This window comes from Vulpes lagopus, chromosome 9 (genome assembly GCF_018345385.1).
Source record: "Vulpes lagopus strain Blue_001 chromosome 9, ASM1834538v1, whole genome shotgun sequence".
NCBI lineage: Eukaryota > Metazoa > Chordata > Mammalia > Carnivora > Canidae > Vulpes > Vulpes lagopus.
In genome coordinates, this window is record NC_054832.1 from 76,731,450 (window position 1) to 77,019,807 (window position 288,358).

The 288,358-nt window shown below is 36.4% G+C and overlaps 1 protein-coding gene across 1 annotated transcript; it reads left to right on the forward strand.

Moving 5' to 3' along the window:
• The first annotated feature begins 15,836 nt into the window (after positions 1-15,836).
• On the forward strand, positions 15,837-181,842 carry PXDNL (peroxidasin like). The gene is given in 24 exon segments (XM_041768612.1): positions 15,837-15,857; positions 16,955-17,010; positions 17,581-17,652; positions 74,210-74,281; positions 78,901-78,972; positions 84,926-85,028; positions 85,030-85,099; positions 87,672-87,789; positions 94,673-94,842; positions 98,677-98,943; positions 102,849-102,965; positions 105,296-105,454; positions 125,115-125,227; positions 127,769-127,925; positions 137,163-137,271; positions 138,927-139,069; positions 140,995-141,145; positions 141,147-141,341; positions 141,343-141,389; positions 141,392-142,037; positions 142,039-142,332; positions 178,998-179,132; positions 181,362-181,570; positions 181,661-181,842. Coding segments are annotated over 24 exon segments (3,678 nt in total).
• The last annotated feature ends 106,516 nt before the right edge of the window (positions 181,843-288,358 follow it).

Genomic DNA, 288,358 nt, shown 5'->3' on the forward strand with positions numbered 1-288,358 from the left:
TTCTGAATCTTTGGATGGATTACTCATAGGATTTAATGTAATTTAACATTTAATTGTACTTAGTGTTTATTTCCACTTCTTTCCCTACGTATATGTGTGTTGAGTTCTCAATGGCCACATACTTGAGAATCGGGGTCTTGCTTGTATTTCTGTCCAATTCATACAAAGTTCCAGACAGACTTCTATGCTTCCCCAAACTTGTGTGCTCTTCCAGCACACAGCTGTTTTCTTTTCAGTAAATAGCACCCTTATTCTTGAGCTGCTTGGCATCATGCTTAGGTTCTTCCTTTCTCGTATGCTACTTCGGCACACTCTGTTCATTCCAATCCTAAAAACATTTCTAATTTGGTCATTTTCTCCATCTCTCCTTCATCTACTCTAGTGTAAGCAGTCATTATTTTCCTGCTTCATATTTCATTTTAATAAAAGCAACACTCCTTATTTTGGCCTGTAAGTCCTAGCATTTTTAAAGATTTTATTTATTCATGAGAGACAGAGAGAGAGAGAGGCAGAGACACAGGCAGAGGGAGAAGCAGGCTCCATGTAGGGAGCCCGATGTGGGACTCCATCCCAGGACTCCAGGATCACACTCTGGGCTGAAGGTGGCGCTAAACTGCTGAGCCAACCAGGCTGCACCCTTATCATGGTTTTTGATCCATACATACATGTAAATCCATCTCATGTATTTCTTTCTTTTGCTTTTTATATTTGATCCATTGCTCTTTATTTTTCCAAACACAATAAGCACTTAGCTCCTATGCCATGGGCTGTCACACATGCTGCTTGTTGGTTTTTCCTTGTGATCTTCTGTCTTGTTTAATGTTATTTCCCTAGGACTCACTCTAGGTCAATCAACCCTCTCTTTTTTTCCCTATCAGGGCACCCTGTTTATTTCATTTATCATGTCTACCATAACAGTTAACGTTTCTCCCCCTATTTTTTTAAACCTATTTTCTGACTTCCCACTGGATTTTATGAAGGCAAGTGGCCATAGTCCTCTTATTTATCATATTTATCATCTAGAACATAGTAAATGCTCATTAAATATTTGTTGACTAAATAGGAGAAAATAAGGTGATCAATAAATGCTTGATATTTGACTAATACTTTTAATTATGCTAAGTTCATTATTTCTTAGAAAGGGAGATACACCATTAAATGCATTAGCTTTTTCAGCAATGTATATCAATCAGTTATTTATATTGTGCCTTTTCCAAGGATTTCAGGTGTTTATATTACATGAAGTAGTTCTAGTACATGTATATTCAGGAGGCTAATTTTTTTTAAGATTTTATTTATTTACTTATTCATTCATGAAAGACACAGAGAGAGAGAGAGAGAGAGAGAGAGAGAGAGAGAGAGAGAGGCAGAGACACAGGCAGAGGGAGAAGCAGGCTCCATGCAGGGAGCCCCATGTGAGACTTGATCCTGGGACTCCAGGATCATGCCCTGGGCCGAAGGCAGGCACTAAACCGCTGAGCCACCCAGGGATCTCCAGTATTGGGCAATTTATAAATGTTGAGTTCTTGGGTAAGCGAGTGCTACTGAAGAATTTCACCTTTAATACTGTGAACTTGAAGGACACAACTCACCACTTCTGGCCCCTGTGAATATTCCCTGAGCATTAATGACAATCTAACAAAATAAATGAAATTTCCATGGGGTTTCTTGTTCACTGTATTAGTTAGCTTTTGCTGTGTACCAAATCACTTGAGAACTTAGTGACTTAAGAATTACTATTTCTTATGATTGACTTATGGGTTTATTGCACAGATCTTCTGGTGTAGACTGGGTCAGCTGAGGCTGGAAGCTTTATTTTATAATGGCTTTACTTACATATGTGGCAACTGCACAGTGTCAACTGAGATGGCTTCTTCCTCCATGTGGTTTCTCTTTCTCTAGCCAACTAGACTGTGCTTGTTTATGGTGATCTTACCTTAAGTGCCATCAGAGATGAGCTTTTCATGCCTCTCTTATGTCATATTTGCTAGTGTCTCATTTCCCAAGTCCAATCACATGGTCGGGACCCGATTCAAGCACTGGATTCCACCTCTTGATGGGCAAAGCAACAGAACCATCTGGCAAAAGGGTTGAATCCAGGGATGGGGAAAAACTTATGGCAATTTCTTCAATCCATCACATTGACATTGAGCTTCCTAGAGTGAGGCCCAAGTTGCAATCACAACCAGGCATGTCCTGGTTTAGTCACCAGAATAGAGTTATGCAATGGGTACTATGTTCACAAAGGGAGAAGAGGTCATATCCACTTGGGCACATAGGGCTGGAAGAAGGTTAAACTTGATGAAAGGAATAGTCCTTTAGCTTAATCTTGAAAGGAGGACTTATGAGAAAAGACAAGGCATAGTTTGGTATGTTTGGGAAATGGCAACTATCTTTTAATGATTAGACTGTAGAGCCCAAATAGAGTATGATAAGAGATAAACTTGGCAAGTTCGACAAAAAAATAATGGGAGAGGGGAAGTTTGTATGCCTCTCTGTCTCACTTGGTGTTACCTCTTACTGACTTCTACTCACTCCAAACCAGCCTCTGTTCCTACCGCACTACTAGAAGTTCTCTGACAAAGGCCACTCATGTTGTTAAATATATTGCAAATTTTCCATTATATACTATGTTTAATTATATCTAATAGTTTCCTTTCGTTGACCATTCATGCTCTTGACAATATCTTTGGTGTTAGTGACATCTCTCGTGTCCCTCGTCTTCCCTTCACTCTTCTGTCTGCTTTGTCTCAGACTGCACCTAGAGTTCCATCCCAGGCTCTGTTCTTTATCATACTATGGTTGAAAACGTCCGCTTCCATTGTATCAGTTATTATCTAGATGCTGCTGGCTCACAAGTCTTTATTCCGAGCCTAAATTGTCTTAATGTTTTCAAATACACATGCATGTACACACTTGACATGTCCCATTGGAGCGTCAGACTCAGCATGATTTAAGTTTGACTAAATTATCTTTTGCTCTTCAAACTTGCTACCTATTTCCTGTTCAAACATGCTTCTTGTTTTGGGAAATGATGACAGACTCATAGAGTAATCTAAACTAAATACCCATGCATCATACTGGCCTTCTCCCAATTCCTCTCCTACTAAATCTAGTTAGTTGTCAGGTTCTGTTTTGCTTTAGTACTGTTTGTATCTTCCCTATCTATGCCCACTGTGCTGACTTAACATTTAGTCCATGTTACCCATCACTCTTTGAGAAAAACTCATTTTTTTTGTTTAAGCTGCTCCTCTTCTGACTCTGAAGGACGACCAGTCATCTTTTTAAAACACAAATTCCCGATCATGCTATTCTTCTGCAGGTCCTTCAGTGACTCCTCATTGTTGTTTGGTTGGAGTAAAATATACAAGGCTTGACTTCACTTACATCTTCAGCTTCCTCAATGACCTCCTCAAACCATGTTCTGTGAAGTTCCTGATGTGTGGTATTGGATGGCCTACATATTAGATGCCTATCGGTCATCTGTGAGTTACTGGATTATACTGGTGTTGTGCCTTCCTGTGATTCCTTCCTGCTCCTTCACTCTGATATTGAGATCACATCACAGATCTATTATTTATTATCACCTGTATGTGTGAGCAGTACACAGTATCACTAGTCTGTGCATCAACCCTGTATAGTTTTATGATTGGAAAAATCGACAGAGTAATTAATTTTATCAGGGATATGAATGTGGGAATACTATACCTAATGAAGAATAAAAGGGGAAAGAGAAGGGAAATAAGCAACGTGGGTAGTGGTACAGAGTGTGGCAGCTTTGCACTTTTGGGTGGATATAACCGTGGCCTGAGTGTTCTCTTTCTCTGTCAGTTGATCTTAGGAAAACTCCCCATGAGACTATAGCTGCAGGCTGGGAGAGAGAGGGTGGTGTAGCATGAGTAGGACCATGGGCATTTGGCCACTTCTATATGTCATTTATTTTTGGCTTTAGGGACTGCTTGGGGCTGATCATGTATATACCACCTCCATTTGAAGATGGAAGGTTTGCTCTGCGTATCAAACTTTAGGGCTTTGTGGGTCAGACCACACACAGCTCACGATGGACAGCTCAGATCATATGGTAACTTGGCGGCCTAGGGGTAAGCAACAGTCTCTGTTAAGGCCCAGCAACAGGCCAAGAACTGTCTCTCAAAAGGGAAAATAGTTGTTGTTTTTTTCAATTTTAGTCATATATGTATTTTTATATGCTAAAGTTTTTACTTGGGTTCTTTTTATATTTTCTGTTTGTTAGCTGATATTTTATTTTTTTTGTTTCCAGTTTGTAATTGCTTATTGAAAATTTTTATGACTCTTAAAATCTCTATCATGGAATTCTAGCCTCACTGTTGTATTGTTGTAGGTATCTGTATTAGTCAGCTAAGGCTGCCATAACACAAAATTATAGACTGGGTGGCTTACACAGTAGAAATGTGTTTTCCCAGAGTTTTATTTATTTATTTATTTTTTATTTATTTATGATAGTCACAGAGAGAGAGAGAGAGAGGCAGAGACATAGGCAGAGGGAGAAGCAGGCTCCATGCACCGGGAGCCCGATGTGGGATTCGATCCCGGGTCTCCAGGATCACGCCCTGGGCCAAAAGCAGGCGCCAAACCGCTGCGCCACCCAGGGATCCCTTTTCCCAGAGTTTTAGAGGCCCAAAGTCGAAGATCAAAAGGGTGACAGAGTTGCTTTTTTTTTTTTTTTTAGAATTCCCTCTCCTTGGCATGTAGATGGTCATCATCTCTCTGTCCATAGATATATATAATATATAATAATCTCCTTTTCCTATAAGGATGATAGTTGTGTGGGATTAGGGCCCACCCTAATGACTTTATTTTACCTTAATTAGTTCTTTAGAAAGGCCTTATCTTCAAATATTCTGAGGTACTGAAAGTTGATATTTCAACTTATGAATGGGGTGGGGAGTGGGGCACACTTTAACCCATAACAGCATTTATTTATTATCTTTTTTCATTACATTTGGTATCTCTCTGGTTCTCATTATGGTGAGTGGTTTTTGGTTAAACCCTGGACCTTTTTGGGTATTATGTTGAGACTCTGAGTCTTATTTAAATCTGTTTTAGCTGACTTCTTCTTTGTTAGGGAAGGGGCTGTCTTTCTACTCTCAGGTGGGGGTAGAAGCCCAGGTTCCCCAGTTTGCCTTCATGGATATCCATGTGCTAGTGGGACTCCTTGTTATTTTTAGGCAGAGTTGGGAACTCTGGTTTTCCACTAGGCCTCCACTGTTCCTAGCTGGGAGGATTATAAATACTTCACTATTGCTTCCCACAAGGCCTACACTGACACCAGGTAGAGGGAGTGGCTTCATTCCTGCCTCAGGATGGTAAAACTACGACTGTCCACTAAGCCTCCCCTGATGCCACCCCAACCAGGAGCAAAAGGGACGGCTCTTTATTGCTACTTTGGATTAGAGGTCTAGGCTTCTTAGGTGGTCTATACTGTCACCTTGGGGTGGTTTCATTATTTTTATTGTTTGGGTAGGAACGTCCTAGCTCCTGTAACAATACTGCTATGGGGGTATTGGGTACCTCATTTGGCTTCACGAGGTTGGAGATCTAGCTCCTTGCTTGGCTTTTACTGGCATGGGTGGGGATGGGGCCACAGATTTTCTGTGGTGTTTGGCTGGAGTAGAGTGGTTCTTTTCCAAAAGTTTTCTGTCTTGTTAGACTTTCCCATTCCCTTGTTTATTGTGACTTTTTATTGTCTGCACTCATTGACATTTCCTGGTTTTTGGCTGTTCAGCTTCACATCTGGAATAACTGACCAAACAGAAAACCCAGAGACTGTTGTGTTATTTCTGGAGTCTTGAGATTCTTAGCAATTTTGCCTTCTCTCTGCCTTTCAGTCTTTTTATGTTTGCCTTATTTATAATATCTATGTTTTTAAATTATGCTTACCAAGAAAACTATGAAAAGGATTTCTACTTTACCTTCCCAGAGATAGAAATCTTTATAAACACTTTTGAGTGTGTCTTTTTCAGTATATATATATATATATTCTTTTCTTTTCCTTCTAAAATTTAACCCATGTGTCCCAGCAAGAGCCCTCTGTGGCTCAAACTATCTGTAACCCTGCCCCCTTTCATTGGGAGCTTCTGCTTCAGATCACCCAACCAAGTACTCTTCCACCCCTGTGCACCTTGTGCCCTCAGGCCTCCCTGCCTTCTAGGTCTGTGTGTTCAGGAGAAGCCCCAGTCCAGCAGGCCATCCTCCTGGAGCTGGGAGTTCCTCACATTGTACTTGAGGTTCCTCAGTGGGGGTGGGGTCATTTGTTTGAGTCAGACCCCTGTGGCTCTCTGCTGGGAAGAGGCTCAGGACATCTGCAGGAGTCAGGCCTACCTGCTGTCTCTCATCAGCAGGCTTCCTGGTCCTGCCCAGAATCAAGGGTAAGGAGTTCCATGACATCTGGCTTTAGTGGAACAAAGAATATGTTTTGGAGTAGGGTGGACCTTGGTATCACTATGAGTCCCCCAGAAGTAATCACTGGGATCCCAGTCTATCCTCCAAGTCCCAACTCAGGGACCCATCCCAGGGTACCTGGATGCTGAGTCCCAGTGGCTTACACAAGTGCACTTTCTCCCACCATCTTCTCTCTAAGCATCGGGCCCTCAGGTCCTGTTGGATAAGTCATGCCTTTGCCAACCAGGACATGTTAGGGCAGTTTTTCTCCTCTCTGTGCCCTTGATGTGGAAGTTTGAGTGCTGGTTACCATTAGACCCTGCATGTTGGAATAGAGGCTGGTATGTTGTTTTGGGAGTTTTTTTGACCCCCCCCCCCAAAAAAAAATAGCTAATAACCATCATTCTCCAATATATGCATGAAATTTCTTTGTTTTTATTGTAGTAAAATATATATAACATAAAATTTACCATTGTAACCATTTTAAGTGTACAATTCAGTGGCATTATGTACATATGCACATACATATGCACAATGTTGTACACTCATAAGTAGTTTTCCATTTCTAGAACTTTTTCATCATCCCATATAGAAACTCTATACCCATTAAATAATAACTTCCCATGTTTCCCTCTTCTCAGGCACTGGTAATCTAATCTATTTTATGTCTCTATAAATTGGCCTATTCTAGGTATCTCAAATAGAGTAAGTCAATATTTAGACTTTTGCATCTGGCTTATTTCACTTAGCATGATTTTTCAAGTTTCATCCATGTTGTACCATGTATCAGAATTTGATTCATTTTTAAAGGCTCAATAATATTCCATTGTATGGATATGCCCATCTGTTGATGGGAATTTGGGTTATTTCCAACTTTTAGCTATTATGAATAATGTCACTGTGAGTACTGCTATAAATGTACCTACCTGAATTCCTGCTTTCAAATCTTTTGGGTATATAACAGAAGCAGGCTTGCAGATTTCTTTTTATGAAATTATTTACTGATAGAATACTTTCATTAGTTTATATATTCATTCATTTATTCAATGCGTCTCTTGATTGTCCCCACTTGCCAAACTCTGTACTGATATTAATGTTCAATATCACATGTTTGCAGTGTCTTATAGAGTTTTTATAAATCTTTCATTGGCTCCTTGCAATAGACTTATGATTTGATATATTAATATCCTAACTACATATGTAATGAAATGTATCTTTATAAGCTTAATTTTCTGAGAATTCCACCACTGAGTCCAGACTCACATTTCTGCCTTCTAATTTTGAGCCAATATTCTTTCAGTTGACAATCTTGAAGTATTTAAGCAAAGATTAGGTTAGCATTTGAGGAAAATGCTCTAAAACATGTTCTGTAACTCAAACTCCAGAAAATTTTCCATTATAATGGATCTATTATAATGATGATATGTAGGTGATTTTTTAAAGTTTCAAATATTGTTTTAAGTTTTCTTATTTTTACAGTAGGAAACAATATCTCTGGAAATGGCATTATCAGCAGTGTATTTTGTTTGATGTGTAAACATACAATTAATCATATCAATATAAATTTTATCAATGTATTAATTTTGCATATATATCTGTTATCTAAAAATTTTTTTTGAATCTGTAAAGATGTCTCTGAGTTGATGATTGTATTTTTGGAGTTTATCTTTGGCAACATTATAATAGTTTATTTCCAAAGTGAATAAATATTGATCAGAAATTATAATTAAGCTCTTGGCTCCAGTGGTAGAATTGAAATGAATTTGTTATTGAATAGCAAGATTTAAATTTCAAATGAAAGTATTTCTGGAATACTTAATACATGTTAATAAATAGAGTTTTACTTTCAGTACTTTAAATTATTTGGCAGATTTTCAAAAAAAGACAGAGATAAATGATGATAAAATTTTTAATTGTCATTTTTCTATTGCTGTTTAAGATCTTTGGAAAATTATGGATTATTACCTCTGAAATAATTCAGAATACAGTTTTAGGGTATAGAAGAAACTTTTCCCCCATGTAGTAAGAATAGATGTATTTTCTACGTGAACTTTGCCCATAAAGACTATTGCATATTCATATAGTTATGAAACAGTGTTGTAATCAAAAAATATATACTATGTGATAGTATAAACAATATAACTATGTTTGAGTTATGAAACAAAGCTAATGCTTGACCTTCACTAAGTCTAGTTTGGATAGTAGAATGACTTAGGGAGTCAAATGTGATGTAGTGTGAATACACACTACTGTTAGAAAACATTTGAAAAGCAGGGGAAATGATAGAAGATGGCTACTTATGGTGGTCATTTTTAAAAATAAAAAGCTTCAGGTTTGTCAGTTTTCACGTTGCTGAAGATGTTATCGTAAGGAATTTCAGAGACATGGAGGATGAAGAGATAGAAAAATAAATAGAGGTTTTTCTTTTTCTCGTCCTTCTCTCTTTTTAAAAATATAATATTAGTTTAGATATTCTTGGTTGCAGTAGAACAAAATAAAACAGTAAAACTACTCAGATAGCCATAAATATTGTAGAGATAATGAGGGAGGTGACTCCAGAGCCAGAGAGCTGGCCACCACCAGTGGTATTTTTCCTCCTGGTGTCACCATGTGCCTGGGAGAGGTGGGGCTGCCAGGGAACGGGGGCCTCATGGGGTAAACAGCTCCCACTGAGCCTGGTACCTGGCGGGGGATGGAGCATCCCCCCAGGAGCACACACCTGAGAATAAGCAGAGCAGACCCTCCCCCAGAAGGCCAGCTGGAAGGACAGGGGAAGACCAAGTTCTTGACTGACCAGCACTGGAAAGCTACAGTATATAGAACCAGAGGGTACCCCTCCTTTTCTTTCCTTCCTTTTTCCAGTACAACTCGTTTTTATATCAGACTGTAAATTTCCAATTTTTTTTCTGTTTTCCCACCTTCACTACAGTATTTTACCACTTCTTCATTTTTAAGATTCTTCCTTTTTGACTTTCATATTTCTACAATTACAAGTCCTAGATATATTTTCCACTTCTAGATTCCCTTCAACATACTCAACTTAATTTTGGGAGATATAAAACGTATGTTTTTTTTGTTTTGTGTCTTTTGTTTTCTCTGCCTCGTTTTGTTCTATGGTGGCGGAAGTTGATACCGCCTAAAACATGACCAGCACGCACCCAGAACCAAGTGGTATACCATGCTGGTTCATCCTGTGAGATTCCTCATTCCCATTCTGCCCCCCTATTTTATCTCATTTATGTTTTGGTGGTCAGTGTTGGGGCTTTCTACAAGTATTTCTGTGTTATATAAATTTGGAACTGAGCATCTTCTAACATAAAGAACTTAATATACTCAGAAACAAGAGGATCACCCTCTAGGAGCCCTCAGGTAGACTACATTCTCCCTCCACTAGTAGTTTGTCACCACCACCATCTCCCAGTCCCCCCATTTTTGCTCTTCTTCTAATTTATATTCCTTTTCCCTTTTTCTTTTCTATTCTTTTTTCCCCCTCTCTTCTTCTTTAGGATTCCTAACCTTTCATTTTTTACTACTTTGTTATAAAATTTGTTTTTCACTTTAGTGGTCCTTTTGGTTTATTTCATTCAGATCTTTGTTTTCAACTTCTGGTCTCTGACCTCGGCAGAATCACCTAGGGTGAAATTTACTTAGGTCGTGGTTGATATTCTTGACTCAGGCCACTCACAGCCACTCTGCACAGAGCAAAATTACTAGAAATAAGAACTCATCACAAAAGAAAATCAGAAACAGTACTCTCTGCCACAGAGTTAAGAATTTGGATTACAATTCAATGTCAGAAAGCCAATTCCGAAGCATAATTATAAAGCTACTAGTGGCTCTGGAAAAAAAGCATAAAGGATTCAAGAGACTTCATGACTGCAGAATTTAGATCTAATCAGGCTGAAATTAAAAATCAATTAAATGAGATGCAATCCAAACTGGAGGTCCTAATGACGAGGGTTAATGAGGTAGAAGAACAAGTGAGTGACATAGAAGACAAGTTGATGACAAGGGAGGAAGCTGAAGACAAAATAGAAAAACAATTAAAGACCATGAGGAAAGGTTAAGGTAAATAAATGATTTTTCCCAGAAGGAAAAATCTACATATAATTGAGGTTCCAGAGGGTGCCAAGAGAGCCAGAGGACCAGAAAGCATATTTGAACAAATCGTAGCTGAGAACTTCCCTAACGAGGGGAGGGAAACAGGCATTCAGATCCAGAAGATAGAGAGGTCTAAAATCAATAAAAATGAGTCAACACCTCAACATTTAATAATGAAACTCGCAAATTCCAAAGATAAAGAGAAAAATCCTTAAAGCACCAAGAGACAAGAGATCCCTAACTTATATGGGGAGAAATATTAGATTAATAGCAGACCTCTCCACAGAAGCCTGGCAGGCCAGAAAGGGCTGGCAGGATATATCAAGGTCCTAAATGAGAAAACATGCATCCAAGTATACTTTAGCCAGCAAGGCTCTCATTCAGAATAGAAGGAGAGATAAAAAGCCTCCAAGATAGGCAGAAACTGAAAGAATATGTGACCACCAACCAGCTCTGCAAGAAATATTAAGGGAGACTCTGTAAAAGAAAGAGGATGCCCAAAGAAATAATCCACAAAAAACAGAGACTGAATAGGTATTATGATGACACTAAATTCATATCTTTCCATAGTAACTCTGAACATGAATGGGCTTAATGATCCCATCAAACGACACAGGGTTTCAGACTGGATAAAAAAAACAAGACCCATCTATTTGCTGTCTACGGGAGACTCATTTTAGACCTAAGGACATCTACAGCCTGAAAATAAAAGGCTGGAGAACCATTTACCATTCAAAGGTCCTCAAAAGAAAGCTGGGGTAGCAATCCTCATATCAGAAATATTAAACTTTATCCCAAAGACTGTAGTAAGAGATGAAGAGGGACACCATATCATACTTAAAGGATCTATCCAACAAGGGGACCTAACAATCATGAATATTTATGCACCTAATGGGGGAGCTGCCAAGTATATCAATCAATTAATAACCAAAGTTAAGGCATACTTAGATAATAATACACTTATACTGGGAGACTTTAACACAGGGCTTTCTGCAAATAACAGATCTTGTAAGCACAACACCTCCAAAGAAACAAGAGCTTTAAATGATACACTGGGCCAGATGGATTTCACAGATATTTACAGAACTTTACATCCAAACGCAGCTGACTACACATTCTTCTCAAGTGCACATGGAACTTTCTCCGGAATAGACCACATACTGGGTCACAAATCAGGTCTTAACCAATACCAAAAGATTGGGATTGTCCCCTGCATATTTTCAGACCATAATGCTTTGAAACTAGAACTAAATCCCAAGAAGAAATTTGGAAGAAACTCAAACACGTGGAGGTTAAGGACCATCCTGCTAAAAGATGAAAGGGTCAACCAGGAAATTAGAGAAGAATTAAAAAGATTCAAGGAAACTAATGAGAATGAAGATACAACAGTTCAAAATCTTTGGGATGCAGCCAAAGCAGGCCTGAGAGGAAACTGCATCACAATACTAGCATCCTTCAAAAAACTGGAAAGCACTCAAATACACAAGCTAACCTCGCACCTAAAGGAACTTGTGAAAGAACAGCAAATAAAACAAGAGTTAATAAATATTTGAGCAGAACTCAATGAAATAGAGACCAGAAGAACTGTAGAACAGATCAACAAAACCAGGAGTTGGTTCTTTGAAAGAATTAATAAGATAGATAAACCATTAGCCAGCCTTATTAAAAACAAAAGGAAAAGACTCAAATTAATAAAATCATGAATGAAAAAGGAAAGATCACCACCAATACCAAGGAAATACAAATGATTTTAAAACCTTATTATGAGCAGCTATACGCCAATAAATTAGGCAATCTAGAAGAAATGGACACATTTCTGGAAAACCACAAACTACCAAAACTGGAACAGGAAGAAATAGAAAACCCATACAGGCTGATAACCGGGGAGAGAATTGAAGCAGTCATCAAAAACCTCTCAAGACACAAAAGTCCGGGGCCAGATGGCTTCCCAGGGGAATTCTATCAAACGTTTAAAGAAGAAACCATACCTATTCTACTAAAGCTGTTCCGAAAGATAGAAAGAGATGGAGTACTTCCAAATTCGTTCTATGAGGCCAGCATCACCTTAGTTCCAAAGCCAGACAAAGACCCCACCAAAAAGGAGAATTACAGACCAATATCCCTGATGAACATGGATGCAAAAATTCTCAACAAGATACTAGCCAATAGGATCCAACAGTACATTAAGAAAATTATTCACCATGACCAAGTAGGATTTATCCCCAGGACACAGGCTGGTTCAACACTTAAAGCAATCAACGTGATAGATCATATCAACAAGAGAAAAAGCAAGAACCATATGATCCTCTCAATAGATGCAGAGAAAGCATTTGACAACATACAGCATCCATTCCTGACCAAAACTCTTCAGATGTAGGGATAGAGGGAACATTCCTCAGCATCTTAAAAGCCATCTACGAAAAGCTCACAGCAAATATCATTCTCAATGGGGAAGCACTGGAGCCTTTCCCCTAAGATCAGGAACAAGACAGGGATGTCCACTCTCACCACTGCTGTTCAACATAGTTCTGGAAGTCCTCGCCTCAGCAATCAGACAACAAAAAGACATTAAAGGCATTCAAATTGGCAAAGAAGAAGTCAAACTCTCCCTCTTCGCCGATGACATGATACTCTACATAGAAAACCCAAAAGCCTCCACCCCAAGATTGCTAGAACTCATACAGCAATTTGGTAGCGTGGCAGGATACAAAATCAATGCCCAGAAATCAATGGCATTTCTATACACTAACAATGAGACTGAAGAAAGATCTTATATGAGTGTAATTTCTTTTCACGTTTTGGGTCATTTTTATATATTTTAAATGTTCACTCTAATGGCTCTTGTCCATTTTATGATTGAATTTTCTTTTTCTTCTCAAATTTTATTCTTTCTGTGATACTAAATCTCAAAATTTTCTTTCTTTTTTGACTTGGATACACAATATTTTGCTATGTAAAGTTTTATTATTTTTGAATTATTTCTGGATTTTGAGTCATAGTTAGAAAAGCTTCCCCATTTCCATTAATAAAAGAATTCATTGTTTTCTCAACACCAACGCTTTGAGAATGAATCTGCTTACATACTAAATTTACATGCATAATTAGTTCTACAGCTAGACCTTTTATTTTGTTTTCCCCATTGGACTATTCATGTGCCGTCACCGCACTGGTTTAATTATAGAATCTTTATTGAGTTTTAAAGTATATGCTATAGTTTGTCTCCTCATTACTTTTCTTTATTAGCGTGCATCTAGCTATTCTTATTTGTTTACTTTTCCACAGGAACATTATCTTTAGATTCTATGATGTTATGTCTCTAAGACCCTTTGGCTTTTTTCTTCCATCTTTACCTTTAACTCTACTTCTCCAGAAGACAACTCACACTTGGGAGGTGCCTCCCCCATTCACTTTCTCAGTCCCTTTCTGTCAGTTCCCAGGAGGGAGGGCTCAGATTTTCATCATGCTGGTACTCTCTCAGCTTTCCTGTTTCACCACCTCCTCCCAGCCCCCCTGTCTGGAAAATCCTGCCTGATTCCTTTGTTGCAAAGCAGCCTCTGGAACTGATTTTGCTCTTGTTAGTATTTCCCCTACTTAAATGTAAATTGAAGTTACTAATTTTCTCTTTCTCCCAGTCATAGCATTGGTTGTATTCTGGCTGACTTTTTTTTTTCCTCTTAGTTCGTTTCCAGGATGTGTGGAGAAATTTGAATTCAGGTGGCTACTGTTATCCCACAGGAAACTGGAAGTTCTCTTGCTAAGTAGCAGCATATCTTGAATGCATACTTTATTATTTTAGTCAACATGTGCAGATCTAACTATAGAATTTCTTTTGCATCTTTTTTTCACTACTATTTGGTCACTTTTTCAGTATCATTTTCTATAAAATATAAGTCTAAAATGAATCTGTATATATGGCCAGTTTTCAGTTTTGAGATTCCTCAATGAATATTTGATAATTTAGTTTAATTTTTATGAAGCAGTTCATCATTATGTAAATACGATAATAATGAAAAAGCTATTAAAGCTTTTATACACATCTCTACAGAAATTGGGTCAATTTTTTTTTATGCCTAAAGATATGATACCTGAAAAATAATGTGGTTCCTTGACATTCTCATGGCCTGAGGGTACTTACAGGGAGGTGTATCTGAATCCTCTGGAATAAATTTACAAAATACTTTTTATGTGGTCTCTAGCCCTGGAAGAGAAGTTTTAAACTTTTCTGCATATTAGTATCATTTGTGGAGTTTTGAAGAATCCCAATGTTTATTCCACATGCCAGACCCATTATTAAATTAGAGTTTGCAGAAGCAGTGTCCCAGTACGAGTATAAGCCCTGAGATAGAGTTCAAAATGATATCTTAGAAATATTATTGATTCGTATACCTATACACGGATTCACATACAACTGATACAGCAAAGATATTAGGGTTTGAAGTGTTGCGCGTGCTGCGGCAACACGATCAGGGTCCTGAGGATAAGGGGATGAGGAAAATAAAAGAAAAGTAAAGAGATGGGGACAGGAGGGACACAGTGGATGATGTCCAAGCAGTGCCAGCTTTATTCAAGGTTTTACAACATTTTATAGCATGAGCAAAAGAAAGCCAAGAAGGTGTTTATTTTTAGCAGGTTTGTGAAACCCCCCAAAGTTCCCCTTTCTCAGCATGCAAGACAGACTCACAGGTGCCAGAAGACCTTGGTAAATAGATAAGCTTGTTGCTCCAGACGTGCATACTTCAAAGGAATATTAGATATGGTAAACAGACCAGCAAGGACAGCACAGACCCTTAGTTACATTTATGACCAGGTCAAAATAAGTTGTACCTATTGTGTCATGTGGGCGATCACGTACAAGCCAGCCCTGAGAACCATTACTCAAGCCCTTTCTCAAGCGTCTACCAACTATTCACCCTTTAGGCTCCCGAGTCTTTTGAGTGAATGAGGGACCCAAGTCCGGGCCTGGTTTCGTTCAGTTACTCCAGCTAGTCCGTGGTCGCTCACATTGAAGCCAACTGCCAAGAAAAAAATCTTGAGACATGGTTGGTGCAAAAAGGTGGTTTTATTAAAGCACAGGCTAGGACCCTTGGGTAGAAAGAGCTATACTGGGTCATGGGGAGTGGTCCATCATATGCTTTCAAGTTGAGAGGGGGGTTAGGGATGGCATAACCCTCCATGTACTTTAGAAACAAAGTTTCCAGGATCCTGAGGGGGCTAGCTATTGTTAGGAAAAGGTTATTAGTATTTAGTAAAAACTCAGTAATGAGACTCTTCAGATGTATATCAGAGGGCCATATGCTTGGAGGATGATTGCCAACATGTATCTTGGGAGGGTAGAGGTAAAGGAAGTTTCCAAAGGAATTTTTACATGTTAAAGTAGACTTAAAGGATTGTGGGGGTCAGGCTAAGATTGCCTTTTGCCCTTAGCAAGGTATTAACGTTGAGGCAGCTGAGTTCCTAGAGGAATGTCACTGCCTCTTTCAAGGACTTGTCAATGGGCTGTAGGTAGTAAGGAAATTTAATAATTTTTCTTCTGCCTTTGTTTCCCACATCACAGCCACAGTTGAGAACCAGTAGTGGTTTCTGAGACCACAGATCAATACTCCTCATAAGCTAGTTGAAGAAACATGGTTCCAGAAAAATCTTTTTTTTTTTTTTTGCCATCCTAACATGTAGCTATATTTTTCAAATTTTAGGTCAAAGAAAGATCTTCCATAGTATCAAATAATGCTAAAGAAGTATCTCCAGTTACACATAAATCTCTATCAGTCACTACTGGTCTGAAAAACTTACAGAAGTTCTAATCTGTGGGAAGAGAAAGTAATTTGGAACTTCCAAAGCTTTACTAATTAAGCACATTTTGGAAAAGCAATCTCTTTTTCATTTTCAACTAGAATTGTGATTTCTATGGCTTTTAAGTCATCTGCAGAGAGACTGCCTCAGAATCAGCTGGGAAACTTGTTAAACATGCAATTTCCTAGACCCCAAGAGAATTGGATTGAGTAGTTTTGGGGGCAAGCTCAGGAGTCAGTGTTTTTAACAAACAACCAGGTGATTCTGATACATTCAAAATCAGTGTGAGCTCCAGCTTATGCAAAGGTACATTCCAGAGGAACTTGGTAGAAAGTTTCAGGAATTCTGATAGCCTCAGATCCCCAGAGGCACAAGTAGAAAAGACTCAGGTTTCACTTTCATGACATTCACAAAATATTCACATAGAGACTTAAAAATGAAATGACTTTGCCATCTCATAGTTGAAGAAAATAGTGCTCATATTTACCTAAATTGTCTTCATCAAATCTTTTGGCCAGATTAGTTGCATCATCATATTTGTAAATCCATTAAGGGTATCCTTTCCTGTAGGTTTGCAGCAGCAGCCATGGGAGAACCAAAATACATCTTGTAGATCTGTTAATATGTGTTTATCCCCCTTCAGATGAGTCTAATGATATTTGCTGGTTTTGCAAATGTAACTCCTAGCTCAAATATTCTGTATGACAGAATGGATTTGAAAAAAATTGTGGTCAAACTTTTTTTTTTTTCGGGGTAGCCTGGGTGGCTCAGCGGTTTAGCGCCACCTTGAGCCCAGGGGCATGATTTTGGGGACCCGGGATGGAGTCCCAAGTCGGGCTCCCTGCATGAAGCCTGCTTCTGCCCCTGCCTGTGTCTCTGCTTCTCTCTCTCTGTGTCTCATAAATAAATAAATAAAATCTTAAAAACACACACACACACACACACACACTTTCTTAGAGAAGTTGCTACCCAGTACATGTGACCTCATTAATCAGAATTTTTCTACAATCACTCTACGTTTTAGAGGCTAAGGCAGTGGTTCTTAATATTTTGAATCAAGGATTTCTTTGAGAATCAGATGAGAGCCTTGGAATTGTCTTACTCAGATACTTGAACAGATATACATGAAATCAAAGTCTCCATAGATTTTAAGAGAATCCATTAACATCCTAAGCTCTTTAAAGCCACACTGCAGTTTAAAAATCCTAATATAAGAAATGTAGTATCTATACAAATTTATAATTTAATAGAATTTTATGTGTTTTTCAGATATCTGTACAAGAATGAAATTCGTGCCCTAGATAAGCAAACATTTAAAGGACTCATATCCTTGGAACAGCTGTAAGTAATAAAAACTTCTTTATTGAATCACTGATGGTTATAGTTCAAATAGAAGCTTTTTAAATGCCATTATATGATAGTTTGGCAATTATTTTAAGTTTTGTCATACAGCTTGAAGGATTGAATATTCTGTGATCAGCTGGATAAAAATCAGATGTATGATCGAGTTGGCATGAGGGCAGGAAGACAGAGAGAGCTCAGATGAATCCCAATTCCTGCATTTATTAGTTGTATGCTATTGGGCAAGTTGCCTTGCCTGAGCCTGTTTCCAAATCTCTGAAATGAAGATATTTCTACTGTGAAGATTAAGATATTCCATGCAAAGAGTTTATTTTATCAATTGACACAAAAATAGGAATTTCATAGAAGGTAATTGAGAGCGGTGACTATTATTAATTTATCAAGTTTATAGACATTTAACCGATATGGGAACTCCCAGAGCTTGAGACCTAGCCTCTTATTTGACAAATTAATAACCAAATCCAATGTTAATTAAATGACTTGTCTAAGGTTAAAAGTCTGTGGAATTATTATTATAACCTAAATCTCCTGACTGCTATCCTATTACACTTTTCAGCACTTGACATTTTACTGCTGGTTTCAAGAAAAGTTTGAAATCTCATAGACTTTAGGTTCACTCTTCAGAATTTCAGGATGAAATATGAATTCTTCAGCAGGAAAAGTTATGTGGTTACACTGCTACTGAATGACAATTTGATGTTTTATTCACATATTTCACTGAATTATTAGTGTCTGTGATGCAAATACTAATTAGATATTTGAAGAAATTTTACTTCATTCATGACAAGCTATGGGATATTTATCAGCTTAGCAATATAGAATGCTCTTTGGTCTTTAATTAATAGAACTTTTAAATACCAGTCTTTTGACTCCCAGCTTTGTTTCCATCTTCAATGTGGCTTCTTATTTTGAAAAGGACATTTACAATCATTTCTGTGATAACCATGATCGTATAACAATCTTTAAAAAAAATCTAGATTTCTTTTTCCTAGAAGGCCACGTGTTAGATTATAGTATTAAAATATGATCAAATACATTTTTAAAAATTATTGTTTTTGTTTATTTCTCCCCTTATTAATTTTCTTTTACATAACTAATGAGCCACCCTATGACAAAGTGTGTTTCTTCATCTTTAGGTAATTTTTACTGTATTATAGAACCACCACAAAAACAATTAACTATAACTTTTTTAATGACAACAGCAAAGCCTTATCACTGTGATATATTTTTCATGAAATATATTTACAGATGTTAAACCATCTGAAAAGTCAAAAATTAACATCTGAAAAGTTCTAATTCTTGTTTAAAGTGTACATAATTCTCATCAGTAAATGCTTTATATTCTGATACTAATTGTTGGTCTTACTAATATTGAGTAATACTATTATTTAAAGCCATGGAAATAGGCATTTCTGCTTGCTAATTTTAAAGCATGATTCCATGCTCTTGTGAATCACTATTCAAAGAGGGCTTTTGGAATCCAAAAATGTAATCTCTAACCTTTTTTTTTTTTATTGGAGTTCACTTTGCCTACATATAGCATAACACCCAGTGCTCATCCAGTCAAGTGGCCCCATCAGTGCCCATTACCCAATCACCCCCACCTCCTGCCCACCTCCCTTCCACCACCCCTTGTTCGTTTCCCAGAGTTAGGAGTCTCTCATGTTCTGTCATCCTCACTGATATTTTCACTCCTTTCCCCTTTATTCCCTTTCACTATTTTTTATATTCCCCAAATGAATGAGACCATGTAATGTTTGTCCTTCTCCGATTGACTTACTTCACTCAGCATAATACCCTCCAGTTCCATCCACGTTGAAGCAAATGGTGGGTATTTGTCATTTCTAATGGCTGAGGAATATTCCATTGTATACATAGACCACATCTTCTTTATCCATCATCTTTCGATGGACACCGAAGCTCCTTCCACAGTTTGGCTATTGTGGACATTGCTGCTAGAAACATCGGGGTGCAGGTGTCCCGGCGTTTCATTGCATCTGCATCTTTGGGGTAAATCCCCAAAAGTGCAATTGCTGGGTCGTAGGGCAGGTCTATTTTTAACTCTTTGAGGAACCTCCACACAGTTTTCCAGAGTGGCTGCACCAGTTCACATTCCCACCAACAGTGCAAGAGGGTTCCCCTTTCTCCACATCCTCTCCAACATTTTTGGTTTCCTGCCTTGTTAATTTCCCCCCTTCTCACTGGTGTGAGGTGGGATCTCATTGTGGTTTTGATTTGTATTTCCCTGATGGCAAGTGATGCAGAGCATTTTCTCATGTGCATGTGGGCCATGTCCGTGTCTTCCTCTGTGAGATTTCTGTTCATGTCTTTTGCCCAGTTCATGATTGGATTGTTTGTTTCTTTGCTGTTGAGTTTAATAAGTTCTTTATAGGTCTTGGAAACTAGCCCTTTATCTGGTACGTCATTTGCAAATCTCTTCTCCCATTCTGTAGGTTGTCTTTTAGTTTTCTTGACTGTTTCTTTTGCTGTGCAGAAGCTTTTTATCTTGATTAAGTCCCAATAATTCATTTGTGCTTTTCTTTCCCTTGCCTTCGTGGATGTATCTTACAAGAAGTTACTGTGGCCAAGTTCAAAAAGGGTGTTGCCTGTGTTCTCCTCTAGGATTTGGATGGAATCTTGTCTCACATTTAGATCTTTAATCCATTTTGAGCTTATCTTTGTGTATGGTGCAAGAGAGTGGTCTAGTTTCATTCTTCTGCATGTGGATGTCCAATTTTCCCAGCACCATTTATTGAAGAGACTGTCTTTTTTTCCAGTGGATAGTCTTTTCTGCTTTGTCGAATATTAGTTGACCATACCGTTGAGGGGCCATTTCTGGATTCTCAATTCTATTCCATTGATCTATGTGTCTGTTTTTGTGCCAGTACCACACTGTCTTGATGACCACAGCTCTGTAGTACAACCTGAAATCTGGCATTGTGATGCCCCCAGCTATGGTTTTCTTTTCTAATATTCCCCTGACTATTCGGGGTCTTTTATGATTCCACACAAATCTTTAGATTATTTGTTCCAACTTTCTGAAGAAAGTCCATGGTATTTTGATAGGGATTGCATTAAACGTGTAAATTGCCCTGGGTAGCATTGACATTTTCACAATATTAATTCTTCCAATCCATGAGCATGGAATATTTTTCCATCTCTTTGTGTCTTCCTCAATTTTTTTCAGAAGTTTTCTGTAGTTTTTTTTTTTTTTTTTTTTTTTTAGTTTTCTGTAGTTTTTAGGGTATAGATGCTTTACCACTTTGGTTAGGTTTATTCCTAGGTATCTTATGCTTTTGGGTGCAATTGTAAATGGGATTGATTCCTTAATTTCTCCTTCTTTAGTCTCATTGTTCGTGTATAGAAATGCCACTGACTTCTGAGCATTGATTTTATATCCTGCCACACTGCCAAATTGCTGTATGAGTTCTAGCAATCTTGGGGTGGAGTCCTTTGGGTTTTCTAGGTACAGGATCATGTCATCTGCAAAGAAAGAATGTTTGACTTCTTCTTTGCCAATTTGAATGGCTTTTATGCCATTTTTGTTGTCTGATTGCTGAAGCTAGGACTTCCAGTACTATGTTGAATAACAGTGGTGAGAGTGGACATCCCTGTCTTGTTCCTGATCTTAGGGGAAAGGCTCCCAGTGCTTCCCCATTGAGAATGATATTTGCTGTGGGCTTTTCGTAGATGGCTTTTAAGAGGCTGAGGAATGTTCCCTCTATCCCTACATCTGAAGAGTTCTGATCAGGAATGGATGCTGTATTTTGTCAAATGCTTTCTCTGCATTTATTGAGAGGATCATATGGTTATTGCTTTTTCTCTTGCTGATATGATGAATCACATTGATGGTTTTATGAGTGTTGAACCAGCCTTGCATCCCGGGGATAAATCCGACTTGGTCATGGTGAATAATCTTAGTGTACTGTTGGATCCTACTGGCTAGCATCTTGTTGAGAATTTTTGCATCCATGTTCATCAGGGATATTGGTCTGTAATTCTCTTTTTTGGTGGGGTCTTTGGTTTTGGAATTAAGGTGATGCTGGCCTCATAGAACGAATTTGGAAGTACTCCATCTCTTTCTATCTTTCCAAACAGCTTTAGTAGAATAGGTATGGTTTCTTCATTAAACGTTTGATAGAATTGCCCTGGGAAGCCATCTGGCCCTGGACTTTTGTGTCTTGGGAGATTTTTGATGACTGCTTCAATTTTCTCAATTTTCAATTTTCTCCCCGATTATGTCTGTTAAGCCTGTTCAGGTTTTCTATTTCTTCCTGTTCCAGTTTTGGTAGTTTGTGTTTTCCAGAAATGTGTCCATTTCTTCTAGATTGCCTAATTTATTGGCGTATAGCTGCTCATAATAAGGTTGTAAAATCGTTTGTATTTCCTTGGTATTGGTGGTGATCTTTCCTTTTTCATTCATGATTTTATTAATTTGAGTCTTTTCCTTTTGTTTTTAATAAGGCTGGCTAATGGTTTATCTATCTTATTAATTCTTTCAAAGAACCAACTCCTGGTTTTGTTGATCTGTTCTACAGTTCTTCTGGTCTCTATTTCATTGAGTTCTGCTCAAATCTTTATTAACTCTTGTTTTATTTGCTGTTCTTTCACAAGTTCCTTTAGGTGCGAGGTTAGCTTGTGTATTTGAGTGCTTTCCAGTTTTTTGAGGGTTGCTTGTATTGTGATGCAGTTTCCTCTCAGGCCTGCTTTGGCTGTATCCCAAAGATTTTGAACTGTTGTATCTTCATTCTCATTAGTTTTCTTGAATCCTTTTAATTCTTCTCTAATTTCCTGGTTGACTCTTTCATCTTTTAGCAGGATGCTCTTTAACCTCCACGTGTTTGAGTTTCTTCCAAATTTCTTCTTGGGATTTAGTTCTAGTTTCAAAGCATTATGGTCTGAAAATATGCAGGGGACAATCCCAATCTTTTGGTATTGGTTAAGACCTGATTTGTGACCCAGTATGTGGTCTATTCCGGAGAAAGTTCCATGTGCACTTGAGAAGAATGTGTAGTCAACTGAGTTTGGATGTAAAGTTCTGTAGATATCTGTGAAATCCATCTGGCCCAGTGTATCATTTAAAGCTCTTGTTTCTTTGGAGGTGTTGTGCTTACAAGATCTGTTATTTGCAGAAAGTGCTGTGTTAAAGTCTCCCAGTATAAGTGTATTATTATCTAAGTATACCTTAACTTTGGTTATTAATTGATTGATATACTTGGCAGCTCCCCCATTAGGTGCATAAATATTCATGATTGTTAGGTCCCCTTGTTGGATAGATCCTTTAAGTATGATATGGTGTCCCTCTTCATCTCTTACTACAGTCTTTGGGATAAAGTTTAATATTTCTGATATGAGGATTGCTACCCCAACTTTCTTTTGAGGACCTTTGAATGGTAAATGTTTCTCTAGCCTTTTATTTTCAGGCTGTAGATGTCCTTAGGTCTAAAATGAGTCTCTTGTAGACAGCAAATAGATGGGTCTTGTTTTTTTTATCCAGTCTGAAACCCTGTGTCGTTTGATGGGATCATTAAACCCGTTCATGTTCAGAGTTACTATGGAAAGATATGAATTTAGTGTCATCATAATACCTATTCAGTCCCTCTTTTTGTGGATTGTTTCCTTGGACTTCCTCTTTCTTTTACAGAGTCTCCCTTAATATTTCTTGCAGAGCTGGTTGGTGGTCACATACTCTTTCAGTTTCTGCCTATCTTGGAGGCTTTTTATTTCTCCTTCTATTCTGAATGAGAGCCTTGCTGGCTAAAGTATTCTTGGATGCATGTTTTCTCATTTAGGACCTTGATATATCCTGCCAGCCCTTTCTGGCCTGCCAGGCTTCTGTGGAGAGGTCTGCTATTAATCTAATATTTCTCCCCATATAAGTTAGGGATCTCTTGTCTCTTGGTGCTTTAAGGATTTTTCTCTTTATCTTTGGAATTTGCGAGTTTCATTATTAAATGTTGAGGTGTTGAATGGTTTTTATTGATTTTAGACCTCTCTATCTTCTGGATCTGAATGCCTGTTTCCCTCCCCTCGTTAGGGAAGTTCTCAGCTACGATTTGTTCAAATATGCTTTCTGGCCCTCTGGTTCTCTTGGCATCCTCTGGAACCCCAATTATACGTGGATTTTTCCTTCTGAGGCTATCATTTATTTACCTTAACCCTTCCTCATGGTCTTTTAATTGTTTTTCTCTTTTGTCCTCAGCTTCCTTCCTTGCCATCAACTTGTCTTCTTTGTCACTCACTTGTTCTTCTACCTCATTAACCCTTGTCATTAGGACCTCCAGTTTGGATTGCATCTCATTGATTTGATTTTTAATTTCAGCCTGATTAGATCTAAATTCTGCAGTCATGAAGTCTCTTGAATCCTTTATGCTTTTTTTCCAGAGCCACTAGTAGCTTTATCATTGTGCTTCAGAATTGGCTTTCTGACATCAAATTGTAATCCAAATTCTTAACTCTGTGGGAGAGAGGACTGTTTCTGATTCTTTCTTTTGTGATGAGTTCTTCCTTCTAGTCATCTTGCTTAGTGCAGAGTGGCTAAAAACAAATTGTACTCGAAAAAATAAATGAAAAAAAAAGGGAAAAAAATGGGGGAAAACAACAAAAAACAAAAAGTAAAACACAAAACAAAACAAACAAAAACAAAAACAAAGGAGAGTTATCCTCTGATTTTATATACTGTAAGTCCTTCAACTTCCCCTGGAGCTTTACAGTGCTGCTTTGTCAAGAACTTGCTCTTCCCTTGTCCTACCAGCTGGTCTTCTGGGGGAGGGACTTGCTGTGCTGATTGCACCTGGGGGAGCTGCCCCGCCCCCTGCCAGGTGCACGGCTCTGTGGTATCTGTTTATCCTGTGAGGTCCCTATTCCCTGGCGGCCTGCTCTGTCCCAGGCACAAGTTGATACAGGGAGAAACACCACCACTGGCGGCGGCCACCTCTCCAGTCCTAGAGTCAGCTCCCGCAGTAACTACCACAGCTCCCAGTCCACAGGGGCCTAGATATTCCGGGGGTGTGGGGCAGTGATCTGCACAGCTCGGGGGCGCCCCGGGGCAGGAGCATCTTCGCTGTCCTGTGTCTTCCCGGCCTCCGCCTGTCCCAAGAGGAGTGCTGGATCCTGGGCTGTGTCCCCCGGTGCCCTGGGCCCCAGGGCCTGTGCCGCTGGAATCGTGCTCCTGGGGCCCCGCAGCCCCCTCGTTCGGAGCCGCTGCCTGAGCCCCCAAGGCCCCGCAGCTAGTGCTCCAGCCCTTTATGGAGCTCGGCTCGCAGTCTGTGGCATGCCCCATCCCCGGGTGCAGTTCCTCTGTTAGTGACCCCGGGAACCTGGCGGCTCCACTGTCCCTCCTGTGATCCTGCTAAAGTTCCCTGCAAGCGCCTTTCTCTCTGGGTAGCTTGTTAAAGTTCCTGCTTCTCCAAGACTGGGCTCTCCTGTCCTGGAGGCACCTGCGCCTGGCCTTAGCCTGGCTCCTCACAGGGGCCCCTCCCCCACTTGATACTTGCTTGCTTGCTTTGCTTGCTTTCTTGCTTTCTTTTTCCATCTTCCTACCTTGATAGAAATGCGAACTCTTCTGAGTGTAGCATTCCAGCTTGTCTCTCTTTAAATCTCAGGCCAAATTCATAGGTTTTCAGGATGATTTGAAAGTTATCTAGGTAAGTTGGTGGGGACAGGTGACTTGGGGACCCTACTCTTCCGCCATTCTTGCCCCGACCCCTCTGTAATCTCTAATCTTTGGAATTTTTCATAATTTTAATTACAGCTCTGAAAGCCAAATCATTTCAGTATATCTCTATAAAACTAAATAAGAGCTTGAGGTCCCTGAAATACTTGTTCCTTAACATTTATATCCATGGTCTTTTAATGATTCTTATTGTACATAATCCTTTTTGAGGAAGGGATGGGCACATGATAAACGTTTGCTTAGCCTTGCAAATGTAGTAGGGCATTGTAATGATTGCTTATATTCAGTATGAAAATATACTTTTTGATTTTCCCATAGTCTTTAAGACATAGTCTGTGAAAACATGGGAATAAGAAGTAAGGAAAGGATATTGGAGAAGGATTTTTTAGTCTAATCCTTTTTTTGTCAATTGAAAATTTGGTATAAACTACATTCTTTTGTTTTGTTTTGTTTTTAGATTTCATTTATTTATTTGAGAGAGAGGGAGCATGAGTGGTGGGGAGGGGCAGAGGGAGATAGGGAAAGAGAATCTCAAGCTGACTCTGTGCTGAGCATAGAGCTGATGGGGGGGGGGGGGCTTGATCTCAAGACCCTGAGATCATGGCCTGAGCTGAAATTAAGAGTCAGAGGCTTAGCCAACTAAGCCACTCTGGTGCCCCAAGCTATGTTCTTTTTAAAAAATACTTTATTGCGGTACTATTGACATACAAAAGGCTGTGCATACTTAATGTAGACAACTTGATGAATTTGGAGATAAGTATACACCTATGAAACCATTGCCACAATCTATGCCCTAAACATATCCATCACTTCCAAAAATTTCCTCCCATTCCCCTAGTTATTATTATTTTTTATAAGAACACATAACATACCCTCTTAGCAAAATTTTAAACATACAATTCAGCCTTCAGTCCTAAAACTATAACATAGCCAGAAGAATACATAGAGAAAATCTTCTTGACTTTGGTCTTCAGTGATTTCTTGGATATGAAAGCAAAAGCACAGGCAAGAAAAGCAAAAATAGACAGAGTTACATCAAACTACAAAGCCAATGAGTGGCCAATGAGTACATGAAAATATGCTCAATGTCACTAATTATCAGGGAAATGCAAATTAAAACCATGATGTGACGTGACCTCACACTTGTTAGGATGGCTATTACAAAAAAAAAAAAAGTGTTCGTGAGGATGGTGTAAAGGAAAGAGAGTTCCTTGAACAGTGTTGGTAGGAATATAAATTGGTACAGTCACTATGGAAAAAATATGGGGGTTTCTCAAAAAATTAAAAATAGAATTACCATTTGATCTACCAATCCCACTTCTGAGTATTTATTCAAAGAAGTTGAAATCAGAATCTCAGAGATACCTGTACTCCCATGTTCAATGCAGCATTATTTACAATTGCCATCTGTCCAGTGACAGATGAATGGATAAGGAAAATGTGGTATATACATACAATGGAATATTATTAAGGCTTAAAAAATAAAGAAATCCTGCCATTTGTGATAACATGGACGAATTTGGAGGACATTATGCTAAGTGAAGTAAGGCTAACAGATAAGGACAAATACTATGCAATACCACCTATAAGAGAAATCTAAATAGTCCAACTCACAGAAGAAGAGAGTAGAATAGTGGCACCGGGGAGTGAGGGAGAGAGAAATGAGGAGGTATTAATCAAAGGGTACAAACTTTTAGTATGCAAGATGAATAAAACCTAGAGATCTACTGTACAAAATAGTGACACACATTTGGCTTTAAGGACAAACATGTTGCTCTAAGGATAAAAGCATTCTACTTTAAGGATAAATGTTTTCTTTATATTCCACTAGATTATCTTCTATGTATTGATGACATGAAGAGAAATTTTGTGATTAAACACAACAAAGTTATAAATTAAAGCATAAATGTTGTTTTAAGCATTTATAAGGCATAGTTATTTCTGAGGAATAATTTATATTCTTATATTTATTGTGACTGAACAGTAGATAGAATAAGGAGTAATTATCTTTATAGGAATTTTATAGTAAAAGTAATATAATAGTATTTATAATATAATAGTATTATAGTAATATAATAATATACTATATAATATAATATATATGGGAATATATATTAATATACTATATAATATAATATAATAAAATATATAATAATATATTATATATAATTATAATAACATAATAATATATAAGTAATATAGTAATTATATTTATAGGAATTAGAATTATTTATGTAGGAAAATATAATGATTACATATTAAGAAAGTATTAAATGAATAAATTTGTGAGGATTCAATTAATTTTACCAAAGGTAAAGACCATTTCCTTGGGCATAATTTTCCATTTTATATATATTTTAACACCACTATTTAAGGAGGATAGTATCTCCAAGGCATGTTTTTATCCTTACAAATGACACAGAAGACTTTAATGCTTCTACCTTTCAGAACAAGAGTAATGACTGTATTCTTAGAAAGCACAGTTTAATATTTCTTGTATTTTTAGTCAGTCATATTGCTTTCAATTACTCTTCTTCATCCAAGATTTCTGCCTTTATTCTGCTGACACAATGGACATATTTTTGTTATTTATATATTTTTGTTAATAAATTTCCCATCCTCTCTCCTTAATAGGCATAAAATATCTCCTGTGAAAATAGTAGCTTCCAGTAATGGTCCTCATGTGACCACTGAACTAAAAGTGATATTATCCATTTTAGCTAGTCAGTATTGTTTAACTTACATTTCCTTTTCAATATATGACTTCATATTCCTTACTTTTCCTTTCTTTGGATTTTACTTATTGCTAAATGGTGTATTTTATCTAGAGCATTTCTATTAGGTAACAACAGGCGTTCATACTTGTGTTAAACTGTTATATTTTGCTCCATGCTTTAAATATTAACATCTTATTCCATTGTCTACTGAAATTATGGAAAGAGGCAGAACAGTGTTTCTGAGAACATAAGATTTTAGAAATTAAGCTATATTAAGTTTGATTTGACTAAACATGTGTTGCACTTACTGTTTAATCTTGAGCATTTCACTTTACAATTCTAAACCTTATTTTCCTTTTATTGTTTTTTAAATGAGGATAATAGTAGCTATTTGCCAGGCTGACTCTGAGATCTAGGGATAATATATATGAAACACTTGGCAAGAGTTGAAATAACAACTATGATTTAAAAAAAAAAAACTATGATTTTTATAACTATATTTATTATTATTTTGTGATTATTATTTCACTAATTATTTTCTGCACAACTTTTAAAAAGAAATAGCTTATTTATTTAAGAAACAGCTGATATTAATAGTGTATTCTTTTTTTTTTTAATTTGTTTATTTATCTGAGAGAGAGATTGAGGGAGGGCAGAGGGAGATGGAAAGAGAAACTCACGCAAACTGTGCTGAGCGTGGAGCCTGAAGAAGCCTGATCTCATGACCGTAAGATCCAGACCTGAGCCGAAACCAAGAGCTGAATGCTTAACTGACTATGCTGTCCAGGTGTATTTTTAAATACAAAATTAAATTTAGCTAGTGATAGGAAGTATTATTGACTTAATGTCTTTGACCTTTCTTGATCTGTTTAGTTTATTTTAAAGGACTCTCCATTTCATTACTTAATATAAGCCATATGACTGTAAGTGCTAACAAGATGCAATCGTTTTAAACATGTAAATATATCAAATCACAAAGTTAATATTTCAAAGCTTTTTAAAAGCTTCTTATTTTTTAAAGATGCCTCAAGCCTAATTACAATTTTTTAAGTCTAAAATTACAAGGAATGGCATAGTTATTGGATTCCATAGGAATGGAATAACTAGCATAATGCTTTTGGATTTATAGATACTTGGAAAATACAAAAATTCTGACTGGAACAAAAGAATATGTGGGTAAAGCTTTAGCTCATTCGTTGCTTGAAAGCCCTGCATTAGAGCCACTTTGGGCTTATGCACATTGTCAATGCCATTCATACAAAGACCACTAGGAAAAGCGCCATAGTTTATAAACAAGTTGAGTTTGTCACTCATTACATGAGTGGGACAATGAATGAGAACACAATGCTGTGGGAGTCATGGGGAGTATCAGTAAGAGGATGTTAGAAAAAAACATAAACTTAAACTTTGGCTAGATGATTTTGGAGAGAGAAAGAAGGCAGACATTTGCTCTAAATTGAATAGTGCCAGAAAATGTGCATCAATTCCATGACTCTGTATCTTAATAAATCTTGTCTATAGAGAGGGAATATTATAATGAGTATAAAGCTATAATTAGTATGGGTATAGCATTTACTCAATCTTGCCAAAAGAAGAGGGCGCTTGGTATTTTTGTGAGTGGCAAAGTAACCTTGTTTTTTTTTGTTGTTGTTTTTTGGGTTTGTTTTTTTTTTTTTTTTGTCCTTAGACAAAATTAGGAAGTAGCCTTGTTTTGTCCCATTTTATGAAGGTCTCAGGGTAACCTTGTCTTAGCTTGGATACTGTGAGATTATGTTCAGTAGACTACCATGGCCTATCCGTGAGTTACAGGCCAGCTTCTGAATGTCAAAGATAATCTTTCTTTTTTTGTTTTTCCTTTCTCAAGATAAACTAGAGCCCAGAATTCAGAATAGAATATAGATCATTATGGTGGTAAAGATTCATAAAAAACTTTCTTCAAAATGATCCTTCCATCATGATGCCTAGTAACTTATTCTCAGTGTAAAGAGCATCTTTGATGTATAATATACGAAAAAGTTGCATTGATTTATAAACACAGACAAATTTCTCCTTTTGACTATGATATTTTAGGAGAGAGCAGATTTACATTCTGCTTTTAAAAACTGGAAAACCAGACAAAATATATAAGCCAGCAGCTTTCAGGCATTGGACAATAGGCAGCAAAGAGCTGTGATCCATTACACAGGGACACGTGATGCAATCTCTGTGATTGTCATAGAGGCAGTTTCCAGGTTGAAGCACAGGGAGGGTTACACAGCCAGAGACTGGTTGAGTTGAGAAGACAAAGATTGGAGTTTTGGGATCCTGGCATGGTGAAAACTGGTGACATGGGGCACCAAAAAACACAAAACTGCAGAGGGGGCCCTGGATATTTATAGGGGCCTCTCCTACTCTTTAGCTGATCAGTACATTTTACAAGAAACTACCTGTGTACAGAACAGAACTACTGGAAAGCTCTAGGTCAAAAATTCCCAGAAATTCCTACATGGGGCTGAGAATAGTTTGTGGTACTAGCAGATGGTATGGAAGGACCTGATGTTACATAGCACTGGGTAAAGTCCTCAGTAGAGTGTCACCTTAATAGAAGGGCTAAATGAGTCCTAATATGAAGACTACTTGACCTCTCCAGTACAGGTTAAAACAAACCAGAGGGAATCAAACTGCTCTCAGATAATATAACTGTATCAGAATGAAGTCCACTATTCATCAAGAAAATGCAACAAAATCCAGCACCCTATAACCGAACATTTACAATTCTTATGATTCAATAAAAAATTGCCAAGCAAGCACATCAAGCCAGGGTTATAAAACCAAGAAACCAAAACCTTATTGTACTAAAAGATGAAATAAGCAAATAGAACACTCTTATGTCAATAATTGATAGAAAAATAGACAGAAAAATCACTAAGCATATAGGAGACCAGAATAACCGTATCAACCAACTTGACCTAACTGAAAGTCATAAGGCACTCCACCTTAAGCCTGAAAAATATACAACATGTACAACATTTGCAAGTACACAAGGAACATTTACCAAGATAGATCATATTCTAAGCTATAAAATAATTCTAAATAATTTTCTTTTTTACAACAAATGGATTTATATGAATAGGGAGAATTGCAATTTGGAACAAGAGAGCTATAGTAAACCATAGGCAAGTCCAACAAACAAAGGAGAAAATGTTATTTCATGGGGAAAGAGGGGGTTGGAACAGTTGTTTTGGACAAAAGTCTATTGGAGAAAAGGAAGAGCTCAGGGTAATGATGGTTCTCATTGGCTGAGTTGCTGGGGTAGTTGATTTCTTATAGGAGATGCAATTTGTATCTTTTCCTGTTGTGGCCTATAAATTGATGATTCTTTCTTGTTGATGATTCTTCTTTTGTGGTCTGTAACCCACACTTCTTCCTGTAATTAAAGCAAAGTAATAACATGTGAAAGAAAGCTCCTCCTTCTGGCCTCCTGAATCCATTTTAATGAGGTTTCTCTTTACAACGTTTCACATTTCCTTCTTTTGATCAAGATCTTTACAAACACCAGTGATCAAGAGTCAGTTCTTTTAAAATTCAGTTGCCTTTTGTTCCTTGGTACCAGAAAGAACTTTCCCTGGGTGTCATATCCCATATCAGAAAGAAACTGTATAGCCTGGAAACCTACTGAGGTCACATGCAAGTTACAAGGGGGTAGGAGGGAGAACTCTCAGGTACTTTCATCTATAGTCCATATTTATGGGTATATTGTTTTTACAAAGGTTTGACAGGCAACAAATACAGAATCAAAAGTAACATGACAATTTCCAGTTGTACAATGGTTCTAAATCAGCATCCTAAGTTTGAAAGTAGCCTACTGAAAATATTTATTGGCATATATTCTGACTTAGGGGAGAAAATTCTCCCTATGGAGGCAAACCTGGAGTCATATTTGCCTCCTGAAAGTCCCTATTTAAAGTGGCTCTGAAAGCAGAATAGTGGATACTGAAAGATCACACTGAAAGAACTAACTGAGTGCATTTGGGAAGATGCAGTGTAGGTATAAACAAGAAGCATATAGCTGGATAAACTTTTTGCAAGACAGCAAAACTTCAAAAAAATTTTTTTTTCAAAAACATTTTAAAACAATATTATTATCTCAAAAGAACTATTTGGAACTAAATGTGTTGCCAATAGTATAGTCTGTAAAGTTATAAATTCACAAATCGTGAATTTGGATAAGAATGCAGAGTCCGTTGCATAAAGATGTGGTATATAAAAATAATGGAGTATTACTCAGCAAATAAAAGAAATCTTGTCATTTGCAACAACATGGAGGGACCTAGAGGGTACTATGCTAAGTGATAGAACTCAGAGAAAGACAAATACTGTATAATTTTACTTATATGTGGAATCTAAGCAAACAACAGAAACAGACTCATAGATAAGAGAAATAGATTATTGGTCAGAGAGGAGGGGATGTGGCACAGATGAAACAAATGAGATTATAAAGTATAAACTTCCAGCTATAAAAATGATTAAGTCATGGTGATGGATTCAACATAGAGACTATAGTCAGTAATACAATAATAATGACTTTGTATGGTGATGGTAACTAAACTTATGGTGGAGATCATTCTGTAATGTGTAAAAGTATCAAATTGTTATGATGTACACCTGAAACTAACAGGACATTATGGTAATTACATATCAATAAAAAGTGAAAAGAAAAAAGTAAAATTTGAATATTGTGAAAACAATAAAAATAATCATCCTTTGGTAGAGTAATCTTTTCACAGTGTACTCCTGGAAGAGAAAGCCCTTAAGCATCATGCCTTTAACTTGGAAATTTTTTCTGTTGGAAATGACACTTCCAGAAAGACTCTCCTCAGCCTTGCTGAAAAGGTCCCTATCATGTACTGCTGACCAACTCTTGTGCCACCAAACTCCCAGGAGTAGACTTGGATTCCTGTGACACGTCTAAAGACAGCACCAAACCCTAACTGGACCTACACACCATTGGGTGACCTGAAAATATATTTCCTGGAAATGAAGTAGATGACATCTGATGAGACAGCATTCCCAAAATGTCTGGACCAGACTGGTTAGAAGGTTCAGGAAATTTCCGAGGATGGAAATCATGCAAATATCTTTTTCTGATAAAACAGAATTAAACTAGAAGACAATAATACAAAGGTATTAAATCAATTTCAAATAGCTAAATCTACCAAGGAATTCAAAGAAGAAATTACAAGAAAAATTAGGAAATCTTTTGAATAAAATAAAAATAAAATGACAACATACTAAAATTTTGAGAATGTAACTAAAGTTGTGGCTAGATTGAAAGTCACAAAATTAAATACTTATATTTGAAAATAATGAAGGTATTGGTGACCCTACTTTCTACCTTAAGAATCTAGATGATCAGAGCAAATTATATCCAGAGTAAGCAGAAAGAAGAAAATAATGAAGATGAGTTAAAATCAAAGAAATTGAAAATAGAACCACAATAGAGAAAAATGAATACACAAAAATCTGATTCACTGAAAAAGCAACAACACTGATAGACCGTCAGCCAAATTATCAGATAAAAAGGAGAAAGTACAATTTACCAATACCAAGAATGGGGTGCATCAATACAAATACTATAAAAACACTAAATGGATAATAAGGATTTATCAGGAACAATTTTCTTCCAATAAACTAGACAACTTAATGAAATGAAAAAAATATTTTTGAAAGATATAACTTAGAAAGTTTACTCAAAAACAAAGAAATAATATTTAACCATATATATTATTAATGCATAGGTAATAAATCACATATATAATTAAAACATTTTCAAATAAAAATAAATTCCACATCCAGGTATCTTCATTGGTGAATTGTTACATTCAAGGAAGAAATAAATCTAATTCAATACAATTTTTTAAAAAAGTAAAAGAGGAATACTTCCCACCTCATTTTGAGTTGCAGTCATTTTATGACACCAGAGTCAGACAAAAGCATTACAAGAAAAAAAAAAGAAAAGAAAAGAAAAGAAAAAAGAAAAGAAAAAAGAAAAGAAAAGAAAAGGCCTGTATCCCTCATTAATGTAGATGCAAATTCCTTAACCAAATATTAAAAAAATCAAGTCTAGCAAATTTTCTGAAATGCACAATAAATAAATCATGCACAAGTACGTTTAAGGAATATAGGTTGGTTTAACATTTGAAAACCAAAAATACATTCTGCCACATTGATAGATTAAAGAAGAAAAGATCTATGATCATCTCAATATATGCATAAAAATATTTGGCAAAATTCGACACCCATTCATGATAAAAATCTTCAGCAAATTTAGAATGTGTGGGAATTTTCTCAATCTGATAAGCAACATCTAAGAAAGGTCCTTGTCTAACTTTGTATTCAATGGTAAAAAATACTCAAGTACTTTACTCTTAAGGTTGGGAACAAAGCAAGGATGAAAGGAAATAATGAAAGATGTTCATCATTCTGAGTCACTAGGGAAATACAGAATGAAACTCCATGAGGTACCAATATACACCTTTGGGAACGGCTAACATTAAACACACGGAAAGCACCAAGGGGGAGTGCCTGGAACTCTCTCACACGTTTGCTTCTGGGAATGCAAAACTATAGCCACTTTGAAACTCTACTTGACAATTAAGAGTTTGGACACCGCAATTTCACTTTTCAGTGAAAATATTTATCCCAAAGAAATAAAATATATTTCCACACCAAGACTAGTACTTGAATGATTATAGCATATTTATTAAAATAGTCCTGGATTAAAAACAATGCAAATGTCCATCAACTGCTGAATGGATCAACAAATTAAGATATATTCATACAGCGAGAAAACACTCAGTAATAAACAAGGACAAACTACTGATATAACATCATGGATGAATTTCAAACGCATACGCTAAGTGAAAGGAGCTAGATAAGTAAGACTTTATACTGTCTGGTTACATTGACATTTCATTCTAGGAAATGCACAACTATAGTGGCAAAAAGCAGGTTTGTGGTTTCCTGGAGCCAGGGGTGAGTGGGAAGTAGGACTGGCTGCAAAGTATATGAGAACGTTTTGAAGGGTCATGGAAATATTAAAATATTATATCTGTGATGCTAGTTAAATGGTGTATAAATTTATCATAACTAATTTGCATACTTCAAATTGGTGAATTGTTATCATATGTAACTTATACCTCAGTAAATATGACTTAAAAATAAACAAAGACAAATATATATCTCATTATTATTTACCAGATGTTTCCATGCATTTACCCTCATTCCCATTTTTATTTGCCAAATCTGTGATTTCTTATACTGGCTTATAGTTAAGTCTTGAAGTCAGAAAACAAAATACCTCCAATTTTTATTTTCTTTTTAAATACTGTCTGTGCTCGCATATATGTTTTAGAATTAGCTTGTTCATTTATATCCTCTGGCCACCACTCCACTACCACCAAGTAAAAGCCCCTGAAGAGATTCTGATTGGAATTACATTAAATCTGTAGATCTAGCTTCTCAGAATGTCTGTCACCAAACATACCATATGTAGATTCAGACCAGACATAATAAAATGCATTATTTTGGGTAGAATTATATCCAAAGCAAAAATTTGTCACCTAAGTACTTGGGTAAAATCAAAGCATATCTTTGGCCGGTAACAGCATCACCTATATCTTGGGCGAACTTTCCTGGAACTGAGCAACTTGAGGCTGGATGTGCAGTTACAAGGGACTGCAATTAAAAAAAAAAAAAAAAAAAAAAACCCAAGGGACTGTAATTTGATGCTATTTTCTGAGCATCACTAAAATTCAATTTTGAAGCCCCTTTCTAGGAACAGTTCTGTTCTTGTCTCAATTAATTTTGTCTTTCCAACTGGCTTTGTGACTATGTTTGAGATATATTTGATGAGAAAATAACAATACAATATTCTCTGTTGTTTATACTCCACAACATCCCACTCTGGGTCTGGGATTGGCTTTCCCAATCCAGTCCATAGCACCATCCTATTTCCTCACCGATGTACCCTGACATGAAGCTAAGTCTGGCAAACTCTTTTTTGGGCACTGCATGAAAAGAAAGCTTTGAGGACCTTTCCCTTTTCTGCACAATTCTAGATAAAATCTGTAAGACAAAGAAAAACCCTGACTTTGAAATGTCCAAGTTTGTTCTTCAATAGCAAGTAGATACTAAAAACAGAGAAGTTCTCTGATTTGGGGGAGCTCTCCAAGGTTTCCTAGGGAAAGGCCCAGACACTCACACTGAGAAATAGGTCGATGGGGGTGGGGTTGAGTATTTCTGATCTCTCCTGTCACCCTGTGCTTACACATAGGCTATTTCTGATGGGCTGGGATCAGAGGGAAGGAAGGCACTTGTGACAGACTTCAAGCACTGCTGTTGCTAAAATGTCTGGAGAGGAGAACAAGACTTGTGGGTTTGAGTATGTTTTGCGGGCATTCTGTAAACAATTGCTGCCAATTAATCTGTGTTTGGGTTTTTGATTGAATTTCCTTTTCTAGCTTATGCTTTAAGAGGACAGTTTGTGGATTAGTGTTTCTAAAGTTAAAACTTTCATCTGCCTTGCAACGTGCTCAGTAGTGTTCCTGAACCAGAGAATATCCAGCCTGGCAGCATTGTGAGAACCACCCAGGGAGCTCGTAAAAATAGCACTGTCTGCCCGCCCTTGCAATAAATCAGAATCCCAGGAGGAGGGTGCTGGCATTGAGAGTTTCTTTTCAAGTCCCCTGGGAGATTCTAATGTGCAGTCAGGATTAAGAATTATTATCTTTGCCTTAAAGGTATTATATATCCTCAAGATACTATCCAAGTCCTTACCTAGGGTTTGTGTCCTATTTTGCCTGCAACTCTCTCCTAACAACCATCTACCAAGAGCTTATAGACCCTGTTATTCAGAGTCCACCTTTAACTGGCATTAAAGATGTGCCATGTACCAACCAAATGAACACATTAGATTTTGGTATTAAATGAATTATTATAAATATTTGGGTTCAAGTACTTAAATAGAAATCATCTCAACCTGTTTTTCCATACTGCAGAGCACTTGTGTCACTGAAGTCACTTTCTCTCCTCCTGTCCATTCCTGATGTAATTGCATGAAAGCACTGGTGTGTGTGTGTGTGTGTGTGTGTGTGTGTGTGTGTGTGCGCGCGCACGTGCAGTGGGGGCAGGCAAGGGCAGGCTTCTTCAGTTCTGTTTAATGTTACAGCAAATATTGTGTTTGGCTAGCATATACTTTTGAAAATTGGTATCATAAAATTTGTGAAAGAAGAATCCAAAAACTTAACAAAATAAATGCAGTTATGTTTACTAAAAAGAAGATTTGGATTATTTAGCAAACAAGATACCTTTATTGGCCAATAGACTAGAATACTTGGCTCCGTCACCTCTCTGTGCTCTGGTCTGTATCCTATACTCTTCTGGACCTTTCCTATTTCTCATTTGCCTTTTACTTACCCTCCTTCATGATACCTTTCCTTTAAGGATATGCTCCAGTTTATCTCACAAAGCCCATTCTTGAGCCTACATGACCATGTAAGTACTATTCTCTTTCCTCTCTGTTTGTATATCAAATATACATTGCACTGTGACAGAAAACTCAGCTTAAATTTGCCTAAGCAAAAAAGGGAACGTGTAATCTAATGATTTCCCAAAAGAGAGGGTAAAACAAACCAAAAAACCCCTCAGAAACAAAACAAAACAAAATAAAATCAAGATGCTATCTATGCTCCACTCCTGCTCAGATGGCAAAAATGGTAAACAATACCACACATGTTATCAGGCTTCTTATCAGGCTTCGTCATTAACACAGTGGTTTTGTAACCATTATGGTACCTAATTCTCTGGTAACTGTGAAGCAAATGTTTCTATCATAAAAGTCAAAGAAAAAGAGAAAAGTCTCCAAAAAGAATTGGAGAATATGAAGTCAAACGCCCTGCGCATTGTTGCACACTTATAGCCTGTAGTAGAGTAAGATAAATATTAAGGTTCTTTGATTCTGATTCTTTTGAGTCTTTATGAGAATATCACTCTCTAATACTGTAAAAATAACAGGGTTTCTACTTTAGAAATATTTTACCCTTTTTTTATTCTGATTATTTCTCAAGTGGAAATAATAAACGTTTATGGAGTCGATGTTTCTAGGGGATCTCTATGGCCCTTAAGAGAAGTATGTCTTCTCAACAATAGGTAGAGCCTGTGGCTCATCTGCATATTCTGCACAGTAGACAGACCAGGCCCATGGCCTCAATTATTATAACAACTTCATCTTCACACAAATCTATAGCAAAGACTTGCAGACTGTGATGCCAAGGTTCAGTCAACAACAGATTATACATTAAACAGCATTTAGGGCATGTTCTTGCTAATTGGGACATCTTCAACTGAGTGTGGCTGGTGACAGAGGAAGACACTTCACCATTACTTTATGATTGGAGTTTGGCGGTGACTGACTCCTGTTTCTGTACTCAAACTTGTGTGCCATCCACTGAGATATCGATGAGAGTCACCATGTATTTCTTGAATGCATCCTTCTCTCAAGTCTGAATCTTTGCAGATGCTCTTTGCTATTCCTAGAATCCCTTCCCTGTCTTCTTTGCTTGACTCAGTGACTTGTTCAGTCATCCTTATAAGTCAGGGCTGTGTCTGACAAGTAATACAGTGTCTCCTGCTCCACCGTTCTGCTCACCTAAAAGATCTTTGTTTTTATATCGTATTTGCTATTGAATACACTTGCTTTTCTCCCAGAGACGAGCCTCTGGGTCCCATGTGGTTCCTGCCACCAGGCAGGGGTCTGAGATCTCTGCACTGTGCTAGCCTCCCAGCTGCTTCAGATGTGACCCTCAGAATCTGATGGCTGGCAGGTATGTTATCTACTCCCCTTCAGTATATACTGGACAAGAAGACAGGGCAACAAACAAGATAATAAATATCTTAGAGAAAGTAGAGGCTTTGTAGCCCACAGTTATACGTGGTCTATGTGGATACAGCATCTTGCTGGGCAAAGATATCGAGGACTCCCTTCTCTGGTTATAAATAAGTTGGTAGCCCTACACGGACTCTGGCTAAACCCTTTCTTGGGATGTGTTGGGAGATAGTCTTGCCTGTGGGCTGGACTATTTCAGCAGCCTAGTCCATTGGTGTCAGTCCAGAGGCTTAGGGATTACGTTAATGATTTAACAGTCACAGGCTATAGACTTCCCCTTCTGGGCTTTCCTATGATTACAATTGGTTGATTGATTGATTGATTCATTCATTCATTCATTCATGTGCACATTCAAACTATTTAAGTGACTCCTATGTGCTAGATATTTTTGTAGACATTGGAAATCAGTGAATAAAACAGAAAATACTAGCCTTAGGGTGCATGCTCTTCTTGGGAGGAGAGACCAAATACAGAAGTTTCATGTGTGGAATGGCAGGGAGATAGTTGTGGTGCTACTGTACAAGGATGTGAGGGTGAGTTGTGGTGTTAAACAGGATGGGTGGGGGCTCACAGTGAGGGGTGTTTGAACAGAGATCATAAGGGAGACAAGGAACCATCTAGGGACAGAGCATCCCATGCAGAGGATAGGTGCAAAGGCTCTGAGGTAGAAACTAAGTTGGTGAGTTGTGTTTAAGGAATACCAGGGAGCTAGTTGGGCTGAATTTCAGGGTGAGTGGGGTGCAGCAGAGAGATGTGGGCTGCGGTGGGTAGTTGGTAGAAGCATTGTAGTAACTGGCTTCTTTCAGAGTGAAAGAAGAAAGATACTGGGAATTTTGAGCTGAGGACTGACAGACCTGAATTATGTGTAAAATAATCATTCTAGCTTCTTGGAATTATTCAGTAGGGAGAAGGGAAGAATCCTAAAGGTCAGGGTGGTGGAAGTGGGGAGAAGTATTTCTATTCTGGGTGTTTGTTGAAGATTGGATTTCCCGAAGAACTAATTTATAAGGTGGGAGAAAGAAGAGAATGTCTCCCAAATTCTTGGCCTAGATGAATGGTTCTTCATAGAGGATTTTGTAATTTCGCCTCCCCTGGGCATCACTTGGCAACATGTGGAGGCATTTCAATTGCATAGCTACAGGAATCTACTGGGTAGAAGCCTGGGATGCTGCTAAACATCCTGTAACACATGGTACCCCCCCAACCCTCAGTCGTTAGCCAGCCCCAAATGTCAACAGTCAGGATTGGAAAACCCTGGCCCAGAACAGGTTTCATTTACTGCAATGTGGAAAATGCAGGAGATGTGGTTAGGGTTAAGACTGACACTCACACTTACACTCACACTCCACTCACACTCATGCTCCCCTCCACTCACAATCACACTCAATCTCCATTTGGACATGTGACACTAGAGGTGCCAGTTGGATGTTTCAGGAGAGATGGAGGCAGGCCACTGGGCATGTGTATTTGGAGTTGAGCAGAGGCCCAGACTGGAGATCAGTTTGGGGTCTCTTCATTGTATGGATAAGATTTAAGCCCACCAGGTGGATGAGATGAATTATGGAGGTGTGGCTAGAACAAAGAAGAGATCTAAATAAAAGAGTTTTCCTTACTCTGAACTTATTTTACGGTTTCTTAAGATTTTTTGGTAGTTAGACCAATTTTTAAAAGATATTTTTTATTTAAATTGAGCATTTGGAAGATGGCGGAAGAGTAGGGTCCCCAAGTCACCTGTCCCCACCAAATTACCTAGATAACCTTCAAATCATCCTGAAAATCTACGAATTCGGCCTGAGATTTTTTTTTAAGGTTATTTATTTATTTATTCATAGAGATGCAGAGAGAGAGAGAGAGAGAGGCAGAGACATAGGCAGAGGGAGAAGCAGGCTCCATGCAGAGAGCCTGACGTGGGACTCGATCCCGGGTCTCCAGGATCATGCCCTGGGCTGCAGGCAGGCGCTAAACCGCTGGGCCACTGGGGCTGCCCCCGGCCTGAGATTTAAAGAGAGACCAGCTGGAACGCTGCAGTGAGAAGAGTTCGCGCTTCTATCAAGGCAGGAAGACGGGGAAAAAGAAATAAAGACACAAAAGGCCTCCAAGGGGGAGGGGCCCCGCGAGGAGCCGGGCTGAGGCCGGGGCGAGTGTCCCCAGGACAGGAGAGCCCCGTCCCGGAGGAGCAGGAGCTGCACCAACCTTCCCGGGCGGAAAGGGGCCCGCAGGGAGGTGGAGCAGGACCCAGGAGGGCGGGGATGCCCTCGGGCTCCCGGGGACACTAACAGGCACCTGTGCCCCGGGACAGGCAGAGGCCGGGAGGGCCCAGGACAGCGAGGACACTCCTGCCCCGAGCTGAGCAGATCAGTGGCCCCGCCGGAGCCCCCAGGCCCTGCAGACGGAGAGCCCCGGAGCTACTGCGGGAGCTGACTCCAGGGCTGCAGAGCTGCCCCCGCCACTGTGGCTTCCTCCCGGGGCCTCACGGGGTGAACAACCCCCACTGAGCCCTGCACCAGGCAGGGGCAGAGCAGCTCCCCCAAGTGCTAACACCTGAGAATCAGCACAGCAGGCCCCTCCCCCAGAAGACCAGCGAGACGGACCAGTTCCAGGGGAAGTCAAGGGACTTAAAGTATACAGAATCAGAAGATACTGCCCCGTGGTTTTTTGTTTGGTTTTGTTTTGTTTTTTCTTTTTGATTTCTGTTTGCTTCCCCCACCCTTTTTTTTTCTTTCTCTTTTTCTTCTCTCTTTTTTTCTTTTTTTCTACCTTTTTTCTTTTTCTCTTTTCTTTCCTTCTTTCTCTCCTCTCTTTTTCTCCTTTTCCCAATACAACTTGTTTTTGGCCACTCTGCATTGAGCAAAATGACGAGAAGGAAAACCTCACCTCAAAAGAAAGAATCAGAAACAGCCCTCTCTCCCACAGAGTTACAAAATCTGGATTACAATTCAATGTCAGAAAGCCAATTCAGAAGCACTATTATACAGCTACTGGTGGCTCTAGAAAAAAGCATAAAGGACTCAAGAGACTTCATGACTGCAGAATTTAGATCCAATCAGGCAGAAATTAAAAATCAATTGAATGACATGCAATCCAAACTAGAAGTCCTAATGACGAGGGATAACGAGGTGGAAGAATGAGTGAGTGACATAGCAGACAAGTTGATGGCAAAGAGGGAAACTGAGGAAAAAAGAGACAGACAATTAAAAGACCATGAAGATAGATTAAGGGAAATAAACGACAGCCTGAGGAAAAAAAACCTACATTTAATTGGGGTTCCCGAGGGCGCTGAAAGGGACAGAAGGCCAGAATATGTATTTGAACAAATCATAGCTGAAAATTCTCCTAATCTGGGAAGGGAAACAGGCATTCAGATCCAGGAAATAGAGAGATCCACCCCTAAAATCAATAAAAATCGCTCAACACCTCGACATGTAATAGTGAAGCTTGCAAATTCCAGAGATAAAGAGAAGATCCTTAAAGCAGCAAGAGACAAGAAATCCCTGACTTTCATGGGGAGGAATATTAAGGTAACAGCCGACCTCTCCACAGAGACCTGGCAGGCCAGAAAGGGCTGGCAGGATATATCCAGGGTCCTAAATGAGAAGAACATGCAGCCAAGAATACTTTATCCAGCAAGGCTCTCATTCAGAATGGAAGGAGAGATAAAGAGCTTCCAAGACAGGCCGGAACTGAAAGAATATGTGACCTCCAAACCAGCTCTGCAAGAAATTTTAAGGGGGACTCTTAAAATTCCCCTTTAAGAAGAAGTTCAGTGGAACAATCCACAAAAACAAGGACTGAATAGATATCATGATGGCACTAAACTCATATCTTTCAATAGTAACTCTGAAAGTGAACGGGCTTAATGACCCCATCAAAAGGCACAGGGGTTCAGACTGGATAAAAAAGCAGGACCCATCTATTTGCTGTCTACAAAGGACTCCTTTTAGACAAAAGGACACCTGCAGCCTGAAAATAAAAGGTTGGAGAATCATTTACCATTCAAATGGTCCTCAAAAGAAAGCAGGGGTAGTCATCCTTATATCAGATAAACTAAAATTTACCCGGAAGACTGTAGTGAGAGATAAAGAGAGACACTATATCATACTTAAAGGATCTATCCAAAAAGAGGACTTAACAATCATCAATATATATGCCCTGAATGTGGGAGCTGCCAAATATATCAATCATTAATAATCAAAGTTAAGGCATACTTAGATAATAATACACTTATACTCGGTGACTTGAATCTAGCACTTTCTACACGCGATAGGTCTTCTAAGCACAACATCTCCAAAGAAACAAGAGCTTTAAATGATACACTGGACCAGATGGATTTCAAAGATATCTATAGAACTTTACATCCAAACGTCGCTGACTACACATTCTTCTCAAGTGCACATGGAACTTTCTCCAGAATAGACCACATACTGGGTCACAAATCAGGTCTGAACCGATACCAAAAGATTGGTATCGTCCCCTGCATATTCTCAGACCATAATGCCTTGAAATTAGAACTAAATCACAACAAGAAGCTTGGAAGGACCTCAAACAGGTGGAGGTTAAGGACCGTCCTGCTAAAAAATGAAATAGTCAAACAGGACATTAAAAGAATTAAAAAGATTCATGGAAACTAATGAGAATGAAGATACAACCGTTCAAAATCTTTGGGATGCCTCAAAAGCAGTCCTGAGGGGGAAATACATCACAATACAAGCCTCCATTCAAAAACTGGAAAGAACTCAAATACAAAAGCTTACCTTACACCGAAAGGAGCTAGAGGAAAAACAGCAAATAGATCCTACACCCAGCATAAGAAGAGAGTTAATAAAGATTTGAGCAGGACTCAATGAAATAGAGACCAGAAGAACTGTGGAACAGATCAACAAAACCAGGAGTTGGTTCTTTGAAAGAATTAATAAGATAGATAAACCATTAGGCAGCCTTATTAAAAAGAAGAGAGAAAAGACTCAAATTAATAAAATCATGAATGAGAAAGGAGAGCTCACTACCAACACCAAAGAAGTACAAACATTTTAAAAACATACTATGAACAGCTCTACGCCAATAAATTAGGCAATCTAGAAGAAATGGACACATTTATGGAAGGCCACAAACTACCAAAACTGGAAAAGGAAGAAATAGAAAACCTGAACAGGCGAATAACCATGGAGGAAATTGAAGCAGTCATCAAAACCTCCCAAGACACAAAAGTCCAGCGCCAGATGGCTTCCCAGGGGAATTCTATCAAACGTTTAAAGAAGAAACCATACCTATTCTACTAAAGCTGTTTGGAAAGATAGAAAGAGATGGAGTACTTCCAAATTCGTTCTATGAGGCCAGCATCACCTTAATTCCAAAACCAGACAAAGACCCCACCAAAAAGGAGAATTACAGACCAATATCCCTGATGAACACGGATGCAAAAATTCTCAACAAGATGCTAGCCAATAGGATCCAGCAGTACATTAAGAAAATTATTCACCGTGACCAAGTGGGATTTATCCCCGGGATGCAAGGCTGGTTCAACACTCGTAAAACAATCAATGTGATTCATCATATCAGCAAGAGAAAAGCCAAGAACCATATGATCCTCTCATTAGATGCAGAGAAAGCATTTGACAAAATACAGCATCCATTCCTGATCAAAACTCTTCAGAGTGTTGGGATAGAGGGAACACTCGTCAGCATCCTAAAAGCCATCTACGAAAAGCCCACAGCAAATATCATTCTCAATGGGGAAGCACTGGAAGCCTTTCCCCTAAGATCAGGAACAAGACAGGGATGTCCACTCTCACCACTGCTATTCAACATAGTACTGGAAGCCCTCGCCTCAGCAATCAGACAACAAAAAGACATTAAAGGCATTCAAATTGGCAAAGAAGAAGTCAAACTCTCCCTCTTTGCTGATGACATGATACTGTACCTAGAAAACCCAAAAGCCTCCACCCCAAGATTGCTAGAACTCATACAGCAATTTGGTAGCGTGGCAGGATACAAAATCAATGCCCAGAAGTCAGTGGCATTTCTATACAGTAATAATGAGACTGAAGAAAGAGAAATCCAGGAGTCAATCCCATTTACAATTGCACCGAAAAGCATAAGATACCTAGGAATAAACCTAACCAAAGAGGTCAAGGATCTATATCTTAAAAACTACAGAACACTTCTGAAAGAAATTGAGAAATACATAAAGAGATAGAAAAATATTCCATGCTCATGGATTGGAAGAATTAATATTGTGAAAATGTCAATGTTACCCAGGGCAATGTACATGTTTAATGCAATCCCTATCAAAATACCATGGACTTTCTTCAGAGAGTTAGAACAAATTTTTTTAAGATTTGTGTGGAGTCAGAAAAGACCCCAAATAGCCAGGGAATATTAAAAAAGAAAACCATAGCTGGGGGCATCACAATGCCAGATTTCAGGTTGTACTACAAAGCTGTGGTCATCAAGACAGTGTGGTACTGGCACAAAAACAGACACATAGATCAATGGAACAGAATAGAGAACCCAGTAGTGGACCCTCAACTTTATGGTCAACTAATATTCGATAAAGGAGGAAAGACTATCCACTGGAAGAAAGACAGTCTCTTCAATAAATGGTGCTGGGAAAATTGGACATCCACATGCAGAAGAATGAAACTGGACCACTCTCTTGCACCAGACACAAAGATGAACTCAAAATGGTTGAAAGATCTAAATGTGAGACAAGATTCCTTCAAAATCCTAGAGGAGAACACAGGCAACACCCTTTTTGACCTCAGCCACAGTAACTTCTTACAAGATACATCCACTGAGGGAAAAGAAACAAAAGCAAAAATGAACTATTGGGACTTCATCAAGATAAGAAGGTTCACACAGCAAAGGATACAGTCAACAAAACTAAAAGACAACCTACAGAATGGGAGAGGATGTTTGCAAATGATGTATCAGATAAAGGGCTAGTTTCCAAGATCTATGAAGAACTTATTAACTCAACACCAAAGAAACAAACAATCCAGTCATGAAATGGGCAAAAGACATGAAGAGAAATCTCACAGAGGAAGACATGGACATGGCCAACATGTACATGAGAAAATGCTCTGCATCACTGTCCAAAGGGAAATACAAATCAAAACCACAATGAGATCCCACCTCACACCAGTGAGAATGGGGAAAATTAACAAGGCAGGAAACCACAAATGTTGGAGAGGATGCGGAGAAAAGGGAACCCTCCTGCACTGTTGGTGGGAATGTGACCTGGTGTAGCCACTCTGGAAAACTGTGTGGAGGTTCCTCAAAGAGCTAAAAATAGACCTGCCCTACGACCCAGCAATTGCACTGTTGGGGATTTACCCCAAAGATTCAGTGCAATGAAACGCCGGGACACCTGCACCCCGATGTTTCTAGCAGCAATGTCCACAATAGCCAAACTGTGGAAGGAGCCTCGGTGTCCATTGAAAGATGATGGATAAAGAAGATGTGGTCTCTGTATACAATGGAATATTCCTCAGCAATTAGAAACGACAAATACCCACCATTTGCTTCAACGTGGATGGAACTTGAGGGTATTATGCTGAGTGAAGTAAGTCAATCAGAGATGGGCAAACATTATATGATCTCATTCATTTGGGGAATATAAAAAATAGTGAAAGGGAATAAAGGGGAAGGGAGAAGAAATGGGTAGGAAATATCAGAAAGGGAGACAGAACATGAAGACTCCTGACTCTGGGAAACGGACTAGGGGTGGTGGAAGGGGAGGGGGTGGGGGATGGGGGTCACTGGGTAATGGGCGCTGAGGGGGGCACTTGATGGGATGAACACTGGGTGTTTTTCTGTATGTTGGTAAATTGAACACCAATAAAGTAAATTTATAAGAAAATAAATAAATAAATTGATTTTTGAAATAAAATAGATATTTTAAAAACAATGTTTCATTTATATACAAGTAAAATAGAGGTTTTTTTCTTCAAGGTGAGCAAATGTTAACTAATATATTGAAAAAAATATTAATTTTTAAAAAGTCTACCCCCAGGGTAGCCCTGATGGCTCAGAGGTTTAGCGCTGCCTTCAGTCCAGGGCGTGATCCTGGAGATCTGCAATCGAGTCCCACATCAGGCTCCCGGCATGGAGCCTGCTTCTCCCTCTGCCTCTGTCTCTGCCTCTCTCTTTCTCTGTGTCTCTCATGAATAAATAAATGAAATCTGTAGAAAAAAATTCTACTCCCATTTCATCAATTAAGTGCGGGCAAATGAATTAACGTGTATGTAATAAAATTAACAATCTTGGTAACAACAACAACAAAAAAGAAGAGATATAGCGCTTGATGCCTAACTTATTCGGACATCAAGAGCTTTCTAGATGAGAAGGAAACTGAAAAGAGCCTCATAAATGGCAAGTGACTGACAGGAACCCAGAGAAAGTGGTCCAGAAGCCCAAGAGCAGCTTTAGGTCCTCAGGAGTGACCTTACGTGTCGTGCTGTTTGAGAAGCCAAGTGAGATAAGGAAGCAAACTGAACCTTAGACTTTGTAAACTAGTCATCAGTGACCCTTTTGGCAAGTTACTCCATTTACAAATAGGAGCAAAAGCCTATGTGTATCAGCATCAAGGGAGATTGTGTGAGAAGAGTTAGATGGTGACACACAGTAACATCTAAAGAAGGCAAAAAAAAAAAAAAAACAAAACAAAACACAAAACAAACAAACAGCTCAAGTCCCAAACTCTGAGCACGTATTTTCATGCAGTTGTCGACCTTGCCTGTGCATATGTGCACGGACAACGGGATGTGACATTAGCACATACACAGTTTTAGTTGCACTTCTATTTTTTTTTTACCCAATTTTTATCTTTCTGACTGTATTATTTTCACCACACACTTAACAGTTTAAACCACACGACTTAGTTGCTTTATGGTCCCAAGGGTCAGAATTGTAATATGGCTAAATCAAGGTGTTGGTAGGGCCGTTTCTTTTCTGGATGCTTGAGGGGAGAATCCACTTTCTGCTCCTCTGAGTTGTTGACAGGGTGCAGGCCCCCGTGAGTGTGAGACTGTAAGCTCGGGGCTAGCCCCAGCTTCTAGAGGTGGCCTACATTACTGGGCTCATGGCTCCCTCCCTCCCTTCGTCGTCATAACCAGCACCAGTGCTGCACCGTCATAACCAGTGCAGCGAGTCCATCCCTTAGTCTGGGTCTTTGCTCTTTCTTTTTCTGTTACAGCTCCCTGATGGGCTCTTTTGCTTTTTCCATTTTCAAGGGCTCATGTGATTATATCCCACCCATGTAATCTACCAAGCTCATGTCCCCATTTCAAAGTCCTTAACCTTAATAATATCTGCAAAAGTTCCCTTTGCTATTCACTGTAACATACTCACTCGCAGGTTCTGGGGATTAGTGCGTGGATGTCTTCGGTGGCCACTATTCTGCCTACACATTAACGTCACACATCCTTTGATAACATAATGTAATGGGTGTATGTTATTAACTATGTGAATGTAGTAGAATCAATTTAAACATTGCTTTCATTTTTGGATATTTTTGCATTTTTGAAATTTGTTATCTTAACGGTTACATCGTTTTGCCTTCATTTTTTGTCATATTCTTTTTTTAAAAGATTTTATTTGTTCATGAGAGACGCAGAGAGAGAGAGAGAAAAAGAGAGAGAGAGAGAGAGGGGCAGAGACATAGGCAGAGGGAGAGGCAGGCTCCATGCAGGACCCCAGAATCACAACCTGAGCCAAAGGCAGACGTCTGCTCAGCCACCCAGGTGCTCCTTTTTGTTATATTCTTAAGTGACATTATTTACAACTTTTGACATTAGCTGGCAGAACTTATTTCCTCCCCATTTTCTCCCTTCCAAATCATTTTCTCAGTTGCAAGGGACACGGGACACCTGTCATTTTCAGTCCTAAGACAAGTGTCTAAATAACTTATGGATGAGTCAAGTCACCTTTTTAAATTAATATTTTAATCCACTCATGGTTGTTAATATTGCAGTAATCTTTGGCCTCTCCCTTTTCCCGATCATCTTGCACACAGCCACCAGATCAGACAGATAAGGAAACTGGGGCACAGAGAGGTTAAGCTACTTGGTTAAGATCAACCAGCACATAAATGGAGAAACCAGGATGAGACCCAGGAATCTGGAGCCAGAGAGTACACCCAGTTTCTGCACATGCTTCCTTTTATGCATTCCTTCCCTGACTGCTCCTTTTTCCGAAACCCAGGAGAAGTAACCTCTGTCCACCCTCTAGGTTTCCACTGTGTGCACCCAGTAATTTTGTCACATCTCTGTGGATGGTTCTCTCTACTACATCTAGTTTGTAAGGATCATGAAGAACCTGTGTTTACTACTAACAACACTATGACCAATAGCTCACTTTAAGTATTTACACGCTTAGAAAAGTAGTGGCCATTTAGACAACTGTCCTAAGGCCTGGGCCAGAGAATCTCTTGAGGATAATACCCCGCAGAGTTGTAAAGTGTACATGGGGTGATTTATATAAAGCAGCTAGATCAGTGCCTGGCAAGCATTAAATGCTGCAGAAGTGTTTGCTGTTATTGTTTGGGCAATAGTCTTTTTTTTTTTTAATTTTATTTATTCATGAGAGACACAGAGAGAGACAGAGAGAGAGAGAATGAGAAAGAGAGGCAGAGGGAGAAGCAGGCTCCATGCAGGGAGCCCGACGTGGGACTCCATCCCGGGTCTCCAGGATCACACCCTGGGCTGAAGGCGGCGCTAACCACTGAGCCACCCGGGCTGCTGTTTGTGCAATAGTCTTGAAGGAGGAGGGAATATCACCAGGTTCAGATGGGAATTTGAGGGTAGAAGGCAGATGAGGAGAATGTACCAGGGAGGTGGAAATATGAGGGGCTTATTGGTAAAGGTGCTTAGGTGTGAAATTTATGCAGCCGCCCCTCTGCAGGCGAGAAGGGGGCGTGAAGGTAAGAAATTACATAAGTCCCACTTCACAGTGGGCCTTATATGGTGTGCTGCGAAGGTGTCTTGTTGATAAGGAGGCACTAGGGAGGGATTTAATCAGAGTTATGCTTTAGAAAGATTTCCTGGTGGCTGTTTAAAAAATGGACTGCATGCATTCAGACTGAGAGGCAGCTAAAGAAATCAGCTAAAAAGTCAGTATGAACACAAGTGCATTGAGGATGGCAAGGGAGGTATATGAAGAAGGTAGAAGTTATGCCAACGGAGGTCTTGAGTGGGCAGGAGGGTGAAAGCAGCCACTGGATCAACTAAGGGAATAATGAAGTTATTCCCTGGACAAGGAACCCAGAAGGGGCAGGCTGGAGGGAATATGATGTCATGCTGAGTTCAGACACCCCCAGGATATCCAGGTGGAGATGTCTAGCAGGCAGCTGGAAATGCAGGTCTGCTCTGGCTCAATCAATTGGAATGTCATAAGCATGGATAGGTAGATAGTGGTCAAAGTGGTGGGTGAGGTTTTATAGTAATTATCGGCAGCATTTTCTTTGAATGGCAACTAAATTGCAAGCACAGTTAACATTCATTGGGAAAAAGTGTAATTAGAAGGATATGCTGTGTGTTTGGAAATGCAGAACTTTAGTGACAGAATAGCTATTTAGTGACAGAAATAGAAGAAGCAGGAGGAGGTGCACTGGAGAAGCATTAAAATAGATATCCTTGGTGTTTATCCCAGAGATGGAAATTTTCCATAACTGCTGGGGCATTTTTCCTCACATCCCTTTTAGATGTACCTATAACCTCAGCTGCTATCTGCCACCTTAAGTTTTAGACACTATTGGCTTAACAGGTTGAATATTAATATGGACACTAACCCATAGGCTGTCTTACACAATAAGATTTTAAAAACCAAAAAAAAAAAATTTTTTTTTAAAAACCCCTAAGATTCTGTTAGTCAGTAATACCAGTACACGACTCATTCTGAAAGCTTATGGCTATTCCAATGCCCCTTTTGCCCTGCAGGTGTCACCATTAACTCACAGCCCTGGTGCCAGCCAGCGCCTCAGGCTGCGGGAGGCCAAGCATTCGTCCACACAGGCCCTGCCTGTGGACAGATTATATAGTTAAATGAGGGAGACATTTATAGTTTAGTGACATTTTTATTTTGGTGAAGGGAAAACTATAGAATAGAATTTCAGATGGAGAAATATCTGGATATATGATATCCTCCCTCCCCCTTCCCAGTTATAGAAACTAGCAGGTTGTTTTACAGACAGCAAAATATCTGGGGTGGGTTTCCAGTTTCTCCTTTGTCACAACTTTATTTAATCAGGGTTTGTTTTTAGGGCAAATCTGTAGGTAGGCTCAAAATCAAGTGTGAGTGTGCATGCCAGGTAATGGGGTTGTCTGAGGCCCTGTTTCTGCTTATTGTCATAGTAGAGACCATTGAACATGGACACTTACTGCTTTTTTTTTTTTTAGCAGTTGCCCAATGCTCTGCTGAGAGGAGACACAGGCTGCCAGAATTTTCCCTGAGCCAGAAATCGTGGATTTTATGGTAGTGTCTCTGATTGGCTATCATTTGAACCTGGATGATGCTTATAGCACCATCTTGATTTTCCTTCTGTTGAAGGGAAAGTGCCTACTGAAATGTTTGGGCGAAAAGAAATATTAAGTGGGATACATATTTCTGACTGTATATAATTCTAGATATACATACAAATAGGCAGAAGAATGGGGAGCAAAGAAATGTTACAGGTGGTAATTACTGGGTGGTGGGGTTTCTAAAGTTTTTTTTAAGGCACTTTTTTATATTATTTGAATTTTCCTCAGCTAATATGATATTTTTTTAAACAGGTTTATTGAAGTATAATTTATATACCATAAAACTCACCCATTTACAAGCAATATGTAACTTTTAAGAAAGCTGTCACACCTTTAAAAATCATGAGCAGGTCAGACCAAAGACAAAATGGGCTTCACAGAGCATGACTTTCCTGTACTTTTTTTGTAGGAAAAGTGAGATGTGTGGAGACTTTTAAAAGATTTTTTTTGTATGAGGGGGACATATAAGCCCAACTAACAATTTTTAAAAACAAAAGCAATGTTTGCTTTAAAATTGTTCTTTCTTCTTTTCAGCTCTCAGTCCCCTGGCATTGTGCCTCACCAGGAACAGCGGCATATGTCTTTGTTTCAATAAAGTGAGGTGTGCAATTCAACAATTTTGCTGTTTTCTGGGACAGTTCGGAACTTTTGCATCTCTAACCTTAAACTTTTTCAAAGATTCTAAAAGTTTCAAGATTGCAGTCTTGGGCTGGAAAACTTCCAAGAGCAATTTCCTGTAAAATTGTGCCATTTCTATTTCAGGAGAGAAACAGTGATCACATAATAGAATTTGATTTATAGAATTTCCCATTCTGTAACTAGACATAAACTAAAAGTAAAAGAAGCATTTCACTAACACAACTGAACTATTCAAATGATATTTATGAAAGACAAAGAATTGAGGAAAACTTATTTTATATTAATGGTTTTTATTTTTTTTTTTCAGTTAATCGTGGCATCATGAGAAAAATTATATCCAAGATAAAAATCTAGTGTAACACATTATAGGATCTCTTTGACTTCATATTAAGTGAGATTTGCCCAAATGTTCAAAGTTGTGATGATCTTTCAAAAAGTCCAGAGAAAAAAATTTAAGGAGGATTTTTGAAAAGCGAGTATTGTAACAGTTTAATTACATGGATAATGATATGTCAAATAAGAAGTTTATAAGGATGTATAATAATATGATTATATTTAAAACAAGGTCCTACATGAAAGGGTGTAACTTGGGAGTCATGAGAAGCTAGGTGATGTATGTTTCAGAAATGGGCGCTCACTGTAGTTGGCACCACAGATGCATTTGAGTGCGACCTCATCCTTCTGCAAAAGCCCCTGTTTCAGTTACAGGCTGAAAGGATTTATCCAAGGATCTGAGCTTGGTGGGGTTTCTAACATGAGGTCAGCTGTTTTTCCTCCATTGTTCCCTTTAAATATTATTATTTTTTTTAAACTTATTCATTTATTTATTTGAGAGAGAGAGAGAGAGAGAGAGAGAGAGAGAGAAGGAAAGGGCAGAGGGGGAGAGAGAGAAAATCTCAAGCAGACTCCCAGCTGAGCAGAGCCCCAATGTGGGGCTTGATTTCTCGACCCTGAGATCATGACCAGAGCTGAAATCAAGAGTCAGATGCTTCACTGACTGAGCTACGCAGGTGCCCCCTCATTAAATATTCTTGGACATTTTCCTTTGCCGGCCTTTATTATCATCTTTGGAAGATCAGAGAATTTTCATATTTCTTCCAGGGATTAAAAAAAATCTAGTCTGATCTAGTTCACTCTTTTATTCTTTCAGTTTAAAATTCTTCTTCTATTGCTCAGGCTCACCTCTAGGCTTCAGGGACCTGCATATAGAGAGGAAAAGGTTGTATTTATCCACCTTAGAATATGGATATGAAAGTCTCCTTGGGAACATTTGACTGAAGATGTACAAATGGGTAGTAGGGGTTGCCATTTATTTTATTTTATTTTATTTATTTATTTATTTATTTATTTTTTTTTTTAAAGATTTTATTTATTTATTCTTGAGAGATAGAAGGAGAGACAGAGCCAAAGACACAGGCAGAGACAGAGCCAGAGACACAGGCAGAGGGAGAAGCAGGCTCCATGCACCGGGAGCCCGACGTGGGATTCGATCCCGGGTCTCCAGGATCGCGCCCTGGGCCAAAGGCAGGCGCCAAACCGCTGCGCCACCCAGGGATCCCAGGGGTTGCCATTTATAATAACATTTCTAGGACAAAGTCAACTTGTGTTTTCATAAGGGCATGGCATATTAATCTTAAAGGGTCTTGGGTCATTAAGTTAAGCACTTACCATTTGTGTTTTGCCTTGTTTTGTTTTTTAGTTGATAAAATTAAGAGCTGGATTAATTAACTGATTTTCTCAACATCACAAGGCAAATTAATATCAGACCAAAATTGGATCTTAGGATTTTAGACCAGTAGTAAATTATTTTCCAGTTTGCCATGACTGCTGGGCCATGTTGACTGCATATACAACTTGATAATTTCATTTTAAAAATACAGTTTTACAATTGTTATTAAGAAAAAGTAGTAGTGGGCAGCCCTGGGGGCTCAGTGGTTTAGCGCCACCTTCAGCCCAGGGCCAGATCCCGGAGACCATCCCTGCATGGAGCCTGCTTCTCCCTCTGCCTGTGTCTCTGCCTCTCTCTCTCTCTGTCTCTCATGAATAAATAAATAAAAATCTTTTTTAAAAAAGTAATAGAGAATAGAAATGGATAAATATTGCAGATGATTCACAACTTTCTTCTATTATGTATGAGAATATTTTTAAAAGTATGTCATTCATAAATCCTAATGTCTGATCATTTTTTACTTAACATTTCTTTATGCACACTATAGATATTTAATTGTACTCCTTTTATACTATGTTTCTCCCATATGCAGAATGCACAACTGGCTGTTCATAAATATGTAGTTTTAAATTATTACTAAAATAGTTATCATTTTCTTATGGTGAAGCTTGATTTCTTTTTTTTTTAAAGATTTTACTTATTATTCATGAGTGACCCAGAGAGAGAGAGAGAGGCAGAGACACAGGCAGAGGGAGGAGCAGGCTCCATACAGGGAGCCCGATGTGGGACTCCATCCCAGGACTCCAGGATCACACCCTGGGCCAAAGGCAGGTGCTAAACCTCTGAGCCACCCAGGGATCCCTCTTTTTAAAAATTTTTATTGAGGTATAATTGACACCAAAAAAACTACATTAGTTCCAGCTGTACAACATAGTGATTCAACAACTCTATATGTTACGCTGTACTCACCCTGAGTGGAGCTACCGTCTGTCACCACACAACACTATTACAATAGCATTGACTATATTCCTTTTGCTGTGCCTTTTATCCCCATGTCTTCAAAGAATTTTTCATTGCTCTTGGCTTAAGTATCACTTTTATGTTAGCCTACATTCTGCATATTCAGTCTAGATTTTTATACTTTATTTTTTTTATACAAAAATCTCAAGATTAAATGACCAATGACATTTTTACTTGTATTTCTTTTCATTCACTCAACATAAGAATAATCAAATCATATTTCTAATATGATTTCCTAATAGTCATATCAGCCTCTTATTCCAAAGTTTCTGCTTATAAAAATTTCTCACACTAAAATCTTGGAATCACCTTTTATTTCCTATCTTTTTTATCTTTTGTATCACCCTTTAATCCTTTTCTTCCTCTTTACTCCTTCTTTCCCCATCTGCACTTTTCCTCATTATGTGCCACTTGCAGTTGCCACCTACCAGGCTTTTCTGCCACCATTATTTCTCCTATCTCTTCATTTGTTGTATCTCTGTCAGATTTACCACTTTCTATCTCATTAATATGTACTTGCCCTATACCACCTGCAAGGGTGAAACCAGATTTTCATCTCCCTCATTCTCAGGGTACTGTGTAATCTAACCTGTCAGTCATCTTTTACTTCTATACTGAATGTAGGTAGTCCTTTAGTGAGGTTAGTGTTTTTCTGCTATGATTTATGCTGTTTTCCCATCACTCACCCCTTTCTCTTGTTCTTCTCTCTAATAAGAGCTCCTCCAGATACAAATCAAGGTTATTCGAATATGTTCCCTGACAGCTTCAATCCATAGTGATCTCTGTCACCTTCAACCAACCTAAGCACTCAGCTACATCCCACAGTCTAGAAGACATTATATATAGTCTTGTGCTGTGGTTGTTGAACAAGCTTAGGTCTTGATCCCCACAATCATTGTACACTCATTGAGAGTAGGGACTCTGACAGTCTCTGACATGGCATAAGCGATATATACCCAGCTAGAGCTCCAGGAGCACTCCTACACCAATTAAAATTTCAGGGTGGGCATCCTGTGTTTGTGGTTACTATAACCCTACAGGAATTCTTATTCATTTGATATGGGAGCTGACCATTATTTCCTATTTGTGCTTAAAAAAGATTAACATGTTGGGATCCCTGGGTGGCACTGAGGTTTGGCGCCTGCCTTTGGCCCAGGGCGCGATCCTGGAGACCCGGGATCGAGTCCCACGTCGGGCTCCCGGTGCATGGAGCCTGTTTCTCCCTCTGCCTGTGTCTCTGCCTCTCTCTCTCTCACTCACTGTGTGCCTATCATAAATAAATATTTTTTAAAAAAGTTAAAAAAAAGATTAACATGTTAAAGAAGCCTATGATAAAAAGCAAAATAAGATAGGCTGACTGTAAAGTCAAAGAATAGCACTGTTAAAAAACTGTAGCCTTAAAGAGGTTTCTTGGGGATATAACCTTGCCATTATATGAAGATAAATTAAGGAACTAACTACACTAAACAGAAACAACCTGTTAATGCTAACATTAATCAGAACCCAGATTATGTTTCTTTTGATTTAGCACCCAACTTTGAAGGCACAGAATGGAGAACAAAAACAGCTCTTTGCCTTTACCTGTTAATTTACAAGGACTCAAAAGAATACAGTCATTAATATATTATTGATTAGATGCTGATCTTCTTAAAATGGAAGCAACAGTTATAATGTACTAGACTGCAATTAATCTCAGTTTTTCCTCTGAAGCTAGTTGAAAGCTTGTCACCAGTTAGGAAAAAGAACAAGTTCATATAAAACTGTCCATGGATAAAACATATAAAGAACAATTACACATATAATAATATTATCACTCATCTTTGATGTGCCATACAAAGTGAGTATGATGGATTTTATTTTTCAATACCATTTCAGAGATAGCAAATCTTCTGTTCTGGCAAAGAAGCCAGACTATGTCCTAGAAACCATGAGCAAGACATAGTTAAATCTATCTAAAATGGATAGAAAAGAGTTTTATTAACTGTTTTATGTTATATATATAACTGTTTTATAACTGTTTATATTATATATATATATCAAATCTGTGCATTGTTGGTTTTAAGCTTGTTTACAATAAAAGCACTTCGTACATTATATAATTAACATTGACTTCTTATATTTCAGCAAATTGCAGCTGTAGTATAGGGTCATATTTTATTGTTGCACATCAGTGGTTCTCCACTAGAGCTTCTTATAAGAATAACCTGGAGAATTTGTAAAAAATAACAATGACTGTGTCTCACTCACCTCAATTAAATCATAACCTATGAGTGGGGGCTTCATATCCATGTTTAAAAAAAGTTCCAGCGGTTATAATGGATAATAATGATCAACTGGGTTTGAGAATTAGTAGTGAGAGGTTACATTGAATTGAAATGATTGCTGATACAGTTCTATTTATTGTTGTATTTTTTTTTTCTTCAAAGAAGGAAGAGGGCAGAATATACTAAAACAAAATGAAAACTGGGTAATTAGAACTTTCTGATAATCAGAATAAATGATAAATAGGATTTAATAGTATCAAGCTCTATGGCTTTGATACCTTCTAATTCTTTTCTCTGTGGGCTTTAGTATTAAAGTACGGTCTGAGGCATTTTAACTCTTTTAGGGCACTGAATGTCTGTTTAATACATAATTCATACAACTTGATCTATTCCTAGAGTCATGAAACAGTTAAAGCAGCCCTGGGAGCATGTTACTACCAAAGAGTGACTAATGATATAGCCAATGTCAAGAATAGAGGTGACTATATGACTTAAGGCTAGTTATATAATGTCTTTGTATTTAGCATCTCATTGTGGGAAATAAGAATAATAGTGTATACTTTAAGGAGTTCTGATATTTTAAAACTAATTTTACATAGAAATGTACAGGGATTGGATGTCAATTTAAAGTGAAATGAAAAGCCATGAAAAAATTTCAATCTTTTTATCATCATAGATTTTCTGACTCTCAATCCTTTAACATTAAGAGGGAAATATAAATAAAAGTATATTCTTGGAAAGACTGTAACTTGTGTCTGCCAAAAGCCAACATTCTCACAGAGACTCAGGATTAAATACCAGCTTATTTGCTCAATGGGCCAAGTGAAAATCAACTTTCTAGAGTTGAATTTACATTTCTAATGAAAAGTAGCTACACAGTATTTCACAATCAGAACTCCACTTTACACCTTGCATGTTTTACATTAATTGAATAGAGAAATATGACTTGATTCTTTGATTAAATTGTGTGATTCTATTATTCATCTCAGAAGGATTTTTATAAATATAAAATTTGCTTTTTCGAATTGCATAATTTTGTTTCAGAGAAAGATGTAATAATATCTTTTCTGAATCAGAAACATAAGGAAATTCTACCCAAAGCTGAATCTTTATTTTTTCAATTATTTCATTATTGGAAAGACTACATCTTATTCCTCAGTGATGATTCTAAATTGAAGTTTTACATCCAATTGTTTTAAAAATTTACTGAGAGGGTTTCAAAAACTATTATACATCTTTATTAATATAAAAACTTGAACCAGGTGAGCACTTTAAAGTTTCATAAAATTTGAAGTAAGGAAAATAGGAGGACTAAAAGAAATATGATATCAAGATAGTCACAATTGTTCAGTGTCAGTGTGTACTATGTACTTATATGTCTATATATGTCTATGTGTGAATAATGTTATATTCACCGTCATCAAATCTCCAAGATATTGTTATTTTTACTTGTGACAAATAAGGATACCAAGTCTCAGGGAGTTTAGGTTATGTGCCAGAAATCACAGATTATGCCAAAAGCATACTTTCTTCCCCTGTCAAAGGAGGAATGTACTATGCCTAAGCCTTGTGCTGAATTCATTGTGAACGGAAAGAGGGACAAAATAAAGGTGAAGACTGATATTTTCCTCATGACCCTCAAAGACTTTAGCCATGGACAGGGAAGATGAAAATCTAACGAAACATCTGTAATGCAATTGGATAAATGTTTAATGAATATGTCATGAGAACATTGACGCTGGGAATTTAATTTCTGAATCCGCTTTCCAGAATCACTGGTATGTGTGCAGAACACTGTTTACCTCACCCTCTTTTTCTCCATGCTCTGGCTTTACAGGCAGCCTGCAATTCTTAGAATGCAGTCCGAATTGATGGACAGGTGTCTCCTACCTGTAATGGCCTTTTCCTTATGTCTATCTACTTACCTAGAGGCAAAGTTCTTACTATCTGTCAAAATACTAATCAAACATTTTAGACTCTACAAAATACTGTGTAATTCCCCACTGCTAATTAGTTGCTCCATAATCCCATATCTCTAGTGATATTCCCCTCATTAAGTTTTAAAATTCACATTATTTTTTTCAGTACCAGATTATAAACCCCTAAAGGATGGAGGCATAGTTCGTTTATTTGCGAATTACCACCTTCCAGTTTCATATCAGGCATTCAGTTAGTGCCCAATAAATGTATTTTGAATATACAGCAATGATTGAATAAAAGCACAAATTATGCCTGGGACAGTGAGGAAAGTCTACAGAAATCATGCACTTTTAACTGGGTCTTAAACATTGTGGGTAAATGTTCCAGGTAAAAAAGTGGCAAGGCGTCTTGCACGAGGTGATAACAATAAGAAAATCATGGGAGAGGTTAGTCTGGTAGGTAAGTCCAATAGAATAATTAGGAATGGTGGTGGCTGAGGCCATTTTCAATATGTATCCAAGAGTTATGTTATCAAACTCATCATAGTGCAGAGCCTTAAGCATTTGTCTGCAGACTGAACTTAAGAAACTCTGAGTGAGTGCCATGCTTTGGAGAATCCCGTATGAGAATTTTATCTTCGGTCTGTGGAGGAGAAGAATGGGAGCAGGAGAAGACTGAAAACTGGGAGCCCAGGTGGGAGGTTAGGTGTGTGTGTGTGTGTGTGTGTCCTGAGGCAAGATGGGACTGAACCATCTTGCCACCATACAGGTGGTTTCTAGAAGTAATTTCACCATTAGAATCCAGCAAATCAGCTACATTCAATTTCTGTCTAGTTCTGAGAAGACTCGCCAAGAAACTGAAAGAACTTCAGTCATTCAACCAACACTGAGGACTTAATATATGCCAAACATTGGTTTGAGATCTACAATACTGAGTTTCTCTGGGGAATACAGTAATGAGCAAAAACAAAGTCCTGGTCTCATGCTGCCAATATCTTGACTGGAGAAACAGACAAAAACGAACACATAGGTAAAGGATTTAAAATGGAAGCTACACTTGAAGAATACTCTCAAGTGAGGTGCCAGCCCAAATGCAAACATTTCAAAGGCAATAAGAAACATTTTCCACATTAGGAATAAAATATTTCAGTGTGGGTATATAATTTTTCTCCATTTTCCCAGGACTGTACTTACTAGATCTTCAGTTTCTCCACAGAAACATGGAGGGTCTTACCCAGTTGCTTGGGCTCAACTTGGGATGACACAATGCATGTGGGCAATGGACATATTTAAGATGATGTCATTTGTTTGAATTATTGCATCTTTGGAGGTTTAGCAACCCAAATTGATTTGTGTTATCTTCCTTTATCAATCCTATGTATGAGAAGGAATTTAGGTTGTGTTTTCCAATAGTGGAAAGTGGTTGCACTTTTCTATTGGAAAGTACAACCTAAAGATTGGTGTATTACAATTATATTATAAATGTTTCAATGACAAAGTCACATGAATTTTCATAATATAGCATTAAATCTACCTAATAGGGTCTCAATTTTTGCATTTGCAAAGCTTTATCCAGTGATGTTACTTACATTTGTAGAAATCTGACATTTTGTACTAAATATGAAATTAATGGCTTAAAAAGAAAGGAACAAAGATTATAATTTGGAAGTATGTCACATTTGCTGACTGAACAATTGAGTCTTCTTTGCAATTTTACTATTTCATACAACTGTACAATCATACAACTATACAATCATACAACTATACAATCATACAACTATGACTTTTTCTTCTTATCTAAAATGTAGAATGAAACCATAACTATGGGCATAGAGAAAACAATATTCATTTATGGGAAGCTTTGGTCAACACATTTCTAGTTCTCTCTGAGGTGTAAATCCCCAGGGGGCAATCAACCATGTCTGGAGATTGAATTTATGGGTTCAATTGAGATTGTATTCCAGCCCAGAATATTTAGAGAATTATGCATTTTAGAGTTGAAAAGAATCTTGTGGAGCAAACTTAAGTCTGATTTTTACAATGAATGCATTTAAAAAGTGAATTTGAGCTTCTGAAGCCAATTTATTTTTTTTATTTTTATTTTTTTTGAAGCCAATTTAAAGCAAAAAGGAAGCAGACATATATGCATACAAGTAAAAATATTCTTCTCCCAGAAGTTTGTGAACAAATACATTTATAGTAAATTTTTAAACATACCACATCTAGTAACCTTTATTGGCTTTTGATTAACACTGATTATAGCTTCATTTGGTCTCTTTTGGAAAAGTTTTATTATTGATATAGTAGTTGATGGAGAACAGAGGGCCAGTTGAAGACAAAGCACATTGACAAGTCCTTGAAATGAGCAGAGGGACATTCCTCTACAAAATCAACCACTTTGATGTTCATACTTTGCTAAGGGCAAAAGGCAACTTTAGCCCAACCCTCAGGATCCTGTAAGTCTACTTTAACATATAAAAATCACTGTAGAAATTTCCTTTATCTCTAAACCCCCCAGGATATGTGTTGGCAATCATCCTCCAAGCACATGGCCCACTGATGTCCATCTGAAGGGTCTCATGACTAATATTTTATTAAATGGTAATAAGTGGCCTATCCCCCAAAATAGCTAACCCCCCCTCAAGGTCCTGGAAACCTTGCTTCCAAAATTCCTTAGAGAGTAGGATATCCCCAAACCCCTCCCAATTTCCAGATATATAATCAGCCACCCCTCACAGGCCTAGGGCAGCAGCTCTTCCTGCCCACAGGTCCTGTCCCTGTGCTTTAATAAAACCACCATTTTGCACCAAAGATGTCTCAAGAATTGTTTCTTGGCTTTGGACCTCACCCCACCAAACTTCACCTATATTCCAAAATTTCATCAGTAGTCAAATGCCATACTTGTCTCTAGTGATAAAAAGAAATCAGTAAAGTCATATTGTGAAGTGTAAGGGCCAAGGGAAGGCCGCCCCAAGATGAGTACATTGGCACAAACATATTATTTTGGGTTAAAAGCATTTTAAAGATTCAGAAAAGGCTCTTTCCCTACCCCTCAACTGCCTGCTTGTACCAGGAAGAGAGCTATTGATAGAGATTCCTCTTTACCTAAGAAACTTACCAACATAATAAGGCAACCTTTGATGTTCTTGCTAATAGTCTTTCTCCCCTTTGTAGCCTCAGACCCCTACTCCTCTCTTTAGCTCATATTAAGCATCATGTCACCTGGCTGTCTTTGGAATTTCCATGCCTGTGTGGATTCCCTGACAGACACTATTATATTTAATTTTCTTCTGTTAATCTATCTCGTGTCAATTGGATTCTTAGTCAAGCTGGAAGGATCTTGCAGACTAAATGAAATTCTTTCTCCCCAACAGAACTAAGGATTTTTTTCTGGTTCTTTGCCCAGATACTCAGATGTGCACCATTCACTTTCTCCCTCAGGTTCATCCCAGTTCAGTTTCTGAAGTGACTTCTACTGAGGAAGAAGGCATAAGCCCCAGGCTCAGGCACATGGAAGGTTGGCCTCTTGTGCTTTCCTTACTGATTCCCATCTTCAGTCTTTTCAACTAACCTGACCCTTTATGCCAAGGACTAGCCTGGAAGAACACACTTGGCTGGGAGCTCACTTTAGACTTTAGCTTGCATTAATCTCCCTTTTACCTCACTTATCACCGGGTCCTTAGCACTCTGTTAGCTACAGACCACTGTTTGAACAAGTCCCAGATTCCTAATGCTTCTTTGAAATTGATTTCATTTGAATGAAAGCTCTGGAGGCTGGGGGAAAGGTGGGTCTTGTGTGAGGTCATGTAGGCAACCCTCCCAAGATGCCCTTTATATCCTTAGAATCTATCTCATACGTCTCCCTCTTTACTTACTACTCTCACAAACAAATCTACACTTTATGGCCAAGACAGGCACATACTGGAATATTTCCTCCTTTTTGATTTCAGTCGTTCCAGTGACTTATGTCTATACCGTCTTACTTAGAAATCTCATGGTACACATTGTATCAGGTTTATTTCTTACTTTTGTCTTCACACTCAGGTGGTTTAGTTTTTGCCCCTCTCTTCAGCATATTTCTTTCTTCTACTGGATCTTTCTTTCTTTATTCACAGCATGAGCTCTGAAATTTGTATATTATGCAGCTTTTATCTGAAATACTGTAAACTTTTTTCCACTTTCAAAGTTTTAGTAGCTGTGTAAATTGTGTGTAACATTCCATTTAGGAGATTTTATGGAAGTGATCTCAGAAGGAGCCATTTGACCTGATGAATATTGTCCACTGTGGCAATGTCATAAAAATATGGTAGAAGGAAATGTAAGATCATGTCATTAGTACTTTGGCTTTAAATTCACTAAATATTTTAGCAAGTAACTTGGCTAGGTGATGGGACATTAGAATTCAGAACTTGGAAGAAATATGATAAGTGCGGCATGCTGGGGGAAGTGACATTTACTTTTTCCCCTTCTTATGTTTTTCCAACATTTCTCCTCAAGCTTATTGTATCCGTGAGAAAAGAGTATTGCATGCTCCGTTATAGGCATTTATCCCCTTTCCCTTGTGCCTTCCCACAGAAAAGGGGGAAGAAAGAAAATTTAGAGAAAATTTAATGGGTTGGTGATTGATATCCTTGGAACAAAGTCACCCTGTGGTGATTCACAGTGACAGCTGGGCAAGCCATGTTCTTTCTGTCTTGTGTGCAGCTGGTCTGAAACTGGGTTGCTAAGTGGCTTTGGAGTGTGGTTGTCACCAGTCTTGGGGATATCTGAAAATAAGCTTGAGAAGGAGGACCCTATGATTCAGATTTCAAAGCAGGCAGTAAGAGGCCCTGCTTTGGCCTCAGCAGTAACCAAGTTGTCCATTCCAGTTTTTCAAAAAAACTCTGCATTGGAAGTCACAGAATGCTGGTACATGCTCATAATAGCTTCTCAATAGGCTCTTGACCCTCATCTATGTTGTATGAAGGACAGGATGGTAGACTTTGGCCAAAAAGTCCCTATCCCAAGCCTCTGCCAGAAGTTCTAAATCTTATGGATTTTCTCTTCTTCCTTTGCCTTCTACTTCTAATCATATACCATGGGCATCCACACATGCCAGGGAAGTGCTGGGTGATTTTTGTATATGATCTGCAGTCCTCAACCAACTTGAAACAAGGCATCATTAGCTCCATCTTGCAGGCAGGTGAGTGATTTTCCCAATGTCAAAGAGTAAGGGGTCAAGTAGGGAGGTGAGTATAGGCTCCTGTGCCCAAAGCTTGTAGTCTTCCATTGCACCATCTTGTCCCTGTAGAAGGCCTGTGGTGACTGGTGTGTTTTCTCTTGGGTTGTCCCTATATCACATTACACTTGCTGCCAGTTCATACCAAGACCCTCATTTCTTTATTTCTACACCATTATGAAAGCCTCAAGTGTCATCTCTTGTTCTGTTCCATTGTACTCCCTTTGGCCAGATTGTGCCACTAAATTGCAGCACTCATAATATCAACTCTCTACCTTTGAATCTTTTAATTATTACCTAAAACAAGTACAAATCTATCAGGGACAACCATCTATCAGGAAAGACAAGCAATAAAAATAAGAAATAATATTTTTTATGGAATTATGTAAGTCTATGGCAAAGGTTTAAAAATATGTTTGTGTATATGAGCAAAAACAGGGAAGGGGGGTGCTTAGGAATGCTAGGCAAGTGGGAATGTGAATTTGAAATTCAATTTGAAATAGGAGGCCTCGCTGAGAAGGGACTTTTGAATCAATACTTGAACTAAGGAGGGAAATAGGCTTGTGTATGCCTGGGGGAGGCACAAACAGGCAAAGGGCAGCCCTTACAAACACCATAGACTAAGAGTGTGCCTGGAATGTCTGAGAAGTAGCTTGGATGGTGATGTGGCTAGAGCAAGGAGACAGACTTAGCACGGGATGTTGCAGATCAAAGGAGAAGATTTCCTTTGTGTTGTGAGTGATTTGCCTTTTGCTCTGAGTGAACACTGCAGGGGTTTGAAGGAGGTGGCAGGATTTATCTGACAGCTTTTAAAATGATTCCTGTGATTTCTGCATTTTTTGCCTTCTTCTGACTTCTCTTTTGACAACAGACTGAGGCCAGGGAGGGTTGGACAGAGGAGTAATCAGGAGGCCCATGGTATAAACCAGCCCAGAGAGGGTGATGCCTCAGCTATACTCTGTGGCAGTCCAGGTTTTACATGGGTACACATTCTAGGTCTATTGAAGGAAAACACTTGGAAATAGGATTTGGAGAAAGAAAGGAGTCAAAGATGCTATCAAGATTTTGGTCTAAAGCAACTAGAAGAAAGAGCCATCAGCTGAGGTGGAGGACGTTGTGGGTGGGATGGGTTATGGAGGGATAATCAGGATTGAAGATTTGCACATATGTTCCAGAAGTCTACTGGACAGCCAAAGGAGTGTGTGAGGTAGGAGTGGGGCTTGGAGGCAGAAGTGTGAGAGAGAAATCTGCCCTGGTTGTGCAGCTGGGGTGTCACTGACTTACAGAAAGTATTCACAGCCACAAGACTGGATAGCACTGAGTGTGGATGCAAAAGGGGGAGACCTTGGGACCTAGCCCTGTGCATCCCACATAGGAGGCTGGGTGAAGGAGGAGGAAACAGCAAAGGGATTGAGAAGGAGCAGCCGTTCAGCAGAAGAGAAACCAATGTGGAAAGTATTATTGAGGAAGAGAGAGCCACAAAGAGGCTCATGTGTTGAAACTGTGGGAATTTAACAAAAATCCCCTACCCCTGGACAAGCAGAGCAGATCTAACTCCATTTTGTGCTACACCCATCTACGCCATCTCATGTATAACCCCCACATGACCTGCTTATTGCTTAAGGCACTCCCCCACCCTAGTCAAACCACTGAGCACACCCTTACCGGAAACCGGCTCATATAGCAATGGGGAGCCCCTAGCTGCCAAAGAATGTAAACCCCACCTTTTGCCCACCAAATGTGCACGCCAATTCTGACCAGAGTGATAGGCTAGTTCAAAAGGTCACTATACGGTAAATTGTAATTCAATGGGCCACCTGCGTGTGGACCGACATGACTGTGCAACTTTCTGTGTGTGTTACAATCTCATTGGCCACTGGCCCCTATGAAACTGCTACGTCTCTTAACCTCGGGGTCCAAGTCCCTGCTCCGCTGTGACGGGTATACTTGGACCCAAGCTCGAGCCTGCAAATAAACCCTCCTGTGCTTGCATCGGTGTAGGCTCCTTGGTGGTTTCTCGGATTTGCAATCTTGGGCACAACAGAAACATCAAATTTCAACACCAGCTCTAGCAGCAACAATAAAAATGTGCTAAGCCTCCTCGCTTGCTGTAGTAATAATTCAAAATGTGCTTCTCTGTCTTTATTTCATACGTTTAACTGACATTCCAGAGTTAACTTTGCCTTTTATTTTAAGGAGAAAAATTGAGGGTTAACGTTAAAGCCATCTCACAAGCTCTCTTGGCTACCAAAAGAGTGTCATGAATTGGTCCCAACCGGTTTCATTGAGTCACTGTCTCACCTCCTGTTTGAAGTGATTTCTTCCAGTCGTGCACTGGTACCATCCAATCTCTTCCCTCCTCTGCAAGATCTTTCTTAACTTGCTTCAGTTAATTTTTTCCTTTCCTTTTAATTGCTTCCCACCACTTTGTTTTTCCCTGGGCTCCAGAGTAGCTCTTCCATTCTTCAGCCCTCCATATACACCCAAAGTCACTACCATTCTTCCCTGCTTAAAAAAATCAAACCTGGCTTATATCACTATATTGTATACCTGAAACCAATATAACAGTGTAAACAAATTATATATATAATTTGGGCCACCAAATTATATATATAATATATATTATTATATATAATATAATATAATATATTATTATTATTATATTATTATATATAATAAATATATATATATTAACCAGGCTCTAGCTCAGCATTTTGTAACCTCAGCAATATTTTTTTAAAGATTTTATTTATTTATTCATGAGACACACACACACACACAGAGAGAGAGAGAGGCTGAGACACAGTGAGAGGGAGAAGCAGGCTCCATGCAGGGAGCCCGACGTGGGACTCGATCGCAACCTCGGCAATATTGACAGAAAGGGACAGGTAATGCTGTGGGGACTGTCCTGTGTTGTAGGATGTGGAGCAATGATCCTGTCCTGTGTTGTAGGATGTGGAGCAATGATCCTGGTCTCTTCCCATGGATGCCTATAGCAGCAGTGTGACAAACAAATATATCTTCATAGATTGCCAAATATCCCCCAGTGTGGGCAAAAACACCTGAGTTGGAAATCACTGATCTAGCTCATCTCTCTCTCTCTCTAGCTAACTTCCAATCTTTTGTTCACATCACTACCAGAATAATGCTTCTAGAATAAAGTTTTCAGTAAGGAATTCTATTTCTTTAAATCCTGTAATGTGTCCTGATCACTTTCAGGATAAAGTTCAAACTTCCTTGATGAGCTTCTAGGCTTCTGCAGGCACAGATACCTCTGCCCAACTACTTCTGTTCTGTAACAAAGCCATGTGCTTTTATGCCTCTGCACTTCCACATGTACTTGTCTGTCTACTTTCTAAACTGCCTTGCTTCTTTTGTATCTAGGTAAGTACAGTTGTCCATAAAACTTAGCTAAAGAATCCTATTTTCTGCACAACCTTTATCTTTAAATCTGATTTAGATCCTTCATATTCTCATGGCGTTCTTTGCATACATTATCATAATATATAGCCTATTAGACTGTGGTCATTGATTTCTTATCTCTTACCTCTAACCAGACTCAAATTTCTAAGAAGGTCAAAGATCTTGTCTTCCACTACAAAGGAACTCAATAAAGCTTATTAATGTTTTAATATGCTGAAGGATCACAGAGGAATAAAGTTACTTTTGACATGAGCAATCATGAAGTCCTTAGTAGAGAAAGTACTATTTGAATTGCACCTAAATGCATGAGAAGATATTTTAAACACAGACACCAGTTTAAGACAAAAGGAGATTCAGAGGTAGGGAAATTGAAATTTGGTTCGAGGGTCATTAGATTCATGTGAGAGAGGAGGGAGTCACAAGTTGGCACTAGATCTTGGGAAACCTTGAATTCCAGCAGAAGACAGTGGGGAGATATTAAGGATCCTAGTAAGGGGCCAGTTTAATTTTTTCTGCAAGAGCTATCAGACAATTCGATATGGTAGATTGAAAAGAAAAAGTTTGGTTTAGATGGGCCATTGATACTATTAGTTCAGGCCAAAAGAAATAAAGACTGGAATCAGATTATACCTAAACTATTTTAGAAACATGACTTTTTAAATAAATATTCTAATTTAGGATTGAAACAACTTTTTGAGGAGTCAAGCTTGTACATTATAAATTTACCTGATTTTAACTGTTTAATAGTAAATATAATCCTTTGTGTAATAGATTGTGGTAGCATACACTACTATTGACTTCAGCACAGCATACAAATAAGATACTAGAAAGTTTTTCTCTTGAACCTAATGGATTATGGTAATTCAGTCATTTTTCCTTTAAAATCAGTTAAAATAGTTTATTGTGCTCCGAAATAAAGATCTCCATTCAAATGCTTAATTAACTCCTAAACTGTATGAATAATTTATTGTTCTAGCAGATCATTCTCACTTGCTATTGTGCAATGAAGCTAGAGAATGCATATTTTAATCTCATCTGATTCTTATGGAAAGTTGGAGTCACAATGGTGCATCCAGCATGCAAATATTCTTTGGTGAATATGGAGGCAGAGCAGATCTCCAAGTCAGCTGTCACCTCAGTGTGCCTTCTCTGTCTTCCATGTAGGATTGTTGAGAGCTTATTTTAAACATCTCCTCAGCTGCATGCTCCCAATTTATATTTCCTTAGCTTATGTTTCACATACACACACGCAAAATTATATACGCAGACACACACAGACTCACACACACATGTAATTTCTCCTACTGGCAGCACTCTTTTTTTTTTCTTTCTGAACTCAAGTCTTTTGAGGAAATAAACAGTAGCTATTTTTTACAAAAGGGTTGGATGCATTGAACTTATATTCTTTTTTGATTGTGCAGTTAGATACAGCTAAATATAGTGTTCTTCTCTCCATCTCTGCTCTTACGTTAGAGTGGGGTTGCCAAGGTGATGGTACAGTGCAGTGGATTTGTTTTTTTGTGGCTCAGTGAGTTCATGCTAAAAGCTAAATCAATACCAGCAACTTGTCTCCCTGAGAACCATTCTTTCTCTATTATTTTTGTTGTCATTCTCTGGCCATATGTTCTTCCTCTGCATGTTTTATAAAATTTGGGAAGATTTTTGTCCTCATTTGGGTAGGCTAATACCTGGGGCTGGCTGTGTAAGTTAGTATTTACTCAGGTAAGAGCTGTCAAATATATTGTTCATGCTCAAAAAGAAACTGTGATTGTAAAACATCTCTTTGGAATGAGATTGATTCAGAAAGCCCCAGGAATTTGCTAGATGTTCCGGTTTTATCAGTGCCTAATGATTCTATAAAGTTTTAAGAAATACAATTAAACATACACATTATTACAGATTTCATAAAAGTCAGTGTTGTGTCAAAATCTGCTGTGGCTCTTCCTCAAGAGAATTCACTGCCCTTTTGGATGCTCAGGCAATATTAACAAAGAAAGTTTTAATTAAGGTTCATAAGCCTATCTTTTGTTTTGTATACTGCAGAATGTGCTAAGAGTACAATGTTTTAGCCTTTTCTTTGCAAAGGCAATGACTATGTAAAAATACTGGCTGGTCATTTATTCTTTCAGTGATTAACTATATATTGAGTGTCTGTCTATCTGCTAAGCCTGTGCTAGGAAAATGGGGAATGCTGGAAATGAGCTTAAACCTAGTATGGTCTCTGTTTTCATGGAAATTAGGATCTAGTTAGGAAAGATAGACTAGGATCAAACAATCACTCAAACTAGTATCAAATTGCAACTATGCAGTGGAATGAAAGCCTGTAATAGGGGATTAGACAAGGAGCTCAGGGAAGGATTCCTGTAGGAAATAACACATTAAGATCCAAAAACTGAGTAAGAATTCAAGTAAAATGAGTAAAGAAATGTTATCAAGCTGAGAAGACAACTGCATGAAGACCCCTGTGGGCAGGAGCATGGCAAATATAAGAGCCAGGGAGAAGGCAAGTTGAGGTGGTGAAGGAGATCAAGATAAAAGGGGAGGCCGGAAAAACATTTTTGGGCAAGATCATGAAGGGACTTAGCTTTGTTAGAGAACTTTAGCTCCATTCCTATACAAATGGAAAGCATATAAGGGTTTTAACAAATATTTCTAGAGGGAGAACAGAAAGATGAGGGTGGACTAGTTGAATATTTCTTATATTACAGTACCTAAGGGCATGCCTTGGTCCAGTGTGGAAGTAGTGGGAAAAGGAGGGCAGAATAAATTCAAGAGGTATTTAGAAGGTAAAGTCAAAAGACTTTGGAGTTGGATAGGATATAAGGAGTGAGGTAGGAAGGGTCAGTGCTGGTTTTCTGACTTCACACATTGATATGTGGTGGTTCCACTGAGACAGGCAACAGCATACAAGAACAGGTATAGTGGAGGGAGATTATGAGCTGGGCCTCAGGCATGCTGGGTTTGAGATACATTTGAGACATCTAGAGGATATTTAAGAAGCTATATGTGCAAATCTAAATCTTGGAAGTACATCTGGAGATTAAATTTGTAAGCCTTCTATGTAGAGGTGATTGGAGCCATGGGTGTAGATGAAATTATCTAGGGAGGTTGTATTTCAATAAATGTGATATGATAGCAGTGGCAATTTCCTTCCTTCAACATATGAAGAGACAGCTACTGATTTATTTGTGTCTAGATTTCTTGAAATGATTCAAAACAGAATTTGAGTCTTTTCAAGTGATCATTCACATTTATCTACTTTGTAATAGGTACCTGAAAATGTCAGAATTTTCAAGAGCCCAGTAAAAAAGTAAGGTTCCAGGAGAGGATCGACTTGCCGTGTTATCAAGTTGAGAAGGGAGTAAAAATCAAACCTAAATCCCTCTTTATTTGACTCAGCATGAATCAAATCAGCCCAACAAAATATTATACTGCTTTGAATTAGGCTAAAGTAAAAAATTGTTTAATATTTGTGAAATCATATGGATAGAAAGCTGCAATCAAACAATTCTCTGGGTTGTTTTATTTTCCTGCTACGAACAAAATCTGCACATTTTGTGCATTTTTCACATTTATTAGTAGTAAATTCAAATACTAGCTGCTTATCCATGTAGTGTATTAGATTGAAGTTCAGTAGAAAATATTTAACCTATAAAACTCACTCTGGATGAGTCAAGAATTTGGGAGATTTATTCTAGGGAGGTGTTCCTCAAAGTTGGAATGAACAGGTCTGTGATTAGTAGGTTCTCAGTATGTGCATGTTGGAAGACATTATGCATTTCTGATGCATTAGTAAGCATAAATTGCAAAGTATAGAATAATTAATGCAAAAATCAGTATTTTAAAAATTCTTAATTACTGTGAAGTGCAAATCACAGAATTTATTGACAAAAACTGTAATTGTAGATTAGTCCTTAACATCATAATAGCTATGATATGTAACAAAATGTTGCATGTTATCTTAACCCTTCGATTGTCTCCTGGTCCTGATTTTAGTTGGCTCGGTGATTAGAAGCCCTCTCAACAGAAAGCTCTGCTCATTCTCATTACCTTCTTCGTAGTTACCCGGATACCAGTGAAAGCTCTACAGGATGCATGTTTGACTAATGATGCTGATGGAAAGTATTTCTGCTAAACTCCAGGTTTTATATGGTGAAAATCCTAATAAAGAAATTGCTCACAAGAAGTTTAAAAAGTAGGAAGGAGGAAAAACAAGGGCCTAGCTCATTCATAAACTACAGTACTCATGTTTTTAAATCTGAAATTTTGCATTCAAGTGGCTAAACGACAGACCTTAGTTTGTGACCTCTTTTCTTGTGGTTTGTTAGGATGTTCCAGAAACTGGAATGTGAGCGTTTCCCTCAGTTAAGGACACCTTCCAGTAGAGGAAGACACTAATGTAGTGGGAATGGCTGCCAGGAATGATGAGAAGTAGCCAGCAGTGGAGTTTTTGAGTCTGGGTTTCACTTGATGGGTAGCTTGGATTTATTACTGATTAGCTCTTGAGTTCTCCATATGGAGCAGATGTTTCCCTACCTGAGAAAGGTGTGCTCCTGCTATTGGAGGGTCAGGTCTCACTAGGTCGTCAATGTGTGCTCTGCCTGTCTGCTAATCTGTGTGCAACTGCTCCCTTTGCCACCAGACAGGCTGCTAGGCTTAGGTGATAAGAGAAACGTATGCCTGAACTGAATCTTGGTCCTGGCAATTCCAAGTTGTGCAAAATTGAGCAAATAACTTTAACCTCCCCATACCGCAGTTTTCCAATTTAAACAATGGCGGTATTCACAGAACTCATCTCACAGTGTAGTTGTGAGGACTAAAAATGTTGTGAAGATTAAAAATGACTAAATGCATGGAAAGTACGCAAAACAATAGTGTTTGGTGCTGTTATTATTATTTAGTTCATACTAAATTTAAAGTCCTAATCTGCATTTTTTCATATTCATCATGAAGGGTCCATTTGCACTCTATGTTAAGTGAGTATGGAATCCCAACCATGCAATACATTTCACTTGGAAAGAAAACTCCTGTAATAGATCTCTTTCTAAATCTTTCTTCACTATATTTGTTGAAGCTCCTTCCTCACGTACTTGATCTTACCCCAAATACTCCATCCTAATCCCTTCTTTCTTGAACTTTTCCAAGCTCTACCTCTCCACTCTGTGCTAGACCAATTATAGAAGTGATGATTTTCAGAGGGCAATGTATGGTATGTGTGAGTGTGTGTGTAATACAAAGGAACAAAGACAAGGTAGTTTTATGCAAATATTAAGGCAATTATGTCTTACACCGTATCATTATTGTAGCTTTTATAATTAGTGGAATCTTTGGAAGGAATGTTGTGACCACCGGCCAGGATGCCAAATTTCAGAGAGTGGTAAGGTACAGCACTGCCTCCAGGATCCAACCTAATGCAGTAGGAAATTATCATTCCTTTCCAACTACACCCTTTTCATTCTATTGTATTATTATGCTTTTGCATTAGTGTCTGAAGTGCTCATCCTGAAATAATGATTTTATAAGAAAGGAGCCTATGAATGAAGTAGAGGTGGTTTTTTCCTTAGAGTGTTTTTATTTTCTTCTTTCAAAAGTAGCTCTAATAGTGGTTAAATAACTTAATGTAAATATATAAAATATAACACTTCTCTTCTTGTGTACTCACTTCAAGTCAAACAACTTTCTGTTGATTAAGCCAAGTGCAATTTATTATGTTTGGACATAATTCAGTGTGAGATGTGGTCTGTTCTTTCTTATGGTGAATTTTGTGTTTGAGGTGCTTTCTGCAGTCAGTTCACTATAGACTGATGGATGTGGCTGTTGGTTTCATTTTAATGATTTTGAAAAAGTTGTGTTTAGAAGTCAGGTGCAAGGTGGATATTTAAATTTTTGAAGAGAAGTATGCAGCCTTTGCAGTGGATCTAAGATTTGCTGTGCTCAGCCCTCTGTTTTGAAGGCATGTTTCTCCATTTCCATCACAGAATTTCTGAGAGAGAAGCCTTTATGAAATGGCAGCTTTGGAAATATTCCCTGGATCGATTGGATAAAGGGATACCATGGACTGCAAAGGTCCAGTTCTAAATGGATTAAAACAAGATGCATTACTTTTAAATATATCCTCAGGCATAATTAATTCACTTCAAATATTCATCATATTACATAAATAAATATTCATCATAAAACATAAAATATGTTATTTTTCTGCCTTCTCTAGATGGGAACATTCCCTCTATCCTGAAATGTAATAAGCATGTGGTCATTTGTAATGTGTCTTATTATTATTCCAGTTTTAATTATTATTCTAGCTTCACTTTAAACATTTTAATGAGTAGAACAGTAATTTCACCAGCTGCTTAGCATCGTTCTACTCAAGAGTGCTACCTAAGAGAAGAGGTGACGTCAAGTTACTGCTACTGGAAGCACTTTCTGTTGGTTGCCTGTTGGAACATCAACTGTAAAGAGCAGCTGCATTTCAGCTGAAGCTATTGTTAATTCCTCAAATATTTTATTTTGCTCCCCAGCACAAGAAATAACCAACTTGTTTTGTGCCTTCCAGGTATGTTCATTTCAACCAAATAGAGATGCTACAGCCAGAGACCTTTGGAGACCTTCTGAAATTAGAGCGACTGTAAGTGTTGACTCCTTAGACGTCCTTTGTTCTGCTTTACTACTTCTGTTTATACAACGTACTGACTGCCCTGGAGATCAGGACATTTTATTCTAAGCCTAAGAAGCAGAGCCTGTACTTTTGTACTATTAGAGTTACTGTAAAACATTCTATAGTTTTAAATCAATGAAGAAAAGATGAATAACCCAATTAAAAACAGGGCAAAAGCAATGAACAACACTTCACGCAGGAAGCAAAACCACTTTGAAAACTTACAGTAGACTCCACCACAATTAATCATACACATCTCCTATGAGCTATCAATCAGTTCCACTTGTAGTTATAGACACAACAGACATGTACGTGTATGCATGTGCACTAGAAGCGTGTTCTAGAGTGTTTATGGCACCATCACTTCTAACAGCTCTACACTAGAGCTACCTAAATATCCAACAACAAAAGAAGGGAAATAAGTTGCTGCATTTTCACAAAATAGAAGACTGTACAGCACATATGAGTCTCAAACATTTTGAGCAGGAAAAAGTCCAAACACTGAAAATTGCATAGTTTGATTTGTTTTTTGAAGAAATTCAGAAATAGCAGGAACATGTGTAATAGCTAAAAGTTAGACAGTGGTTCCCTTTGGAGAGAAGGAGGTGACGGGCAGCAGTAGGAGGGAGCTTTTGCAGTCCTAGCAGTTTTGTCTTGTTCTTTTTTCCCAGCTGCATTCACTTTCAGGAAAGTCATCATGCTTCTAGTATGATATGTGTACTTTTCTAGATGAATGTGATATTTAATAAAGCTTTATTAAATAATAATGACAAACCAAAGGAGCTTGGAGAGCCTCCTTTTGTGTTGTGTTTTATTGGATGAATACATTTTACCCCTTAATTTCCTCTAATACCTTATATTAATAAATTAATTATGATTTTAGCAGAAGAAATGGATTTTTTATGAACAGAAAGAAAATACAGAATGATGTAGCTAAACTTAATCAGGACTCTGTTTGAATTAAAATATATCTGAAAAAAATTGGCATTAGGAGTCTGTAGGTTGTGAAATAGATGTGCTTTCATATTGATACCTGAAATAGACAAGTAAAGTTAAAAGATAAAAAGAGCTAATCAACCACTTTTCCGTGCCATCCCTCCAACCTTATTTGCATATAGAAATATGGGAATTGTAATGCATAAAATTGCATTGTTTGGATTTGTGCTTGTTTTGCTGAAGGTATTTAATGGAGTAGATGTAACTGTACCACTTCCTGCTCCACCAGCTCTCAGCCCTGAGTTCCACCTCAGCAAATTCAAGGTTTAGCATCATGATGACTAATAACCTCAAAAAAATCTAAGCCACCAACTTTAATGTTGGAAAAAGTTTTGCTGATGAATAAGCATTACTTTCCTCCATTGAAAACTGGGAAGGGGAGATTCCTGCTCCCCAAAGGAGATCTGGAAACCTATAAAGGAAACCTGGAAACCTTTATAGGCCCTATGGCAGTGACGGCACCTTGTGCCTTTCAGAGGGGACTATTATCTTAGGATCTATGAGTGATCTTGAAGGAGTAGGGAATGACCAAGAAAAAATGCTTTAACTTTTACTTTCCCCTCTACTATGTAAATAAAAACTGTATATACTCATTTCTTGAAAAATCTCTGATTATATTAATCACAGTGTGTTTTGTTATATTTCTCTTTTTTTAGTTCTTTGAATTCTCCTGCTTCTTCTGGTGTTGGTTTTTCTTTGTTTTGTCTTGGTCATTACCTGCCATTTTTTTGGTTCTGATTAAGCTCCTATACTTTGTGATGATCATTGGTATTTATATTTGAAAATATGGGGTTGGGGGTCTAAGTTTCTCCTTTTCCCTTGTAGGTATGTCTGTTCTCTTCCAAAATTTCCCACTAGAGGGAATTTTAGTCTGGACAGTTGGGTGGGAAAACTGCAGATTTCTCTGTCTAAAATCCTAGAATGCGGAAGGAAAGGCTTCCTTATAAAGAACATTCATGGTTACTAAGAATACCTTTGGTTTTATTGGTTTGCGGAGAATACCAGCTTGGAACAGCATCACACTGGATGCTTTATGGAGCTTCAGGGACTGACATTGAGTCAACCAGCCTGGAAACTGTCTTCTTTACCAGGCATAAATCTCACTGTAGCCAAGGTTCTTCAAGAAGCTTTTTCAAAGTATAGGACCTGAATATGAAGTTTTCTCTACTTCTTAGAAGTCTCTTGGATTTCCAGTGGATATATCTTGAAATACTAATCTAAGTTTCAGGCAGAAGATACACTTTTATCTCCTCAGAACATTGATGTTGAAAAAACTCATTCATGGCTTGGCTTGTTTGATAACATGTGTATTTCTGTCACAGGAAGGAGATCAGTCTTTGTATAAATCTCAGTGCAATGGATACTGTTATTTTTTTTAACCAAGTTTGACATAAAATATTAGCAGCAAATAATTATTATATGAACTTTCCAATACAGGAAGAAGTGTTTTTGAGGTCTTATTGGGAGTAAAGCAATCAAAGTGGTACTTCTGTAAGCAGAACTCAACAAATAGTCTGCAGAAGCACTTTGAAGATCAACTTCAGGGAAGTTAGAAAGAAGAAAGAAAAAAGAAAGCACAGGCACACATTTTTGCACCCCTGCTGAACAGTACTGCTGAAATACTACTACTGTTTTAATACTCTCACTGACATAGTAATCTAAGAGAGAAATAATAATAATTATTATCATAATAAGTTCATTTAATAGATAAGGGAACTGAGGTTTAGAGAGAGTAATCTACTTGAAAACAAATAGTTATAGAAATAGCAAGTAGCAATCGAATCTGATTTGGGAACCCCAATAATATGTATGGCATAAACTAATGTTAAAATAACATTAATTTGGACATTTTGTCATTGCACAAAATAAAGGAAAATTTTTGATATTTACATACCTTCGAAATCTGTGATGATGAATATGTTATTATGCTTTTTTCTTGATTTGTTTTGCCTGTTAATTAATTCTGGTCTACTTGGCTTGGAAAATAGGTATATCTTTCAATATCTGATTATTGATGCCATTTCCAGCCTTTTAAATATGTTAAGAGAATGATCAGCAGCCCTTTTACTGTTGCTATCACACTAGACTCTACTAGTTGTAAAATAGTGAAATGAGCTTGTAGTCCAACAAAAAAAACACAGAAGTTGTCTAAATTATGTGGCTTTCCTGAGGTTCAGCTGCAATGGACTACAAGTTACTTCTCCATTAAATTCTATTCCAGTATCTCCTGAGATATGGATACGAGTCAGAGCTTGTGAGAAATGAGAATTACTGTGTGACTCCTATCTCCACACCCATCTTAACCTAACTGTTCGCTGTTTCTTCTCTAGTCATTGCTTCTGAGTTTGGTGAATTGGGTCGGGTAAGGGAAGATGAGAATAAGGAACTAAAAGAGTGAGGATCAGGAAAAAAATTTTTATCTACTCAAGATGTGCATAAAATTCCAAAGCCATAAAACTATTTCGACTCCTGCTGACATGACACCCTGTTACTTTAATCCCTAATAGATAAAATACTTAAAATTAAGCCAAAGACATACACTGCTAGGAAAACATGGTCAGATGATCTTATTTAATTTTGAGACGGGGCACTGTTCATGAAGTAGGATTCAGAGGGAGGCTGGAAGTAGCTAATTGTCAACGTGTTCTATACAGCATTCGATTATTTATGCCCATTTCTCTGTCTCTAGAAAGAAATGGCGTGGCGCTTTCCTCTGTTTTGTAGACTGCTGTTTCATCCTCTCTTCATACACAGGCTCTTTGTTGAATGTGCTTTCAGTGGTGCTAGTGAGCAGGTGGACCCTTGCTGGTGATTTGCTAGTCAGCGGGAAGAAGTAGTATGGGCAGGCCAGCATTCAGGGAACCCCAACCAGGGCAGGACAGTCAAGGTGGAAGGAGGGGTGGAAATACTGGGGCCTGGGCCTCCTCCCTTGCCTCCGGTGGTGGAAGCCGGGGGAACATTTGAAAGGGAACAGGCAAATGGCTGGCTGATCCAGGGACCCCCGCAGCACCAAATGGAACTGTAGTTTAGCAAACTGCTGCTGGCCCGTAAGTGGAAGTAGACAAAGGGCTGCCAAGCCCGGGATCCAGTTAATCATGGTTCTCTTGCAAGCTGCTGCAGTCATACATTATTTTGCCATTCTTCTGATTTCCTATGTGTTTAAAGGCTTATTTTTGTGATTTCCCTCTTTAGTATTTGTAATCTCTAACTAAATAAAACAAAAAAATTCAAGAACCATGGATAAGAAAATACATGCAGGTGAGTCTTTAAAACTGTACTTGCACAAATGACAATTTTGTGTTTGCCCTTTCTCACTGAAATATTTTTAAAAATGTAGGTGGCTCAACTGGTTAAGCATCTGCCTTAATTAGGCTCAGGTCACGATCGCAGGGTCCTGGGATTGAGTCTTACATGGGGCCCTCTGTTCAGCAGGGATTCTGCTTCTCCCTCTTACTCTCTCTCTCTATGTTTTTCCTATCAAACAATAATAAAATCATAAAAATCCATATTTGGATTCACAATTCGATTTTTTAAAAAGTCTCCCCAAAGCATCATTACTGTGTTTTGACTCAAAGTTATCCTTTGTTTTTCAGGTTTTTGCATAACAACAAATTATCTAAAATCCCTGCTGGGAGCTTTTCTCATCTGGATTCATTAAAGAGACTGTAAGTGAAAGCAAGTGCCCAAACACAAAACCTTATAATTTCCCCCCAAATCAATAAATCCCAAGCAATGATTTGCCTTTGTCTCCTTTGGCCATGAAAGATCATTGCAATTCCAGCGTGTAAGGGAGAAAACAGTTTCGTTAACTGCAGAGTGATAGAGGACGCAGCCTACTGAGCTTTTATGTATTCTCTTAGAAGTAGCATTCAAAAGGAATTTTGAAGATAGAAGTTTCCTCGGTTCTCAGTAATTTCCTTGCTGGTCAAATCTAAAGACTCCCAAGACTTCCTTTTCCTTTAGCTTTTATGAGAGATGTGAGAAGTTCCAAAGAAAGTCTAACTCCCCTGTCCAGGCTTCAGAAGTCCTCCCTCATTGCACATATGGTTGGTTACTGGTACTGTTCATTCTTCCTACACTAATCAGCTCAGAGCGAACCTCCCAATCCTGTTTGAGCCTCCAGCCACCTTGCTTTTCTTTCTGCCTGTGTGAATCACTCTCCTTTACCCTGATCTGTCTCTTCACCTCGATCTCTGGGTATGCTTCTGCATTGTTGATGGATTTAGGGTTGTTTTTTTTTTTTTTTTTTTTTTCCCTCAGTTAGTTCCAGTTATCAGATAAAAGCCCAATGCCCTGCTTCCTAGTGCTAGTTGGAGGGTACAGAGTGGAAAAATCACAAAGGTCTATCTCTCAGTTGCCTTTGAAGGCTCGTTGTTGCTGATGTCTTTCTGGTGTGATATGCCCAGGTCCAGGTCAATGGGCTAGGAGATGTGAAGCTTAGATAGATTTTGAACACTGGGGGAAATGATTTTGTGTTTCACTCGTGCTGGAAATAATGCTTGGAATCATTGCATTTCAAAGATCATGAATAATCAGGAGGACTGTTTATCCAGCTGCAGTCCATTTTGTCAAGTGTATCTTGTCTGTCTGCTTTCATGGCACTTCACACAGAAGACACTGCATTCCTGCCTTTTCTCCTTGGGTTGGGCTCTTTATGCTTGGACCCACAATTGTTTGATGATTCTCTTTTTCTGTCAAAATTTTCTGGCTTCTCAGAACTGGTTTCACTACAGCCATTTGGAATGGTAGGCACACTGATTCCTGTTTGTTGTAATAATAGACTATCTTTTAGGGGATCCCTGGGTGGCTCAGTGGTTTAGCACCTGCCTTCGGCCCAGGGTGTGATCCTGGAGTCTTGGGGATTGAGTCCCACATTGGGCTCCCTGCATGGAGCCTGCTTCACCCTCTCCCTCTGTCTCTGCCTTTCTCTCTCTCTCTCTCTGTCTCTCATGAATAAATAAGTAAATAATAAAAAAAAATAGACTTTTAGAGCAGTTTTGGGTTCACAGAAAGGAACCCAAAGGAATTTGTACATTTGTTTAAATTCATACCCTATAATCACCCAAAGTCCACAGTTTATCTTAGGGTTCACTTTTGGTATCGTACATTGTATAGGTTCAGACCAATGTATAATGACATATATCATCACTCTAATGTAACATGGAATATTCTCACTGCCCTTAAAGTCCTCTGTGTTCCACCTATTCATCCCGTCCTGCCCTTAAGGCCCGTCTTTTATCAACTCCATAGTTTTGTCTTTTCTCTAGAGTCGTACAGTTGGAATCATAGAGTTTGTACCCTTTTCAGATTAGCTTCTTTCATTTAGTAATAGGCATTTAAGATTCTTCCATGCCTTTTCATGGCTAACTAGCTAATTTCTTTTTAGTGTTGAATAATATTCCATTGTCTGCACATATCACAGTTTCTTTATCCATTCACCTACTGAAGGACATTTGCTTGCTTCCGAATTTTGGCAATTATAAAGCTGCTATAAGCATCCATGTGTAGGTTTTTGAATGGACATAAGTTGCACTTCCTTTGGGTAAATACAAAAAAGCATGATTGCTGGGTGTCACGGCTAAAGTGTATTTAGTAAGTTTTGTAAGAAATTGCCAAACTGTCCTTCAAATTGCTGCACCATTTTGTGGTTCTACCAGCAATGAATGAGAGCTCTGTTGCTCCACGCCCTCACTGACATTTAGTGTTGTCAGTGTCCTGCATTTTGGCCATTCCAACAGATGGGTAGTTGTATCTTATTATTGTCTTAACATTCTTAAGTCATTTTTGGAAAATTAAAAATATCAGTGTATTCTGTAACCAGGTCATAGGATGCTTCATTTTGGTAGTAGGAGGAATAGTATTTTACTTACCCTCTTTCTCTTTTGTTGGATTTGTTTTATCAGGTGTGGTTAGAGTCACTGTATATTTGCAATTATAATTTCCATTAAATGTTTCTTTTCTACATAAATTTCTATCTGGGTATCATTCTTGACTTCTAGGACTCTCAGAAAGTCTTAAAATGCTAAATCTCTTGTTTGTTTTTCTTTTTTTTTTCTTCAAGATTTTTATTTATCTATTCATGAGAGACACACAGAGAGAGAGGCAGAGACACAGGCAGAGGGAGAAGCAGGCTCCATGCAGGAGCCCGGTGCAGGCCCCGATCCCGGGACTCCAGGATCACACCCTGGGCGGAAGGCACGCGCCAAACTGCAAGGCTATCCAGGGATCCCCTGTTTGTTTTTCTAATCTCTTTCTATTATTCTTTCTTGTTAAATTTTAGTAGCAGCTTTTTTTCCTAACCTCTTACATTTAATGAAACAGCATTCACTCCATTGCTGGAACACACACAGAGAATTGACACTAATAAAGAAGCAGAGGGAGATCCTACTTACAGTGATATGCCAGTATGTATCTTATATGCATGTGCTATATAGACTTCAAATGTTTTAAGCCACTTTTAAGATGATGTTGTGTGTTGTGTTGATGGAGTGTCTGTTCTCATAGATGGTACACTGATCACTTATGGCCATGATAAACTGATACATAGATGATTTCAGTAAACTCTTCCAAGATTCATGAGATCTTGGTCAGTCTCAGATGGCGAGCACTGGCACCTAGTTATTCCAAATCCTGAAACATGTGCCTGACCAGGCTGTAATTTAGACATGAAAATCAGAATATAGGAAAGTGACTGAGGGCTAGTAAATGAGCTGCACCTATCATCAAATAAATTCCATCTTCCACAATGAAGTCTCTCAACAACTAGGGGAGGGTCACTTTGCTGGTTGCACCTAGATGTTCAAGAAACCCGTGTGAATCACATCTGCCCCATCACCTTGGGAGCTGCGTGTGACCCCTGAAAGTAGTTTCCCCACCTGGACCATATCATTTCTAACTCATGACAACCATACTCCCTCCAAGAGTTCTGAAACAATTGATGAAATGCTTTTGGGTCTTTAGGTGAAAGGGATTCTACAGGTACAAGTGATATATTACTGTATTTTCAAATAGAAAGATTTGAATATGAATTTACCCCATGCTTTTTCCCCCCTTTGAAATTGTAAACTGAGCAGTGGGCAGGACAAAGTGGATAATTATTTGAGGGTTGTGATTCTTGACTGAATACTATCAAAAGGCAGTTGTCTTTTATTTAGGGTATCTGGTGTCACATTTGATGTAAGAGAACTTTCAAAATAGAGAACAGTAAAATAGCAATGATTTTAAGCACAGTGTATTACTAATACGTATGGTCTAGTAAAAGCCACCTTTATTATTGCTTTACTGGATAGCTTTTTATTTCTCAAAATTTATGGCTTTAAATTATAGGCAATGTTTCAAAGAATGCTTTCCCAGTACGAATTTGGAAGCACTCTATTTATAAAGGCTCCCCAAATAGATTTTTGTGAAAAAAAATATAGTTCTAGTACTATATATTATTCCAAACATAAAGGAGGTTTTTAAGTGGCAAGTGAAAAAAAAATCCTGTAGTTGTTTTATTCATGTTTTGTATCCCTGCTATGGATGAACATTTTAATTGAAGTCAATGGTCATATAAAGAAGAAATTAAATCTTATGCTTAAATGTTGCTAAAACACATAAGCATGAGGATACATAGGGGAAAGTATGGAGCACTGATTAATGGAGAACTGATATGTAAGCAATGGTGATGTCAGGGAAGTGGAATTTCCAGACTGTTAGGGTCTCATGACTATGATGTTCCCAAGGGAGTTATGTTGGTGCCCTGGCTTTTGTTCACTTAGAGTCTCATGGTGATACTAATGGGAGAATCTATACCTTCATATTTAACAACAAACTGCTTTTGATAAAATTACCAGGCAATAAACTCAAAACATAAATCAGAATGAACTTTGGACTCCTTAATTTTGAGATAGATGTTTTTTTAGCAAAGTAGCTGATACAGTGAATCAGTCAGTCACAAGGAACAGCCAGGATACGGAAACCAGTACCTTGCTGAACAAGCACTAGTTAACGGTAACCTCTTATACATCACTCCAGACAAGGCTGAAAATAGTCTCCATTTCAGTTATGGTTTTATTTTCTCAGTTTCATGTGAAGTCTTGATGGAAGCATTAAACAAATAAAATCCATATCATTCAGCAACTTTTTAATGAGTATGAGATTTCCCCCCTTAATTTAACAGTTTAATGCTGCTAAATAGAGCTACTGTTTTTAGTGTAATGCAATTTAAGCACATTATAGCAATCTCATGCACTAAACATCTACAGTATACTTTGCAAAATTATCAGACTTAATTTTTTTAAACTTATTTTAAAAATTACAGTTTTCTGGAATTATTATGTAAGTCTAGAGAAAACATGATTTTTTTGTTTACTTTTAGATTTTTACTTGTTTACTTTCACTTTTAAAAACTGTTCCAGTAACTTGATATTAATATGGGCTTCTAAGCTAAAGCAGCTAAGATTTTTTAATTTGTTTTCCGAATGATTTTTAAAGACATTTCATACAATCATTAAAAAATTGCAGCATTTTTAACTTCTGTTTAAAAATCATATTAGGCATTACTTATTACAATAAAATGTGAACAATGTAACCCTTGTCACTATCATAAATATATTCATATTATCATTTCATCCCTGGAATTCCCTTGTGTAGAGTGTGACCTGATTACTGCTGTAGACAGACTTGCAGATTTCATTTAGCTAATGCTGCCCTTTAACCTTTGGGATGGATAAAAGAGATAATTTATCATTTCTGTGCCCTTTTGCTATGCATCTTTTGGCAAGAATGGAGGTATACACTATAATCTCTTTGGCTATCTATTAATTTTATTTTGTGAGAAAAAAGTGCTAGAGAGGATTAGGAAAATGTAGTAGAACTTAGCAAAAGTGAGGAACTCCCGGTCATAGATTAGGAAATATCACAAAAAAATATGAAGGGCCTACCCATCACAGCCTCTAAGAGCCACTTCCAGATGTGGACCTTTTTAAAATGGCATCATTTCCAGTGATAGCCAGGCCTTTTAGCACACACAAGAAAGAAACTTCAAAAAACCCTGCCTCTAATTTCTAGGGAAAATTGAAAACACAAAGGAACACATACCTATCTATACTGATGTCAAGGAGGTTTATAAGAGAAAAGAGCAAGTCATCTTGGGCAGCTGCCCAAATTATACACAGTGCATTTATAGGCCTCCTTTGGGTAATAAAGCCTCTAGTAAGTAATATCGATGAAAAAGTTTAAAAAGAACACCACCAAATATAAATACTTTGTTCTTAACATGTAAAAGAACTATAATATTTCAGTATGTATAGTTTTAATTCTTAGTCTTCTCTAAAACAATACTCATTTTATCTTACAGTTATTTAAATCAAATAATATGCACGTTGAGTAAAAATCACTTTTTGAATCTCAAAGTGCTTTCCAAAACTATTGCTAATATGAAAATATATCTATTTTTGTTCAAGAAATGCAAGCAGGTAAGCATGTGTTTTAACCTGTTAATTTGTAACTAGAAATCTTCGAGTCAAAAATGTGACTGAGAAGGTACATTGGAGGAAGTTAAAAATTTTAATTCAGAAGATTTTTAAAAAACTAACAGTCACTTTCAACAGTTGTAATTCTTGCCTACATGCCTAGGCGTCTGGATTCCAATGCTCTAGTTTGTGACTGTGATTTAATGTGGCTGGGGGAACTTATGCAAGGCTATGCCCGAAATGGCCAAACTCAGGCTGCTGCTTCGGGGATGCGAGTATCCCCGAAGGCTCCAAGGACGCTCCATCGCTTCGTTAACAGTAGAAGAATTCAACTGTGGTATGCAATTTTCTCTCTGTGTGTAAAATGGAATGTCTTGCCTTTGTTCCCTTTCTATAAATGTTTGTTATATGATGTTGCATTTGGAAGAGCGTAATATCAGAAAATGTTATCAGGGGTTCTAGTTAAAAGTATGGCCAATTTCCTTTTCATCATCTGCATTTTTATTTAAGGAAGTTTTTATCATCATCATAACCAGAGCTGGGATGGTCCTTGAGGATCCTTTAATCCAACTTCCAAATTTCAAAGGAGAAACATTAAGGAAAACTATTTTTCAACAAGATCACAGGACACTGTTACCAGCATTAAAGGTTCCACTTATACCAGTATTACTTAAGTGCTAATAATCAGTAATTGAAGTTTTTCAACTTTAGATCATATAATTAATAATATTCATAATAGTAATGCAAACTTTCAATTTGACAAGCATAGTTCATATTCTGACAGCTTTAATAGTTCTATCAGGCTTTAATTGAAAATCCAATCATCACTTCTTAGAAATTATTTGGTTCTCACTGCAAGCTTTCAATATAAATAAAAGAATATCTACCTTTATATCTATCTAATCTATTTTTATATATAGCTTTAAATACAAAAAAATGAATATACATACATACATGTGCATGTGTGTGATAATTGGGCTCCTTGAAAATTTACTCAGGTGATAGCTTACAGCAGAAATTTGCTCTCTAATGTCTCATTCACTCGAGGCCAATTTTTTAATTCCTTTAAGCAGTCCATTTGGAAAATTATATTAATATAATTTAATTCCATCCAGATTAAGACAAAGTGCCTTGGTCTTTATTTCCAAATAAGTTGGATTTGTCCATCCATACCTTCCATTCTCACTACCAACTTGCAATTTATGTCATAGTCAAGTTTGCCAGGAACACAGAACATAACTGCTGTCCCAGCTTTCATTTTCTTCACCTCTAATCTGTTATATTTGGGGAGATATTTTAAAACACAGATCTGATTACATTATTCTTATTGCTATAACTCTTTTATAGCTTCTCACACCTTAAAATGAAACACCAAATCATTTACAAAGTCACACTTCCTCTGTGTTATAATTCCTGGCTACTCTGTAACCTTGATTCATTCTGCCCGTGCATCTGCTCAGTGATGTTTAGCCATCTCTATGTTCTTTCAGTTCCTAGAAATTCTTAAGCTTTTTTCCAACTCAAGGACTGACTACATGCTATTTACTACAATATCCTTCTTGCAACTCTTCTTTTAAGAGCCCTCCTCTTAAATATTAATTACTTGGAAAGGTTTTATTTAATTTCACTCTCTACCCACCTTCTCCCTACTACACACTCAGCATCAAGTCCCTTTTACAATCTGTCAAATCATCATTTATTTTTCTTGGCATTTATTATATTATTATACATTTTTGTGTTTGTTTAATTTCAGTTGCTTCAATGAAACTGTAAGCCCATGAGTATAGAGACTTTGTTTTGATCACTGTTTCATCACTGTCTCAGCACTGTGCTGGACACTCTGTAATGCTGCATTATTTTTTAAAAAATATATAAATGAATCAAACCATTTTTTGAAAAAAAGAGTAAGGCCAAGATGTTGTCCATATGGACTTTCAATGAGGTGGTTAATATTGATAGAGATCCATGTAACATTCCCCAGACATGTTAAACTTGTTAATGATTGGAAGTCTCACCTGATACATTTATAAAAAGAAGAGTTTTTGTCATTTAGAAAGATATTTAAAAATTATATTAAGTTTGCTATAGACAGGCAAAATTCCCCTTTTTACATTGTTCTCTATAAATTCAATATTATCTGATTAAAAATAAATCATCCACTCCCATATTAAAATAATTTAAATGTTTCTGTGTTTTACCACTAATTATTATTTGAGAATGGAAACATTCACTTATATTAATACATAATTTGCTCAACCAGGTTTGAGGCCTAGACATACAAATTCTTATAAATTGCATAAAGTAGGTAGTTAGATGGCTAATTGTCTAGAAGAGTGCCTGCAAAATTGCAAGCTCAGCTAAAGTACTTGGCTTGAAGTATTGACCCATAATATCAAACTCCTTCCATAAATATGGTTGTATTGAAATACTAGAAATAAAATCACAGGGAAATGTGTTTAACTTACTTCATTGGAGATTTCTTTATGCAGTGAATCTTTCAAACTTCTTCTTTTTTTTTTAAGATTTTATTTATTTATTAGAGACACCTAGAGAGAGAGAGAGAGAGAGAAAGAAAGAGAGAGAGAGAGAGAGGAGGGGGCAGAGGGAGAAGCGGCTCCATGCAGGAAGCCCAACGTGGGACTCGATCTTGGGTCTCCAGGATGAGGCCTGGGCTGAAGGTGGTGCTAAACCGCTAAGGCACCGGGGCTGCCCAATCTTTCAAACTTCTAAACTTTTGTTAAGTATATGTCTAACATCTAAACTGGTATATTACTGGGAAAATGCAGTAGAATCTGTAAAACTTTAATGTAGAAGGAAATTAAAATTATCTGTAGTCCTTTGCCAATAGTATCCTAGAATACCATAAATTTTGGATCTTTAAAAGCATACCAATAATTCTTCTATTACAGAGAGTCCTCGAATTACTTCTGAGCCCCAGGAAGTGGAGGTAACATCAGGGAATACTATCTACTTTACCTGCGGGGCTGAAGGAAATCCCAAACCAGAGATTATTTGGATACATAACAAGTAAATACTGAGCATGAGCATGTGTTGGATTCTCTTCCAATTTCATTAATCCATTTATCTTTCTTCAACTAGTTTATTTAGAGATGAAATTTCCAAAATTGCCAGTATTTCTGGACATTTCATAAAAATGTCTTTTAAATTTCATCTTTTGACTTGTCCAAAGTATCTGGAAGACTTCTTAAAATTGTATATTTCCAGATATCAATGATTGTGAAATTGAATAAAGGAATCTTGTATTATTTCTAGAAGGAGATAGTTAGATAATAACAAAATAGTATGTTTTAAAATCTGAACATAATTAGATATAACCTCATCTTAATTATTTTAGTTTCAAACTGGTTTTTACATTTGATGTTGCAAATTTACATAGTAAATCAGTATAACATTATGTAAGTGAATTGACAATAAAAGATATGCAAGATTATTTAAAATACTAGTCATTTATTTTATTCTTATTGAAATATTTGATAAAACATGGTATCTATGAGTCTAAAAGCCTGTGAACATAAAGTTGAATAGTAATAAGAAACATAAAAAGGTAAAGTCAAAGTAAAAAAAAAAGGAGTTGGAAAGTAATATGAAATAGATACATAGAATGAATTATATACTTAACACAATTCAATTATAGCACTTGGACAATTATATTATCATTAATTACATTATTGGTACCTCGTATGGTTTGCATGTGTCTCTTCCATGCTTGAACAAAATATCACTGATTGTTTTCTGTCATGTGTATAATTAAATGTTTATGCTTTTCTTGATAAAATATTCTGATATAGTTTGTGTCTTTTTGTATATAATTTATATTTGTAATTATAGTAAGAAACCCAGACATGTCTGTAAAATGTGTTTTTAATTCTAGTAAAAAACTAATAAGTACAGGTTAAAAATAGCTTGGAAAGAAGGCAATTATGAATACTATTAAATCTGGAATCTGGCCCAGGAGAAAGACTTCAATTGATAGAAGACTTCAATTTATTTCCATCTGGAGATTGTTCAAGGGTACTTGAGAAATAGAAATTACTGCTTGTAATGTCTTCAAACTGCTTGCTCTGCCTTCCTAACAGTTTGAATTCAGACATTATGTGTTCAGGGTGATAAAGGTACTGACTAGTATTCAGAAAGGGATAAATAAAAAATCATATTGCCTGATGGAATGTATGACATAAGGGTTTTAAATATGGTGACTAAAGAAGTTAAGATTCATTTAAAGGAAACAAATAAATTGAAAAAGAAGGAATAAAATGAAGGAAAGGTGAATTATAGGTAGAAATTTCTGTTATAGTATTAACATTTTCATATGGAAAAAATAGAGATGAAAGGGAAGAATTTATGCAAAGAAATGCTTAATATTAACAAATCTTAGCTTACTGATTATCAAGTATTTTTTAATAAAAAGATCATATATGTACTGAAAGTACATGAAACGTATGGTACAGCACATAATTTGAAACACACATCTATTTAACTAAACTAGGCTAAGAAAATAATACTACCAATTCATTAAAAGCTAGCTAGGTGTTCTTTCCTTAACACTATCCTGATTTCCTCCCCTGGAAATAACCTCTATCCTGACTTTAGAGTCCATAGAGCAGTGGGTTAAGAACTGATTAGACACAAGCAATGGTAGAATTAGAGAATTAGAAGGTATGTTCATTGAAATCAATTAGCTGTCAGGATGGTTAAGAAGCATGGAAATGATAATCCACAGGTCCAGGACATATCCACTGGGAATTCCAGGAAGAAAAGTTAAAAATAGTGAGCTGGAGAGAATGTTTAGAGAAGTAATAAGGAAAAAGAGAGAGAGAGAGAGAGAGAGAGAGAGAGAGAAGTAATTATGAGAACTCTTCCAAAAATTAAAAAAAAAATCATGAAATTTCAGATTAAGAATTGTACTGATTTCCAACCAGAGCTTAAAAAAGAAATCTATACTTGGTGCATTATGATCAGAAAATTGGAAGAGATAAAATCTTTCATTCCAAGATAATTTTCAGATTACCCTCAAATGCATAGAATTTACAAGGACAATTAACTTTACACACTAGAAGGTAATGGCATATATTTAGCTTATTAAAGGGAAAAAAAATATCTAGTTTCCTTCAATCTTAGTCAGCTAAATTATCTGACAAGCATATTAAAGACATTTTCAAAGAGTTGAGCCTTACTTAGGAATATTTGCCAAAAGTAATACAAATAAGGAAGATATGATATGCAAGAAACAAAAGTGAAAACAAAGTATTTTTAAATATGTTGATAAATAAGAATAAACAGATTATTAAAGTATTGACCAACTGTAAGAGAGAAGTAAGAGAAGAAGTAAGAGAGAAGTTAGGTGATACTAACAAAAATATTGTATGGAGAGAGGACATAATTAAATCATTTTCCATGTCTCAGCTTTGAAGTGTAGAACGATAATGACTTTTTTGAGATTTTGAGAAGTCAACAAGACTTGTTAAAAATTATGGTAAAATACTAAGAAACAGGAAGAGAATACAACTTTCATACTAAGAGAAGAGAAAGAGGGATTAAAGAAAACTAGACCAACCAACAAAAGGAAAGGAGAGGTAGAATTAAGGTAAAGGAAAGGCAAAGGTCAGAGAAAATGAACAACATTTCTCATAAGAAATAAGCTTAAATACATTAATAAAAATAATAAATGTACAGACTTAAATAGCCTTTTTAAAGACCTTATGATTGGATTAAAAATTTCAGCTATGTGCTACTTACATTTATCTAAAACATTATGATACTGGGAGGTAAAAACTAGATGGTAAACAGATAATAGCAAAGTTGGACTAATCAAAATAAAGGTCTATATCAAGATTAATATCAACCAAAATAAATTTGAGAAAAGTATAATTGCATATCATTAGATCATAGATAAAACAACAATTCACCTGGATATGAGTTCATAAACCTTTGTATACCTAACAAAACAGCTACCCAAAAAATAAAACAAAATTAAGAGGATTACCAGGATTAATTGGCATAAAGTCAATTATGGGGAGAAATTTTAGTACTCTTTTCTTAGAATAAGAACAAAAATTAATAGGAACAACATAGGAAGACTGATTTTATATGTAATATATATGTCTGCTACGTGAAAAGCTACACTCTGCTATGGTTTCAAGTAACTATGGAATATTTATCAAAATTGATGACATATAAAGAAAGAAAAATCTCAACTCATAGCAAAGAACCAACTTCAAAAAGACCCCTTTTTTTGACCATAATTTAATAAAATTAGATATCAACCATTTGTCAATGTTTGCAGATTCTTTAGGCTTATCAGAAGGAAAGTAAAGTGAATACCAGTACCTAGAAATAACAATCAAAATAATTTTTTAATAAATGATTGATTGGATTCAAAAAGGAGGAAAAGCATACCAGCTGGAAAAAGAATGAGAAAAGTACAGGACGGGAATCATGATTGGATTTAGGAAAAAGAATAGATCATATTTGTTAGAATAAGGATTTTACGTATGAGTGTAATAGGAAAAGATTGCAAAACGACTGGAAGGCTAATGACTTCGGCTTTTAATTTATAATCTTTGAGTGCCGCTGGATATCGAGCAAGATAATCACATGACTATAAACCATTCATGCCTTTCTTAATGTTGAGGTTCTAGACTGTGGGAATTTTGGCCATTAAAAAAAAATGGAAACTGTGGCAAATATTAGTAAAATATTTACAGTAGATTATAAGCAAGTTTTGCAATTATATCCTAACCTATAGTTTTTCACTATATGCCTTCTCTCTCTCTCTCTCTCTTTTTAAGATTTTAGTCATTTACACACACAGAGACAGGCAGAGACATAGGCAGAGGTAGAAGCAGGCTCCCTGTGGGGAGCCTGATGCAGGACTTGATCCCAGGACCCTGGTATCATGTCCTGAGCCAAAGGCAGGCACTCAACCACTGAGCCACTCAGGCATCCCTCACTATATGCTTTCTTATGTGGAAGATATTTTAAAAATGTGGGCAGAGATGATAACTTATTCATCTTTATATTTCTGGTATCTAGCCATAGGGCCTAGTTCTTAGAAAACCCTTAAGAAGTGTTTGCTGCAATGAATTGCCTTTAATAATCAAATGTGTTTATTGGCATATTTCCAAGGAAAGAAAAACAGGTAAATTCAACTTAAGAAAACCTTTGTGTTTTTACATATGATTACTATTGGTTTGCATCAAATTGACAATGCAATACGTATATTGAATCATGAAGACTTGCTTTGAATTTTTGAAGGAACATCATGATTCATGAGCAGACAACTTTTATCAGCATAGTGAAGAAGATAGGAAAAAGAAGGAAATAACTAGGAAAGGAAATGGTGTATTTTAAATTTATGGTGTGTTTTGCTGCTGTTAGATTTAAATCATTTAGAGTGAAAATTGGTGAATTCCATTGCATTGTCTAACCAGAAGATAGATCTCATGTACACATTTGGTAACTTTTTATATTTTATTTTATTTATTTACTTTTTAAAAATTGTATTTATTCGTGAAAGACAGAGAGAGAGAGAGAGAGGCAGAGACACAGGCAGAGGTAGAAGCAGGCTCCATGCAGGGAGCCCAAGTGGGACTCGATCTGGAACTCCGGGATCATGCCCTGAGCTGAAGGCAGACGCTCAACTGCTGAGCCAACCCAGGCGTCCCAACCTTTGATATTTTAGAACAAATTTTTTGCCATGTTTGCTTTATTTCTCTGTGTGTAATATATGTACACAACTATTTATCTCCTCTTCCTCTCTCTTCTCCCTCCTTTTTCTTTTGCAAGAATTCGGCATCACATGGAGGCTGAGATGTTGTTACTAGTCTGTCCTTTGACGAGACTCTACCTCCATGAAGGAAGGGAGTGTGTCTATCATATCATTCCAAGGAGTTGGGAAGGGTTAAATTGTAGTTTATTATAAAAGGACATAACTCAGGGACAGCCAGATGGAAGAGATGCATAGGGCAAGGTATGTGGGAAGAGGTGCAGAGCTTCTATGCTTTCTGAGCATGACACTATTCAAATCACTATTCAAATCTCTATGACACTATTACCAGCTCAGAAGTTGCTAGAACAAATTTTAAGGAAACTAAATCATCTTTGGAAAAGGTGAAATTCCATTATCGCTGGCATATTCCTTTGAAAGTAGGTTTAATTGGGTTCAAGGTTAGATGATTTTAGAATTGTGTTTAAAATAATTAGTTTAATACTAAATAAGACTTTTGAATTTGTACAGTTTTAAAAAAAAATGTTTTCTGATGTTCATTGTGTGTTACTGACATTGAGTAGTTGTTGCAGTTTATAGTCATGGGAATATCCAGCATCTAGTTTCTTATGCCTTGCATTGCTGGCCATTGAAAAACAATATTGTTTTTCCTGAAGCTAATCTCTTCAAAAATAGTAACTTGAAGTTCTCATTGAGTAATTGGTTGTTCTTAAAATTGACATTTTTAGTGGGTGAAAAAGAACAGATCGCTCCACTCTGAAAGAATGAAACATTCTTTTAGAATGTGGAATATAGCCCTTGTGTGCTTCTTTATCCTTTGTGATGAAAATTGCTGAATAAGGGGATGGTTTCTCCATCTCTTTAACATGCTTTAGTTTTTACATATATGAAAATAAGAGGAGTTATTATTCTTCAGTGTTGACACATTTTTAAATTAGTAGACAGATGTTTACTTGGAAGCCATTAGCTTTGTAAAACAAACAAATTAAAAAAGAGAGAAATGAAACCCTCTCAATGGACTTTTTCCTCTATAAAGGGTGTTATTGGTGGGTGACATATAGTTAGTGTTTCATAAATGCTTATTAAGTGATGAATATGTGTTGGGGGATTTTTTTTTTATTTTGAATACATTCATAGTAGTAAGCATACATCTATATTCCTTCTCACACATGATTATTCAGTATTTTTAAAGGGGAAAAAGTACCCTGGTGAGACAAAAACATTCTGTAGAAACTTCGGACATATGTTTATGTGTCAATAGCTTTGCATTTATTGCTAAAGATAAATCACCCCAAAAATCACCAGTATCTGAATCTTCTGGATGATAGTCTTCACTACTGTGCTTTTCCATTTAAATTGATAACAGCAAAAAAAAAAAAAAAATTGATAACAACATTTTCCTAGTATTTCCAAAATGGTCCAGTTCAGGTAAAAGAGCCTAATATCCAGCAACTGGGTAAATGGTTTTTGCTTACTTAATGCCACGTTGTGTAATTATCCTTAGGCTTTGAGTTATGTTGCCTTGACTTGAAATATTTTCCTACTCTTTAACAAAATATAAATGCATAATGAATGACTCACAGAGAAGAGATACAAAACTCACATATCACCATTTGATGATTTCTCTCTCTCTTTTTTTTTAATAGGAATTCAGAGATAAAACAATGTGCTGAAGTGTCTGTCACACTGGAGACAATGGCTTCAGTGTCTACATTCACGCTGTCCTGGAAAGCAGGACACTTAAACCTCTTTCCTTTCTATCATGTCTTGACTTGAAACCTGTGTGTAGGCTACAACCTCAGAAATAGGAAGGGACAACTAAGATTTAAATTAAAATTATCTGGGGACACCTGGGTGGCTCAGTGTTTGAGTGTCTCCCTTTGGTTTACAGCGTAATCCTGGGGTGCTGGAATCGAGTCCCACATTGGACTCCCAGCAGGGAGCCTGCTTCTCCCTCTATCTATGTCTCTGCCTCTCTCTATGAACAAATAAATAAAATCTTTAAAAATATATAAATTAAAATGATCTGAATTATGAAGACAATTTTAAAAATCAAGTCAATATACATGGAAGATATTTTTAAGGTCCTATATTTTCAGTCTTGCTAAGTGTTTTAAATAGGACTGGGATTAAATAATGTGTATGTAAAATGTGTGTTTCCAGCCACTCATTGGATTTGAAAGATGATCATCGACTTAATTTGTTTGATGATGGGACACTCATGATTCGAAACACTCGAGAGTCAGACCAAGGTGAATATCAGTGTATGGCCAGAAACTCAGCTGGGGAAGTTAAGACACAGAATGCTATGCTTAGATACTCCAGTCCTCCAGGTACAACTTTTTTTTTTTTAAATTTTACTGATTGAACTTAATGTAAATGCATTAGTTCTCCATCAGTTATTTGCACTAGAAAATGACTTTATATTGCTTCTTTGGAATGCTTAAAAGTAAAACAATTGCTGTTGTCTATCACTTCCTAATCTTTTACAGAAACTTGAGGTTTTCTTCTCTTGAATTTTAGTTTAATTTCCTGCCTTAGTTCTATTCTTTTCTAATCACAATAGGTGCTGTCCCAAGACTGCTATCCTCCTTTTGATTACTCATCCAGCTTCTTCAGAACATGATCCAGCATCCTCAAATGGATTCCATCCTCAAATGGAATCAGTGATACCTAGGCAGGACTATCATCCTTTTTAGCAAATCATTGAATTATTCATTCATAATCAATTCACTCACTAATATTTATTGAATGCCCACTGAGCTAACTGTTGAAGATTATATAGTTAATAACTTGTGCTCCTTTAACCTACCAGGAGCTTTGCTTTATTTAGCATAATTTCAGTGGTTTATATAAACCAGACACAGTAGCTGTGACAAACTTTTAGTAATATCATTTTCAGGAAGGTGATGGAAATAGTGAGAAATAGAGAAATATGTCTCACCTTACCAGGTCTATAATCTATTAGGTGATAGCCATAATTCAATAAAATGATAAATTTTATGATGGGTAAGGAAAGGGGATAGAAGCATAAAGGATAATTGTGTGCTGGTAAATATTTATTTTTATTTTTTAAGAAATATTTATTAGAGAGAGTATGTGTGTGTGTGCACAGGAGGTGGGTGGAATGGACAGAGGAAGAGGGAGTGAGAGAATTCTCAAGTAAACTCCCCCCCCCCAAGTATAGATCAAGTCACCATGGGGTCTGATCATAACTGAGCCAAAATCAAGAGTTGGATGCCACCCAGGAGCCACCCAGGAGCCCTGCTGGTAAATGTTTAAAAACCGTCTCTGGGGCATGAAAGCAAAACCCTAATCCACAGTATTTGTTAACGACTGACATGCCATCACTGAATTTGGAGTTAAGAAAAGTTGTGTTGTAGCACACCATTGCATAGAATTTCCACCAGGGAGATACAATAGATGCTAATGATCTCAAGACCCTGGATAATAGTAAAATGCAAACTAATTAGAAGTGGTAAATGTCAGAATTTATCTTTGATATTAATGAGATTTATTTAATTGTAAGTTCATGTAATTTAATTTTTAGCAATGGCTATGCTTAACAACCAGCTTGAAAAATTCCAAAAATCTGATAACTGACTCTCTAGAGCCAGCTCCAACGTAACTTTGACAGAGGAGGAGCACTTAGATCAGACTTGGAGATCTGTGTTCATTCAAGAAAGGATTTTCCATGACCAGTGACATCTAAGCTGAAAGCAAGAAGTACAAAAAAGCCAGATAAATAGGATTGGAACCTTATCAGAGTGGAAAGGCAGTAAAGGTAGACAGAGCAGGGCACACTCAAGACAGAAGTTCTGGCTGCCTGGAGGATGCAGATGAAGGGCCATTGGGAATTACATGAGATTTGGTGAGCTCTAAGTTGAATCATTCATGACTGTACTCTAAGTGTGATCAAAATGAGATTTTTTCTTTTACAAAGATCTCTCAGGCAGCAGTTTAGAGGACAAGCAGGAGGACAGAGTAAGGTGAGGAGGTCAACGGCCTGTAGTGATAATGCAGAGGAGAGTAGTGACATTGGATAGGGCAGTGACAGAGGGAACAGAGAAGACAGCCCTGAACTAAAAGTTACTCCAGCAGAAATAATGCACTTGACTGAATATGGGAATTCCTTACAGAGTTCTTCAGCAACTTCTGATTGGCAAACCCACTAGCTCCTTTTACAGCATTATTCACTTTGCCCCCTGGGTCAAGCTGGACACTGCATGCAGGAATACGCCTACATTGACTTGGGAGCATCACTTTCTCCTGATCCTTTCCTAAGGTCCTCTCCTCCTTTCCCAAGGTCTTCAGTCGGCTTCAACTGTGCCTTCCTCACACCCTCCCCACCTGGTCTTCATCCAGTAGGCCTGCCCTAATCACATTGCTTCCTCTTCTGTTGAGCGCTCCTTGAGTTTTAAAGCAATTCCCAAATATTTAACTTGAATAATTAATGTATATTTCATAGATTTTACTGCTTTAACTTTCCAGAGGCTTCTCTGAGATTTGGATTGATCTCACTACTGCCTTCTTCCTCGTTTTCATGTGTAATTTTTTTATGTCTGTCAAGCACATTCACCTGCACTTCATCTTGTGTTTGCCATCACTACTGATATTATTAATATTATTAATATCTTCCTAAAATTTCAGATTCAGCCTTTTACTGTGATCTTGTCTTCATCAAGTGTCTAGATACTTGGTTCCAAGATGTTTCAATTATCTTCCTTTTCATTTCCACTGCCATTGATTAACTTCCACTGCCTTTTGTACCTCAATTATTATAATAGTTCTTTCCATTTTTTTCTAGCACTTTACACCTTCCTGTAATATAATGATTTCCAAGGTATATTGTAGTTCTTCAGACTATGTGGTATGTCTTCTGTCCTCATAGCTAAAACATAAGCTTAGGAGGAAAGGAGTATCTTGTGCATCTTTATATCTTTTTAGCATTTAACATTTTATCAAGCTTGAGGCATTCAGTATTGTTAAAATTAAGTTAAATCTTGATTGTTGGGCACCTGGGTGGCTCAGTGGTTGAGCATCTGCCTTTGGCTCAGGTTGTGATTCTGGGGTCCTGGGATCGAGTTCCACATCGGGTTCCCCACAGAGAACCTGCTTATCCCTCTGCCTATGTCTCTGCCTCTCTCTGTGTGTCTCTCATGAATAAAGAAATACAACTAAAAATATAAATCTTGATTGTTGAATCAGATTAAATAAATTTGTTTCTACTCTTAATGGTATATTCATCTTAGAAATTAAGGAGCCCCCCAAATTAAACTCAATAATTAGACATTTTTAACACCCTAGAAAGTCTTTAATTTCTGTTGGAGATTTCCAAGAAAGATGATACTTATATGAATCAATGATTGGAACACCTAATATGGAAGTCTAAATTTTGTATTTACAAGGAAACTTAATGGGTCAGTTTGTATTATATTTGCCTGAAAATGACAGAAAATTTGATGATAAATGGCTTAAAAACTGTGTGTGTGTGTGCATGTGTATGTGCCTGTGTGTGCCCAGGCACAATTTGTTCATATGCCACAAGCAGTTCAGTAATCTGGACAGAGCACCCACCTTAGCCCAAAGCTCTAATATCTAATGATATCTTTCTATTCCTCAGTCCTTCTCTTTTAGACCTTTTTCTCCCCTTCATAACTTTCACCTCATGGTCCCAAGTCAGCTCTTGTAACGCAAACTCATGCCCAAAAGCCAAGTAGCAAACAGGAAGAAGAGCAATGACTAGTGGGACTGTTCTTTTCCAGTGACAGGTGCCTTCATGCCATTGGCAGAATGGTGTCCCATGACACACTCAACTGCAAGGGAACCTGAGAAGGGGATATTTTTCAATGGGAACATTTGAACAGTTAGCTCCCAAAATTAAAAAAAAAAAAAAAATAGGTGGGGACTAGCAGTGTCTGTGATATATCGTGGCTTCAAGGGAAGCAGTCTGTTAAAAAAAATTACATGTTTATTGTCAAATCTAAATTTAAGATCCCGATGTTTTAGATTTTATTATTTGAGAATTTAATGTATGTGCATCACATTTTAGTATAAAGACATTTTGAAATTAACAAATACTTAAAAACCACAATGTAAAAAAAAATAATAATAAACTTTCTTAACTGCTACTGGTTGCATTTTGTTTGTTTTTCTCTTTAGTTTAGCCAAGCCTAGTTTTATAATCCAGCCCCAGGACACAGAAGTTTTAATTGGCACCAGCACAACTTTGGAATGTATGGCCACAGGCCACCCACACCCCCATGTTACTTGGACTCGGGGCAGTGGTGAGGCCTTGGATGGATCCAGGCACCTGGCTACTTCTGGAGGACTATACTTGAAAAATGTCACCCTGCAGGATCACGGTCAATTTACCTGTCATGCCAACAATAATCAAGGCACTGTTCAAGCTACAGCAAACATAATTGTACAAGGTATGGGAGCAGGAGGTCATGATTGAAATGTTCATGCTGCCACCCTTAGAAAATTATTTTTCAACATAAAAATAGTAAAGACATGTAAATTAGCGAAGAGATTTTTGTATTTGCCATTTTTTTTTTTACATAATAGAAATTTCAAAACTAATCTGCTTCACATTAAAACTTGATTTTTTTTTTTCACTTCAGGCTTTATCCAAATGCTATAATCAACCATGAGTAACAAAGAGATGAAATCATTTGGCGGCAAACTGTCAAAAGATATTTGTGCTTCCATATACTTTACAGACGTAGGAGAGACACTTCAGATATGAAAGTGAAAATGCTGCGCCCTATGTTCATAGTCACTTACCAAGCTGTCTACTGACATAGCTTGGGGACATGCTGATGGCTCTTATGGGCCTGGGCTGCCTAACAAAAGCAGTAATAAAATTATTCTGAACACCACAACTAATTACATGCATGGGCCTGTAATCCTGTTGTAAAGAACTCGTGCTTTTCTGCTATGCAGTTATTCTTAACTGGGCTGTCCCTCCCTTTCTGTTGTGGTGGTTGTGAGTGTGGGTTCAGGTATGTGTGCATGTGTTCTTGCACAGCACTCAACACTCCTCGTGGGCTCAGAGGTGTAGTAAACACGCAATGTAAGTCTTATTGGAGCAATGCCAAAAGTCCTGTTGCATCCCAAGCCATTTTTCATCAGCTGACAAGAGTACAATATTTTGCAGTGATAGATTTTAAGAGCTTCCTGGAGCCATGAACATTATAATTTACTTAAGAAGTTATATTATTTTACTTAACATATTTGTATGTTATCTAGCAAAAAAAAAAAAAACATACCCTTGGAAATAGAACAAAAACAGGTTAGAAACATGGATTTGGGGCGACTTTGGGGCTGTGAATGTGAACTTCTGGAAAGCAGTGGAATTGGCCTCCTGGAAGTCGCAGTACTTTATCCATCCTGGGTTTTCAACATTCAATAAATGTTTTCTGAATTGCTTTTGCTTAACACCAACTCTTTAATAGAAATAGATCAATAATTCCCTGTTTCCATTCATACGTCTGAGGAAAAACTTGAGTTTCCCCTAGAAATGTTAATACCATGAAAAACATTTTCTATACTCTAAAAAGGTGTAGAAATGAAATTTTTTCTTGAAGATTTGGTAACACCTGGGGGAAATTACTTTTAAGGGACCCAAACCTTACTTTTACACTTTCTTTGTGTCAGGGTTGAGAAATGCTTGCAAAGAAATAGTATTTGAGGCCTTTTTTGCTTGCATTATTTTATATTTAATGTCTGGCATTAAGAAGCATAAGGCCCAATCACAAATGTACACTCTGACAGGTTCCTTTATTTCATGCCGTTCTAGACTTTTGTGTCTTGGCTTCTTGTGTTTAGTTTGCATTTCTGTTTTCTTCATCTGCATCAGTTCATGCCTAACCAAACTCTGACATTGATGGTGCTGTTCATTTCTCATACCACAATATGCTAACGATTTCTTTTTACCAGGCAGTTTCCACTGAAATTGCCATCTGCTTATCTTTTGTCCCTTGTGACCGTGTAGTTGGATTACTTGTAGGTCTGTATGTCGAGATTTTTAATTGGTCTTGAAATGGTCCATTAATCATTCAATACACTTACAAAAGAGGCTTCTTTTATTTACTTAGTGCATAGACTAAATATTTTAAGATGTACCCTTTTTCTGTCATCTTAACAGATGTCCTATCAATTTTCTTTAGTTCCTTTAATGTCCATTTAAGCCAAGAACACAATTGCCCACAAATTATCTTCCTTCCTAGACCGGCTGAACAAATGATAAAATGGAAAAGAAACAGTTTCAACAAAAGGTGTGAATCACAGGATGGGGCACTTAGATGAAAGGGCCATAGTTACCAATGATGTAAATAAAAATGCTTTTTTGTATGAGGCATCATGGTTTTGTAAAATCCACCAGAACACTTCATCTAAGCACATGGGACTTTAGTATCAGAGGTGACACGATGGCCACCATTGTAAGTAGAAGGTCCAGAAATGTCAGCTTATTATTCCTGTTGAATTCCTCCTGCTTTTGTGATATTTAGCTCTTCTGGGTTTTCTCTCCATTAGATCAAAATTTCTTCACTGAGCTAGCAAACAGGTCATTTTACTGTTAGGAAAAAATGTAAAATGATCATTTACTTTTACATATTTCCTATTTTTTTGGTAAGATTGGTAGTCTTGAATTAAAAATATCATTTTCTATGAGAACCTATGAAATATAACAATGCCGGACTTGGATAGTTGTGAGTTTTAGTTATTATTAAAAAGTTAAAGTCAGATTTCCCAGCATTTGTGCCTTGACTAAATGACTTGCTGTAATTACTACCTTTTGCTCTTCTACTGTGTTATGAATCCATTTTTTAACATAGAAATATTTTTGGCCATTTCAGGTCATTTTAGCAATTTAAAAATTTCGTGTAATATTCTGGAAAGAAACATCAGGCCGCGTGAGTGGCCTAAATTCTCACTGAGTCTTTGAGAGTTATTCAGCTCAACCTTCCCCAGCCCGAATTTCTTCATCTGTGCAACATGGAACCTGAGACTGCTGATCTGTGGCCTATTTTCCACCTTGACTTTTCTAAGACATCTAAGATATCTTGCGGACATTCCTGAGGGATTTCATGAATTTGCATGACCTTATAATTTTTCTTTTTTTTTTAAGATTTTATTTATTTATTCATGATAGAGGGAGAGAGAGAGAGAGAGAGAGAGAGGCAGAGACACAGGCAAAGGGAGAAGCAGGCTCCAGGCCAGAAGCCTGATGTGGGACTTGATCCTGGGACTCCAGGATCACGCCCTGGGCCAAAGGCAGGTGCCAAACTGCTGAGCCACCCAGAGATCCCAAATTTATCTTTTACCATTGTTTATCCTAGTGCCTTACTTAGAATTGAAGATTTTTAAAAGTCTTTATTACTTGCATACAATATGAAAGCTGAAACAAATACAGTTTGCCAAATATTATTTGTTTTATCATGATCTATCTTTTTCTAAAGATTTATTTATTTATTCATGAGAGACACAGAGAAAAGGCAGAGACATAGACAGAGGGAGAAGCAGGCTCCTCACAGGAAGCCCGATATGGGACTTGATCCTGGATCCCAGATCACAACCCCAGCCAAAGGCCAGCGCCCAACCACTGAGCCACTCAGGCATCCCTATCATGATTTATCATGATTATAAATCCAGATGGTGAGAAAAGCAAAGAGAGGGTTAGTACAAAGATCGAACAGCAAGGAGAAGGGGTCAGGTTATCTCAGAAAGTTGTTTTGAAAATGTCATCACTTAGGAATTATTGGAGATTACCATGCCCTTAAATGGTCATATAGATTTGTTTTTCACTCTAATGAAAGAGTCATGAATAGATTATATAACTGTATATGCAGCTATTTGCTATTTAAACAAATTCAATTGTAAAATATCTGAATGTTTGGAACTCTTGGAATTTTGACTTAAATGTGACTTTTTAAAAGGTATCTTATCACTTGTTATAGAAAGCATTTTTTTCCCTGAAATTAATGGAGCAAATTGTTTCAAATTGTATACTGTATCTGAAAGTTTGGAGGCAACAATTTTGTTAATGGCTCAAATAAAATTTGTAGTTTTATTTAAACTCTGAAGAAGATTCCATAAGGTTTAGAAATAATTCCTTCTTACTATCGCTTTTCTGCTTTGCAAAACAGATATATATTTTTTTGTTTTTCTTGCAAGCAGGCACAAGCACCTACACATTCTAAATAGCTTGTGGGTAAATAATTGGAAACAGTCTCTAATTAAGCAACATATTTAAACATATTTCCTTGTTTCTTTACTATGAACAATTTATAGAGTAATTTTTAATATTGATATAATTTTTCATTCTATTTAGCTCCTCCACTATTCACAGTAATCCCCAAGGATCAAGTGGTGCTAGAAGAACATACTGTAGAGTTTCTCTGTGAAGCTGAAGGCAACCCACCTCCAATAATCGCCTGGACCAAAGCAGGTATTAGCATTTCCACCAGTGACTGTGGGAAGAGATAAATACCTTCTTTATTATGAGATATAAAAAACAGTTCAAACTAATTATCATAGGTATATTGTGGACATGAAAGCATCACACAAAACATAATCTTTGAATTAAATATGTCATCATAATTTCTGTTATGTGTTAAGTTTCAACATTTGAATATGTGGCCTTCCTCAGATAATCTGTCTGCAACTCAGTTTCCTGATTTTGTTTTTTTTTTTTTTAGTTCAGTCATCCCCCCACCCACCTTCTCTCTGGCAACCACCAGTTTGTTCAGTTTCTTGATTTCTAAAATAAAATTATTGGATAGTTAGTGGTTTTAAAGATTTTTAAAGTGGCAGAACTCTCTCTTAATACAAAGTAAAATTGTAATTGCAGTGAAATCAGTAAGACCCCAGCATGTTAGGTGGGTAAAGACAGCTGCTGTCTTGGATGCTTTTTTGGGGGGCACCTGGGGGCCTCTGTCGGTGAAGCATCTGCTGCTGGCTCAGGTTATGGTCTCAGGGTCCTGAGATCAACTCCGCATCAGGCTCCCTGCTCAGTGGGGGGAAGCATTCCCCTCTCCCTCTGCCCCTCCGCCCACCTGTGCTTGCTCTCAAATAAATAAAATCTTTTTTTTAAAAAAAATGAGGAATGCTTTTTTAAAAAGATTTATTTGCTTTAAAGATGTATTTATTTATTTATTTATTTGAGAATGATACAGCACAGAGGAAAAGAGAGAAGCAGACTGAGCAGGAAGCCCAATGTGGGGCTCGACCCCAGCACCCCAAGATCATGACCTGAGCCAAAGGGAGATGACGAGCTCAGTGAGCCACCCAGGCGCCCCTAAAAGATATATTTATTTGAGAGAAAGAGAAGGCTAGAGGGTGTGAGTGGAGGGAAGACAGAAGGTGGGAATCTTCAAACTGACTTCCTGCTGAGCATGGAGCATTAAAAGGCTGGGCTCCATCTCAGGATTCTTGAGATCATGACCTGAGCCAAAACTAAGAGTTGCTGGATTAACCAACTGAGTCACCCAGGTGCCAAGAGAACTGCTGTCTTTTAAGTGTGGTGTGGTGCAGGGTGCATGCGAGGGGCCAGCACTTTCCAGTGATCCCTGGGGTATAAGAGAATAAGGTCCACACTATGCGATGAGAGCTCCTCTGAGATTTCTATGGTCTTGGAATTGCTAACTTTTATATTAATTCAGGTAACTAGGTTAAATTCTAAACACATCAACATTTATGATTTTCTTTTGGCTAAAATCTTTGCTCTCATCTTTATAAGAGTAGAGTGGGTAGGAGATGAACTTTGAAGCCAGAAATCCAAGATTCACATCTCCCTCCGACATTTACTAGTTGTATGACCTTGGGCAAGTAAGTTAACTGTGGTTTTACCAGAGTTGCCTTATCTATATGCCAGGAATGACAATAATGGTTGTGGGGATTGTTTTGAATGTATTTATACTATAAACATTTAGAAGAATATTTGTTTCATTTGTGTACATAGTTATTAAAGGTTAACTATTTGTCTTTGACGTAGATTGTCACTGAAATAGTTGAGAATGACAATCCATCAACTTGTTAATGGCCACAAGGAGTGAAAACTCAGCATAAGCTCAGATGGGTTCAAGTGCAAGGTTGCCTGGGGGGGGTATGTATGGCTGTGAGGATCAGCAGCCTGAGTGTCACAAAAATGACCATTTTTAAGATGCTGTCTCAGCACCTTAAATGTTGTAATTCCATAATTTTTTATATTCTGAATATTTTATACATATGATAAATGTTATGAAGGTATTTGAAAATCGTATTTAGTAATCATTTGGAGAGGTAATCTAGGAATAAAAACTGTTATTTAAAAAAATGAACAAATGCAAAAACAATTCCTCTCCTAGCCAAATTTTGCCTTGTTTGCACTCTATTAAGTAAAGAAATGGGGTGATGAAGCTATATAAGTAAGTGTGGTCGGTTAGCCTGTGCAATACCTCACATGCTCCCTTAGGCAGTTTAGCTTATTCTAACAGTAAAAAGAAGCCACCATAAGCAAGGGTAGTGTTGGATAAGGTTAGTTTTGAAATTTGGACTCTAACTGTGGAAAATAAAACTGAGGGGGCAAATATGAAGTTGGAGGAATTCATTAAGGGGGCTGACCAGTTCTGCTGGGGGCTGGTCAATATAGCATTAGGAGCAGCTGTCACAGTATTGTGGCATGGAGGATTTCCAGAGAGTTCCCAGCCTTTACCCAGCACCAGAAGATAACACAGTTCTAGCGGTCAGTTCCTGAGCCATAACAATGCCATACAGAGTATTTTCTTTCCCTCTTTACAGGTGGGAAGCTCCCTCAGGAAGGTCTACATATAATTCTCTCCTCTGGCACTTTGAGAATTGACCAAGTGGCACATCATGACCAAGGCCAATATGAATGTCAGGCAGTCAGTCCATTGGGAGTGAGAAAAGCGTCTGTCCAGCTGACTGTAAAACCCAAAGGTAATGTGTGCTGTGATTGGGTTTACACACCTGAAGAGTGCCTCTTCATGTGCTGGGGGGACTTTATTACTTAGGTATTTTTTATTTTATAGGACCTAAGAAATTGCAAATTCGATAACCTTTAAATCAGTCTTTTTTTATAAACTTGAGGATTATATTTCTATTAATGTTAATTATTAATATAATGTTTTCTTTCAAAAAATATCATTTTGTGTTTTCTTACATTTTTTGGAAAGCTAGCTAATTAGCCCTACCTGCAGAGATTAGCTCTCAGATACATTCTCACACTTGATGGTCTGAGTTTTGGTCTTATATTGATGTATTTTTTATGCTCAGGGTTATTGGGAATATACTACAGGCCTTTTCTTCAGACTCATCATGAAATACAATGCTTTGGTTTATTATAGTAGTAACATTCTGGTATGAGGTTGGGTTTTTTGTTCATAATTTATTATTAACTGACATGTAAAAAAAAGAAAATTCAAGGCTTAAATTTTGAAAGATAGTTCCAATATAAGAATGAAAAGTGGTTGTTATTAGGTACTCTTGAAATTTCTTCTTAGTTACTGGCTTATGTTGAAATGGAGTAACTTAGTTACAATACATAGAAAGTGCCTAAACTTCATTTTTAACATTGTTTTACATTAAATATAATTTCCTGTATTTCTCCATAAATTTTCTATAATTTATTTTGGTGTAGTAAAACACATATTTAAATAAAAGCATATAGAACAGAGACAAAGGTTAGCCAGATGTAGCAATATAAATGTAAAAAGAAATGTTAGTAATGTTTTAAGTGTTCAGTGATGCTGAGACATAGACATAAGATTACATTGCACTAATATCTATGTGCAATCTAGTATTGGCCCCTTTCTCACTATATTTTCAATATATCAAATGCTTATTATTATTTATTTGATGGAAGTTGATGTTCTATGAAGAGGAAAAAAGATACTAGGGAAAGTATTCAAATAGCAAGTGAAATACATGGGAAGATTTGAAAACACTATTGAAAGATGAAGGGAACTGTCATGCCCTTGGAAAATCCCATTTCTTTGGTTCATCCTTTCTAAGAGGAAATGTTGAAATCTGCTCTGCAGAATGTTTAAAACTTTTTAATTGGTTCTCAACTAATTCAACTAAAATTAAAAATGCTAATATAAAGACCTCCTGATTTTTAAATTATTTTAAAGATTTATTTATTTGAGAGAGAGAGAGAGAGAGAGAGAGCACTCATGGTGAGGAGGAGAAACGGAGAAGCAGAGAGAACTCAAGCAGATTCTGCATTCAGCAAAGCCTGACTTGGGGCTTGATTTCATTACCCTGAAATCAGAGTCAGATGCTCAACCAACTGCACCACCCAGGCACCCCTACATTAATATATTTTTTTAAAAGGAGTTTATATTAAATCAATACATTATGGTCAAATAAAATATAGCATTAAGATGCTGAAGTTAATGGTCTTAGCTTTGTCCTCTTTTTGCCCCATTGTTACATCCTTCCACCTGAGTAGACTTGCTCCCATTGACCTTCTAGATCTCAACTTAGAAGCATGCTCCTTCTCCAAGGATTTCTCCACTCTCTAAGATATTTTAAGGTGCCACTATTGAAATTAATATTAGAATATATAATTTAATCTAGTAGTTGACATATATGGAGGAATTTGATAAATTTATAAAATATCCATAACTAAGAAAATATGATTAGCAATAGACACAAATGTAGAAACAAACAAAAATTTTAATGAACAGAGAGCCTAATGAACAGAGAGCCTAATGAACAGAGAGCCTAATGAACAGAGAGTTGAATGTACACTATGTGAATGGAGTGGGAGAGAGGGCCATAGAGAGGAAGTGATTAGGATGGTTGGTTGAGTTAGAATGTATCAGAGCTTGACTATACTATGGAACTTTCCAATTGTTGGCCAGATCAATTATGTAGAATATTAATCAGCCCAAAATGAATAGGTAAATGTTAGAGTAAAAAAACACTAAAAATAAGAAACCATTAGATCTATGACTTGCCAAGTGATGTGTTAGGTGACCTGAACGTCCATGACAGTGGGATTGGAAGAGTTAATGAATTCAAGTAAACATATAACAAGTGGAACCATTTTATCTCTGAAATTATTAACAATTTTTTACCAATAACTACCCCTACAGTATTTTGCAGAACCCATTTTGTGTGTATTGAAGTGTTTCTCAAAGTGTTCTCTGGATTGTCAGTGGAGGAAATTTCCAATTTCATGGGAGGAGCTTTAGGTTAAACTATCTCATAATAATAACAAGATCTTATTAGCCTTTTCTAATAGGTTGACATTCGCATTGATAGTATCACAATAATAGTGGGTAAAAGTGCTAGAGCCTCAGCATAAACCAAAGCAGTGGCACCAAAGTGTACTAGTAATTTGTATATTCTTCTTTTGCAGTGGGGAAAAGAAAGTAATTTTATTTACAATGTTATTGATAAAACAGGGGGAAATACTACTTTTATTAAATCTTATCCCTTTAGTAGATGCATCATGAAAGAAATTGGCAAAAGAGGCTATCAGTTGTCAAACTATGATGTAGTATCAAAGATTTTTAACAATTATCTGAAAAAGCTTTTAAAATATCCCTACATTTTACAAATACTTACCTTTGTGAGGCCATATTTTACTCATATACTTCAACTAAAATGACTAATTGCAGGAGATTGAAACTCAAAGCAGTTATTCAATTATTGAGATTTGCAAAAGTGTAAAATAATATGCCACTCCACTCACTACTTTTATTTTTGGAAAATTAATTAATGTTCATAAAAATTTTTTATTTATCTGAAAATTGTACGAATATATAATTGTAATTTTTGAATAAGTAAATACATTTTAAAGTTCTTTGATTTAATTTATAATATGGTGAACATAGTTACATATAGCAAACATAAACAAAAGCTCTTTGAGCTTCTCAATAATTTAAGCATAATGTTCCTAAGATTAATGTGATTGATTAACATTCATTTGTTGGATCTTCTTTTCCTGATTTCTAGATCTTTCATTTTTCTTTCTAATCCCTTTAAACTTTTTGTTGCCACATCATTTTACTTGCCTTTCTCATGTCTACCCTTTATGTACCTTGCTGTATTTTCAACAATGTGTATTCATTCACTCCGGAGACGCTTCTCACCTTTAGCTATGTGATAGTTTTGTTTTTTTTCCACTAATATTTTGCTCAAGTATATGCAAATATATATAAAAATTGGATGAAACTCATAATTTTATAGAAACATATAATTAATGAAAACTAATTCCAGAAGAGATAGAAATATAAATAGAATATAGTAGGAGAGAAAAAAAGTTGTCAAAGATCACAGCAGTGCAGATACCCAGCTGTTACTCTCTGGCATAGCTGAATAGATTGTTAATTATCCTGAATATTACACTTGCAAAAGAGCACCCTCTGATAAGAGAATGTGGCCATGTGGTTTCCCAAGGAAAATCATCACATCTACAAATAACAAAAATTCTAACACCATTTAGGTTGTTTCAGGAATTAGAAAATAATAAGTACTCCAAAAATATTTTTATTTTTATTTTTTTTTATTTTTATTTTTTTAATTTTTATTTATTTATGATAGTCACACACACAGAGAGAGAGAGGCAGAGACACAGGCAGAGGGAGAAGCAGGCTCCATGCACTGGGAGCCCGACGTGGGATTCGATCCCGGGTCTCCGGGATCGCGCCCTGCGTCAAAGGCAGGTGCCAAACCGCTGTGCCACCCAGGGGTCCCTAAAAATATTTTTAGTAAAACAAACCTAAGCTTCATAATAAATTCTAAGAATTCATTAAAATATATAAGGGAAAAACTATCTTGTGTATCTATGCAAAAAATTCTAGTAATGTAAATAAATAAATATAATTATAAATCATAAAGAATCCAGTGGCATATGAAAACATATTTGTCCATAATTAAGTGGTTTTCATTCCAGAAAGTCAAAGACAGTGCAATAATAGGAAAGCTATTAATATACTTTATCATATTAATGGATTTTAGAAGAAAAATCAGGATTCTTGCCATAGATGCTAAAAAAGGCATTTGATAAAATTCAATATTTATTATAATTAAAAACTCTCAGTTAATATAGATCTGAATAGACATTTCTTCAACATGATAAAATAGATTTATATACCTGGATTTTTTGCATAGATATACAATAAAGTTTTCCTTTTTTTTAAAAAAAAGATTTTACTTATTTATTCATGACAGACACAGAAAGAGAGAGAGACAGACAGAGGGAAAAGCAGGCTCCACGCAGGGAGCCCAATGTGGGACTCGATCCGGGGTCTCCAGGATCATACCCCAGACTGAAGGTGGTGCTAAACCGCTGAGCCATTGGGGCTGCCCGACAGTTTTCCTTTTATATACTTTAATGAATTTTTAGGATTTGTTATCAAATTATGCTTGCTTTACTGAATTAATTAGCCAGAATCCTGCTTAATAGAGACATGGTATAAATATTTTCACTAAGGAAAGGTTTCTGCTGTCGATACTGTCAATTAATAGATATTTGGAGAGACAAATCATTTCAATAAGCCAAGAGACACAAGAAAGAATAACCAAGAAAATTCTGAAAAAGAATTATAATTAAGGAGGACTTATTATACTAAATTATAAAACATATAATAAAGCTACATAAATTAAAATAGTAACAGATAGTACATTAAAACAAAACATCTAATCTACAAATTGATTCCCTTTCATATGGGAATGTCATGGTGAAAAAGATGCCATTTCCTTTGAGTGAAGAAGAAATAACAATTCAGTAAAATTTTGGGGAATTACTGAGTAGACACATACAAATTAACACTGGGTACATATGATGCAGATTTTGTTCTGGAGAGTAAGGAAGTTTATGTGCCTGGCCCTTCTTGAGATCTGTGTCATAGCCTCTTCCACACACATCTCTACTAGATTTTCTCTGCTTTATGTAGCCCCGCTCCAGCTTTTTTTTTTTTTTTTTTTTTGGTTGAGTGGGCTTTAGTTCTTTCCTAATGTTACTGAAAATGAATGGTAGTTTTATGAACAAAACTGTAGTACATTTCTGTTTCTCATCCTCCCTGTTGCCAGTGGACCATTTTTTAATAAAAAATGGAAATGTCACCCTTATGTCCCCAAACCACAAGGCTCCACCTCTTTCTTTCAATACTTAAATCTCACAATGTATAATGCCCACAGTTCTTTTCCTGGCCTTCTCTCAGTATAGGCTGGAGCAGGTGACTCCAGTAGGTTGGGGTGTCCATATGAGTGTAGGGAGTGGGAAAAGACAAGGTTTAGTTTTTTGTATACTTACTTCTTTTTAATTCAATTCTTCCTGCCTAGAGATGGCCAAGAAGGAACAGAGAGAAAGAGACAGGTTCACTGATGGGAAGCCAATGGCAAGATGGCTCTCTCCTTTTTGTTGCTGCGAGGTCTTGTCTCATCCTCAAGGTCCTCTGCATGGCTAGTTCTCCAGCATCATATGAATATTATTCAGAGATCATATCAAGATTCCCCTACTGCTTATTTCCCTGGACCCAGCTTCAGCATGTGGACTTTTACTTTATTTTTTTAAAGATTTTATTTATTTATTTATGAGAGAGAGAAAGAGAGAGGCAGAGACACAGGCAGAGGGAGAAGCAGGCTCCATGCAGGGAGCCCGATGTGGGACTCGATCCCAGGTCTCCAGGATCACACCCTGGGGTGAAGGCGGGTGCTAAACTGCTGAGCTACCCGGGCTGCCCAGCATGTGGCCTTTTAACCTTAATTGTTTTCTCTCACAGCTGATTATTCCAAAGCCCCTGCTGATATGGTTTCCTCATTCAATGGGTAGTTCACAGTAGTGGTATTATTGTTAGAGAGGAAAGGCAAATCACCTATATCAATTAAATTAACAACAGGTTTTGGGACATGTAGGTGAGCATCTGCTTTCAGCTCAGGGTGTGATCCTGCAGTTCCAGAATGAAGTCCCACATAGGGCTCCTTGCATGGAGCCTGCTTCCTCTCTGCCTGTGTCTCTGCCTCTCTCTCTCTCATGAATAAATAAATAAGATCTTAAACAATTAACAATAGGTTTCATATCAGGAGTAACAGAAGAAACAAGATGTTGGAATCAAACCTTCAAAGTATCTAAGAAAACATAACAGTAAATCTGGTTTTATATAACTATCAATCTTTCAAGAACAAGGGCTCAATAGAGATATTTTCAGTAAACTGAGAATGTTTGGCAACTATAATACTACTTAATGGAAATTTCTCAAGGAAATTCATAAAGAAAAGAAAGATCTTAAAAGAATGATATTCAAAAAAGAATCAAAGGTGAACAAAGAAACAGCTGAATATATAGGTAATATTATAATATTTTCTGTATCAAATAATAATAATAATTGTTATGATGTGGCACTAAATAAAAACCACATAATTAAATACTACCTAACAATGGAATATCAGTTAGGAAAGTGATTATTGGAATAAAGATAGTTATAATATTCTTATATATCTCGCAAAATATCAAGGGTAAGTGGCAAAAAAAAAAAAAAAAGATCTGGCAATAAGTTTCAAATCAGGAAGGTGAAAAAGGTGGAGTTAGAAAATCAACTAATTATTTAAATAAAAATAAAAGATAAGAAAAGAATAAAAAAATTCTGGCAGTTATTTTGCAGACAAATTCTCTAAATACTCTAAGATCAATTCAGCCTTATAAAAACTATTACAGAAAATAGAACAGGGAGTAGTTCTCAACTTCAACTAATAAAGAATATTATGAGAAAAAATTCAAAATAATCTCTATAGAAAATAATGACCAGGGATCCCTGGGTGGCGCAGCGGTTTGGCGCCTGCCTTTGGCCCGGGGCGCGATCCTGGAGACCCGGGATCGAATCCCACGTCGGGCTCCCGGTGCATGGAGCCTGCTTCTCCCTCTGCCTGTGTCTCTGCTTCTCTCTCTCTCACTGTGTGCCTATCATAAATAAATAAAATTTAAAAAAAAAAAAAAAAAAAAAAAAAAAAAGAAAATAATGACCAACTGAATCCAATGACATGAATAGATTAATGGAGGACAAATTATGATATTAATAAATAGATAAGGACAAAACTTTTCATTAAATTTATCACCTATTCATTATTAAGAAATAATCTTAGCCATATGGAAATAAACAACTAAACTGTTTCCTACTAAAAAAGCTTTTTATAGATAATGTAGATAACATTTTTTAAAATGATGCTTTTCAAGATAAAATATTACAAATATTTCCTTTGGGAATAGAAAGAAGATTGCATTTACTCAACACTGTAATGGATGGTCCCTGCCTGTGCAAAAAGAAAAGAAATATAAACAAATGTTATGAATTTAGAAAGAATAAATATGATTTTATTATTTCTTTGTAATAGAATTTTCCTCATACATAATTCAGAAATATTTACAAATATACTATCAGAAACAATAAAAGTTTACCAAGATCATTAGTTGACATTAATAAATAAAAATATTTTTCTTTCTACAAGTCAGTAATGAAGAGAATACCTAATCTTATTTTTAAAATATACCTGTAATATACCTATAATAAGATATACATACATATAATATTTAAAAAAAATAATACCTCTTAAAATAGCAAGAAAGTATAAATTAGTTAAAAATAAGTCTAACATTTTTTTGACTATACATACAATATTGTACTGCATATGTGTAGAACTTCATCTTGCTTAACTGAAACTTTATGGCCTTTGATTAGTAAATCAAATCGTCTTGATTTTTAAGACGGTGGATAAATGTTGAGTGTCTTTACCACAATAAAATGAAATTTAAAACAAATAAATAAATCTAACAAAACATGTGCAACAGCTTGTAGGAAAAAAAAATGCTGTTGGAAGAAATTGAGAAGATAAATCCCCCTGTAAAGACGTTAGTCCTTCCAATGTCCAATTTTTAGTCAATGCAATTCCCGTGTAAATCTTGGAAGGGTTTTGGTAGAAAATGAAAGATTAATTAAAATGAGTAAAGATTTAAGAATAACTAAGATAATCTAACCTAATAGCAAGATGTTATCAATCTGTCATAATTAACATATTGTGTTTTTGGCATAGAGATTGACAAATTGACCTATGGAACAGAAGGAAAGACGTTATTCATTACAGTGGTGGCACTGGTCCCCTATGGAAAGTAGATCTCAATAAATAGTGTTAGGCAACTGGTCACAGGGAAAACATGAAATGATATCTTCACTTTATACTCCAAAATCAATTCCGGATTAAAAATTAATATTAAAAAACAAATATTTAAATATTTCTGAATTAAAAAATAAGACTTTTATAATAGTAGCACAGGAGGATTTTTTTTAAAGATTTTATTTATTTATTCATGAGAGACATGGAGAGAGAGAGAGGGGCAGAGGGAGAAGCAGGCTCCATGTAGGGAGCCCGATGTGGGACTCAATCCTGGGTCTCCAGGATCACACCCTGGGCTGAAGGCAGTGCTCAACTGCTGAGCCACCCGCGCTGCCCACAGGAGGATTTTTGGAGCAAAATATAAAAACCACTATCTTATAAGAAAAGATTGATAAGTCATCTACGTTAAAATTCGTATCTTCCATTCACTTTTACAAAGAGACACAAAAGATATTTGCAACATTTGTAACTGACAAGTTTTTAAAAATTATTTGTAATATATGAAGAAATTCCTAGTTCAATAGCAAAAAAGGCAGATAAATTAGCAAATGGAGAGAGGTAATGAGTACAGTTTAGAAAAAGTTGCATTTAGTATACTTGTTGGGATTGAAAGTAGATGTCTCTAAGGTGGTTGCTTTATGAGCATGAAGCTAAATTGTATAGTCTATGATTATGAATTAGAACCAGGGGGGAACTTTGAGTGAGAAGATGAGAAGGCCAAGGATGGACTTTCCTTATAATGTAGAAGAAATAAAGGTGTGAATTGTACCGTAACAAATGCCCAGTATGACGCAGAAACTCAGAGGAGAAAGGAATCCCAACAGCTAAGAATCACCTCCAAGAGGAAAGAGTGATCAAATGGGTCAAAAGCTATGCAAAGGTACTTTTAATAAAGACATTTTTTTCCAGATTCTGAATTTAAGGGCCTGAAGAATAATTTTCTTGCAATCAAGGGAAAGTAAGCTTCAGAGAAAAGGGGCTGGGGGGCAGATAGGCAGAGACTATTTTTTTCCAAGAAATTTCTTTGGGAAGGCAAGCACTAAGAAGGTAACAGTGAAGAGGAGTCAGAGATATCGTCAAATAAGGGGAAGAGCCTATTTTTCTGAGGTATTTTCTGATGAGAAGGCAGAAAGAAGGAATAGAGTGAGTGATGGCTGTTTCCAGATCTCTCAGGTGGGAAGATGGGATGGGATTTGCAAAATCAATGATGCAATTTGCCTTAACGTTAAGAGGAGAGGCATTTCCTCACTTTTGATGAGGAGAGAAGGTCAGTTCGGAATGGGTGTATAGAGAAGTACCTCTATGAAAGAAGAGTGTAGGAAATAAAAGGATTTATAGTCTAATGGCTTGTTTTGGCTTGTTTTTTTCCATGCATCTGTGTAATGGAAAATGCTGATGTTTTGTAGGAGAAGGTTGTGATGAGAGATGGATTTTTTATTGTAGATAGGATCTGAAAGGACAAAGGCAGTTTGTCTCTAATAAACCAGGGCACATGATCATTCCAGATATTTTTGAAGGACAGGCATGAAGAACACAGTGCAGATGTGTTGTACAGAAAGACAATGGATAAAGGAGGTGAGAGTTTGGGAACGTAACTGGTAGAAATGATGAAACTTAGGATCTTGACTGAAAAGGGAAGAAAATGACACTAGACAGGGTTGATCAACAGGAATGAAGAGGAAAGTTCCTAGCAATCTAGATAGTGTCAAAATGATATGTTGGAGCAGGAGTGAGAGGCCTTTGCTGTAGGGTGTGGTATTAGATATTTTCAGAAAATTGTAAGTGATGGCATTTACGTGGTAGTAATGAGTAGCTGTTGGGACAGGAGGTGAACATGGTTGGAGATACAGAATGTCAGATAATGGAGGCCACGATGCCAAGTGTTAGTTAGAGATCCCTTGGGTGAATCAGGAAGGTCACTGCCTTCTAGAGTCACTAGCCCTCCTGAGGTGTCCACTATTCATTGTCTATAAGCCATAGATTTACCAAACCCAAATATAATGTAAGATTTGATTATAACGAAATACAATTATCACTTCAAGAACAGTATCTTTTGGGGCTCCTGGGTGGCTCTGTTGGTTGAGCATATGCCTTCAGCTCAGGATGATCTCAGGGTCCTGGGATGGAGCCCCTGTTGGGGCTCCCTCTCCATCTGCTGCCACAACCTCTGCGTGCATGTGCTATCTCTTTCTGTCAAATAAATAAATAAATAAAATATTTAAAAAAAATTTTTAAATAACAGTATTTTTAAAAAAATATTTTATGTATTCTTGAGAGACACAGAGTGAGAGAGAGAGAGGCAGAGACACAGGTAGAGGGAGAAGCAGGCTCCATGCAGGGAGCTCGATGTGGGACTTGATCCCAGGTCTCCAGAATCACAACCTGGGCCGGAGGTGGCGCTAAACCACTGAGCTACCTGGGCTGCCCAAGAACAGTATTTTTCATCTTCATAATAAATCTCTGATGTTACTGTATATTTTTATTTTAGTCATATAAAAAGCCATCAAGAAAGATATGATGAAAAGCCCTTATGACCACTACTCAAATGAAAAAATAAACATTACAAATATACTTAAAGATTGCTTGTTTTTTTCTGTTCTCAACTCCAATCTGCTCATCACTAACCTGAATTTGGTGTGTATTACTCCTTTGCATGTCCACATTGTTGACTTATTTTATCTTATTTTTATTTTTTTAAAAAGATTTTATTTATTCATTCATGAGAGAAACAGAGAGAGAGAGAGAGGCAGAGACATAGGCAGAGGGAGAAGCAGGCTCCATGCAGGAGCCCGATGTGGGACTCGATCCTGGTCTTCCAGGATCATGCCCTGAGCCCAAGGCAGACGCTCAACTGCTGCGCCACCCAGCCATCACTGTTGATTTATTTTAATTAAAGTTTTTATTTTGAGATAATTGTAGATTCACATTTAACTGTAGGAAATAACACAAAGAGATCCAGACTCGTCAAACTGCAGACAACTCCTACTAAAACCCTGGCAACTACTAATCTGTTCTCTATTTCTTTAGTTCTATTGTCTCAACAATGTTATGTAAGTACAATCAAATAGTATGTAACCTTTTGGGACCTTTTTTTCATTCAGCATAATTATTTGGAGGTTCATCCAGATTTTATGTGATAGCAATTGTTCTTTTGATTATCAAATCATTTAATAATTTATCAAATATTCTTTTTATTGCTGAGAGGTAGGCCATGATCTGAATTGACCACAGTTAGCTGAATCATTCACTTATGGAAGGACATCTGGGTTTTAATATGTGGTTACTACTAGTAAAGCTCCTGTACAGACTTCTGTGTAAATTTTGATTTCTCTGGGATAAATGTCCAAGAGTGTAACTGACAGATTAAATGGTTAGTGTCATCTTTAAATTAAGGAAATTCCTATATTCTTCTTGATCGAATTCAGTTTATCATTTTTTTCCTTTGGTGGATTATACTTTCAATACAAGATCTAAGAACTTTTTGCCCTGCTCTACATTCCAAAGATTTTTTTCCTATTTTTTTTTAAGTATAATAGTTTTAAATTTTATACTTGTTTGTTGTCTATTTTGAGTTAGTTTTTGAATAAAGTGTGAGACTTAGGTTGTGGGTTTTTTTGTTTGTTTTCTTATTTGCTTGCCTGTGGGTACCCTAACACCTAGCACCATTTGTTGGAAGGGCCTCCATTGAATTGTTTTGCAATTTTGTTGTCAAGATCAGTTGGACGTATTTATGTAATTATTGGATTCATTATTCTGTTCTGTTGATGAAGTTGTCTGTGTCAATACCACACAATATTGATTACTATAGCTATATAATCAGTCTTAAAATCTAGTGGATGGATTCCTCTCACTTTATTCTTTTTGGTGAAAATCGCTTAGCTGTTTCAGTTCCTTTGAATTTTCATATACATTTTAGAATAATCTTCTCTATATTGCAAAAAAAATTCTGAAATTTTGATAAGAATTGCATTAAATCTAGTCTCAATTCCTGGAAAATTCTTTACTATTTGAGACTTCCAATCCATGGGTATAATGTGTCTCTTCATTTATTTATATCTCATTTGGTTCCCTACATCAACATTTTGTAGTATTTAGCATACAAGTACCACACATGTCATGTTAAATTTAAAAAATTTTAACGTTCTTAAAAAATTGTAAAAGGTATTCTTTTTAAAATTTTTGTGTCCATATGTTCATTGCTTGGAATTATAAAACAGTTGATTTTTTTTTTTTTACATTTATCTTCTATACTCCAGTCTTGCTGAGCTCACTTGGAAGTATTTTTGTAGATTTCTAGAATTATCTGTATAGACATTAATGTCATCTGAAAATGGAGAAAGTTTATTTCTTATTTTCTGATTCATATTGTCTTCTATGTTCTTTTCCTGCCATATTATACTGGCTAGAACTTCCAGCACTATGTTGAGTCAGAATTCTGAGAGCAGACATCCTGGCCTTCTTCCCTATCTCAGGGGAAAACACTCTTACCACTAAGTAAATGTTTATCACAGGTTTTTGTTTATGTTCATTTTCTTTACTTTTTTAAAAATTAAATTAAAATTTTTAAAAAATTCAATTAATTAAGATATAGTGTCTTATTAGTTTCTGAGGTAGAGTTCAGTGATTCATCAGTTGTACATAACACCCACTGCTCATTACACCAGATGTCCTCCTTGATGCCCATCACTCAGTTACCTCATCCCCCATGCTCTACCTCCAGCCACCCTCAGCTTATTTTCTGTAATTAAGAGTCTCTTATGGTCTATCTCACTCTCTAATTTCATTTTGTTTTATTTTCATCCCTTTCCCAATGATCCTCTGTTTTGTTTCTTAACATCTGAGTGTTTCCACATCTGAGTGAAATCATATGATAATTGTCTTTCCCTGATTGACTTATTTCACTTAGCATGATGCCCTCTAGTTCCATCCACATCATTGCAAATGGTAAGATTTCATTTTTGATGACTTAGTAGTATATAAATGCCTCATCTTCCATTGAATATTGTATGCACATGCCACATCTTTTTTATCCATTCATCTGTAAATTTTCTATTGTATATGTATGCTGTACCTTCTTTATCCATTCATACATCAATGAATAACTTGGCTTCCTCCACAGTTTGGCTATTGTCAATATTGCTACCTGTGTTCTCCTCTAGGGTTTTGATGGGTTCCTGTCTTGCAATTAGATCTTTTATCCATTTTGAGTATGTTTTTGTGTATGGTATAAAAAAGGGGTCCAGTTTCATTCTTCTGCCTGTGGCTGTCCAATTTGCCAACACCAATGTGAAGAGATTTTTTTTTCCATTGGATATTCTTTTCTGCTTTGTTGAAGATTAGTTGACCATAGATTTGAGGGTCCATTTTTTGGGTTCTCTATTCTGTTCCATTGATCTATGTGTCTGGTTTTGTGCCAGTACCATACTGTCTTGAATATAGCTTTGTAATACAGCTTGAATCCGGAATTATGATGACATCTGCACTGGTTTTCTTTTTCAAAATTCCTTTGGCTATTCAGGGTCCTGATTCCATACAAATTTTAGGATTATTTGTTCCAGCTCTGTGAAAAAAAAATTGATGGTATTTTGATAGGGATTGCATTGAATGTATATTTTGATCTAGGTAGCATAGACATTTTAACAATATTTGTTCTTCTAATCCATAAGCATGGTATGTGTTTCCATTTCTTTGTGTCTTCCTCAATTTCTTTCATAAGTATTCTATAGTTTTCAGAATATAGATCCTTTGACTCTTTGGTTAGGTTTATTCCTAGGTGTCTTATGGTTTCTGGTGTAATTGTAAATGGGATCGATTCCTTAATTTCTTTTTCTTTTGTCTCATTGTTAGTATAATAATGCAACTGATTTCTGTGCACTGATTTTATATCCTGCCACTTTGCTGAATTCCTGTATGAGTTCTAGCAATTTTGGGGTAGAGTCTTTTGGTTTTCCACATCGAATATCAAGTCATCTGTGAAGAGTGAAATTTTGACTTCTTTGCTGATTTGGATGCCTTTTATTGTTTTGTTGTTGTTGTTGTTGTTGTTGTTGTCTGATTGCTGAGGTTAGGATGTCTAGTACTATATTGAATAGCAGCGGTGAGAGTGGACCTTAGGCGGAAAGCCCTCATTTTTTCCTCATTGAAAGTGATATTCACAGTGGGTTTTTTGGTATATGGCTTTTATCATATTGAGATATGTTCCCTCTATCCTTACACTGTGAAGAGTTTTCACCAAGAATAGATGCTGTACTTTGTCAAATACTTTTTCTGCATCTATTGAAAGGATCATATGGTTCTAATATGATACAGATCATACTAATGTACTGTATCACATAGATTTGCACAAGTTGAACCACCCTTGCAGCCCAGGAATAAATCCCACTTCATTGTGGTGAATAATCCTTTTAATGTACAGTTGGATCCTATTGGCCAGTATTTTGTAAGAATGTTTGCATGCATGTTCATCAGGAAAATTGGTCTATATTCTCCTTTTTGGTGTTGTCTTTGTTGGTTTTGGAACCAAGGTAATACTGGCCTTATAAAAAGAGTTCTGAAGTTTTCCTTCCATTTCTATTTTTTGAAACAGCTTCTTCTGAAGAATAGGTATTAATTCTTCTTTAAATGTTTGGTAGAATTCCTCTGGGAAGCCATCAGCCCTGGACTGTTGTTTGTTGGGAGATTTTTGACTCCTGCTTCAATTTTCTTACTGGTTATGGGTCTATTCAGGTTTTCTATTTCTTCATGGTAATTTAAATGTCTCTTGGACTGCATCCATTTCTTCCAGATTACCTAATTTGTTGGTATATAGTTGCTCATAATATGATCTTATAATTGTTTGCATTTCCTTTGTGTTGGTCATGATCTTTCCTCTTTCATCATGATTTTATTTATTTGTGTCCTTTCTCTTTTCTTTTTGATAAGCCTGGCCAGAGGGCTCATTGATCTTATTAATTCCTTCAAAGAACCAGCTCCAAGTTTTGATCATTTGTTTTACTGTTCTTTTAGTTTCTATTTCATTGATTTCTGCCTTAATCCTATTAATTCTTTTCTCCTGCTGCATTTAAGCTTTTTATGCTGTTCTTTCTCCAGCTCCTCTAGATGTAAGGTTAGGTTGTGTATTTAAGACTTTTCTTGTTTCTCTAAGGCTTGTATTATTATATACTTCGTTCTTTGGACCACCTTTGCTGCATCCCAAGGATTTTAAATAGGTATATTTCATTTTCATTGTTTCATTTGTTTCCATGAATTTTTTAAATTGTTCTTCAATCATTCTTTAGTAGGATGCTTTTTAACCTCCATGCATTTGTTCCTTCCAACTTTGATTGATTTCAAGTTTCAAAGCATTATGATCTGAAAATATGCAAGGAATGATCTCAGTCTTTTGGTACTGGTTGAGTCCTGATTTTTGATTCAGTATGTGATCTATTCTGGAGAATGCTCCATATGCACTTGAGAAGAATGTGTATTCTGTTGCTTTAGGATGGAATACACTGAATATATCTGTGACATCTATCTGGTCCAGTGTGCATCAGCCTTCGTTTCCTTCTTGAAATTCTGCTTACATGATCTGTCCGTTGAAGTGAGGGACTTTAACAAAAGTCCCCTACTATTATTGTAATACTATTGTGTTTCTTTAATTTTGTTATTAATTGGTCTATGTAATTGGCTGCTCCCATGTTAGAAGCATAAATATTTAAAATTGTTAGAACTTCTTGTTGGATAGACCTTTTGATTATGATATAGTGTCCTTCCTCATCTTTTAGAATGGTCTTTAGTTTTATTTTTTTTATTTTTTTTTAAATTGAAAGTAATTTCTTCTTTTTTTTTTTAATTTTTATTTATTTATGATAGTCACAGAGAGAGAGAGAGAGAGAGAGAGAGAGAGGCAGAGACATAGGCAGAGGGAGAAGCAGGCTCCATGCACCGGGAGCCTGACGTGGGATTTGATCCCGGGTCTCCAGGACCGCGCCCTGGGCCAAAGGCAGGCGCCAAACCGCTGTGCCACCCAGGGATCCCCTGGTCTTTAGTTTTAAATCTAATGTGTCTGATATAAGGATTGCCACCTCAGCTTTCTTTTGATGCCCAGTAGCATATGAATGGTTTTCCAACCCCCTCACTTTATTTTATTTTTTTAAAGGTTTTATTTATTTATTCATGAGAGACCCAGAGATTGGGGGGGTGGGCAGAGACACCGGCAGAGGGAGAAGCAGGCTCCACGTAGGGAGCCCAATGCAGGACTCCATCCCGGAACTCCAGGATCATGCCCTGGGCTGAAGGCAGGCGCTAATCTGCTGAACCACTCAGGGATCCTCAATCCCCCTCACTTTAAATCCAGAGGTGTCTTTGGGTCTATAATAACTCTTTTTTAGACAGCATATCAATTGGTCTTGCTTTTTTTATCCAATCTGATAGCTTGTCTTTTGATAGTAATAGCCTATTTACATTTAGAGTAACTACTGAAAGATATGAATTTAGTGCCATTGTATTACCTGTAAAGTCCCTGTCTGTATATTGTCTCTGTTTCCTTCTGGTCTCTGTTACTTTTGGCTCTCTCTTTCCCTTTAATTTTTCTTGCAGGGCTGGTTTAGTGATAACAAAGTCTTAGTTTCTATTTGTCCTGGATGCTCTTTATCTCTCCTTCTATTCTGAATGAGAACCTTGATGGATAAAGTATTCTTGTCTGTTTTTTTTTTTTTTCTCATTTAGCACCCTGAATATATCATGCTAGTCCTTTCTGGCCTGCCAGGTCTGCTGCCAGCCTTATGTTTCCACCCTTGTAGTTAAAGGACTTCTTGTCCTGCACTGCTTTCAGAATTTTCTCTTTGTCTCAGATTTGCAAGCTTTACTGTCATATGTTGAGGTGTTGATCTATTTTTATTGATTTTGAGGAGGGCCCTCTATGCCTCCTGGACTTGAAAGCCTGTTTCTTTCCCCATATTAGGGAGATTCTCAGCTGTAATATCTCAGGTATATATACCTTCTGCCCCTGTTCTCTTTTTTCTCCTTCTGGGAATCCGATTATTCTAATATTGTTTCACTTTATGGTATCATTTATCTCTTAAACTCTCCCCTTATGGTCCAGTAGTTGTTTATCTCTTTTTCTCAGTTTCTTTCTTTGCCACCATTTTGTTTTTGTTTTCTATATCACTAATTCTCTCTTCTGCCTCATTTATCCTAGCAGTTGGTGCCTCCATTTTTGATTGCATCTCATTAATAACCTTTTTTATATCAACCTTATATAAATATAATTTTTGATTGTTAAGAAGTAATTAGATCCCAAAATTATAAAGAAAGAAAAACCTATGTATATACAAAAATACAATTGAATACAATGAAAGGGGGCCAAAAGTGAAGAATGTAAAAATTAAAATTAAAAAAAAAAAAAGTCTTAAAAAAAGATTTGACAAAATAATTAGCTGGAAAGGAAAGAAAAAAAATTAAAACTGGAAGACTTAAGAATCATGAGAAAAAAACATAAATTTTATATACTATTTTCCCCTAGTGCTGGAGTGTTGCAGTTCTATATGATCAGAAAACTTGGTATTAGCCAGATGATCCTGCTGGTCTTCTGGAGGGGGGGTGCTGTTGCACTGATTCTCAGATGTCTGTGCCTGGGCATAGTTGCACCTCTTCTGCCATTGTGCCCGGCTCAGCATAAGTGGCTCTGGATTACTCTATGAGGTTTTTATTCCCTAAAGGCTTTCAGCACTTCTTTGGGGGATGGAAATAAATAATGGTGGTACCCAATCTCCAGCCCTGGAGCCTTCAGTGAGCCTTCACAGAAGAGCAGTCAATCACTCCTGTCTCCCTGGTTTCCCCCCACACTCTGTGTTCACCCATCCTGTGCCTGAGCATTTTTATCTCAGGAAGGAGACCCCATTTCGAGTTCTCTGAACTTTGCAGAGTCCTGCAGCATGCAACCACAGTGCTCCTCCACAGAGGGAGAGGTCTCCCTGCGGTTCTGCTTCTTAATGGGCCCCTTGCTCAGAGAGTGGTCACCCAGCCATGCAGTGGTTGTGCGGTTTATGACAATACCAAGCTGAAAACCTATTCCTGAGCTTGGGTTTGCAGCTGGCTTCCCCATTCTGATGTTTGGGAGCCCTGCCACACTCAGGCACCCTTGTTCTTTCAGGATCACCCCGGAGATCCTGAGACCATACTGTCCCATCCAAGGTTCTGCCCCACTTCACTACCTGAGCACCTTTGACGCAGGGACTTCCCCCACCAGTGTAGACTTATAAACATTCCAATTTTGCACCCTGCTGCTTATATCACTGGCCCCCCTCCCCAGGGTTTATCTTTTGATATATCTCATCGGATTCGTGTCTCCACACCTCCTACTTTGCAAAAATTGGCTGCTTTTCTGCATGTAGAATTGGTTGAGTCTTCAGGTGTTCAGAATGATTTGATAGCTATCTAGCTGAATTCCAGAGACCAAATAGGACTAGGATTCCCTTTCCTCCACCATCTTCCCATCTATGTTCATTTTCAAGTTGTGTAAACTATCTATTGCTATTTTTCTGAGAGATTTTATTTACTCATAAGTAAATGTTAAGTTTAGTCAAAGACGTTTGCACTAGTTGAAATTATGAGGACTTTTCTTCTTTAGTTGTTAGTATAGTAGATTCCTTTGATTGATTTTCAAATACTGAATCAGGCTTCTATCTGTGGAGTAAACTTTCTTTGGTCACGGTGTATAAACCTTTTTGTATTGATGAATTCTATTTGCCAATATTTTATGAATGATTTTTGAGTCTATATTCATGAGAGGTACTGGTCTATAGGGTTTCTTTTTTTTTTTTCTTTTTGATTTTGGTACTATCTTTATCTGGTTTTGATTTTAAGGTAAACCTCCTAAAAAGAGTCAGAAACATACTCTTTTAGTTTCTATAAGACATTGTATATTGGATAGAATTCTTTAGTAAAAAGATTTTATTTCTTTCCTAAAAATTTATGTTTTGGATTGAAAATATATTTTGAATTTAATTTCCCTAGTAGTTTTAAGTTTATTTCAATGACCTATTTCATATTAGATGAGTCATAATACTATGCTTTTTGAAGAAATAAAGTAAGATTGAATCTCTTTATTTTAGCCAGCAATAAACTTTTGATGTTACCATGTATCTTTATTTCAGACTTTGGAAAAGATATTGAAAAAGATTAGTAAAAATCCTTATATATACTACTCAGCTGAAGAAATAAATATTATAAATACTTAAGGTTAAAGGTTAGGGTTAAAGTATTAAGATTAAAGGCTTTGTATATTTCTTTTTCTCTTTTATTTTCTGTTCTCATATCTATCCTAATTATCAGTACCCTGCCTTTGATATTTATTACACTCTCTGGTGTTCAAGTAATTGCTTTTTAAAACACTAGTGTGGTTAACCAGTATCATCTCCAGATTTATGCCATTTGGTTTAGATGTGGCTGGTTGACAAAAATGGTATCGACATGACATCATTTTGATTTGTTTCCACAGCTCTCCCAGTGCTTACTCAACTACCTCAGGATACGAGTGTAGAGGTTGGAAAGAATATAAACATTTCGTGTCATGCTGAAGGAGAACCACAGCCCATAATTACCTGGAACAAGGTAAGATCTCAACTAAAGGTACAGTAATATTAAAAACACTGACAAATGTATTGACCCACTGAAAAGAAGTAGTGATTCTCACATTGATTTATTACTCTTGTAAACAAGTTTTTTTTCTGTTTCTTCTTTGTTCATTATTTTTAAGTGACTAGATCTGGTTTTGGCTCAGGGCTTTGATAAAATTTATCCTTTCTCATTTGCTTAGTGATGAAAGCTTCATAAGCATAATTAAATTCTTCTAAGGAAAAACTTATTTTGTCTTATATAAATTAAGAGTTTTAGTGGCTAACAAGAAATAATTTTGAATTAATAACTCAAAGTTGATTAAAAGTAGGGCATTAGCTGAAACAAGAATTAAAAACTTGGTATTAAAACAAAGTGACATGAAAAAAGTCCTGTAAGTTCAAAAGTTGAGTGACTTTAAAGAAATAAAGCTTCTTATTTACATATTTTACTTCCTTTGGTCTTTAAGCTATATATTCTCTCAAAGTAATTACTTCTTTCATTTTAATTTTTTATCAAAAATGCAATGATTGATCTTAGATTCTGATATTCTTTTAATTTAAATTAATTTAATTTATTTATTTGAGAGAGAGAGAGAGAGCAAGAGAGGGGGGTGGTGCAGAAGGAGAGGGAGAAGTAGAGTCTCCATTGAGCAGGAGGCCCAGTGCAAGGTTCAATCCCCAGACAATAAGCTGAGCCAAAGGCAGATGCTTAACGGATTGAGCCACCCAGGAGCCCCTCAGATTCTGATGTTTTTAAAAAATAAATGAAATTGCATACATCAGAATGACAGTTTTTGTAGAAAATTTTGACAAAAAGTAAAATTTGTGAAAATTTACAAAGTTATTTTACAAAAGCACTTGGTATATTTTTGTTCTTGCCATGTAGTAACAAAGGCCTTAATTTTGGTGGTTCATTTTTTTTTTTTTGTGCCGTAGCAGAGCATCATATTCAGTTCTTTATAAAAAATAAATTTAGTGGTCTCAAAGTTGAAACCTTAGGCTCATGTACTCTCAAATAGTCTGGCTAGTTTTTGTAATTTCTTTCAAGTGTAATATTATATAATTCAAATATTTTATACTAAAAATAAGAAGTGTGAAAACTACACATTTTGGTCAGTCTCTAGGCCTTATTTGACATTATATTAAATAATGTATCATATAATCGTATAAGAAAAATAGCTCAGTCTAATTTCTAAAAGGTAGCTTTTAGTCCCAAATGAATTGATTGAGGGATGACTATATGCCAGACATTTTGTATACAGCACCATTTTTTTTAAATATTTTTATTTATTTATGATAGTCACACAGAGAGTACAGTACCATTTTTAATCTTTATAATAATCTTCTTCTATTCACAAGGTGAAAATGGATGTGAGTTAGGCTACTCCCAAAATAAACAGATAGGAATTTATTGGAAAACTATCTGATAGCTTGGAGACTCTAAGCAGAAACTATAGAACTATAGGTTTAGCCTGAGAGTTCTGGCAGTACATAGGAGAGCAGATAGGGAGTTTATCTGCAAAGAAGATGTAATGACGGTCCAGCAAGAGGAAGTGAAAAGAGGTGCTCCTAAAGGGAAGACTCCATGGCCTACTGCCTGTGCACCAGGTCACTTATCACTTCTTTATGTTTGGTATTTTTCCATTTGCTCTCCACTTGGTAGGTTCTGTTACTTGCTCTCATCTCTTACCCTGAGTTACCAGCCACCCATTACCTTAGACTTATTTTCCAGAAGTGGTCAAAGGCTACTGTGAAAAAATGAAGCATTTTTTCACTATGAACCTTTCTGGTTACATTCTGGCCTACTAGTCATCACGGGGGTATGAGTTCTTTTGAAACAGCAGTTCCCATCCTCGGTTTCCTATGAGCCTCTTGGGGAGGGGTAGGAGAGAAGCCTCTCTACCCCTACTCCACTCTAATGCACTCTTAGAAATCCAATTTCATTTTCTTTTTAAAAATTAACAGCATAATAGTGAAGAACATAAATCCATACTAATTATAACTGAATACATTTTAATAATATTTCATATGAAACGTGGTCATTTTATCTTCTTAAGATATTTAATTGAGAAACACTGATATATAAAGCTTTGCAGTACTTATAAAAAATAAATAGAAAGCAAAAATATTAAAATATTTTGATGCTTTAGGTGGTAGATTTATGAAAATTTTCCTTCCTTTCAAATTTTATTTTTATTGTTGTCCGAATTCTTTTCTGGAAATAAGAAAAATATGAATAAACTATATAGTCATCCATTGGAAAGATGATTTTAAAATGATCATAATATTAAATAATTGCATAATTGAATTTTGAGTATCATATTTATTATAATTACAAAGAAAGATAAACCATACTTCTCTCTCACTCTCTTTTCTTCTCTTCATTAGATTCATAAAATACCTCATCTAATGATTGATATGTAGATGCTCAGTAGATATTTGTTGAACAAATGAAGTTATAGCCAACAAAATGTAAGATGTCATTTTTTTTTAGGGAATCACATTTTCTTCCAGTAATAATCCTTTCACTCCCTAGGCAGGTGTTCAGATTACTGAAAGTGGTAAATTCCACGTCAGTGGGGAAGGCTTGCTAACCATCTATGATGCAGGGCAAGCTGACCAAGGAAGATATGAATGTGTGGCTCAGAATTCATTTGGCCTTGTTGTAGCCAACATGTTTCTCACAGTTGTAGGTAAGTATGGCTCCTCATGCAATTCAAATAAATGTCTTTGACAGAATCTACTTCCAATCCTGATTCACCTCACCCAAGTTCCCCTATATGTTTTTTCTGTTTTAACATGTTGATACTAAATCAAAGTTATTTTAATCGTTTAAATCGAAGTTCTTAAGTGTAAGCTACGTTACAGGGTATCAAACACCAAAACTAACAATGCCAAAAGCAAACATAAATAGGAAGGGTTTGCAAATGTATATCACATTTTCTTAGGAATTGAAAATTATAGAATGTAAGATACATTCATATCTAAATATAAGTGAAGTCAGAGATTTAAAGATAAATGGAATTTAACATGTAGGAGTTACTCTGACCTGGTATATTTAGTTCTATAGTAAAATTAAAAATCAATCAATTGGTCAAACTTCTAGGTAAAATTTGCCACTATAAGAGCAAATACCTCAATATTTGGAGCATTTATAATTGGTCAACATACTTTCCATTGTCTTATGTTTTGTCATCTGTCTGGTTCTTTAGCTGTAACCTTCTGCCAGTTTATAAATAGTGACTGCTTAAAAGATTGTCATAGTTTTACAAAAAACAAAATCCCTTTTTTTTCCTTCAATCAATCAGTTTGTATTGGAATCGAGAGAGTCTATTTGTAGGTAGACTTGAGTGAAAACCTCAGCTGTGGGTATGGGAATGGGGACTGGCCATGATGATGGACTGGCATGTTCTCCACGTGGGGAAAGCATTCAAGAAAAGTACAGCATGCAGGGACATGTGAATTGACATCAGGGTTGCTTTTTTTGTGGATGGGTTTAGGAGCTTCTGCCTTATTGACAATCAGCAGTTGAAATAAATGAGTTCAGCTACAAGCATATGGAGTACTATTTTGGGCTTTGCCTGTTTTTTGGTTTCCTTAGAAATGGGCAGATTTCATAAATAGGGTTTTACAGATTAATTTTTTTCCCTTTTAGTTTTTCTAGCTCTTATGGGTCTCTAAAACTATTGGGTAACTCTTCTCATTATAAATACAGGCCTGGATAAAAAATAGATTTATTTAATTAAATCATCCTTAAAGATGTCACTATCACCCTATCATATAATACAATAGTTTCATAGTCTTACACTTGCAAATTTTCCCCAGAAATCAAATTTCCAACTATCCGTTTGTTTGGGTATTCTATACAAAGTATATATTTTCATTAATGGTGCACGGATCTTTACATATTTATTATACTGTATGGTAAAAAAGTATTCTCTGTAGAATATTACTCTTAAAATTATAACAATGTAGCTAGTAACCAGTGAATATTTATTCCATGAGGGTCAAAAATTATCATATAGAATTTCTTAAAGTTACATAGTCTTAGCCTTCCTTGCCATTTACTATGAGTTCATGTTTTTCTTGATTTAAAATCCATGATAGTTGTGTTTCTCTTTCTGCTGCTTAATTATTAACGAGATCTATGAAAAAATATTCTTAAGCATTTTGCAAAAAACTTATTATAAAATTTAAATTACTATCTTTTATGTACTAGAGATGCTAGAAATCTTTAGCACTAAACAAACACACACACACAAAAAAACATAATTCTCTCTCTGCCTCTTATTCTCTCCCTGTCTCTGTTTTGCTCAGCCACATGCACACAAACACTAGTCATGGTGGTCAACATTTTAGAACCTCCAGCATAAGAATTTCATTGTGGTAGACTGAAATTTAACTAATCATTTTATATATACACATTAAAAGTAAAACATTTAGATCAAAGTGTATTGGTCACTCTATTTACTAGATTTTAAAACAGTGATAAGTAGCATTTACCAATATTCTGCTCTATTGTATAGAAAGCAGAAAGTCAGGCTATAGGGATAAAATAGTACAAAAAATAAGTTATTCAGTCAAGAAAACAAATATGTTTTTTGCTCTTGAAACCTTTTTTTATATCAATATAAGGGGAAGTTAATTTATGTTTGTATCTCATACCAAGTAAATTCTATGATGTTAGAAATATTTTTATAGAGAGAAGAAAGTATGAAGATATAAATTTTAAAGTTTTGAATAAAATTAAGATTTAAGTGTGTGTGTGTTCTACAAATTAGTTGAATAAGAGGAAATGTGTCAATATAAAATATCACTTATGGGACATTTTATGACTTTGACCCTTTCATTCACCAATTATCCCTAATTAAAAGGAAAAGACCATGCATTATAGGAGGACTTTCCAAACTTAATGCCCCAATCAAGCAGTTATGGAATGTTGTAACTCCACACATTGTGTAAGAAGTGATGAAAAGAGGATCATGCCTTTTGAGTTTCTATTCTGTATTGGGAATACAACCATAGAAAGTAATCTAAAATAATAAAAATACACAATAACAATTTAAGCAAAATCTGGGCATTATATATATATATATATATATATATATATATATATATATATATATATAAAGCATGCATTTGAATGAGTGTTGTTGAAAGTAAGGCATTTATAATAGCAAAAGAAAAAAAGGAGTCCCTAAAGTTATGATTTTTTAAGGAGCTTTTTTCATAGATGTAATAAATTTTTAATAGTTTTAATACATTTTTAAAAACTTGTAAGGTTGATAATAGTATTTACTGGGAGCCTATGCTTTGGTTTAGGATGTCCCCAAAGTATTTCGTATTGGCAAATATTACTTATATCTGCATACTTCCTTCTCTGCGTGATAGTTTGCATATGAAAGCTACACCTATTACTTTACACCAAATAAAACCTCACAATTTTTGTTCAAAACATAATTTACTTTAATACTGCCTACATGTATTGATGTGCTCTTAAGTGCTATGAAGTTCATAATTCACAGCATATCCTTATGACTCATTTCTTGCTTGTGAAAATGATTCAGTCTAACGACATAAAACATTTATATTGAATATTAACAGTGTGAGATAGTGGGGAAATCCCTGGGTTAGGTCATTAAACCTACCTTTATTGATCTCAGCAACTTTGGATACCTTTCTCATAATTGGAATTAATTTTCTCATTTCTTAAAAATGTGGGACTGGACACTCTCAAGAGTCTTTGGCATAAAAATTCTTTTTCTACCATAGAATTCAAATGTGCAGCAGTAGTGAGGAAGTACTTTAGAGCATGTTGACATGTCTACTACTGAGATGTTAAAATAATATGTGGACCAGGCTAAAAGTGAAATAGTGACACAGCATTGATTAAATGAAAATTTTGGAGCACAAATATCATGTATATACTATTTGTAATGATAAATAAATCTAAACAATATTTTCCTCTCTGAAATTCTGAGTTGAGTATTGTGTGTTGAACATTTCATTTTGGATGATCCACAGGCCTTGCAATTCCACATGTTGAAAACTGATCTTGAATGTATTTTAAATTGAACTCTTCATTTTCACCTCAGACCTTGTACTCTCCTGGCAGTCCTTTAATACGATCCATATTCTAAAAGGAGGAAACCAGAATCTCTTCTGATTTTTTCTGTTCCCTTCTCCTTCTTTACTCTAAATGCATGTCTCACCAGTTTTTTTCTTCAAATATTACCTCTTCTTTCATAGTTCATTCTTTGGTCATTTAGACTTTTGCAATCGCTTTTCTAAATGATATTTCCACTTAGAATACTCTCTACTTTGACTATGTACACAACCCAGTAAGTTATAAATGAGAATTAAGATTGCATTGGTTGACTTTAAATTAGTGAGACCTTTCTTTCCTATACAGGTAAATAACCTGTATTATTCTGATAATAATGCTACTAGTAAAATAAGTTAATATTTATAGGCCATTTACCCAAGTGTTATTTATCAATTAATTCCTGTGGGAACTAGTTATTTTTGGAAATTCTGAAAGAATAACTCACTGATTTTTTGACATTCTAATCCAGATATTTGTCATTGTCTAGATAGAACATCTGTTTCAAAACCACTGCAGTTGTTGGACAATGAGTGAACTATGAAGTATCAGAAAATGTTAATTACATTTACTCAGCTATATCAATGAAATGAAATTGATATTAAATCATTTTCAATTGCTATTTAGTATATTTATTTACTGTGATTATGATATAATTTACATAATAATAGATACACAACAATTGTTTACCTCAACAATCTTGAATAATATAATAAATGGTGAAATATTTCTATAAACAACAGCATATACCTAACATATGTGTACGTATATTCATAATACTTTTAACCATATTGAACACATTCCCCTCCATTTACACATAAAATCTATACTGAACACATATGTCTATCTGGAGATAAGCCACATGTTTAAAAAAAAATTAGCATTAAGTTTCAAGAACAGATTTGTAGTATAGTAGTGTTGGGATAGTCAATAAATTTTAAGGAAAGCAAATAATCAAAATAAAGGACATATCTCAAGTATAATAAACAAAGGAAAAACCAAAAGAAACCGCAAGATGATGAACCCATTCATATGCCTAATGACACAAAATGATGAGTAAAGCAGAGTTGATGCCATTCAAAGAAAATTATCTCACAAAGGCAGTCGTTAATACCCATTCGTATGTTGTGGGAGTGTACCTTTTCCTAGGACAGCCTTTTCCAGTGTCAGTGGTTGCTTGTTCTCTTTAGGGGAAGATTTCATGTGGTAAGGCCTGTTCAGTTAGGATGGTTACATTATCTGGTTCTTTTCTACAGGAGGGAGGGTGAGATTAAGAATATTGAGTTGTGAAAGAAACTTGTTTTTTTTTTAAAGACGTATTTATTTATTCATGTGAGACACAGAGAGAGAGACAGGAGACACACAGGCAGAGGGAGAAGCAGGCTCCCCATAGGGAGCCCGGAGCGGAATCGATCCAGGATCCTGGGATCACGTCTTGAGCCAAAGGCAAATGTTCAACTACTGAGCCACCCAGGTGTTCCAGGAGACTTGGTTTTTATTGAGGTCTAGATATTTTGTGGTGAGATTGATGGTAATGGTTCAGGTGTCCTGCCTCAATGTCCCTCCTCAAGGCCTTGCTTCTCGCACCCCATCCTCCCCATGTCAGCCATGCGATGACAGGGTGAGCACACAGCAGCTGGTGGACCATTATACCTAAACTCCCCCTTCCTGAAAGGACTCAAATTTATCTTTCGAATTTATGTTCCTTGGAGGTGTAGAGTCTCAGAGATACATGGACAGAACTGAAAGGAGATGCTCATCATACAACTCTAAAAATGCTTAATTTTGTAACCCTACTGAGGATTTTTCTCCTTTTTTAACTCCCAAGACTTAACAAAAGAAGATGATCTAGTTCTTCCTTCCCCTCTGCAAAATTTTGCACTAAAAGATGGAATATATACTCAATGTTCTGATCATTCTATCCCTACAACATTTCTTGAGGTAGTTTTTAAGACAAATAAAATATTAACAGTGTTGTTTGATTCTAATGTGCCCCAGTAAACTGAATTCATTTTGCATAACACAGTGCTCTTCTGGAAACATTTATGGAAATCTTTTTTGCAATTTGTACCACACCAAAGAAAACAGTACTGAGACTAAATGAATAATAAAAAGGTTAGTTTTATTTTATCATAAAACCATGAGACCTTAAAAAATTCATAATTTAAATGACATAAGTGAGAAAGAGTTATTGTTACCACAAATATTTTCTGTGTGAACATGCTACATATTTAATGTACTTTTAATAATCTGTGAACAAACAGCTTTTATATGTTTTCTATTTGTGCACATCAGAATTTAATTATTTTAGACAATTTTTACATATTGTGTTACTTTTCTTGTTATTTTCCTCTCCATCTCACATCTCCACACTTGTTGGTCTCTTATTAATAAAGTAAAAGGAGGTCGAGTTGAAGAAATGACAGGACAACACAGTCGCAATGGATAATTAGTGAGGATATATATGGATTACTTAGGGGTTTAGAACATAATAGTCACTGAAAGGCATCTTATATTTGCATTGTGACATGTCATTTTCAAAGAACTTTGCATGCCTGTTTTATTTAATAATCATATTTGGGGATCCCTGGGTGGCGCAGCGGTTTGGTGCCTGCCTTTGGCCCAGGGCGCGATCCTGGAGAACTGGGATCGAATCCCACATCGGGCTCCCAGTGAATGGAGCCTGCTTCTCCCTCTGCCTATGTTTCTGCCTCTCTCTCTCTCTCTCTCTCTCTCTCTGTGACTATCATGAATAAATAAAAATTAAAAAAAATTAAAAAATAATAATAATAATCATATTTGGCCCAACTATATGTTTTGTTAAACCATATGTTGAACAAGTCTTAACCATTTCCATTTTATGAATGAGTCAAAAGATGAAGAATAGGTGTTTAAAACTCCTTGTGCTTGTAAGTTCTATACAACCATAATAGATAAAACTATTTTATAAACAGAACAAAAGCAAAATTATCAAACATATAAAATCAGATTAACATGTTAATTGATACTTTTCCAAAATTTAAATATTCCTTCCAAGTTCTGTCTGCCACAGTGAATAGCCTTTTGAGTTTTGGCTAGCATTGTCTGCCGTGTGATAACTCAGTCCTACACACAACCTTTGACAGACCCTTGATTGCATATTATGCACACAGGTACAAGGATCCGATGGCAGTGATTGTCATGAATAAGAACACATCATTGATGCCACTCTCTACACTTGAAGTTCACAAGTGAAGGACTGAAAGGAGAACAATAGAGAAAAGGCTAACATCTCGTGAGCCTACAGGCTGGCACACATTGATTTGATTGATCTTGGCTTTTTTATTTCCAAGTAAAAGTAACAAATTCAGTAGGTTCTTTCTTACTGACTTACCTTTGAATTATTGCAAAGTATATCATGTCCGGTGTACTGAGAATATTAGGATTTCTCATAATCATGGCAGTTATACTGATTGATTGCTTAACTGATCGATTAATCCATCTCCTTATAAGCCAATACCCCACTCCCATCATGCTATGTTATGTAACAACTATAATGCATTTATTACGTATTTAATTAAATCATTCTATGGCAATCTCTTTCAACTTTCTGATTTTTACATTAGGCACTCTTTTTTAGCATCCATGCATGTGTCCATCTGGCTGATTCTAACGTTGCATTTTATTTCATACCGTACATCCACCACATTTTTCTTACCCACACTTCCATTGCTGACAATTTTCCCTAATTCCTTCCAAAGTTGCATTGAACATTCTCGTTTATACTCCTTATGGATTTGCATAAGAATTTCTCTAGATATATATACGGGAATGAGATTGCTAAGTGGTGGTGGTGGGTGCACATATGTCATTTTACTAAGTAAAAACAAAATAAAAAATACTTAATCCTGGACAGCCCGGGTGGCTCAGCAGTTTGGTGCTGCCTTCAGCCCAGGGCCTGATCCTGGAGACCTGGGATTGAGTCCCACATTGGGCTCCCTGCGTGAAGCTTCTCCCTCTGCCTGTGTCTCTGCCTCTCTCTCTCTCTCTCTCTCTGTGTCTCTCATGAATAAATAAATAAAAATCTTTATATATATATACAAAATCTTGGAAATAGGAGCATCAATTATACGTTCTCACCAGCCTACTGGTGTCCACTCACCCCTGCCAAAACTTGGCAGTAATCGGCTTTTTTATTTTTGCCAGAATAAGCACAAAATGGTACTTCATTGATATCTTAAATTTTATTTCTAGGTTTTAAGTGGTTTTCAACATCTGTCATATACTTACTAACTTAATAACTTTCCTCTTTTATAACTTGCCTATATGCATTTTTTTCTTAATGCATTCAAGAATCTCTTGAATAAAATAGAATATTAACTCTGTATCAGTTTAGAAATTATAGATATTTTACCTATTATGTTATTTGTCTATGACTTTTTTACTTTTTTATTTATGTCTTTCCTTGAATGGAAATTGTTAATTTTCATATAATCAAATTAATCACTTTGTCTTTGTTTTCTCTCAATTATCTTTCGCTAATGTATAGTTAATCCGGTGTGATTTTTGAACTGTGAGAGGTAAAACTGACCTTCTGGAGCTTTAATATTGTGGTCATGATAAAGACTGAATTGAATTGACAATTCATAACTACTCCAACTCATAACTACTCCAACTCCTAACTACTGCTCATAATCTAATTTATCAAGAATGTCTTTCACAGAAACCTTGATTTTACTGGCTTTCTAATAATATGTAAATCACTGGTATTTTTTTCTTGAAATTTTTTATGTTAGTGATCTTTTTAGGACAATGAACCAATCTAGTATATATACATTGTCTTAAAATAAAGGAATTTTTAAATAAAAACCAAACGTGGAATACTATTTGTGTTCCTCTATTGCAAAATATGTAAACATACATATATACTTATAGACATATAAATATACATATATAATCTTTTAATATTACACTGTATTATATAATATATGATATATATTCTATATGGTACTATGTAATCCATACAATTTCCTATTTTTATTTAAACTTTTCATTATATCTCCTTAATGACATTATTTTAAAATTCAATTTTTGGGGCTATACTTACTCTTGCATTCAAAATTCAACAGTGCTAAGAAGTTATTACTTTAATTATGTCATATAAATTCTTATTATACTTTTAATATTCTCAAAAATGAACTAAATAATATGGACATGATTATTTTTCTAATATGAGTTTTTAATATCCATAATCATTTTTATTAGCATTTTTCCCCTCTACCATAAATTTCCTAAACCATGATCTGGAGATGATTTAATATGTTGAACTTAAAAGCTTCTTTCATCTATAATATTCAACTTCATAGAATTCTCCCACACTGAAGAGCTATAGAAACAACATGAATTAATTTTCACAGAAATCTTACTGAGAGTTCAATTCTTGCTTTGAGAAATCTCCATAGGGATGTGGTAATATTTATTAGTTTTAATGTTTAATGTTTAACATTAAAGCAAGCAAGGTGGCTGGAAAAATAGGCCTTTCATACCTTTCTGAAGATGACAAATTACTAACACAGTTAAATCCCATTTGAATCAGTGTTGTAAAAAAAGAAATATTTCACATAGTTATACTAGATTTTGGAATGCTTTAGTTCCCTAAATAATGCTGTTATTGTTGCTGGAAGCTTTGCTTCAGGATAAATATCTACTCTTCTGCAATGGACAGTATCATGTGGACACTGTATTACATTTTTATTGTCTTGGAAGTTTCTGTAATGCCATTTATATGAGATCATTCCTAACTTCAAGGTTTGTTTGATACTTTTAATCATGGAATTGATTTTCAAAGCAATACAGGGTAGACAAGCTGGCGATGACTTTGTTGAATCATCCATTCTTGATGCTGTACAGAGGGTTGACAGTGCAATTAACTCCACACGAAGACATTTGTTTTCACAGTAAGGATTTTATTTTGATTACAAAATTGTTTTCACTTCAGTCCTACTTGGTTTTTATAATCTCCGTAAATCACAGTAGGCATAGTGCGTAAGATTGCCAAAGCGGGTATTTTCTTTAGTCTGTGTGCCTGTTATCACCCTCTGGGCTAGCCACCATTGCCAGCTCAGTCTCAAAGAGAATGCAACTTGTTTCCCATAGCATCTAAATGGCATAAATTTACATTACAGACCCACTCTCTATGGTCCCACAATAGGTACCAGGTAATGGGTTCTGCTAGGTCATCACCCACCAGTGTCAGACTCAGTGCTTCTGCCAATCCAGGAATTGAAAGTAATTGTCAAGTTGAACACATCTGGTCATAAGCTGATAGCTCACAGGTGAAAGCTTTGTTTAGGACATGTAATATTTTGATATATTTTAATTTGAATCAGAACATCTTTAGAGTAGTGAAGTGTTCTGGTTCTATGAAGTTCCCATCAGTCCTGATGGAGGTATATGGGATGCTTTGCATCACCTGAACCTATCAGAGAAAACATGACTGTTTTCTTTGAAGTCAAATAAAATATACATACAGTCTTTGCAGCTGTTGGTCTAAAAGGAAGACCTTATAATGCCACAGTCTAGTATAACACTTCCCTGCATACTTTCCGATCATGGACTTGTGTTCTGGAGCCATGAAGCTTATTTATATTCTTACTGTGATTCCTCACTTCATCACTTTCTATCTGAGTGACCTTGGGCAAGTGACTAAACATCTTAGTACTCCACACTTCTCGACTGTGAAACGGGGATAACGATAAGATCTCTTTCACGGACATACTTGCTGGAAGATTGAATAAGTTAGTACAGATAAAGTGCTTCAATAGTGTCTGTCACATAGAAGGGGCTTAATTAAAGTGAACTGTTAATATCATTACTATTATTCTATGATCTAAAGTTATTATGATTCCAGACATCGAGGACCAGACTTGCCTTAGCTGACCAAAATCTGTAAAACAGTTTCATTTTCTGGATGACTAATAGTCTTTTAACTTATTTAGTTCAATTCTTCAATGTGTATAAACCACCACTGTGCGCTAGTCGGTAGGCTTGGTATGTGGAATATAAAGATGAATAAGGCACCATCTTGCCCCTGACACAGTCTCTCTGCAGTAGAAGACACAATATGTCAACAATTTAAATACATCCTGTTGGGTATGTAATAGATGTTTGTGAGCATCACAAAGTCATTGTCAAGAGCAGGAATTTCCAGGCAGTTACATTTGAGCAAAGAGAAGACAGACAAGGCCAACAACCAGAAACTGAGTGTATAGCACCTGGGTCAGAGGGTTTACTGAGCCCCCTAAGAACTATGTGTGGACTCCACAAGTTTATAACTTTCACCATAGATACTACCTTTTATAGAAAACTATTCTTTAAATCACCGATTCATTAAAAATATATCTTTTGAGTTTAGCACTGTCACTGGCATTTTAGGAATCCCTCATTAACAAAATAGGAGAAGAGCTCTCAGCTCCCTCTTTGAAGCTTATTTTCTGGTAGTGAAGCTTTTCTTTTTCCTGATTGCTCGGGAAATGTATTCTTAAATGCACACTGAGATTCACGGATTCTGCAGTTTTGCCTTGTGAACAGTAATGTCTTTTGTCATTTGCAGAAAACCTCGCACCCCTAGTGATCTGCTGGCTCAGTTTCGTTACCCGCATGACCCATTTACTGTGGAGACGGAGAGAGCTGGGGGGATTTTTGAGCACACACTTCTGCTGATCCAGGGGCTTACTGTTGATTTGGAGGGTAGAGGTCAGCTTCGGAGGGGGCTGTTCTCAGCCTACTGTCATTAGCAAAACTGATCCAAAACACCATGTAATTTAGAAATGAATTTACCACTTTACCAAATGAATGCAGATGTTTCTCGTAAGAACTGTAATTCAAAAGAAAGGTTGATAAATATATATTCAAACCTGTCAGCTTCTATCAGCTACGTATGTCTAGCAAATCTAGGGGGCCCACTTTACTTTTTTAATCCAGAAGATGTTCCCACTTCCATGAAAAAGACTTGATTCCCAGGGTAATGTTCCTCTGCTTATTATTGGAATCATCTAAATCATTCAGTGAACTTATTGGAACACCTTCCTCTCCTTATATGTATCCTTCCCAGTCTTTGTTGTTGTTGTTGCTATACCGACATTCTCATGTATTTTTTTCCCCAAAACCAGACTTTACTTACTAAATGCCAAATGAGAATGATACAGAAATCTTTCTGATTTTCTAATCTTTCTCTTTAAAGTAAAAAATGTGATCCTTTGCTATACATTATTTGTTCTGTGAGCACAACAGCAACTTCTAGAGGTTTACCCTTTCTTTATTCCCCATCAGAAAATAAACCAAGATACAGTGCACAAGGCACCTTCTGTGCTTGGCTCACCCCTTAGGTGCCCTATGCAATTACTACAAACCTCTATTTATTAGCTTCTAGTGATCCATTATACTATGTCTTGGGTTTCAGAGTTTCCTAAACTAGAATATCCAAGTGAAATTTCCATATAGTCCATATTAGCACTTGAATCCAATTTCTGTCTAATTCTGAGTCTCACTCAGGATGAGTTAGCCATGGTCAGCTCTGCAAAAAGCTCAGTTCTACAATATTCCTCAGCTCCAGGTCAGGACAATGGGCCTTTGAGTTCTCTTCTCATACATATCTATTAGAAGAAATAACTTTCAAGAATAACTTAGTCTAAATTCAAACTAGAAAATAAACAATCAATATAAAGAGATTTAGCTTTGTTAAAATGTGCATCCATTGTTCATGATGTTCATTACCAAACTGTTCATGTTCTAATCTAAAATATTCAAGGACTTTAACAAAATTTTCTCAAGGAAAAAAAAAAACACTATGTTGTTCTACCTCTCTCTTATTATTTGTAAAGTTAAAGGCCTTTTTTTCCCCTCCAGGATAATTTGAACCCAGTGAACCCAGGACCCATGTCTTTATATATAGGAAGACTATTGTATCTATCCAAGGCTAAGCTATCTCAGGGTCCAGCCAGAGACCAACTTACAGGACTTACAGGACAAACAGTCCTGGTATCATTAGCCAGTTTCTGATGATTAAGTAGAGATAATAACTCTTAGCAAGCAGGACTTCGTGAATAGTCTTTGCAGATTTAGGATTATGCTGCAATTTTAAGCTCCGTCAAAGGAGCGGCTCCCAAATACCTCCAGGTTGTATTGAAGTTCCCTGGAGAATGAGGGCCTATGGTAGTTTAAAAGCTACTGCCTAATCCCTTCATATCAACTATCACACAGGCTAATATCACACCATCCACACTAGCCCATTATAGACCCTGTCTTCTAGGAGCGTAAAGCCTGGAAGAAAGAATTCTGAAATGGAAAATGTGCATATTACAACCTCGTGCTGAGGACTTAACAGATCCTTACGAAATTATATTGGCAAAGGCACAGAACTAAGAGTTTGACGGGGACTGGGACACGTCTGTCCATTTCTGTTTGTTCTAGCAGTTAATCATGGCTCACGAGCGAGACATCACTAGACATCACCCCTTTTTATTGGAACTTTCTGTTTTATCCTAATGAAATGTTGAAGCATCTGGGAGAGATTTCTGCCCACTTGGAGTGGCCCGTCCCCCTGCACCTGGGCTCCAGGCCCTGCCTCACTGCAGCTCCAGGACCGCTCTCCTCACTGCTGTTGCTGCTCTGCCTTGCAGAATTCCGGTGCCATGACCCGGTGTCCCCACGCGACCTCGGCCTCATCGCCAGCGTCTCTGGATGTGCAGCCCGCAGGCCAGGCCCCAACTGCTGCGACGTGTGTTTGCATCAGGAGTACCGGGCCCAGGACAACCTGCAGCGCCCCACGTGGGAGCATCCCTGAGGCCTTCCAGAGCATCCTGAAGCCTGCGCGGGGGTCGGCCGGCCCAGTCCGTCGGGTCCCCACCCCCTGCCGCCACCCAGGCTGGTCTCACACACACATGCTCGTGCCCTGGGGCCAGTTTCTCGCCCACGACCTGGCCCGCACGGTGCCTGCGCTGAGCATCTCTCGCTTCTCCGACGCGCGGCACCAACCACCCTCCCTGCTTCCCCATCCTCATCCCGGACGCTGAGCCCCGGGCGCCCGGGCACGGTGCATGGGCATGTTCTTTGCACGCTCCAGCCCCGTTTGCAGCAGCGGCGTGACCTCCTTGGTGATGGATCGCGTCTACGCCAGGGAGCAGATTCACCAGCTCAGGCCTGCCTCGATGCCCCTAATGCGTACGGGAGCCCCGGGGACTCCTGAGAGCCGGCTTGGCCCGGGCGCCCTCCGGGGAGGGCCCCCCCACCTGCACGAGGCCTGCACCAGGCCTGGGCGGGGCAGCCGCAGCCCCTGCTTCCTAGCGGGGGACCGCGGGGCCAAGGAGCAGGTGGCCCTTACAGCCATGCACACCTTGTGGCTCCGGGGGCACAACAGGGTGGCCGCGGAGCTGTCCGCCCTGAACCCCCCCTGGGACGGGGACACCCTTTACCATGAAGCCAGGAAGATCGTGGGTGCTCAGCTGCAGCACATCACCTACAGCCACTGGCTGCCCAAGGTCCTGGGGCAGCCGGGCATGAGGATGCTGCGGGGCTACCAGGGCTGCGACCCCAGAGTGAACGCGGGGCCCATCAACTCCTTTGCTACTGCAGCCCTCAGATCTGGTCACACCTTGATCAATCCTATTCTTTACCGACTGAACCACACTTTCGGGGAAATCCCCAAAAGCCATCTTCCCTTCCATGTCCAGAATAATCGAGGAAGGTGGCATAGATCCCCTCCTTCGGGGCCTGTTTGGCGTGGCCACTAAATTGCAGGAACCCCCCCCAAATGCTCAGTTTAGAGCTGACCGAGGAGCTTTTCTGCAGGCCCACTCTGTGGCCCTGGACTTGGCTGCCACCAACATTCAAAGGGGGCGAGACCACGGGCTCCCTCCCTGTGCTGACTTCAGAGTTTTCTGCAATCTGACTAACGCTGGAAATTTTGAGGATCTTCGAAATGAGATTAAAGACTCAGAGATTCGACGCAAACTGAAGAAGTAAGTGTGCAAATGTCGCTCGGATTTTTTTTATATTTCTGAGAGGGAGAAGTGATAAAGGACATTTTGTGTGGTTGGATTCTCTTGCCTGGTGATGTCACTGCAGAGCCTTTAGTAATCGTTGTTGCAGAAGTCAAATATTAAAGGAAGGATTTCCAGAGGCGTGTAAACCCCTTTGTCTACCCACCTCCTTTGCAAATGTGAATATTAATGCCTCCTTACTAGCAGTCGCTCATACAGCTCAATGAGGAGCGGTGTCTCCTGCATTCCTGTTCTGGCATAATCCAATCGAGGCTTTCTATTGACATGAGGTCCCAAGTTCTAATATAAAGCCTTAAAATAAAACGGTCCATCACATTGGTTCTTAGGTAGAGCAAAGTAGTGAAATGAAAACAGAAATTAGTTTTTGTCAAAAGAATAAATAATTCGGAATTTGTCATCGGAACGTAAGTCGAGGCTTATTCACTACATCAGTAATGCCTTTCAGTAAAGTATTAATGTTATATTCTCTATATGTGAGATTCAAATCTCCTTTTAACTTATAAGTATGAGACATTTCCAGGAAACAGCTCTAACTGCTCCTCATGCTCATCACCCTTCATTGCCCCCAAAATATTTTTGAAAAACTAAAGAAACGCTTTGTTGAGTTTTGTTTGTAGTTGGCTAAATATAGAAGACTGACATGCTTGTTGATAGCTTATGGTATTAATGTGAAATCTTTCAAAGGGGCTTAGAATCGCAAATTATGGAGCTAATTGTCAACAATAGGCCCTTTTTTGTACTTCTAAGGATGTGAGTGTTTTTATGCCACTAGAAATTGTCTCATACTTAGGTAGAAAGTTAAACAAAGAAAACGTATAATACGTGTAGAACAAATCAGAGTATCATGCAGGTTGAATTTGCAAGAACACTGACTTTGGATGCATAGAGACCTGGTTTAAATCTCTACTCCAGGGATCCCTGGGTGGCGCAGCAGTTTGGCGCCTGCCTTTGGCCCAGGGTGCAATCCTGGAGACCCGGGATCGAATCCCATGTCGGGCTCCCGGTGCATGGAGCCTGCTTCTCCCTCTGCCTATGTCTCTGCCTCTCTCTCTCTGACTATCATAAATAAATAAAAAAATTTAAAAAAAAATAAAGCCTTAAAAAAATAAATAAATCTCTACTCCAACACCTATTAGAGCTGAGAGCGTGTGAACAGTACTTAGATAGTTTTAAATCTCAGGATACGTATAAAATGAGAAGGTGCTGCTTCCTTCTCAGAGTTGTTCGAAGATGAAATTATACAGACACTAGGTCGGTTCTGGCACGTCCCAGGTAATCCATATGTGTTACCTGTGGACAGACTTATTATGTGCAGCATTATCGTGTCTGTTGTTAGTATCATTATTAGATTGCACATCTGCTCTGATCCAGCCCTGTGCTAGGCACTGAGACCCGAGATGAAGGAAATAGCGTGCTCCGAAGAGCCTGCCAGGACGCGGGAGGGCAGGGAGCTGGCTGGAATCCAGCGGGAAGGGCTGTTATAGAGATGGAAATTGAATGTTACAGGAGCGCGGAGCTGAGAAATGGAAGGTACAGGTGAGATCCACAGCAGGCTACTGATAAAAGATGTCATTTGATCTGTTCTTGGAATTTTCTGAGTGTGATCAGTTGAATGAAATGGGACTAGTGGGCACTCTCCCAGGGTGAGGGAAGGAGGCAGGAAGGTGTGGGGCTGCGTGGAGGAGGGAGTAGAAAGGTGATGGGGGGGAGCTGTTCAAGGGCCCTGCGTGCCACGCAAGGGAGTTTGATCTTCATTCGGCATTTAAAGCAGGAGAGTGACTCGAGGACTTTTCTGTGAAATGCTGACCTGCACAGGATGTCCTGGAAGGAGGAGAGGCTGGAAGCAAGGAATTTCATAGTTTCTGGAGTAATTCAGGTGAAGCAAGAAGACAGGGTCGATGGGCTCTTGGCAGTATGTGCAACACTATTTTCAGCATTTTAAATGTTTCCCGTAACACATTGTCTGCATTGAACAAACCTGGGAGCAAGTCTTGCTTTACAATTCATTGGGGTCCCACTTCTCAATTTGCAGCTAACTTGTAAATTCACCACCATTCAGAGTAGCAGAAATGTGTCCTTTTAAAGTGCTCCGGCCCTCTACTGTAGGCCACATCCTCCAGTGACTGCCGCCAAGATGGACAGTGGCCCGCGCACCGCACACTGAGTCCTCCTACCCCCGGCTTTCTGTGTGCACTCGGGGACATTAACACTGAGTCTTCTGGAACCTAAATGAGGCGTCTTTATCCTGGCTCTAGGGGAGTTTGAACTGTGGGAACTGTGCAGCCTGGTACATGGCCTCAGCCAGAGGAGCCCAGGACTGCCCAGCACCAGTAGGTGCCAGAGGCCGGGAAGCTGAGCTCCGCCACTTTGCTCTGACTCTGCCCTAGCATTTGGAGTGACTCTTAAAACAGCACAGACTCACTCAGCGGTGACGTGAGCACAAAATGGTAAGTTGGGTTGTGTTTACAGTCTCCGTCTTCACCCAGTATGTGTTACTTCTTTTCCTCTTTGTTTTAATTTGCGACTGGTTTTAGGTTCGTTTCTGAACCACTCCAGTCAAATCTGGAACATCCACAAAATAAATGCTGCTCCACAATATTAAAAAGTCCACACTTCAGAGGATAGGACAGCTTCAGAACTGGCTAAAGCAGAGAATCAATAAAATAATGCATTCGCATGTCTTCGGTATTTTAACTTCACACACCTGAGGCCACATTAAGTCCTGTAACCTGCACTTTGGGCAGCAAGCGAGGGTGCAAAGTCTGTGCTCTGGTTTCGTCATTTCTGCTTTGTTACAGATCCGCTAATTAGAATTCTCAGTCGCCTGGTTTGGGCATAAGCTTATGCCCAGGCTGAATCTCTTGTGTGTGTGTATCAGTTTGTTCTGAACAGGGGATGGGAATTTTCCAGGGAAGTGATGGTATGAATACAGACTCCCACGTCTTTCCATCATCCCCCCATAGCTTATTGTCGTGTAACACTAATTGGTATAAATGTTTGACTCTCCTTTTGACAAATCCTTCCCCAAAAACCAAATTTGTTTTTCACAGGAATACATATTCTCCTCTTTCACACAGAGACTTCATTGTTTTATGTAAACATTTAATTAAATTATGTAATCTGAATCACAAATCTGACTGCTTGTGAACTCCAGTGATGCCCAGCTGATGGGCTGCAGCTGCAGCAGGAACCCCCAGCCCCAGGGCCATTAGCCCACCTGTGTGGGCAGGAGTGGGGAGCACTACAAAGTGAGGACTCTGAGGGAAGAAGAGGTTGTTTAAAATAGGTGATTTTAAACAACTCTAGACATTTTGTGATAGTTAAAAATATTTGGGATGTAGAGAAGGGCTACATATGATAGTGTAAAACTAAGAGAAAACCCAGAGGGTAATGGGGGGATAGAGAGGTGGTGTCAGGTGGCCCAGGTTCTTTTTCTCTGTTTGGACAAATTGAGTTGCGCTACCTTGGTTGACTTTAGATTAGTTTTGTTTTCTCAACTATAAAGTGAAGATGTTTCACTAAAATTCCTTGAAGTCCTTCTAGATCTAAGATCATAACTTTTTTTTTTCAGTTAACAACTATGTGATATAATATAATGGTAATTCAGAAGATGTTCTTTAGTTGTCTTTTTTTTTTTTTTAAGATTCTATTTATTTATTCATGAGAGACACAGAGAGAGAGAAAGGCAGAGACACAGGCAGAGGGAGAAGCAGGCTCCATGCAGGGATCCTGATGTGGGTTCGATCCCGGGAACCCAAGATCACGCCCTGGGCCAAAGGCAGGTGCTAAACCGCTGAGCCACCCAGGGATCCCCTAATTAATAGTCTTAATCCACATATAATATCTTCATGTTTCAGAATGTATCTCCTCACCTTTCTATGCCATCAGGTCTACAAAGCTAATGATCTTTTTTCACTTCATTTAATTTTGAAGGCTTGTACCAGTTTACCCCCCAGAAGGAAAATCTGATTTTCCTGGTTGCGTCTATTAGTACTTTCACACTGGATCTTTTAGGTGGCTCTTAAAAAGGCAGAAGGACACATGGAAAACATGCTACCACGTTCCTCTCGAATGACGATTTTGCCCTGAGCCCTACTCGGTCTGTTACAGGAAAGCCACACTAGGACTTCTCTTCAGTTCAGTAAGATGCGGGACATACTTTGGATTCTCCTTAAGGAACTCAGGGCCTGGGGTGTGGGGGATTCATAAGCCACATAACCCTGTCATGTGACCTGTGGAGCAGTGGGAACCAGGAAATCAGGAAGGATTTCTTCAAGAAGGTGGTACCAAAACTGAGTCTTCCGTATCGTTTTCCGCAGTGGCTGCATCAGTTTTCATTCCCCTCAACAGTGCACCAGGGTTCCTTTTTCTCCACATCCTCACCAACACTTACTATTTCTTGTCTTTTTGATGCTACCCATTCTGACAGGTGTGAGGTGATATCTCATGGTGGGTTTTTTTTTTTTTTCAAGATTTATTTATTTATTTGAGTGAGAGAGAGTGAGCATAAGCTGGGGGCTGGAGGGCAGGGGAGAGGGAGAAGTGAGAGCCTGACTCATGGGGCTCAGTCCCAGGCCACCGAGATCATGACCTGAGCTGAAAGTAGCACTTAAGTGATCGAACCACGCAGCCACCCCTCTCATTGTGGTTTTGATTTGCATTTCACTACAGAACAGCAATGTTCAGCATACAGACAAACCACTCTTAAACGGAGGAAAAAGGGAAGCCAAGAGGAGGGGGCTGGCAAAATGGGTGAAATAAATAAAGGGGACTAAGAAGTACAAACTGCCAGTCATGAAATAAATAAGTCATGGAGGATGAAAAGGACAGCCTGGGGACTGGAGTCAATAGTACTGTAATAACGTTGTTTGGTGACTACCCTTAGGGTGAGCACTGAGGAATGTGCAGAATTGTTAGATCACTACGGTGTACACCTGACATGAATATAACGTTGCATTTAACTATACTTCAGAACAAAACAGAACAGGGCACCTGCGTGGCTCGGTCAGTTAAGCATCTGCCTTTGGCTTAGGTCATGAACCTGGAGTCCCAGGTTCGAGCCCTGCATTGGGCTCCCTGCTCAGCAAAGTGTCTGCTTCTCTCTCTGCCTCTGCTTGTGCTCTCTCTCTCGCTCACTCTGTCTCTCAAATAAATAAGTAAATAAGTAAGTAAGTAAATAAATAAATAAATAAATAAATAAATAAAATCTTAAAAAAAAAAAACAGAAGGACAAAAACAACTCAGCTTTAACAGAGGAGTGGCAGTTATCTGCAAGAAACTCTTGTCTGAGAAGGCAGACAGAGGTCATTCAAGATATAAGAAATACGGAGGAAAGATCTGGCAGGCACCAGAGCTAGGGTGATAAGTGTATGAGGAACTAGAAGCCTTGCTGGCTTGTAGAGTACCCCGCGTGGAAGCATCTAATCCTAGAATTAGCATCTGATTCATCCCACTCCAAAGGTATTAGGATTTATGGGTGAAATGGGCACTTTTTTCTAAGTGAAATTGTAGGTGGAGCCCTGATAGGTAGAAAGGAAATCAAGGAGTTTGGAAGAAGCAGACGTGAGCAGTGTCCAACCCGTTGGCTCCTGTTGTGCTCACTTCACTTCTCTTGGGCCCAAAGACCCACAGCCCTTGCTAGGACTGTGAAATGCACAGGCTCTTCCTTCAGTACCAAGAGCTGTAGGAATTCCCTCCTTCCCTCCCTCCTTCCTCCCTCCCTCCCTCCTTCCTTCCTTCCCCTTCCTTCCTTCCTTCCTTCCTTCCTTCCTTCCTTCCTTCCTTCCCTCCCTCCCTCCCTCCCTCCCTCCCTCCTTCCTTCCTTCCTTCCCTCCCTCCCTCCCTCCCTCCCTCCCTCCTTCCTTCCTTCCTTCCTCCCTCCCTCCCTCCCTCCTTCCTTCCTTCCTTCCTTCCTTCCCTCCCTCCCTCCCTCCCTCCCTCCCTCCTTCCTTCCTTCCTTCCTTCCTTCCTTCCTCCCTCCCTCCCTCCCTCCTTCCTTCCTTCCTTCCTTCCTTCCTTCCTTCCTTCCTTCCCTCCCTCCCTCCCTCCTTCCTCCCTCCCTCCTTCCTCCCTCCCTCTCTCCTTCCTTCCTTCCTTCCTTCCTTCCCTCCCTCCCTCCCTCCCTCCCTCCCTCCTTCCTTCCTTCCTTCCTTCCTTCCTTCCTTCCTTCCTTCCTTCCCTCCCTCCCTCCCTCCTTCCTCCCTCCCTCCTTCCTCCCTCCCTCTCTCCTTCCTTCCTTCCTTCCTTCCTTCCTTCCTTCCTTCCTTCCTTCCTTCCCTCCCTCCCTCCCTCCCTCCTTCCTTCCTTCCTTCCTTCCTTCCTCCCTTCCTCCTTCCTTACCTCTCTCTCTCTCTCGCTCTCTCTTGTCAAAATATTTTTTAGTTTTCAAGGAGTTGTTTAGTTGAAGACCATAAGAAAATGAATTATTTCTTTTTCATAGATTATTTTGGCCCTAAAAAATCATGCCATTTCTTTTCATTCTTTGCAAAACATATAATAGAAGAATGTAGGAATTAATTATCCAGTGGGTGGTGAACATAGGTTCTCAAACTCAGAGGGGCCATTTTAAAAGCTATTTTTGAAACCTCTTTTGAAAATATAATGTGTGAATTTTTTGGTGGATATGGTTACTTTTGTTCTTTAATAAATACAAGGTTATTTGTCTCCTATTATCACAGGGATGTGCAACTGCCTCAGCTTTTTTAAAGAATAGCTTACAATCCAGCAATTAAGTAATTTATATTCAGTACAGGTATTAAATGTACCTATCTTATGGCTGCTTGATTTGATACTACTAAAGAAACAAAAACATTTCGTTTCTCCTCTTTTCCCACCTGGAGGTATCACAAGGTCAGACAATGCAATGATGCCTTTTCAACAGCTGGCATTGTCTGTCTCTGTCTTCCTGACACCTGAGGGAGGTCGCTCACCTTACTCATGGCTTGGCCTTCTTTCCTCAAGATTCCTGGCTCTCACTCTTCTAGATGTCTCTCAAGTTCCATATTCATCCCTACCTTAAAGGACCTTTCCTCAACATCATCCCTTTACCTGTATCAAACGGTCGGCATGCTAGTAACTCCAGATGCTGTGAAACAATGATGCTTAACCATTTCATGTTAGAACACCTTAAAAATCCACTAGAAGCTATGAAGCTTCTTTTGCGGGGAAATACAGCAAAACTCCACACTCCAAAGTCTGCATGTAGTTTTACAGGACTCAGCTTCCTAAAGCGACCCATGGACGCTCTTCTCCCACTGATTTAACAAACTTTTATTTGGCCCCCATATTTACTTCGCGTGCCCCTTTCCCCCTAGGGCTTACCACATGTATGCAATGGGTGCTCTTTCACCTCATATCTCAGAATGGTTGTTCGCTTGGCCAAAAACAGCCTCAAATTTGAAACCATCCTCTGTTCTTCGTTCTTGCTCAAGTGTCCTCGCCCCCTATCCCTTTTGGAGGGAGTGACTTTGTTCTTTCATTAACAGAAGGATACTAGACTGTTTAAATATAGCCAGGCCTCCGGAGGCCCAGCATTTTCTCTCCACCTCTTATCCCTGCTTCTTTCTGTTCAGGATTTATTTTTCATTCTCCCTCAGCTCTCTTATGTCCTGTTTTATACATATGGTGCACCGCGGATGGCTCACTCTTAGCTCCCAAGGTCGCATGCAGCATTTCATGGCATAGCTAGCACAAGATTCCTGAGTATCGTATTTTCTCTAAACAATGATTTTAGGAGTACGCTGTCTTATACAATCACGTCGCTGAGTCACATCGCTTGACTCAAAAGGCCATTTTTGGAGCCTTCCTTCTCCTGGTCATTTTCATTCCATCACACTTCTGCCTTTCTAGAGAACATATTAATTTAACCATGGAGTTCCAGGAGCGTATCTTTCTTGGTTGCAGATAAATTGTATAATTTGTCTTCGTGTCCTCAGAGCTGAGCGAATGGCCTAGCACAGAGCAGCAGCTCAGAAGATACTGGATAGTCCATTAAGGGAAGTTAAGGGAAGTGTGGCAGCCTGGCGAGGCTCATTTTAGTTCCCCAAGGGCCCTGGATTGGAAAACTCTTCTCAGTTTGAACCCCCTAACTGGATAAAGTTTTCCTAGGTATAAACTAGGTTTTTACACTTTGGTCCATCCATACCAAATCATTTTTCCCATCAAATATTTAGACGGCTCAATTAACTATGATGTATACTGATTTTAAATACAAAGGAATGAAAAGTTAAGTGCAGCAAACCACATAGGTGTCTGATTCTTGCATTGCCTTAACCCCAGTTTCAAAAAATTAAAAACTCATTCAATCAACCCTGTAGCCCCGAAACAAGGAAAACACATGACTGAGCAAATAAAAAGTGACAAGAGGCCAATTAAAAGTCAAGTTGTCAGTCAGTTATACCCAGAGATCCAGTTCTTAGAAGGCACTCAAGACCATTCTTTTAGCAGAAATGGAATGCAAAATAATTCAACACTTTAAACATGACATTCAATGACATTTAATTTAGCATCAGTTTTGTGGATTTTAGAGTGGTGAGTCTTAGTAATTGTGTTTTAGAAATGAATTTCTTTCAGAATCTGCTTTCATTCCTACCTTTGAAAATTGGTGCTATTTAGAATATTTTACAATGATAATCATTCAACTGAAGAAATTTATCCTATATTGTACTATATATTATACTAATGCATACCGATACAATCCCATAATTGTTCCTGATATATACAAGATGAAATTATAATAAATATAGAAAACTTTATAATGAACAAAATATATGCTTCACTTTATTTTTAAATTCAGAATTTGCCAAAAAATATATATCTGGATGCAATTTACTGTATTTTGTCTAAATTCCCCAAATCTGAATAAATTAAAATTACATTTTTAATCATACGGTGACTATAACACACAATAAAATGCACATTTTAAGTGTGCAATGTGATGATTTTGAACAGTATTCCTACCTGTGTAATCATCCTCCAGTAAAGACAAAGAACATTTCCCTGCGTCAGAAACTTACCTCCCTCTTTCTACAGTTGATTTTCCCACTCAGCCCTCCCCGGCAGCCACAGATCAGATTTCTCTCACTGTCAGTTTGGCTGTTCTAGGACTTCATATAGATAGAATCATACTGTATGTACTTTTTTAAGTACCTGAAAATCCATCTAGGTGTCAGATGTATCAATAGATGGTATATTTAGTTGTTAATGTGAGTAACATTGTTTTTGTGAATGTACAAGTCTTTATTTATTCATTCACCTGAGGTAGCCATTGGGCTTTCCAGTTTTTATCAATTCTCAAGACGCTGCCATGAAGACTCATACGCAAATCTTCTTGTGGACTTATGTATCCATTTGTCTTGAATGGAAGTCCAACAGGGTAATTCCTAGATCACTTGCAAACTGTATGTTTGTTTCTTCTTCAAGTTGGATATTTTCTACTAATTTCCCTTTCAGGTTCACTGACTCTTCTGCCACCTTCAATCTCTTCAATCTTCTTCTTACATACCTTCAATCTCTTCTTACATACAAGTCACATTTTTGTTTTGGTTACACTGGTTCTAAAATTTACATATTTCGTGGCTCCTAATTCTCTATTGAAATTTATCTAAATGTTGTCAAAAGAACACATTTAATTTTTTGAATACATTGATAGTAACTGCCTTAATGTCCTGTCCTGATGAATTTAACATCATGGCCATACATCCACAGTTGATTACTATTGACCACTTACCTTCTTATATATGGACCACATTTTTTGTTTCTTTGCCTGTATTATAACTTTTAAATGCAAACCAACTACTGTGATTCCACCTTTGATTGGATAAGTTTTGCTTTATGCTTTGTCTGATTGGAAATGTGGAAAGCTTTAGGCTTTCCAGGAAACTTCACTGACTTGGGAGATGCAATCTTCAGGCTTTGTCTCCCATGCAGATGCGCTAGCCTTTAGGGTTTCTTAAAGCAGGTTTTATCCTTGTAGGATTAGAACTTGTCCTAACACTTGGTGTCTGTACCTTGACTGTTTGTTGGGGGCGTTATTCAGATGTTAAAGGAATCTTCATGTTCTTTTTTTTTTATTATTATAAATTTATTTTTTATTGGTGTTCAATTTGCCAACATACAGAATAACACCCAGTGCTCATCCCATCAAGTGCCCCCCTCAGCGCCTGTCACCCATTCACCCCCAGCCCCCACCCCCCTCCCCTTCCACCACCCCTAGTTCCTTTCCCAGAGTTAGGAGTCTTCATGTTCTGTCTCCCTTTCTGATATTTCCTACCCATTTCTTCTCCCTTCCCCTCTATTCCCTTTCACTATTATTTATAGTCCCCAAATGAATGGGACCATATAATGTTTGTCCTTCTCCAATTGACTTACTTCACTCAGCATCATACCCTCCAGGTCCATCCACGTTGAAGCAAATGGTGGGTATTTGTCGTTTCTAATGGCTGAGGAATATTCCATTGTATACAGAGACCACATCTTCTTTATCCATCATCTTTCGATGGACACCGAGGCTCCTTCCACAGTTTGGCTATTGTGGACATTGCTGCTAGAAACATTGGGGTGCAGGTGTCCTGGTGTTTCACTGTATCTGTATCTTTGGGGTAAATCCCCAGCAGTGCAATTGCTGGGTCGTAGGGCAGGTCTATTTTTAACTCTTTGAGGAACCTCCACACAGTTTTCCAGAGTGGCTGCACCAGTTCACATTCCCACCAACAGTGTAAGAGGGTTCCCCTTTCTCTACATCCTCTCCAACATTTGTGGTTTCCTGCCTTGTTAATTTTCCCCATTCTCACTGGTGTGAGGTGGTATCTCATTGTGGTTTTGATTTGTATTTCCCTGATGGCAAGTGATGCAGAGCATTTTCTCATGTGCATGTGGGCCATGTCCATGTCTTCCTCTGTGAGATTTCTCTTCATGTCTTTTGCCCATTTCATGATTGGATTGTTTGTTTCTTTGGTGTTGAGTTGAATAAGTTCTTTATAGATCTTGGATACTAGCCCTTTATCTGATATGTCGTTTGCAAATATCTTCTCCCATTCTGTAGGTTGTCTTTTAGTTTTGTTGACTGTATCCTTTGCTGTGCAAAAGCTTCTTATCTTGATGAAGTCCCAATAGTTCATTTTTGCTTTTGTTTCTTTTGCCTTCGTGGATGTATCTTGGAAGAAGTTGCTGTGGCCGAGTTCAAAAAGGATGTTGCCTGTGTTCTCCTCTAGGATTTTGATGGAATCTTGTCTCACATTGAGATCTCTCATCCATTTTGAGTTTATCTTTGTGTCTGGTGAAAGAGAGTGGTCTAGTTTCATTCTTCTGCATGTGGATGTCCAATTGTCCCAGCACCATTTATTGAAGAGACTGTCTTTCTTCCAGTGGATGGTCTTTCCTCCTTTATCGAATATTAGTTGACCATAGAGTTGAGGATCCACTTCTGGGTTCTCTATTCTGTTCCATTGATCTATGTGTCTGTTTTTGTGCCAGTAGCACACTGTCTTGATGACCACAGCTTTGTAGTACAACCTGAAATCTGGCATTGTGATGCCCCCAGCTATGGTTTTCTTTCTTAAAATTCCCCTGGCTATTCGGGGTCTTTTCTGATTCCACACAAATCTTAAAATAATTTGTTCCAACTCTCTGAAGAAAGTCCATGGTATTTTGATAGGGATTGCATTAAAAATGTACATTCACTGGGTCAAGTTTTGACATTTTCACAATATTAATTCTTCCAATCCATGAGCATGAAATATTTTTCCATCTCTTTGTGTCTTCCTCAATTTCTTTCAGAAGTGTTCTATAGTTTTTAGGATATAGATCCTTGACCTCTGTGGTTAGGTTTATTCCTAGGTATCTTATGCTTTTGGGGGCAATTGTAAATAGGATTGACTCCTGAATTTCTCTTTCTTCAGTCTCATTGTTAGTGATTAGAAATGCCACTGATTTCTGGGCACTGATTTTGTATCCTGCCACACTAGGAATCTTGGGGTGGAGGCTTTTGGGTTTTCTATGTAGAGTATCATGTCATTGGCGAAGAGGGAGAGTTTGACTTCTTCTTTGCCAATTTGAATGCCTTTAATGTCTTTTTGTTGTCTGATTGCTGAGGCGAGGACTTCCAGTACTATGTTGAATAGCAGTGGTGAGAGTGGACATCCCTGTCTTGTTCCTGATCTTAGGGGAAAGGCTCCCAGTTCTTCCCCATTGAGAATGATATTTGCTCTGGGCTTTTCGTAGATGGCTTTTAAGATGTCGAAGAAAGTTCCCTCTATCCCTACACTCTGAAGAGTTTTGATCAGGAATGGATGCTGCATTTTGTCAAATGCTTTCTCTGCATCTAATGAGAGGATCATATGGTTCTTGGTTTTTCTCTTGCTGATGTGATGAATCACATTGATTGTTTTACGAGTGTTGAACCAGCCTTGTGTCCCGGGGATAAATCCTACTTGGTCATGGTGAATAATTTTCTTAATATGTTGTTGGATCCTATTGGCTAGCATCTTGTTGAGAATTTTTGCATCCATGTTCATCAGGGATATTGGTCTGTAATTCTCCTTTTTGGTGGGGTCTTTGTCTGTTTTTGGAATTAAGGTGATGCTGGCCTCATAGAATGAATTTGGAAGTACTCCATCTCTTTCTATCTTTCCAAACAGCTTTAGTAGAATAGGTATGGTTTCTTCTTTAAACGTTCGATAGAATGGACCTGGGAAGTCATCTGGCCCTGGACTTTTGTGTCTTGGGAGGTTTTGATGACTGCTTCAATTTCCTCCCTGGTTATTGGCCTGTTCAGGTTTTCTATTTCTTCCTGATCCAGTTTTAGTAGTTTGTGGGTTTCCAGGAATGTGTCCATTTCTTCTAGATTGCCTAGTTTATTGGCGTAGAGCTGTTCATAATATGTCTTTAAAATCGTATGTATTTCCTTGGTGTTGGTAGTGATCTCTCCTTTCTCATTCATGATTTTATTAATTTGAGTCTTCTCTCTCTTCTTTTTAATAAGGCTGGCTAATGGTTTATCTATCTTATTAATTCTTTCAAAGAACCAACTCCTGGTTCTGTTGATGTGTTCCACAGTTCTTCTGGTCTTGATTCCGTTGAGTTCTGCTCGAATCTTTATTAACTCTCTTCTTCTACTGTGTGTAGGATCTATTTGCCATTTTTTCTCTAGCTTCTTTAGGTGTAAGGTTAGCTTTTGTATTTGCGTTCTTTCCAGTTTTTGGAGGGATGCTTGTATTGCGATGTATTTCCCCCTCAGGACTGCTTTTGCTGTATCCCAAAGATTATGAGCAGTTGTATCTTCATTCTCATTAGTTTCCACGAATCTTTTCAATTCTTCCTTAATTTCCTGGTTGACCCTTTCATCTTTTACCAAGATGGTCCTTAACCTCCACATGTTTGAGGTCCTTCCAAACTTCTTGTTGTGATTTAGTTCTAATATCAAGGCATTATGATCTGAAAAGAATGTGTATTGAGTTGAGTTTGGATGTAAAGTTCTGTAGATATCTGTGAAATCCATCTGGTCCAGTGTATCATTTAAAGCTCCCGTTTCTTTGGAGATGTTGTGTTTAGAAAACCTATCGAGTGTAGAAAGCGCTAGATTGAAGTCACCAAGTATAAGTGTGTTATTATCTAAGTATGTTTTAATTTTGGTTATTAATTGATTGATATACTTGGCAGCTCCCACATTCGGGGCATATATATTGAGGATTGTTAAGTCCTCTTCTTGGATAGATCCTTGCAGTATGATATAGTGTCCCTCTTCATCTCTCACTACAATCTTCGGGGTAAATTTTAGTTTATGTGATATAAGGATGGCTACCCCTGCTTTCTTTTGAGGACCATTTGAATGGTAAATTGTTCTCCAACCTTTTATTTTCAGGCTGTAGGTGTCCTTCTGTCTAAAATGAGTCTCTTGTAGACAGCAAATAGTTGGGTCCTTCTTTTTTTATCCAGTCTGAAACCCTGTGACTTTTGATGGGGTCATTAAGCCCGTTCACGTTCAGAGTTACTATTGAAATGTATGAGTTTAGTGTCATCATGATATCTATTCAGTCCTTGTTTTTCTGGATTGTTCCACTGAACTTCTTCTTAAAGGGGAATTTTGAGAGTCCCCCTTAAAATTTCTTGCAGAGCTGGTTTGGAGGTTACATATTCTTTCAGTTCCTGCCTGTCTTGGAAGCTCTTTATCTCTCCTTCGTTCTGAATGAGAGCCTTGCTGGATAAAGTATTTTTGGCTGCATGTTCTTCTCATTTAGGACCCTGAATATATCCTGCCAGCCCTTTCTGGCCTGCCAGGTCTGTGGAGAGGTCTGCTGTTACCCTAATATTCCTCCCATAAAAGTCAGGGATTTCTTGTCTCTTGCTGCTTTAAGGATCTTCTCTTCATCTTTGGAATTTGCAAGCTTCACTATAAATATTGAGGTGTTGAACAGTGTTTATTGATTTTAGGGGGGGATCTCTCTATTTCCTGGTTCTGAATGCCTGTTTCCCTTCCCAGATTAGGAAAGTTTTCAGCTATGATTTGTTCAAATACATATTCTGGCCCTCTGTCCCTTTTGGCACCCTTGGGAACCCCAATTAAACATAGGTTTTTCTTCCTCAGGCTGTCATTTATTTCCCTTAATCTATCTTCATGGTCTTTCTATTGTTTGTCTCTTTTTTCCTCAGTTTCCCTCTTTGCCATCAACTTGTATTCTATGTCACTCACTCGTTCTTCCACCTCGTTAAGCCTCGTCGTTAGGACTTCTAGCTTGGATTGCATCTCATTCAATTGATTTTTAATTTCTGCTTGATTGGATCTAAATTCTGTAGTCATGAAGTCTCTTGGGTCCTTTATGCCTTTTTCTAGAGCCACCAGTAGCTGTATAATAGTGCTTCTGAATTGGCTTTGTGACCCTGAATTGTAATTCAGATTTTGTAACTCTGTGGGAGAGTGGGCTGTTTCTGATTCTTTCTTTTGAGGTGAGGTTTTCCTTCTCTTCATTTTGCTCAGTGCAGAGTGGCCAAAAGCAAGTTGTATGGGAAAAGGAAAAAAAGAGAGAAGAAAAAGAAGGAAAGAAAATAAAAAAAAAAAGAAAAACGAAAGAAGGAAGAAAAAAAAGGAAGAAAAAGAGAAAAAAATAGAAAGAAAGTGGGAAAAAGGGTGTGGAAGCAAACAGAAATCAAAAAGCAAAAAAAAAAACAAAAAACAAAAAACGAAAGGGGAGTATCTTCCGATTCTGTATACTGTAAGTCCCTTGACTTCCCCTGGAACTGGTCCGTCTCGCTGGTCTTCTGGGGGAGGGGCCTGCTGTGCTGATTCTCAGGTGTTAGCACTTGGGGGAGCTGCTCCGCCCCTGCCTGGTGCAGGGCTCAGTGGGGGTTGTTCACCCCGTGAGGCCCCAGGAGGAACAACCGCAGTGGCGGGGCAGCTCTGCAGCCCTGGAGTCAGCTCCCGCAGTAGCTCCGGGGCTCTCCGTCTGCAGGGCCTGGGGGCTCCGGGCGGGGCCGCTGATCTGCTCAGCTGGGGCAGGAGCGTCCTCGCTGTCCTGGGCCCTCCCGGCCTCTGCCTGTCCCGGGGCGCAGGTGCCTGTTAGTGTCCCCAGGAGCCCGAGGGCATCCCCGCCCTCCTGGGTCCTGCTCTAACTCCCTGCCAGCCCCTTTCCGCGGGGAAGGTCGGTGCAGCTCCTGCCCCTCGGGACGGGGCTCTCCTGTCCTGGGGACACTCGCCCCGGCCTCAGCCCGGCTCCTCGCGGGGCCCCTCCCCCTTGGAGGCCTTTTGTTCCTTTATTTCTTTTTCCCCGTCTTCCTACCTGGATAGAGGCGCGAACTCTTCTCACTGTAGCATTCCAGCTGGTCTCTCTTTAAATCTCAGGCTGAATTCGTAGATTTTCAGGATGATTTGAAGGTTATCTAGGTCATTCGGTGGGGACAGGTGACTTGGGGACCCTGCTCTTCTCCCATCTTTGCTTTTATTCCGGATTCTTCCTGTTCTGATTCAATTCCCTGTGGTAGATGCTCTCGGTGAGGCCCAGGCAATCCCTCCTGTTGGGGTGCTGGCCCCTGCCCAGGACTGTGGGTTCCTCACGTCAGCATCTGCCCTGCTCTTCCCTCTGTTTCCGCAGATTCAGCTGCTCTGAATTCTGTCGGGGACACCTCTGCACCGCCCCACTGTGGATTCTAGCTCTGCTCTGCTTGAATTCCTGCAACCTATGTGGTGTTGGGGAAATTTCCCCCAGGCGGAAAGCTGGGCCCCTGTTCCAAGTTTCCCTACCCTCATATTTCTTACTTTTTGTTGCCTATTGTCCAATGTCTGAAAACTAGGCCCTCTTATGTCTGAAACTCCTTAATGGTTGTTTGTGAGAGAAAGACTAATCTCCTTCCAATTACAATGCCATTGCCAGAAACAGAATCTAAGATTCATTTTAACTTATGGAAATTCCCACCCCCCCAAAAAAAAAATTTAGCCTTGGTGCAATTGTTTAAACAAGATTTTACCTTCCTTAATTAAATCTATATTTTAGGCTTCTTTTTACTTCCACCTGAATTTTTATAGCCGTTCTCTATATGTTTTCCCGCACTACGTTGCTGTTTTCTTACAATGTAAGAATTATCACCTCTCTGCTTAAAAACATCATGGGATTTTCTCTTTCCAGTAGGTTAAGAAAAATATTGTACTTGGGGAAGCATCCCTTTAGATTCTGTTACTAATAAAAAATTTCAGCCATGTTTCTTGTTGTCTTCCAAACCAAACCTTGCATTCTATGCTTTGACTATATTGCTATTCACTTTTTCCCTTTCCCTGAGATTGCCACGATCTTTCTGGCATTTATGCCTTCACATAAGCTATTCCTTCTGCCTAGAAAACACGGATCTCCTTTACCTACTTGGTTAAGGCCGCTTCAGTCATCTAGACTCAAATCAAAGTTTTTGAATTTTGTTACTCCTGCAGAGCTAACTTTTTCCCTCTTTCTCTAAGCTTTTCTTCAGTGCTCTGTTAGCACTTTGTCCTTATTTATTCTACAATACTTCTTATTGTAGCTGTTTACATGCCTAACTTTTTCATTAAACTGTGAACAGTCTGTTCTCAAGAGCAGCATATCCCTTAGGGTGCCTGGATGGTTCAGTCAGTTAAGTGTCTGACTCTTCGTTTTGACCCAGGTCATGATCGCAGTGTCATGGGGTTCGAGCCCCACTCAGAGCGGAGTCTGCCTGAGATTCTGCATCTCCCTCTGCCCTTTCCCTACTTTCTCTTTCTCTCCCTAAAATAAATAAAGAAATCTTAAAAAAAAAGAAAGAAAAAGAAAAAGAGCATATCTCCTTAAACTTTCTATTCTTCATGTCTAACAATGTCCAGTTCTTAGTAAATATTTGTTAAATAGGCAGAAGATTAATGAATAGATTACATAATGTTTTTGTTTTATTTTGTTTGATTTTGAGGTATTTTAATCTTGTTCCTTTAGATTTTAGAGATTGGACCATGTAAACCTTAATAAATATATTTAAATTGAAATAAATTTTAATATATGATGTAAATGAATTCAAACATATCTTAACTTAAAACAAAACTACAAAAAACCCTGTATAAAGAAGTATAATTCATTTTGATTTTAATATGAACATGAACATTGGACTTTTTTGAAACTCACTTCCAGTTAAGGAACTAAAATCTGAAGTTTAAAATTATTTTTTAATAAGTTTATTTTTTCTTATTTCATAAGGACTTATTATTTATTTTTTTCTTAAGAACTTCTGACCATGAACCGTCCCCAGTAGATAATTACTTTAAAGACAGTAGTAGACTAAAATGTTTTATCAGCTTTTTATCTATTAGCCAATCCTAAATAAAATATTTTGGGTAAGTATCAGACCTGATGTGTGTGGGTTCGTACACAGCCTTTCTGTGAAGACTGCTTTAGAATCGCTATGGCAAAAACATTCATTAAAATATTAAAAAATAAAATGTAACAAATAGGTTCTTTCTCAGCTTTCAAATGGAAAAGTTACTTCTTAGAAGCTAAAAATATGATCAGGTCCTTGTATTTTCTGTTAGCTAAAGATAGAAAATTGGGGGCACTTGGGTGGCTCAGTGGTTGAACATCTGCCTTTGGCTCAGGTTGTGATCCCAGGGTCCTGAGATCGAGTCCCTTATCTGCCTCCCTGCTCAGCAGGGAGCCTGCTTCTCCCTCTGCCTACGTCTCTGCCTCTCTCTCTGTGTCTCTCATGAATAGATAAAAATCTTAAAATAAATAAAATAAAAAAACAAATTGCTTTATTACAAGCTCTTGAAGAAAAAGCAGGGCTTATTGGAACTAATATTTTGACTAACATATACATTGTTTATTTATTTATTGTTTTCTTCCAGATTCATGTTCACATGTATGTAGACCTCTTAGGACTCAGTTATCACTGAATTATGTGGAAATACAGGCAGCGTACAGTCTCCTGGGGAAGGTCTTTGGGAGCAGAAGGTCTTCCCAGGTGCCCGTGTCACACTGTCCCAGACCACACACACACAATCATGCTGCCGATCGGTGATGCAGTGGTGCTATCAATGGGGCATCTTGACACACAGTATCTGCCTTGACGTGTGCAAAGGGAAAAAAACTGCAGCTTAGCCATTTTGATCACAAATCAAACATAAATGAGGTCTATATTTATATTCCCCATCAAGTCTATCCCTTTTTTCTCAGAACTGTGGGTGGTCTGCTGAAGCCGATTTCCCTGACTGTGGGCCTGTTTATTGCGAATCTATAGAACAGATTTATTTTTCAGCCAAGTGGAGCTAAGATCCATTAGTGTCAGTACCTGTAGCAAGAGAGGCATATGTAGCCATAATTTGTTATAATCTTATATAATCTTCCCTTAGAAAATGAAGAAAGGAGCAGTGGGGTAGCTATGGAATTATATTGTGACAGTCCCATTATCCAATGACATTATGCTGGTGATTTAGAGGCAGGCAGGCTAACTGCCCTGAAAGTCAATTGAAGTAAGTATGGGTCTCATTAGGCAGTAATAGATTTTTTTTTAGGTTTTCCAAAGCTATTTTTTTCTCTGCTAAAAAAAGGAAAAAAGAAAGAAGGCAATAACATAGCCATGTGTTGCCTGTTTTCCAATATATCTTGTCCTATTGTGATGTCTTCTAACATTCATGTCTGTTCAGTTACTCTAGGGCATTATTTTCTTCCCTTGGAAACCAAATTATAAATGTTTGTTAATCCTTCAATGTCCTCTCTTCCATAATTTCACCTTTCTTTTTTTAATTAAACATATGCCTCTTTGAGAAAAATTTTGGTAGTTTCTTTTGTCATATAATTGTTTTGTTTCCTTGTTTCTAATCTCTTTAGTAAATCCTTGTCTTTGAAAAACTTCCTTTTTCAATGACTTGGCTTTTCTCTTTGCATGAAGAGCATTGGTCCTTTCAGTATCACATCAGTTCAGTTATCACAACAGACAGTTGTTAGGTTATTGTTATTTATCAACCAGGATTGGGAAGAGGAGGCGGCACAGGTAAATTAAATGGCATTCTCACATTTGGTGATCTCTAACGTGTGATTTCAGAGAACCTTCTAAGTGCCATTTCAGTCATCATGAGGGCTGTTTTGTGATTTGCCCAGTATCTGCAACAGTGTTTACAAAGTCAGGAGATGGTCCAGGATTGCAAGGCTTACTGTGTATCCATATACACATCTTAACACATGTGACCACGTGAACACATCACAGTCCTTTTCTCAGGGCTTGGGAGGGGACCCTGGTGGTTCTAGCTCTGAACAGTTATTTTTATTTGCTTCGTGGTAAATCTGGCTCTGAGTAGTCAGTTACTCAATAACTGGACATACTCACCACAGATATTTTTCCTTGTCTGAGCACATATCTCCTAGAGTTAGCATCTTTGCAGCATGCAAGGCAGACATATAATTACCATTGTGCCTGTTTAGGTCAGTCCCAAGTTGTGCTTGGGGGTTTTCCAATGACTATATATGAGTGGTCCTGAGATAGAGGCCCCAATCCCTTGGGGAACTCCTGGGCAGGCCAAGGACTTCCAGGCATTTGTGACCATAGGACCTGGGCCATATACCCCCAGTCACTTGAAGTGAGAGACTGCCCTATGAATGCTAAAACATCAGAGTAAATGTGAATACTCCTAACGCCAGACTCTAACACGGGGTTTGGCAAACTACAGCTTAGAGGCTGGCCACCTGTTCTTATAAATAGTTTTATTGTTACACAGCAGTACCCATTCATTTGCATAATATCTGTGATCAGTTTCCCACTATAATGGCAGGGTTGAGTAGTTGCAGTAAAGATTGTGTGGCCTGAAAACCCAAAAATATTTATTACCCTCTATTTAATTTAATATCAAAATTTAGTAGAATAAAAACACAATAAAAGAATGATAGTCTTTGAATGAATTATTCTAATTTACCTCAAGACTTGGGAATAATATTTTTCATTTTAGACATAATTTTCTCATATAAAAATGAGACATTGACATACCAAAATATTCCTAAATGGAAGTTAGTCTTTCCTGTTAATCTTTTAAATATTATAGATTTTATAAGGCAACGATTTAATATATGAGATTCTATTTTTGTTTACATAATTCTTCATGTTTCAAAATGAATAGAATAGTTCAGATGGATCTTTTCTATATATGCCATGAAGCCTTATACACTTTCCAGGCCATTATCCTGTGAACTAGTGTTAACTTTCCCAAGGACACAGAGTTGACAAGTAGAGAATGCAAATTTTAATGTTAATTTATCTGATTCCAAAGTCTAGGCTTTATCCACAGCCAAACTAGAGTAATATACAGTTATGTATTCATTTCCTGTGACTGCTGCAACAAATTACAACCAACACAGTGGCTTAAAATGACATAAATTAATTATCTTACAGTTCTAGAGGTAAGAAGTCTGAAATTTGTATTGTTGGCCTAAATCATGATGCTCTTTCTGCAGGCTCCAGGAGAGAGAATCCATTTGCTTACCTTTCCAGCTTGTGGAGACAGCCTGCCTGGATTGCTTGGCCTGTGCTCCTTCTTCCACCAAGAGGGCCAGCAATGCTGGTTGAGTTTCTCACATCATATCATTCTGACACTATTCTGCAGTCAACTCTCCCTGACCAACTCTTCAGCTTCTTGTCTATTGTGAAGGACATGTGTGATCACACAGGTAGTCAGTCCACGGTCATCTCCCATCTCAACATCCTCAATTTATTCACATTTTCAATGGCTCTTTTGCTATGATAGTGAACATATTCCCAGTTGCCAGAGATTAGGACATGCTTATCTTTGTGGGGGGAGAAGAGGTGAAAGTTGCATAGTCATCATGCAAAACTTATCATCGCCAATAATTTCTTTTCTTTACTTTTTAAAAATTGTTAGTGGTGGTGTTTTGCATTTGGTGGAACAAAAGAGGTTGTGAGAAACAACACAGCACATAGAAACAAAGGCTTTGATGTCAGACCACAAGGGTTCTGGCTCTCTCTGATTTCTTCTTATTGCGTAGCTTTTGGTATTCTTTCCTGGTCTCATATTTCTCCTCTCTAAAGGGACAATAATAGTAAAAATCTCATACGTTTATTGAGAAGATTAAATTATGTAAGGCATGTCAAAGTCAAACTCAGCAGTGCCTGGCAACTAAGAAGCCCCCAGTGAATGCTAGCTGTAAGGACACATTAGGATGCCATGTTTGAATGAATCTGCTTTAGCTTCTGGTTGTCAGTAGTGTTAATTCAAGAAAATTAAAGAAAAATATTCTGTAAGTAAAGCTGGAAAGAATGTGTATCCATGGTAGCCAGTCTTCCCTCTCCTGCTTGTGATAGCACGACATTCACATGAAAGGTACAGTTCAGATTGGAAGCAAAGGACATTGACTCTATATTTTGCAAGTCATTACATGTTATGTATAACCCAAAGTTGTTTTCTCAAAAAATAGATATCAAAATGAAATCAGAATAATCTGTTACATAATCTCTACTCTTTGTATTAAAATTATTGAGGAACTTGATATTACTAATTTATATGACTATCAAACAGTTTCTTCTAACCTCATAATATAAAGCACACTATTGTCACTGTGCTTTGGGGATGCCTGGGTAGCTCAATAGTTGAGCATCTCCCTTCAGCTCAGGTCGTAATCCTGGGGTTCTCTCTCTCCCTATGTCTCTATCTCTCTCTCTCATGTCTCTCATGAATAAATAAATAAAATCTTAAAAAAAAAAAATCTGTGCTTTGTACTATTCAATTAGATTGGCTGGTTGCCTCACTAGGCAAATAAAAATCCCAGGAAACCTTGAATCTACATCTTCACTTGTTAGCTTGAATTAGGGAGAGTAATAGATGTGATTTTCTGCTTTAGTGGATGAGAAAAATGTTTAACATGCAAAGTTAGTAGAATACACAGAAAACATTTTTTAAGTGCTTGGTAAGTTAGGAAAGGAATGTGCCAATTAATATTCATATTTATTTGATTCATAATCAATGTGAAGAAAGCAAGAGTATTAGAAAAGGTATAGGACTAGTGATACAATCTGGATTTTATTCTAGGGTCATAGTAATCAACTTTGAGAATTTGGGGTAATTACATAACCTGTGTAGGGTTCAGTTCCGTAAGCATGTTATTCTTTGGCTAAGACATAGGAAATTCATAGAACATTCTAAAATATTCCCTTTTGATAACACTTGAGTTTAAGGAAGACATAAATGAATGGGAATCAGTTTAGAATGTTTTTAAACTTTGGATTAACTCAGGGATGCTGGGTGGCTCAGTGGTTGAGTGTCTGCCCTTGGCTCAAGGCATGATCCTAGGGTCCTGGGATCGAGTCCCACATCGGGATCCCCACAGAGAGCCTGCTTCTCCCTCTGCCTATGTCTCTGCCTCTCTCTCTGTGTCTCTCATGAATAAATAAATAAAATCTTTAAAAAATGATATTGGATTAAGTTAATAATTTTTTTTTCATTCTGTGTAACACCAGATGCTCTTTGCAAATTTTGGATAGTTTGGTCTATATCTCCATTATTGCATTAGCTCTGAATGGTACTTTATAACCTTTTTTAGATAAGGTAGATTTTTTTTAAAAATATGAATTCTATAGTCAGTGAATTAGCTAGCTCCATTTCTGTTTTTAACTACCTGAAGTAACATTTGAAAATAAAATTAAAATATGCAAACATATTGTACTGAATATAATATTAAAATTTTTCTTTGTTGTTCTTACCTATCCCACTATTGGAAAATGGCAGAAAGGCAACCTTACAAAGAGTATGACATGTTCTATAAGGAATTTGACTGATAGCCTCCTTTCAGTGACAGTCTGACTTCAAAAGAATTTCTTGGGAAATAACCAATTCAGTAAAGTAAGCTTCTTTTTGTTGAGCCTTTTCTTAGAATTATTGAAAAAAAAAATATAAAGAAGGATTTTATACATTAAAACTCAAAATAAAGGACAATTTTATATGCCATAAAAGACAAAGAAACTAAAAGCCAAGGAGAAATCAGTGGTGAATGCAGTCTTGGCCCAGGAGTTATGATACATGACCAGTGTTTCTAGGAATCAGAGGTGGGGGTTTTAATACCACCCAGGGCAAGGACATGGCCTTCAGCCTACTGTAGGTAGAGGGCTGAAGCAGAGCTCCCTGCGTAAAGGCTGCTTCATCTATTCAAAGGAAGAAGAGAATCAGAAAAACACTTCCCATTAGGAAAGAGGAAGCAGCAAGATAGTTTCTTGACTAAACATCAGGGACTGATGCTGGAATAAAACAGAAAGCTTTGTGAAATTTTTATCTAAGCCTATGTTACACAGGAGAGAAATTTGAGTTTACTCAGACACCATGATGCTGGAGAGACCAGCTGACACATTAGCACAGAAACTGCTCTGGAAGGCAAGAAACCACTAAGATCTTGGCAAAATCTTGGGTGAAATCACCGTGTGAGTCTTCCACAAGCCTGCACATATGGACAATCACAGAAACGAAAACAGACTCCCCAGAAGTTCCCTCTGTCACATATGCACACCAATTAAAAACTGATTGGGTGGATACATAGCCATAAGATAACCAGCAATGAGAATAAATGTAAAGCAATAAACAAAACAAAACAAAGAAGGTATTGGGATCCCAAATCAAGGGAGAACAGATCAATTTGAAAAATACTGTGAAAGTTTAACATAAATAAGTGAAAGAATCTATAGACAGCATGTTAAAATAAAAGGAAAATATAAGAAATACAGATATTTGAAAAGTAAATAGAATTTTAAAACATGATGGACAGAATTGAAATTAATATCTTAATAGATATCTCAAACAATCAATTAGAATAAAGAATTAGTGAACTGGAAACTTGCAGGAATCACTCAACATGTAGTACTAACAGATAAAAAAGTAAATCATAAGAAAGATTAAGAGACGTGCAGAAAGATTGAAAATGCCAAATATTTATAGATGTTCCGAAAGATAGAAAAAGGAATCTAGGGAAGATACAGTGAAAAAATTAATGCAAAGAGTTAAAGAGTGGAAGAAAGGCTTGAGTCTTCAGATTTAATGAGCAATGTACCCATCTACTGCCTACCTAACCTAGGAAATAGAACAAACCTGTATCTTTGAAGCCTGCACCCTTAAGGTAGGCTAGGTTATGGTAATCAACAACTACAAATCCCACAGGCTGGGCTTCGCAGACATTTATTTCTTAGTTATTTTAAGTGTCTAACTGAAGTTGGAAAGAATGAAAGCAAAAATTCACGAAGTGGAAAGGTGAAAAATAAGAGTAATTAATTAATATAGCCAGGGGCTGGAAATAATAAAAACATAAAATAAGCAGAATTTCTTAAAAATTGCTATTTTTATTTCTATGAAAATAATTTTGAAAACTTCATAATTTTCTAATTGATCTTAGGAGAATGAAAGATACATTGTCAAATTCGAGCCTTTAGAAATTTGAAATAGCCCAAGGCTCTGGGCTCTAAATAGGCAAAATCTTTCAAATTGTAAAGAACACATTGTATGATGGAATATATAAAGAGATGAAACTCTACTCAATTAATTAGATGAAACTAGCCTAGTTCTGGTAATAAACCTTAGGACAGCATCAATAAAGTCATATCTTAATATCTTTTTTTGATAAGGAATGAAAAATCTTTGAAGTGTCTCTCAGTCAAATAATGAATAGTGGTAGAATAATTCAGTGTGATTAAGGAGAGATAATTTCAGGAATATAAGACTGAGTCAGTATCAGTATAATGACCACAGTAGAATGTCCAATTATAAAACCCACACAATCATCTCAGAGTATGACAAAATGACATTTGGTAAAATTGAACACGCATTCAAGATGAAAGTAATAATAACAGTCACAACAACAGCCGTATAATTCTTAGTATTCTGGGGATAGAAACATTTTTTTTATCATTATATTCACCTATTCATTCAATTATTAGTTAAGTTACTTAATAAGTATTTATGAAACGTCTGCCATGTTCCTGCTATTTGCTTAATAAAAGACACACAGTCAACTTGGTAATGAATATTGAAACATTAGCTGGGAATAGGCAAATAACTAGCAGTTGCCTGACCAGTCACCTTCTATTATGTCTGCTTCAAACACTGCTAAACTCTTGGTTCTTTCTCACTGAACCTGGATGTGATCTCAGAATTCTTCTAAACCATGATTCTCATGGCAACCAGCAGTTCCTATTTTATTGGACTTGGCATCCCAAATACAATGTACTCATGGCCCCTCAACAGCTATTCCCATCTGGAAACCTAGGAAGGATCTATTACCAGTAGTTAACGTGCCTTTTTATTTTCAATGCGATATGCCATATTAGGACAAGTGAGTAATAGGAGATACAAAAGCGAGACCGCTTTTGAGAATAATTTGAGAATTTTCACCACTTTAGAATATTGTCTTGAAGGGAGAATTGTAAGGGAGAAGATGAAGATGATGAGATGTTAGCAGTGTCAGAGTTTGTGTGGATGGTTGAGGAAGTCCTGGCCGTGGGTTTTATTTGCTCTGTGAAGAAGGAACATAGTTCATCTGTGAATGTGCAAAGGTAAAGAGTGGGAAATTGGATTTGGATGGAGAACTTCTGAAATAGTCATGGATCAGAATGGAAGAGGTTCAGATGGTACTAAATCAAAATTGTTTTGCAGTTTGGGAGACACAAATGAAATTTATAAATCAAATGTTTACAGTTAACATCAAATAGGACAATAAAAATAAAATGCTGATCACTTACGCTTGCATACAGAAAAGACTCTCTTATCTATCTATCATCTATTATCATCTATCACCACTCTTTTTCATTTATTATCTTTTTCTCATCTCAATATCATATTATTATTTCTCTTACAACTACTATGATATATAGAGCATGACTTCAGAGGTGTAGAATAAATCTCTGTTTTTGTCAACATACTTTTACGTATTATTTTATATACTACAGTCTGTTTTAAATATCTGTTTATGCCTCCTGATTGGCCTGCACCTTTTTAGAGCAGAGTCTGTCAATTAGTTCAATTCTTAATCCCAGACTCATGTCTAGAAAACTCTAAAAGTCATTAAGAATCTGTGGACTGAATGAAATAGTTAATTGTGTATGTCATAATCAGAAATTAAAACCAAGGCTTTTACTGTATTTCCTTAAGTGTGGGATGCTTACCACAAGATGTGGATCAGATCATTTTATGTGGTTTATAGACATGACATTCGATACTATTGTCTCACACAGTGAAAAATACGTTTCCTTTCCTCTTTCAGTTATTTTCCTGCCTTTTTGGTTATTATATTATGAGAAGTCTCTTTTGGGGGATTACACGTCTTTAACATCCAATACTTACTTGTTAAGGAATCTTTTAAGCAAAAAGGGAACACTTCCGAGAGCCAGAGATTTCAAATGGTTACTATATGTGAGTAGAACTTAATAAAAATTTTTTTCAGTATTTTATACTGACAATGGAGAATATACCAAAAGTCAAATTCCTCATCTATGTCTACCGCTGGGCTAAAAAAGTTGAGGGGGGTGGGATTTAATTGTTACTATTTTTCATGCTGTAAACATCCAAATATTATTATCATGAAAGATTTTCTCTCTGTTTTTCAAATATGTTGGTGCTCCATGACATGAATTTCTGATGGATATGAACCTGTCCCTTTTTCTGTGAGGAAGTTTACCCAGTCTCTATGATGCTTGGTTGTATCTCTTGCTCTTAATTCTCTGCCTTGACTTTATGTTTTTTTTCTTCTTGTTCTTTTTGTTTATTTTTTCTTTTTGGACCCTTTTCTTTTCTTTTTCCTCTAACTGACCATAAGATAGAATTTCCATGATTTTTTTTATTATTATATATAATCACAGAGTTCTATGTACTGTACTCTGCTCCTGAAAATGTGATGACTATTAGCATTTTTAGTTCTCTATAAAATGTTATGTAAAGTAGCCTAGATTATTTTCCTCCTGTGAAGTTGTAGTAGAGAGTAAAGTTTCTCCTCTTGTAAAAGCAAAAAATTGATTGCATTATATATTTGTTCAAAAAGAAAAAAGTGACAATTTATTTCCCCTATTTGCTTAATTTTTCTGTGCCATTTCAGTTGCAGAGGTAATGTTTCTTAAAGATACAGCTTTATGGTTTTCCAAAATGCATAAAATTTTAATTGTAGAAGAATTTTAAAGGAAAAACAGTATGGTGTCATTAAAATCTTTCAGAAAACATTTAGAATTCTGAGATAAGCTTCCAGTCAAAAGTATTTTCAGGAATTTTTCTTCAAGGTTAAAGGAACTAATTTTTCTTTCTGGTGTTTTAGTGACTTTGAATCAACCATAAAGTTATATCGTACAATGTTTCTGGTCTGACTAATCACACTGTTAAGGTAGTATGTTCTCATTCTTTTAATTTCTTTGATAGTTTATGTCATTCATTTCTCACAAATTGAAGCAATCATCCTGAGGCAGAAGAAATGTTATCTTGTGTGAGAGTACACAAGGCCATTTTGCTTTTCTGAAGGACATGTTTCATATTTTCTCTCTAAAAGCTACTAAATGATCACATTTATTCTAAAAATTCAGAGTGTCGGAGAGCTTTTCCACAAGGTCACTTTCTTACCCAGCACCTTTCCTCCGTGTTTGTTGTGAAGGCTTTTATTTGTTTCATTGAAATCATACCTTGCTGCATTATCTGTTTTTCACTCTGAATCAGGAAGCACGGAGAGCCCTTAAAAAAGTTCCATATAGGACATTCTACCCTGGTGTCTCTTAGGATGATCCAGTTGAAAGTTCTTATGATAATTCTTCTTTCTAGAGCCACCTTTAAGTCAAAATATTGTTACAAAATTAGATGTGGATTATATCATTGTCTTTCTGGCATGCAATAGCTTATTCCAAAGTTTGCAAATCTTTTCTTCCAATTCTGTACATCCGAATCGTAACAAAAATACCACTTTAAACATAGCTAGACTTTGTTTACTCTTATTGGTCTACCTGCGGTTTGTTTTGCAGTCATAAAAAAGATTAGAAACTAAATTTAATGAAACACAGTTAAATGTTACATTTATCAAAGATGGAAGACTATTTCTGAAGAGAGTTTTCACACTCGCTTTGGGCAGTGCACACTAATGCAGTACTTAGGCCATTGTTATGGTCAAAAGTACCTGGAACCTTCTAGTTTACTCCTGCCCTCAACAGAAAGAAGGTTGTACACTGCTGTTGTCACACTCAGGAACAGTGCTGATCAGATGCCATCTCAGGTTATATAACTTTTTTTTTTAAGATTTTATTTATTTATTTGAGAGAGAAAGAGCACACAAGTGGGAGGAGGGACAGAGGGAAAGGGTGAAACAGACTCCCCATTTGTTGAGCAGGGAGCCAGATCTGGGGATCCTGGGACCTGGGGATCCTGGGATCCTAGGATCATGACCTGAGCCGAAGGCAGCTGCTTAACCAACTGAGCCACCCAGGTGCCCCGGGATTATATAACTCTCTACAGTAGTCCCTGCTGTGGGATTGTTGAGCCCAATGGTCAAGAAAGAAGTCTTGAGACACTTTATGGTGCAAAAAAATTATTTTATTATAGTGCAGGGACAGGACCCACGGCCAGAAAGAGCGACACTGAGATGGTGAGCAGTGACTGATTACATACATTTTAGTTAGCAGGGGTTAGAGTGAGCATAAGTCTCTAAGGATTTGCAAGCAAGGCTTTCAGGACCTTGAGGGGCCGGCTGCTGTTAACATAAAGTTACTTTTAGTCTTTAATAAAACATTAAGGGTTAAGGCATTAAGGCAGTCAAGGGTTTTTTGAAGCAGGTCCCACTCTGAATGTTTCAGGTATCTATCAGTGGGGGGCAATCTAAGTAGATTTAATTTAAGCCACATTTTTCTTGACTTTGTTTTCCTCATCAATAACCATGCCACCTTTATGACGGATTGGTATTTTTGAGTATGGAATCAACGTTTACTATTAGCTTTGGGGAGGAAATCTAAAGAAGTGAACTGACATACCAAAGGAGTCAAACATCGAAGCTGCTTTGTATTCCTCCTAGTTACTAGTTACAACCACGAAAGAAATGTACATCTTATAATTTTAAAATTAAAAAAAAAAAAAAGAAGAGCTGATGTTCTCCTGAGTAAATGCAGATGAATCAGTAGAAAATGTTTTGAGAACTCATTGATTTCAGACTTGCCTCTGATGAGGCTGGAGTTCATTACTGTTACTGTTTCAAACCTAAGCCATATATGATTAATAAGTCACTCAATATGACATCTGTACTAAGTAACTTTAAAAGGCTCTTAAATATTTCTTGGAGCTGTGTGGTAAGCCACAATAAAAGCAGTTAGTTACGATAAGGATAGGCGTGGTTGAGCCGAGTTGGCTAAGAGATGAAACACAAATCATCAGTATTACAGGACTGAAATGAACAAAACCAAGATGACCTTATCTGGGAAAGTTCAATGTTCTAATTTCTATAACCTCAAACTATCATTTCTTGTATGAGCTCTTAACAATTCCCAGACACTAACTTCATCTTTTTTTAACCTTATGATTTGCACTAACCATTATTCATCGTATATGTTTTAAGATTTATTTATTTATTCCTGAGAGATACAGAGAGGGAGGCAGGGACATAGGCAGAGGGAGAAGAGGCTCCCCGCGAGGAGCCTGACCGTTATTTGTCATATGCTGTATAATTTCATTTTAACCATTCAGAATGCAACATCTTTACTACTGAATCTAAGAAATTAATTCAGTGATACCTTCAAAGGCGATCAAAATCACATTACATTTATAAAAAAGTATGGGAACAGGACAATGAACATTTTAGCAGGAAAACTATTTCAGAAACTGGCAATGGCTTTTGTGTGGAATTATGGGAGCTAATAATTGTCTTGGTTTCCTAGCGCTGCCATAACAAAGTACCACAAACTGGGTGCCTGAAGATAACTGAAATTTATTGTCTCACAGTTCTGGAGGTGAGAAGTCTGAATTTAAAGCCTCAGCAGGATCATGATGCCTCTAAAACTTGTATTAGAGGGGCACATTGTTTGCCTCTTCTTAGCTCCTGGTGATTTGCCAGCAATCCTTGGCATTCCTTGGCCTGCTACTGTGAAGTATCATCTTTGCCTCTGTCATCTCATGGTGTTCTCACTAGTATCTGTGTTCAGATTTTCCTCTTCTTATAAGGACATCAGTCATATAGATACTGGATTCAAGCCCACCCTCCTAACCTCATCTTAACTGATTGCATCCTTAACGAACCTACTTTCAAATTGTAAGAGCACATTCACAGGTGCTCAGGGCTCAACATATCTTTCAGGACATCACCCAACTCACAACAATAATTAAAATTTACTTTTAAGTTACAATTTTTTAACTTATTTTCTTGAAAATATAGGGCAGGGGGATGCCTGGGTGGCTCAGCCATTTAGCCCCTGCCTTCTGCCCAGGGTGTGATCCTGGAGTCCCAGGATTGAGTCTCACATCAGCCTCCCCACATGGAGCCTGCTTCTCCTCTGTCTGTGTCTCTACCTCTCTCTCTCTCTCTCTCTCTCTCAAATAAATAAAAATTTTAAAAAAAGAAAAAAAAATGTAAGGCAGAGGACACAGCAATAAAGAGAAACCAAATGCTGTGGCAAAATATGCTAGATGTTACGACTTTAAATGGGAAAGAAGCTTTCAAAATAAATTTGGACACTTGTTCTTGAAATCAATATAATATTCAATTTAGTCCTAAAGTCCTAAGGCCTTTGGAGTTTTAATGAAAATATACAAACAGGGGACACAGTACATTAACTTACTTTTAGGGGCTAGTACTATTTTAACATTTAAAAAACATAAAAGCAGGACGCCTGGGTGGCTCAGCGGTTAAGCGCCTGTCTTCTGCCCAGGGCATGATCCTAGAGTCCGCGGATCGAGTCCCACATCAGGCTCCCTGCATGGAGCCTGCTTCTCCCTCTGCCTGTGTCTCTGCCTCTCTCTCGCTTTCTCTCTCCCTCCCTGTCTTTCATGAATAAATATATAAAACCTTTAAAAAAATAAAGACAGTATCATATAAATTTAGATAAAAACTTATTCTTTTTAAATTTATTTATTTTAGAGAGAGAGGGAGAAAGCATGGGGAGGGGGAAGAGCAAGACTCCCCACTGAAAGAGAAGCCTGATGGATGCAGGGCTGGATGTGGGGCTGGATGGGGAGCTGGATGGGGAGCTGGATGTGGGACTAGATCCCAGCACCCTGAGATCATGATGGGAGCTGAGGCAGACACCTAACCAACTGAGCCACTCAGGCAACCCTAGATAAAAACTTCTGTTTGAAGTCAAGCAATGTATATATAAAACATGATGAAAAAGAGGTTTATTCTGCTAATATAATTGATCTGACATTTTTAAAGTGCTGATAGAATTTATGTCATGAATATTAAAAAGGAAAATGGTAATTTCAGTGTTTGTAGAAAAAAATATCTCAGGTAAAATGTAGCATCTCTCTTAAATTTAAGAAAAGCTCTTAGTATTTTAAGAAAATGGAACATCCTGACTTAATAAAGAGCAGCTCAAAAAAATCTACTGCAATTGATTAAATGTTAAAAGCATTTCATTTAAACACATGAATAAGACAAGGATGGCAACTACTGTGATTAATATTCAAAATTGTATTGAAAACCATAGGGAGGCAGTAAAATAAGAAAGAGATAAATACTGGAAAGGATAAAATAAAACTATCATAACTATTTCTTGCAAATTCTGTACATAGTAAACTAAGAGGAATATAAGAAAAATCAAATTGCAATACCGACTGAGAAGAAAAGATTAACAAAAGCCATGCAATGTGTTAGGAAGAAATTTTTTGTATATGTTTTTATTGTAGTTTGATTTGCAACATAGAGCATAACACCAAGTGCTCATCCGGTCGAGTGCCCCCCTCAGTGCCCATCACCCAGTCACCCCATCCACCCCATCCACCCACCCACCTCCCCTTCCAGTACCCCCTGTTTGTTTCCCAGACTTAGGAGTCTCTCATGTTTGTCACCCTCTCTGATATCAAAGAACTCTCAGGGTAGTTACTAAAGAGTACTTAAGAAACGGAGACGTGGATTTTGCTCAGGAGGACTGAGATTCAGTAATTCTACTGAACAAAAATGAAAGAAGACTTACAGAAAAAGACCATTTCCATTTCTTTGCCTTGAAGCTTAATACTGACTGTAAATGTTCCTAAATAATCAGAGGTAAGCAGAAAACATAATGAAATTAAGAGCTGACATTTTTCATGAATATGGACTTCATGGTAAGCCATACACAACACAAGGTAGAGAAGAAAGGGAGGTTCTGCCTTTCTTACAACTATCTGGATAATTTTTTTAAATGAAAAATTTTGCTAAGATCTATGTGGATAGCTATGACTATGTAGGCTTATAAAAATGTCCCACACAAAATGTGATGAATTTCTGCTTTGCTTTTATATGTGCATATTTTATGGCAGATACAAAATTTCTTTGGTAACAGCTGGTCTTTTAATGTCCTCATCATGACCAGTGAATTTGCAAAAGCAGATGAAATCCTTCTGTAAGCACAAGTAAATTAGAAATTAAAAAAAAAAAAAAAATGCTTGGGCAAATCCCTGAAATCAAAATGTTTTGTTAAATTTTCCTGTATTTTAGTTTTTAATAAAGACCACATGATATAAAGCTTAAAAAAAGATTAAGTAATTCAAATGTGTCAGTATTCACCTAAAATAATGCATTCATTGTAATTTTAATTAAGATCTTAATAGTTCTTTGTTGTGGCACCAACAGGCTGATTTTAAAATTAGCTTGATAGAGAAAATGGCCAGGAAGAATCTAATTGAGTGATTTGATGTTCCACTTAGCAACACTTATTATACAGCTTTTAGTAATTAATGTAGTGTGATATTGATTCAAGAATAGACAGATGGATTGATAGAGTAGAATAGAAAGCCACACACAAAAATATGTGTTTCTGTGTGGAACCATGATATTTGAAAGTAGTGCAAGACAAATTAGTGAGAAATGAGAACATTCTCAATAAGTGGTGCTGTAACAATTGGCTATCCATGGATAAAAATGAATATGGATTCCTATCTCACATCACATTTGAAAATCAATTTCAAATAGATGAGGGACTTAAATCCGAGAGACAAAAGTTTAAAACTTTTAAAAATATAAAGGAGAATATCTTTATGGCATTGGGTAAGAAAAGCGTTTTCTATTTTAAGTTAAAAAAATTATAATTAATTGATAAAGTTAGCCTTAAAATTTAGACAATATTTTCATCAAAGTCTAACATAATGAAAGTAATTAATACAAAAAGTCCTGTTGGGTCACCTGGGTGCCTCAGTCAGTTAAGCATCTGACTTGACTTTGGCTTCAGGTCATGATCTCAGGGTCCTGGGATGGAGGACTCCCCACATTGGACCCTATGCTTAGTGGGGAGTCTACTTGGGATTCTCTCTCTCTCTCTCTCTCTCTCTCTCTCTGCCCTTCCCCCCCTCAAATAAATAAATAAATCTTCAAAAAAATCCCAAACTTGAGAAATCCATTTGAACATAGATAATAATGCATTAGCTTACAGAATATATTCAGAACTCCTGAAGTAAGACAGAAAAACATAGTCCAATAGGAAAATGAGAAAAAGACATGGTATAAATAGGCATTTTATGTAAAAATAAGATGCCCAATCAAAATATAGCAGATGCCCAACTAAATAATTAATCAGGATAATGAAAAATGATAATGAAATACCATTTCATACCCATCAAGTTAGTCTTAGAAAAATAATGGACATTTGATTTTAAATCTTAATGTGGCCTCCTACAAACTATCAGACTGACAAAGAGCACACACCAAATAACACATGACTCATACATTCAGAATTAGTAGGAGGCAAGAATGGCATGAATTTCAAATTTCTTTAAGTTTGAATATAATCACCAAGTTCCAACAGAGCTGCCATTGAAGCTCCACTTCCACGGTAAGTCTGTGGGCATGGAGAGAAGGTTGGAGAATTTAAAAATCTTTGTGGACAAAAGAAAGGGGATCAGGGCATGGATGAACTATGAGAAAAAAGAAATCTCTCTAGAAGGGCAAAGTTCAGCAGTAAGGGCTGACTCACCAAATGTAGCTCTGGAAATTTCCAGAGTCTACACCACCAGTCACAGGGCCGAAAGTGACCAGAAGTAGCAATGTTTCGGTGACAGAAGTTAAGGAAAGAAATGATAGCACCCTTGCAGATCTAATAGGAAGCTAATGCAGAATGAAATGAAAGGAAGATGGCTGTAGGAATGAAAGAGAAATACAACCCACCAGTGCCTGCTGTCTCCCACTGCAATCAAGGATGCTGTACTTTACGGCAGTGACAGAAGAGTATGCTGCCGAACTAGAAATCCATTTCATGAAATGCCTAGAATAAAGGAGAGAGAGGGAGAAAGCTTATTTCAAATAAAGCTATGTAGCAAGAAAACAAAAATGCAAATCAAAACATTTCAGAGAAAAATTCTCCCAGGGGAAAAAAAAAATTGAAACAGAAGGACTCTATAATACAACACTTGAATCTGAATTAAACAAGCACTCAGACACTCAAGCAAGTACTTGGAGATATAAAAAGCCCAGCTATCATGAGAAATTAAGAAAAGAAATGCAGGAGGACGAGGAAGAACAGGAGAGGGAGGATGGAGAGGGGCCAAAGGGGGAGGGGAAGGAAGGAGGAGTGGGGAAAGGAGAAGAAGGGGAGTAGCCATGAGATTAAACTAAACAGAAAATTTGAAAAATAAGTTCACTGTGCAAGGGCCCTGTCTATTAATATTGAAGATATGCATGTGGATATGTATCACAGAGGACTTCTATTTGCTCATTATGAGAATATGAACTGCATATATATTTTGGACAGCATTTTGGCATTATCTACTAAAATAAAAAACATCATGCTCCACACTTGGTATTTGAAGCTTTCGCATGAGCATGTTCTAGAGCAGGGATCTGCAAATCACAGCCCATTGACCAAATCTAACCCACTACCTGATTTTGTAAATAAAGGTTTATTGGAACAAATCTGTGTCCATTTTTTATGTTCTGTCTTTGGCGGCTTTTTTGGAAAAGGGAAAAAAATTGAGTAATTGCAAAATGTGGCCCACAATGCTGAAAATATTTACGGTCTCATCCTTTGTCGTAAGAATTTACAGATGCCTGGTCTAGTGAGACCTTTGTCCATATGAAGAGGCATGTATGACAATGTTCATAGTAAAAGAGCTGAAAACACTGCAAATACTCAGCACCTGTAGAATAGACAGCTAAATTGGAAGAATATCCAATGGGCTACTATAGACTAGAGAAAAGGAAGCAAATTAGTCCAACAGTACAAATGAATCTCCAAATAAACTGTTGAGTGAAAAAAAAGGATGTATGAACATTAGTTTTTTATCTGTGTCAAGGTTAAAACATATGAAGCTGAACTATATGGTGTCTGTGGAATCACATATGAAATAAATGGTTAAAGTATGGAACATGTCAAGTTTTTCCTAAGTTTATCCTTGAGGACAGAGAGAAAACAGTCTCAGCCACTCTCACAAGGAGTTTCATGGGTACTTATTGGTCTTATTTTCTGTCTTCAAATTGATGGTGTGTCCAAAGCTGTTTGCTTAAATTGTCACTTGCATTACAACTTTTTAGAATTTTGAAAAATCACTTCAGATCGCAAATCAAATGTCATTGTCTTTTTAACAAGAGAAAATTTCCGTAACACATTATATTATTTCCACAAATTATTTTTTTACTCTGTTTAACACACTTATCATATACTGACATGGAAAAATTTTAATATTTAGCTAATTAGCTTATTTGTTACATGTTCCTGAAAGAATTAGTTGGATAGAGACATATACACACACAGAATTATATTCCATATACTTATAGGATAATTATAAAGAAGAACACAGTAGATGTTACATGACTGATGTTAAATGTTCTTGGTTAGGTCACTGCTTTGTTCCCTGGCCAGCGGGGTGATCCCATCATCTCAAAGTTTTTACCTGTGGAATGGGAATCATAAAAATCTCTGCCTTTCTTTTTAGTGTGTATAAATTTAAGAAAATGCTTTATAGTCATTCGTGTAAGTAATACTGTCATAGTCTCTTTAACGTTCCAGCATGTGATATCTGTATGTCTTTGTTTCGGGTTGTACGGTAACCCAGGCAACATGGACTTCTGGCCCGCCCTCATGGTTGAAGACCTGATCCCTGGTACAAGAGCGGGACCAACACTTATGTGCCCGTTTGTTACCCAGTTTCAGTGGCTAAGAGATGGAGATAGGTGAGGAATCATCTGTTATAGTTATCAAAGATAACAAAATATAGGTGTACAATAACAGTATAAGTGTGATTCCATACTTTCTGAGATTCAAAATATTTTGAATATGAGAAATAACAAATAGTAACTGGTCACAGAATTTTTCTGACTATTGATAATACCAGATAGCTTTCATATTTGTAAATTCTTATAAATCTTTGTAAGAAAAAAAGAAACAGACTGTCTAGGAAAAGCATAGAAGTCAGTGGTTATAAGGATGCACTAGAGTCACTACCATGCATTTAAATCTGAGCATCTTTACTCGCAGCTCTTTAACTTCATGAAGCGTGACACCTGGAACCTGTTCCTCATCTGTAAAGTCTGACTAATAGTAGTATCTTAGGTTCAGAGATTGTGGCAACTGGAAATGATGTTGGCAGTGCAGGAGCTGACATCAGGCCTGCAGCTCCATCCCTTCATCCTCATGGAAGACCAATTGACCAGACCTCCCTGCAAAACTATGAGTTAAGGGCATTTACTAGTGGAAAGATAACTGGGAATTCTTCCTAAAAACCTCTTGGTTTGTCCTAAAGTGTTGATTGTAAATCAACTTGAATTCATGAAATTATAAAAGACAGCTGGCAGAAGATGTAAGTTCATGGAATCTCTCCATTGCAAGGCTAACTAAGTATAAAAACTAAGAAAACTGAAAAACTAAGCAACCCTCCCAGGATTGGCATGGGACACACTATTAGTTCTCTTCTATTACTTGAACCAAATGTGTTCCAGGGCATTTGCTGTATCATCCAAATCACTAGTATGATCTTGGGTAAGAGCTAGGATTCTTGTGAACCTGTTTGACAATTCAACCGTTTGTATTATTGCAGAGATTAATCATGTATAAAGGACTTAAAACACTGCTTACAACTTAGGTTTTAGTTAAAGTTTTACTAAAAAATTATTCTTTACTTAAATTTTTTCTCCCCAATCTCTTCTATTTATGAATTATAAAGAAAGTAGTAAAAAAAAATAAATGAATAAATAAATAAATAAATAAATAAATAAATAAATAAATAAAAAGAAAGTAGTAACATTTAATTCCTTTTATTGCACATTGGCAAACATTCATAGTGTAATATTTCCTTTTAATTTTTATAAATTAGTTTTAGCACTCCGAATTTATTGCAATACATCATTGGGCTAATATGTTTGAGTGATAATAACAAGAATATATGTAGTCAAAAACTAAACAAATTGGGAAGAGCTTTGGTTTTTTGGTGTAAGCTGTCTTCCTCTTTTGAATGTTTACTAGGGCTACCATAACAAAGTCCAAAAGGTGGGGTACCTGAAATAATAAATGTATCGTCTCATAGTTCCTGAGTCTAGATCCAGGTTGGGAGGGTTGGCCCCTACTGAGGCCTCTCTCCTTGAGTTGTGGATGACCAACTTCTCCTTTTCTCTTCACATAATCTTCCTTCTGTGTGCCTGTCTGTGGCCGTATTTCCTTTTCTTATAAGGACACTAGTCACATTGGGTTATGAACTTAACTCCCCCATGACACCCTAATGACCTTATTTTTACTTAACTGCCTCTTTAATGGACCTGTCTCCAAATAAAGTCATGTTCTGAAGTACTGGGGGCCGGATTTCAACATATGAATTTTGAGAGGACACAACTTAGCCCATATACATGTGAGGGGCAACAGTCTTTTGCTTCCTACCTTACGTTGTATGCCTAGCATGAGAAAAGTGCTTGGTGTATGGTACTGAAATACTTCCTGAAGGAATGAACAAGGGGTCATTTTAAGAGTGTCTTAAAACTGAATGGTTTCATTTGAAATCAGATGTATTTATTCTAATTAGCCAATAGATATTGTGAACGAGTGTGTATGAATAATTAACCAACATTTCCCTTTTAGGCAAATATGTCAATATCAAATTGTTCAAGTAAGTTCTAAAGTTAGTTTATGGGATTTTAAGTTAAAAAACACATTTTAAAAAAAATCTTTAAAAGCTTTACTTTGAATCATTTTGTAAAACTTGAATAGAAAGTGATAGTTCAAAAGCATGGGATTTAAGAACTTTTTGTAAAATATTGGAGGCAATTCAAAGCACGCTTAGTTGGAGAACACACATAATCCTTTCCTTATGTTTCTCCTTCACTGAGCTCTTTGCTGTTCTCACTGCCCGGCATGTAGCTCAGTGCAGTGCTGCCTCAGCCCCTCGCTCTGCGCCTCTCCTTGCTGACCACCAGATTCTGGTACGAGAATCCTTGCGTGTTCACTCCCGCACAGCTCACTCAGCTGAGGCAGGCGTCCCTGGGCCGTGTGCTCTGTGACAATGGTGACAACATCCAGCAAGTCCAGGCCGATGTCTTCGTGAAGGCAAAATACCCACAGGATTACCTGAGCTGCGATGAGATACCGCAGGTGGATCTTCGAATGTGGCAAGACTGCTGCGAAGGTCAGGGGGTGTGTAGTCAGCCTCTCTGGACTTGCATATGTGCACACTTGTGTGATTTGTAGCGTTGAAGTCTCTGCTTCTTAAACAAAGGTGCACAGAGGAAAACACTCGAGAGAGGGTCTTCTTCCTTTAGGAATCAGACAGATGTTGGAGAGGGCAAAGGGAAAGCCAGAGGTTTCACCTCCCAACCTCCTCCATTTGGATCTAGCCTCGTTACAGTGGGGAGGGCCCAGCAGAATGGGGTGGAACTTGGTGATCAACCTGGTGTCTAGTCCTCACTGCCCTTCAGATGCCTGTGCCAAGCATCAAACTACAATCATTTGGGACTGGATATATCTACTTCCTGGGGGTCAGCTGACCACAGAGAGGAGAAACGAATCATAGTAGCTCAGATAATTTAGACTAGTCTCTATAAGGTGTTGCACCCATGTTCATTGGAAATTTGGGGATGTCTTGATAGAACTAGAGAAATTTCTCTAGTGGCACAACATAATTTGCCATGTCTACTGTGTCACCTTTACGAGCCAAACTCTACCTAAGGTGCATTATAAGCATCTATTTTGTCATCACGATACCTCTTAAGAAATGTGGCTCTATTCTCCTTTAATAAATAAGAAGAATATGGCTCAAGAGTGTCAGATAACTTGGAGTAAGTGGTGACCTGGGGCTAGGGAAAGGAGGTACGTCTGCTGACACCTAGAAATGCACTAAGACTTGATGGTTCTGAGCAGAACATGTGAGCTTCCACACGTGAGCACATATCTATCACGTGATACCACACCTGCGTCTCTTCCTGCCTCTACCAACACCTAGGCCACAGAGGCCTCGCACCTGCCATGGTTAGAGACTATGGCCCTGGGGGAGCTCTGATATTCCCTGAGGAGGAAATGGCAGATCCCGTCAAAGGAGTGGTGCTTGCCATTCACAGGGGAAGAGAAGAGAGGAGATGTCATCAGCCCCAAACATTCCAGAGTGGGGAAAACAGGTACTAGAGATATGAGAGGATGCTGAGCCAAAACCCAATGACGCCCGAGGTGCAGTTTCCTTTTCCTGTACCGTGGGTTCTATGGGACAGAGAAGAAAGTCATTCAGGGCTGTGAGGAGGAGGTATACTTTTCCTCACCTCAAATTCTTGGCGATTATGGCCAGGAATAATGAAGCGTGAAACATGGGACACCAGTAAGGGATGTGCAACACAGATGAGTGGCAGGTAGTAACACGCCTCTTGCTTTTTCTGGACATCGAGCCCATTGGGCAGAGGGAAAAATAGGTGGCGTGGAAGGATGAGCCCCAATGGAAAGAGCTGGGCTCTGCATGGAAGCGCTGACTCAAGCCCAGGAAGCCAAAGCTGCGGTCCCCTTATGCCCACGGACGCCCTCTCTAGGTGCTCACGCTGCCAGGCCTGTGGCAGGGGTCATGCTCCTACCTAGTGCCTACCGACCTCAAAATCTTTCTGAGTCTTTCAAGGTGGCCATCCTTGTCCCTGACTCACATTGGAGGAAAATGAGGCTCCTGGATGCTAAATACATATTCTGAGTTCCCCAAGCCAGGATTTAAACCTCCGGCCAACCCGCAAGCCCCAGCCGTTTCCCCTGTGTGCCCGGTCTCCTTGGAGGACAGGTGCAGGGCACAGCCCGGGAGCCGGCACCCAGCAGGACGCGCCGTCTCTTCCACTCTCCTTCTCCTTCAGTCCTGTGGCTCCAATGTACTACCCGATTCAGGCATCTCCGGACCCAGAAGAGAGATTCTTTCTTACTTAAATGCTAACACATGTGTTATTGGTGGTATCTGTTATGGAAAATGCCTTGCAAAAACCTAACAGGCAAGGGAGGGAGGGGGTCTTGCATAGGTGAAGCCTTCTGACCACTGAGAGCCTGACTTGTGGCTTGAGCACCAGTAGGAACGCTCTGTCTTTGATAGTGTCTGGAAAAAAAAAAAAAAAAACAACAACACCTGGAAATTAATTAACCAATAGTAAACATTTACCAAGAAGATGGAAAGAAAAATACATTGGCTTGTTTTATGGCACTGTCGCTCTTAGAACCATGCTGGGCCACACGGCAGCGTATCCCTTCCCTACACGGTGCCCAGAGGTCAATTCAGGACCAGAATCACCCAAGGATATCAATGCACCTCAAGATACAAATAAATCATAACGTAAGGAAGCGGGACGTGTTTATAACGAGAACCATTGTAAGTAGACGCAGATTTTGTGTTTCCTTGTACTTTTTGACCAACAGGCTTAATTTTTCAGAAAAGAAAAAACAAAACTAAACTAAAAGACATTCTTTAAAATGAGACATTTTAAATAAAGATGCTTGGTAACTGCTCAAAGGCAGATGCTTATCTACAGCACCGGCCTCTTAGACCTCCCAACTAACAGCAGCAGGCAGGCATGTAGGGGCAGATAGAATTATTCAATCCACGGCGGGATTACTTTGTAGATTGTTGCTCTGTAGTTTTCCTAGTTTTCCTAGGTCATACGTTATAGTGGCCTGAATTAACTGGAGCCGGAAATGCTTGTATCAGCCACATCGTATCCACCACTCAGACCTGAGCTTGTACCTTTCCTAAAGCCTTAGTGGACGGAGCGAATGGACGTCTTGGTGGAGGTACTCAAGGATCTAGAATTCAGTATCTTCACTGATCATTATACTTGTCTTACTCATGGTCTCATGCCTGTTGAAGGATCCTTCATTAGCCTCTTATTCTCGGGTTAAGAGAAATACAATAATGATGCTTAAATGGTTAATTGTTTTAACTGACATTGTCCTAGAGAAAGCAGAGAGCTCAGTTTCAGATTTAAACAGCCACTCGGCCCCTGTATATTCTCAGACCATAATGCCTTGAAATTAGAACTTAATCACAACAAGAAATATGGAAGGACCACAAACACGTGGAGGTTAAGGACCATCCTGCTAAAAGATGAAAAGGTCAACCAGGAAATTAAGGAAGAATTAAAAAGATTCATGGAAACTAATGAAAATGAAGATACAACCGTTCAAAATCTTTGGGATGCAGCAAAAGCAGTCCTGAGGGGGAAATACATCGCAATACAAGCATACATTCAAAAACTGGAAAGATCTCAAATTCAAAAGCTCACCTTACACATAAAGGAACTAGAGAAAAAGCAACAAATAGACCCCACCCCCAGCAGAAGAAGAGAGTTAATTAAAATTCGAGCAGAACTCAATGATATCGAGACCAAAAGAACTGTGGAACAGATCAACAGAACCAGGAGTTGGTTCTTTGAAAGAATTAATAAGATAGATAAACCATTAGCCAACCTTATTAAAAAGAAGAGAGAGAAGACTCAAATTAATAAAATCATGAATGAGAAAGGGGACATCACTACCAACACCAAGGAAATACAAACGATTTTAAAAACATATTATGAACAGCTGTATGCCAATAAATTAGGAAATCTAGAAGAAATGGACGCATTCCTGGAAAGCCACAAACTACCAAAACTGGAGCAGGAAGAAATAGAAAACCTGAACAGGCCAATAACCAGGGAGGAAATTGAAGCAGTCATCAAAAACCTCCCAAGACACAAGAGTCCAGGGCCAGATGGCTTCCCAGGGGAATTCTATCAAACGTTTAAAGAAGAAATCATACCTATTCTACTAAAGCTGTTTGGAAAGATAGAAAGAGATGGAGTACTTCCAAATTCGTTCTATGAGGCCAGCATCACCTTAATTCCGAAACCAGACAAAGACCCCACCAAAAAGGAGAATTACAGACCAATATCCCTGATGAACATGGATGCAAAAATTCTCAACAAGATACTAGCCAATAGGATCCAACAACACATTAAGAAAATTATTCACCATGACCAAGTAGGATTTATCCCTGGGACACAAGGCTGGTTCAACACTCGTAAAACCATCAATGTGATTCATCATATCAGCAAGAGAAAAACCAAGAACCATATGATACTCTCATTAGATGCAGAGAAAGCATTTGACAAAATACAGCATCCATTCCTGATCAAAACCCTTCAGAGTGTTGGGATAGAGGGAACTTTCCTCGACATCTTAAAAGCCATCTACGAAAAGCCCACAGCAAATATCATTCTCAATGGGGAAGCACTGGGAGCCTTTCCCCTAAGATCAGGAACAAGACAGGGATGTCCACTCTCACCACTGCTGTTCAACATAGTTCTGGAAGTCCTCGCCTCAGCAATCAGACAACAAAAAGACATTAAAGGCATTCAAATTGGCAAAGAAGAAGTCAAACTCTCCCTCTTCGCCGATGACATGATACTCTACATAGAAAACCCAAAAGCCTCCACCCCCAGATTGCTAGAACTCATACAGCAATTTGGTAGCGTGGCAGGATACAAAATCAATGCCCAGAAATCAATGGCATTTCTATACACTAACAATGAGACTGAAGAAAGAGAAATTAAGGAGTCAATCCCATTTACAATTGCACCCAAAAGCATAAGATACCTAGGAATAAACCTAACCAAAGAGGTAAAAGATCTATACCCTAAAAACTATAGGACACTTCTGAAAGAAATTGAGGAAGACACAAAGAGATGGAAAAATATTCCATGCTCATGGATTGGCAGAATTAATATTGTAAAAATGTCAATGTTACCCAGGGCAATTTATACGTTTAATGCAATCCCTATCAAAATACCATGGACTTTCTTCAGAGAGTTAGAACAAATTATTTTTAGATTTGTGTGGAATCAGAAAAGACCCCGAATAGCCAGGGGAATTTTAAAAAAGAAAACCTTAGCTGGGGGCATCACAATGCCAGATTTCAGGTTGTATTACAAAGCTGTGGTCATCAAGACAGTGTGGTACTGGCACAAAAACAGACACATAGATCAATGGAACAGAATAGAGAACCCAGAAGTGGACCCTGAAATGTACGGCCATCTAATATTCGATAAAGGAGGAAAGACTATCCATTGGAAGAAAGACAGTCTCTTCGATAAATGGTGCTGGGAAAATTGGACATCCACATGCAGAAGAATGAAACTGGACCACTCTCTTTCACCATACACAAAGATAAACTCAAAATGGATGAGAGATCTAAATGTGAGACAAGATTCCATCAAAATCCTAGAGGAGAACACAGGCAACACCCTTTTTGAACTTGGCCACAGTAACTTCTTGCAAGATACATCCACGAAGGCAAAAGAAACAAAAGCAAAAATGAACTATTGGGACTTCATCAAGATAAGAAGCTTTTGCACAGCAAAGGATACAGTCAACAAAACTAAAAGACAACCTACAGAATGGGAGAAGATATTTGCAAATGACATATCAGATAAAGGGCTAGTTTCCAAAATCTATAAAGAACTTATTAAACTCAACACCAAAGAAACAAACAATCCAATCATGAAATGGGCAAAAGACATGAAGAGAAATCTCACAGAGGAAGACATGGACATGGCCAACATGCACATGAGAAAATGCTCTGCATCACTTGCCATCAGGGAAATACAAATCAAAACCACAATGAGATACCACCTCACACCAGTGAGAATGGGGAAAATTAACAAGGCAGGAAACAACAAATGTTGGAGAGGATGCGGAGAAAAGGGAACCCTCTTACACTGTTGGTGGGAATGTGAACTGGTGCAGCCACTCTGGAAAACTGTGTGGAGGTTCCTCAAAGAGTTAAAAATAGACCTGCCCTAAGACCCAGCAATTGCACTGTTGGGGATTTACCCCAAAGATTCAGATGCAATGAAACGTCGGGACACCTGCACCCCGATGTTTCTATCAGCAATGGCCACAATAGCCAAACTGTGGAAGGAGCCTCGGTGTCCATCGAAAGATGAATGGATAAAGAAGATGTGGTTTATGTATACAATGGAATATTACTCAGCAATTAGAAACGACAAATACCCACCATTTGCTTCAACGTGGATGGAACTGGAGGGTATTATGCTGAGTGAAATAAGTCAATCGGAGAAGGACAAACAGTGTATGTTCTCATTCATTTGGGGAATATGAATAATAGTGAAAGGGAATATAAAGGAAGGGAAAAGAAATGTTGGGAAATATCAGGAAGGGAGACAGAACATAAAGACTCCTAACTCTGGGAAACGAACTAGGGGTGGTGGAAGGGGAGGAGGGCGGGTGTTGGAGGGGAATGGGTGACGGGCACTGAGGTGGACACTTGACGGGATGAGCACTGGGTGTTTTTCTGTATGTTGGTAAATTAAACACCAATAAAAGTTAAAAAAAAAAATAAATAAATAAATAAATAAAAAAATCCAACAAACTTAAGATGAAATGGGCATTTTATCTGTATAAAAATCCCCCCCCCCAAAAAAAATCCTCCAAATTCCAAGATATTCATTGGAATTTAAATGCATTATTAATGCTATGTTCTAAAAAGCACAATGCTTATTCTATGAATATAGGAAATTATTTAGTTATAGTAATAAGTAACTGAGCAAAGGTTCAAAATGATTACATAGTATCTGCTTTTCAAAAATGTGGTGATTATATTATAATTTCTAGAAAGATTAATGTAAGACAATAATAGCATATATCATCCAAAAGAAAACATAATCCCCAAATAATTTCTTTTCTCCTTTGAACAGGTTTCTATTCCCTGATTATATTTATTTTTTACATTATTGCTAAAGCATGTAATATTATTTTTATTATTAGCTTTATTGAGCTATAATTCATATATTATAAAATTTCCCCATTTTAAAGCATACAATTTATTGGATTTTAGTGCATCCATAATAACAATATAACTTTAGAATATTTTCAGCACCCCCAAAAGAAGACTCAAGAATCTCATTCTATCCTGTACCCCCAGCTCTAAGCAACAACTGACCTGCTTTCTGTCTCTATATATTTACCTTCTCTGAACATTTCATGAGTGGGGATCATACAATGTGTATGACTTATCATGACTGATTTATTCCACTTAGTACAATGTTTTTAATACATGCTGTGGCATATATTAGTACTTTATTCCTTTTTATGATGTAGCTAGATTACATTTCACTCTTTCTTTCATCAGTTGATGACACTGGAATTGTTTCCATTTTGGGACTATTATTAATAATACTGCTACGAACATTCAGGTACAAATTTTGTGTAGACATGTTATCATTTCTCCTGGATATGCTCTAAGGAATTGATGGATCATAAACAAAATCTACGTTTAGGATTTAAGGAGTTGCTGAAGTGCTTTGCAAGTAACTACACCATTTTACTGATGTAAAATGTGATCAGCACACACATTTTTAATTTTGATGAGTAGAATTTATGAATTTTTTCTTTTGGTGCATGTGCTTTTTGATATCATGCTAAAATATCTCTGTTTAAGTCAAGGTCATGAAGATTCAACCTGTGTTTTCTACTAAGAATTGCATAGTGTTAGCTGTTACACTTAGGCTTGTGGTCCATTTTGAGTTAGTTTTTGTAGATGGTGTGAGGTAGATGTTCCAACTTCATTCTACTGTAAATGGATATCCTCTTGTCCCAGCAGCATTTGGGGGAAAGGACTATTTTCTACTCATTGAATTATCTTGATGACCTTGTTAAAATCGATCAGTAATAAATGTAAGGGTAAATTTCTGCGTTCTTCAATATATTCCACTAACCTATATCATATTCCGTAGATCTACTACCCTATCTTGCTTACCATAGTGACATTAAAATTGGGAAATGTGAATCCTCTTCTTTTTAACATTGTTTTTTGCTATTCTGGGCAATTTGAATTTTCATATGAATTTTAGTATCAGCTGTCAATCTCTGTGAAAACCAGACTGCAATTTTGACAAGGACTGTACTGAATCTGCAAAACAATTTGTGGAGTATTGCCATCTTAACAATATTAAATCTTCTGATTCATAACATAATAGATGTCTTTCCATTTCTTAAGACCTCCTTTCATTTTTTTTGACAGTTTTGTAGTTTTCAGTATACAATTCTTACACTTCTTATGCTCAATGTATTTCTCAGTATGTTGTTCTTTTTGATATTGTAAGTGGAGATTTTATTAAATTTATTGTTCATTGTTACTTTATAGAAATATAATTTTTTATAATAATCTTTATCTTGATACCTTGTTGAACCGGACTATTGGTTCTAATGGCTATTTTTTAGTGAATTACTTAGGATTTTCTGTGTATATGATTATGACACCTGCTTTAGAAACAGTTTTACTACTTTTTCTTTCCCCTAACCCAAAAGTCATCTTTTTTCCCTACTTATTTGCCCTGGCTAAAACCTTCAGCACAAAATTGAATAGAAATGGCCAGAACAAACATACTTCTTTTGTTCCCTATCTGTCACCATTAAGTATGATGTTTATTTTGTGGTTTTCCTAGATGTCTAGGATACTTTTCACCTTCTTTTAGATGGAGATTTTTTATTAAACTGTAAATAAACAGTAAGTACTAACTGCAGGCATTCAAACTCAGTGCTGTTTTAGCAAGGAAGATATTTGAAGGCATTTGTATCTTCCTGTGTCATTAATTATACCACCTGAGGGAAAACCTTCAGAAAAATTCGAGCAGATCTCTTAAGTATCTCACCCTCCCAAACAAACATTCATACATCACTTGCAAGTCCCAGAAGAATTATGGGTTGGCTATGATTTAAAAGCCAGACTAGTAGCTAAACAGTAATCCCAGATACTAAACTGACAGAGATTAGACGTTGCTATTATTTAATTTGGTTATAAAATTATCTGCTTACCTTTTTAGAGTTTAAGCACTAAATCTAAAACCGTTTGTTTTTTATTTCTTTTGTTCTGTTCTCACTTCTACTACCAACATCAAAAGTATTGAATAAAGCATAATATACCAGGGACATTGATGTTTGTTTTTTTGTTTTGTTTTGTTTTGTTTTTACTACTGCCACCTGCCACTACATTTCTTCTATCAGATGAATTTGTGCATCAAGCAACATAGTAAAAACAAAAAAATTTAACTAACTTCTTTACTTTCACTCCCTCATTTATTTTTTTCTTGTTTTGCTCCTCAAGTGACATATTAGAAGTACTACTTCAAGACTAATAGTCAAGAAGGATCTTTAAATCAAAACTCAAGTTATAATCAAACCTCATTATTTTTCACAAAAGGGAGGAATGCAGCCATCAATGCAATGTTTCCTTGAAAATTATGAGCAATTTGTCATTCATTCCTTCAACTTTAATATGCACATGCACATGTATTTTTTTTTTAAATTACCTAACTTAAAATATATCTTCCAAGGAACATATTTGCATAGGAGAAAATCATAAAATACAAGTTTTCCTGCTGATTGAAACACAATAAGATCCCCTGCTACATTTCTGTGATTTTCATGAATCTTTCAGAGGGGCCTGAGGAAATTATATTTCACCTGGGTTCACTGTTTAAGCAGGGGTAGTTGAGAGAAAATCAGGTTATCGTTATTCATTCTTCCATGGATTAAGAAAATAGTCACTCTGTTTGTTCTATCAGTACAGGTATAATTTCAGCAGGTGGTTCATTAAAGAGTATATAATATGACTATCATTAGATCATATAATATCTCAAGTGATTTCATACAGAGAAAGTCCTTCAATATATATTGTTTGCTTTCTAAATATTCCATTTTCATTGTGTGGAAACCTAAGGGTACATGGGCTACATAGCACAGTATGTACAAAGTAGAATGAAATATAATAAGTCTTTGTTAGATAGGGGCTCATTAAATTGACTAGACAATAAGAATTACATATAAGTGTTAACTGTGTTTTTAATATCTTAGACGTCGCATTTTACTAAATCAACCCAGACAAGTCTAAAGGCAGGTGTCCCAGCTGTCTTTCAGATGCTGCTGCTTATTAGTCAGCACAGACTATTTATTAGGCCATTTTTCTCATTTGTCCGAAAAGGGGAATGCTTTGTTGTGGTAGTTGATGGTTGAAAAATAAAGCCATTTGCTATGTGAGCCAATAAAATGTGTATGGAATCTGTACTGTTTCATAATCTTTGGATTCTCCCTAAGAAAGCTCCATCTTGGTTTCAAACCCAGGAATAAGATATGGAAATTCTGGAAGTTGACTTCTCAACATCCATTTCACTCTCAAAATAAGCCATTCTTCATAACCCCTTTGTCCTCCAGAGTGATTGGTTTTAAAAAAAAATTACATGACTTGAAACCATAAAGGAAACTCTTGAGGGGTGAATATTTCCTAGTTGCCTTGAATCCTGTGCTGCCAATGGATTGGATGCTTGGAACTGCAATGTTCTTGACTTAAGATGAAGTCACATACCAAGGAGGACAGAGTCAAAAATGCAGAGAAGTGATTCTAGAGCTCTACCGTGTCATTTTGGAGCAGTCCCATATCCAGACTTCTTGTTTGTGAGATAGCAAATGTTCTCACTGTTCAAATCAAAAGGAATTGAGGGTTTCTTTTCCTTATAGTAGAAGACATCTCATCCAAGGCATTAGTTAAATATTTTATTGCAACTAACATTGTATGATTTTTAATTTGAAAAAAATAAGTGGCTTTGTTACGGGATTATTTTTCAGGGATGGGCTTTATTTCTCAATATATAAAATACACAATTTGAACAAAACTAAATTGTACAATCTATAGTTACAGTACTACATTATCTCTGTTAAAAAAGCAAAACTCAACCAAGTAAATTTAAAGATCTAATTGTTAAAGGATTCATGAATCAGACAGCATCTTATCTAGCAAGTAGAGGTGATACAGGAGAGCTTGGTTCTTGTCTCTCAGAGTTGAAGAATGAAATCTCACTGTCACGGGAGAGTGGGTAAAGGGACAAAAGTTTATTAAGTAAAAATACGGAGAGAGCTCTCAGAAGTGAGGGGTACCAACAGGGTTGCCACTGAGGGCTTGTAGGATTGGTCTTTTATTGGAAGCCAACCAGGGAACCTAAATCCTTTTAACATTATATGTTGACATTACCATTGAGTAGGGACTATTGATAACATCTTTAATGGCTTACTTCTTCTTTGGGGTCTGGTTATTCTTTGTTGGTCACAGATGACGGTCATAAAAAGACACCCTCCCTGCCCATACCTGGGGCAAGGTGGTCTGGCTTGTTCCTTTATCTCTGGTTTCCTAATATCTCAGCATTTTTGGGATTTTTGTGAGCCTGATTCCATGGACCCCTACCTAGCCCTGCCTAGCCCTGTTTGTCCCTAACTCAGAGAGAAGCTCCAAGGAGCTGTACAATATGGAAGCTGATGATAGGAAGGAGGGTGGAACAAAAAAGTTGTAAGCAAAAGAAAAGAAAGGATTGTTCCAGGGAGTCATTATCTCTTAGGGGAAAGTACCCAGGGTCTTACCATGCAGATTACTTCATCTTCCTTTGGGGAATGGAGAGGGTCATGTGACAGACTCAGTGGCCATTAAAAATTCAGGCAGGTGAAAGATTACACTTGAGGGAGTTGAAACTGCAATTTATGTATTAAGTCTTGGTTTACTGACTTGGGGCCTAACCTAAGTGACACCATTTCACGCCTGGGATTTTCTTTTTATCACTGCTAAAATGTACAAGGAGCTTGTGTTTTTTTAAAAAATTTATTTAATTTAAAATAAATCTTCTGAAGAGTATATTTGCATAAGAGAAAGTCATAAAATACAGGATACTCCTGCTGGTTGAAACACACTTAATACAGTCCCCTGCTGAATTTATATAAGTTTTGCAGATCTTTTATAGGGATCTGAGAGTAGTTATATTTTCAGCTGTGTTTGTTGTTTATGGAGAGGGCCTTGGGGAAAGCTCAGGTCATCATTAATCTTTTTCCTGTGAATTAAAAAAAATAAGTTATTTTGCGTTTGCTCCACTTTGGACACAGGTGGAATCTCACTAGCTATGTTTGTAACTTTTACCCTATTCCCTAAAATTTAGAAATAAAATGTACAGTTTATAAAATATACATCATTGAATAAAAATATGTTTTTTTAACATATACATTTTTAATATACTGAAAGCTACTTATTATGTCTTAGTGGTGAAGCTTTCTATCTGCACTACTAAAGACAACATCAGCGCCCATACTGTCAGCATACTCACTACAATTTTGACAGCTGGAGAGTTGATGATGGGGCCATGATGTTTCAGTGTGTGAATAACAGACATCACCATTATATTATAATCATAATTTTACCACCATTTGTCATTTTCCAGAGCATTTTAGGAATTATTTTCTGGAAAAAAAAATAGCATCATTTTCTTTTCTTTAAATATTTAATTTTTGTATTCAAAATTTTTTTCAGGACATTTTTTCCTATTAATTTACATAATGTGGATATTAATATTTGTTCTCCTGGTATTTAACCCAACTGCAGAATTATAAAACCTTAATAAAATTATTGACACCCAGGTTATAGAAAAAGTATAGTCTCATGTAAATTTTTTCACATACTTGAAAAGAGGAAAAACACCACATGGTAAGTAGTCTTGCTTGATAGTTTCATTTCCTTTGCAGGTGTGCTGATCTTAAAATTATAATTAAACTGTTCTTACATAAATCTAATTTAGAGCTTCTGTTATTTTCAAAGATTCTGCTTCAATTTTCAAACTCTTATACATACACTTTGTATTTCCTCCAAATATTTTGTTTCATAAGTAGTCAATCCCCAAGCATCAGGTATATTATTCATACCCTGACTCCCCAGTTATTAATCCACTATCAGTGAGAAAGCCTCCAAGCTGTAGGAACTGTGGCTGGTGGAAGAAAGAAGTCAATGTTGCAATTAGTTTTGCAGATAGAATGTCACACTACGAAGTCAAAAAAATCCACTTTGAAAACTATATAAGTGTGTATGTTTAAACACTCCATCATTTTTAGCATTCAAACCTGAATTACTGGAAAGAATGGTATTGTAAGACATATAAAATTATATTAAAATTCTCCCTTCAAGCAAACTGATTTATATAACAGCTATTTTATTTTAAATGAGAATATATAAAAATAAGTTGTGTGTCTTCTTTCAGAAGTTGATATGAAATATCTAAAAACATTTTGGCTTTTGTTTTCTTAGAGATGGCAGGTTGCCCACTTTAAACTTCTTCCATAGAAAAAGGTCTTGCATATACATTTTTTTCTTTGTTTTTCTTCACATCAAGTGGAGAAAATTGGTTGAAAATCATCTTGTGTTTTAGGACATAGAAAATGGGCTGAGGATGGGGGTGACCTGCACACAGTGTGCATGCCTCTGACTCTCATTGTCCACAATTTCTTTCACCAAGCTGCACATCCTGTCTGAGTATGTGAAGTCCTACCTATTGCCTTCCTATTGTAGAGATTATTCTTTCAATTATCCAAAGAATGTGCCTCTAGAACTTTTTATTTAATGCATATGATCTGTCAAATGCATACTGATCAACAATTTCTTTTATTTTTTATTTATTTATTTATTTATTTATGATAGTCACAGAGAGAGAGAGAGAGGCAGAGACACAGGCGGAGGGAGAAGCAGGCTCCATGCACCGGGAGCCTGATGTGGGATTCGATCCCGGGTCTCCAGGATCGCGCCCTGGGCCAAAGGCAGGCGCCAAACCACTGCGCCACCCAGGGATCCCCTGATCAACAATTTCTATTACAATTTAGGAGACTTGTATGCTGAATTTTGGTTTGTTGTACAGCAACTTAGAATTTGCAAATAATTATCAAGCTAATCTGTTTGCCTAAACAACATTTTGAAATTTATTTATTTATTTTTATTTATTTTTTTTAACAGTTTGAAATTTAAAACATGGGGCACATTGTTTCTTTTTTGTTCAATATTTATTAGGGTTTAAACAAATACCCCAAATTTACACCAGATTCCTCATCTCTATGGCTGAAATATCAAAATTCCATCTTTTTTTTCTCTACAATATATTCTTTTCTTGGTTTATAGTGAGGATGTATGAAAGTACAATGACTTTGACCCCATATCATTCTTAATGCATGTCATCTTCAGCAGCTATCCATTCTCCAGCATAGGCACTAAAGGGATCACTTATCTAAGTTAAAATTGGATAATCTTAAAGCAAATTTATTCATCACATTCCTCAGAAGTCACAAGTGGTCAATCAGATATTTACAATAAATTATTTTTATATAAGAAATGTGAATCATAATTTATAAAGGACTATTTTGTGTTTTCCCAGGATTTTTTGAAAAGATTTGGAAAATGAAACCCACACAGTCAAAATTAATAAATAACAACAAAAAACGTGAGAGTCCTATTTGCAAAGCAATCTATCATAAAAATAGACACAAATGAAACATTTTTGATATTAAAAAGATAACTATACTCTACATGATCATTATAAAAATCATGGCCTGAACTAATGGCACTGTAATAATAGATAACAGAGAGAGTCAGAAAGTTTGAAATTTTTAGTGTTTATTCAGCTCAGTTGGAAAGTAGAAAAGTATCTTATGTTCTGCCCTCAGACATAAAAAATTATCACGATCATATATTTAACATGTAGTTGAAAATGTTAAGTTCTAGTTTAAAAAATATTAAAGGAGAACTGAAATATTTGAAATTAATAATATCACCTAAAATCGAGACAAATGCTAGCCCCAGGAACATGTATATGTAACATGGTATCAGAAGGAATGGAATTCACATGCTTCGAATTACTTAGTAACCATTTTTTGAAACTGAAATGCTAATAGGTAGTCTGTGCCACCTAAAAGGAAACCAGTTTAAGAGGCAATGGGTATATTTGAGATCAAAGAATTGCAATTCAGAGTATGCAGATTTAGGTTAAAAAAAAAAAAAAAAGTGTCCCAATTACAGGAAGTGGATTTAGGGCTTTTACAGAAGAAAAGATTAGTTGTTTGTTTTCTGTTCTATTTTTTTTAAGATTCATTTCAGGGAGAGAGAGTGGGAAGGAGGAGCAGAGAGAGAGAGAGGGAGAGAGAAACTCAAGCAGACTCTACCTTGAGCATGGAGCCCAATGTAGGGCTTGATTTCACTACCCTGAGAACAGACCTGAGCTGAAAACAAGAGACATTGTGCCACCCAGATACCCCTAGTAAGTTGTTTTTAAGAAGAGTTCATTGGTAAAATGACAGTCAGAGAAAGACAAATGCCATACGATTTCACTCATATGTGGAATTTAAGAAACAAAACAGATGAACATAGTGAGGAGAAAAGAGAGAGAACGGCAAACCAGGAAACAAACTCTTAACTATAAAGAACAAACTGATGCTACTCAGGGGAGGTGGGTGGGAAAATGAGGGAACTGGTGATGGAAATTAAGAAGTATCCTCGTGATGAGCACTGGGTGTTGTGCAGAAGTGTTGAATCACTACATTGTGTACCTGAATGTAATATAACACTGTATTTTAGCTAATTGGAATTTAAATAAAAATTTGAAGAAAAAAAAAAGGAGTTCATCGGTGTTGACAAGCATAGCTAGATTTGTACTTCATTCAGTGTTCAAGCTTAGAGGTCACTAGGCAAAAGGTGACCTTTTGGGGGCGGGGGTTGGGGGGAGAGTGCAGAGAGCTGAAGGTGAAGGTGCAAAAAGAGAGAGAAAGAATCCGAAGCAGGCTCCATGCCCAGCACAGGGCTGGACACGGGGCTCAGAGATCATGACCTAAGCCAAAATCAAGTCTGATGCTCAACTGACTGAGCCAACCAGGCCCCACAAAAGTTCACTTATATCAGTTTTTTCAAACAGGATTTTCTCATTCTCGATGACTTTTTGGGATGTTGGCTGTTTGGCCCAGTTCACAGGTTCAGAAAATGGGATGTGCAAGGCAGTTCCTCTGAAGTGGCTGCTCTGGCTCTGCTTAAAAAAAAAATCACTCTACTTATGACATTTTTCATACATAGAAGAATTAGAAATGTGATTTTTCTTCAAATAAGATATTATCCTCTTTTTTACATGTAAGAAATGTTAAAGCTCAGAGAAGTTTAATCATTTGGGAACACATCTGGAAAGTAAGAGAGTTAGTTGGGATTTTAAATTGATACTGTTTCTATGATGTCATAAATTCCTTTTATAACAAGGATGGAATTTTGATGTGTACAGTTTCTTAACTGGTAAAAAAATATGTAGGTTTATATTTCTTTTTATATTTTGTTTGTTTTCCTCATTCATTTTGTTTGTTTTGTTTGTTTTCCTCATTCATTTTGTTTGTTTTGTTTTCCTCATTTCCAAATCCTTCGAGCAGAGTGAATTGATCCTTCTTCTTCTTCTTCTTCTTTTTTTTTTTAATTTATTTATTCATGAGAGACCCAGAGAGAGGCAGAGACACAGGTTGAAAGAGAAGCAGGCTCCATGCAAAGATCCCAATGTGGGACTCCATCCTGGGACTCCAGGATCATGCTCTGAGCCAAAGACAGATGCTCAACCGCTGAGCCACCCAGGCATCCCTGAATTGCTTCTTCTTCTATCATTTTGTTTATCTTGCTATGATGGTCATTGCTTAATTGTCATTTTGCTTATTGTTCATTATTCTGTAAATAGACTTCCTGCATGCAAATTCTACATCAATAGTGATTGTTTAATATAGGTCCTTAATCTCTATGTCTCAGCTTCTTCATCTAAGAATGGTGGTAAGAATTGTACAACTACCCCATCAGATTCTGTAATGATGAAAGTTAATGTATATAAGGCACTTAACACTGTCTACACATATGAAAAATACTTTTATTAATTACATTATCAGTATATTACAGATTTTTATTAATAATTATATTTTAACATGTAAGGCAGTATATTAATACTATTTATATTGCAAACAAAGTCATAATCTCCTTGGAAGCATCAAAAATGCTTTATTTTTTTGTGTGTGTGTCTCCTGTACCTAGTAGTGTACCTACTACATTGTAGGCATTTTGTGCCTACACAAAATTCACAAATGGGAAGTAATTTCCCAGAAGATGATTACATTTGATTTGGCGGATTTGTTTTTCATTACAAAACTGAGTTCTGGTCAACAGTAGCATGCTAGAATGCTGTATCTTCAGGGAAAGTACTGAGTTTGTTCACATTTTTATTCCTTGTACCTGTCAAAATGACACCTTGATGTCAAGGGTTCTTTCCTTGAATTCTGTTAAACAACAGTAATAATCAATAAAAGAATTAATGAAAAAGATTAATATTTTATTTGTAGGGAGTCTGATAGCTTTCTGGAAGCATATATAACAATATATAATTTAATATTATTATATAATTATATATTATCATATCACATTTCTATTATTTTTATATTCTTCTTATTGACTACTGCTATTAATGAATTCAAACTAAAAAAATATTTAGAGCTGTTCCCTTGATCCTCAAGGCATAATGCAAAATCATTTTTCCTTAATTACCTGGCTTTTAAAAATTTCCTTAAAATAAGGGCACCTGGGTGGCTCAGTCAGTTAAGTACCTGCCTTTTGTTCCAGTCGTCTGGAGGTGCTGGGGTCCAATCCCGCATGGGCCTCCCTGCTCAACAAGGAGTCTGTCTCTCTCTTTCCTTTTGCCTTTCCTCCCCTATTAGTGCTTTCTCACTCTCTCAAATAAATAAATAAAATCTTTTAAAAAATAAAGCTTCCTTAAGACAAACAAAAAAAAAATAGTGGCACCTCGGTGGGTCAGTTGATTAAGTGATTGAGTGTTTTCCTTTGCTCAAATCATGATCCCAGGGACCCAGGATCACCCTTGCATTCTGTTCCCTGTTCAGTGGAGTCTGCTTCTCCGTCTACCCATCCCCCTGCTCATGCTCTCTCTCCCTCTCTTTTGCTCTCTCTCTCAAAGAAATAAATGAAATCTTAAAAACAAAACAAAACAAAACAAATCAGAATGAAAAGATTACCACCATGCCATTTAATACAAGGTGTCATAGATTGTAAGATTTATAATTATTTTAAGGGCTGCTAAGAAAAGCTATAGAATAAATTACATTTATACTATTTGGTCATTTGTATTTTTTATCCTTAAGAATTTTCAGTAATTCTGTACCTATTTAAACATAGATTTTTTTCATGTCATCATGTATATAACTTAAAAATATATATAGTGTTTCTTAAAAAAACTTTATTAGAGTCCAACTCATTTCTATAACTTTTTAATTCATTTTTAAACTTGATGTCCATGTTTTCCTACAAATTATTCTCTTTTTGTGCTATAAAGAGATGAGGTGATGGAGGTTTTCTGAAAAGAAAGCTCCTCTCTGACATTTTCTTCCACATCACTGACCTCTGTAATACAGGTTTTGATGCTGGTGCTTTCTTGATTATACCAAAACATGTTATTGGAATGTTTTCAGAAAATAGTCTGCAATTATATCCTTTCCTCAAGGGATTTTTAAGATGCTCATTTACTAACAGGTTGAGGGGCTGTAGCTGACTATATGTCACCAATAATAGAACCAATCTGCCACATTTTTCATGTCACTCATTTGTCACATTTTCAAATACCCAACCATGAACTGCATTAAAAATCAAAATACTTGGTAGCTTAGTATCAGACTCTAGCATCTTCATTCCATATAACTTCCAGCTAATTCTCAGTCAGCTCACCTAACCTCCATTTAGGTTTCTGTGCATGTACAAAAAAAAATCACTCGGGAAGATTTCATTCTTAAGAATTATTTTTCGGGTGAAAATTAAATATGGAAGCAAGTTTTAGTGACCAGCAGTAATTTATAGCAGCACAGTGACATGACATGGTACTTTTCATCAGTATTCACAACTTTGACTTTTGTAGCATTGACATTATAGTTTTCAAGCATGTCAAAAACTGTGGATAAACCACTATATATATATAATAAAATAGAAAGTATATGTATATATGTATATTTAGAAGTTAATTAAATTCTGATCTATGAAAGTAGACAGGAAGTTTCTATCACATTAAGTTCAATGCTTTTAAAATAATACTATATTATGCATGAGTCAGACATTCCAGAGTTTTCTTGCGGGGGATTTCTTCTATCTATTATAAAGAATTTGGCAATTTTTTTGCCCTAATTCACATCGCATGCCATTTGATAAAGCAATCTTTTTGTGATATATTATTAACAAAACATAGCACAGTCACCTGAAAGCATCTTAGATAAAGTTGGGTTTTTAATTGAGGCCAACATACGAATGTGCTCACTCCTCCATGTGATGAATATTTATCAAATTTATTGATTATAAACTTTGTTGAGATTCTGCTTTTCTTTCCATATGTTCTTTACTGCAATGTTGACATTTAGTATAATTTTAAGAACATATTAAACACCAATTAAGCTGAACACATGTGCAACTAGTAACTCACATTTCTCAATATAAATGAAAATGTGGACATCTATGTCCAAATTTGTACTTGGACATGCATTGAGATATTTCTCAATTATAGTTGCCTCACTGATGGTGATTTTCAAACACATTGATTGTAAGATATGCTCAATTACAAAGATATTAAAATGTGGAAGGTTACATCTTAAAATAGATAAACATAACCTTTTGTAAGAGTATATTTTAAGACCAAGTCATCTTTTATCTATTTCTATTTTGATGGAAGACCCCAGTGGTGATTCACTCCTGAATTCACTTCTGATTCAGAAACAGATCATAAATTTATTATGACTATATGAGGGAAAATCATAATGGATATTATAACAATATAGACTACAACTTTTATTTTATTATTTTATTATTATTATTTTTTAGACTACAACTTTTTTTTTTATTTTTATGAATTTATTTTTTGTCGGTTGTTGTGCCCAAGATTGCAAATCTGAGAAACCACCAAGGAGCCGACACCGATGGAAACACACGAGGGTTTATTTACAAGCTCTAGCTTGGGTCCAAGTGTACCTGACTTGGACCCCCGAGGTGGGATTTAGTTTAGTTTTAAGGGCTGGTCTCAGGGACCTCCAGAAGGGCTGGAGCAATTCCTCAAGTATGGGGCCTTCAAGGGCACTGAGCTCTGTTCTAATTCTAAGGCTTCCTGCCCTTGGCTTGGGCTCTGTTTTTATTCTAATATGGGGCTTTCTAGGACGTTAAGCTGTAAGCTGTTTTCCTCCTGTAACTGAAGTAAGGTAAAGTTCAGCTCTCATTCACAGGGGCCTGGGATGGCTGTACTTGTGAAAACGCTGAACTTAAAGTGGAATGGCCTTAATTTTCTCTGCCTTCACATTGGTGTTCAATTTGCCAACATATAGAATAACACCCAGTGCTCATCCCATCAAGTGCCCCCCTCCGTGCCCGTCACCCAGTCACCCCCACCCCCTGCCCACCTCCCCTTCCACCACCCCTTGTTCGTTTCCCAGAGTTAGGAGTCTCTCGTGTTCTGTCTCCCCTTCTGATATTTCCCACTCATTTTTTCTCCTTTCTAGATTAGAACTTTTAAAGTTCAGTATAATATTGGAACTGTAGACATGGCTTTGTTAATTCAAAAATTTCCTACCAACACTAAAATATTAATCAGAAAATTCATAGTGGTTAGATATCATCACTGAAAAATACCCATTACAATAATATGAAACCCCTTTTGTATACTATGGTTATGCACCCAAAACAAAAACTTGTGGTTTTTCTTTTCATTGAGGCAAGATGAAATTGAACCCACAAAGAATTTTTGTTAAAGAAAGGTCATCAAAAATTCATGAATAATAGAACCCTTTCTGAAGTATCTAAAAGCAGAGGCAGCTGTCAATAAGAATTGTCATAACTATACCATCAGTTCATTCTTTAATGTAATTAACTCTTAAAAAGAGTAAATTTCAATGTCAAGATTAGCTTCCCAAGTAAAGTAATACTATAGGATATATACTTACTGTTCTTTATCTGTGACAAATACCTGCAAACATTTGTTCTAAGAAGGTAAGCTTGATAGCTAAACTAAATCCTTTTAGATGATCATAAGATGTCAGCTACAAGAACATAAACTATTAACAAAAGTAGTTATAGTTTTCTTTTTATCGATTAGGTGAAGGGGATTAAGAATACACTTAATATGATGAGCACTGAGTAATAATGTATATAATTGTTGAATCACTATATTGTACACCTGAAACTAATATAACACTGTATGTTAACTATACTGGAATTAAAATTAAAAACTTAATAAAAATAAGAAAATGAGAAAACAAAAAGTGACAACGAAAAATAAAGATTAGGTATTTATAGCAATTAGAATGAAACTCAGTTTAACAATATATTACAGAATAATGTTATGGCAACTTGATTAGGGCATTGAGTTGCACATATTTGACAGTATTAAGTAATCAGGAACTAGATTACCTAAGTGTTTTAGTATTTTGTTCTATCCGAGTGTGAGTGCATGCATATATGTTTTCCTTTTTTCAGAGAACATTTGAAACATTTTTTTCTTGAAGAATCTAAAAAAATTTCATTTTGATGTGAATAGTCTAGAGATAATTATCTTATTAAACTGATTCTAGCTATATTCACTAGTACTCCAGTAGAAATAGAGATGCATTGAAAATAAAGCCACATAAAAGTGGAACAAGTTCTTTTAACAGTATTTTGTGACTTATGGTACAAAAGCGATTTACTTACTGATCATTTTTCAAACTGGAATGAACACTGTTGGATTATTTGATATGATCCATGATACCCACCAAATCACTTAGTGATTTTAATTTAACTTCTAAGGTTTATTATTAATAATTTTTGGATACTATTAATAATTAGAGCAAATTTGCAAGTTTGAGAAAACTAATATATCAATGTTGTTGAAAGGAAGGCTGTGAGGATAGCAGATATGCCATCCCTAACTGTGCCATTTTGGCATATTGGTTGTAATTAATTGTAATTAATTAAAGTTACTTAAAAAATAGCTGGTGAGAGAACATTCTTGTAAGCAGAAAGAGTTACCAGTCTCAGAAAAAGAAAGAGGAGACAGAGCTGTCATGACCTAAGAAAAGTCATTTTAGGTCCCTAGCCATTTTGTGATCTTTGCCTGACCAACACTACTTGCCCAAGCACATTTCTTTTGCAGAACTTCCTAGCAGGTGTTGGAATTGCAAAAGAATGCAAAAACCAAAGTAGTTAAAGGTTTTATGGAAACAAAAAGAATGTAAAAACTAACAATCTCTACTGGGCCAAGAGGTAGTATAACTTTATCAGAGACAATGAGTCAATGGTAAAATTTCCAAGGCTGTTTCAAAAAGTAAGATTGACTTGATGCACTTTCTTAAATCATTTTCTGCAGATTTAAACCCCTCTGAGCAAACTTTGGACAAACTGGATGCAGAGAACTGTTGATGCTGACCCTTGTGGGAACTGTGACTTCAGTCAACCAGGATCTGATTTTGCTGAACTAGGATGACTTTTGCTCCAATTCTACAATGAACTTCCCCTTGCTAAGAGCCTCTATGGATATGCATCACCCACTGCTTAAAACTTCCCAATTTTGTTGTTTGGGAGGTGGGGAACACTGCTTTGGGAAATGTCCTTGGTTTTTTTCTCTACTCGTTGCAAATAAAATTCTTCCTTTTTCTACTCTTTGGCTTGGTTATGCATTTTGGCTCTACACTCACCAAGAGGTGAACCCAGTTTCAAGTAACACTCTAACTCTTCTTTGTACCCTTGAAAACAGGAAATACAACTCCTACCGGAAAGGTACTCTCCATGCACAGGAGGATACAAAGCATCCTTATCACCAAAAAGGGAGTTTAAGGCCAAGAAATCTGTATTTAAAAATAACAACAACAAAAAACAAGCAAAAAAACTTTGTTACTTTTTCATTAATTTACAACCCCAACCCCAGCCCCCTTTTCTTGTCAATTCTTCACAAATTTATTGTTTCTTTATCTAAAACATATAAAAGCTTCCTACTTTGGTTACTTTTTTGAGACTCATATTTTTTATGGGTCTTCCATATGTATAAAATTATTTTTTTTTCTCCTATTAATCTGTTGTACGTCAATTTAACTATTAGACCAACCCAAGAACCTAGAAGGGAAAAAAAGGAAAATTTTTCTGCCCCTAGAGCTGTCACAGTGGGGAAAAAGGAGACAGAAACATAAAATGGAAGGCAGAAAGTCTACAATGACAAAAAATACTCTAGAGGGTGTTAAATAAAATATAATGATAATCAAATAACATGACCAAGTGGATTATATCCTATGAATAGAAGGTTGATGTAACATTTTAAAAGAATTCAGTAAAATTCACCTATTAATACAACAGATTCAAAGGAAAAAAATATAATAACCTTTTAGTTGGGCTGGCCAACTAAAATGAGGGCTAAATTCAGCTCAACCGTTTCTTTTGTAAATAAACTTACCCACAGCACATTCATTTACTATTGTCTATGCTGCTTTTGTACTGTAGTAGAAGTGCTGAATTGTTACAAAGAGACTGTACAACCTAGAAATACTAAAATATTTTCTATCTGGTCTTTTACAGAAAAATTTTGCTGACTTCTTACCTAATTAATATATATGGAACAAATTTTTTTGGCAAAAGCTAATGACCACCAGTAATAAAAATGAAACTAAGCAAACCAGGTATAATAAGAATTGCTAAAAGAGAAAATGAGGCATATTTCAAGTTTTATGTTTACCTAAGTAAAAATTTATTCCAACTGGGAAGCATACTGGCAGTGATTAGAAGCCCTCTACCCGCAGGAGCATGGGAAGGACTTTTATAGAGAAGATGTGGAAGCAAATCAAGGAAATTATTTGATTGGCTCCATGTAGTTGTCTTATTTCTGAAAGCCTCGTTGGCTGTTTGTGATTGGTTGACCTTCAGTTTTGAAATCTCAATCTTGAGGCATTTCAGGCTTAGGTTTTGGTATGTTTAAGTAGACTGCTAAGGCAGTAGAGCCACCTCAGTCTAATGGCCTCCTTGTTTAATTGACTTAACAAAAAGATCTTTATTAACTTGATAAACAGCAATTATGAAAAACTACAGCTAGCAACATACTTAATGGTCAATGGCTTAATGCCTTCTTCCTAAAATTGGGAAAAAGGCAATGATATTTTCTCTTATGACCTTCATTCAACACTGTACTGGAGGTCCTAACCATTGTAATAGTGCAAAACAGAGATATCAAGGATTACAGATTAGAGAGAAAAAAGTATTAAGTGTCATTAGTTGCAGATGAAATGATCATCAATATAGAGAATGCTAAGAAAACGACAAAACAGCTATTAAAAGTGACAATGAATTTAGAACACAGAATACAAAATCAATATAAAAATCAATTTGTTCTCAAATGTCAGTGAAAATGGCATGGTAATGACTTTGAAAATACTCTCTCCTCCATAAAAGTAACAGCAGGAACAAAAAAAGTGGGAAAAAATGTCAGAATCAACATTTTAAGAATCTGAAAATTAACCCCAGATTGTTGAGCATTTATTTAAGAAAAACACCTGAATCTTGGTGAGAACAGCAAGCTTTGTGGCTTTTTAACTTGATAATTTAACAAATACCTCCAGATTTGAAAACCAATGTCCTAGAGAAAAGGAGCCATCCCACAATACGCCTCTTTGGCATACAGATTAACTTGAGCTAATTACTTTGAGAAACTGCAGACAGAAGAGACACTCTGAAAACAGTTGACTTTTCCCTATTTTCAGTGAAATTTGCATTCGAAAGGGGGCATATAGGAAGAGAGCTATTATGAGAGATCACCTTTTCACCTGAGAGGCTTTTCTTTTCTTTTTTTTTTTTAAGGTTTTATTTATTTATTCATAGACAGAGAGAGAGAGAGAGGAGAGAGGGAGAGAGAGGCAGAGACACAGGCAGAGGGAGAAGCAGGCTCCATGCAGGGAGCCCGATGTGGGACTCGATCCCTGGTCTCCAGGATCACACCCTGGGCTGCAGGCAGCTGCCCTCCCCTGAGAGACTTATCTGCATGACAGCAACTGACATTTAATCTTCTCATTTTCCCAAGAATTGCCTTCCAAGTCCCAGACCCCTATCCTTTTCCTTAGTTCAGGATGATATATGAACTTTAATGTTCTGGCCACCTTTTAAGCTTCATATTTTTGTGAGGTCCCCAGTATATGTAAATAATTAAAATAATTTTTCTTCTGTTAATCTTCATTAAGTCAATTTAATTCTTATGCCAGCTACAGAACCTACAAGAGTAGAAGAGAAAAATTTTCTCCCCCTACAGTTCTGTGTTAATGCCAGCAGCCTGGCAGTGAAAACTAGCCCCCTGGCAGCCACCCCAGGGGGCAGGATATAGTTGATGCTCCTTAAAAACCTCATTCTCAAATGACTATAGTCATTTTCCTGTCAGATGGTTCCCTGGAAGACCTCATGTGCAAAGCTGTCTTTACTTCACCTGACTAGACATTTGCTCATTGTGAAAAGCCTTTTCCTCATTTATTTATTTATTTATTTTATTGTTTTCCTAAAAATAATTATGGGCACTGTATTTAAATACAGGTAACTCCAAGAATATTTTTCATAATATCATTTCAAGTAGGAGAACATAAGAACCAACATAAGTGTTATCAATAGAGAACTAGATGTATAGTATGTGATCTATCCACAAATGGGGACTTTAAAAGATATTGAGGAAAATGTCACAATTAAGTTTTAAAATGTACTTAGGTTAAAAAGGTGGATTGGCTGACATTCTTAGAGATTATTGTCACTGAGAAATGTATTCAATATTATAATAATTTATATTTTGAAAACCAATGACATGTTAATATATTAAAATGCATTATATAGGAATAAGAACAATCCTATAGAATGACTGGATATTTTATTTTCTAAAGATTAGAATGAAATCTCTATTTAATAAGATTTCTGAGCCTTGACATTTATTTAGGCCATTTAGTTGTATTCAATACAATACCATTTTAATTGAATGGAAAAAAATGGAGCATATATTAGTTTACTGTAACTGGATTTAAATAAACATCTTAAAAGAAGAGCTTATTTAGGAGTCTACATTACAATGGATAAAGCATGATATTGCATGGGGATTTAGGGATTATCAAGACAAAATGCAAAACCCAGTTTTGAACTTTTATTATTGCAAAAGAAAATAAAGAAGTGGGCAAAATGAGAACATGGTGAAATAAAACCTCAACCTCTTACACGGTCACATTTGTATGTTGGAAAATTTGACATATTTTTGTTAATTGACAAATTAACCTCCAGGCCCCAGGCCTAGGCAACCAGTAATCTTCCATGTCTCCAAAGATTTGCTTACTCTGGACATTTTATATAAATGGCATCAAATGTTATGCATTGTTTTGTAACTAACTTCTTTCACTTAGTATGATTGCAGAGGTCACCCATGTTGTAGCAGGTATCAGTACATCACTTATTTTTATTGCTGATGGTGACCATGATGAAGGGTTTGTCAAATTCTCTATAGTAAAACCACTATTTTTTATCTTTGGAAGGAAGTCAACGTCTGTAGCCTACACATAAGGAATGAGAAGGATCAAGGAACGACTCCATGGTCTTGGAGCAGGTAACCAATTATTTGGAAGTCTTTTGCCCAGATTTATCTTCTTTGCCCCACTTACTTATCCCATCATTTATTTGAATCAATATGGAGCAATGGAGATGAATAAGCAGAATTGGAAGACTCAAAATTGTTTTTTTAGGAGATTTTGGGGCAGTGAAAGTAGTCTGTGTCATATTATAATGATAGATTTATATCATTATACTTTTGTCCAAACTATGGAATGTAAATATTAAGAGCGGGCCCAAAGGTAAACTGAAGGTTTTGGTGACTCTGATGTACCTATGTAGGCTTGTCAATCTTAACAAATGTACCCTCTTGGTGGGGGATGCATGTTGGCGGGGTGGGGGCAGCAGGCAGTGGGTATACGGGAAATCTCTGGATCTTCTGCTCAGTTTTGTTGTAAACCTAAAACTGCTCTACAAAAAATTAAGTCAGTTGTGTGTGCGTTTGCATGTGTATGTGTATTTTCCTTTTTATTTCTTTTCATCTATCATGGACTATGCAATTAGTGTTTTATCTAAGAACTCATTGTAAAACCCGAACCTCATAGATTTTCTCTTCTGTTGTTTTCTGGGAGTTTTATATTTTACATTTTGCGTTAAGGTCTATGTTCCATTTTGAGTCGACTTTTCTAAAAGATGTAAGCTCTGTGTCTCAGTTCATTTTAGAGGAGGGATAATATAGACATCCATTGAATGGCCTTTGTTTCTTTTTCTAAGATCAGTTGAATGTATTTGTGTGGGTTTAATTCTAATTGTCTCTTCTCTTTCATCTGTGTTATTCTCTCCCAGACACCACGTTGCCTTGATAACTATAGCTTTATGATAAATATGGAAATCAGGTTGTATTGGTCCTTGAACTTTTTTTTTCTTTAGTCTTGTGTTGACTATTCTAGATCTTTGCCTTTCCATAAATTTGGAATCAGTTTATTCATATCTAAAAATGTCTTGTGGAGACAGTGGTATTGCATTGAATATATAGATCAAATGTTTAAGAAAATTTGACATTTAACAATGTTGAGTCTTCCAATCCATGGACATAGAATCACTCAATTTGTTTAGATCATTTTCAATTTCTTTCCTCAGAGTTTTGTACTTTTCTACATATACCTCATGTACATATTTTGTTAGATTTAAACATTTAACAGTTTTTTGTTAATAGTTTGAGATTTTCTATATAGACAAAAATGTTGTCAGCTTGTAAGGACTGATTCATATCTTCCTTCTCAATTTAAATACAATTGCTTTACTTTTCTTGTGTATTGCCCTAGTAAAGGCTTTTGGCATAATGTTGAATTAAAGAGAACGTTTTTTAAAAAGATTGTATGTATTTATGGGAGACACACACAGAGAGAGGAAGAAACATAGGCAGAGGGAGAGGCAGGCTATGAAAGATCCCAGGACCCTGGGATCAGGGCCTGAGCCAAAGGCAGATGCTCAGCCACTGTGCCACCCAGGCATCCCAAGAGAGTACATTTTTGCTCCCAATCTTCCTCCCAGTTTCAGACCGTTAAGATGTTAGCTCTAGGATTTTTCTGAGTTGAGAAAAATCCAATCTATATATTCATGCATTTGAAATATACAATTCAGTAGCTTTTAGTATTTGCATAGAATTTGCAGCTACGATCACATCAATTTTAGGACTTTTCCATCATCTCTTCAAGAAAACCTACACTCTTTAGTTATTACTGCTCATGCTCCTTTTGCCCCAGCCTTAAGAAACCAGTAATTTATTTTCTTTTTTGCATATATTTACCGAATATCAGCATTTCATACGCGTGGAATCATATAACATGTGGTATTTTGTGACTTGCTTGCTCACCTAATATTAAGTTTAAAACTTCATACATGTAACATCACATATATGATTTATTCATTTTGGGGGCCAAATAGTCTTCCATTGCATGGATATACCACATTTGTTTATTGATTCATCATTTCATAAACATGTAGAGTTATTTTCCACATATTAGCCATTATAATACTGTAATGAACATTTGTGTACAAGTTTTCATTGGACATTTATTTTTATTTTTATTGAGTATATCCCTAGAGTTGAATTTCCAGGGAAAATTGTACCTATTTTTAATTTTCTGGAAAACCTATAATCCGGCTTTTTTTTTTTTTAAGTGACTGCACTCTTTTACAGTACCACTGTATGAGGGTTCCAATTTCACCACCTATTCATCATCAGTGATCTAGTTTTTATGATTACATACCCTACTGGATGTGAAGAGGTGTCTCATTGTGATATTGATTGCATTTCCCCTAAACAATGATGTTGCTTATCTTTTTATGTACTTATTGGCCATATTCATTATCTTCTTTAGAGAAATGTCTATTTAAGTCATCTGTCCATTTTAAATTTTTTTGCCTGATTTTTTGGGTTTACAACTATTGGGTTTTAAGAATTATTCTGCACACACATTACTTATCAAATATATGATTTACAAATATTTTCTCCCATTCTGTGGGTTGTCTTTTCACTTTCTTGATAGTATATTTTTAAGCACAATAGTTTTCAATTTTGATGAAGTTAACTAATCCAATTTTCTTGTATGGGTTGTGCTTTTGGTGTCACATCTACAACTCTGTTGACAAATGCAAGGTCCTGAAGATTTACCCTTAAGATTTTTATAGTTTTGGCTCTTATATTTCCATTGCTGTATCTACAGTTATGTTTTAGTTTTAAAGTCTATTTTGGGGGAATCCCTAGTGGCTCAGTGGTTTAGCTCCAGCCTTTGGCCCAGGGCGTGATGCTGGAGTCCCGGGATCGAGGCCCACATCGGGTTCCCTGCATGGAGCCTGCTTCTCCCTCTGCCTGTGTCTCTACCTCTGTCTGTGTCTTTCATAAATAAATAAATAAATAAATAAATAAATAAATAAATCTTTAAAAAAACGTCTATTTGTCTAACATTGGTATAGCCACTCCAGCTTTTTTGTTGTTATTATTTGCATAATCTATACTTTATTCCATCATTTTAAATGGATTTTGTTTTGTTTTGTTTTTTTTCAGCCTGACAATCTCTGGATTTATTTGATTCTTTAACCCATTTGTATTTAACATTACTAACATAGTAATACCTATCATTTATCCTTTTGTTTTCTTTATGTGCCATTTCTTTATTTTTTTTTAAATTTCTTTTACAACTTTCTTTTGCATTAAGTGAAAATTAATGTAACATTTTCTAATTTCTTATTCTTCTCTTCAGTGGCTATTCTTAGGCTTGTCATATATACTTTAACTTAGCAAAGTTTACTTTATATTTTACTATATATTAATTCCTTGAGATTCAGAAATGTTTTTCTTATATAGCTCAATTTCTCTTTCCTTACTTTGGGAAGAGATAATATGTATTATTATTATTATATATGTTATGTCCTACATATGTCACAAACTCAACAATACATTGTTAAATTATTTCTTTATGATTTTATGTCTTTGGAAAGCTGAGAGAAAGGATAGCAAGTATATATTTAATAACTTTTCTCATATTAGCCTTCATAGTTTTATTCTTGTTTCATTTGTTCTTCCTGTGGTTTCAAGTTAGTATTAGAGCTATTTTCTTAGCCCCATAGATCTTTGCTCTCACCTTAGTCCCTGGTGCTGTTATTGGGAAATATGTTAGATTTTTAAAAGTTATAGGCTTAACAATATAATTTTATATGTGTTGCTTTATATAATTGCTTTCAAAATCACTTAAGAGGACAAAAGCAAAGAAATATGCATTCATACTCTTTTTAAGATTACAAAGTTATCTTCACCAGTGCTCTTTTTCTTCCTGTAATTACTAGTTACTGTCTGGGTTACTCATTTTCAGCCTGAAGAACTTCCTGTGTTATTTCTTGAAAACTGGTTCTTCTTGCAACAAATCTTTTGTTCTTATTATCTGGAAATGTCTTTATTTTACTTTTATTTTTAAGGTATAGCTTGCTGAATATAGGATTTGCTATGGAGGTAATTGTATCTCCTCAAAATTTATATGTTAAAGCCCTAACTTCCAAGGTGACTATTTCTGGAGATTAAGTCTTTAAGAGGTAATTAAGTTTAAATGAGGTCATAAGGGTGGGGCCCTAATTCCATAGGACTCCCAACCTTGTAAGAAGAGGAATAATTCTTTCTTGCTTTTTTTTCTTTTTTCTTTTCATTCATGGACTGATGAAAATATATGTGACAACCTATTGAGAAGGGGACCATCTGCAAGTCAAAAAGTAAAAGTTCTCCAGAAACTGAATCTGCCAGAACCTTGATCTTGCACTTCTGGCCTCTAGAACTGTGGATAATTAAATAAATCTCTGTTGTTTAAGCCAATGCAGTACATTGTTAAGGCAGCCCTAGAAGACTAATACAGACTTTTTGGCTCCAGGTTTGTTTTCTTTTTCTTTTTTTCTTTTTTTCCTTTGAGCCCTTTGAATATGTTATCACACTGTTTTCTCCATCTACTATTTATGAGAAGCCATAAACTGTTTAGTGTTTTTGAAACTTCCTTCTAAGTGATGACTGATTTTTCTTTTTGCTTTTTTGAGATATTCTCATCATTGGCTTTCATTATTTCCATTATGCCACAAATTTTGGATCTTTTTCGGTTTCTCCTACTCAGTTTTTCAAGCTTCTTCAAATGTGTAAAGTTTTTCTTCAAATCTGGTGTGGAGAAAATTAAGGCCATTCCACTTTAAGTTCAGCTTTAGCACAAGAACAACCATCCCAGGCCCCTGTGAAGAAGAGCTGAAATTTACATTACTTCAGTTACAGTTTACAGCTTAATGTCCTAGAAAGCCCCATATGAGAATGAGAACAGAGCCCAAGCCAGGGGCAGGAAGCCCCTATTAGAATGAGAACAGAGCTCAATGCCCTTGAAAGACCCATATCAGAATGTAAACAGAACTTGGGAAATTCCTCCACCCCTTCTGGAGGTCCCCTAGACCAGCCCTTAAAACTAACCTAAAACCCACTTCAGGGTCCAAGTCCCTGCTCCACAGTGTCAGGTATGCTTGGACCCAAGCTCGAGCTTGTAAATAAACCCTCTTGTGTTTGCATTGGTGTCAGCTCCTTGGTGGTTTCTCGGATTTACAATCTTGGGCACAACAATCCCCAAACAGCCTGACAGGTAAAAAATGAATCTTTCCACTGGTTTGAAGCCACTAAGTGGCGTGTGTGACATGGCTCCATTTCTTTTCTTTTTTTTTTTTAATTTTTTTAAATAAATTTTTTATTGGTGTTCAATTTACCAACATACAGAAAAACACCCAGTGCTCATCCCGTCAAGTGTCCCCCTCTGTGCCCGTCACCTATTCCCCCCCACCCCCCGCCCTCCTCCCTCTCCACCACCCCTAGTTCTTTTCCCAGAGTTAGGAGTCTTTATGTTCTGTCTCCCTTTCTGATATTTCCTACCCATTTCTTCTCCCTTCCCTTCTATTCCCTTTCACTATTATTTATATTCCCCAAATGAACGAGAACATACACTGTTTGTCCTTCTCCGATTGACTTACTTCACTCAGCATAATACCCTCCAGTTCCATCCACGTCAAAGCAAATGGTGGGTATTTGTCAATTCTAATGGCTGAGGAATATTCCATTGTATACAGAGACCACATCTTCTTTATCCATCATCTTTCGATGGACACCGAGGCTCCTTCCACAGTTTGGCTATTGTGGACATTGCTGCTAGAGACATCGGGGTGCAGGTGTCCCGACGTTTCACTGCATCTGTATCTTTGGGGTAAATCCCCAGCAGGGGTATTGCTGGGTCTAGGGCAGGTCTATTTTTAACTCTTTGAGGAACCTCCACACAGTTTTCCAGAGTGGCTGCACCAGTTCACATTCCCACCAACAGTGCAAGAGGGTTCCCTTTTCTCCGCATCCTCTCCAACATTTGTGGTTTCCTGCCTTGTTAATGTTCCCCATTCTCACTGGTGTGAGGTGGGATCTCATTGTGGTTTTGATTTGTATTTCCCTGAAGGCAAGTGATGCAGAGCATTTTCTCATGTGCATGTTGGCCACGTCCATGTCTTCCTCTGTGAGATTTCTCTTCATGTCTTTTGCCCATTTCATGATTGGATTGTTTGTTTCTTTGGTGTTGAGTTTAATAAGTTCTTTATAGATCTTGGACACTAGCCCTTTATCTGATACGTCATTTGCAAATATCTTCTCCCATTCTGTAGGTTGTCTTTTAGTTTTGTTGACTGTATCCTTTGCTGTGCAAAAGCTTCTTATGTTGATGAAGTCCCAATAGTTCATTTTTGCTTTTGTTTCTTTTGACTTCATGGATGTATCTTGCAAGAAGTTACTATGCCCAAGTTCAAAAAGGGTGTTGCCTGTGTTCTCCTCTAGGATTTTGATTGAATCTTGTCTCACATTTAGATCTTTCATCCATTTTGAGTTTATCTTTGTGTCTGGTGCAAGAGAGTGGTCCAGTTTCGTTCTTCTGCATGTGGATGTCCAATTTTCCCAACACCATTTATTGAAGAGACTGTCTTCCTTCCAGTCTTTCCTCCTTTATCGAATATTAGTTGACCATAAAGTTCAGGGTCCACTTCTGGATTCTCTATTCTGTTCCATTGATCTATGTGTCTGTTTTTGTGCCAGTACCACACTGTCTTGATGACCACAGCTTTGTAGAACAACCTGAAATCTGGCATTGTGATGCCCCCAGATATGGTTTTCTTTTTTAAAATTCCCCTGGCTATTCAGGGTCTTTTCTGATTCCACACAAATCTTAAAATAATTTGTTCTAACTCTCTGAAGAAAGTCCATGGTATTTTGATAGGGATTGCATTAAACGTGTACATTGCCCTGGGTAACATTGACATTTTCACAATATTAATTCTGCCAATCCATGAGCATGGAATATTTTTCCATCTCTTTGTGTCTTCCTCAATTTCTTTCAGAAGTGTTTTGTAGTTTTTTAGGGTACAGATCCTTCACCTCTTTGGTTAGGTTTATTCCTACGTATCTTATGCTTTTGGGTGCAATTGTAAATAGGATTGACTCCTATATTTCTCTTTCTTCAGTCTCATTGTTAGTGTATAGAAATGCCACTGATTTCTGGGCATTGATTTTGTATCCTGCCACGCTGCCAAGTTGCTGTATGAGTTCTAGCAATCTTGGGGTGGAGGCTTTTGGGTTTTCTATGTAGAGTATCATGTCATCGGCGAAGAGGGAGAGTTTGACTTCTTCTTTGCCAATTTGAATGCCTTTAATGTCGTTTTGTTGTCTGATTGCTGAGGCTAGGACTTCCAGTACTATGTTGAACAGCAGTGGTGAGAGTGGACATCCCTGTCTTGTTCCTGATCTTAGGGGAAAGGCTCCCAGTGCTTCCCCACTGAGAATGATATTTGCTGTGGGCTTTCCGTAGATGGCTTTTAAGATGTCGAGGAATGTTCCCTCTATCCCAACACTCTGAAGAGTTTTGATCAGGAATGGATGCTGTATTTTGTCAAATGCTTTCTCTGCATCTAATGAGAGGATCATATGGTTCTTGGTTTTTCTCTTGCTGATATGATGAATCACATTGATTGTTTTACGAGTGTTGAACCAGCCTTGTGTCCCGGGGATAAATCCTACTTGGTCATGGTGAATAATTTTCTTAATATGTTGTTGGATCCTATTGGCTAGTATCTTGTTGGGAATTTTTACATCCATGTTCATCAGGGATATTGGTCTATAATTCTCCTTTTTGGTGGGGTCTTTGTCTGGTTTCGGAATTAAGGTGATGCTGGCCTCATAGAACGAATTTGGAAGTACTCCATCTCTTTCTATCTTTCCAAACAGCTTTAGTAGAATAGGTATGATTTCTTCTTTAAACGTTTGATAGAATTCCCCTGGGAAGCCATCTGGCCCTGGACTCTTGTGTCTTGGGAGGTTTTTGATGACTGCTTCAATTTCCTCCCTGGTTATTGGCCTGTTCAGGTTTTCTATTGCTTCCTGCTCCAGTTTTGGTAGTTTGTGGCTTTCCAGGAATGCGTCCATTTCTTCTAGATTTCCTAATTTATTGGCATAGAGCTGTTCATAATATGTTTTTAAAATCGTTTGTATTTCCTTGGTGTTAGTAGTGATCTCTCCTTTCTCATTCATGATTTTGTTAATTTGAGTCTTCTCTCTCTTCTTTTTGATAACGTTGGCTAATGGTTTATCTATCTTATTCTTTCTTTCAAAGAACCAACTCCTGGTTCTGTTGATCTGTTCCACAGTTCTTCTGGTCTCGATTTCGTTGAGTTCTGCTCGAATCTTTATTAACTCACTTCTTCTGCTGTGCATGGGTCCATTTGCTGCTTTTTCTCTAGCTCCTTTATGTGTATGGTGAGCTTTTGTATTTGAGTTCTTTCCAGTTTTTGAATGGATGCTTGTATTGCGATGTATTTCCCCCTGAGGACTGCTTTTGCTGCATCCCAAAGATTTTGAACGGTTGTATCTTCATTCTCTTTAGTTTCCATGATTCTTTTCAATTCTTCCTTAATTTCCTGGTTGACCTTTTCATCTTTTCGTAGGATGGTCCTTAACTTCCACGTGTTTGAGGTCCTTCCAAACTTCTTGTTGTGATTAAGTTCTAATTTCAAGGCATTATGGTCTGAGAATATAAAGGGGAGTATCCCGATCTTTTGGTATCGGTTCAGACCCGATTTGTGACCCAGTATGTGGTCTATTCTGGAGAAAGTTCCATGTGCACTCGAGAAGAATGTGTATTCAGTTGAGTTTGGATGTAAAGTTCTGTAGATATCTGTGAAATCCATCGGGTCCAGTGTATCATTTAAAGCTCTCGTTTCTTTGGAGATGTTGTGCTTAGAAGACCTATCGAGTATAGAAAGAGCTAGATTGAAGTCACCAAGTATAAGTGTATTATTATCTAAGTATGCCTTAACTTTGGTTATTATGATTTGATATATTTGGCAGCTCCCACATTTGGGGCATATATATTGAGGATTGTTAAGTCCTCTTGTTGGAAAGATCCTTTAAGTATGAGATTGTGGCCCTCTTCACCTCTCACTACACTCTTCAGGGTAAATTTTAGTTTATCTGCTATAAGGATGGCTACCCCTGCTTTCTTTTGAGGACCATTTGAATGGTAAATGGTTCTCCAACCTTTTATTTTCAGGCTGTAGGTGTCCTTCTACCTAAAATGAGTCTCTTGTAGACAGCAAATAGATGGGTCCTGCTTTTTTATCCAGTCTGAAACCCTGTGCCTTTTGATGGGGTCTTTAAGCCCATTCACGTTCAGAGTTACTATTGACAGATATGAGTTTAGTGTCATCATGATATCTATTCAGTCTTTGTTTTTGTGGGTTGTTCCACTGGACTTCTTCTTAAAGGGGAATTTTAAGAATCCCCCTTAAAATTTCTTGCCGAGCTGGTTTGGAGGTCACATATTATTTCAGTTCCTGCCTGTCTTGGAAGCTCTTTATCTCTCCTTCCATTCTGAATGAGAGCCTTGCTGGATCAAGTATTCTTGGTTGCATGTTCTTCTCATTTAGGAGCCTGAATATATCCTGCCAGCCCTTTCTGGCCTGCCAGGTTTCTGTGGAGAGGTCTGCTGTTACCCTAATACTCCTCTCCATAAAAGTCAGGGAATCTTGTCTCTTGCTGCTTTAAGGATCTTCTCTTTATCTTTGGAATTTGCAAGCTTAACTATTAAATGTGGAGGTGTTGAACAGTTTTTATTGAATTTGGGGGTGGATTTCTCTATTTCCTGGATCTGAATGCCTGTTTCCCTTCCCAGATTAGGAAAGTTTTCAGCAATTATTTGTTCAAATACATATTCTGGCCGTCTGGCCCTTTCAGCGCCCTCGGGAACCCCAATTAAACAGAGGCTTTTCTTCCTCAGGCTGTCGTTTATTTCCCTTAATCTATCTTCATGGTTCTTTAATTGTTTGTCTCTTTTTTCCTCAGTTTCTCTCTTTGCCATCAACTTGTCTTCTATGTCACTCACTCATTCTTTCACCCCTTAACCCCCATCGTTAGGACTTCTAGTTTGGATTGCATCTCATTCAATTGATTTTTAATTTCTGCCTGATTAGATCTAAATTCTGCAGTCATGAAATCTCTTGGGTCCTTTATGCTTTTTTCTAGAGCCACCAGGAGCTGTATAATAGTGCTTCTGAATTGGCTTTCTGACATTGAGTTGTAATCCAGATTTTGTAACTCTGTGGGAGAGAGGACTGCTTCTGATTCTTTATTTTGAGGTGAAGTTTTCCTTCTAGTCATTTTGCTCAGTGCAGAGTGGCGAAAAACAAGTTGTATTGGGAAAAGGAGAAAAAGAGAGGCGAGAAGGAAGGAAAGAAAAGAGAAAAAGAAAAAAGAAAAAAGGAAGACAAAAAGAATAAAAGAGAGAAGAAAAAGAGAAAGAAAAAGAAAGGAAGGAAGAAAAAAGCAAACAGCAATCAAAAAGCACAAAAAACAAAAACAAAAAACAAAAAACAAAAACACAGGGGAGTACCCTCTGATTCCCTATACTGTAAGTCTCTCGATTTCCCCTGGAACTTTCCAGTGTTGCTTGGTCAATAATTTGTTTTTCCCTTGTCCGTCCAGCTGGTCTTCTGGGGGAGGGGCCTGCTGTGCTGATTCTCAGGTGTCAGCACTTGGGGGAGCTGCTCCGCCCCTGCCTGGTGCAGGGCTCAGTGGGGGTTGTTCACCCCGTGAGGCCCCAGGAGGAACAACCGCAGTGGCGGGGCCAGCTCTGTAGCCCTGGAGTCAGCTTCCGCAGTAGCTCCGGGGCTCTCTGTCTGCAGGGCCTGGGGGCTCCGGGAGGGGCCGCTGATCTGCTCAGCTGGGGCAGGAGCGTCCTCACTGTCCTGGGCCCTCCCGGCCTCTGCCTGTCCCTGGGGCGCAGGTGCCTGTTAGTGTCCCCGGGAGCCCGAGGGCATCCCCGCCCTCCTGGGTCCTGCTCCAGCTCCCTGCGGGCCCCTTTCCACCCGGGAAGGTTGGTGCAGCTCCTGCTCCTCCGGGACGGGGCTCTCCTGTCCTGGGGACACTCGCCCCGGCCTCAGCCCGGCTCCTCGCGGGCCCCTCCCCCTTGGAGGCCTTTTGTGTCTTTATTTCTTTTTCCCCGTCTTCCTACCTTGATAGAAGCGTGAACTCTTCTCACTGTAGCGTTTCAGCTGGTCTCTCTTTAAATCTCAGGCCGAATTCGTAGATTTTCAGGATGATTTGAAGGTTATCTAGGTAATTTGGTGGGGACAGGTGCCTTGGGGACCCTACTCTTCCCCCGTCTTGCCCCTCCCTCCTGACTGAACGTTCTAACACTACCTGTTTCAGGATCCTCTCAGGAGATTCTTACATTTGGATCTCTCTTTAAAGTGGAAAACATAGGAGGTGGTTATAGAATGTCATTTTAGCTGGGAGAAATGAAACTTAGGGGAACCTAATTGGAATTTTATTTCGGTATTTACAGTTGACAATATCTGATAAGGTCCTTTCAAAGTTCAGAAACAGACTTATTTTTGTGTCATTTCCATTAAACCAAATGTCTGGGATGAAGATTATGCATAGGTTCTTGTAGATTTTCATTCTGAACAGTGTATATATATAGATATTGATCATAAACTTGGGCACATTGTTTTAAAACTCTACAGCATTAGCCGTATTGATCTTTACATGATGGAGTCAAGGATGGGGTGAGATTCTCACTTATGTGAAATCCAGTTTCTAGTTTTATTGGGAGAATCTATGATTTCTTGTTGAAGTGTAAGCAAATGAAGTTAACTTGTTATCAGTTTAAAATAGATTGTTATAATTTTAAGATTTTACTGTAATTCCCATGGTAATAGAAGAAAGAATTTCTACACAGAAGGATATTAGAAGGATACATATCATATGACTAAACAAAATCAATAAAGCAAAAAAGAAGATAGAGAAAATGAAGGAGAATAAAAGCTATAGAACAAAACAATTAACAAAATGGCAATGGGAAATCTTCATTCAGTAATTATTTTAAATGGAAATGGATTAAACTTCCAACCAAAAGAGGGAAACAGCCTCGTTTTAAAAAAAGGATCCAACTATATGTTGTCTGTAAAAAAAACTCACTTTAGGTCTAAAAACACATGGCTGAAAGTGAAAGAATAGAAAAAAGATATTCCACATATGTAGTAAATATTTTTTTGAAGCAAACATTGATAGAATTGAATGGAGAAATCGATAACAACACAGTAATAACAGGATATTTCAATACCTCACTTTCAATAATGGATAGAAGAACCAGATAAAAGATTGACAAGGAAATAGAAAATTTGAACAACACAATAGAACAAATAAACTTAAGAGACAATATATACAGAGCACTCACTCAACAGCATTCTTCTCAGGTGCACATGAATTTTCTGATCACAAAGGAATGAAACTAGAAGTCAATAGCAGAAGGAAAACTGAAAAATCCAAAAATAGTAGAAGTTAAGCTATTCACTCTTAAGCAACCAATGGTTCAAAGGAAAAAAAAAATCATAGGAGAAATTAGAAAATAGCTTGAGAGCAAGGAATAAGAAATATACTATAATTATGTCATGCAGCAAAAGTAATGCTGAGGGGCAAGTTTATAATGGTAAATACATTTAAAAAGAAGACCTCAAATCAGCAACTTAACTTTACACTCCAAGGAATTAGAGAAGAAAAAAAAAAAAAAAAAAACTGAAACTAGCAGAAGGAAGGAAGTAGTAAAGATTAGAGCAGAATGAAAAAGATGAAATGAAACAGAGTCTATAAATAAATGAATGAGTTAATATATGGGCAAATGAATTAATAAATGAAATGGAGAATGGAAAAACAATAGAAAAATTAACAAAATGAACTTTTTTGAAAAGATCAATAAAACCAACAGACCTTTAGCTATACAAAAAGACTCAAATGACTAAAACCAAAAATGAATGAGGCAACTTTACTATTAGTATCATAGAAATAAAAAAGATGATAATCAGGGCACCTGGGCGGCTCAGTTGGTTAAGCATCTGCCCTTAGCACAGTCCATGATCTCAAGGTCCTGAGACAGAGCCCTGTGCCAGGGTCTCTGCTCAGCGGAGAGACTGTTTCTCCCTCTCCCTCTGCCCACTCTTTCTCTCTCTCTATCAAATAAATAATAAATAAAATCTTTTAAAAAAGATTCTACTACAATGAATAGTTGTATGCCAAGAAATTGGATAACCTAAAAGAAATTAGTAAGTTCCTAGAAAACCTTCTGTAAACACTTAGGCATATTGTTGATGTCCTAAGTGAATGAAAAGGAATATTGTGAGTATGGTTAAGGACATACTAAAAAATACCTAACAGAGTTATCACTGTAAAATAAGCAACTGTTCTGGAGATTGATGGTAGGCTGGTCCAACTGCCTAAGACTGAATCACGAAGAAATAGAAAATCTAAACAGACTAAAAACTGCTAAGGAGATTGAATCAGTGATCAAAAATCTCCCAACAGAGAAAAGCCCAGTAACAGACTGCTTGGCTGGTGAATTTTCCTAAGCATTTAAAGAAAAATTAACACCAATCCTCCTCATATTCTCCCCAAAAATTGTAGGGGAGAAAACACTCCTAAATTCATTTTTTGAGTTCAGCATTGCTCTGATAAAAAAATCAGACAAAGACAACACAAGAAAACTATTGACCAATATCCCTGATGAATATTGATGTAGAGATCCTCAACAAAGTACTAGCAAATTGAATTCAACAGTACATTAAAAGTATCATACGCCATGACCAAGTGGGATTTATTCCTGGAATGCAAGGATGTTTCAGTATATGAAAATCAATGAATGTAATACATCATATTGACAAAATAAAAGATAACAGAGATGAACCTTGAGGACATTATGCCACATGAAATAAGCGTGTGACCAAAAAAAATTGTATTATTCCATTTGTATGAAGTATCCAAAATAGTATAATTTATATAAAAAGAAAGTAGAATAATTCATACCATGGGCTAGAGAGGGAGGGAAATGAGTTGTCTTTTAATGGGTATAGAGTTTCAGTTTTGCAAGATGGAAAAGTTCTAGATATCTGTTCCTTTGCACAAAAGTGTGGATATATTAACCTTATTGAATTGCATCTTTAAAAATGGGAAAGATGGTAAATTTTTACATCGTGTAGTTTAGGTTTACACAATTTAAAACAAAGAAGACAGCCTTGTGACATGGTATAGGTGAAGGACTTAGATGCATTAGTTTTTGTCAGAATGTTAAAAAAAAAAGTCAGTCAGTTCACTAAGGTTGGTAATACAACATTAATATTATTTTATGAGACCAAGGAGTCATCTAAGTCTTCTTTAGGAATTGGCTGAAGAGAGTCAAGAATATTTTCTAGTCTTTGATATTTCATTTTGCATGATGTCACGGCCTATGTAATACACTTGAGTCTGCTAAATTGAAGTTCATCTAGACACTTTGTTTTCCTTGTATGCCAACACTGTTGGCAAATGATAGAGATTTTTTCTTTTCAGATTAAGACTGACATATTTGTGACAATAAGAGACTGCTACTATAAACACTTAGGTATATTGTTGATTTTCCTAAGTGGATGAAAATGAACATTGTGAGTATGGGTAAAGGACTTACCTAGCATAGAGTTATCACTGTAAAATAAGCAGCTCTGTTGGAGATTGATGATAGGCTGGTACTAAGGTCAGGGGATAGATACAACAATAGGCAAATGGACATATGAGTCTTATTAATGGTTCTTAGATCTTGGGTAAATTGGGAGCCACAACCATATCTTTCAAACTGAAAGAACATGAATATTGCAAAAGCTAAAAGAAATGATATTTAGTCCCTTCAGGAGTATGTGAATACAATGAACAATAGTTCTTTGATGACTTTAGGTTTTAGTGGGTCTTGGACCAGTTTCAATAAAGGCATAGCCAGATTGACCAAAACCATAAGATACACCCTCCTTCATATGTCACACATCTGAACTATTATTTGTGTGAAAATATTGGGAAGAGATTCAAGGTTTAAGCTGTCAGTAAAGGAGGGATAAGATAGTAGGCAATCAATTTGTACCATAATCAAATTATAGGCTGGAATTTTATAAAGTAAATCTGGTCTATTATTAATAGTGGCAGGCTGCTTGTGAAGTAGATCTCATCTTAACAAATTCACTAAGTAGAACAGAAGAAAGTCCAGAGAGATGAGAACTGACTGAAACACATTCAGAATCTGAGAAGCATTTTAGATTCCTACTACTGAAATATTTTTGTTACTTGACAGAAAGAATAGTGGAAAGGTAAAGGAATATGGTAGAGAATATAACTGATACTAAACAGAAGAGCAATATTTTGGTTTTTGTGATTGAATGTAAATGTCACTCTTTTGTATTAAAGGCAATGTAGATGACTGGAGTTGCTCAGATTGCCCCTTTTCATTTTAGTTACTACCTTCTAAGCTAAAGTAAGAAAATTGTTTTACTAGTGTACTTTTTCTTTATGATATGGACAGGTGTCTTTGCCTAGACTAAACATGAGGTGTGATTGTTCTTGATCTTATTTATATTATTGATACTAAGACCTATTACTTTGGTTTACAATTTTTCTTTTAATGAAACACAGTGCTATGAAAGGACTCAGTCACATTAGGCCTAAAACCATCAATGAAGGACAGTTATAATGTCCTTTCTAATTGAGACTAGAATATTTTCTGACAGAGGTAGAAAGTGGTTTTTAAAGTCTGGGCTGATTTATTCTTTCTCACTTTTTACATGACTAGATTTTCAAATTTCAATAACCATAAATAAGGTTTAGAACATTTTATGGACTCAATAAAATCTCTTATGACTATATACAGTTAATCCCATTGTTACAGCCACAGCTAATCTACTTTATGTCCCTACAAATCTGCCCTTTCTGGACAATTCATATAAACAGAATCATACAATATGTTGTCTCTTATGTTTGGCTTCTTTTGCACTTAGCATAATGTGTTTGAGATTAATCCTTGACACAACAACAAGTAGTTTATTCCATTTTATTGTTAAATATTATTCCATTGAACACTGCATTTTGTCTATTCATGCAATGGTTGATGGACATTTAGGCCGTTTCCAGTTTGGGACTATTATGAATAATGTTGCTATAAATGTTCATGTGCAATTCTTTGTGTGGACACATGCTTTATTTCCCTTCAATATAAACCTAGAAGTGGAATTGCTTTGTTGTATGGGAGTTTTATATGTAACTTTTTGAGAAACTGCCAAACTTTTTTCTAAGTGGCAGCATTATTTTACAATGCCACCAGCAATGTATGAGCTTTCTAATTTACCCATATCCTCATCGACATTGGTTTTTATTTATCTTACTTGTAATAGCTATTTCAGTGGATATGAGGTGGTCTCTTGTGGTTTTCATGCTAATGATTAACAACGTTTAACATCTCGTGTGTGTATTAACTATATATATCTTTTTGCTTCTTTATATTTTGATTTTTATTTCTGGCTGGATTATCTTTTTAATATTGGGTTGAAGAGTTCCTAGTATGTTCTGGTTTCAAGTCTTATATATGTGCTTCCAATATCTGCAAATATTCTTTCAAATATTTGTCTCTACATTTCCTTAATATTAAGTGTCTTCTGAAGGACAAATGTATTGAATTTCGATTAAATCAAATTTATCAATGTTTTCTTTTACATACCATATCATTGTTTTCATTAGCTTATGAACGCTTTGGCTAATGGACAGACATAAATATTTTCTTCTAATCTTTTGAAATTTATCTTAGCTATTACTTTTAAGTTTGTGATCCATTTTTAGTTAATTTTTGTGTATGATTTAAATTAAGGGTGATGTGAATATTTTTTATGCAGATATCCAATTACCCCATCATTTTCTGAATACACTATCTTCTGGCTAGTTAATTGGCTTACCAACTTCCCCACCCCCCCAAATCAGTGATTAGATGGTATGCTTCAGGAAAGGCAGTATAAAGATATCCAAAAAGATGTGCTCAAAATCTTCTGTCATTATCATGTTGCAAACTAAAACAATGAGATATTACTACATAATTTTATTAGAATGGCTAAAGTCCAAACAATGATCATATTCATTGCTGTTGAGTTTTGTGAAGCATCATGAACTTTTAATTATTACTGGTAGGAATACAAAATGGTACAACTATTATGGAAGACAGTTTGGCAGTTTCTTACAGAGCTAAATGTAGAAATATCATACAACTCAGTAAATTATACTCCTTGACATTTACCCAACTAATTTGAGACCTTACATCCACACAAAAACACATACGTGAATATTTGTAGCAGTTTTTTTTATCATAATGATTACAACCAGAAGCAATTTAGTTGTCAATCAATAGCTTAATGGATAAGCAAATGGTGGTACATTCATTCAAAGGAAAATGGTTTAGTGATAGAAAGGAATAGAGTACAAAACTATGTAAAAACCGATGGAGTTGTAATAAATATTCATAAGTGATATAAGTCAGTCTGAAAAGCCAATGTACTCTATGATTCCAATTACATGACACTCCAGAAAAGGCAAAATCATAGAGGCAGTAATAGGTCAGTGGTTGCAAGAGATATGGGCAGAGAGAGGAAGGATTGAATAAGTATAGAAGATTTTTAGAGCAGGGAAGCCATTTTGTGTAATACTTTATTTTTGGATACATGATGCTATAATCAATGGAACTGTACAACACAAAAATGTGAAATCTAATAAAAGCTATGAACTTTACTTAATAATAATAATTAATATGGGTTCAACAGCTTTAGCAAATGCACCACATTAATGCAAGATTTAATAATAGAGGAATCTTTGATCATGGGAAGATGGTATATATGAGTACTCTGTACTTTCTGCCAAACTTTCTGTAAGCGTAAAATTGTCCTTAAAAAGGTATGTTAATTTTTAAAAAGTAACAGAACTTAAAATAGACTTCAACATTTCTTCTTAAAAATTGATAGAAAAAAGTGAGACAGAAGATTAGATATTACTATGAACTCTGTAGATACCAAAATAACAACAAGGGACTATTACAAATAACTCTACACATATAAGTTTCACAATTTAGATGAAATAAACTACATTCTAACAAACAGAAATTACTACAGTTCACCTAACATGATATAGATGACTTGAATTGCTTATAACTATTAAATATTTGAATTCATAATTAGAAAATTCCTTCAAAAGAAAAAGGGAGAAAGGAAGAAGAAAGTAGAAAGAAAGAAAGAGAATAAAAAAAAGGAAAGAAAGAAAGAGAATGAAAAAAAGGAAAGAAAGAAAGAAAGAAGAAAGAGGAAAGAAAAAATAAATAAACAAAATCCAGGGTGAAAGGGTTTTATTGAAGATTGTTCTCAATTTAATTCTGCAAAATCTATTCCAAAACAGGAGAAGTAACACCTCCAAATTTATTTCATAGAGTTAGTCTGACCTTGATAATAAGACTAGGAGAAGACGATGCAAGAAAGAGAAACTACAAATCAAAATCTGTTATTAATATAGAGACAAAAATCTTTAGCAAAGTATTAGCTAATCAAATTCAGTAATACAAATGACGAAGATAATACACCATGAATATGTGGTGGGAGTTTGGCATATTAACCAGCTGAAACAAACAAACAAAAAACATAACCATATCAATTGATATAGAAAAAGCCTGATAAAATTTAACATACATTTATGATGAAAACTCACTAAACTAGGCATACAGTGGAAATTTTTCAAATTGCAAAGAGCATCTACAATAACCCAGAGCTAACAGTATACTAATAGTGAAAACCTGCATACTTTCTCCTTAATATAGAAAATGATTAAGGATGTCCAGTCCTACCAGATTTACCTAATATGGCATTCAAAATTCTATCCAATGAAATAAGACAAAAAGAAATAAAAAGCACACAAATCAGAAAGTAAAATATAAATTATTTGTTTGCAGATTATATAATTGTTTATAGAAAATCTCTAAGAATCTAAAAAAAAATACTAATTACAGTTCAGCAATGTCACAGGGTACTAAATAAACATATTAAAATCAATTATGCTTTTTATACACCAGCAGTCAGCGTGTGGACATCAAATCAAAAGTATAATAGCATTTAAAATCACTCAAGGTGATGAAATACTTAGGTGTAAATATAACAAAGCATGCATAAAACTTGTACATTGAAAACCACACAGCACTGGTGAAGAAAGTAAAAGAAACTCTAGATAAAAAAAGAGAAACACTTTCGGATTGTAAGATCCAATTAATCAATTCTCCCCAAGTAATACATAGGATTTATTAAAATTTCAGTAAGATTTCTGTACATATGAGAAGATTCTTCTAAAATTTATATGGAAAGACAAAGGCACTAGAATAGCTAAAGCGACTATTAAAGAGAAGAATATCATGGAAGGAATTATCCTACCCCATTTCATAGCTACAGTAATTAAGACTTCATGATACAGAAGGAGGGATAGACAGATCAATAGAATGAAAGAAGCCCAAAACTTGCACCTTTTACATGCAGTGATTTGCTGAACAAGTTTTTAACACAGGTATGAAAAAAATTCGATCTAGAAAAGATAGCCTTTCCAACAAATGATGCTGGAGCAATTAGACATTGTTTAAGTGAAAAAAAAAATCAACCTCTATTCATTACAACTTGTGAAGGCTTAGCTCAAATGAATCACAGCTATAACTATAAAATAAAAAGTTATAAAATTCTTAGAAAAGGAACTTTGAGAAAATCTTCAGGATGTAGGTTTAGGCATTAGGTTTTCCTGTTAAGTTCTTAGACTTAACAGGAAAAAAAACCAAAATCTATAAAGAAAAAAAGTGCAAATAGGACTTTATTAAAAGTAAAAACACTTATTTTGTGAAAAACTGTTAAGAGGATGAAAATTAAAACTACACACTAGGAGAAAATATTTGAAAACCACATGCCCCACAAAGGGCTTCTATCTTAACAAACAGAAAATAATAAAATTACAACACGAACAAAAGTTATGGATATACATTTCACTGAGGAAAATATACAGATGAAAAATAAGTACATAGATACATTTTCAATGTCATTAAATATCAGATAAGTGCAAATTAAAACTACAGTATGAAATCATTATGCAAGGTCAGAATGGCCAAAATAAAATATATATGTATATATCGGTATGGTAGAAACAACAAAAAATGGGAAAGGTGTGGAGAATATGGATCAGTCTTACATTGCTAGTAGAAATTAGTGAATAAATAGAAAATGTGTAGTAAAATGGTACAGCCACTCTGGAAAACAGTTTGGCTTTTTTATTAAAAATCTGAGTATAAAATTACTATTCAACACAATTCCTTTCTTGAAGCATTTTTTTCAGAGAAAAAATTTGTCTTAACAATAATTCTCTATATGAATATTTACATTTGTTTTTTTAACCATACATAGAAAGTAGAAACAACCCTGATACCCTCAACAGGTGAGTTAATAAACCATGGTACATCCATATCCAATAAAAAGGAATACAGAACATCTTGGAAGAATCTCCAGGGATATATACTGAATAGAAAAATCCAGTCTAAAAAGGTTACATACTTCATTATTCCATTTGTACAACATTTTTGAAAAGGTAATATTTTAGAAATACAGAACAGATTGATTTTTGCCAGGAGTTAGAATTAAGAGGGCTTGGGGAATCTTCGTACTTATAAAGGGAATCTTGGTAATGGAATTATTCTGTATCTTCATTAATTTGTGGATAAGCAAATGTACACACCTGATGAAGTTTAATAGAGCTAAATACTCACATACTTATAAATAAATACAACTAAAACTGGGGAAATCTGAATAAGTAAATTTTATAATATAATATTCTGGGTTTGATATTGTACTATACTTTTGAAAGTTATTACCTTGGGAAAAATAAGGAGTGTAAATCGGATTTCTCCATATTATTTCTCATAACCACTTGCAAATCTGCAATTATTACAAAATAAACATTTAATTTAAAATATAATCCAAACCAGTGGTTACCAGAGGGAAAGCTAGTAGAGAGATGGGTGAATTAATTGATGGGGATTAAAAAATAGAATGTGTTCTGCCAGAGTTTCAAATGTCTGGTGCTACTGACACTAATAATTATACATGTAAGAAGCCAGACAATAACTTGGAAATTCTTCAATAGGCTTTCTATTACTCATACTGTAAGTTGGGAGCAATCAATACAGATGATTATGCCTTCAAAATCACAGCACTACAATTCCACCTTACTGGTCATATCTGAGTAAAAAAATAGATAATTAAATTAAATTAAATTAAATTAAATTAAATTAAATTAAATATCTTATTCAAAGACAGGAGGAAAAAGAAAGTCTATGGCACTCAATGCACAGGAGTAGAAAATATGTTAGCAGCATGACTTAGCTGTCTAAATACTAAAACTCTGGGAAGCATCCCCAGAATATTATATCTTTGTTTAAGTGGATGCAGTTGAGTAACAAAAAGTCAAAACCTATTCTGAGACATGTCACTAAATGATGTCAACGAAATCGACCAAAGCACCGGTAGGCATGCTTTAGCAGGGTGTACTACCAACGGGGTGGTACTCCAACAGGGTGTACTACCCTGGGAAAGAAAAGAGATCTTATAGTGCTTTAGCAAGAAGAGTCAGCTGATGTTCAGCTAGTTTAAAGGATAGTGTTCAAGTGATTCCTCAAAGAGAAAGTAATTGTTCTTATGGCTTAGAAGAGGTGGTTAGAAAATTTGAGTTTAGCCAAAGGCCTGGTGAAGAATACTTGTGAGCTAAGGCCACATGAGGGTCAAAGCAAAGTGTTTTGCTCCTTCAGAGCATCTCACAACATAAAGGAGGATTACAGTCACTCCTGGTTTTCTGGGGGAGTGTCATTGGCCTCATTTTCACTGGAAAATTTGAGAAAAAACCATAATCGTTTTTCAGAGTAATTTGGTTTCTCATGTTCCTGTTTATTGGAATATTATGAATAATCAATTTGTTCCATTTATATGGTATAGTAAAGTAACTTACAGTACTGTTCTGCTCTGACATGCCTGAACTCTACCTTGAAATAACTGATTTTTATATAGACGAACTTTCTCACAACTGACAAGAGTAATAATTGTTACATAATAAGGGGATGGTATTTGCAGAGAGTTTATTTAGAAAGTGAAACTATATAATTTTAAGTATCAACTTTTTTAAGAAATAGTAATTTTTTTCTATGACAAAAGTACAAAGTATTGTTTTTCAAGTCAAAGAAAATAGTGTAACATTGTCCTAAAGCTTTCCTAATGCAGTGTACAATTTATGGACAGTATTTTTTATGCTATGAATTACTGAACATATGGGATTATAATACAGTCCCTGATTGAACCATAGGAAAAAAAAAAGAAGTACCAAAATAAAACTAGTAGGATATATGTTCAGTAATTAAACCTAGACTGCAGTGACAGCCTACAAATAACTAATTCTGCCTTCAACATCACTGACATGGAAGCATTGTGATAGATGTTACCAATTTAACCAGTGGTAATACACTTCTCACCTTCAAGGGTTTAATATTCAAAAAGAGCAGAAAGGAACATACCATGAAATCTGTCATTGGTGAGAACATGAAAACGTGTATTTTCACTAACTATAACTCCGGTGTTTGCAAGGACATGTAGTAGCAGCAGTTGGATAGGAGTCGCCCTGTGGCTCTGGAAGAACCCAGTGTGGATCCAATTTTCTAGAGGTAGGACCAGCATTACAACTAGACAACTGTGATGGGTTTTCCTGGCCTCCTGGAAGTTTGAGTGAAGACGAGCAGACAACAGAGTGTTCAAGATCAGAGAGAATGGGTGCAGCAAGCTAAATGGGAATATAAATTGAGAGGAGGGTAATTGTGGAGGTAATGAAAACGTCTTTCTCAGAACTTCTACTTTAGGAAGCACAATTGACTAATGCCCCTACCTCCTTTACTCTGAAATTCACCACCATGGTTCCTGGCAGAGGCTCTCATGGGATGCTCTGAGTCAAAGGCCAAGTGCAGCACGGATACTAAGGCAGGCTGGTTCCTGGAAGACAGTCTCCTTTAATGGAAAACTTTGGCTTGTGGGATTTGCATCAAATTTGCCAAATATTCTTAAACCTGTACCACAGTTGTCGTCATTGTTGTTGTTTTCCTAAGAAATCATCTCTGAGGTCCTCTCTTCCCAGCATCTCACAGAAGCCAGATCTGCATCACTATCAGCTATAGCGCCCTCCTCCTTCATCTACCAGTTCCCTCGCAAACTTTTCCCCTAATAAATCTCACATCTAGCATCTCATGTTGACACCTGCTTCTTAAAGCACCTAGTTTAACACACAATTCTTTATCTTTACTCACATTTTAGATTGCTGATGTAGTGCCCCAATAATATACTCCAATACTAGTGGGCATACAAAACAAAACAAAACAAAAAAAAAACAAATCGACTAACAATGTATCTAAGGGAATATAGAAACTAGGTAGGAGATCAAACACAATAAATGTCCAAAACCGAGAAAATATGGTTTCTTGATGAGATATAACTTGAACAATAATTTTGAAATTTAATAACATAATGGAATAACATAATGGATCTAAACACAGTATTTAAAAAATATATAACTGAATCTTAAATTTTTAAATGTGAAATTTAGTAGGTATTCTCAATGGTTACCATTTGCATGCAAATTAATGTCTTAGAAGATGGAGAGGAAAACATACTTCTAAGCCCAGGGTAAAAATATAATAGAAAACTCACAAAGAAAAAAATAATAATAATAAAATTAAAACAAAATAAAAAAAGAAAACTCACAAAAAAGATAAGATGAAAGGCATAGGTCTTATATATAAATAAGATAGTTACAGATATAAAAGGAGTTGTTAGAGAAGGGGAATTATTAAATCAATAATAAAATACTCTGTTCTTAGGCTGAGAAAAAATATATAATTTCATTTCCCAAAGAGTTCAAGTTCTGAGGAGAAATATACCATGCATACCAGGGATAGCTCCTAAATGTTCTCAAATTCCTACATTTCAAAAATAAGAATAAAATTCTGCAGGTCATCTTAGGAAGAACATACTATCTATTAAGGGAAAAAAAAATGAGACTGCTTTCATATGCTTATCTGAATTGCTGAAATAACATCAATAGAATATTGAGAATAAAGAACTGAAATTAGTAAAATGATATATACAAGCAAGTATTTTTGCCTGCTGGAATTAGTATATGTGTTGCTGAAGTGAGCATTGCCTGGGGATTAAAGGGATATTTATAGATATGCAAGGATTCAGAGGATCAATGTCATCCATATGACCACATATGAAACAACTTTTTATTGAATTCTTCTATGTAACTAGGATTTTGCTAGCATTTTATATACATCATTTTATTTCATATTTACAATTCTGTGAGACTGATTCTGTCGTTTTTAAAATTCATTATGTTTTTTATATGAAGATCCATGGCTCAAAGAGGTTAGCAAATTTGCACAAAAATCAGAATTGGATAAAAATTAAGTGGTTTTGACTCTATTTACTGTTTTAAAGCACCTTATTTTTTTTCAGGTATCTACAGTTGTAATGGAAATTGGAAGTACTAGTTTTATGCTTATTTTGGCCAAAATGAAATGCTAAATTGTTTTGTTTGTATTTGGTGAAAAAGAGAGACTTCTGATAATCTGCTAGCCCCTAGTAGATTGCAGTTTGCAAAAACTATATCTAATTTTTAACTTAAAGAAAACATGTATATGTGTGTATCTTTAATATTCATATTTAAGGTTAATATACAAGATAAATGCTAAAGAAAACTTACAGGGCTCTATGCTTATGTTCAAAACTTGATCCTTGTCAAGTCACTGGCATCCCTTGCATAAAAAAGTGAAACATGGGAGTTTTACAGGTTTTGAAATGCTAAGGCAGACTTCTCAGCAAACCAGGAGAAACTACTGAGATACAAATTTGGTCTGCTATGGTCTCATAAGTGGAGTGCATTTCATCTTTATATTTGCATAAACCTTTAAAGTAGACTCATTAACCATGAAGTACACCAGAGTATGACATTAGTGAAATGTAATATAAAACATTGTAAAATGATAAATTGCTCCCAAGAAGGCTGAAAGAGTTAACAGACTTCTGACACCCATTGACTTATCGTCAAGGAACACATCAGACACTGGGGAGAACCAGTGAAGTGTTATTTCCCCTGAGCACACTCATAATGAAAGAACAGGGATTTGACCTTTAAATATTCTTTAACAAAAGTTCCAGTTCACATTTTGTACACTTTCTCCCTCGCTGTGACTGTTCACTGTAGTCTGTCCTGTGTACAGTGAGTTCTGCATTATGAAGGCTTAGTTTATATGACAAACTTCAGGATGTCTGGGAATCAGAAATATATGTTATTTTTTGCCAAGTAGAGAGAAAAATGACTTACCTTAAAAATTCTAAGAAAGTGTCATTGTTTTGATGAGAGTTGCATAGAAGATGACAATATTCATAAATTATTTGCAGTGAAACAGAAGGAATATATTATTAAAACGTATAGCCCCATAATAACAGTGGACTCTAAAGAGAGAAATCTGTAAGGATAAAAATGATAATCACATATCACAGCTTTAAAGTCGATTGAATGTATTCAGAGTTAATGTTTAAATTTATGAGGAATGAAATTATTTCTAATGAAAGCACCAAAGGACACAGGTTAGGTGATGAACATTTTTTTTTCATGTTAATTGTTAAATTAATGTGTTAAAAATGTTCACAATATTGCTAGCTTCTTTTTTGGCACCTTGAATGATTTTGTATTAGCTTTGATTATGGGCTGCCGTAAATATCATACTAAAAGGTGTTGCAGTCAGTTGTATGCTGGGCAGTCCTACACTCTGGTTGAAGATGCTGGCGGTGTACCTTTGTTTGAAAAATATATAACATTTTTTTGACTTTAGTGCTTGAAACCTATGACCTGGCTCATAAACCAAAGCAGTAGATAAATAGTTTCATTGGATAGTAAATATTGTTTTAATGACTATGACCTTTCACCTCAGTAAATCTTCAGCCTCTCAGACATTCCACCTTGTTCTTACAGTGGATTGTATGACTGCCTCCTTATAAGCTTATTCTGTGAAAACACTGAATTAAAATTATTATAATATAGTTATAAATCATTGCAGTAAATTGTATTGCCTGTGTTTCTTGGAAAGCGGTTGAATGTCCCAGTGGCTAACTATTGACTCGGTACTCAGCAACTTCATTTTCTACATTGTGCAATTAAGATCCAAGAGCAAATTAAGGTAGAAAGTAAGAAAATGCATTTATATCAAATGAAGCAACAATAGAACAGATCATTCAGACATAACGTTCAGTGTTTCCCCAACACACACACATACACACACACACACACACACACAATGGGCAGTCCTATCACAGATCTGAAAATTATACTTGTCATCATGTGCAGAGGTAAGTCACAGCTTTAGTTTGCAGTGTTTGGTGATTAAGAAATTTCTAGATGAGGGAATATTATGTGCTCACATTATTTCACAAAGGCATTAAGAGCCTTATAAGGTCAACAATTGAAAAAAAACGTTTTTCATGAAATATGATCCTTTAATAAATATTTAATTTTCAAATTATGTAATATATATATATAAATATCATTTTTAAAATATTTTATTTACTTACTCATGAGAGACAGAGAGAGAGAGGCAGAGACATAGACAGAGGGAGAGGCAGACTCCATGTAAGAGAAGCCTGATGCAGGACTCCATCCTGGGACTCCGGGATCATGCCCTGAACCAGAGGCAGACGCTGAACCACAGAGCCACCCAGGCCTCTTAAATTACTTTATATATTAAAAAGAGAAACGGCATGTTTTGTTTTTAATCATAAAATGAATTATTATTTTCTAATTTGAATAAGATCACTGTATTTTTAAATTTTTTTTAAATTTAATTATTCATAAGAGACACAGAGAGACAGAGACATAGGCAGAGGGAAAAGCAGGCTCCCTATAGGGAGCCTAATGTAGGACTCGATTCCAGGACCCTGGCATCACGCCCTGAGCCAAAGGCAGACACTCAACCACTGAGCAATCCAGGTACCCCAAGATCATTGTTTTATTTAATTTGATAATCCTTTGATTTAATAACTCTTACATTTGAGCACCTTGAATCTTCTATGAAGGCAAATATGTTTGTAAACTAACTGGTCAAGGAAATAAAAAAGGGAAAAGCAATTAAATTCAATGATGGCTTTGGGTTAAGTGTCATGGTTATATTAAATACAGTAATGCAATAAATGTCAGAAATTTTTGATAATATAGTCTATGTTGAATCTAATTATTCAACTTTTTCAAATATGTGTAATAAACACTTATTTAGTGGACAATGGACAAGGTCCTATACAATCATTGCAGAGAACAGATATTCTAACCTTCCCATCCCAAAGAAGATTGTCTGTTTCAGAAGAAAATACATGAATAAGTTAACATTTTCATTATTCTTATGTTGAATATTGGGTAATTTAATATTTATTTATTTAGCTGATATAAACCATGCCTTATAAGAGAAATAGTATTAAGAAAATGGACACGAATGAGGAACTGAGTTGCCTGTGAATTTAAGGAGGACTTGATAGAGGTAGCAATATTTCAGCTAAGCCTTTTATGGTTAATAGAAATTGGAAGGTACATAAGGGATGTGATGAGTATGTTCATTGTAAATTTAGAGAGTACATTGTAGATTTGCCTAGAAGATAAGATTCTTTGAACCTTAAACAGAAAAAGATGAAGCTAGAGAAAGGAGGTTAGAAACAAATTTGGGAACTGTTTTATTCCTGGCTACATAATTTGGAATTGCTTTCAATGCAGAAGGAAGAATCGCCAAGAGATGTTTGCGAACTGAAATTGTATGAACAGATCCATGACTCTATAAAGGTAAGTATTATAAGAATATAAAGTTATGATTCTCAATCCTAGCTTCATTTTTGCATCATGAGAGGTATATTTAAGAAAGAATGCAGAGAGCTTGGAAGTCATCACTCCTGTCCATACCATAGAAAAAGCAGAGCAAAATGAAAATCAATGCTTTTTTTTATTTTTTATTTTTTATTTTTACTTTTCTGGACTTGTCCAAGAACTGAGTTGCCAAACAAATAGCTACCCAAAATTGGAAGAGGCAAGAAATCCAGAGTCATGGCCAAGATATCTTACCTGGAGCAGAAGCTGCCATAACCATAAAGGAGTAGGGATACTTAACTGGTAATTTTATCTAATTGACAGAGGTTGAGTATGGACAAGTGTAAAACTGAGAAACTCCTGGGGACCACAATTGTTTGGAGGTCTTTACACTTTTCAAAATTGAGAAACGTGACAAATGGTACCCTTGCCAAGTAACCAAAATCAACATCAACATTATAAATCATGTTGAGAGTATTTACCTTTGAGGTGTGATGAAAAGGGCACTTTATCTCTCTGGTTTTCCTCCCTAAAACCCATAAATCCAGTCTTATTGCCAGAAAACAACAGACAAATACTATCAAGGTAATCAAAACAAGGAAAGCTTGAAAGAACTCATAAGCCAAAGGAGTATGTTCAGACAGGACTACTAAATATTAACACTGGTTCATTAACTGTGGCATGTGCTCTATCATTATAAGATCTTAAAAACAGGGAACTAGCTTTATCATTGGGATCTGAAAGAAGGAAATGCTGAATACATGCCTGGAATCACTGCAATGTGTATTATCATTTAATATTTGGAAATTTGTCTATTCTAACAAAACTCTGTAGAGTTTGGCCAATGGTTTGTATTCTAAAAAAATAAAAAAATGTGGTGCACTACTTATCTTCTTCCACCAACATAAATAATTTAACAGATATTTATCTAAGATTCAGAAATTTGGGGAATGTTACTTCACATGTCCCTCCAAGTGTGAGATTGAACAGCTTTGCTCATGTTGACTGACCATGGAATTGCCCTTCCAAGATTTTCCATTTTTTATTTGTGCTGCCTATCTTTCTTTAGACTGATTTTAAAAATATAATTTTACCAGGGAAAATCAATAATTTTTCTCTAATATATTGATTGTTCCATAATCCCCCTTCTTACTTGAGTTATCCTGTTACAGGAATACCTTATTTTATTACACTTCACTTTATTGCACCTCAAAAGTAGAATTTTTTTTTAAGTTTTTTTTTAAATTTTTATTTATTTATGATAGTCAGAGAGAGAGAGAAAGAGAGAGAGAGAGAGGCAGAGACACAGGCAGAGGGAGAAGCAGGCTCCATGCACTGGGAGCCCAACATGGGATTCGATCCCGGGTCTCCAGGATCGCGCCCTGGGCCAAAGGCAGGCGCTAAACCACTGCACCACCCAGGGATCCCCAATTTTTTTTCTTTAGCATATTGAAGGTTTGTGGCAACTCTGCATCAAGCAAGTCTATCAGCTCCATTTTTCTAGTATTTGGACACTTTGTGTATCTGTGTCACATTTCAGTAAGTCATACAATAGTTCCAATTTTCTCATTATTATTATATTTGTTATGGTGATCTATGATCAGTGATTTTGGATGTTACCATTTGAATTGTTTTGGGATACCACAAACCATGTCACTATAAGACAGAAAACTTAATTGGTATGTTGTGTGTGTTCTAACTGCTGCCCCCACTGGTCTCTCACTCACGTCTCCCCTTGTCCTCAGGCCTCCCTATTCCCTACAGCAAAACAATATCCAGAACACTAAAACCTTCTTTATGTCAGCGATAAGGCTGTTTCAGTTTCTTATCATTTGTGTGTTCTCTGGAGCGGCACTTTTGCTTTCCTTTAAGAATTTTATCTTTGCATTGACTACTTGGCTAACTTGTGCAAGAGGCCTAGCTTTTGGTCTGTCTCAGCTTTCAACATGCCTTTCTCCATGAGCTTAATCACTTCTGGCTTTTGATTTAAAGTGAGAGATATGTGACTTTTCCTTTCACTTGAACAGCTTACAGGACATCATAGGGTTATTACTTGGCCTATATAAGTCATTATACCTAACCTATACCTATACCTATACCTTTCTAAGTCATTAGAAAGTCATCTTAGGAATCTGTATAATACTTTATACCTTTTTAAAGCACTACAACATGTTAAAGTCCCAGTTTATTGCATCCTATTTTAGGTAATGATCATACTGAAATCTCTATTTATTCCCCTTGTTTTAGAGAATCACAAGGATACAAGTATATCAATAGCGCTAGGAAATCCTTTATTAAATACATATATTTAACTTTACTCCAGATTCCCCAAACTATTTGATCAAAACCTCTATTTTACAGGTTGCTTATTAGCATCTATCAAAGTAATAATCCCCAGGAATTCCTCAAACAGATTACTCTGTGTTATAAATCATGAAGTAAAGACCTACTTCACATCCTGTTTATTTCAATAAATATATATTTTATGCTTTAAGTGTTTCTACCTCTTAACTGACTATCGGAGTGGTTTGGAATTCGTAAGCAAAAGCACAGAATCAAAACACACTAGGCTGCCTGTGTAGAAAGTATAACAATATCAAGGTCAAACATGTGATGAGACTGGAGATGTGTACTGTGGTAGTATCACCAGCCTGTGTGTCTGGGGCGTGATAGGCCATTTTTTAAAGGTTTAAGCAGGGCAGGATTGTAGATGAATCTCTAATTTATGTGTCTATTGGAATTTTTGTAGGATTGGTTTAAAGAGACAATTTGGAGGTTAAAAGACAATAAGAAAATTACTGGAGATATCCAGGGAAGGCAGGATGAAGCCATGAAAATTATTTAGGATTTGTAGCAGGAGGAGTAGAAGGTTGAGTCAAGATGAATATAACAAGTAGATTCAGCAGAACTTGTCACTTAGTTGGAAGTTGAGGGTGAAAGACATGATGATGTCAGGTTCATGCTTGGACAAATGAGATTTCAGAATATGAGAAGTGTGTTAGAAAGAAAAGAAGATGAATTCCATTGTGGCCCTGTGGGGTTTGAGCTATCCCAGGACATTCAGCTGATATGTCCTACAGGTGGTTTGAGAGTAAAAAGCTAAATATCTGTAGCTATAATCTGGCTAAACCCACTTGAGGAAACCTCATCCATTGGAGAATTTGTATCATGTGAAAAAAGGGAACTGAGGATTGGCCTCTTTCCCTCTCTCTTTATGTGGCAACATGAGAAAGACTTCTTTTTTAGGAGCATGGGAAATAAGGAGAGCTAGGGTAAGTTTCAGAAAAGAGTGATATTCATGAAGCTGGTAAGGCACACAGCTTCAAAGCAGTTTAACTCTGCAGAAGAAGAGTAGTGTAAGGGTTGAGGAATGACCCTTGAAGTCCATCACCCTGGGTCCAGATCTCAGGTCAGTCGTGAATTGTTGTCATTATTGAAAAAGTTACTGGGTTTTGTGGGCATTTTTATTTTATTTTATTTTATTTTATTTTATTTTATTTTATTTTATTTTATTTTATTTATTTTATTTTATTTTGTTTTATTTTATTTTATTATTTATTAAGATTTTATTTATTTATTTGAGAGAGAGAGAGAGAGAATGAATGAGCAAGGTGGAAGGAACAGAGAAAGAGAGAGAGGGAGGGAGAAGCAGATTTCCTGCTGAGCTGGGATCCGGTTGTGAACGATCCCAGGACCCTTCGCCGACTGAGGCACCCAGGCACCCTGGGCATTATTATTTTTTTTTAAATATAAACTTTATTTTTAAAAGAAGTTTTAGGTTGAGAGCAGAACTGAAGGAAAGGTGCAGAGATTTTCATATACTCTCTGCCTCTATATATGCACGATCTCCCCCCGTATCAACATCCTTCACCAGAGTATACATTAGTTACAATTGATGAATCTACACAGACACATGATAATCATCCAAGCCCATAGTTTACATGACCCTTCACTCCTGGTGTTGTACATTCTGTAGTTTTTGGATGAATTTATAATGACATGTAACTACCATCATGTTATACAGAAACTCCCTGCCCTAAGAATTCTCTGTGAGCATTATTTCTTCATAAATAAAATGTTTAAGACCATGTATCTTATAGTGATGCTGTGAAAATCAAATAGTGTAATGAGTATGAACTATTTAGCCTAGGACAGAATTCAAAATAGATATAGTAAGCTGTGACAATTATAAAAATAGTAACATGACTGAATATTTCCATTGCATTTGATGTTCATAGTATCACTGAACATTTTTGAAAGATATGTTACAGGAGAGTGGTAGGTATACATGAAGGCCGATGGGCCTGTGGTGTACGTAGGTATACATGAAGGCCGATGGGCATGGAGACACTGGATAGACTATACTTCTGAGAAGAAGAAATGCACTAGGAGAAGAGCAACTGGAAGTAGAGAAAAGTCGAAAATCAAGAAATGAGGTTACATCTTCTATTTGCTTCAGAGTAGACAGACTTGATTATAGGCTTCTAGGAAAATACTAGGACAGCAGAAGTTGATGACATAGGAAGAGGTCAAGTGGGCTGGTTATACTAAGAGGAGTCCCTGACCAGCCTCTTGATGTGTGTTTTTGTGTTAATCAATGAATTGAATTTATTTTTTTAAAATATTTTTATGAGGCCAGGTAATGTTAAGTCATTTAGCTGGTCTTTATTTTACTTTATTTTTTATTCATGAGAGACACAGAGATTTAATGAATTAGGGCACCACTAGAGTGTTGGCCCTGAGCTGGTGGCAGAACTTAATTTTGCTGAATGTTGTCTTTTATAAGTAATTTTTATTCGCTTCCTTTAGAATACAAACAGAATTGATGCTGTGTTCAAATACCGTCTAAATTTAAAATACTGTAAAAAAATGATATCAAACGAGGAAATTCATTTCTGGGGCTCCTGGGTGGCTCAGTTGTTGAGCATCTGCCTTTGGCTCGGGGCATGGTCCTGGGGTCCTGAGATCGAGTCCTGCATCAGCTCCCTGCAGGGAGCTTGCTTCTCCCTCTGCCTATTTCTCTGCCTCTCTCTGTGTCTCTTTTGAATAAATAAATAAAATTTTAAAAAATAAAACATTTCTCATGGTCCTCTTTGTAGTAGCCATTTCTGGAAGAAAAATTCCACTTGAAAGATAATTGTAGCAAGCCTCAGTTAGCAAGAGAGCCCTTCTGTGAAAATATTCACTACCTGGTGTAATTCTGTTTAGAAACATGACATATTTATATAATATAAAATTAATGTTTCTGGTCGCCAAGAAATGTTTATAATAAATTCAAGATTTCGGGATCCCTGGGTGGCGCAGTGGTTTGGCGCCTGCCTTTGGCCCAGGGCGCGATCCTGGAGACCCGGGATCGAATCCCACATCAGGCTCCCGGTGCATGGAGCCTGCTTCTCCCTCTGCCTGTGTCTCTACCTCTCTCTCTTTCTCTCTGTATGACTATCATAAATAAATAAAAAAAATTTAAAAAAAAAATAAATTCAAGATTTCATATAAAAGGAAAACTGCTGGGCAGCCCAGGTGGCTCAGCGGTTTAGCGCTGCCTTCAGCCCAGGGCCTGACCCTGGAGACCCGGGATCGAATCCCACATCTGGCTCCCTACAAGGAGCCTGCTTCTCTCTCTGCCTATGTCTCTGCCTGTCTTTCTCTCTGTGCCTCAGATGAGTAAATAAAATCTTTAAAAAAAAAAAAGAAAAAAAGGAAAACTGCTTGTGATTGACTATAAAATTGATTGTCATGTGATATTTTAACTTAAATCACTCACATATTAAATGTTACTTTAAACATTTTTAAATTTGTCTTAAAGTATTTCTCCTGATTGGTATTATAGTTGCCACAAGAAGTGAATACCAAGAGAAAGAGTATATTGTATTTTTATATACTTGCATAATCATTGTACACATCTTGGATCACCTCAGAATTTCTCTTTATATTTGCTATTCTCTTATTCCTTAGTGAATTACTGTTATCTTTTCTAGTTTGATTTCTATGAACCATACCCCAGGCTCGCTCCTAAAAGTAGTGAGTGAGATAAATGGTACCACTTTCTACCATAATCAAAACTGAAAGAGGCTACAGTGAAGACGAGCCTTTCCTTGTTCCCTGCTGTCCTGCACATTACCCGGTTGGTACCACAATAAGTAATTGTTTCTGTAATTGTCAACTGCAGCAGCTTTCACCTGGAATACGTTACATTAGGAGCTTACCATACTGTATCCTGCAGAGCTGGGAAATGTCTTTTGTCACCTCTATAGCTGATAAAGCAGTAGCTGCAGCCTTTTTTATCTTTTACTTTCTTGGAGGATCTCAAATGAGAGGCTGCTTTATTATTTTCCCAGGGGCTGTTAGCCAAGTTGGCTTTTAAACATTTTTAGGGCAAAGCAATGTCTTCTCATTGACAAATTTTGTGTTGGCCCTGCACCTGGCTTCAAAGAGTTAGTCCACTTGCTTAGTCCTGGCCACAGCAATTCCCATCTGAAGTGCTTGCAAACACACACACACACACACACACACACACACACACACGAAGACACACACACACACACACAATAGGCAGAGATAGAGACAGAGAGAGCTGGAGCTAGGCAAATAGGCTTTAGAAAAAAAAAAAAAAACTTGTTTTATTTTCTTTTCCATATTATTCCCCCAGATTTGATCCAGATTGTTTTTGGTTTATTTTGCAGGCGTGCTTTCTTATTTTGATGAACAATTTTGGATTTTGGATGAGGAACTATTTATGCTTTTTGTCTTTGATTTAATTAGAAGTAATTGAGATGTTTGTACAAGAGAGGTAGGAATTCGAGGTTTAGTACAGGGAAAATGACCTTTGCTTTGAAATTTTTTTGGAGTTAACTAAATCAAGATATAAAGCCGCAGTTATTTGGTTCACCTAATTGACTGTGGGAGCATCTTTTATAGTTAACCATTTTTTAAGTAATGTCTTGGTGACATGGAAATCCAAACATTTGCATTGTGTTTGCCTACCCACATCACCTGTTTTGGCATCCTGGGAGGGTGTGCAGCTGGCCTTGAGCTCTTAGAACAAGAGGGATCCTGTTGGAGGTAGAGAAAGAGACGCTTCTTACCACAGGACCTCACCATCCCAGACAAATATATCCTAACAACATTTATGAGAGATGTTTTCAAATATCAGGCTATACAAATTGTAAACCAAATTCAGCAACAGAAAGGGGGAAATTAGTCACTGAGGAGGAGAAAGGAAAGCTCTTGCTCAAAAACCTTACTTCTAGTTTCCCAGTGAACCAGAAAACACATTTCCCACTAAGATCATTAAGAGATTTTTTAAATTATGGAAATATATTTTATAAGTTCCGAGGAAAACTATTTGTATTTTGCCATGCTTTCATCATTTTTTTCCTATTATTAGGATTTATTTCTAAACAATTTAGAGCAAATCATATCTTGCTTTTTCCATATAATCGAATCAAATATGTGAATCAGGTTTCAAAATGTCCTAATAAATAACTAATATTTGAAAAAAATTAAATGTATCTTACTTTTCCTAATGTTTATACATATAAAAAGATTCTATTTTTTTACTATTATAATTTATCTTTATGAATTTTTTTAAGTTAAACTCTTTTCTCTAGCACAAATTCCTCATATTAGGGTTATTAGTTTTTAAGTATTACTAGTTAGTATATACTTATTTTTAATATATTTTTAAATTTCTTGACAACTTTTGGAATGAAGAGAAAATGAATTTAGGATTTAATAATTCCATATATTTTACATTAGCAATAATCCAAAATGTTGAATATTTATCATAGAAAATCATAGCACAATTAATAAAGAAAATTTAACAGTGGCAAAATACTATTACTTAACTTTTAGTCTATATAAAATTTAGTGACATCACAATATGTATTAGAAATCACCTCATATCAGTTCATAGAGGACTTCTACATCTTTTCTTATTTTTATGTTTTTTTCCATTTGTCAGTTTACACAAGCAATTTTTTATACATAGGTATTTGAAAAACTTGAAATAACAATTTCAGAATAAAAGTCATCATGTTAAATATATTTAGCTCTGTTATAAATTTACTTTAACCTTTTTAAATTAAGCTAAGTTAAATAAAAATTTTCATTTCACTATGGGCTATAAATATCCTTTCAAATATGTGTTCTACCAGGTAAGTGGGCCAGCACTTGTAAATGAATATATCTGTATACTATCTCTTTGCCTTTGAAATGTTTGTGTGATCAAAAGTGAATGTACCTATCAGACACACACACGATGAGATATGCACATGACAAATCACTTAAATTAATATACTTTATGAAAATCATTATTCTTTTGTAAAGTTTTTAAATTTAATAAGTAACATTGACTAAGTAGGGCTTTTGCAAACACTTTGAATTGGGGCCCAGAATTAAGGTTATTTCAAGGTTAACAGCCTATTTTGTTCAGCTTTTAAACAAAGGCAGTCTTCCAGGCTTGCTTTTCTCTAAATTGAATATTAGGTGATGTATTTATTCTGGGCACATGTAGTTTCTTTCAGTACAGTAACACAGAGGCTTCTTAACTCTTCTTAATAAATGAACAAATCATGTTCTTCCTTTCCATTGCATGTCATACAATATGTCTGTAAGCTGAGCACCTAGAACCTCATGAAATTCCCTCATTTCCTGTGTAAGGACTTAGATGGAATGGTTACCTGGCAACACTGTGCATAGACACCTGGGGTCAGCTCTCACTGACTTCTATACATACACATATTTCTTTTTTTTTCTTTTAATTTTTATTTATTTATGATAGTCACAGAGAGAGAGAGAGAGAGAGAGAGAGAGAGGCAGAGACACAGGCAGAGGGAGAAGCAGGCTCCATGCACCGGGAGCCCGACGTGGGATTCCATCCCGGGTCTCCAGGATCGCGCCCTGGGCCAAAGGCAGGCGCCAAACCGCTGCGCCACCCAGGGATCCCCATACACATATTTCTATCTCACTGGGAGTTCTCATGATCCACTTTTCCCCAAGCACACTTCTTTCACCAGGGGATAGGTTATAAATAATATTTGATCATAATTTGTTCCTCTCCCATCACCCAACTTTTGCCTCAAAAAAACAAGTTGTCTGGCTTCATAAAAAATTGACAAGCAATCTTTTTGCTTACAGTTACAGTTTCCACAGTTGACACAAGTGAAGTTTACTTTGCATTTTTTTTTTAAATGGCCCTTGAAGGCTCTATAAAAGAGAGATATGGGTCTTTTGCCCTAGGGTTGTGCTATATATTTTTTGCTCTGACCTCATGCCACTGTGATCATGTAACTATAAATAAAATAACTTCATTGAATTCTGAATGTGAAGAGAGAACAGCTGTTCACCTGGCACAAACAGAAAACTGTACTTACTTAAGTATTAAAAAAATTAAAAATAAAACTTCTGATTGCTACTATTTGTCCTCTAGTGAAAATAAAGAAATTGATCCCATTTACAATAGCATGAAAAAAATGGTTAGGAGTCAGAAGGTGAAAGATCTCGACTCTGAAAAATACAAGACACTGATAAAAGAAATCAAAGAAGACGCAAATAATTGGAAAGGTATCTTATTAATGGATTGGAAGAATTAATATTGTTAAAATGTCTAAACAATAAAAAACATCTATAGATTCAGTATAATCCTTACCAAGATTGCAGTTGCATTTTTTACAGATGGAGAAAAAACAGTCCTAAAATTTACATGGAATCACAGAAAAACCCAAAAAGCCAGAGAAATCTCAAGATAGACTAAAGCAGGAGGCATCCAACTTTCTGATTTCCAGCTATATTATAAAGCTGTAATCATTAACATCAACATATAGTATGATACTGACATATACAAAGACAAATAGGTCACGGAACAAAATTGAGAGGCCAGAAACAAACCCAAGCATATAGGGTCAACTAACATTTGATGAGAGAGCCAAGAATACTCAATGAAGAAAAGACAGTATTTCCAATAAATGATGCTGAGATAATTTGGTGCTCACATATAAAAGAATAAAAGAAGACTCATGTCTTATATGACTCACAAAATTAACTCAACATGGATTAAAGACTTAAATGTAAGACCTGAAACCATGAAACTCCTGGAAGAAAACATGAGAATGAAGCTCCTTGCCATGGGTCTTAGCAATGATTTTTCTGGATATGACATTTTTAACACAAACAACGTAATAAAAAAAACAGTGGGACAACAGATTGATGACATATTTATTTTTATTCTGAAGATAAGGCAGCAAGTAAGCTTTTCTATTATTTAATAGAAAGATTGGCCTGGTATCTTCACATGTGGAAAGGAATGCACTGGCCATAAGAACAAGCAAGGTACCAGTGTTACATTAAGTTTAATTTAACGAAATTATCTACACTAAAATTTCATAATATGTTGAAGTGAGTATAAAAGTATTTTGCAAAGTAATCTTAATTGACTATATGAATAAAATAAGTACAAATGAACAAAAATTCTGACACCTCTTCTACTTGTACTAAGAGCTTTTTTTTTTTTTTACTATCTGCATGGGAAAAAATATTAATCTAATGATATCTTGCAAAATAAGAGAAAAAAGCATAATTATTAAAGTGAAAATCTGACAATATGAATGTATCTCCTGTATAGTGAAAGTTGAACTAGCTAATGGGCCCAGAGTTATTCTCTATTGGTGATTTGAAATCATACATACAGAGAAAGAATATTTAAAATTATTTTATTGATGCAATGTGCAATCAGAAAATGTGGAGGTAGTGTAACATTTGCAGAAGTCTAATCTTTTGTTTATCATCTTCACCAGTTTTTGTTTGGGAGGAACCACATTCAACCCATATCTCCTCCTATGTAGCAGTAATAACTGATTTTACTTAACCGGTAATGGAGTAGTATTTTCCTTGGCATTAATGATTCTAAAGCCTTCACTAAACTGCACGGTTGTAGCCTGATCCTTTCCATCACTCTCTTGTAGAAATCAATGAAAAGTTTCTCTCAAGCAAAGTAAGCTTTAAAGCAAATAATCGCACTATAACCACTGACTGGATTATAGCTCCCTGTTTTAAGTAGGTTTTTCCATTTTCATACTGTCAGACAAATTAATTAAATTTACACACAGGTCTGGTGCATTAGTCTGGGATTTTTATATGATTATTTCGTACTGTATCCTATTTTGGGGGGTATGATTTAGAATGATGAGAAAATACATGGTTCTTGCTTAGCAGTGGAGGGAGACATACTAAAGCAGACATTTTTCATAGAGTAGAGTAGATTCTGTGACAAAGATAACTAAGGGGTTCTATAAAAACCTAAAAGATGTGTAAGCTTTAATATGTATACTTCCTCATTTTTAAACTCTACACAGATCTATTTTTAAAGGTAATCTTGAGAATATTTTTATTTTTTATTATTTTATTTTATTTTTTTTTTTTTTTACTGGATTACTAATTTATTATAAAAGGATATATTTTGGGAACAGCCAGATGGAAGAGATGCATAGGGAAAGGTATGCGGAAAGGCCGCAGAGCTTCAGTGCTCTCTGGGAGCAAATCCTCACATATTCATCAACTTGGAAGCCCTCCAAATTCCCTGGGTTTTTATAAAAGTTTCATTACATTGGCATGATTAATTAAATCATTGGCCATTGGCCATTGACTCAACCCCTAGTCCCTCTTCTCTCCCTAGAGGTGAGTGGGATGGTACTGGAAGTTCTAACCTTTTTTAAAAATATTTTTTAATTTTTTTAATTAATTTTTATTGGTGTTCAATTTACCAACATACAGAAAAACACTTAGTGCTCATCCCGTCAAGTGTCCACCTCAGTGCCCGTCACCCATTCCCCTCCAACACCCGCCCTCCTCCCCTTCCACCACCCCTAGTTCGTTTCCCCGAGTTAGGAGTCTTTATGTTCTGTCTCCCTTCCTGATATTTCCCAACATTTCTTTTCCCTTCCTTTATATTCCCTTTCACTATTACTTATATTCCCCAAATGAATGAGAACATACACTGTTTGTCCTTCTCCGATTGACTTACTTCACTCAGCATAATACCCTCCAGGAGAATATTTTTAAACAAAACTGCGTATTTACCTGCCAAATGTCAGTGGGATGTCTATGGAGTAACCATCACCCTGAAGCTAGCTATATAACATAAGCCAATTTCAAAATAGCTTCAAATCACCTCAAGCTTGGCAGCCCAAAAAGGCTCCCAAGAGAAATGTGAATCCTAGTGTTCCTTTTTATTCCCTTTTCCCCAGCAAAAACAATGGTATTAACAGGATTTTTTGAGATTACCTTCTCTGGTTGTTTTTCCTTCACGTGTTTCTTTACACTGGTTTGCTACTTTACATATTTAGTAGATTTTGGTTACTATTTTCACTCAGGTCAGGCATGTTCCACTTACAAACCTCATATCTTAGAACCACACTGACTGAGCCACCTTTAGCAAAAGTCTCATAAAAGGAAAAGTATTGGGTATAAACACATTTGAATGACAACAATAAAACAATAAAATAGTATAAAGCACATTTGCAACTACAGAAAAAAAGAAAGAACATGGGAATTGAAGCAACAATTTAGATTAGTTGATTAGGTGTTTAAGGTTGAAGGCTATCTATGATCCAAACTACTCTTATTTTGCAAATAAAGCAAAAGGATTCTTTTGAGATGATAGCATGAATGGTGGTATAGCTTGGATGATAGCAGTAGTGGTGGTATAAACACTTTCTAAATTTCCCTGAATTTCCAGTTCAGGACTTCAATTATGTAAAAACTAGGTGACAAGATATCCTCACAAACCTTGAAGTATAAGTGGATGGAGAAAATCCACCAACAACACTGCATGCTATCAGTGTCTGTGCAGAAAGAATCAAAAGGAATACATGAGGTAGATGATACACCTGAGAACAAAACAGGCCACCAGTAACTAAATAAAAGAGGAAGAGTATAGCAGCTAAAACTAGGATGGCTTTCACTCAGTCTTAAAGCTCTTTTAGCATAATGGGTCCAACAGGATTGAAAAGCCCAAGCTCTGTAATTTCTGTGATCTCTGACAATTGATCACCCAGGACTAAGTTTTATGGCCCCACACTGAGGAGGAAGCACTCATGGTGGAAACAAACGTGAATAGGACAAGCACCTTAAAAGAAAGGAAAGCAAAATCACAGTTGAAACTATTGGAGGTCCAGGAAACCTCAAAAACAACTAAACAACAGAAGTTAAAAAAGTCTGAGAAGTTAAAAAAGTTACACTGAATATTCCCTCATGTTGACTTCAGGTAAACTAATTTTACATAGAATTTCAAGCCACAGAAAAGTGTCAATAACTAATTCCACATAGACTCATCCAGAACGACTGAAGTGCAGCACAACATCCCCACTGTTAATGAAAGAATACCGGAAAGACTTATGCATAAAACAGATTAAAATGTCACCCTACTGTTTCAAATGTAGCAAAATGCACTTAGCAAATGATAGAAGAAATAATGCAAAGCAAAATTAGAAAAACTCAGGAGTAAAATGATATATTTCAGACAGAGTTGGAGATTTAAAAACAACATTTCAGCATAAAGAAAAAAACTAAAAGGAACACCCACACAAAAATAAATATAATGGATAATGGCTAAAAAGAAAAATAGGGCAGCCCCAGTGGCTCAGCAGTTTAGCGCTGCCTTTGGCCCGGGGTGTAATCCTGGAGACCCGGGATCGAGTCCCCTGTCAGGTTCCCTGCGTGGAGCCTGCTTCTCCCTCTGCCTGTGTCTCTACCTCTCTCTCTCTCTCTCTCATCTCTCTCTGTGTCTGTCATGAATAAATAAATAAATAAATTTAAAAAAGAAAAAAGAAAAGAAAAGAAAACAACTATTGTAAATATTTCAGAAAGAAATTAAGGACCTTCAGTTCTGAACAATGTGTAATAATTCCTTAAACAACTAGAAACTTGACAAAATATGTGGAATATAGTTTTCAGTACTAGACAAAAGATCATATAACACTATATTCTGAAGAAAAGGAAGAAACAAGGTCAACCCAATGTTAGCTTCCAATTTGTGGTAGAAACAATTTTTATTCTGCAGGGTAGGAGGGAAAACCCTAACAGCTGCAGATCTCACTGAGTTAGAGATGAAGATCAGATTTCAGGAAAGACAAGGCAGCTAGAATGGTTGCTGGAGTTTCACAGGAAGATAGATCTTCAGAGATTGGCAAAGGCTTCCCTATGATTTTTTAATTGAGTACTCATCTGTTTATACAGAAGAGAAAAATGATTGACTCTAGGCAAAGAGCTGCCATAAATCAATAGAAAATTTCTAGTGTCCTAATAGGACTGGAAATAGTTTGTTTCCACACAAGGAAGAGTGGATAAAACCTCTAAAGCTATGTTCCCTATATTTACGTTACCAAACATTGAAAGCAAACCTCAGAGAGATCCAATTGATTCAAAGCAACTTAACTATTTGTCAAAACAAAGTCAAACTTTATTTAAAAAAATACAAGATACAATCACCAACATCCAATTCTAATGTGTAGCATCCAATAAAAGTGCTAAGACATTAAAAAAAATGAGGAAAATAAGACTTATAAGCAGATGAAAAAGCAATCAATAGAAACTTATACAGAGATGATGAAGATAAAACTACCAAATAAGAATATCAAAAAATGAATTATAAATACACTATATACGTTTAAGAAGGTTGAAGAAACCATAACAATCATAAGATGACTAATGGAAGATTTAACTATTCAAAACTCTAAAGATGAAAAATATATGACATTAAAAATTAAAAAATAAAAATAAAACCCTGTGTGTGCAGATTAGCTGATGCAAAATCAAAGAGCAGCATACTTGAATTCACAGCAATAGAAATGATCCAAAAATTTTCCCAAAAAGAAAAAGAATTTAAAAATTGAACAGAGTATCAGTGACCCATGGGACAATATTAGAAGTGTAATGGAAACATAATTGAAATTCTTGGAAAAGGTCTATATGCAAGAAACTCAGTATGAAAGTAGAATAAACAGAAGTATAACTATATTAAAATATAATGAAATTTCTGAAAACTGATAAGAGACAACCATAAAGGAAACCAGTGGAAAAAGTGCCCATTAAATATGGAAGAATAAGAATAGCTACTGATCTCTCCTAAGAAAAACTACAGATCAGAACAAAATGGAGATACATACTTTTTAAAGTACTAAAAGAAAAAGTATATATATAAACTAAAATTCTTTACCCGCCAAAGATTTTTATTCAAAGTTAAAGGAAAAATAAAGACTTTTTTCAGGCTTAAAAAAAGCTGAGATTTCATTGTCAGGAAACTTACACTAAAGGAAATGTTAAGGAAGTCTTTCAGGAAAAAGAAAAAATATTAAGAGGGAAATTTAAATCTTCACAAGGTAATGGAATTGGTAAAAGTTTAAGTAAATTTAAAAGCTTTAATCATTTATTAATCTCTTTAAAAGTGATTAAGTTTTTAAATTAAAAAAATAGCACTCAGTGTAGTATGGAGCTTATAGTAAATAGAAGTAAAATATCTCAAAATAATTGCACAAAGAATGGGTGGCAGAATTCAAGTATATTATAAGTTTCTTGTATAATAAATGGAGTAGTATGACATTAATACATTCATTAGAGATAGGTTTTATTTAGTTAACTTAGAATAACCACTACATGAAAGGGAAGAACAATAACAGAGATAAAATAAAAATATCAAAAAAATCTTACTCCAAGATATGATTAAGATATAAGAAAAATGGGACAAAGTACTTATAAGGCAAATAGAAAAAAAAATATGACAGATTTAAGCTACCTATATATTCACATTAAATATAGATTGCTTAAATAGGCAAACAAAGACAGACTTTATTGGGTTGGATAGACTAAACACTCAACTATGGGTAGTCTGAAAAAAAACTAATTTAGATAACAATTCAAGTATAGATGAAAAGTGAAGGGCTAATGTGAAAAAAGATATACCACACAAACATTAAGCCAAAAATAAAAATAAATAAAATAATTGAATGACTATACTACCACAAGGAGAATTAGACTTTAGAGAAATGATTATTACCATGGGTTAAAGGGTCATTCCATAATGAAGAAAGGACTAATTGGTCCAGCAAACATGACCATCCTAAAGCATAAGGCCTTAAAACCCATCTTAAAACAGTTTAAACAAAATATGGAAATGCAAAGGGATAAATCCTCAAATATATTTGGCGATTTCAACATTTTACTGTTGATAATTGATAGAACAAGTATATAGTAAATTAGTAGAAATGCATGAGACTGGAACAACATTGTCAACCAACTTGACCTAATTGACAATTATAAAACATCTAACTAAAAAGAGATGAATACATTCATCTAAGTGCACATGTAATAACCACCAAGAGAACATAGGCTGAGCCATAAAACAAATCCTAATATCTTCCTGAAGATTTGAGTAATACTAAGTATCTTCTCAGATCACAAATGCTATTAAACTGAACATGGATTGGAGAAAGAGAGACACCTGGGTGGCTCAGCAGTTGGGCATCTGCCTTCAGCTAAGGACATGATCCCGGAATCCTGGGATTGAGTCCCACATCAGGCTCCTGCACGGAGTCTGCTTCTCCTCCCTCTTCCTGTGTTTCTGCCTATTTCTTGTCTCTCATGAATAAATGAATAAAATCTTTAAAACACAAAACACCAAAAAAAAAAATGAATTAGAGAAACATACTTGGAAAACCCCAATATGTGAAAACTTTGAATACACTTCTAAATATCTTCTGATGACATAAAAAAATCATAAAAAAACTAGGAAATATTTTGAACTAAGCAAAAATTAAAACACACATACACCTACATATACATACACACATATACAGCTAAAGACAATGTTTTAATAGAATTGGATACTTACATAGGAAGAAAATAGTAGAATCTAAATAAATAAATCGAATAACAATGATAACAACATAGACCATTGAGAAAAAAACAGCAAATCAAGGCAACTCAAATTTAATTAACTGAGATCAAATTTATAAGCCCATGGTGAAACTGTTCAGGAAACCAGGGAAAAAAAATTTTTAAGATTTATTTTTAATTTATGATAGAGAGAGAGAGGGAGAGAGGCAGAGACACAGGCAGAGAGAAGCAGGCTCCATGCACCGGGAGCCCCACGAGACTCGATCCCAGGACTCCAGGATCGCGCCCTGGGCCAAAGGCAGGCGTGAAACCACTGAGCCACCCAGGGATCCCTGAAACCAGGGAAAAATTATAAATTAGTAATATAAGTAATAAAAAAAAGAGACTATTGAACTGCCTGGGTGGCTCAGTTGGTTAAGTGATTGACTTTTGATTTTGACTCAGGTGTGATGTTGGGGTCCTGGGATGGAGCCTGCATCAAGCTCCATGCTCAGTGGGAAGTCTGCTTAAGGATTCTCTTTCTCTCCTTTTGCCCCTTCCCCTACTTGCAAACTCTCTCTTTCTCTCAAAATAAATAAATAAAATCTTAAAAAAAGACACTATCATTATAAATTCTACAGAAAATAAAAGCATAATGTATACTGTGGGAATATTATAAACAAATTTATATCAATACATTTGAAAACTTATAAGAAATGAATGAATTCCTTGAAAGACAAAAGTTATCACAGGAATTTAAAGAAAAAATAACTAATCTGAATAATCCTATGTTTATAAAGTGATTTAATTTATAAATAAAAACTTTTCCACAAAATAAACTCCATGCCCCAAAATTTCAGCATCGAATTCTACCAAACTTTAAGAATATTGATAATTCAAATTCTTTCAGAAAAGTAGAAGAGGAGAGACAGCCTCCCAAACAATTTAATGAGGCCTTTATAAATCCAATATTACCTGATATCACAACCAGTAAAGGCCATTGCAAGATGAAACTGAAGACTAATATCATAAAAAGCATTTTAAACCATTTTTTTAGCGAATTCAATCAAACAACATAAACAAAGAATAATGTACCATGATGAAGCTGAATTCATTCCAGGAAGGCAAAGTTTATCATTTAGAAATCAGTCACAATCATCACTATAGTAATTCACTAATCACATATGTTTTGAGTAAATATAGTAAAATACATTTGACAAAACTCAGTTTCCATTCCTAGTAAATTTTCAGTAAACTAGTACATTGGCAGAAAACTCTTTTTTTTTTTTTTTTGGCAGAAAAATTTCTTAACTTGATGAAGAGCATCTATAAAATGTCTATAACTTACTTCATACTATCCTTTATACTTTATATATTTCTTTATAATCATGACTATCTTGGTAAAATCAGAAAGAAGTAGCAATATGAATATTCATTACTTTTATTTAGCTTTGTATTAGTGGAAAAGCCCATACAACAGACTAAGAAAAGGAAGTAAAAGCTATCAGATTGATAAGGAAAAAAATAAAATTGTATTTATTGGTGGACGACATGATCATCTCTGTAGAAATCTCTACAGAATTTAAAGAAAAAAACTACTAAACTAATAAAGTGAATTTAGCAGGATAGCAGCATGGAAAGTCAGTATACAACAATTAGTTGTATTTCTATATTTTACCAAATTAGTAATAGAGTGTTGATATGTATATAGCCAGCGTACCATGCACTTATAGTAATATTAAAATATAAAATGTTGAAATGAAGGAAAAAATGATAAATTGGGCTTGATTAAAACTTAAAAAATTATATTCAAAATATAAGAATATGGCATGTTTTACCTAGCTATGCATTTTGAGTTCTTTTTAAATTATTTTCTAGAGAATATATCTTTTCCTATTTTCTCATCCCTAAAAGTTATTCCTTCCTCATTAAATATACTCCCTTCACTTTTATATCTTCCAGTTATCTGTTGTTCATCTAGATCAGGGATCAGTAGACTTTTTCTGTAAGGACCCAGGTATGAATCTTTTAGGCTTCATAAATCTTTTAGGACTGTATAGCTTTTATCACTACTATTCGACTCTACTATTGTAGTACAAAAATGTCCTTAGATTATAGATAATGTAATGGGTCAATATAGATTCGACCCGTAGTCGAATAGTTTGCCAATCCCTCCTCTAGACCAGTACTGTCCAGTAGGCAATAGCATATAAGCCATAAATGCAATCCACATACATAATTTTAAGTCTCCCACTTGCACAAAAAACTTTTTAAAGTCAGATTAATTCTGATTGTTTTATTTTACCTAAATATACAATTGTATCATCTTAACATATAATCAACACAAAACATTACCAATAAGGTACTTTATATTCTTGGTTTCATTCTAAGACTTTCACCTTCCAGTGTAGAACTTTCATCACAGCATATCTCAATTCAGACCGGCCACATTCAAGTGCTTAGTAGTCACATGCAGCTATCGGCTACTTTATCTGATAGCACAGCTCTCAACATTTGAGTTTGCTACTTGAATCTTTAGAGGCATCTGCAGGCGTTCCAAGGAGAGGTCAGGTAAGATTATTTGAATTTTGGCTCATGCTTTTCTTTCCTGGAATTACTATATTGCCGCATATCTGAGGGACACCATTATTTTATTGGTATGTGTTTGGTTGGTTGATTTTACAAAACTTTTTGGATTCAATGTCAATATTCTCGTTAAAGATTTCTTCTAGTCTGTTAGTCACTAGATGATAGTCTGTTTTTCCATCTACAGCTATTTTGATCAGAATAAGTTCTCTTCTTTCTTTTCTCTATACTTTGAAAATATCTACACATATAGTGTATACTCTATGATATTTTGGGAAAATGAACAGAAATTTCAGTACTCAAAAAACTAAAAATGAGAAAGTAATGGAATGCTAATTTTTACAATACAAATATATTTGCATACAGTTTTATACAGTTATATGTAGAGTGGCAACAGAATAAAAATAATGTAAAGTTATGCTTCTTCTATATATCCTATATGTATCTATATATATATCCTATATATAACCTATATAGGATTTGTGATGTCCATGACTTGTAGTTGGGGACACTTCATTCTCAGATTTATAAGGGTGACAAAAAGCTGTTAATAGGCTTTATGGAAAAAGGTTAATGAAATAGCTTATATGGAATAGAGGAGAATTAAGGTAAATTAAATTATATTCAAAGCCACTGCATTTGGGGGAAAATTGCCCTCTATTTTCACTAAGGATAGAACTGAAGAAAATTAGCTTCAACTGTAATAGAAGCAATTTAGCCTAGGTATTACAAAGAAACTTCTTTCAGCATGAGGGTTGCAAAAGAAAGTGTTGCCATGGGAGTCCTTGGCATTTCATTTTCTTTAATATGTATGTTTTAAAGGATAGGGTAAACAGATAATAATTTGAAGGTTCTACTGGAGTATAACTTTTCCCTAACATACAGGGAGTAATAGAGAAATAATAGTGGTTCTTTTCATTCTGTAATCTTCTGTTCCTTTAGATATACAAACATTAGTCTCAAATAAAAGACAAGACAAAGAGATTTTTCTCGAAAAGATGAAGACCCTATGTTGAGGTATGCAGACAAAAGGCTTATGTTATTATCTTTAAGGCTGTTTTATTTTAATACCAAATAGTAAGAATTACCAAAAGACTGTCTACATTTCTTACCTTGAAAGAACACAAAACTTCTTTTCAACTCTAATGGGAATTTTATATTTTTCCTCTAAGCATTAGTTTCTAGTGTTTATTTAAAAATTTAGTGACCACATCTATTGATTAGTTCTTTTATCTTCCTGTATATGTTTTCTCATTTTTCTACAAAAATGTCAGAGTAATCAATTTAATTTTTTTTTAAAATTTTATTTATTTATTCATGAGAGACACATAGAGAGAGGCAGAGACATAAGCAGAGGGAGAGGCAGGCTTCCTTCATGGACTTGATCCTGGAACTCGGTCCCGGGACTCCAGGATCACGCCCTGGGCTGAAGGCAGTCCAAATTTTAAATTTTAAGTGAGTTCAACATTATTTCTCTTATGTGGAAAGTTGTTTGGTATACACGTGGTGACAGCCACATAGTGTGTTCATTGGGGCTGTAATTGGGAGTGAGGCTGGATAGTATAAGAGTAAGGTGATGGTTTTAAGCCACACATATGTTATCATTGCTACACTCTTGGTTTTCTGTTCTCCCCTCAATTAATTATCCTTCTTAGTCCCAAAGTTTTTGTTTGAACAATGTGTTATGATATAGTAATGAGATTATCCTTCATAATATGCACTTTGTGAAAACTTAAAAATAGTGAGAGCTACTGCTATATATTACCTTACTCTCAATCTCTCAGCATATAATTATAGCAATTTTTTCCCACCACTGAAAATGCTCATTTGAACGTGTTACCCTCTACCATCCTATGGTCCTTCATGGTACCGCCCAGATTTACATATTATGTACAATTCATATATACATTTATAATGCTTTTAAGTTTGTGAAATAATAAGCCAAGGGTACAGAGAGTTCCCATATTTTACAACCCACCCTGTCCACCTACCAGTTTCTCCTATTACTAATATCTTGTATTTGTATGGTGCATTTGTTATAATTGATAAACCAATACTGACACATGACTATTAACTAATGTCCATAGTTGACATTAGGATTCACCTTTTGTGTTGTACAGTCCCACGGGTTTTAACAAATGCATAATATCATGTATCTACCATTACAGTGTAATACTGAATAGCTTCAGTGCCCTACATAATCACTTCTTTTTCTGCCTTTAAGATACTCTTTTTGTTTTTGACTTTCAATAAGTTGACTATGTTTCTCACTTATAGATTCATATATAAGGAAATTATGGCCATTACTTCTTCAAATACTCTTTTTACCTATTTCTTCAAAAATGCTTTTGCCCCTTTATTTCTCTCATCTTCTTTTGGGATTCCCATTGTGTGCATATTGATTGGTATGCTCAGCAGTGTCATATAAGTCTCCTAGAATCTTTACATTTTTTTCTTTCTGTTTCTCAGTATGGGTAATTTCAATTGCTTTGTTGTAAAGTATTCTCATTCTTTCTTCTGCTTTTGACTCTCTCTAGTGCAATTTTAATTTCAATTATTATACTTTTCAATCTCAGAATTTGCATTTTGTTCCTTTTTGTGAATCCCGTCTCTATTCTTATTCTCAATTTGTTAAGACACCATTCTTAGTTTTCTTTGGTTCTTTGGTCATGCTTTGTTTTATTTTATAGTTTTATTTTTGGTCATCTATAAAACAGTTGATTTAAAGTCCTTGTTAGTAAGCCTATGTTTGTGCCTCCTAAGAGATAATTTCGGTTGATATTTTTCCCTCTAAACGGGCTATACTTTTACATCTGCTTGAATTTCTCATATTTTTTTTTTGTCAAGCTTGACATTTTGAATATTACCAAGTGATATTACCAAATTATTCAACCTTCCTAAGTTTTGCTGTTGTTCTTTGTTATGCATTGTATTTTCTTGTTGTTTAAAATCTTTTCCTTACTATCTGTGACAGATTGTATTCTTTGTCATGTGTGGTTTCTGAAGTCTGTTCCTTTAGCTTATGGTGAGTTACTAGCTTGACAGAATTCCTTAAATGTCTACAGTCATGGAAAGAAGGAAAAAAAGAAAGGAAAAGAAAAGAAAAGAAGAAGAGAAGGGAAGGGAAGAGAAGAAAAAAAAGAAAAGAAAAATACAATCTTTCAGTGTTTGTTCAAGGAATGTTGTGGCATTCCTTCAGAGTTTGGCCAGTCTGTTTATTTCTCTTCCTTAGCATCCATTCTATTTACATTGAGCCTACACATCAGCTGGAGATGAAAGTTTAGGACCATCTCCATTCCTTCTTAAGCATGACTTTCATTCCAAATATTTGGATAGCTTTCTAGATATCCTGTTATATTCAGGAGGTTTTTAAAATCCTTACATCCCAGATTAACTCTGCCCATAGCTGTGGCCCCAAAACCCTTTGGCATGCTTATTATTTGTCACAACTGTAATCTTTTGTCCCAAGCATCAGCAGTTTGTTAATCTCCTTTTCTATGTTGTCAAGCAATGCAATCCACTTAGATACTTTTATACCCTGGACAAACTTGAATTAGGCTAAACAAAGGCAAAAGCCTTAGACAATCAATCAGGGCACTCCCAAACAGGTCAATACAAACACAATGCTTTGAGAACAAAGTCCTCTCTGTTCTTTTTATTACCAGATTACCAGTCTGGGAACATGTGCTACCACCTTCAACCACCACCAAGCCAGGCAAGAGGAGCTGAAACACAACTAAGTTAAAATGTTATAAAGGATTCCTACTAGGATTGAGAGGTAGTGTCAAAACTGTGAGGATCTGAGTCCCGCAGATTGGAGGCAACTTAGGTATGTATGTGTGTGTGTGTGTGTATGTGTGTGTGTGTATGTGTGTGTGTATGTGTGTTAGGGTTGGGGGGTTGTTCTCTACCAGCACCTGCATCCTGGTGCACTTGCTGGGCAAAGAAGATCCCTGGAATTCCATCACCAGTGGAGCATTATCTGGGGCTTTGCTGGCTGCCTGCACATCCCAGTTCCTGGAGGATTCCAGCCAGCTGCCCAATCTTTTTTTTTTTTTTTTTTAAAGGAGGAAAAAAAAAGTCTCTTTTTAAATAGCGATTTAAGACTTTCTGTTCACCCTCTTGAGGTGCTTGTAAAGACCATGGCCTTGTCGTCCCCCCATGCCTCCCGCCGGTGGTGACTTGTAACCCACCCTCCGGGGCCTCGGGCCACCTGTGCACCTTCGGGAAATCCTGCATCATAGCTAAGAGCCGGGTTTCTCCAAGCAGCATGGCTTTGGGTTAAAAGGACAAAACACACAAAGCAACAATCAAGGATTTCCATTGGGGAACTTGGGCGCTGAGCAGGAGCCAACCCCATGCTCAGGCCCGAATGATGAGGACTGATGACAGCAGGAACATGTGGCTGCGTGTCTCTGGCCCTAGGCACCCAGCACCCGGCACCCACCCCGGCCTCACACTGGCCCGAGGAGTCCAGCACCCTCGCCTCTACTCGGAGGCATCTCTGCACAAGCTGGTGAGACTGGCCGCCCTGCTGCCCGCCCAGCCCCAGTCTATCCCAGCCCCAGTCTATCCCAGCCCCAGTCTATCCCAGCTATCAGCAGTATCATTTAGGCAGTGACTGTGTGTCATCACCTTTGGAGCTCCACCTCTGTTCCCTCCCTAATAATCTACCTCACAGAAAGGGCTGGCTCCCAGTTGGCCCTGGGACTCTCCAGAAAGGGCCTCTCCACTGCTCCCTTGTCCCAGGGTGGGAGGTGGGGCACCCCAGCTGCCTTTACAGATGGGTCCCCTTCTCTATCACAGCACCTCAACCGCAAATTCACATGTGAAAAGTTCTCACTGCACCCCCCTTTCCTGGTGCCCTGATAAGTATTTAAAGCCAGTTAAACAAACTTTTTTTCTATTATTCACTTAGTTGCTATTAATCTTTGACTCTTTTCCAACGTTCTGACCAATTTCATTTTTACGAATTTTCCTTGTTTTTTTTTTTCCTCTAATGTTGCTATAGAGAGGCAGGCCCTTGAAGCTCCCTACTGGACCATTGTAACTGAAATGACCATTCTTGCCTAGTTCCTGACTTCAGTGGAACATTAAGTAAATAAGTATGATTTTGGCTTTTAAGCTGACAGATGCATATTAAAAAAGATGCATGAATATTTATTTCATATAGATTTTGGTTATTTGTTTAGGTTGTGTTGTATCAAATATTTTTGTGCAAGTATATACATTATCACATTATTTTCATCTTTCTAAATTTTTCGATTAAGATTTAGTAATATAAATAATGTTTATCTTATGTTCATTTCTAGGATCAATTTAATTTGGTTGTTATGTATTACTATTTTAATGTGCAACTTGCTTCTGTTTATTTCTATTTTATTTGGTATTTGCGTATTGATATTTCAAATGAGATTAGCATAGAGTTGTCTATCATATGCAATTTTTATAAGGTTTAATTAAATCCCTGTTTTTAGGAAGAAGTTGAAATTTCCTCTATCTTTTCAGTGCTGTGGGACAATTTATGATACCCTGGCAGTATATGTCACATTCAGTGTTTTAATCACTATTAAACTCAATATTATGGAGAAAATAGTAAAATTAAGTTAATATATTAAAAATATGTTTTCTTTTGAAGTTTACTTTCTTAGGCCACTGGAATAGAATGAAGCAGAGTGAATCAAACATGTCATTCAATACCTTAATATCAAAGATAGATTAATCATCTATCAAAGTAAAATTAAAAATTATGACTAAAACTACTTGTACATATCCTCATCTTAGCCTGCAACATGCATGACATTTATAAATAGACATATATTATAAGGTAACCTTCCCCCTCCAGGATGAAAATGGATCAAATGTGTCAGGTGCGTAATTTCATTATTTGATTTAAAACTCTCTTCATTTTCAAAGTGTCAACATAAATGTTAATCTTCCTTTTAATCTTCAATAAAACTGTTAATTAAATATTTCACACATTTTTGGCTGCTTTTATCAAAACTTCATAGGATAAATTTCCTGAGGCAGTCTTCTAGGCAGTAAGCAAATTATTAGGGAAAATACTGTGTTTGTATCTCAAAGTTGAGGAGAGAGCAGGCCAAAAATACATATTTGGGAGTGGAAAATCTGACCTTCAAGATAAATTCTTAATAATATTATTTAGTGGAAGAAGAGATATACGTGAATCTTGAATTATTTAAAAAAAAACCCAAAGATTTATTTTTGATTATTTTTTATTTTTTTAAGACAAAGCTTTGAAGTACAAATGGTATACACACTTTTAAAAGAAAGAATATCAGACAGACTAAAAGTAAGTCGCTTTAACAAGACTAAACATTTAAAATATTTAATTTTTCCAGTAAAATTTTCTTCCAGGTAATAATGGACAAATATTCTTTGAGTAACTGGATTTTATGCACTTTTACTTAGAAACAAACTTCTTTTATTAGAAAAAGCCAGAAGCTCCTGATGTATTTACATCCCTGAAATAATCTTTTTCTGAGAATGTCATATCTTTCAAAAAGCACCTAGAGGGATCCCTGGGTGGCGCAGCGGTTTAGCGCTTGCCTTTGGCCCAGGGCACGATCCTGGAGACCTGGGATCGAATCCCACGTCGGGCTCCCGGTGCATGGAGCCTGCTTCTCCCTCTGCCTGTGTCTCTGCCTCTCTCTCTCTCTCTCTGTGACTATCATAAATAAATAAAAATTTAAATAAAAAAAAAAAAAAGCACCTAGAAAATTTTTGATCCAACATCTAAACAGGGCAAATCATCACCACAAAGTATGGAGAGAAGTGAATACAGAGATAAAAATTTGTTTAATTGGAGCCACAGTCAAAGGAGATAAAACTGATAGGAACACTTGAATGGTAACTGTGATGAACAGCTGGAGGCTAAGTGTGAACTAGTTTAATAGTAACTCCCAGAGATCCCAATATTGGTGAGTGGCACACTTCCCTGGGCTTTATCTCAGAACCACTTCAGGTTTTTCATGTGAAGCTCTCCTCCTGGCTCTGGCACAGGAAAAGAAAAGTAAACATTTTGAAAAATGTCAAGTATTCTCCAATAAAATGTCTACATTATAGGGGAAAATAAGCCAGAGCCTAACTCTAACTTCATCACAGATTGGAGAAGGGACTTTATCCACACTCCTGGCCCCCAGCCTTCTTGTATCACCTGGAAGAAGGGTAATTCTTAACCAACGAAAGTTAATGATTTAAGGAAATGCATTGGGAATGTGGCAGGCAGGGAAGGGAGTGGCAGCCAGGAGGCAGAAAAATAAATGATTTCACTAGACAAGCACTCAAGAAGATCAGGGACTGACACATAGGTTAAATAAAACGGTGAGATTTAGTTGGAACATTATAGAAAGTCACCTTCCACACTTTACCACCACACCAACAAAATTCCAGTACAGTATAAGGGGATTACAACTGAAAGTGCTTTAAGATACAACTTCTGTCCAAAAAGAAGTACCTATGTATGATGTTTACTTTTGTGTGTCAACTTGGTTAGGCCATAGTGCCCAGATATTTTTTCAAATATTATTCTGGATGCTTCTGTGGGAATGATTTTGGATGAAATTCACATTTAAATAGTAAGCAGATTGCATCTATAATGTGGGTGGGGGCCATTCAATCAGCTGCAGTCATAAATAAAACAAAAGAATGACTTCCCCTGAAGAGGTTCTGCTAGCAAACTGCCTTCTGACTTCATTGGCTGTCCCTGAGTCTTTAACTTGCTGGCCCTTTCTGCTAATTTTGCACTTGCCAGCCTCCATAATTGTGATAGATAGATAGATGATAGATAGATAAATGACAGATAGATGATAGATGATAGATAGATATAGATAGATAGATAGATAGATAGATAGATAGATAGATAGATGATAGATAGATAGATGACACATGATAGATGGACAGACAGACATATTATTGGTTCTCTTTCTCTGGAGAACCCTGGCTAATACATGACTACCACCCAGAAGAAAGACAAAAACAACATTAAAGAAATTTGAAAATTGTAGTACCACCAATACCTAAAAGAAAAGTAAATATAGTCCAACTTGTAGCCATATTAATGTAAATACTGACACTTGAGTTCTGTTTTTCCTTAATCTTATTACCTGATACAATATGTCCAATTTATAATAAAAAGTTATTAAAAGTGCTAATGGAAAATGTGAACAATATAAAAGAATGGATGGATAATGTAAGAAGAGAGATGGAAATGATAAGGAAGAATAAATTGGAAATGTTAGAAAATTAAAAGCACACTATGCTTAATAAAGAATATCTTCAATAGGCTCATTTATAGCCGACAGAAAGAACTAGAGTTCTTGAGGATATATTATTAGAAACTTCTGAAACTGAATGAAAGGGGCAAAAAGAATATAAAATAAAAAGGAATATCTGGGCACTATGAAATACTATCAAAATGTGTAACATTCAGGTTTATGTAATTTCTTATTTTTTTCTTTTTAAATATTTTATTTTATTTATTCATGAGAGGCAGAGAGAGACAGAGAGAGAGAGAGAGAGAGAGAGAGGCAGAGACACAAGCAGAGGGAGAAGCAGGCTCCATGCAGGGACCCCAACGTGGGACTCCATCCCGGGTCTCCAGGATCACGCCCTGGGCTGAAGACGGCGCTAAGCCGCTGAGCCACCGAGGCTGCCCTGCAATTGCTTATTGAAACAAAAATCAGAGCAGAGCAGAAGAAATATTTGAAATCATGGCTGAGAAGTGTCCAAAATAAATGAAGAATATATATATTCATGGATTTGAAGTTTTAATATTTTAAAGATGCCAATGCTTACTGATTAGACATAATGATTTTTTAAAAAATCACTGTAAAAATTCCAGCAAGTTATTGTGTAGATGTTGACAAACTGCTTCTAAAATTTTACACTATCATAAGTAAAGCAAAGGCCCTAGAATAGCCAAGAACAATTCTGAAAAAGAAAAGCTTGGAAGACTCACATTTCCTGAGTTCAATATTACTATTCAGTTACTAAAAATAACTTCTTATTGGTGCAAAACATACACATAAATTAAGAGCACAGAATGGAGAGCCCAGAAAAGACTCACAAAAATATCTTTTGCAAAGAAATGATCTTTGACAGTGGAGCAAAGACAATACAATGTAGAAAGGGGTGGGAGGGAGTTATAAGAAATTCAGACAATGAGTAGCAAAATGCTAAATGTAAGTCCTTCTTTATCAGTAATTACATTACACATAAATGAATTAAACTTTCGAAGAATCCAGGATTCAGTTCAGATTTACAGATAGGAATAGGCTGGGAATTTCCCAAACAAACAAAAACTAAAGGAACTTGTGATCCCTAAACCTGAACTGCAAGATATATTAAAGGGGATTCTTTGGGTGGGAAAGAAAGGCTAAAAAGCAAAAAGACTAGAAAGGAACAGAGAAAATCTCCAAAAACATTGAGTTTTACAGGTAATAAAATGGCACTAAATTCATATCTATCAATAATCACTCTGAATGTAAATAGACTAACTGCTCCAATCAAAAGACATGAGATATCAGAATGGATAAAAACAAGACTCATCAATATGCTGCCTACAAGAGGCTCATTTTAGACCTAGACACCTGCAGATTAAAAGTGAGGAGATAGATAACTATTTATTATGCAAATGAATGTCAAAGTAAGCCATTGTAGCAATATTTATATAAGAGAGACTAGATTTTTAAAACAAAGACTATAACAAGAGATGAAGAAGGTAACTATACCATAATAAAAGTGTCTATCCAATAAGAAGATCTAATAATTGTAAATATCAATGCCCCCAACTTGGGAACACACAAATATATAAATCAATTAATAATAACCTAAAGAAATTCATTGATAACAATATAATAATAATAATACTCCACTATGGATAGCTCATCTAATCAGAAGATCAAGGGCTTCGAATGACAGACTGAAGCAGGTGGACTTCACAGATATATTCAGAACATTTCATCCTAAAGCAGCAGAATACACATTCTTTTCAAGTGCATATGGAATATTCTCCAGAATAGATCACATCCTGGATCACAAATCAGGTCTCCACAAGTACAAAATGATTGATATCATGCCATGCATATTTCCAGACCACAATGCCATGAAATTTGAAGTCAGCTACAAGAAAAAATTAAAAAGCCATAAATACATGGAGGTTAAAGAACATCCTACTGAAAATGAATAGGTTAACTAGGAATTAAAGAAGAAATTAAGAAAATACCTGGAAGCAAAAGAAAGTAAAAACACAATAGTCCAAAACCTTTGGGATGTAGCAAAAGCAGTTGTAAGAGGAGAATATATAGCAACATAGGCCTACCTCAAGAAGCAAGAAAAGTTAAAATTTACAACCTAACCTTACACCTAAAGGAGATAGAAAAGGAACAGCAAATAAATCCTAAAACCAGGAGAAGAGAGGGAAATAATAAAGATTAGAGTGGAAATAAATGATATAGACACAAACAAACAATGAAAAAGCAGTACAACAGATAATTGAAAGAGTTGGTTCTTTGAAAGGATTAATAAAATTAATAATCCCTTACCAGACTTATCAAAAAGAAAAAAAAGACTTATCAAAAAGAAATGAGAAAAGACACAAATAAATAAAACCACAAATGAAAGGTAAGGGATCACAACCAACACCACAGAAATAAAAACGATAAATGAATTTTATGAAAAATTATATGCCAACAAACTAGGCAATCTGGAAGAAATGGACAAATGCCTAGAAACATACAAGCTACCAAAACTGAAACAGGAAGAAATAAAAAATTTGAACAGACTCCTAAGTAGCAAAGAAATTACATCAGTAATCAAAAATCTCCCAACAAAAAATGTCCAGGGTCAGATGGCTTCCCAGGAGAATTCTACTGTACATTTAGAGAACACTTAATACCTATTCTTCTCAAACAATTCCAAAAAATCAAATAGAATAAAAGAAAGAAAGAAAGCTTCCAGACTCATTCTATGCAGCTAGCATTATCTTGAATCCAAAACCAAAGGCCTCCACTAAAAAGGAGAATTACCAGCCAATATCCCCGATGAACATGGATGTAAAAATTATCAAGACATTCTTAGCAAATCAAATTCAACAGTACATATGAAGCATTATTCACCACAATCAATTGGGATTTATTCTTGGGCTGCAAGTTTGGTTCAATATTTGCAAATCAATCAACATGATACACTACATTAATAACAGAAAGGATAAGAAACACATGAACTTCTCCATAGATGCATAAAAAGCATTTGACAAAATACAGCTTCTTTCTTGATAAAAACTATCAATAAAGAAAAGATAGAGGGATCCCTGGGTGGCGCAGCGGTTTGGCGCCTGCCTTTGGCCCAGGGCGCGATCCTGGAGACCCGGGATCGAATCCCACGTCGGGCTCCCGGTGCATGGAGCCTGCTTCTCCCTCTGCCTGTGTCTCTGCCTCTCTCTCTCTCTCTATGACTATCATAAATAAATAAAAAATTAAAAAAAAATAAAGAAAAGATAGAGGGAACAAATTACAACATCATAAAAGCCATATGCAGAATATCCAACGTTAATATCATCCTCAGTGGGGAAAAACCGAGAGCTTTTTCTGTAAGGTTAGGAAGAAGACAGGGATCTCCACTCTCACCATTACTCTTTTACATAATACTGGAAGTCCTAGTCTAGCAATCAGACAACAAAAAAGAAATAAAAGGCATCCAAATTGGCAAGGAGGAGTCAAACTTTTACTATTCACAGGCTCTATGTAGAAAACCCAAAAGTCCTCTCCCCAAAATTACTAGAAGTCATGTATAGATTCAGTAAAGTTGCAGGATACATAATCAACATGCAGAAGTCTGTTGCATTTCTATACATCAATAGCAGCAGAAAGAGATATCAAGGACTTGAACCCATTTACAATTGCACCAAACCATAAGATACCTAGGAATAAACTTAACCAAAGATTTAAAAGATCTGTACCCTGAAAACTCTAGAAAACTTATGGAAGAAATTAAAGAAGACACAAAGAAATGGAAAAATATTACATGGTCATGGTTTGCAAGAATGAATATTGTTAAAATGTCTATACTACCTAAAGCAATCTACACATTTAATGCAATCCCTAATAAAATACCACCAGCATTTTTCACAGAGCTAGAAAAAACAATTTTTAAATTTGTATTGAACCACAAAAGACCTTGAATAGCCAAAGAAATCTTCAAAAAGGAAAGCAAAGCTGAAGACAGAACAATTCCATACTTCAAACTATATTACAAAACCTATAGTCATCAAGTCAGTATGGCACTGCCACATAAACAGACACATAGATTAGTGGAACAGAATAAAAAACCCAAAATGGACTAAAAACTGTCTGGTCAACTAATATTCGACAAAGCAGGAAAGAAGATCCATACTTCTTGATTTCTTAGTATAAAGTATATAACTTAGTATAAAATCACAAGAACCAAAAAATTGTGATATTGGCATAATTATACACATATATACCAATGGAATAGAACTGAGTATCCAGAAATAAATCCATACATCTATGGTCAATTGATTTTTTGAGAAGGGTGCTAACATTTTTGTTTGTTTGTTTTAGATTTACTTTTAATTTTTAAATTTAATTTAATTTTTAAGTTTTTTTTTAATTTTTAAATTTTTGTTTTAGGTTCAATTCAATTAACATATACTGTACTATTGGTTTCAGAGATATAATCCAATAATTCATCAGCTGCATACAACACCCAGTGCTCACTACTTCATGTGCCCTCTTTAATACTCATCACCCAATTACCCCATCCTCCCTCATAGATCCCCTCTAGCAACTCTCAATTTGTCTTGCATAGTTAAGAGTCTTTTATGGTTTTCCTCCCTCTCTGTTTTCATATTATTTTATTTTTCTTTCCCTTCTCTATATTCATCTGTTTTGTTTCTTAAATTCTATACATGAGTGAATCATATTGTATTTCTTTCTCTAATTTCTTGGCTTAGCATAATACCCTCGAGTTCCATCCACATCATTACGAATGGCAAGAATTCATTCTTTTTTGATGGTTGAGTAACATTCCATTATATATATATATATATCATACCTTCTTTATCCATTCATCTGTTGATGGACATCTGGGCTCTTTCCATATTTTGGCTATTGTGGATATTGCTGCTATAAACATTGTGGGGCATGTGCCCCTCCAAATCTCTATTTGTATCCTTTGGATAAACACCTAGTAGTGCAATTGCTGGGTCACAGCGTAGCTCTATTTTTAACTTTTAGAAGAACCTGCATACTGTTTTCCATTATTTATTTATTTATTTATTTGAGAGAGTGTGTGTGTGTGTGTTTGTATGCAAGTGTGTGGGGGGGGAAGGATAGAGGGAGAAGTAGAGGGAGACAATCCTTAAAGTGACTCCCTGGTGAATACAGAGAGCCTGATGTGAGGCTCAATCCCAGGACCCTGAGATCATGACCTGAGCCAAAATCAAGAGTCAGATGCTTAACCAACTGAGCCATCCAGATTCTCCAACACTACTGAGTGGATAAAGAAATTAAATGTATGTTTGTAAAGAAATGAAGTTGGACACTTACATCATGCCTTATACAAAAACAAAAATGGATCAACCACCTAAATATAAGAGTTAATAATATAAAACTCTTTGAAGAAAACACAAGGGTAAATCTTCATAACCTTCGATTTGTCAAAGGATTCTTAGATATGACTTTAAAAATATCAGCACAAAAGAAAAACATAGATAAATCTGACTTAATCAGTTCTAAACTGATACTGATCAGTTATAAACTTATATACTGATACTTTGTGCATCAGAGGACATTAGGAAGAGGTAAAAGGACAATCTACAAATGAAAGAAAATATTTGCAGTACATATGTCTGATAAGGACTAGAATCAAGATTATAAAGAATTCTTATAACTAATAAAAAGAAAAGACAAAATGTCTAATTAGGAAAAATGTACAAATGACTTGAATAGACATTACTCCAAAGAATATATGCAAATGGCCAACATGCACACAAAAAGATGCTCAACATCATTAGTCCTTAGAAAAATGTGACTCAAAACAACGAGATACCATTTCTACACCCATTAGGATGAGTATAATAAGTGATAATTTAAAACAAGAACAGGAAAAAAGTTTTGTTGTGTTAAAAGGAAATTGGAATTCTCACAAATAGTTGGGGTAGGGTTATTTACAATGTTTTAGCCTATGTGGAAATGGTGATTCCTTAAAAAGTATAGACATATCATATGCTTCCATAATTCCACTCTTAAATATATAACCACACAGTTGGAAAGAGATATTCAAGCCAGTACATATGCATGCATTCATAGGAGGATGATTCATAATTGTCAAAAGGCAGAAACAGCCCAAATGTCTATCAACTGATGGATGGATAAACAAAATATGGTATAGGAATACAATGAAATATTATTAAATATTGAAATATAAATAATGAAATATTATTAGCCATGTGAAACATGCCACAATATGAATATGCGTGGATGTAAAATTTCACATATTTCATTAATTCTATTTATATCAAATAACCAAATTAAATAGAAGACAGAATGCTGATGGTTGGATCTATGTTGTCAAGGGCAGATGTTGGAAAGAGTGGTAAGAATTGAGAAAAAATTGCTAATGGATAAAGGTTTTACTTTGGATTGACAGAATTATTTTCAAACTAGACAGGGACAGTGATTGCACAACATTCTGAATGTACTGATGCTACTGAATTGTTCATATTAATTTTTTAAATTCAAATTAGAAAATGTAAAAAAAATCCATAGAGTATTCTGAGCAGTGTTTATACTTGTTAATAGCACTAGGGATATTGGGAAGACAGTATCAAAATACAGATCCTTAAAGAAGAAATGTATTTAGTGCCTAACTTGTTTTTGGGTGTTTTAAGCATGTTAGGTCGATGGGACATAACTGAGATACTGACAGTTGGTAACACTCCTGAGTGACACGATGATTTAAGCTGGAGGTTGAAATCAGTTTCGTTACATCAATGTTGTTGTGTCTTTTGAAATTACTTTTCTATAAGAATATTTTAAATTAAATAATTTAAATTAAATAAAAATTTAAATTAAAAAAGAATATTTTGAAAATTGTAATTAAAATTGTCTAATGAGATGTAATACTTGAAGCTGCTTTTGAAGCACTTAAAATCAGATGCATAAACAAGAACTTAAATTGAATATACAATTGGACTTAAAAAAAAAGGTAGGCTTCACTAATATAAAAATAAATTCCCTATGCTATTTCACCAGTCTAGGTGGTGTGCTCTGAATCCTTTATTACCTTTTCTTCACTATTATCAGAAAAGAAAAATTGAAATAGAAGACATAAAACTACTTTCAGGACATAAAACTATTTTCCTGTTTTACATTTTGAAATTAAAGTGCTATAGAAAGTATAATTAGAATGCAAATAAGAGAGAAGTTAAATCTGAATATAGAGATATAAGAAATATGTGCATAGGTGTGGTTTTGGGGTTACTGAAGTAGAAAAAACAAAAAGAGTAGCAATTCAGAGTCCAAGGAATACAGCACATCTATATGTAGAGGGAAGGAAAATAACAGTATCCAGTGTCTAAATCGTCAGAAAAATATTTTTGATACTAAAGTAATATGATAACTAATCTGTCCATCTTTCTCCACTTATGATGAAAATTTTCTTCTTATCTCTACTCACCTTCACTTTTGCAATCCTTTTGCCATCCATAAAACCTATGACTACCCTAGTGTTCCTTTTCATTACTTGATTTATGTATTTAATCCATTATTGACTAAGTAAATATGGTTATTTTTTTCTTTATTACTGCCTGTATTTTAAATTTTCGTTTAAAAGTTATTTGCTTAGTGTAACATTCCCTCCTAAAAGGTCTGATTTAGATTTCATCTTTTCTGACAACTACTAATCTCTTTATTTTTTATGGTATCTGATCAATCTGTGGACAGGTAGGAAAATGTTAAATCCTAAAGAGATAAGTGCTTTGAACGGATATTGAGAAAATGATGTAGAGATGAAGATTTTCCCACAGAAGAATTTGAAATATTAGCATTGATTGTAAAAAAAAAAAAAAAAAAGCTGTGATAAACCTCAGTTTTCTTAAGATTGTTTTCCTGCGACACAAAGATAAGCAAAGATGAAATCCAAAACTGTGTAGGTTTTGTACCAAATAGAAGACATTGGGTAATCACTGGCTCCAAAAAGAATGTAGTGGGAAGGAAGTCGGATTCAATACCTGTGTCAGTTGGGGCAAATATCAAAAATTATATATAAAAACACAAGCAACAAAAGCAAAAATCAACAAAAGGTACTGTATCAAAAGTTTCTTTACAGCAAAAGAATAATTAACAAATGAAAAGGCAACCTAGTGAATGGGAGAAAATTTTTGCAAATCATATATTGAATAAAGGGTTGATAATCAAAATATAGAGAGAACTCAGATAACTCAATAACAACAAAAAATCTAATTTTTAAAGGAACCGAGTAACTAAATAAACATCTTTCCAAAAAAGACATCCAAAGGGCCAATAAGTACATGAAAAGATGTTCACTGTCAGTAATTATGAGGGAAATGCAAATCAACATCACAATATCACCTCATACCTGTTAAAATGACTTACAAGAAATAACAAGGGTTGGCAAGGATGCGTAGAAAAGGGAACCCTTGTGAACTGTTGATAGGAATTTAAGTTGGTGAAATAACAGTGGAAAACAGTATGATGTTTTCTCAAAAACTTAAAAATAGATCTACTATGTAATCTAGCAATTCTATTTTTGGATATATATCCAAAGGGAATGAAAATAGGATTTCAAAGAGATATATGCACTTCTATGTTTACAGAAGCATTATTCACAATAGCCAAGATATGGGAACACCTATATATATATATATATATATAAAATTGAAATATTATACTATCAATAAATGGATGAATGGATATATATATATATATGTGTATATACAAGTATATATATATATACATGAAATATTATTCAGCCATGGAAAGGTAGGACATCCTGCTACTTGCAACAACATTGATGGAACCTGAGCACATTATGCTAAGTATGATAAGTCAGACAGAGGAAGACAAATACTGTATGATCTCAATTTTATGTGGAATCTGAAAAAGCCAAACAAATAAATACAGAGAGTTGATGGAGTCACCAGGGGGTGTGTGAAGGAAAAATAAAACATGTTAATGGTACCTATAATGCATTGAGTAGTAAATAAGTCCTAGACATCTAATGCACAGTTTAGTGAATATAAATAATAATATTGTATTCTAATCAACAATTCTTGCTAAGAAACCAGTACTTCATCATCCCTACTTCTTTTTTTTTTTTTTTTTAATTATTTATTTATGTAGTCATACAGAGAGAGAGAGAGAGAGAGAGGCAGAGACACAGGCGGAGGGAGAAGCAGGCTCCATGCACCGGGAGCCCGACGTGGGATTCGATCCCGGTCTCCAGGATCGCGCCCTGGGCCAAAGGCAGGCGCCAAACGGCTGCGCCACCCAGGGATCCCATCATCCCTACTTCTAAAGAGAAGTGATAATTTTGTAACATGATAGAGTTCTTAATCATTGCTATAGGGCAATTTATATTACATTATATAAATTTATCAAAATAACATGTTCAACACCTCACATTTACACAATGGTTTATGTCAAACATATTTCAAAAAAGAAAGACACTGCAAAAGAAAAAAAATATATTTTCAGAATAAAAAAACAATGAGGTTAAGATACTAAAAAAATGAGACAAGAAACAAATATAAATAACTAAATTTACATGGAATGGGTATTCTTGAACGTTTAGAGGAGTAACAAAAATCGAGGAAATAATGAAATTTTTCAAAATTGACCAAAATTGTCCAAGATCAAGAATCCCAAGCACACAACATTTAAAGAAAATTATATTCCAAGGCACACCACAAATTGCTTAACATTAGCCATAGAAAGGTAATATTATACATAACAGAAACAAAGATAAGTATAATAGCATATATAAGAAATAATGCAAGTGATAAGATAGTTGGAACAACATACTTAGAGAAAGTTATACATCTTTTAATGTAAACATTTAAAACTAATGAAAATTCTTTGAAGATAAAGGTGAACTAAAGACTTAATAAAATATATAAAAGCTAAAAAAATTATTACCATAGATTTCCAACAAGATAAATTAAAGGAAGTCCTTCACATAGAAGGGAAATGATACCAAATAGAAATTTGGATCTCCACAAAAGATTGAAGAGCACCAGATGATGACCATGTGGGTAAATATGGACATTTTGTATAGGACATTTTGGGTCTTAATATGTTAAACTCTTCAAAATAAAAATAACTATTGATATCAAAATTGATGACAACGTATTTTGAGATTTATAACAAATGTGAAGCAAAATATATGACAATAGCAGCATAAAGCCCAGGAGGAAAGAAATGGAAATATATTCTTGTAAGGTTCTTGCAGTATATATGATTTGGTAGAGTATATTTTAAGGTTTGATTATGATAAATTAAAGATGTATACTATCAACCCAAAAGCAATTTCTAAAACTAACATAATCACAAGGTTAAATAAGCTACTAATTGCCATCATAATAAACATGCAATAATAAAAATGAAAAAGGGATAAAAAGTATAAAAAGATGGAAAAAGGAAAAATAGAAGAGAAATAGCAATATTATAAATGAAATCTCAACCATGTCAATAATTGCAGTAAATGTAAATTTTATGAATATTTAAGCTCCCCACTCTGTGTAAGCCTCATGAAAGCAGAGACTAGTCTTTTTCTAGCTTCCATGACACATGGCATGCAGAACATTATAGCTTTTTCCCAACTCTCCTTTTAAAGCTTTGAACATATTAATTTTCATAATGAACTTTAAGTGGGAGATTATTTTGTGGCAGTTTAAAAATATATTTGACCTCGGAAACCTTTCTCTAACATGTATCCTCCTCTTTGTTATTATTCATGGTAAATTCTGGTATATTTGAGTGCTATTCCTGTTCCTTGGAGCACAGTTAAAGAAACATTAGCTTAATTAATTATTTCTTAATCAAAACAACATTATCATGTCACATTTTTAGAAATATATTAAACATGAAAATATATTTCATGCTTCATAGTTATTCATAGTTTTTATAATACTGAGGAAAGTATAACATTTACATTCTTAATTTATAAATGGCCTCATTATCATTTTTAAATATTTATAGAAAATAGCATTTCATTAATATTAAGTTATGCAATTTTATATATTTGTTGGGTTTTTCTATAAACAAATTTGTGATAATTAGCACCTGAGCTAGTCATTAAAAGTCAAAAACTAATATAATCAAAGGAAATGTTAATGTTAACTATCCTTGGAATACTAAGCAGTGTACCTCCTCACATTTTTTTCTTTTTTTTTTTTTTTAAGATTTTATTTATTTATTCATGAGAGACATAGAGATAGAGGGGTAGAGACATAGGCAGAGGGAGAAGCAGGCTCCATGCAGGGAGCCTGATGCGGGACTCGATCCCAGGACCCCGGGATCACGACCTGGGCTGGAGGCAGATACGCAATCCCTGAGCCACTGGGGCGTCCCTCACATTTTTTTTCTACCATGGTTTTCCCATAAATGTTCCACTAGGAGAGGTTATGAATAGATTGACCTAAATTTTTAAGATTAATAAAAATAAATGTCATTTTAATTGAATTTTTAAATGTGTTATGCATTATGATTAGTGTATTATACATATTTTTAAAATATTGAAGTGTTTTCTGTATCAGCCCCACCCTACTTAAAAGATAATAAAACTCAAAGAGAATTTAAGAAATTTGCCCAACATCACTTATGAGCTTGTAAGTGTTTAAGTCTGAGTAAGAACCTTATCAGCTACTCCTGGAGACTGTATCCTTAACCTTTTCTCAAAACTGACGTGCATATGAATCACTGACTATTTCTGAGCTAGAGCCTGAGATTCCATGTTTCTAATGAGTCCCAAGTGATGATGATGCTGTTAATCCAAGAACCGTACTTTGAATAACAACATTCTATTCTGGATTTCCTCTATTCAAAAATGGCAATTATTATATTTGTGAGTCCATGGAGTATCTTAACTAATTCATTTTAGGTCTTAAAATAATATTAACGAGGAAAATGAAATTATCTAAAGCAAAACCATTTACTATTTTTCCTTTAAGCGGATGCTCATATTTTCTCAGACATAGTTTCTGTGTTTTGGTTTTGTACTTGTTTAGAGACCTCTCAAGATTGCACTTATCACCAAGATAATTGTGTAACTTGGGTACCACACTGCTGTGTGTGGCAGCACATTCCAAATTTCCTTTGGGAAAATTCCTTCTTACCTTCTCTGGTTCTGACAGGGCTTCCAATGATCACATCTCATTAGCTGTTTAGTTATTTATCATGGATGTGCTTGTGATTCATACAGAGAGAATAAAACTATTTTTGCTAAGGGATCACCCATCAATAATGACATAATCCTGGGTAAGTCTGGAGCCATTTCCTACTTCTAGACTTCCCAGCCCCTCCTTCGAGGAAGCATTTACGTAACAGGGAAAGTGAGACTAACAAAGAAAAAAAGGTAAAAATTGGACCAAGGGTTTAAGGTAAGGGGGAATACAGATTAAGAGAGTTAGCTGATATCCTTCAAATGTCTGGATTCTCTGAAGAGGCCATATTCCTAGATTATAGGGACCAAAGAATTATATTGTCTGCTTAATTAAGAATTATTTGAGGTTCCACTGTGTGCAACTTAAAGTACACTAGAATCATTATGTCCATTTTTGCGTTCGTTTTATTGTTTACCGGCTTTTTTAGACATGAGAAAGTTGCTTTACTACAAATAGCCAGTACTCTTAATAGCTTTGAGGATTAAGAGACATGACACATACACAAAATGAGTGTCGGTAGACAATACATGTATTTATAAAACCATATCTTGCAATTCAAAAGAAAAGCCTGTTTAGTATTAACATTAGTAGAAGAAATATGTGAAAAAATGAAAATAAGACAAATACTGCTTCCTCCCCCCCCCCTTAATGTGCCCTACTTTATCCTTTCTTCAGTCGCACTTATCATCTTCTACATACTATATAATTTATTTATTTACCTATTACTTTATATATGTCACATAGGATAAAAATTCCACAGGGGCAGGGAAATTTCTCCATGTTGTCTACTAATGCATCAAGGTGCTTACAACAGTACTCAATAGGTTCTAAGAGACTGAAAACAAGTGCTCAATAAATACTTGTTGATTAAATTCATAAATTTAAAAAGTTTTGTCCTGCTATTAAGGGATTGCAAAGAAATGTTCATGGCTTTCACTTGGTGCTGATAGAAGAACTAGAAAATATGCCCTTGGGAATTTATAATCAAAATCCAGGCTTTACAGGAGTTTGGAGGCTGAATTTAAACTATCTGTGTTTCTGGAAACCTCAGCAGAATTTATTTAAAGTAGGTTCAGGTCTATAGTGCCAGTAGGTACCTGGCAGAAAGAAATGCTAATTTTTTCCTAAGGAAATGAACTGCAGCTCAGGACTCAAGGGTTCCAAATATTCCCCCAAAATAGGAGCTCAAATTAAGTAAAGCAAAACAAAATTTAAAATAACAATAATAAGATATCATTAAAGTCAGAAAAATGCTAGACATCAGAATCACAGAGGCAAAAACCTTTGAGTCATGGAAATTTCACACTGAGAAATCAAAAGAAATGCTAAAAAGGAGAGAGAGGGAAAAATTAGAGAGAAACCTAGACAGAAGTTCCCTAAATAAGGTAGAGATAAAGCCAAATATATTACCAATCATAAGTAATGTTAGGGATTAGCTATTCATTGAAAAATTATATATTGGCAAATTAGCTTATTTAAAAAATAGCATAACCCACTTGTAAAGCAGAAAGTAAAATGCAGACTATAATAAACCAGGCTAATAGAAGCTAAATAAAGTTGTATAACCATATTAATTTAAAAAGAAAATGAACTTTAAAAAAATAAAAAGAAAAAATAAAAAGAAAATAAACTTTAAAGAAAAAATAGCTTTACTAAAGATAAAGGTGGCAGCTACATAAGAACCAAAGAATCAATTAATGAAAACGACATAATTTGCAACTTATATCCAATGAATACCGAAATTTTAAAATATGTAATTTGCACTCTACCAGACCTAGAAAGAGCTATTGACAAATCTATGATAATACAGAGGGACTTTTATCACTATTTCCCAATTACTGATGATACATAAATGTTTATGAGATAGTTCACTAGAAAAATTAGTTAAAAAGTATTCAAAGGAGGATATGGAGAAAGGGGAACCCTCTCACACTGTTGGTGCAAATGGAAACTGGTACAGCCACTCTGGAAAACAGTTCCTCAAAAAGTTAAAAATAGAGCTACCCTATGACCCAGCAATTGAATTACTAAGTATTTACCCAAAGGATACAAAAACACTGATTTGGAGGATTACATGCAGCCTGATGTTTATAGCAGTATTATCAACAATAGACAAATTACTGAAAAGGCCCAAATGTCCATTAACTAACGAATGGATAAAGAAGAAGTGGTACATGCAAACGTACACACGCACAATGGAATATTACTCAACCATCAAAAGAATGAAATCTTGCCATTTGCAATGGTATGAATGGAACTAGATGGTATTATGCTAAGTGAAATAAGTCAAAGAAAGACAAATACCATATGATTTCACTCATATGTAGAATTTAAGAAAACAAAACAAATGAACATACGGGAACAGACTCAAGAATAGAGAATAAACTGATGTTTACTGGAGGGGAGGTGGGTGGGGATAGACTAAATGAGTGATGGGTGTTAAGGAGGGCAGTTGTTGTGATGAGCACCAGATGTTGCATATTAAGTGATGAATCACCAAATTCTATGCCAGAAACTCATATTGCACTGTATGGCAAACATCTGGAATTTAAATAAAAACTTGGAAAAAAAACAAAGTTAGAAGCATAAAAAAAATGTTCAAAGGGGAATAAAAAAAACATTTGCAATAGCAACAAACTGTGAGCAACACAAATATCTGTTACCAAAAGAAAGAATAATTTACTGTGATTTACTTATATATTGAAATTTTGGGTATTTATCCAGGAGAAATAAAAACATATACCTAAATGTTCATAACAGCTTTAGTTAAGATAGTCAAAAACAGGAAACAAGCCAAATGTCTATTAACAAATAAATGGTCAAATAAATATGGAACATCAATACCATGGGATACTATGCAGCAATGAGAAAACAAAATACTGATACATGTAACAACCGGCAGAATCTCAAGGGGCTATTGCTAATGAAAAAGGCCAATCTCAAAAGGTTCAATGATATTTAATTCCATTTACATCACATTCTTGCAAGAGCAAAATATAAATATGGAAACGGGTTAGTGATTGCCTGCAGGAAGGAGAGGGGTGGAGGTGGCTCTATCAATGCGTAGCACAAGGAACCCTCCTTATGAAACTGTTAGGTGTGTTCGCTGTTCGGTATGTGTGGTGGTGGGTGCACAGATCTACACATACAGTATTTACTGGGACTAATCACACATACACACATGCGCACACTAAAATAGGTGCAGGTAAAAAATGACAAAATTTGAATATACCGGTAAATTGCAACAATGCTGATTTCCTGGTTATGGTATTTATGTTATTATAAATATGCAGTATGTTACCCTTTTGGAGAACTTGGTGAAGAATATATGAGACCTATATTATTTTTCCCATTGTAGATGAATCTATAATTATCTCAAAAAAAATAAAATGGAATCATCGCACAGAGTACATTTCTTTAAACTTAAATTTCTACATTTGTCTGTATGTGTATATGTGTATATCTGTATGTGCAGTTTGCCTCTAAGTGTAATTTCAACATTCACCTTTTGAATGTTTTAAATTAGTTGTGGTTAGGATCTCAGTAAGACTATAAGGTATGTACAAGGCATTCAGGAACTATTACTTAGGCTGTAACTCTCCTACTCTTTACATACTTTCATCTTTTCTACCACTCTTTGAGTCTTTGTTATGAGATAAGGCCCTTTTTATTCCACATAAAGTAGGAAATAGGTAAAAGGTATGTGCATAAAATACGAAAAAAATGGGGAAAGGAAGAAACATTTTGAACGAGTGAGTAATAAATACTAATAAATTCTCTAAGCAAATTGAAAACACAACTGTGTTTGGAACCCTGGCAATTCCAGACTTTCACTGAAACAACGTTGGTATAGTGTAGGTCAACATCTTGAAGATTTTTATATCAACCATTGTCAGAATCTTATATTTAGGAATAATCCAAGAATTCTATTAACATTAATTGTGTAAACATAATACCTGATATTAAGGTTATTTGAATGACCTTATGGCTCCAGTAAACAATATCCAGAAACTATTTCTCACTTACCTTTTACAGCACTGGACCTATCATCACAAGTTGGTAAAAAAAAAAAATGTCAGTAAGCATCTCATACTGTGTACATTGCCTCTGGGGGATTAAAAAACATACAGATTCTCTTGTGGATTTTGAGTTAATACATAGCAGTATTAACTCCATGTCATACTTGGATATTTTCCCTTTTTTATATTTTGAACTCTCTATATAACATGTTCCTCTTTTGCTTTTTTGTTTTTTCTCTTCTTTTCTGTCTTCTGGTAGATTGTTTGCATTCCTTTATTCTCATTTTCCTGTACAAGTGTGAAAACTCAGAATTCAATTTCTGTTCTTTTAAAACCACTCCTAAATGTCTAACATGCATACTTTATTTGAGAGGTCCCTAAATAATCATTATCTCTATTTTTCTTATGAATTATATTTCAAATATTTTCACTCTGGTAACCTGAAATTTGAAGTATAGCTTTTCAAATTTTTTTTTGTAAGGATCTTACACTTTAGTGGCTCACAGGAAGAACTCTGTGGGCACAAGCTTGTTGGCTTGGTCAAAGTAGGAGTGCTTTGAACTTCTATAGTGACTAGAGGTTGGACTAAGGAAAATTTCCCATGCAGGAGATTTGAATTTCTCACTGGTGTCAAAGGACTAGTTGCATGTGCATGGTTTTCTTATCAGCCTGTCCATATATAGGCCAGGGAGGAAAGAAGTCAATAGTCAAACCCCAAAAATGGAGGTAGACTCTTTATCACTAATATTTACATTCTAGTGATTTATTTCTTATTCATTCCTGAATAACAATCAACTGATTATGGCTTACTAAAGAGAAAGTTATTTTTCTTGAATATTTTAGACAGCATTCCAATATTTTGTAGTTTGTATTATTACTATTGAGAATTCTGCGGCTTTTAAGGTACTCGTTGTTGTTGTTTTTTCCAGTTACTTTTAATCATTCTTTTTATATTTGGTGTTGTGTATGTAATTTGACAATACTGTGTCAATGAAAAGATTACTTTTATTCGTTTATGGGCTCAGAATGCATTCTCCAACAATTCTGATCATTTCTAAGCTTGTATCACATTGACTATCCTACTCTGTATTCTTCTGTCCTTTCCATCCTTCAGGAATCAAATAAAATATATGCTATACCTTATTAGTTTTTAATAACATAATTTATAATAAAATCATAATTCTTTAGTTTTTAATAAATTCATCTAGTATAAATTATTTCCCAGAACTAAAAAATGTCAGAAAGTAAAAATTAAATTTTTAAGTCAAAATTACCAAATAATCCTGGACCAAGACTAGAAGAGTAATTGGAAATCTCAGAAACCCAGAGAAAATACACTATTATGATCAAATTTATAGTGGAAAATAGACATTAAATCTCATGTCCTTCCTAATCAGGGAAATTCAGTCTTTGTATCTTGAATTTAAATAGCATGAATCTCATCATACTGGGTATTAAAAGATTTGTTTTTAGTAAAGATGTTTAAGTGTCATCACATATTCTTGAAAGGTCACTGAAGTTGGAGCAGTGCTGTGAGGATGAGTCTCTGACTTGTGAACTTAAGGCATATTTTATGAAAATCTGTGACTCCCATGCATTTCTTCAGGTTCAGAGAGTTCAGTGAGAATGTGGTCAACTAAAAACAGTGGTGCACAACCAATTCTATGTCTCATCATACCTGGGGTATATTGCCCACTCTTACTGTTATTAATGACTCACCAGTATTGGATATGACTTAGAGGAATAGAATGAGGGAATAAAAAGAAAAGATAAGAGGAAGGTTATCATAGCAGTAGGGGGCAAGTGGAGAAACAAAGGTAATATGGAGGCATCTCACTGTCACTAAAGAGTAACCCATCCTTTACTCATACTTTCTCTGCCACATCACAATCACTGACCAAGAGGTGACATGCTCTGGGAATTTTCTTCTTGAATTTGCCTTTTAATAAACATATTAAAAGGATGCTCTTCATTTGGCAATAGCATTCAGAGCATAGAGCAAGTGATTATGTCAGATAAACATCTCAAATAAATAAATCCAATATCCAATATCCAGGAATTAACTGAATATATACCTGGAAATAAAAGCATCAACATTTATTCCCTAGGTCCAATGGACCCTTTTTAATTCTTTATACTTTATTTTACTAATTTTATATGAGTAAGAATAGAGAAATAATGAAGAGCAACTTATTAGAAATTGTAATAAAAATTTAACTATATCAAACTCAAAATATATTTCCCTGGTTTGCAATTTGTATGTAACCAAAATGGGCAACGTATTCTGAATGTAAATAACTCTCATCAATTGTCACATATGAATCTGGAATATATCCATCTTGTAAATACTAGTACGAGATTCCAAATATGTCAATTCCAGCCTATCACTGCTAGTGATTCTTCTTGAAACTGCACAATCAAAATACAATACCTAAATAATTTTTGAAACCTGTGATGACTAATAATAATCTTGAAAAAAAGTTTGCCATCTTTTTTTTGCTATATTACTACCTTCCAGTTTTTAAATTATAAACATCATTTAGAATGACTTATCCCATAACTTTTTAATACCTACATCATTTATTTCCTTCCAATTACCTTTATTTATTCCCTTATCTTTATCATTTGTCCATTTCCAAAGAATGTCAAGTAAATTTTAGCACATAAACATAATGAAGAATACAAGACTTCTCTGACATACATTTCTGACAAACCTGAGCCAGGATCTTGTCAGAAAATATTTCATAATGAAGTTCTTCCTTTAGAATAAATTGATGTGAACATCATATTTCCTTACTTACTTCAATATACATTGTCTATTTATAAATTCATGAGTTTGAGAAATTCGTGTAGAATTCTGTCGTCTGAAAATGTATCTGATATTTCATTTATGTAATCAAATTTATCATCCTCATTGTAGTCTCAAGTGCTGCTATTTGCTTTCAACTTCCATTTTTTTTCTGATAAATGTGACCTGTCTTTCTCTGCCCTTTTCTTTCTCTTTAACATTTTTTTCTAAGATTCTATTTGTTTATTCACGAGGGACACAGAGAGAGAGGCAGAGACCTAGGCAGAGGAGAAGCAGTCACCCTGCAGGGAGCTTGATGTAGGACTCTATTCCGGGACCCCATGATCATGACCTGAGCAGAAGACAGACATACAACCATTAAGCCACCCAGGCATCCCTCTGTTTGCCATTATTGGTGAAGCATGAAAAATTCAATCTCAGTTTTGTTCAATAAAAGTTAAAAATAGTCTATAAAGATGGTGTCTCCAGTCTTTTATACATTTTTGAAAATGCAAAACTCTGGGAAATGCAATAACAAAACTGAACTATAATGCAATTGTTATAGTTTATTGTACTTTTGAAGCATCTTTTAAACCAAGAATAGACAAATTTTGCTGTAAAGGGTCAAATGGTAAATATTTTAGCTTTCTGAGCTATACAGTCTATGTAATCTTGTCTCAACTCTGCCTTTGTAGTATAAAAACAGATATAGATATAGACAATACATATGCTTGGAGGTGACCCCATAAATCTTTATTTATAAAATGAGGAGACAGGCTGGATTCGGCCCATAGCTGCAGTATGCCACACCTATTTAAAGATTCCATGATTCTTTTGTTTCCCTGTTCTTCCAGTATATTTTACGCTAGTTGGGAATAATTTCTATGCAGCAACAAATATCTAACATGATTAGGAAGCAAAATAGCAAAAATAGGAATACAGTGAATAGGCTATAGAAAAATAAGATCACTAAGATTCCTTATTTTGAGATTTATAAAATGGCCCAATGATTCAACATAAGAATTGCAAAACTGAATTATCATATTGGAAGTTAGTAAATTTTATTTTTAGTATTTGAATAATATACTGTAAGAACAAAATGATAAAAAAAAAACAATTCTTACAAATGCTTTTAATAGTACAAAAAAATCTCCTACACTAAAAGAATAGTGGCTCATGGTAGACTGAAGATCTTTTTACATAGAAAAAAATGAAGGTCTTGAATTGAGGTAAAAACATACTTATCATCTTCTTCTTCCACATTGTTACCTGATAAGAAATATCAGTGACAGTTAACCATAATGGTTGAAAAGGATTACCCAGAGGTGAACATCAATAGGAGCATGATGATCCCACAATTAAGTTTTGCATAAACAGCCAGATGAGAAAAAAGGAACTTTTATAAACCTAGGATACATTATGAGAAAAAGGCTTTAGATTAGTAAATCTAAGAATTGTGAGAGTACTCAAAAGTTCTAGTTTTGGTAGTGATCCCCACTTCCCATAAAAAAGAATATACATTCTCTCTCAAGAAAGCATGGCCAATTTAAGCTGTCAGGGCATGTACCAACTAAGACCGAGCACATTTAAGCATATGAGCAAAATCTAGCATACAAGGAAGTAAGCCAAAATGGAAGAGGGTCAGCAGAAATGAAAAATAGAAATGTCATCCCAGCAACTTTAGATCATTGAGTACTTTAGATGGCATGTTTATCATGTATCAATTCTTGAGCAACACTGATTTAAATGCATGAGTCTACTTACAGGGCGATTTCTTTTTTCAATAAATTCAGTACAATGCTGTAAATGTATTTTCTCTTCCTTATGATTTTCTTAATAACACTTTTTTTATCTAGCTTACTTTACTGTAGTAATACAGTAAATAATATACAAAATATGTGTTAATTGGCTGTTCATGTTATCAGTGAGGCTTTCAGCCAACAGTAGGCTATTATTAGCTAAGTTTGGGGGGAGTCAAAAGTTACAGATAGAATTTAGACTGCTGGGGGGGTTGGTGGCCCTCAAACCCCTGTTGTTCAAGGGTTGACTACATAAAAATATAAAATGCTTATAAAATAAAAAGTAGCATCACAAAGGCACAGAAATCATTAATAGAACATCAAAATGATCAGTAAGATTTGAAAAAGATCTCTATATATGTCTTTATATGTATATATATCCTTTAATCTTTGTATATTATCTATATAATCTGATCTTTATAAATATATATTTTATAATTTGTAAATTTATATATCTATATCTATATCTATCTATACACCTCTATATCTATATCTATCTATATATACCTCTAATCTAAATAACCAAAACTAGTTAATTTTTCATCCTAAATTCTTCTCTCTCAAAATGCATCTCTTTTTCTCCATTGTCCATCATACCTGCTCCTAGGTGGCCATCATCTCTTATCTGGGCTTCTGTAATATCTTCCAAACTGACCACCTTATATCAGGTCTTATTTTTTCACTCTCATTCACTATAACTAGAGGAATTTTATTTTTAAATGCATATTTATCTATGTCACGCACTTCTTTATATCACAATTGCCTACCACCACCTACTAGGTTTTGCTTCCCCACCACAATGTTCTTCTGTTATCTGTTCTCCCTCTTTCTCCAGGTAAATCTACTCTTTCTTCCTATGTCAGCTTATCATCATGTCCTCATGGAAGAATCCTATACTTTCCTCAAAGGTATTTTCCCCACTCACTATAAAATTAAATTATTTTTTAAAGATTTATTTGTTTATTCATGAGAGACACAGACTGAGAGAGAGAGAGAGAGAGAGGCAGAAATATAGGCAGAGGGAGAAGCAGGCTCTGTGCTGGGAGCCCAATGTGAGACTGGATCCCAGATCCCAGTCAGGATCATGGCCTGAACCGAAGGCAGATGCTCAACCACTGAGCCACCCAACGTCTCTATAGTATAAAATTATAGCACTTTGTATTCCTACTTGATAGTACTTTTTCTTTCTTTCTTTCTTTTTTCTTTTTTCTTTCTTTCTTTCTTTCTTTCTTTCTTTCTTTCTTTCTTCTTTCTTTCTTTCTTCTTTCTTTCTTTCTTTCTTTTATCTTTCTTTCTTTCTTTCTTTCTTTCTTTTTTCTTTCTTTCTTTCTCCCTTCTTTCTTTCTTTTTCTTTCTCTTTCTTTTCTTTCAGATTTATTTACTTATTTGAGATAGAGACTGTAAGCTTGGAGAGGAGCAGAGGGAAAGGAACAAGCAGAATCTGCACTCGAGCCTGGAACCAGATACAGGGCTTGATTCCAGGCCCCTGAGATCATGACCTGAGATGATACCGAGTCAGACTCTTAATCAACTGAGCCACCCAGGCGCTCAATAGTACTTTTAAAGAGTATATAACTGTGTGTTTATGTGAGTGGCACTTTTATTAATGTCCTTCATTCCTCTCAACCCTAGACCCAACTAGGGAAGGATTTAAAGAGCTTTTTTGGCTTATTACAAGCATCTACCATAATGCTTGTCATGTTGTGGTTTTAAACATATATTTGCCAAGAAAAATGAATGAATGATTAACCTTTATGTGGTGAAAATGTAATTGGTTTATGAAAGTGCTAGTATAGTTACTATCATATGAATATTAGTTTGTTAAATGAAGAGGATCTATGTGGCATGCCAGGAATATAAAAATAAACAAAATGAAACAGACTAAATGGATTCCACATTCATTATTTTTTATTATGTATAACAAAAGAAGCATCACTTATCATTGAAAATTATGTGGTGTTAAATAAACTGATATTTACATAAGAGATCTGCATTTTTAAGTGAGTACATTTAATTCCCATGCATCTGGCTATAACAGGAAAAAAAAAAACATTACTTTTGACATTAATTCAGTCTTGAAGAATTTATACTAAGAAAATTATCTCAACTTTCCTTAAGGTGACTTTGACCCTATTTGTCTGTACTCAGCTATCACACAGCTCCCAGCCACTCCTACAGTTATAATTGTATGTCATGTATTTAAGTTCATTATAAGCTCTCTCTTGCCTATAAATCTGGTTTCATAGCTGCTTTTTTAAAAAAAAGATTTTAGTTTTTAGGAGTTTCAGATTTAAAATAAAGTTGGGATACAGGTACCGAAGTTTCCCACATATCCCCTGTCTCTATTCATCCATAGCCTCCCCCCATGGTCAATATCACATACCAGAGTGGTACATTTTTACCAAGGATGAACCTGCACTGACACATCATAACCACTCAAAATCCATACCCAAGTACTAATGTACTTGGCATTGTACATTTTACAGGGTGGACAAATTTGCAATGATGTGTGTCCATCATGATACTATCATATAGGATGTTTTCTCTTCCCTAAAATCCTCTGTGCTGTGCTTGATATATCTCTCTCCACTGCCATGCTCCTTGTCACCACTAATTTCTTTTACTGGTCTCCATAGTTTTGCCTTTTCCAGAGTGCTATGTTGTAAGAATCACACAATATGTAGTCTTTTCAGATTGGCTTCTTTCACTTGATCATGTGCACTTAAGGTCCGTCCATGCCTTTTTGTGGTGTGATAGCTCATTTCTTTTTCATCTGGAATGATAACAGCTTTTTTTAGCTGCCTGAAATATCACTATTCCCTTTCTCTCCACCTTCTTTCTCCTTGTAACCTAACGAACACATACTCTACTCATTCTTCAGTACTTATGACTTGTATTTTTCTTTATTTTAAATGATCCATCTGCTTTTCTAAACTGTAAATTCCACGGGGGGACTAATGGTGTCTACCCCTCCACCATAGCAGTTCAGTGCTTATCACAGAGCTAGACAAACCATAACAACTTAGTAAATATGTAAAAACAAAGGTTTCAAAAGTATAGCATGCTTCATTTTTTTTGTAATTACAAAATATGGAGATAAGTGTCCAGTACATAAATGTTGGTACATATATTTAGAATAATACTATATTATTAAAAAGAGTCACTGTATAATGGGCCTCAAATGATAGTAAAATGGTATAATAATGTTAATTAGAATGAAAGCTACAATGTATAAAAGTTATTAGAAATCACATGAAAGCACTACATTTAAACTTTGCAAGAAGATTGGGAAAGTTTGCATGATTTTAAACATTGATAATTTATTAAATATGTATATGCTACTTGCTTAACATCAATAAATAAAGCAAAAATTGTGGATAATAAAGAGCCTTCTAGTGAATTTCTGGTTTAGACTATTTAAAGTAAAGAAAAATTATCTTTGTTTTTTTGTACACAGTATCAAAACATTTGTTAATTGAATAAAAATATTATTCAAAATGCAAATACGTACATTGATAGGACATTTGGTTTTAGTGGCAAGTATTTAATTCAGTAACTTTTTCTCCTTCAAATGATCATGCTGACACCATAAATATAACCTAAGTGGATTTTTTTCTTGGAATATGTATACTTGTATTCAATATTTACCTATGTAATAGTATGTCATAGTGAGAATCTTTTTACCTTGTAGACTGTAGAAATAATGGCAGATATGATTTGATTATAATATATAAATATATGTGAACCTATGCACATGCAAATACATATGAACACTAATATGCACATATACATAGAAATGCAAGTAATGTGTATTTGATGTATTTTAATACATTCTCTGACATCAGGTTAACATGACAGTCAGGGCATACTTCCACCTAAAATTCTTAAAAATGATGTGTGTATTTGAAGAGAATTAATCTATAAGAGTAATAATACTGGGTAAAAAAAAAAGAGTGCTATCAAGAGAAAATATTTAAATTTTTTGTTATGGTTTAATACAAAAAATATTGCATCGTCTGAGAAAAATCACATCCAAAGGCTCCTATAATCAAAGAAATGCTGCAAAGCTTGAA